Consider the following 237566-nt stretch of genomic DNA (forward strand, 5'->3'; position numbering starts at 1 on the left):
CCCGTGTTCTCACGCTTGTCAGCTTATCACTTTATCAAGCAATAAACCATGGCCCCCCGGGTTCTTCCCATCCACCAAATAGGAGTATAGGACTCTCACTCTGTCAATCCCCCCCCCCCTAAAAAAAAAATAAAAAATAAAAAAAAAAATGATGAAGGGGGATGAAGTTGCTATATGAAAGGGAAGTTTCCTTGACTAAATCCTGCTGTTTTTATCTCTTTAAGTTGTGCTATGTGTGGTAGTTATGCATGTTAGTCCTGTAGCTAGATCTCTAGTTACTAGATAGTATAACAATGCTATGCCCAAGGTAGTTTTTTTTTCTACTTTATTTGGAGGGTGAGTTTGAATGAGTTATTTTTATTAGTTTTACGTTTGTTTCATCTCTAAGTTGATCTGTTGGAGGTGTGTGCTGTGCTTGCTTGTGTGTTTTTCTTTGCAGATGGCGGTGCTTTGTTTTTGGCTTCCTCTGGATTTGCAAGTTTGCTTTTATCCTTATTCTAGTTTGTCTATTATTTTATTTTGGATAAATTGCTAAAACCTCCCTTGAAGTTTTGGAATGTTGTGAAAACCTTTCTTGAAGTTTGGTAATCACAATCACCTCCTTTAAACTTTCTGACACAGTTGCAAGTAGACCCCTTTGTTAGAATCCTCCTTTAAAAAGAGGCATGGAAATGTCCAAAAATTAAAAAAACAAAAAAAAGAGATTGGTATAAAGAGGCTGGAAATGTCCAAAAAGAGGCTGGTTTCTCCAGAAAAAACAATACAAACTTTAAGAAAACAAAAAAAAAAAAGAGAATTTAAGGTTGTAACTTTACCTTTGAGTGATTGATATAAAGGGCAATTTAGAAAATAAAACAATTTCAGAAAAGAGATTGGAAGGGTTTGGCGATTTATATATAGAGAAAACTTGGAAAATAAAGATTTTGGTCAAAGTAACTGTATGGGTATTTTGGATATTTTCATTCCTCCTTTTAGAAGATTTTAACGAGGGGTCTCTTTGCAACTATGTCAAAAAAGTTAAAAAGTTTAGAGGAGGTGATTGCAAATACCAAACCTCATGGGAGGTTTAACAACAATCAAAAAATTAGTTGAAAGATGGAAGGTAGGATGAAAGAGACTTGCAGTAGACAATACGAGTTTGGTTGGAAGAGTGGTGGGTAAGGATTTTGAGGTGAAGAAGTTAGAAGAGTGGGCCATGTAGAATACGGAAGAGAGAAGGTGATGGGGGTGAGAAATCTGAGCTCTGGGTCATTGTTGTTTATTCTTTTACAGCAGACAATATGTAGAATGGATGGTAGAAACAGAGAAAGCAAAAAAAAAAGAGGCTTTGATTTAAGGTTGGGTTTGTGGTATATCCGATGGCTGGAGAAGTAACCACGAGAAAAAAAAAAAACACTGTGGTGTAGAATGTAGATTGGAGTGGTTGGCATCCTACTGCATGCTTTGTGTATCCTAGACTTTCGAACAAATCGCCAATTATTGTTGTAGATTTTTGAAACTCGATGAGAGATACAAAACCTGGGAGAAGCTTGACATGGCAAGAGTTATGGTAGACGTCGAGGATATTGCTACAACCCAAGATATAGGTTAAAGTTGTTGTTTGTAGGGGAAAGATACGACCTGAGATTATTCATTGAAGGAGAGATGAGGAGACACAAAGGGCCTTTTGGAGGGTGGAAGAAGATAAGGTTAGAGTGGATATTGATTCTTTTATCAAAAGATAGGTGGAAATTGAGAAATCTCTTGACATCTTCTTGGGGAGGGGGGAAGGGTAGTGAGAAAAGCAATCAAACAGTTTGAAAAGAGTAAAAAGGAAGAATATAATTAAAAGAAAATAGTATGAGAAGGGGGAGAAAAGTGGAGGGAGGAAAGAAGATATTCTAGATGAAGAGTAGAGGGGAATATCAACAAGGAGCAATGGAAGGGGGTAGAGGTGGAAGCAGAGGAATTTTTTTTAAAGCTGGTGTCTTGGAATGTGAGAGGCCTAAGAGAAGAACTATAGTGAAAAATGTCTTGAAAAAACACAATCTACATGTCATGTTGTAAGAGACAAAGTGTTGGGGTTCCAATGGCGTAATATGAAAAACTTTATGATAAGCTTGAAATTTTCTAGTTGTATTTTGGCTGTATTCATGTTTTATGGTGATGTCTTATCACCTGAAAGGATGTACTCCATTTTTCTTTTAATCAAAATTTTATTTTACCACACAAAAAATAGGTTATTATAGGTTAAGGTTTCGGTATCAAGATGATTATGATAATGTAAGGGATAATGGGTCTTGTTTCATTTATGATTAAAATGTTGTTCAAATGGCAAGAGAGGAGGGATCAGAGGAGTTCTAAAATCACGTAGGCGGAGGTCTAGATGCAGGTTAATAATCTACATCTACCTTTTGAAATTTGAACCAGTAAACTTGGAGAGAGGTTAGTGAATTAGGGGTCGTTTGGCAAGTCTTTTTTGAAAAATCTTTTGGAAGTTTCGACGATCAAAAGAATAGTGAACTTTCGCATCAAGATCTTGATAGCTTGAAGACTATTTGATTAAGGTGTGTCTTTGTGTGCGAAGATGAGCTTACAAAAAAGAATTGGAAATCTCTATTTAGAGCTTCTTGAAAATAGCCCAAAAACGTCTTATGACAGTTAGATCTCCTCCGAACCAAATGAAAAAAAACACCACAATGCAATCTGTCAAGCTTCTAAATAGTCAATAGACTGCATGAAAAGACACACCAAACGACCGGGGCTGGCAAGGTTGTGGTATCCTTAGGAAATTATTTATGCTTGAGATACCTTTGAGGGTGGGATGTTTTGATAGCTCGATGGTGTAGGCTAGTTATAGATATGAAAATCTCCCTAGTGTTTTTCTTTTTTTTTTTTAATTTGTGAAAAGGTTGGTCATAGTTTCAGAAGGTGTAATTTTGAAATCACAGTGCATGGAGACTCATATGCTTATTTTGCTTCCCATCCAATGCATTCTCCTGGAAATTGGTTGAAGATTGACAATCGATTTCGTTTTGGCTGTTTTGAACTTGAGCTGTTTTGGGAGCATCTGCACATGATACCTTAGCTAATTCAAGTCCTTATTTGTCTTTTCAACTAAAAAATTATTGAGTGTAAAGAGACGGGATCTGCTCCTCACAAAGGGTGTCTCACACTGACCTCATAGATACATCCCACTGTGCATTGGGAACATCTTCCATGCTTATGTGTTATTATTTACAGGAGATGTTTCCAATGCACAGTGGGATGTGCCTTAAGTGGTTGTGAGAAGCCCTGTGTAAGGAGCAGATTCCAATTCGAGTGTAAATACTTTTTTATCCACACTGATTATGAGATGCCATTCACAATAATCTACCAAAACAGCACATGTTTATTACAAACAACCAAAGTTTTTCCTTGACAATCAACGGAGGGATGAGTGGATTAGACCAACTCTTTGGGAGTACATGCCACGTGGCAGATAATAAGAATTGACAAGAGGTTGATTCTCTGAGATCCTCAAGTTTAAGTAGGCTAAGAGGATAGCAGATCAATTAAGGTGGGTGACTGACACATCAAGGTTGGAGGTTATCCAAATTTATTTCTTTTCGTCTTGACTCCTGAGGCGGGGGTTCAAAGTAGGTTGGGTTCGGATTCCAGATCAGGTATTCCTCGTGGTGTCGGGTCAAGCAACTTATTGGGTCTGGGTCCTAAATACTCGAAAAGACAATTTGAAGAGACCCGGGTCTAGTTTCTAGGAGTCTGGTTAACAACCAATCAGATCAGGAACAAGCTGGGGGATAAAACCCCATATTTCTTATGGTTACCCGATTACCCGTTTGGAGATTGTTGACGGCCTAGATGGGGAACCGGGAAGCTATAATTGAGAAAATGAGAACCTGTTGATTTCGCCTAGTAGAAGGGCAGTCTGCATCTTAGAGAGAAGGGAGTCTTAGCCAAGGTCATAATTAGCGATGGATAATGATTAGGGAAGGTCACCAGGTGTTCAGGTAATTCAACCAATAGATGAAGGGAAATTATCTATTTTTCTTTTATTAGAATTGTAGTGGGCCAGTAGGAAAGTCTTTTTGCAAAATATGGAAAATATGAGATAGAGGACTAGAGCCAGAATTTAGAGGTGAAAGAGGGCGTGAGGGTTTGGGTCGATTACAAAAGGTTTTGTTTTTAATGAAAAAAAAAACCTTTTTTTTATTTTGGAAAACTATGCTTTGATGATTTTATTGTTTAATATTAAAGTGTAGTTTTAAAAAAGAGGAAAATATGCTTTTCAAAAAAATAATAATATTAAACAAAAACAAGAGGTAGGAATGGCAAGGGATAGGGTATTCGTGCAAATTTCCCTATCCATTTCTTAACCTGTCGATGTATCCCTGATTTTAAATTTTTCTAACTTTTCCTCTCAGTTTCCCAAATCCGTTAAACCTTTTCCGACCCGTTCCACCTGTTAAACCCCTTAACCAAACGTTTTCTACTAAAATAAAGTTTCTTAATGCTTATAATGTGACTTAAACCCAGATCAATTAATGTTAGCGCCAAATCTCTTAGCATTACTTTAAGCCACTAAGCAATCTCACCTTTTGTGTTATTAAATGAAATAAAATAAATTTTATTAACTTTTGTATTCATCAAAACAATCAATACATATATATGATTAACAATTCCAACTAAGAATTAAAAGAAATAATATTTAAAATTAGCATTTTATAACTAAATGAAATAAACAATCTATCAAATCCAAATTTACATCAAATGATGACTTTAATCCCAAGAAATTTATACAAATAAAATATTAATAATAGAATAATTATCTTAGTACTTAAAATTTATAAATTTATGCATGATATATAATATAATAGGTTCATATTTATGCATTCTAAGTATCAGGTATTAGATACCCTAAAGTCAAAATCCAAACCTGTCCCAAACCCTATAGGGTTTTAATCTAAAATCCCAAACCCTATAGGGTTTTGATAAACAGGTCAGATATTAAAAAATTCCCACGAAATTGCCATCCCTAACAAGAGGGAAGCATTAGTTACTCGTCTCCTACTTTTTACGTGTTGTAAGCTTGGGGAACCAACTTATTACGTGGCCCCACTAGCATGATAGTCTTCATGGCTCATTTTTATTGATAATGATTGAAGTTGAATAAAAGAATATTAAAGATTTTTTTTCCAATTTCTAATAATAAAGGTGAGGCCATGGTAAGGCCATTGAGAAGTGCTTACTTAATTGGGGAATTGAAAAGGTTATGACTATTACAATTGACAAAGAAAGTTCTAATGATGTTGCCATTGCATATTTAAAAAAAAAAAACAATTATTGGAAAGGGAATGCCTTAAAAGGAGAGTTTGTACATGAGGTGTATTGCACATATCATGAATTTTGTTGTAAATGATGATTTAAAATCTATTGAGTAACTTGGCTATTTGAGTTCAAAATGTTGTGAAATATGTGAAGCAATTTCGATCTATATTAAAAAAAGTATAAATTATATATTGAGGAGGAAAAATACAAAACAAGAGTCCATTGTGCTTCTATGTTGTTAAGAGATCGAATTCAACTAATTTGATGATAGAGATTGCCCAATAATTTCAAAAAGCTTTTGAAAGATTTAAGGAGTATGACCAAGAGGGAATGCTTTTAGATAAGGATTAGGAGAAGGTTAAGCACCTAACAAAACTGTTTGAGAGTGTGTAATATCTTACTTTAGTCTATATATGCATGTTTGGGGTGGTTCATCATATGTCACTTCTAATGTAATGTTGATTGCTTAATGAAAGATTGGTGCCAAAGTGATGATGTTGGTTCTAATTCTATGACTTGGAAAATAAAGGACAAGTGTTATAAATATTGGGTGAATTTAGACAAACTTAATGTGAAATTGTTTATGTCAGTGGCGTTTAATCCCAATAAGCTTGAGTATGTAGAATTTGGAATTTCTCAAATGTATAAATCTATGAAGGCATTGGAAGTAAATAAATGAGTGAAGAGACTCTTGTATGCTTTGTTGGAGGAATGCAAAAATTTGTACTCTCATTCAAGAAGTGGATCCTCAAGAAGTAGTTCACAAAGTGAAGGGTCAAACAAGGTTAATGTTGAATAGCCATTAAAAAAATACAACAACGAACCAACGATCCATTTTTTCTATAAGAAACACAAGGCCGGAAGAGAACGTGGGAAAAGTAAATTGGAGTTGGATAAGTGTTTAGAAAATCGGACTGGACCGGCCGATCAAACTGGTTGAATCGTGACCTGAGGCCCTGACCGGTTCAGCCACACCCCAATAACCGGACTTGCTCAAAACTCGTTGAAAACTGGTTGATCGGCTGGTTTAACCAGAAAACTAGTGAACCGGTCCCGGTTTCATGAAACCGCCCGGGTCTATACATAAGTGAAATTTTAAAATGTTGTTAACAAGCCCAAGACCTCTTATTTTCACAGATTATTTAATTACCACTAATCCACCTTTTTATTTATGTTAATTAATGATTATTTGTTGTACATATTACATTATTATGCACGCATTTTAAAGAAAATGTAAGTTAAAAGACATGAACCCTAGTCATTTGTTTTAAAAAATTAAAAAGCTTATCATCCATCCACCATATTTAAATACATTATAAGTTGTAAAATATATTATATATAGTATTTATATGACTCGTAGTACATATATGTATATACCACATTATCACAGTTTGACCTCCGGTTCAACCCCGGTCAAACATCTGACCCGTGAACCTCTCTCTTCTCCGATTCTATGCCCGGTCCAGTTCTCTGAACATTGGTTTATATGAAAATGCTGAAGAGTGTATTGATTCATTTGATATCTTCGGGTGGTGGAAAATCAATAGCTTATGATTTTTTATCCTTTCACAAATAGCATGTGATATGTTGGCTATTCCTATCTCTACAATTGCATTTTTTATCCTCTCACAAGACTAAAGGTTATATACTTGGTTCCTTTAGGGAGTTCATTGACTCCTAAGGTGTGGAGGCATTCTTCAATTTTCAAGATTGGCTTTAGACACCCCCACACCCTCTTAATATTGATAAGAAGGTTGGATGACATTGAAAAATTATAGATAGTAATATTTTGTCTTCTTTCTGGTTTTATGTTGTTGATTTTATGACTTGTTATTTGGTCTTGATTTGTTTTAGTTTTCTTGTTATACAGGTCTTAGCAATCTGATACCATTGATATTCAATGATTAATGAAATATGTTTTCTCCATGATTTTAAGTATGTTAATCAATTAATGTGATTCCTATAAGAGTTTATTTTTGTTGTTTGTTTCAAATTTTAACTAATAATTTGATGCCCAAGCTTTGATAAATTATGAATACAATTTATATATGATAGGAATAGGTGGCACTTATTAATTAATATTTCAATTTTATATTTAAAAGGTATTATATTATTTGAGCTTTGTAATTGGGTTAAGCCCAATAGAATGAAAAACTGAACCAAATTATAATAAAAAGGTTTGGTCTAATTTGGTTTGGTATGAGAGTTTCTTAAACCATAAACTGGTTTGGTTTGAGATCTTTTCCAAACCATAAACATCTCCCTGGTCTCCACCAAATATAGTTTTCAAAGAAATCATTTAAAAATCAGGAACAAAGCATTCCTTTTTTAGGGTTAAAACTATCAATCACTTAGAGAAGTCTCTCAAATTTCTGTTATGGGGAAAGAAAAAACAAAAGGAAGAACAACTTTTCTTTAAATATTTACACTTTTGATGGCAGAGCTTTATGGCTATAGCACAAGAGAGCAAAAGTCCAAAACTATGTTAATTACAAGAATATAAAATATAATAGAATTAATGAAGAGTGTGGCTATAAAGTGAATGTTCTTTCTTCTTAGCCTTGCTAACCATGTGGAATTCACGTGCCTTTCCTTAATTTGAACAAGGTCGTATGTTCTAGTGAAATAAAATAATGTCTCATTCTGTCTCGGGTGCGACTACCGATGAACACAAGCCGAGTTTAACGCTGTTAGAGTCTCGTTATTTTTGTTAAATCAATCGATCATATTAAAAATCTAATTATTTTTTATTAATTCACATTTTAATAGTTCAACCCACAATATTTTTAACATGAGATTTTTTAATAAAAAAAAACAAAGATAAATAATGCAAGAACCCGGCAACATACTAAACGGGTCAGGTGAGTCAACTATTCAACTGGATGGACCAATGAGACCAAATCAATGATTTGGCTTGGAGGTCGATTCAAAACCAGTTTTATAACCGGGTTAACATGTTACTGATCCAATTGGATTATATGCTTAGGAATGATAATTTTTTTTCCATTCCTGTCGGATACACGGGTCAGGGATAGGGAGTGAAGTCTCCCATTCTACTCAAAACTTTTATCGGGATGAAATCTCATGGCCATTCCTTAGATATGCTTAACAAGTCATCGTCTTTGGGTATTATTTTATGATTATTAAACCAGGGACCCATTGATCCGAAGGAGGAAACAGTTCAACCTTCGGGTCAAGTCCGATTGGGTTTTAAGACGCTGGATAATTATCTAATTATTATTAATAAGTTATTTCAGCAATGTCAAATACCCCTGCTTTATACATCAATATCCTCCTTTGAATTGGCATTAATTCCGCACTCGGGTCTAAATATTCTGACGCTGGGCGGAATCTTTATTCTCCCAAATATTTTCTTTATAACGCCTCTTAAAATATATATAAAATAAAAACAGTTATATACCCTTATTTCTAATTTCCTTTCTTAAACCGTCCATGCCACGTATCATGTATGTACTTATTTTATTTAAAAAAGGTGAATGAGGTTATTCTTCGAAAAAAATAAATAAATAAATGAGGTCATGCATGAGGTCTAATCCTCGGGATCCGATGCGGAAGATCGTCGATGAGATGCAGATTCCACCTCAATCCAACGGCTCCGATCTCGTGTCAAAAGACGTTGAGCAGGCACGTGCTCCACATTTTAATAAATAGCGTGGGATTCGCCCTCATTGTGCGAGAACCAATGAAGGCTCCGGCTTATGTCACTTATTCTCTTGAAGTTGGTAGCCACAGAACTGCCAACTCGTGACCATCATTGTCCTTAACAAAAGGACCCAAGATATGATACCCCACCACATATTATATCGACATCGATGTTGCTGCCTCCATCTTGATCCTCTACGGGTGGACCAGCTCACCAATCACAATCACTGATGAAATTGGACGGTTTAGATTGAGTTTTTTTTTTTTTCTTCTGGTATTGAATTTGTGAATGCTGGGCCATTATGTAAAATCCCTAAAAAAATGATAATAAAATAATAAACAACTCCTAGTTATTCTTTGGGGAGATCGAGATCAGTAGTTTAGTACTAAGATGACTTTCTGTTGTTCAAACATCAAAAGTTGCCTTTTTTCTTGCTTGAGTCAATGACTGATTAGCAAACTCAAATCCAACCGCATGATCTGTGATCAAGAATTCAAGATGGTCCAGTGGCATATTAATCTGAACCGTTCAGTTGGGTTTTAATAGGTATAAATATATCTCAACTGGTTAAACATGGTATTCAGTTTAGAACAGCTTTAGCCTCTCACTGAACCGGATGAACCATTCTCTAAACCAACCGTTTCTTTAAGCCTTAAAACTGGTTTATCCTGGTCTACCCGAACTTTTTCCCCTTTTTCTTTTTCAATTTTTTTATGAAATTTTCTTCGTCTATCAACCTACACAGTTAGTTACCCTATCTATCACATCACGTCTCTTGTCCCTACACAGCCTGCCCTTGTTTTGAGGGTGGGAACAGTTTTGGTCAGATGCGTGCACTAAGCATGTAATGGCTTTGAATTCAGCCATTGCTTAGGTAATGTTTGTAATTGATGTCGTTTCTTGAAAGTTGTTTTTTGTTTGGGATCGTTGTTGACATTTAGGCCTTGTTCATTTTGCATTGTAACTTACTGGGGTAAGTTACCCTTGTTCGTTGATGACATTATGTGCATTTATCCTTACTCTTTTGATTTTCAGGATTCTAGGTAACTAATAGAATAATATTTTTATTCATAAATGTTAATATAAAAATGGGTCAAATTGTCACCCATCTGGGAGATGGATAAATTTTACCTAAGAAAATGAAACTTATTTTACCATATTACACATTAATAAATGTAAAAAGAACATTGTAAAGTTGATAATAGGAAATACCTATTGACTAACTTTTCCAAGCTTATTTACCGTTTAGGGAACGAGGCCTTAGGCATTTATCGAATGCCACATCAATTATATCTTCTTTTCAAATCATGTGTAAGTCAACAAGAACAGGGGTGGACTTAGAGTCTTGGAAGCGAGAAAGAAGATGTTGCTAAGGAGAATAGGGAGAAAAACTTAACTCTAAGTGGAATGAAAATCAAATGCTCTACATTGAGCATGCTATCCCTATTTATAGAAGCAAGGGAACAAGATAAGACTACATACATGAAGCAAGAATTCTAGAATATTCCTTAATTTGAATAATGTCTAGTGTTAGATGTCATCAATTTCTCCCATTGGACACATATATTTTAAGACCACAATGTTGTTAGTGCACGACCGTGGGTCTCCTTAGGATGTGACACATGTTAATACAACATCTAGGTATAGCTAGTCATGGTTTTCCTAGGGTATTGATCATGCATTTGGCACCCTCAACATGACCCTCATCGCACTTAGGCACACCTACTCATTAGTGTTTAGTTTGACTCACAAGACATACACACACATACCTGATTTTGAACCCCTCGCGAGATCAATAGGGCAGATGCGGCTTCACGAATCAAGATACTTTACTTTTGCAAGGTGGGATTGTCATGACTAAGGTTGGATTCGAGTCAAGCCAAGACAAATACGTGACTATTCAAGCTCAGCTCGTCGGAACAAAGCTAGGCTCGACTCGAGCTTGATTCGAGCTAGAGATTTGAGATCAAATTCGACTTGGCTTAAAAGCTCACAAGCTCGAACTCAACTGTGACCCAAGCTTCCTATAAAAATAAAATTATATATAAATTATTTTTTTATTTTACACACAAAAAATAAGAATTATAAAAATTATTTATTATATATATGTACATATGTATATTTGTATGCATATGTACTCATCTACTATAATATATTCTTTATATTCTCCAAGTATTTTCACTACTTTTTTTGAACCGTAGTACATAATCTTTTGGTTCCTTTGAGTTGTATTGTCTTATGTTCCTCAAGTTGGCTAAGGTTATCATTTTCTCCAATGTGAACCACTTAGTCACGAACCTTTCCACCAGATCCTCCCAAGTGTTGATGTTATTGGGCGCTAGGTTTACGAACCATGAATATGCTTGTCTCGTGAGTGTCTTCGAAAACTTTCTTAGCTTCAAGTCCTTGTCTATGGAGTAAGGACCTAGGGTATCTTCAAACTTTCTAATGTGTTCCTTGGCATTTCCTGATTCTCCATTATACATTTTCTAGGTTAGTGGTGATTGGTAACCGGGTGGGTAGGGTTATTGTGCGATATGGACAGCGTAAGGTATGTAGTAAGACAAGGTTTTAGGCTTATTTATAGAAACCACTGACTGCAAGCACTTCATGAGATCTTCTTTGGTTAGGTGTTGTATTTTCTCTTTCTAGTGTTCTGGTGTTGTTGAACATAGATCTACAACTGTTGGGGATAATGGACGATGTACTGGTGGTGACAATGGTTTAGGAGATTTGGGATCTTAGTGGGATTCTTAGCTCTGGATGAATCTTGGATGTTCTTGGAACCAGGTGACCTCTTATTATTGTGGCCGGATTAAGGTCCAATGAATTTGGTGGTGTTTGGTCTGCTGGTGCTGCCATTGGAGTATGATCTTTTAACACTGAGAAATGGCTTTATAAGAGTTGGAATAGGTAATCTTGCCTCTGCTCCCTGCATTCCATCCTCTACTGCTACTTCTCTTCTATCCTATTGAGACAATCTTGCAACTCATACATTTTCCTATTGATCGTCGTACATGTTCTCACCTTCTTGTATAGAAGGAATGTCCACCTCCAATGCCAGTGGATGTAATGGTGTTGGGTGGCAGTGGAACTAGTGAAGCTTCTTTAGTTCTTCACTATTGAGTTCTGCATGGCGGCATCTTTATATTCTTCATCCAAAACCAGCCAAAGATCTCTGATGTAAGCCAATAGAGTCTTGGAAGTGGAAAAGAAGATGCCACCAAGGAGAATAGGGAGTAGAACTTTAACTCCAAGTGGAATGAAAATTAAATCCCCTTCATAGAGGATGGTCACCCTATTTATAGAAGGGAACAAGATTACGTGCATAAAAATAAGAATTCTAGAATATTCCTTAATCCAAATAGTGCATGGAGACATATCCCATTGATTTCTCTCAAGACCACAAGGTTGTTAGATTACGATCTTGGATCTCCTTAAGAGGCGACGTGTGTCAATACAACACTCAGGTACAATTTTCCATGGTTTCCATAGGGTACCTACCAATTACACATATGATGCACTCGACATGATCCTCACTGCACTCAGGCACCAACTCATTAGTATATAGCTTACCTCACAAGACATACATACATACATATCTAACAGGATAATCACAGCTTCGTGAGGCAAGATACTTTACTCTTGCAAGGCAAGGTTGTTATGACTTTACGAGGTGACTCCTGAGGTTGGGGTATTAAGATATCACAAGGCAACTCGCAAGGTGAAACACTATTTACAAAGTAATAGCACAAATTCTAGTGAATATAGTGAATCCTCCCTTTAACAAGTTGGTAAGTATAAATCAAAACACTTTAATTCCAGGATAACATCCTAATTGCCGATGAAGTAATTGATTTTATGAAAAAAAAAACACAAGTAAAAATTCTTGGGTGGCTCTAGAACTAGATACGAGTAATGCCTATGATAAAGTGGTTTGGAGAGAAATAGATAAATTGGGTAATGGAATGTTTTACAATTGTAACCTACAGGGTCCTTATCAATGGCTCTCCTAGAAAAGTTATCAAACTTGAAAGAGGGATTAGATAGGGGAGTCCTTTATCCTCTTATTTTTGTTTTATTGTCTTTGAGGTTTTATTTGCAAATATAAGCAAGTTGGTTACTTTAAATCAAATATCAAGTATAAAGTTGAATAGGGATTGCTTTGTTATCTCACACTCTTTTTTTTTTTTTTTTCTTTTGCATATGACAACTTTTTGTTCACTAGAACTAATCCTAAAGAGGGGCAAGTCCTTTTAAAAACAATTCATAGCTTTGAAAGAGTCTCAAGCTAACAGGTAAACCTAGTCAAATCTGAAGTCTTCTTTAGCAAAAGTCTTCACACGAAGTTGCAAAAACTAATGACAAGGGCCCTAAGAATGAAGAGAATGGACGACCCATCAATTTATCTAGGCCTCCCAAGTCCCAACTGAAGTGGGGAGAACAAAGATGGCTATATTTAACTTCCTTTTGGAAAGAGCTGAAAGGAAAACAAATAGTTGGTAAGAAACTAAGAACTCCTCCTAAAAGGTGCTCCTAAAGTTGGTGGTTGTAGCAATTCCAATGTATACTATGTCATGTTTCCTACTTCCTAGATCTGTGTGATAATTTGATTAAGATACAAAAGAAATTCTGGTGGGGTTCTAGAACAAGGGAAAAAAAATTAATTGGGTCAACTAGCAAGCAATGAGTAAAAATAAATTTATTGGAGGGCTAGGCTTTAGGGACCCCTAGTGTTTTAATCTAGCCCTCTTAGCCAACAAGGTTGGAGACTCATTACAAAAGAAGAGAATATGTGGGTCAAAGTAATGAAGGCAAAGTTTTTGAAAGAAAAAACAAGAGTTATTTTGTCTTCAAGCCTGCCCAAGAAAGGATCCTAGGAGTGGCAAAGTTTGATGGCAGGTAGAGACATAATTAAAGAAGGGGCTTATTGGACTATGAATTTTGGGTCTGAAATTTGGGGGTGTGGGAGGATCCTTGCTTACTTAGATTGCCTAGTTTTAAAGATCCATGGACCAAAGCCTACTAACCATGGTTTTCAAAACCGGACTGGGCCGGATGGTTGGACCAAAAAAACCAAGAACTGGTTAGGTCACCGGTTTTGTTTTTCACTAAAACTAGATTTTGGCCAAAAAACATTGATTTGGTCAACAAACTGCTGACCCGGGCGGTTGAACTGTTCGAACCGTTCAACGGTTTTGATTATTTTTTAAATTTTTTGTCAAAACAGGCCAACCATTTGGTTTGAACAGTCGGACCGTTCGGTTCGAACAGTCAGACCATTCGACCTAAGAACCAGACCCCTCAGAGTCGATTTTAAAAACCTTGCTATTAACACAAGTGTACAGGGGTGTTTAACTTACTGAGTGGAATAAAAAGCTTATCAAAAATAACTTTGTAGAGGAAGTTGCAAAAAAATATTGTTAACATTTCATTGGTTGAGGGTTAGTAGAGGGATAGGCCTTGTTGAACCTTGATTGAAAATGGTAAGCTCAATGTAAGGTTTGCCTGTTGGGTGGCAAAAAATTTAGCTGCAATCCAATCTAAAAACATAGTTAAAGCTCTTAATGGTTCAATCCCTTTGAGGAAAGCCCAATGGAAGGAGGTATGGAAGTTAAAGATGGCCCTTGAATTATGTGGAGATGCTTATGGAACGCTTTGGCAATTGGGTCAAATCTAGTTAAAAAAAAGGTGCCAAGGTGTCTAAAATTTTCCTAATTTGTTAAAAGGAGGAAATTATTGTGTTGCCCTTCTTTTTTGTGACCATGCGAAGGTTACATGGTTTGGTAGTCCTTAAATTGTAGGAACTGGTTTAGTTCATGCCTGGTTAAATGTGAAGGTTTGAGTGACCATAAGAATAAATTGATTACAATTTATGTTTTTATATTGTGGTCAATTTGGAAAACAAAAAAAGTTTTTTTTTTTTTTTATAATACTAATCCAAATACTAGCTTGACCATTGCTTGTGTTTCTAGGATGTTTAAGGAAAGGAATCCGACTTCCCTTCAAGGGTGGCGGCCTTATTCCAAGTAACTGAAGTAGTGGCTTGAAAATTTTTTTTTGGTCTCTTCCCCCCCTAGGTTGCTTAAAAATTAATACAAATGATAGCTTTTTATTGGATGGAAGAGCAATATTTGGAGTAGTGGCTCAAGATCACAGTGGTAGTGTGTTAACAACGTTTTTTGGCAACTCTCAAACTCATTATTCTATTTAGGCTGAGGCTGTAGCTATTTTGAAGGGTTTGGAGTAGTGGCTCAAGATGCTGTTTTTCTTTTCTTTTCTTTTCTTTTTTTTTGTGCGAGGACACTTTACAACAAGTTATTTCCAAGTATGTTACTTTTAGATTCGTAAATAGAGGTGTGAAAAGTGTTGCCCATGAGTTGGCTAGGAAAGGTTTAAGGCCTTGTTCGTTTTTTTGGAAGGTACTTACTTGGGTATGTGTATTTATCCATATTTTTTTTTATTCCAAGATAAATAAGACAATGAGTATTTTATCCATAAAAGGTCATTATTAAAAGGGGTAATTTTGTCCCATCCATGAAAAAATTATTTATCAATCAGGGAGATAGGTATCACTTACATGTGTAAGTGATACCCAAGGAAAGTAAATTTTCCATGTACCTTATATAAATCTAAAAAATGGGTATCTTGGTTAATGGAAACTAAAATCCCATTGACCAATTTTCTCTCCTCTCAAAATCCAAAAAACGAATAGGCTCAAAGAAAGGCAGTGTTCTTCCCTTTGAATTGCTCATTGTTCTTTGATGGTTTATGGTTTTATATGTTTCTAGCTTACCCAAAAAAAACGAAAAATTGATAGAAATTGAATACCTAGTGGATAGAGCAAGGTTTTTAAAACCGACCCAGACAACGAACCGGTTAGGGGTCCAGTTCTCGGGTCGAATGGTCCGATCGTTCAAACCAAATAGATGGCCCGTTCTGACAAAAAAATTAAAAATATTAAAAATAAAATCGGCCAAACCACCGAATGGTTTAAATTGTTCGAATAGTTTGACCACCCAGGTCAATGGTTTGCTGACCAAATCAACGATTTTGGGGGAAATAACGATTATGGGTAAAACAGAACTGGTCACCTGATCGGCTTTCGATTTTCCAATCCGACCGTCCAATCCAGTCCGATTTTGAAAACCATGGGATAGAGCATATTGGAGAAGTGGGGTCAGGTTTCCATAAAAAATTAAAAAAAAAAAAAGTTGAGTCAAGTTCAATTTATCATCACCTATTAAACTTCCAACTCAAACAACTTACCATCCATGGATACAAGCAGCAATCCCTTTGGGGCCAAATGTCCAATCCTTCATTTTTTTTCTTTCATCTAAAAAATTAATTTTAACGAGTTAGGGAAGGGTTAGCTAAATCACACCCGGATTAGACAAAAATTGGACTGACCGGGCCATCTTGGGTTGTTGAGTAAGAGAGAGCGTGTACTATAATACTACAGTAGTGCATAATAAGTTCAGAGAGAATTGGGATTAGAAACATCTCTCCCACGCCTATTCACAATACACTACTCCCATCATACTACTGTACAGAGGATGAGATGTTTTTCATGTGGCTGCGATAAACGTAGACAGAATTTTCGAGGGCAGAAGATCCAGACTCACTCCAACATCGCCGTTAGTCAGAGCTCAGAGGTGGTTTACTGATCGGTGATTGACGTGGAAAGATGTCAAGTACCGTACCGTTAAAGAAATGTTTTTTTAAGCCCTCGCTAATGAAATGCTAACGGAAGATAAATAAAAAATAAAATAATGGAAAAAAATTTAAATAATACTTTATTGGAAATGGCGGAGTGAGATCTGATTGGCCAGCCCGAATCTCCTCTTCCCTAATTTTACTAAATAAATAAATTATAAATTTTTAATTGCTTTTTTACGTTGCGTAGATACAACGGAGAGAACCCAGCGATGGGAGACTGCGACCAAGGATAAGAGACAGGAGGTACGGATTGACAAAATAACCCTTATTGTTTAGATAATTACCAGGACGGCCATTTAGTGGAAGCAATGACTGAGTACATAGAATGACGAAAATGACCTCAGAGTCAGGGTCAGTGATCTAGCGTGAGTTTGGGCTTAAGTTGCAAATTGCCACCCTGCGCTTAGGGGTGGTGACATTTAGGCCCCCAAACTTTCTCTTATGATCAACAATCCCTTAATTTTTAATTGCATGTTCACGATTCAAATGGCTGAAAGCAAAAGCTATCAAAATGATGAAAATACACATGATAAAGCACATCTCTTCTGAACTAAGTTGTCATTAAGGGTGGCAAATGGGTGGATTGCATTAGGTTGGATGTGGGTTGAACACCAATTCACCCATATTGACCCACTAACCCATTTACCACACATGTCAGTGGATCAAAGTGGGTCACAACCCACTCTAATCCTGACCCATCCTAACCCACCCATTTGACCCTCTAATTGACTCCCTAATCCATCCTTTTTTCACCTTTTCTGTCCTAATTGCTTAAAAGAATACAACAATATATTTGAACTACAAAAACCAAAAAGCATAAAAAATAATTTTTTTAAAATGAAAATAAATGCATAAAAACACAATAAATGACACCGTAAAACATCAGAAACTGCAAAAAAAACCTTAAAAATAATATAAAAGAGAAATTGTAATAAACATAAAAAATTAAAGGAAATACAAAAAATTGCATCAAAGTATAAAAATTGCAAGAAATGCAAAAAATACAAAAAAAAAATTGTAAGAAAATGCACAAATTGATAGAAATTATTGAAAGAATAATAAAAAAATTAGAAAATATATTTTCATACAAAAATTCAAAAATTGCAGAATAATAGATAAAACAATAAGAATTCAAGATTTTATATATTTCAACTAAAAACAATAGTCACAAGAAAAAGATACAAAAAACGATAAAAAATTTCCAAAAATAACAGAATAAAAGTTTTCAAAAAATGTATGTTTCAACCAAAGGTTAGAATTAGAATAAAAGAAAAATTGCAGAAATAATAAAAAAATGATAAAATAATAATCATTTGTACATTTCAACTAAAAAAGATTTAACAAAAAAACAAAAAATTGCGTAAAATATAGAAAAAATGATAAAAATCTTAAAATATTTTTACTGCGGTGCTTCTCGGATCAGATTGTCTCGTCTGACTCGTCGACGTTATCTACTCCTTTACTCGCCCTTGTTTCTCCTTCGTTCAATCGCTGCCATTGTCTGCTATGTTCAATCGCAGAATCCTCTCCTTTGTTCAATCACTAGCATCACCTAGGTCACACCAGTGTCGTTGATTCAATGCTTGGGGAGAAGCTCTGTAACAGCTATGAATGGCGATGAGAATGGCGACAGCGACCTAAGAGATCCCTAATCGGTGGCAATGAGAATGGGTTTTGAAGTGGGTGGATTGGGTGGGTCATGTGGGTTGGGGTCAGAATTGCCAGTGTCGACCTGTTCATGGGCCAGGTGCCTCGACGGGCCGGCCCGGCCCCCGGATGGGCTTGAACACGCAAATGAGCCCGCGGGCTTGACCTCGGGCCAAATGCTCGGCCTACAATAAATTCGAGCCGGGCTCGAGAGTTTCCAAAATAGCCCGGCCCGACCCGACCCGACCCATAGACTAAACCCAAAAACCCTAATATCCTAACCCTTTTCATTCATCTCTTTCCACATTTCCTGTTAGTCGAACTGCCTAGTGTCGAACCTCTCTTCTCTTCACATCCTCCTCACACTCTCAAGCAGTCGTAGAATCGACGAACATTCACCGGTGCAACAACTCCAGTAGACTGGCAGTGAGTCTTCTCTCTCTCTCTCTCTCTCTCATTCTCTCTTGTTCCTCTTCTCACTTCTTCTCTTTCAAATCTCAAACACTGGCGGGGCGGCGAACACAGGCACCAACGGCGACGGCGATGAGTCCTCTCTCTCTCTCTCTCTCTCTCTCACAGACGCAAACTCAGCACCGGCGAACACAGTCACCGATAGTGAGTTCTTTCTTCTGTTAGGTCGGGCTTCAGGCTTTTTATTAGGGCCAGGCTCAGGCCCATGTTATAGGCCCGTTGGTCGGGCCGGGCTCAGGCTCAGCCCTAACAAAATCATGTTTATGAAGAGTAAAAGCTCGGCCTAGCCCGGCCCATGAATAGGTCAAAATTGCCAGTCCTAGTTGTCATTTGGTAAGTTTTTTTTTTAAAGATCTTCTGGCAAATGTGACATTCAAAAGGCGATGTAAGCTTTTGCATTAAGAATGAAAAAAAAGTCAAAAAAATTGATTTGAAGCTTCTTGAAAATAACCCAAAAGGTTAATGTTCGTTTTTCAGAATGACATCTTTTGATGATAAGATATTTTTTCAACCAAATGGAAAAAGATGAAAACGCATAAAAGACTTTTAAACAATAGACGGCCTACACAGAAAAACATGCCAAACGGAGAAAATATGCTTCATGGTTTTTAAAAACGAACTAGTGATCGAATTGGTCAGGGGTCCGGTTATCGGTTCGAACGGGTGGCCCGTTCTAACAAAAAATTAAAAAATTAAAAAATTAGAAAACGGTCAAAACCGTTCGAACAATTAACTAGCCGATTCAGCGATTTGCTGACCAAAATCAACGATTTTAAGAGAAAAAGCAGTTTTTCCAATCTAACCATCCGGTCCGGTCCGGTCCGATTTTGAAAACAGTGATATGCTTCCAAGCAAATCTCGTTTTCGTCATTTTGATAACTTTTATCTCTCAGCCCATTAAATCTTCAATGATACAATTTGGCAATTTTACTTTGATGGGGGATAAAATGCTGAATTCCAGAATTTTCGGGGAGCTATTCGTTATTAATTGTTATAATGAATAACAATTTAAGAAAATAATAATCTCTAACCAGATCCTACCTTTATATCAGCTGTATACCGCACACGATATCAATGGTATTTCCAAATTCCAATTATCAACAATACAAGATTTTTATTTATTTTTAATTATAAAATAGTTTTATTTTGCTGACATGGCAAGGTATGTTGGGCTCGTTCCATGAATGTAGTAGTAGAGTTGAATTGGAGAAAGAATAAATACAGGGCTTGGGGAGCAACAACAGTAGCAGCCTTTTTGGACTCTAAACTAGCTTATTGGTGGAATATTCTCAAGTGCCCATTTGCTTTCACATGGTGGATTGGCTTTGTATAGTGGGCCCCATCTGATTAATGGAAAAAGGCTTTTTAGAAATACTTATGCAATAAAAGTATTTATTTCTCAAACCACTTATTCATCAAATATAGCCTAAGTCTGGATATGGCAGGAACAAGTATTGGGTGAATTCACTATGTGCTCGTTAGATTTTTTGACACTTATCCTATAAATACCTCCCGTCTACCCTTAAAATGATTAAAAGCAAATTTCTAAGACAACAATTAGAATATTTATTGAATGCTTACTTAGTTCACAAGGGTTTGTGCCCCTACTCATTTAGGCCTTGTTCATTTTACGGATTTTGAAAGGGGGGAAAGTCGGTCAATGGGATTTTGATTCCTATTGACCAATTCTCCCATGTTTTTTTTTTCAAGATTTAGGTAGGACTTACAGTAAATACTTTCCCTTGGGTATCATTTATCCGGGAAAGTGTTTCTCAAGTGGAGAGTAAATGCTCAAAATATAATATGTCAAAAATGCCAATTAAAAAATATAATTCAAAAAGCATGGACCTGAACCCAAGGGTAAAAATGAAAAAACATAGAAAAATTAACCACTTACTTGGGAAAGTGGGTGAGACAAAAAAACATGAGGAAGTTGAAAAGTCTCATTTACTCAGATAAATTTAACAAAAAATAATATGGATAAATACGCTTACCCCAGGTAAATGTTTACTGAGAAACACTTACACGGGTAAATGGCCTCTTTCTAAATGAACAAAGCCTTGGGGCTTCGCCAAAGTTGGATTGGCAAGAAACTGTTCCCCATCATTTTCATCTTTTGAAATGGAATTTGTGAAATACATGAACAATTCTTACCATCAAAACTCCCAAATGAGCCCTAATTCATCTAGGGCTTCGCCAAAGCTGGACTATCAGAAATGTTCCCCATATTTTTAATATTTAAAATTCATTTTTCAAAATTTTAAATAGAATCGTAAAATACATGAACAATTCTCAGCATCAAAACTTGGGTTAAATCTTTTACCATTTCTTTTTTGCAAAACCCAAAATATTATAGACTAGCCTAGTCGATCTAATTACTCAAATTGGATCCCAAAATTTAGACCTGAATGAGTTGATGAGTTTTGTCAAATAAAACAAATTACTAAATCTCTTACTTCTATGTAAAAATATTTATATTAAATGATACCATTTTTTCCCTTGTTTCTCCTAGAAGTTGTATGTGGCAGTTGAATCCTATTTTCTCCTTACATTCTTTTATTTTTTTGTTAAACTAATTTTTTCTTTTTTTTAATAATTTCTAATTCCACTCAATCTAACCCAATGAGAATCTAATTTAGTCCACTTCTTGAGAGTTTGGAATAAACCATCAAACTAGGCACTTCTAAAATTAGAAAGCTTACAGGAATTTCATCAAGATTCTATTACTTACACCAATAAAAAAGTAATTAAATCATAATGCACAATATAAAAGCCTCCCTTAAAAGTTTTTGACAATCATAATAAGTTAATAACCTCGCCTGAGGTTTCACTTAACAAAAATCTCCCCTATAGTTTCACAAAAGCCTGTAGTTACCCCCTCCATCTTTGTCCCAATAATGGAACCTCAAAGTTACAAAACTACCCTTACAGCTTATTAGGACATCTTTAATATAATTCAAAATGCCAGATTTGTTTTCTAGACTTCACTAAACCTAAAAATTTTATAAAGTAAAATTATTTTATCCTTTTCAATCTAATTTAAGGATTTTTTTAATTAAATGTTAAAAACTGTTTTGGGGGTATTTTAATAAATTTCTATTTGAATTGATAAATATAATAGTAAAATGAGGACATTGAAAAAGTAATGCATTTGGCCAACATTTTCCTTCCAAGACAATAACAAAAGAGATGTAATTGCATGTTTTTTCAGTACTGTAGGGAAGGGTATTGTGAAAATGAAACCTCAAAGGAGGTTTTTATAATTGTTAGAAACCTCAGGAAAAGTTTTTATATTTTATCCTAAATCATGTTTGGCTGTTAACAAGAATATTATTTCAGACCAATTCATGTGACCCACTTAGCATGTCTTAAAATAACAATACATAAAGCACATTAGCACTACTTGTTTCACATTTATTATTCCCCCACGACATTAACTCATATGTGTTAGACCTGTCAATGAGTGATGCTTTGTTCGGGATAGGAGATGCATCAGTCAGTCCTGAATCCATTAATGGGTTCTATAAGATAGGCTTAGAAAGGAACCAACCGATTATTAACAGGAATAATTGGGTCTGACCCGATTATACTTAGATAATAATAACTTGAAATTAGGGAGAATGACCGATGAGTCTAGGGTCAGAATTTGTAGGTTTAAAATATTGTCAGGATAGGTATTAGGTCGGAATTGATGCTAATTCATAGGCGGGCGTTGGTGCATAAAATGTAAGTTCTTAACCTTTTGAGCGTTTATAACTCTGCAGTGGAAATCAGAAATTTGCATTAGACAAGTCCGTACTTCTCTGCTTGAAATTATCAAGTTTGATAATATAATTAATTTTAATAAAAACGTTAATAAATCATTAAATTATTTATATATATTGATAAAACAAGTATTATTGACTAGGATTATTTTATATACTGTTTATCAAATTATTAAATGGGCCTTTTAACTTTAATTGGTTTAGAAAAGCAGTAACCGGTCCGACCCAATTATTCATCGGGACAAAACCACGTCAGTGGAGCTGACGTAAGGGTCCATGATTGACAGCTCTGAGAAAGGAGGGTGAGGATGCTATGGTCATTTCATACTCTTAATGCCAGCTGCTATCTACATTCACATGTCAGTAGTCATCTGACACATTGTTTACATCTATTTGTAAATTGTTACCATCATCAAGGGCATTTTGGTCTCGAAAGTAACCCAAAAAGAAAAAAATTCCACGAGTCTCCATAGATTTGTGGGACAGCCGGGGTGAATCCTCGACTTTTACTCAACAAAGCATCATAACTTCACACCCACCATAACCCCCTAAAAATGCACTTCCCTTTCCATTTTCCACATCTCTCCTCCACTTCTTCCACCTCCCAGCCTTTCTCCTGACTCTTCCTATTCCTCTGCTGCTGCTGCTGTTGCTTCATTCATCTGTTCCATCTCCTCTGCTTATCTCTCTCCCTCCTCCACCCATGTTCCCCTCTCCGAATAGGCCTCTAGGTCCCCCTAGCAATCTGACCCGCTACGGCTCAGCTCCCGGCTCCCTCATCACCAGCGTCGTCAATTCTGTCGTCGGCGGGTCCGAGCAAGAATTCTCCGCTGCCGTCGGATCCGAGACTCTCATGGGTCGTTACTTCTCCGGCGATTCTTCCTCTCTTACAACCGAGTCCAGCTGCAAAGCCAACAACGTCGCCTCTGAGACCAAGGATGCTGCCTATCGGAGTGAACGTGCTGCCACCAGCTCCGGTCTTGAGAGATCTTATGGTTTGAACGAGATTGCCGTCGGGGACTTGGCAGCCGTTAGTAATTTGAGAGCCAGTGGATCTTCGCCGTTGATTCGCCATAGCAGCTCTCCCGCCGGGTTCCTCAATCATCTGATGGCGGACAATGGTTAGTTCTTTTCTTTTATTTTTTCTTCTCTTCTTTTCAATTTTCATTTCTCTTAAACTAATCAATCTTCTCGATGTGGTTGGTTTTTGCAATTTTCCTTTCTGTTTCTCTTCCTTCTCCGTTTCGATTGGCCTCTTCTGCCTGCAAAAGTCTTGCCTTTTGCTCAACTATTCCGCTCTTGGCTTTGATGAGTATCGTATCCGAAACGAAACGATACTTGTCGCAGACCGACCCTGGTTTAGTGGTTTGACGAAACCTCTAAGAATGGTTGAAACTGGGTTTGAGCCTGGCCTCCACAAAAGATATTAGACATGTATGAACAAATGAATTGACTAAAAACGTCTTCTTCAATTGTATATTTTATTACTATTTTTAGGCTTGGATGGTTGGATGTTTATCGTTCCATTACGGGTCCCACTCTCTCCCCTCCCCTTGTTCGTCATCTTTTATGGGCCCCACATGGATACGCTGAACAAGGCTTCGAGTGAGTGGCCACGTGTATAGTGGGTAGATAAGGGCTCATGGAGGATCTGGACCCACATTTTGGAGGTCTCAAGAATGTGGAAAATTTGAGGATTTGAGATTGAGATAAATGGGTAAATTCCCTTTTTTTTTGTCCAAGGATAAATTCCTTGCTTGAGATGGTTGTGGATTTGATTTCCACAGTATGCCCCTGGCTCCTGGGGAGATGTATCTCTAGAGTTTGGTCCACCACCATTATCAAAACTCCCACTGTCCCACATAGTTAAATGATTAGTCCAATACTTTTTTATAATTATTACATATTTTGTATGAGGGCTTTTGTTATAATTTGTGTTTTAGTAAAAATAATTGATGGAAAACAAACTTAGGAGTGCCGATTCAATGTATGGGTCGACATCTTATTATATTTTATTTTTGGGTTTGGTCAATGAGGTATTGATGTTGATGTGGTATCTAACATTAATACTATTTTTTTCCTTTTACTTTTTTATAAGTTACTTGTATTTATTTATTTATTTTATGAAAAAGACTCTGTTTTAAATCATCTTTGAATAGAGATTTCAATCACTGTTTCAGGAGAAATTAGTTCAGCGAATGGGTGCCAGAAGTGACAAGACCCAATTTTTATATGCTGAGGTGGCAAACCTAATTTAGGTGGTGGATGTAGAACCCAAGGGGATGTGTCTGGTGTGAAATCTACTAGGACTAGGAGTTTTGCAGCTGTTCTATTAATATTTGCTTATTTTTCATTGGGTAAATAAGTTACTAATAAGAGGAGGGTGAAGGTCTGATTTGATTAAGCCCAAGGCCTATGAGACTTCATACCCTTCATAGAACCTTTTTTGAGCCTCTTGGGATGCGCTTGTTTAGATGGAAAAGAGATAGAAAACAAAGTTTTAATTGTAAAAGGAGCAACAAGAAGAAGAATGCTGATGCTGTCCGATCCGAGGTGTTCCGAATCGAGGACATAATCAGATAGTCCTGTCAGCTAGATGAGACCGAGGTGGAAGGATGAAGCCACGCATCGAAATCTGCAACCAGGAGAAAAGTCAGAGGCCCGAGGAGTTGCTCCCCGGGTAGTACTTCGACCTTCAAGTCAGTAGGATCGAGAAGGATGTGGTCGGGCTGACTAGGTTGAAATAGAGCTGGTCTGGGCCGAAGAGATAGTGCAAAGTGGTATTCAAAGAGCACAGTTCCAAAAGTCCCTTACCTCGAGCAGGGAATACCTATTTACAGTTGGGTGCCCGTGTCCCAAATGGATAGGGCTCCTGGGGTTGTCGAGATGAGGGCATCCGTCGAGGTCTTCAGGAGGTTTCCTTTCCCCAGTGGAGTTCGCTTCCTTGTCCGTGTGGGACACTCTTTCTTAGTCGTGCTCTTTTGTTATGCGCGGCGTCAACGTGGCCTGAGAGGGGAGCGGCCACGAAGATAGATACGTGGCATCTTTGGCCAGTTCAACCATCACTCGAACAATTGCTACTAGTAAACAATTCTTCTCTCTCTATATATTGTGACAAATATGACCTAAAACACTACATGACAAAGTATGGACATATCTTTTCATGGACTTTTTTTTTTTGGGGGGGGGGGCGTAAAAGATCAATCTTCTCATGGATTCCCAAGCAACTTGCTTAAGGAGTGATGCTTGGTCCTTTCCAGTATTAAAGGCTTTGAGGAGATGCATGGAATAAAGCTGCAAGATTTAAATTTTCCTCAGGAAATACGATACAGTTCTGTAGTTTTAGAGCTAGATGAGTCAAGTGTTGAGACTTGATTAAGAACCTGAGCCTGGTTTGGAACAACCCAACTCATTGAGTCATATGAATCAAAGTGGGAAACCCCAGCTAGACCTGTTCATGGGCCTGGCCCGAAGCCCGAGCCTGACAGTGTAAACTTGGGCCCAAAGCCCATCCCGTGAACAGGTCTAACCCCAGCTGACTGAACTGAGTCTACTCAAGCTGAAAAGGTTCTTTGTCGATGCAATTATTGAGTTTAAACATTCATTATAACCATCCTGTTTTTTTTTTTTTTTTTTTTTTTTTCAATATGAGAAACTTTAAGTTTAACCTGGATGACATATTATATGTAACTAGTGTTTTAAAAGGTGTGGGAGGCGTACGCCTGGAGGCACGCCCTGAGGCATATGCTAGAGGCATTGACACCTCTGAGGTGTACGCCTCATGCGCCTCATGCACATCTGATATAAAAAGACAGAAAAAAAAGAAAAAAGAAAAAAAAGGAAAGGAAAGGAAAGGAAAAGAAAGAGAAGGGAAAGAAAAAGAAAGAGAAGAAAAAAAGAGAAAAAGGAAGGAAAAGGGAAGGGAAGAAAAGATAAGGGGAAAGAAGGTGGTTTGACAAGACCCCCCCTTTCAACTAATGTTATGCATCTTTATTCTTCTTAATATAAAAGATTTTTATTAAAAATAAAGAAAAAATGAGATCCCCCCTTCCTCTTCATCCTCCTCCTAACCCCCCTCCTCTTAATGAGATCCCCTTTCTTAATATGAGAATGCCTCTTGCGTTCTGAACTACGCCTCACACCTCTAGGTAGTGGAACGCCTCGCGTCACGCCTTTGCGTTTTAAAACATTGTATGTAACTAGATGAGAATTGAGATGTAAATCACAATAGTAGGAGAAAAAAAGAAAAAGGATAAAATTGAAATACTGTTCACCATCCCCAGTGAATCACATCCAATGTTATTGATGTGGAAGGCAAATGACTGGTTGATAAAAAGACTTGTTCTAAATTTAAGATATCAGTACAATCCAATGTTTTAAAACGTAGAGGCGTGAAGCGTACTTCAGAACGCAAGAGGCATAAGCCTCCAAAACACTAGGAGGCTTACGCCTCCTTAAGAGGAGGGGGGTTAGGAGGAGGATGAAGAGGAAAGGGGGATCTCATTTTTTCTTTATTTTTAATAAAAATATTTTATATTAAGAAGAACAAAGATGCATAACATTAGTTGACGCTTGGTCATCCTAACTAGACCTGTTCATGGGCCGGCCCGGCCCCCGGACGGTCTTGAACACGCAAATGAGACCGCGGGCTTAACCCCGGGCCAAAAAGCCCGGCTTGCAATAAATTCGAGCCGGGCTCGGGATTTGCCAAAATAGCCCAGCCCGAGCTATAGATTAAAGTTAAAAAACCCTAGTCGAACCCCTCTTTCTTTCCCTCTTTCCAGTCGAACCTCTCTTCTCTTCAGTCTTCACATCCTCCTCAGTCCTCAGTCCTCAATCCTCACACTCTCAGGCAGCCACACAACCGGCGAGGCTGCGAACGTTCACCGGCGCAACAACTCCAGCAATGAGTCCTCTCCTTCTCTTTCTCTCTCTCTCTCTCTCTCTCTCTTTCTCTCTTTCTCTCTCTCTCTCGTTCCTCTTCTCACTTCTCTTTCAAATCTCAAACACCGGCGACAGCGAGGCAGCGAATATAGGCACCAAGGGCGGTGAGTTCTCTCTCTCTCTCTCTCTCTCTCTCTCTCTCTGACGCGAACTGATCATGTTAAAATCGCAGCTCACAGTCACCGTGAACTCAGATCCGGCGAACACAGTCACTGGCGGTGAATAGGGAAAAATTCCAATTTTTTTATTAGGTCGGGCTTCGGGCTTTTTATCAGGGCCGGGCTCGGGCCCAAGTTGTAGGCCCGTTGGTCGGGCCGGGCTCGGGCTCAGGCCTAACAAATTTCTATTCATGAAGAGTAAAAGCCCAGCCCGAGCCCGGCCCGGCCCGACCCATGAACAGGTCTAATCCTAAGTGAACTGCATCATGAATATTAATCAGTTAGTTGGTAATGCAATTGTCTAGCTCTCCAACTAGTCATTTGACTAATCCATGCTTTGAAAAAGTTGATTACATTATTTTTTGGTAAGGTAATTAGAAAATTACAATGAAATGCATCATTGCCCTTATGATACATCATACACATAGATGTGGTATATAGTGACATTTTAGATGGGTCCAATATCTGCCAATCCAATTTTCAAGTTCACAATATTCTAGATGTGAAGTATAATATGCATTTGTGGAGGGTACAATAGTACATACCTTGGTAGGAGAGAGAGGGGAGGGGGCTGATGGTGTACCTATATGCTTGTAGGTGTAAAAATTAGAGGGATATTGACATATGAGAAAAACTGGTGAAAAAGGAATATCATCTTTATTTTTTCCTGATTTTTCTCATATTTTTGAAGAAAATGAATCTCATCTATTGATAAGCTGTCTACAGAGGTGAGGAGTGAGGACAAGTTATAAGTGGATCCAAGATCTGCTAATGGGCTGGTAGATGGGTTAGCAAGACAAGGAGTAAAGATGCAGATACGGAAGCAAGGAAAGAATCCATGGGGAAATACATCAGAGTTTTTTTTTTTTTTTTTTTATCAGTAACTGAAACTATGTTAATGAGAAAAACAGATATAATAAAGTACATGGGGAGAGGTAAACACTCTTAACGTGACCACAGAGCTCTCAGTCGCTTAGGCGACTAGGCGGGTGCCTAGGCGATCGAATTTTAAAGTATAAAATATATATCCCTACTCCTCTTAAGCTACATTATTGGTTTTTTATTCTAACAAACATACCTGTATGCTAGCTATTAGCAATAAAATCATTCGAAGAAAACATAAAATGCCATAGCTAGCATCCAGGCCAAAAAAAATGGGGGATTGCAGATAAGAAAAGAGTGAAAAATAAGGGGGCGGAGCCCCTGTTTCGTTCACAACATAAGTTGTTCAAGAGGACGATGTGGACTGTGTTTAAGGGGGTGGAGACCCTGTTTCAGGCTAAAAAAATGGAGGATTGTTAAGAAGAAGAAGAAGAAGAAGAAGGAGGAGGAGGAGGAGGAGGAGGAGGAGCCCCTGTTTCATCCCAAAAGAAGAAGAAGAAGAATGTACCAAGAGAATTACTTTAATAAAAAAGATAAAACAAACCAATAAAAATGATATAATACATATGCACATTCAAAAAAATAGTATAGCATATATGTGTGTGAGCGCCTAATACAAAAACACCTAAGCGTTGGTAAAGGCGACTTCTAAAAAATCGCCCAGTCGCCTAGGCGGGCACCTAGGCATCGCCTTGACAACTATTTGCAACAAAGCCCAAAATAGGCCTTCTCTTCCAGCCCTTGTTTTGCAAGTGTATCTGCAAAGGAATTGGCAGTCCTTTTTACCCACAGTAGATTTATCTCCATGTCCCTGGTCAACCATCTATACTTCTTTTTTTTATTAGCAAATTTTCATATCTCATTCTCCTCTTCCTTTAGCAGCCAGCCTATCAGTTATCCAATTCCTATCGCCTATGCCGATTTTAGAATTTTTAGGTGATAGTATTCTTTGAAATTGTGTTTTAAATTTCAAGTTTTTATTTTCTAGTTCTAGTTTTTCTAAGAATAGTGTTTTAAATTTTTCTAGAAATTTACTATTTTTTGGTAATTACTACTTATGTTAACTTTTCAATTCACGATTACAATCATCCCTTGAACTCATTTTTTATGGTAATTTCTATAATTACATACTATTAATAGTAATGATTTTACATTAACTTGGTTTTAGTAGTTCTTTGGGAGTAAAAATCCTTTTCTAAGGGTCCCTATGGAGTCTGTAAAGGAGCATCTGAGTCGATATGTTGAGTGTGTATAGAGTCATTGTAATTGCAATTTAAGAAGAGTTGATATGATGACATGAAGTTTAGTTTAGTGAAGTCTGGTTGTTGCGAAGAAATTTTCTCTTTCCACCCTCTCTCACCTTTTCTTCTAATTGATATATCTCTTTGCAGTTTACCCTAACAGCAAGAGTCTTCTCTCTCTTTCTAATTTATTGATCATTCTTTGGTATACAGCAAGCTGTCTACTTGCTTTTCCATCCCTATTCTTCATCCTTAATCATCCAAACTCCCTTCTTCACCCCACAAGGCTCATCACCAGATCTGAAATTTGTAGGACCCATACCTTGTCCTACAATACATCAAGTAAACAGAAATTAGTTGTATCGAACGTCCACTTTAAAGTGTGAGTGGGGTGTCTACTGGCTAGTATGGACTAAGCCAACATGTGGGGTGCTTGCCATTTTATTGTGCTTGCTCTATTCTTTATACATGCCAATAAAGTTCAACTGTTACCAATCAAAAAAAGGAAGGAATCTAATCTGTTGTTTTAATATGCATAGTAGTTATTTTGTGCTTTGCTTTGTACTCAGAGTATATGTGGCTCCTTAGCTTGAAAGCCTTGCTAGTCTCGTTGAAACTCAGCTGAGTTGACTTGGTTATGTTTTTCTCTGGACTTGTGGGTCACTAATTGAGTCAATTTTTCAATTTAAAGTACTGCATGTCACATTGGTGGAGGCTTGAGATAGCAATTTTATTTGCACTAGTACAAATGCATGGAAGTGCAAATGAAAAAAAATGCAAATTCTCATTTAATTTCGTTTTGGGATTTACTTTATTCTGCTTCATGTCTTAATTTACTTCATTTGTACTGCAATCAAATAAAATAAGCTAAAATTTGAAACAAAAATAGATCAGAATTTATACTCAAATCATTTGCACTGCCATACTCAAATTTATTTGCATTGCAACCAAACACAGCCTTAAGAAATGAGTTTGATTTGATTAATTTCTGATAATCTGATGGCTTCCCATTTTGGACAATTTAACGCAGGTTTTTCTATTTCAAGAGGAATTGGAAGCTATAGCTCTCAGTCAGGCACTAATAGCAGCCATGGGATGGCAAATGGAAGGCTGAAGTCTCAATTGAGCTTTACAAGACAAGATTCTCTTTCTCAAATCTCAGAGGTTGGTGAAAGTGTTGTGGGAGGCTGTAGCTCGGATGATGGTACTGGAAAGGTTGGACACTCTTATGGTTCTGGTACCTTCACAATGGGATCATGGGATGATACCAATTCGATCGTTTTTTCTTCTTCAAGCAAACGAGCCAAAACTATCAATGGTGACATTGTCACCAGTATCAGTGGCATAGACCCTCAGGTATTTCATCTCATGTTCTTGTCCACATAATGGTGTAGTATCAAGGACTGGATTTTGTTGCCATATTTTTATCTGTTTAACATTTGATGATTTGGCTTCTTCTTTGTTTTCAGTTTAGCTTACCCAGGAATATAGAAATGGCCACTGTAGAGAAACTGTTACAGCTTCAACAAGACTCTGTTCCTTGCAAAATCCGTGCTAAGCGTGGTTGTGCCACTCACCCAAGAAGCATTGCTGAGAGGGTCAGTAACACTGCATGTGTTCATAGACATTAATAGTTCTTCATACATCCATTTAAGTTTTCATTACATAAACGTTGAGAGGGAGAGAGCTTATCAATTACATTTCAACTTCACATCGTCATTCACTTGCTCCTGTAAACTAATAACATAGAGTGCAATGCATGCATGAAGCATGTATAACTTACCTATATTTTCCTTTATATGTGTACAGGAGAGGAGGACTAGGATAAGTGAAAAGCTGAAGAAATTGCAAGAACTTGTTCCTAACATGGACAAGGTATGGTATCCATACTGTTTTTTTTTTCTTTAATGAGTATTTTTGAGGAAATGTTGAATATAGAATGGATCTGTGCATAAGGTCCACTTGCATATGTTCAGCTAATTGAGGGTGTTAAGAGTCATCAGTGGAGTTGTATTTAAGATGAGCGGATAAACATGGATTCAGTTTGAAGTTCCATGCGTTTCAGGCATGAAATATACACAGATCAATAACCAATTACTTTTGTAATGAAATAAAGCTGTATAGAGAGGCCATGAACATTTATCAAAAAAAAAAAAAAATAGAGAGGCCATGAACATTTAGTTAGGTGATGCCTTCATTGGCAGGTAGAAGATAAGGTGTTATCCAAAATGGGCTCATATGCTTCCTACATTTGTGATGCCTTCATTATTCTGTATTAAGACAACTCAGTTTGCATAGAAGTCATTTAGTTAGGTGATTTGACCTGACCCAGTTTAAGTACTAGTGGTCTGCAGAATTCAACCTTCTAGGCCAGTCTAGTTTCATCGTTGTTTTTTTTTTTTCATCATGGAACCTTTCAAAAAAAAATGCAAAGACATGATCATTTATAGGTCTTCTATATCACATAAACTTTATTAAATATGGGAGAATTTTATTAATTTGTTATGCAGTATTTTTGCAATCCTATAATATATGTGAATAGGTATACCAGTCAGGTTATTTGGTGAGCTTCCCCAAAAGATATGGAAATCACCCATGTGGTAAATTGGTTTGAAGCTCAAAAGGAGTCTCCCTTGCTCATCTAGCACCCTTTCTTTGTGGAAAATTTAGCAAACAAGACCTTACACATGTTGAAAATAAATTCTCTTTATATGACTTTTATATTGAAAAGTTGAACATATGGACAGCTATTATCAATTGCCTGGACCTCCAATACAAGGTTAGCTGTAGGAATTTTATGGTGGAATCAAACATGTACTATCCAGTAGGTCCTCCATCTGATGGACAGTTTTGGATTAGCCAAGAGATCCCTTAACATTAGGGGTGTTCACTTTAAATGTCAAACCGACAAAACCGGCCCGACCCAACTGAGTTGATCGGTTTTTCAAAACCACCGGTTGGTTTTGGTTTGTGTGAGAAAATAAACTAACAACTCGGTTCGGTTTTCAGTTTTTATACATGAAAACTGAAACCGAAACAACCCTATATGTTTAAGTAATTACTAATTAGTCCCTACTCGGTACTCCTTAGTCCTTCCCTACTCCCTATCATAGTTAACTTTAAATTTAAGTAAAGTTATTTATTACCTTTATTGGTTTATTTATTACCTTTTTGAGTTTAGCAAGCATTGCTGTCAAGGAGTCTTGTAAATTGTAATGGACATACACGTTGAACTGTTGGAGTCTTCACTATTCAGTTTTGGAAAGAGAAAAAAAGAGAGGTTAAATAAAGTTATTTATTACCTTTATTAGTTTATTGATCACCTTTTTGGGTTTAGCAAGCATTGTTGTAAAGGAGTCTTGGAAATTGGAATGGATATACACGTTTTTTTTTTTGATAGATAAAATTCAATTGATTTCATTAGAAGCGAATGATAAATAGTTCGTTACAAGCATTCCAATATGCGGCGCGAGGTGCAGCCTCACTCATTGATACAGAAGTCTCATAAAGTTACAATTGGGCCCAGTAGTACAACTGTTCCGTAGTTACCCCTTGTTTAGCTAGAGAATCAGCAAAGCATTTGCCTCCCTCCCCACCCACTGTATAGTTACCTCCATCTGCTGAGTTAACCATTTGAATTTCTTCAATTCATTTCTGTAAACCCAGATCACTGAATCTGGGTTTTTTAGCCAACCCACCACCACCTTGGAGTCCCCTTCTATCACCAAATTTTCCAATCCTAACTCTCTTGCAATCTGTACACCTTGTAGGGCTGCGTACAATTCTGCCTTTAAGGAGTCTCCATTCCCCATTGGTCCTGAGAAGAGTGCTCTTCAGTTTTGGAAAAGAGAAAAAAAGAGGTTAAATAAATATTTATTAGTTTCAAAAAAGTAACTATTTTAATTGTTATATAAACTCACTAAACCGATAACTGATCCAAACTGACCCTTCATGTTTGGGTCAGTTTCAGGGTCGGTCGGTTTTGGTTTAGTCAATAAGTAGATCGACTAGGTTGGTGTTAGGGACTGCCTAACTCAGGGACTCTTTTGAGGGAGCCCGCCTCCTGAATGAGAGAGAGAGAGAGAGAGAGAGAGAGAGAGAGAGAGAGAAAGAGAGATTGTATTCCCAAATCGATAATCCCCTCCTAGCTTCCTTTCCTTATTTATATACTGCTGTTACAATTCTGTTATACCCGCCTCTCCACTTGTCCAGTTTGTTAGTTAGTTTGTTCTAGTGGTTGGCTGTTGGTTACATTCTTTAAAGGCTGGCATGGCCTTTTCTTGTACACTTGTATTCCCTTTATTTGTGTCTCAACAGTCCCTCCTCCCTTGAAAGCGACCTTGCCCTCAAGGTCAAGATGTGGAAATCTATTCTGTAAATCCAAGTAAGGTTCCCAAGTTGCATCCTCAATTGGGAAACCTGACCATACCACCAATGCCTCTGGTTCGATGCGATTCCCTTTGCGTATCCACCTGAAATCTGTTTCAAATTTACACTATTTTTATTTAATAGCATATATTTGACATAAGTATTTCATGATAAATTTCAATTTTGTTAAATCACATCAAGCCATCAAGGTATTGAAGCTTGGTTGAGATCATCTCATCACTAGGGGTGATTATGGGCTGCCTGGGCCCAACTTGGCTTGGCTTTAGGTCTATGCCATTAAGAAATATGGGCTTCAACACTCATGGTTGTCAATAGATGACAGAAAGGCCTTCATTCTAATAATTGGGCAATATGGGATAATGGCATAATGCTTGTTCATTCAACAACACTCAATAGAGTGTTATCCCACATTGCCTAATATAGTGAAGGATTTGCCTTTTATCTATATAAGGATAGTTAACTCTAGAGAACAAGCTATTTTCTCATACATCAGTTGACTCACGTATCAACTCATGAATATGTATAATATATATTAAAATATTTAGTGTAAAATAAAATAAAACATATTTGTAAATATATTATATTCATATTATGTTAAAATATAATTTATTATATTATGTAATAGATATAATATTTTATAATATAAACATATTATGTATATTATTAAATATATAATATATATTGTGGACTAGATCAGGTGTAGGGCCTGCCCTGAACTTTTGAGGCCTGATGTGGGCTCGGGCCCACCTAGAAACAAAACCTAGACTCAAGCCTGGAAATTTCTGGACTGGGCTGGGCTGGGCTGGAAATTGTCACCCCTATTCATCACATCAAAGTGGAGATATATGCATTTCAGGATGTACTAAATTTACATTGTTAAGAAACAAAGTAATGGGTTTCTTATTAATGTTTGCTTAAAATACAAATGAAGGAAAGTTCTCCAACTTTTAGGTTTGTAAAGGTTTCCCTACCTTTCCCTACCTTTTCCTTCAAACCAAACATAGCCTTATAGGCTTACTTTCTGACAGGAATTCTGTTTTGTAATAAAATGGAACTCTAGAGTAGGCTTTTATTTTCTTTTCTTATGTGAGTGAAATGAATGGATGGAAATGAAGAAAGTTAGTGTTCCGAATTCAAGATAACTAACATTGATTTTGATCTTTCACATTGCAGACATTGATCCCATAACCATGTGATAATATAATGAGATACAATTGCCACACTTATGCAATTTTAACTGAAATTATCAGAATAATGAATAAAGATGTGATATACCTTGTAATATCACCATTCCCATTGTTTCAATGGCTTTTCATTGTCATTGCTTTAGGGCCTTCTTATTGGTAAAATTACTTTATTTTGTATCTTAACTTTGTACCATTTTGATAATAATCACTCTTGTTCTTAACAACCTAAATTCTTGTGTTGTAGCAAACAAATACTGCGGATATGTTGGATTTGGCAGTGCAACATATTAAAGGCCTACAAAATCAAGTCCAGGTATGTAAGCCCTGTTTACTGTAAGAATAATAATTAGGGCACTATAAATGAAATTAGAAAACTCCAGGTATGTAAGCCCTAGACTTGCTAATTCTTTTCTTGGGTTTTAAAAGACATAAAACCATGAATGCCAGTCTACTGGACCCCTTGGTCCCCTTCCAAGACCCCCGTAGTTGGGATCAACACTGGGTAATGGCCTTTTTTCATTCTAAAACCATATACACATGATAATGAAGGTAACAAATCCACAAAATGAATCCAAAATCCATAATGTGATAACTTTTTTATCCATGTTGGAGAAAGTTCAGTTATGTATAACCATATATAATAAGGAACAAATAAACTATCCAGGTTTATGCATTTTTTTTTTGATCAATCAGATTTATGCATTTCATTGTAATGTTTTACTTGAAAAAAATTAATTTTCATCTCATACCTTGCTATTGGAATAGGCCATTAAATTGTATGTTCTACTTACATGTCTTTGGTATTTATCCATAAGCCATGAGATTCATGGTCAATTACCAAAATAGTGTTCTAACCTTGTCCCTTTCTAAAGCAACTTCGTCACATATTGTCTTGTTTCTTAGGTTGTGTTTCAGGATTTGTGATCCCAAAAGCTCAGTTTGGGAAGAATACAAATACAAATATGTCCAGTGTTGGTAAGAGTACAAATACAAATATGTACAGTACAAACTTTGTACTTTATATTTCTAAACCTTGTTTACACTGGACATATATTTGTATTCCTACTCTTCACAAACTGAGACAAAAGTACAAAGTTCCAACTTTAAGCTTTGTGCCTCGGTGTTGGGGCTTAGATGTGTTTTAACGTTAGAAGAAATTATTACCACTGCTCAAAACATTTTTTGGTTCAATTTTTCCCCACAGCCCCAAGTAAAACAATAAAACCTTTTCCAAAAGGAACCTTAATCATTCTGTTTGTTGGCTGTTAAATTGAAAGGTGATTCATTTCATTATAGAAGATTTTTATTGATTTGGCCACAAGTTTTTGTACCTCTACTAAATTGTTGGATGTTATTTTATTTGCAGAAACTCAATAAAGATCTTGAAAATTGCAATTGTGGATGCAAGAAATCAACATAATTTTTTTTGGATATTAGGAAGATTGAAAAATTCTGTCAGATCTAAAGATTACATGGAAGAGGTTAGATGAAGAGGTGTTCAACAAGGTAGGGGACCTGAGCATGACTAATTCCTTAACCTTACCAAGTAAAAAATGGAGTTCTCTGTTTGTATATAAAGAAGCATCGTTTTTTACTTTGGGATTTGAAGGACAGATGTTGCAATTTCTTTCCGCTTTTCAATGGGAAGCATGTAAGAGAGATTTATTGTTCCTCTTTCTCATTTTCTTCTTTCTTTCTAATGAGTTTACTCTTAATTATCTTCTAAATTTTAGTAGTTTTTTTTTTTTTAACTGAAGCAAGGAGAAAATACTATTATTTCTTGAAACAAATAGAGAAATGAATAAAATGCTTAAGAGAGAGTTTGATCGAATTTAGAAAGATGCCAAGAAGCTATAAGAAAGTTCTTAAGGCAGCCATAATTTTCTAACTTTTCTCTACTTAATTGTAGCCTCTGTTTTTAATCTTATATAAATTGAAGATGATTAGGAATTTTTTCTTTGATTTCATTTTTTCTTGAAAGTGCTAATTATCTTCTCAGACGATTGATTTCATAGTAATTTTTAACATATGAAAATAAAACACAGCGGAGGCTGTTTGAGAGTTTATGGCATTATACGTTACCGTGGGTGTGAGGTAAAAGAGTATTCGCAACCAATATTCTTTCGGTCAAAAGCAAGAAATTGACTGGGGTAACGTCATATGCATTAACAAGCCTGAAATTTTCGGGTTGGGTCAAGCGGGATTCAAAGTGATCACCCTTATGACTTGTTCATAGGTCGGGCTCGGGTTTGGTTTTTGCCAAAATTCTAATGGGCCCGGCCTGAAATTCGAGCCCGATACAGTTTAAAGTTGGGTCCGAAGCCCGGCCTGTGAATGGGTGGCATGAAGTTGAAAGTTATATTTGAACATTTAAGTTATTAGAGCCATATGTGTTGAAGCTATATAGGTCTCATTCAACAAATCAAATCGGAAATTAATAGATTGATTTAGCTAATATTTGCATTTGGTCTGCTTGTTTAGATGGTCTAGTTGTCAAGGAAGGTTTTTAAAACCGGACTAGACAGGGAACCATTCTGAGGTCTGGTTCCCGGATTGAATGGTCCGATCGTCCAGTCTGAACAAATAGCCTGCTATGGCAGAAAAATAAAAAAAAAATAAAACAACGGCCAAAAATTATTGTTTGGATCACAGTTTGACCGCTTGGATCAGTAGTTTGCTGACCAAATCATTGGTTCTTGGCCAAAAAGCAGTTTTAGGGTAAAAAAGGAACCGGTCAGGTTTTTTTGGTCCAATTGTCCGGTCCAGTCCAGTTTTGAAACTATGTTGTCAAGTCCAGTCCAGTCTCAAAGATATGTTTCAACATTTAACTTACTCAAATAAGGAAATAAACTAGTAAATTGGAGCCAAGACTCAAGATGCCTCATGTAGCAAATCAAATTGGGTATTAACGGACATGACTTAATTTCAGCAAGTCAAATTCATTTATTGAGACTATGTTTGGTTTGAAGGAAAAGGTAGGAAAAGGTAAAGAAACCTATACAAGATTTGTAAAGATTTCCTTACCTTTCCCTACATTTTCCTTAAAACCAAACATAGCCTAAGTGAATCATATTTTAAAATTAAGTTTTGAACCCACACACCCTTTATCCACAAATCTTAAACATGCTTTTAAACTGCTAAACCATCTTAATTTTTGCGATATAAAGTGAAATATAATAATTTTTATTAACTTTTGTGTTTTTTTATTAGCAATTAACATCAAATTTTATTACTTAGAATAAGAAAAGAGTACAGAACAAAGGCAGCCTTGGCTACCACCAATAAAATACAAAGACAATTTAATATTCAGACAACTGAGCCTAGAAGCAAACTGCCCTATTTACCCCTTGCTTCGCTAGTTGGTTAGACCATTTGCCGACCTAGGAGTCCATTGAATTATCAGCTACATATCCTTTGAGAACCTCTTGAATTGTTTGATTTTGTTTCTGAAAAACCAAGGAGCCTTCTCATTCTGTTTTAGCAAATTTATTACTATTTTGGAGTTACCTTCAACCATTAGCTTTCGTATCCCCATTTCCATAGATTTCTGCATCCCATAAATTACTGCATTCAGTTCTGTTGTTACAAAATCACACTCCAATGGGGCCTGAGTACATATCCACGATCACTCCACTTTCATTTCTTAAAACCCCTATAATTCTAGATGGCCCCGAATTCCCAAAACTACTTCCGTCAAAGTTTAATTTCAGGAATCCTTTAGTGCCTTCTACTTAGTTGAAGTTGAGGCTGCAATTGTTCTCTAGCTCCTTAATATGTCATCAGTAGAGAAAGCTGAAAACAACTCCAATGTCTTTATCCAGAAAGCCACTTTTGCCATAATCCCTTCAATTAATGCTTCTTTGCTCTCTTTCTTTTCCTCAAATATACGCTTATTTCTTTCCTCCCATAAGGTCCAGATTACTACTTCTCTTATACACCTCCACATCAGTCTTCCCCTCCTTTTTGGCCAGCTGAAAGTAAAACCATCAAACAACTTGTCCAAGCTGTCCGAAGTATTCCACCTACACCCAAAAAGAGAGAAAAACAAATCCCAAATACCATAAGCAAATAGATAGGAAATGAAAATGTGAAGAGCAGTAGATTCACCATTAGATTCACACAAGCAGCACCAATTTGGGGAAATGCACCATCCAGGTCTCTTTTTCTGTAGAATATCACAAGTGTTGATTGCACAATGGAAGACCTCCCAACAGAAAGCACTCACTTTAGGGGGAATTGGATGACACCAGATCTCTTTGACTAAAAAGGGAACAACTGGTTGAGAAGGAAAAGACAACGACTTGAAAAAGGAAGCACAACTAAAAATCCCAGAAGGATGTAGAGTCCAAATTCTATCATCTTGTTTACTTAGGTCAAGGAAAACCCCCTTAAGAATGTGTAGTAGGTTTGAAACATAGCCCAACTCAGTGTCCCTCACATTTCTGTGAAAGCCTAGATTCCACCTGAACCCATTAACCGAGGGAGAAGGGAGCAAGAACTCATAAATTGGCTTTCTCTTGAGAGCAGATAGGGTGAACAAGGAAGGGAAAGAATCCTTTAAAGGGACTTTACCCACCCAAAGATCCTTCCAGAATTTGATTTTGTTACCTAAATTAATATCAAGTCTGATGTGATTGAAAAAAATTGGGAGACATTTCTGAATCGCTTTCCAAGGTGAAGAGCAAGAGGCCCTACTAGAAGTTCCAACATCCCACCCATTCTCTGAGAGTCCATAAATACTAGCAATCACTTTATGCCATAACCTATTTGATTCTCTTGAGAATCTCCATAACCACTTTCCCAGAAGAGCCTAGTTCTTTTCTTTCAGCCTCTCTAACCCTAGCCCTCCTTATTCCTTCCTTCTACAAACTATTTCCTATCTAATTAAGTGATCCTTCTTTGTCTCCCCCAGTTCCCACAAGAAATCCCACATAATTTTCTCCAGCTTCTTCACAATCGCCTGAGGCAAGTTAAACACCGATAGGTAATAAACTGGAATGTTAGCTAAGGTAGATTTGATTAAGATTATCCTACCACCCAAAGAAATATAATTCCTCTTCCAAGCCGCTAACTTCTTCTCAAACCTCTCCACTACTGGGCTCTAGAAAGTCAAAGATCTAGGTTTTGCACCTAAAGGAAGTCCTAAGTATTTCATAAGCCAATCATTGGACACCCACATTTGAGTTCCCTTGCTCATAGCTCAATCTCCTCCTATCCCATATTTGCCCCATCCACTACACTTTTTTTGAGATTAACCTTCAGATTTGTCAACTTCTCAAACAAGCTCAATAACATCCTCAGATTCCTAGCCTCTTCCTCACCTTCCCCCCACAAAAAATAATGATGTCATCCGCAAATTGAAGATGAGATACCATCACCCTGTCTCTCCTCACTCTCCACCCTCTTAAAAGACCCACTTCATCTGCTTTTGTGATCAAACTGCTAAACACCTCTGCTACAATAGTGAATAGAAACGGTGAAAGTGGATCCCCCTATCTCACACCTCTTATAGCACCAAAAAAATCTATAACCATCCCATTCATTAAGACTAAAAAGTGATAAGATTTTAGGCATCCTCTAATCCACTTGCACCATCTTGCACCAAAGCCACATTTGCTCAAAGCTTCAATCAAGAGACCCCAATCCACAAAATTGTAGGCTTTCTCCAGACCCAAACTGCAAACAATACCTTTCTTACCAATCTTCTTGAATTCCTCTACACTCATTTACAATGAGCAGTTGATCTAAAATCTGTCTCTTTTTAATAAAGGCTCTTTGATACTGTGAGATAATTGATGGGAGTACCTTTTTAGGCGAATAGAGAGAACCTTGGCTATGATTTTGTATTGGCTTGTCACTAGGCTAATGGGTCTGAAGTCCGTGGGGTGACATGATCTTGATTTCTTAGGAATCAATGCAATAAAAGTAGCATTAACCCCTTTGTCGATAATCCCTCTATGATAGAATTCCTCAAAGACTTTCATTAAATCCTCCTTTAGCCACTCCCAACAATCTTGGTAAAAATCCATGGTGAAGCCATCCGGTCCCGGTGCCTAGGACTTGTCCATTGAGAAAATAGTTGTCTTCACTTCCTCCATCTCAAACCTTTTTTTCTAGTTCTCTACTCAATGTGCTTTCTAAAGTTGGCCATATCAAACCCTCTAGGATCCATCTATTCTCCACTGGCCTTCTATAGATTAGTTTAAAGTGATCCACTAATGCCTTTGCAATGTCATCTTGTTGTGTGATGGTAGCTCAATTTTCCAATTCCAACATAGAGATAAAATTTTTCCTTCTCCTACCATTTGCAATTGCATGAAAAAAAATCTAGTGTTCCCATCACCTTCCTTTATCCACCTTTCTCTTGACTCTTGTTTCCATGATATCTCCTCTCTCAACAGTGTGTCTTCCAACTCTTTTTTCAAATTTGTCCTCTCCTCCTTCTCTTCTATGCCCATTTGTCCTTCTTCCTCCTTTCTATCGATTTCTTCAATCCAACTAATTAAGGTGGAGGATTTTCTTTCTTCAACCCTCCCAAACTGATTAGAGTTCCACTCCTTTAATTTCCTTTCAAATTCTTAAGCTTTTTATGGAACGTAATCCCTTCCCATCTAGCCACAGAGGTGTCCTCCCACCAGTTTCTAACCTTTTGCACAAAACCCGGAACTTTAAACCACATATTTTCAAACCGAAATGGCTTTGGCCCACCCCCATTACCCTCTTGATTGACAAATTGGCCAGTGGTCCGACGTGAGTCTAGGTAATATCCTACCTATCAAATTCCCCCAATGATCCTCCCAGTCTTGTGTCACTAGAAATCTATCTAACTTGGATAGAATAGGGCTTTCCTGATAATTGGTCCAAGTAAATCTGTTCTGCCCTGTCATGATCTCCTTCAGTTCCAAGGATTCTATAGAGTTGTTAAACCTCCTCATACTAGTAGTTAGTTTGTGTCGTGGGTTATTTGATTCATCTTGTGTCTAATCACATTGAAATCACCTCCCACACACCATGACCCTTGCCATAAACCTCTAACAACCACTAATTCTTCTCACATTTCACTCATTTTCCTATAAGGATTTGGCCTATAAACATTTGACATCACCCAAGTGAAATTATCACTTACATTCCTTAGTTTTACTGGCACCAAAAATCTACCTATCAACTCCTCTAAGCATTCCCCCAGAAGCTCCCCAAGATGGAGCCTGAGCCCAGCCTATACCCCTGCCTCCCCAAATACTTCTCACCCATCTCTTGTCAATTCCCTGCACTTTTGATTCTTGTAATAATACCACCTCCGAATTTTCTCTTTTAATCACTTCCTTAATTATTCTTCTTTTATTCGCACTACCCAATCCCCTAACATTCCAACTCATAACCTTCATCTTCATTTCAGATTATTATCCCCCTCTACCTTAACCTTCCTATTTTCTACCTTTTCTCCTAATGCTCTTTTCTCCCATCTCCATGCCCTTCCTTCTGCCATCTTTAATTTTTTCCCACCTGGCTCCTCTTTCTTCTTCCTTTTATTTCACTAACCTCCTCTTCCATGCATTTCAAACAAATAACTTATTTACATAATCAACAATTTCAACTAAAAATTGAAAAGAATAATATTCAAAAAGGTATTTTATAAATTGTTGGAATAAATAATCTATCAAATTCACATTTGCATAAAAAACTAAAAAAATCTATCCAAAAAATTTAATAATAAAATAATTATTTTAGTATTTAAAATTTATAAATTTGCATATAATAAGTATCTTAAATTTTTTTATAAATAATCTATTATTATTTTAATTTAATTAAATAGAAAACATAAATATTATTTAAATAAATAAAAATATCATTTACAAAGTATTCAAGAATATAATATTAAATTGAATATATCACATCCACTAACCTACATTTATATCAGAAAATGATTTTTATTTCAGAAAAAAAATTATACAAATAAAAATACTAATAATGAAATAATTATTTAGTACTTAAAATTATAAATTTGCATATGATATGTATTTTAGAAATTTTAATAAGTTTGATAACACATTTATTGTTTATAAAAATAAAATTATTGTTTACCAAATATTTGGGAATTTAATATTTAGTTGAACTTTTAGTTAATGTTAAAAAGTAAAAATAGCAAAATAAAAATGACTGATATAATAAATAAAATATAGTGGTTGTTTGTGCCTTTGACTTAAATAAGAAATAACAAAATGTCTTGGACTCTTGATTGATGCATTATCATAAAATTGTATGATATCTCTTCATCCCAATCTATTAATTGCAATATATTTCTACATATATACCATTAAAATATGCATTTTGTATGTATTTATACACTATTTGTGACTATTTTAATTAAATTTAATGTTATTAATGCATTTATTGAATTTGTATATTTTTTTCTTAGCATATCCATATTTTTCATATGTATCCATGTGTTTCCAAAGTGCATCGTATCTGTATTGTCCAATATGATACTCGATATTGATGACAAAGCTTTGGGCTTTCGAAGCACAAAAGACCAAAAAACATGTTAGCTGTGGGCTTGATTGTTGTTCGATGTAGGCATTGTAGAATTTTGGTCATCTTTCATTGTTGTTGGTAGAATCCAAAAATAAAAAGAATGTGGGCAGAAGTGGTATTTTGAAAATTTTAATGCATCACATCACTCAAGGGAGGTTTTTATAATCTACCCTTAAAGATAATATTTTGCAGTATATAATATTTTTAATACTCCAAATTCAATTCAAATCCGAAATAATTTGGGCTGTCAACGGGTCGATCTAGGTAGAACCAGTCTTGGAGACCTGGACCAATTAATAACCGGGATAAAATCATTGACCTAGAATCGTCCCAATCAATAGCCAGGTTATCACGGTTATGCTGAAAATTATATTTGCTTATTTAAGTGATAACTTAAAATTTAAATTTTGATAATATAACCTTAATAAAGATGATAGAAAAATACTAAGTTATTTGTGCATTAATAAATTAAACATGTTTAATTAGGATTATATTTTTTTATATATTTAATAAAATAATCGGTTCAAGACAAACAATAACTGAAAGTGGCCCAACTATTAATTGGGATAAAATCATGGAATCAGAATTGTTATAATCGGTTCAGCCGGTTTGGATCAATCGGGTAGATCCAACCTATTGACAACCCTATTATAATCTAATGGGTAAGAATCGATTTAGTATTCGAATATCGAATCGAATCTAATCCAACTTTTTATGTACTGCGAAAGAAGCGGAATGAGTTGCTTCTGTGAGGCCTTCTCCTTCAGGCTTCAGCAAATGGTATTTGTGCATTAACATCCTTCGCACGCTCTGAGAGGGAGTATTTTCGACATTTCACATGCCCTCTCACACTTTTTTTGGGGGTATTCTGGTTGGCCACTTATACCCCCTTTTCTCTTCTATGCCTCTCCGAAAAACTTTACAAACTTTAGTTGTTGGGGTCAACTGCATATGTTGTTGAGAGAATTTCTGGAAATGTCACCTTATCATGAGAATGGGTAAATTAGTAATTATATCTTTATTTATTTTGACTAAAAATCAAAGTGTGGGCGTGAATAGGTGAACTGCCCAGAACATGCCCAGCCTAGAAACTGTCTCAATAGCCTATGTTGTTGGGCCCTAACAGCCAAAGTTAACCCATGCCTCTTCTTCCCTCTCTCCTCTCAAATCCTATCCCTTCAACGGTTGCGCCAGTTGCGTCGTTCCTTGTTCCAACGTCCACCAACGACGAGCTCTCTGCCTCCACCCTCCCCTGTTTTACCATCCACCAGCCACAGTCGCACCGTTGGTACACATTCCTTCCCTCTCTCTCGATTTGTATTCTACCCCCTTTTTTTCCTGATTCATTTTGAAAATTTGAAGGAAAATAATTGGTAAAATAGTCCTTTTTGTCTTTCCCTTAATGGCACTAATGGCAAGGAGGTTTTAGACAATAGTCAAAAAACTTAGGGGCACTCTAAGATAATATGTAAGCAATAAGGATAGAGTTAGTCAATTAGCTAAACCATAAGGGTAGTTTAAGAAATTTGCCTTTACTTTTAAGGGTAAATTGCATATTAGTACCATGCACTTTGAGCCTAATCTCACTTTGATACTTGAATTTCAAAACATGATAATCCAATACCTAAACTCTCAAAACATCCCAATTTAATCCAAAATCATTAATCACTGTTAAGTAGCATGTGAAAAGATGCAAATGCCCTTGGGGTGTCATTTAATTTTCTTTATCAACCACCCAAATGTCTTTTGGGCCGTTCACCATTGCTTTGGTTCAATCTTGATTCTTGAGGAAGAAGATGATTAATAGAAAATTACTTAAAAATAATAATAAATCAATACAAATTAATAAAGAAATTTCAAAAAAAATTATAAAAAATTAACATATAAGAAAAATACAAATTTATCTAAAACACAACTTAAACCGTAATTGGATAGACTAAACAACCCAAAAAATAATACTTGAATTGAACTTATAAATAAAGCCCATGCATTTGGTAGGTCCTATGATAGAGTGGATTGGAATTTTTGAACTTATAAATAAAGCCCATGCATTTGGTAGGTCCTATGATAGAGTGGATTGGAATTTTCTTCTCCACTGCATGAGCTTACTGGGCTTCTCAGTTGAATTTTGTTCCTTGGTTAAAGGTTATATGGCCTCTCAAAGCAGGAGAGTGATTATTAATGGATGCCCCATCCAGCCGTTTGAGCTGCTGATCTTTGGAGAAGCTAATATGGGTGAGGTATATCATCTGAAAAAATATTCTTGATAAATTTTGCATGTGGTCCGGACAGGTGATCAATTATAATAAGTCAGCAATTTATTTCAGCAAATGTAAATCTACTCCTTTGGACCTGAGAAATTCTATTATTCAATGTTTGTGAGTAGCTGAGCTTAACCCTGGTGATTTTTACCTTGGAAGCCCACTTTTAGGTGCCGCGAGAAAACTTTCGTCGTGGAAGTTCATCATTGAGAAGGTTAGAATTAGATACTTAAATCTAAGCTTAAAGGTTGGAACAGGGATCTTATCTCACGCAGGAAGGGGAACTCTCATTAAATCCACCATATGGCGGGTTTCAGCATCCCCTCGGCCATATATGCAAGGAGCTTAACTCCATTTATAGGGATTCTTGGTGGGGTAAAACCCAGTCAAAGAATCCTATTTAACTCCATTTATTGAGATTGCAACGGCTTGAAAAATTGACAATTTCATTATTGAGATTGATGCAATGAATATTATTTGCAACAGTTAATTGATAATTATTTGCCAGTTAATTGCTTCATAATGCAGAAATGCAGACAAAACTCCTTACCATAAATATAATATTGACAATGTACGCAAAACTCTAATAGAAATTTAGCAAAGAAGGTAGGGTGAGAGAGAGATAAAAGGAAACCAAATTATATTGACATTGATCAACATTAGTAGAGTTTAACACCCCAAGTGCTATGGCAGATGATATGCTCGAGGAATGAACGAACTTATTTTATTCTAAACCTGATATTCTCATATTCCGCAGCCGCTACAATACAGTGCTCATCCTAAGCTGCTTTAACAAACCCTGACAAACAACAGCACTAAAGACAAGACAGACACACGCAACCGAAAGCGAAAGCAGCAAGAAAAATGGCCTCAGTTTGCGTCGTTAAGAGCAAGAACTCCAGGAAGCGACTTGCCCTCGAGAAGCTCCAAGCTAGCACCACCTCCTGTTGAGATGTGGCTCATCTTGTCAGCAAGGCCTACTTTCTCCACTGCAGCAACAGAGTCTCCACCTCCTATTATTGTAGTCACACCCTTTCCACTCAGTTCTGCCAACTTCTTTGCAATTGCCTGCAAAACAAATTAATTGATGTTCCTATGTTATGTTATATCATCCGGTAAAATCTCAAACTACAATGGGTGGGATTTTTGACTGTGGGCCTGTGGCAACTTTGTGCTAAAAATGTCACAGCATGGTTTGTCAAGGTGTCTTAGGCTTGGAATTCCAATGGGTGGACAGACCTACCAGGCCCCAAAGAAACCAACCTAATTAAATTATGTTCTAGGCCTGCACCATGTGCCCCCGACTATAATTAGATGGGGATCAGTTTTGGTTGCTCCAAACCGATTAAGAACCATATAATTATGGAAGTACCATACCACCCCTAATTCATCAACCATTTTTCTGAACATTTTTTTACTTCATGGGGCTACGGATGGGTGGACAGACCTACCAGGCCCCAAAGAAACCAACCTAATTAAATTATGTTCTAGGCCTGCACCATGTGCCCCCGATTATAATTAGATGGAGATCAGTTTTGGTTGCTCCAAACCGATTAAGAACCATATAATTATGGAAGTACCATACCACCCCTAATTCATCAACCATTTTTCTGAACATTTTTTTACTTCATGGGGCTACGGGATAACCCATCCCCATCCCCCCCTTAACCCCCAAACCCTGGTGGCAGCAAGATTTGATCCCAGGTCTCCGCAACAACAATTCAGAGATCCAACCATTTGAGCCACTCTCTCTCTTTCACCATGAAGAAATACCTATTTTTCATAATATATGCTTGCAATATCAACATGTTTTTTGATAGACAATGTTATCATATATTCTAACGTTTAAATGTGTTAGATTTAACAAATAAGTAGATTTGTTGTCAGCTTACAAGTTGAAAAGCATGACTATCAGTTATGATGGGTCACATCGAGTCAAACCCAAAAGTTCCGATTACAAACCATACAGGGTTTGGTTTGGAATTGTTTTTGCACATTTGCTTATCTGATCAGGACAGGTCTGCCCTGACCTGGACAAGACCCAACCCATTGACAGCCCTCTATTCAACTCCGCAATAGTTTGATGGACTTACCTCTGTTCCCACGGCAAACTTGTCAAATTCGAACACTCCCATGGGTCCATTCCAAATGATTGTCTTGGTGGTATCCAAAGATTCATTGAATGTCTTGATGGAGTCTGGTCCAATATCCAAACCCATCCAACCATCAGGAATACTAGATGCTGGAACAACCTGCACCAACAATATGCACCATTTTTGCTAATTACATCCATCCTTAAGCAACAATTGGCATGGTTTCAAATAAACAAAACATCTCCCATTTGTTCGTAGAAACTCAAATCATTGGTTCTATGATCAAGCAATTAAATTAGTGGCATAAATGAATTAATTCTTTGGGACAGGAATTGACAACCACAAACAATGAAGTGAAAAACACAAACCGGCATATGCATGATATGCATACTTGGTTGGAGACACAGAGAGGTTTCTCCATACAATTCACTTAAATGAAGCACCAGTATAATAGTCATGAATGAACCGACAAAAATTCAAGTTTTCCCAATCTCACAAAGATGCATTCAAACTAACCGATGTCCATGGATTAGGATTAATTAAAAGTCAAGGCACAAACCTGGCTGTTTGCATCGGCAGCAAACTTGTCAGCAATTACTACATCAGTGGGCAGCAAAAGAGATACCCCTTTGGACTTGGCCTTCTCAAGAAGTGATGTTGCAAGGTCAAGTTTGTCTTCTTCTACGAGGGATGATCCAACAGAGTATCCCTGGGCCTTGTAGAAGGTAAAGATCATTCCACCTCCCAGTAAGAGGATGTCTACCTTCTCCAACAGAGACTCAATAACCCCAATCTTTGTTGATACTTTTGAGCCACCAATAATAGCAGCAAATGGCTTTTTAGGGTTTGCAACAGCACCAACAAGATAGTCGAGTTCCTGAAAAAATAGAAAAAAAAAAAATCAAGATGTCGTCTTGTGAATTAAGATGCACCAAGTTGGATAGGGCACTAAACATAACAGAATGGAAAAAAAAAAATAGGATTCTTGTAGCCAACCCCATATGATAGGGACACGGCTTAGATGATGATGATTAAACCTGTTCACGGACCTGGTTTCAAGCTTAGCCCATGGACATTTTACACTACCATGGGCACAGGATCGGGCCCATTCAAAAGCCTGGCAATCTAAGCCAGATCCCAACACACGAACAGGTTCAATGATGATGCAACAAAGAGTCCGAACAGTTCTGCAGCCTTAGGATGATGCTAATTTTTACATGAAAAAAATCTAGTTAATAGAAAGCAATGTTTTGTGAACAAAGAAAATATTTCTGATCAATCAGGTTGCTCTCAGACAGACTACACCGCAACCACGTTGACCACCTGAAGATATAAAAAAAAAGAACCCAAGATCTTTGTGAAGATAACTGTTTGAACAACTTGGACCATATAACTTCTTTGTTGGGCTGAAGTAAATTCTCTTAAGACAATCTGGATCCACAAGCACACAAAGTGGCAGCAGGAGTCGTCCATCTTCCCAGAAATGCTGGTCTAGTAGATTCTTTAGCCAGGGCAGGGATGGCAAAAAAACTAGCTGGAATGGGGTTTCACAGGGCAGGGTTGTAATTTGTAATTTGTGTTTTGCTTTTTCCTTGTAATTCTGTATTTAGAACTTGTAATAGGAGCTGTGCTTGTATCTTTGATAGCATGTTTATAGCTGATTAAGCCTGTTGCTATCTTTGAGAAGTGCGGGCAGTTTTCTTCAATGAAATTTTACTGCTGTTTATCAAAAAAATTATTATTGTGGACTTGCTTTTTTTATACCTTTAAAAGGAAGATGCATAAAGCATCTTCAGCCAGAATTGTCATACCTTCTGCATAAGGAAACCGGCAACAGATGGTTTCAGGAACTTTGTAACCCCTTCTGTGGAAGCATGTGCTCTGTGCGCTGTGCCAAATGCATCATTCACATACAGGTCAGCAAGAGAAGCTAGCTTCTTCGCAAACTCAGGGTCGTTCTTCTCTTCCTCCTTGTAAAACCTAACATTCTCAAGGAGTAGAACACCTCCTTCTGGGATTGCAGCCACCAGCTTCTCGACTTCCTCACCGATACAGTCATTGGCCATCTCAACCTATTAAAAGCATATGCATGAAGTAAGCAAGAGGAACCTTGTCCAAGATAGAACATGCAAGGCAACATGATTGAAGCATACCTGGATTCCAAGGAGCTCAGATAGCCTGGGCACAAGAGGCTTCAAACTGTACTTGGGTGTGACTCCCTTGGGGCGTCCCTAATAAAAATAGACCGTATAATTGATTTTAGTCTGGTTTGCATCCAAAAAGAACCAGTAATAACTCATCCATAATTCCATATACAAGTTAAAGGAGAAAGCAATGGGAACACTAATAGAATCTGGTAATTGAACATATCAGACGCCATCAGAAAATAGGAAATCAGAGCCATCAATTTCGCATATTATAAGCAATCACAGATTCATCAGAGTTAAGGATAAAATCACGAACAATAACAACAACAACCACCAAGAAATAAAAAATACATCAGCTTCAACAAGCAAAAGTCAATTGGTAACACCGCCGCCCCCATTTACTGTTCTACCATAATGAAATAGAAACTAAAGTAAGACCTAATAATTAACAGTGGCGTCGCATGCAACCTAGATAGATGGAAGGAAAGAAACCAAGAGGCTGATCTACATCAGGCTAGTCCAAACCCCACAAAATTTAAATAACAAAATCACATGACTAAGATGTCATGGAAAATTAAAAAAATAATAATAATAATAATAATAAAAGAAAATCTTCTTATGGCAAACATTGGATAAAACAAACAACAGAGTCGATCCGAACAAACATAGATCAATTGAAAATGAAAAAAAAAATGAGATCATTTTAAACCAAAAAAAATAAAAACTTTCTTTTACAACTGAACCAAAGCAGCATACAACCCATACCAATAGCATTAATAGAATAAGGCCGTGGAAAAGAAGCAAAAAAAATATATATATGTATCATTTTAAATAAAAGGAAGAAAAAGGGAAAAGTAATAAACCACGGAGAAAGGGCTTACCAGATGGCTTGAGAGGATAACCTTGGCTTTATGACCCATCAAATACTTGATGGTAGGAACAGCAGCCCTGACCCTAGTATCATCTGTGATCTTGAGGTTTTCATCCAAAGGAACATTCAGATCTACCCTAACGAAAACCTTCTTCCCCTTCAAATCAGCCTCCTTGAGATCACCAACACTCCTCTTAGTTGCCATTACCGACCCAAAAACGGTGCAACAGAAGATCGAGATAGAACCCACAGAGACAGGTCGTAGATCAATAGATCTGTCGAACTTACAAGACGAAGGCGGTGGAGAATTTTCACACAACGGAGTAGTGACCGAAACAAAGGTGGTTTAAGGCTTAAATAGAGAAAGAAATGTCTTTAAAGAGGACATTCAGGGTCGGATTTCCACTAGATATCTAACAGAAGCACGAGAACCGGCCCGGCTAAACCAATTCGATTCCAGTGCTGCTGCAACCTGCAAAATTCATGAATCGGATTTGCCGCAAATAGACCCGAACCCGATTAAAAAGACCGGACCCACTGACTTCTCTAATCTCTCTAATCTGTTTTGATTTTTCGTTTCCGAATAATGAGAAAACTTCGGGTGTCCATCCACTTCCGGTGGCCGGTGGGTGTGGGTGCGTGATTTTCTACAGCCACGTAGCGTTAAACAAAACATCCCACCGAGGACCGAGCTCTCGCACGACGCATGCTTGCTTTCGTACTTTCCCATATTTGTCTGCTTCTCCGTCCGTCCATAGTTTTCGCGATTGATGGAGTCAAATCAAATGTCTAAACGGTGGGTGAACCGTGAACGTTACGTGGGTTCGGTGTGTGGTTTTGGTACATTTGGACGTTTGGCTTAATTGCATATTAATAGAATGGTATTCTCGCTTTAATGCTCTGATTTCAAAAACCTGTTACTCCAATTCTCTCCAATACGCATTTCAAAAACAGAAGAAAAATACTCTCGAAGACTGGGTTTGATCTAGAATCGTTAATATATATATCTTGAAGTTTTGAATACTTTGTAAACGGAGCTCATATCCACTCTCAATCGGGGTTGGGTATTATTCTGAGGAATAAGAGTATCAATGGACTGGTTTTGGATTGGATCTCGTCCGGTTCAAAATCAATTTAGATAGATTGTACAGACCAACAAGATATATTGGATTGAATTAATTTAGTCTAAAATATTTATTAGATTGGATTGAATCTAATCCATTCGAAATAAATTTATATTGGATTTGTTAGTGAAGGGGTATTTTAGTCTTTGTACCTGTTGAGAGTGTTGATGTGTTTTATTATGTTAGTTCGAGTGCCTCTTACTTAAAATGTATTTTCCAATTACATTAATAATATAATAACAGGTCTGGCCAAAATTAGGGTTGACTTTTCCTATTTTCGAACCAGACCTTTTCTCTTCTCCTTCCTCTTTCTTCCTTCTTCTTTCCTCTCTTCCTTCTTGCTATTTACTTTACTTTTCAACTAACAAACAAAACAGACTTCTAGGGCAGGCCGAACTTTAACATGGTATCAGAGCAACATTAAACAAATCAGACCTGTTAGAATTCTGTTTTATGTGCATTCGAACTAGGGTTTCTCTTGGATTTCTCAATCGTTGGTTGGAGACTGGGAAAAGGGCTGAAAAGGAGTGATCGCCCTCTTCCCTTGGAGGTTTCTATGCCTCTGGTGGTGTCGTTGGTGATTAGTTGTTGTGGTTTCTAAGCCCTCCCCTAATTAATGTAGGACTGGTGCATGTGGTGCAGTGGTGTTTCATTCCTTCGTGTGGTTGGTCTTCAGGCGATGAGGTAAGGAGTTTTTTATGCATATTTTCTATTATGGAACACATGAGAGGTGTGGTACAGATCGTATGATGGGTTTTCAGATTGCAATATGCTAGGGTTTATGCTGGTTTGTGTGTGATTCGAAGGGAAGTAGTGTTTATTTAATGGTGAAACTTCTAATAGCCGTAGAGTAGGGTTTGTGGTGTTACAAGTACGGCTTTCAGCCTTTGTTATTGCTGAAATCAGTGTGTAGATTTCGGTGAAGTGTCTGTGTGCAGTGTGCAGTGTGTAGTGCTCCGGATTCAATGATAAGGGAATTTGGCAATGGCAAATAACAATGATAGTAAACCTAGTGTGATGATATCTACTGTCTACCTGAATGTCCAAATGACCTCCATTAAATTGAATGGATAGAATTATGTCCCTTGGGCGATATAAGATAAGAATATATGTGTTAATGAACCAGGTTTGGATTGGAACCAATCTAAATCAAAATGAATTTGAATAGATTGGATGGTCCGGACATTGAATTGAACCGGTCCAAAATATTCATTGGATTGATTGGATTGGACATGGCCTATTTATAATGGACTCACATTAGACTGGATTGGATTAATTTGACCAAATCCAATCCAATTGACACCACTACTGAGGAACCTTAATGGTGATTTCTTATTCGGCTATTTGACCCAGATATCTCAGAGGCTCGAGCATTCCGAAAAGGTATTCAAATGCCCAAAAATTTAAAACTTTCTCATGTTTGGGTCGAAGGTGATGCTCAAAAGATAGTATATTCCCAGTTGGACATCCCTTGGTGGTTGTTCCTCATTATTTCTGATTGCAGGGATATTTTGAAGGAATTTCAGGCTACTATTGTAACTTTTAGGCCTGGTACAGGCAATAGAACTGCACACGCTTGTAATACTTTTTAGGACCTTAACTTGGTCTAACCTGCTTGTATTGCTTGATAATATGAATGAATGGTTTGCCTATGGGTTTTCTAAAAAAAATTGAATAGGCAAGAGAAATAACTTTTGAAATGGTCAAAATAGCCCAATTTATTAGGCACACTCCATGCCCTAACCATTCTCTTGAAGAAGTAGTGGTTTGTTTTTGTTGCCATATTAAACCAAAAATCATCACCAAAAAAGAGTTGAAGAGAATGTCATTACCATTGACAATAGAGGGGTTCTCTACTAATTTGTGGTGACAATGGTTTTGGCTCTGAAGTTGAGAAGGAATAGGAAAAGGTAGTAAAAAGAGATTAGGGTTTCAAAACTAAAGAAAATGCAAAAATGGAATGCAAAAGGATCCCCTTTAAAGGAAGGGCCTCTATTTATAGCTGAAGGGCAATGCCTATACATACATAGAATGAAGATTTCCAAAACTTTCCTAAGGTTATTAAACATAAATATCTATGTTGACCCTATGTATTTTGATGATAACAAATTCGTTGAGAAAAATACTAGTGGTGTAATTAAGTAAGCAATAATCTTTATTAAGCTTCTTTGTGCCAAAAATGTATTAAAACAAGAATGCTACATGCTACAAAGATGAAGAAGTAGAAGCTTTGCTAATATGGCTACCTATGCTTCATGATCTCTACACTGTTACCACATTTCTTTAATTGAGGAAGCTCCAAGCAATGCAAGCATATCGAGGTTAGTTAACAACTTATGATTTTAGAGTTGGTCAAAGGACATCTGCTACAACATCTCATTGAGGAGAAGACTACCTCAAGTTGTGCTCAAATTGTATTTATCTTTTAAGAATCTTGATGTACAATTGCATGATGCACTCTCTAGATGCTCAACAAACTGAACCTAGTATAATCAACCTTTGAGACCAATAGCTTAAATAGTTTGATTCCTAAGCTTCCTAAACTTAAATAAGAGATTGCATTCAAAAATTACATTTTGAAAGCCAGTGAAAGAGATTCCAAACCTCTTCATAAAAATTTCCAAGGTTTCCAAGTGTTAGGCAAGATTACTCAAGCTTTATAAAGTAGTTGACTACTCATAAATGTATAATCAACTAATTGTGATAGTCGAGTCATAAAATGGTAGGACTATAAAATATAGTCAACTACCCCAAAAGGCATAGTCGAATAATTGTGACTACAAAAACATGAATATGCCCTGTCTCAGAATATTAGTCAACTAACCAAAATAGCATAGTCAACTAACCCAAACAAATTAAGTTCAAAGTGATATTAATCAACTTATATAAAGGAACCAATTGACTGGGAGAGAGAGAGAGAGAAAGATTCATCCCTTTGACAAGTAGCCAACTAGCACTTTTGACAGTCAACAACTTCAAAGAAATTTGACCATTTGAAGGCTTCAATGGCTATTGCCATATATAGAAAGCCTTATAACATGTTGGAAGAAATTTGAATTATTTCTAAGAAAGGAAAGTTCCTTATAATGACTAAAAATCAACCATTTGTTTTCAACTTGTGAAAAACAATTTGTTTAAAAAACAAGCGAGAAATTGGATCAAGGCATATAAAAACAACTTGTACTTTTCTTGCGTACAATGTATATAGTTGTTTTTCAGGAGAACAAACTAGTTAGAATCATTTTTGTTGAAGAGATTCTTGAGCTTCAATAAAGTTAGAGGTGAGCAAAGTTAAGAAGTTTTTAAGCTTGTAAAATCTCAGCTATCTGTTAAAAGTCTCTTTATTGAGTTGAGCATCTATTAAGAAACTTTAGCAGCTAAGTAGTTTGAGATTGCATTGATATATCTATCTATTTAGAGGTCTCTCTTGCTATAAACTCGCTACTAAGTTAGAAAAACAATATTTGTAAGTAGGAAGGTGTGTAAAATTTTTTGTACACTATTAAGATCTTGTTGGCACTTCTATTAAGCCCAACTACAAGGTCTTGCAAGCACCTGAAAGTCCTATTAGTTTAGGTTGTGTTAGCACCCATGAAATCCAACTGGCTCAAGTCTTGCAGGCACCTATAAAGTCCTAATGGTCGTTAAAAAGCTTCGCTAGCTCTTGGGAAGTCCAACTAGTTAGTGGAATCCTTAGTGGTCATTTGAGGTGAAGGACATAGGTAGGGTTAGTTGAACATCTATAAAATCTTGTGTGACTTTGTACGTTTGTTTCTTTTCTCCAAGTTTTGTATTTTTTTTTCTTTACTAACTTCATCTCATAGCTACAATAACTTGAATCCTTGTAATCTTACAAACATTGCTTTTATTATGTTTCTTTTTCTTTAATATCTACAAGATACAATGTCACTGCAATTACTGAGGTATGAATATTACTAACCCTACTAACTAAACTAACTTTACATTTTATTAACTTTCATTGCATATTTATTAGGGAAAATTTCTTAAACTACCCATATTGTTTAACTAATTGACAAATTGTACCCTTACTGCTTAACTATTGTCTTAAAGTACCCTCAAGTTTTCTGACAATTGACTAATTACTCCCCTATCATTAGGATTCTATCACAATTTGATCACATGCCACACCACGTGACTGTTATATTTTGGAAAATGACAATAATACCCTTTTCGTATGGAGAGCGGAGAAACAACTCTCTCAGACAAACAAGAACAAACTCTTTCTAATGTACCACAACCTGGCTCCTTGATGAGGAAGATCTCCACTATTTCCAACCTATCACAACTTGACTCCACTACAACCTTTAAGCAAGTTTTTGAAGGTCTTTTGTACCTTGTGTCTAGGTCATTCTTCTCGTTGTCGTCGAGTTTCGGCTGAGACTGCCATGGCGACAGGGACATGCACCTGGAGCGGGGACCATTGGTGTCTTTTCTCGTTACTGGTGTAGTATTCCTAGGGACCATCTGAATCATCATTAGAGTTGGGACTAGAAGAACGATTCAGATCAACAAGTGTATGGATGCCACTGGTGTGACTACTAGAGGGCTTCGAGGGTTTATTGTCCCGGGAAGACATGGGTACCCTTAATTGAAAGTCAGTGGGAACCAATGGCGAGGGAGAAGGGGATCTTTGAAAAATCAGCAGCAATCGGTGGGAACCAGCAACAATTATGAAATGCTTATAACAAAAAGGGTTCAACAATTCCACTGCCCTATATATATATATATATATATATATATATAATTTTTTTGTCACTAAAAATCTAGAAGAAAGAGATCAAGAGAGATGGAGTTGAGATGTTCAATTTCTTTTTGTCATTGTGGAGTTGCAATAAGAGATCGTAATTAATGGGGTAGTTGATTAATGGGGTAGTTGATGTTACTTAAGTTGTTGTTGTTGTTGTTGTTGTCAGTGGTCTCTAAGTAGAGACTATTTGTTTTAGGCATCTTCGAATGGCTGACCACCATGATGAAGCAGATGCTATTTTGTCGGTGGTCTCTAAATACGTAGAGACTATCTACTGGATTCAGGGAAAGGCAGGACCTTCCACTGTTCCGTCTTCAAATGGATGACTACCATAATGAACAAGAAACAATGGGGGAAGTACAATTCGAGAGAGAGGTTTTCTCATAACATAGGTTTTCTACTGCAGCTGTTCCATCTCCAAATCACTTCCAGTCTTCGTCATTCTATTACTGCTTGCAACCACCAGTTCTTCTCTCCCTATCTTTCTCTAAAATGTTCTTGCTCTTCTTCACAACCATTGGTTCTACTATTACTGCTCCATATCTCTAAATCCCAATTGTGGCTTTCTAAGAAGAAAAGAGCCTCATCCCTCGAACCCAATGTGATCTCCATAAATGTTTGCCCCCATTTGTTTGTTCTCTCTCACTCCATCTGTTAGAAAGTGCATGCCCTTAGCTCCAGTCAGCATGATGTACATTATGACATTTATTGTAAATGAATAAAGTACATATTTGATTCATGTTATTATAGTGTGTTTCTGCGTAATACCCTTAAACTGGACACATATGAGACTCGTGTTTGTTTAGAATCTCCACAGCCGTTGGATAGATCTGGGGAGATTTATCCTGCCAAGGCTGACACTGATGTACCACCAAGTTGATTGGGGTGGCTTGTCTCAATTTCCAGGGTGAGACCTGAGGTACATGTAGTGTGGGTTTTCTTGAAACCCTGAACTAGACCAAAATTCCAGTATTGCCCTGGACCTTGGAGATAGATGGACAAAACTAGAATGTTACACCTGACCCCTAGACTCGATTATGATACTACATTAGGTGTTGGATTAGACTGTCTTTGATATGCCAATCAATGAGATCCTTAAATGGGGTCAAAACCTGGGTATGTTGGGACAGTCCGAGAATTCATCTGAGTGGGTGATCATAGTGACAGGATCAGCCCCTTTGTCAGACAAAGTGAATGATCGGGGATGCATTCTCTCTGATGGAAACCTAAACTGCCGACAATTGATTTCAACCATTGAAATTTGTTTTTGCAAAATATATTTATATAGAGATATTTATATATATATATTATGGTTTCAAAATATTTGCAAAAAGGTTTTAATTCTTGGGGTCCATGTGAGTAGAGAGTACAACACTACACCTTGCAGTCGAGGGAGAAGTCCTCTCTTGTCGGGTAGTGTTTGATCATTATGGGCTGAGAGGTTAAGTGTAAGACCATTGAGGGTTATACCTGATGGGTTAATCTTGCATTTGCCTATAGTCCTTGGGCCTTCATAAGATGGCTGGACCCAGGGACCATTTAGTGTAAATGTTGGGCCCATTAAGAGCGCATAGTGATGGACTCAGGGGGTTCATTGTATTCAGTAGTGAATTCGGCCAAGCCTTGTAACAGAGGCTAGGCTGAACCCATGTGGCTGATGTGTAGATCAATGATAGGGTCCCATGCCATACAAAGAGAGCCAAGCTAGCCAGCATTAAAGTGGAAGTGAGCCTGAAAGCTTAATGGGCCTAAAGCCTATTTCAAACTGGGTTAATTAGATTAATTAAATAGGGGCAGATTTGGGATTTGGATTAGCAGATAAGATAAGGAATTATCCTTATCCACTTAAAGAGTCCAGATCCAAATAAAGATTTGGATCAAGGAACTCCTAATTTGATTAGGAAGGTTGATCTTTATCTGCAGATAAGATAAGGGATTATCCTTATCACTTAAAGAGTCCAGATCCAAATAAAGATTTGGATTAGGAAACTCCTAATGAGATTAAGAAGTTGTCTATTTAAGGCTATAAATAAGAGAGCAAGGTGAACCTTGAAGACACACTCACTCAATACAGAGAGAAGACAACTCAGTTAGACTGATCTTGCCTTCAGCTCTTTTTCTTCCTGCTCTTGCCGCCCTACCCTGTTCGATCTCCAGTTATTGGATTTGATCAAGATTTGATCTTGATATTGTTTCTTGCCAGAAGAAACAATTTAGAAGTTGTGCTCACTACCTCATTCGATTCTTGCTGAAGAATCACAAGTTCTTGGTGAAGAACTACCTGCTGATCCTGCCTCATCCCAAGCTGTGTCATCTTTAGTGGAGGGAGGATTTGGTACACTCTTTGGGCGTGAACACCTACGTTGGGAGGAGAATTCTTGCATGGATTCCGTATCAGGTATATCCCTCCCTAATTTTGGTTTCAGATTTGGTCCGGTTTGGTTACAAGAACGAACCTTGAAAATGCAGTTTTCTAAATTGGGAATAGGATTCCCAGATGGAAGTAAAGAAATTTTTGAAATTTCGCCCAACCTTCCTGCAGGGTTTGGCCGTCCATATGATGGATCTCCCATCCCTTCACCATCTCTGTATGTGGAAGATCTCTAATGAGAAATTCCACACTCTTCTCAATTCCAATTCCTACCAGATTTGCAACTCAATCACTACTTCGCCCGCTTTACCCTTGGATAATTGCCTTATAAAAACTCGAGAATGAACTAGAAGAAGATCCCCTGTTTTGCTAGAAATTTCCATGTCTCCTCCAGAAAATGGGTGGGTCATCAATTGGGTTTTATTTTGAAAATTTGAGAAATAATTGAGGGTAAATTTGATATTTTTCTTTTTTTGCCAATATTTAACAATGATGACAGTTGTTAGAAAACTTGAGGGTACTTTAAGACAATAGTTAAACAGTAAGGATATAGTTTGTTAATTAGTTAAATAGTAGGGATAATTAAAGAAATTTACCCTATTTATTATTCAACTATGTTTACTTTCAACAATTAACTTGTTCTTGAGATTTCAGTAGTAGCTCACAACTACTTGAACCTCAAGTTGATAGAACTTGGATAGCTAGTCCTCATCTTATCTATCATCTTGTAGTAGGTCATTCTCTCTGCTACTATTAGTGGTTAGTTCTCTCTCTCTCTCTCTCTCTCTCTCTCATTTCTATTAAAACACAGACCACTAATGCAACTACCATTTATTTTCTTACTTATTTACATTCAGCTACCCTTGTAATTTTTGTAGTTAATTTACTTCTAGTATTTATATTTATTTGTTTAACTATAGAACCACTAAGTTGATTGTAGGCTATAACATTTATCTATTCTATTTACTTTTAGCTGCTATTGTTTAAGCTCGGTATAAAGTCTGTGGAAAGCCTAGCCATTTAACCATTGGTATCATGTACACCCTACTTTATCCCCACCCCTTAATTCTACTACCTTAAAAAGCTAGTATTTAAATTTTAAAATACACTTTGTTCCGTGTGGGGAGTTACAAGGTCTACATATCATGTAGAGAATCATGTTGGAAAATGATAGGCTAACTAGTATGGAAAGCCAAAATTTCCCTCTAGGGGTCCATGTAAGAGAACTAAATCCTCTAAAAATAACCATTAAATTTGACTCTCATTCATTGTTGTGTTTTCCCACTCCACATCCATTGTTTATCTGTTAATAAGATCAAAAGCTAGATCCACCTTGGATTATGTACATATAAATATACATAATCTGTATTTGCATGCTTGAAGATGATTAGGAATCCAAAGGATAACTAGAGATTCTTGGACAAGAAAATTTTCATTGTCACTTTCATGACATGTAACCCCAATGAAATGAGAAGAACCAAAATTTGAAAGGAAAAACAAAACATCAACTGATTTTTGTTTCAAACATGTTATCTTCATATTTTACTAGAAGATGACCCTCTGTACTAAGGAGAAGAATTTGTTGGTTGTAGAGGGCAATGGAGAAGATTGTGCTGATGGGCCAAACCCTAGGCTTTTAGATTCAAAGGGCATTAATGGTATTATAAAAATTTATTGGGGATAGTTTTGGTAGAAAAAAATGGAACAAGTGCTTATTGTTTAAGCACTTAAAACAAGTTGGAAATTTGGGTTTAAGAAATGAGAACTTATTTTTAAAATAAGCACTTATTTTCCAAACGCCAATAAATGCTCAATGGTGTCATCACAGCCCAAATAAGCACTTATTTTTAAGTACTCCCAAACATAGCCTAAGTACAATTTTGATAACTAAAAAATATCAGAATATTGGCCCCATTCAATTAAATTTTGTTTGACACCCATTTTCATTTTATGTATAGATTTGTTATTTAATTTAAGAAATTAAATTAGGTTTTATTTCTAAATAATACCCAACTTTATGTATCCTGCATCATTTGATATTTTTTTCTATTTAACGGAGGTATCTACTACTAACTTTTTTGAGATTGCAAGTGACTACCATTTGAGTGGTAGGCACATGCATCATGTATGAGGAAGGAATAACCACTTTTTGTTTGAGGGCTTCGTTAGAATGACCCCCCCCGTATTAAGTATGAGGCCATTATTCTAATGTTACTTTCATTCATTTATGTATTCAAATAATTTTTGTTTGACATCCATTTTCTATGTGTAAATTTTGGTTATCATTTTATTTGATATTTTATGTATGGATTTGTTAATCCAATTAAGAGATTAAATCGAGTTTTATTTCTAAATAATATACTACTACTTCATGGATCTTACATCATTTTAAATGAGTTTTTTTTTTTTTTTTTTGCTTTTTAGTGGAGGTAACTATCATATATTTGGGTGGGGTGGGTAGACACATGTTTGAAGAAGGAGTAACAACTTTTGAGATGCTCTTTTTTGATAAAATAAGATGCCACTTGTTGAGGGAGAAGCTCTCTGATCCCAAAGACTTTCCTTTAATATATATATATATATTAGATTGGGATTGCATGTGATGACGGTACGGTGGCAGCATATATGAGTTAAATCTGGATGTGTGTTTCACCCGAAATTCTCGTTCAACCCCTTATTTTGACCCCTAGTTCTCATGATCTTGTTTTCTTTGGTGTTCCATCCTTCTAGGATTTCTCACTTCTCTCCTCCGCAATGGGTTGCAGGGCATCGAAGTTCGAGTCGGGATTCAATAATGTGATGCCATTCGGACTTCGGCAACCCCTGGGACGTGGTATCAATGCCATTACACATCGTAGAAACACACACAGAAATAAGGATGACACTCTCTCTGGCACTCTCTCCACCAAAAACCTTCTTAGAAATGGTGTAGCAGAGGATGCCAACAACTCTTCAAGTGATTTTGTAGATGATCATCACCTCCATAAGCGTGACTCGTCTCCTCGTTGGAAGGATTTAGAGTTAGAAAAGGTGCATTCATCTCTAGAAAGCGACAATAAAAATGGGTTGGCTGATGATGAGGTGCATTTTGTAACAGAAAACAATGTTGAGATAGAGAATGCAGAAGGAGAAGTGAAGGATGGGGAAGAGGAACAAAATGAAGGAGAAGAGAGAGCTTCTTCAGTTTATTACGATAATGAGCTTGCCCCAGGGTCTCCCAGTTTTAGGTATTTTGTTTCATTTGGTGGCTCCGATGACTTTGACTTGGGCATGAACACAGGAAATTCTGATGCAGATGGTGAGTTTTCTTCATATAAACTTTTGTTTTATGTTATTTTGTTTATTAAGATATGAATGGAAAGGAAGCGAGCAATACAAGTCTGTCTGGAGACAATGCATTCGTGGTAATCTCTTTCAATTAAGTTGAAGGAAATTTATTAGGTAAATGCATGGTTTTGTAAATCTTGTTATTGTTTTAAGTTCCAACCGTAATATGGTAGTTAATTGCACCGGTACGTAATTCAGTTGATCATCACCCAGGCATTTTATTATTATTATTATTTTGTGGATTCATAGGGCTACTTACACATGCAATGGGTGGCTAGGATTTGATCGCAGGTCTCAGCTACAACTAATCCAATATATTAGCAAGTATTCATTTAGGCTATATGTTTGATTTGATAGAAAATAAGAGAAAAATAGCAAGTTGAAAACTTACTTTTGGAATTTCTGTTAACAACTTTCCCTCTCTCAAGCTAAAGATAGTCTTAGGGTGGGTCCTCATGACATTTCGCCTTATTAATTAATGATGAGTGATATTGATGGCATGCATAGATCCACATTGGTTGCATCCTTATAAGATAATAAATATTAGCCACCCTAGCTATCTCTCTCCCATGTTCCTTAGTTATCTTAAATCTATGAAGTCTCCAAACATGCACACTTATATAGGCTACAGATATAATACAATTGAAGGCTAGTTATGTCTGGTTTGAAGGAAAAGATAGGGAAAGGAAGGGAAACCTATGCAAGGTCTGTAAAGGTTTCCCTACATTTCCCTTCCTTTCCCTACTTTTTCCTTCAAACCAAACACAGCCTAAATGCTCTAAATGTTGCAACTTTTGCCATAATTAATTGCATAATTCATTAGATAGTCAATCTAGATAAGGGGTTATACATGTATGAAAAAAGTATATAATATACTTTGACCAATTAACAAATAAATATTATTGGAAAACTTGTATTTATTCTTTTGTAAAACCAATTGTGTAGCAGGTCATAATTTTTTAAAATTAACGAAATAAATAGTGAATTTAAAATAATAAAGGACAAAATTAAAATTAAAAATAAGAAATAAATAACTTCTTTGGTATGAAGGAAATAAATTCATATGTTAAATGTTCAACAACAAAAATAAGAAGTCATCATAATCTTCATTCAAAATTTAATTATATAAATAAATTAATAAGACTAAACATAAATAATACCGAACACAAACAAAACTGAAAAATAAAAGAATGAAAACCCATTAAATTAGCATAGTAAATTTAGCATAAATGTTAAAGAAAATTTAATAATAATTAGACGCCTTTAAATGGATATAATTTTTAAGAATAAAATTATTATGAAAATTTTATTGTTTATACATTTATTTGTAGTACTTTCAAGTAATTATAAATTTATAAATTTACCTTAAGGTAGATGGTTTGACCTGTTTGTTACCTTAAGGTGATTGCTTAACACGTAGATAATATAAAAAATATATATTTTGTTAATGCATTTCAAATACATAATTTGTTATACCAAAAAATAACTTTTATACTTATGTTATTTAATAAATGAATATGTACAAATAAAGAATGAGCTAGATTGAAAATGACTATTTTTTTTATAGCCCCAAAATTTACTCCCAGTTGGCCACCATAAAATTTTATTAAATATAAACATAACAAAACCTATGAGGGGGTGTAAAATCCTCGCCCCTCTAAAAAATTTATATGCATAGAAAACAATCCCAAATAAGAATATAAACACATAAGCAAATAAACAAAAAAGGGCATTCTCTAACTCCCCCCCCAAAAAAAAAAAAAAAACATATGGAATGCCTAATTTATTCATACAAATAAAACTATATATCTCAAATGGTTTTTAAGTTGGTGGTTTACTTTATGAATCTAGGGTAGTAGTTTAAAATTGGTGATTTACTTCTTGCATATACATCATCTAACTCCATGTTCCTTGATCATTCAAAAATTTAAATTTTCCTTCTATTGTCACTTTTTTTTTCAAGTGGCAAATGTGGTTCCACCAATCTGTTATATGATCCTCTTCAATAGTTAATTTCATCAAACTTTGCCAAATTGGCTCCTTATCCTTATATCCATTTCTTATTTGAAGTTCATTTTGAGATTCTTGATGTAGGTTTGATCCCTTTTTACCAATGTCGGTTTTAATGCATTTGCAATATAACATAGGATTCTTTTTGTTATGAATCATCATTCTTGTTCATCTCCCACTATCACTCTCCTTTCCTTCTAGATGGTTGCTTTTGAAATTTTGAACTTTTGGAAATGCCAATTATTTGAATAACCTTTTCCTAACCCTAGTTTAGAAATTTAAATGGGCTAGAATGACTTATAGTCTACATTTATTTCTGGTCTTGGTAAACATAAGCTTGCTCTATATACAATGGAGTACATTTTATGGGGATAGGAGTGGAAATTGGATGGATTGGGTTGAATTCATGTTGAAGACCAATCAACCAATAAACCAACCTTGCTCGTTAATAACCCATATTTTTAATATGTACTTGTGATGCAACCTTCCCTTCCTCACCCATTTTGTCCAACTTGAATATTTAAAACTATTTAAATAGGAAAAAAATTATGATGTTAGGATGACATGGAAATAATTTAATGGGTTTCTCCCATATTACTACATGTCCCTACCATGTTAACATAAGCTAAAAAAATAATATTCACTAAAATGCTGGAGAGGGATATGTGATAGAAAAGATGGAGAGAGGAGAGAGGAGAGAGAAATAAATGAAAGGGAGGATATGTGAGAGAACAAACTGGGGAAAAGACTTAATAAAAAGGATGGAGAGAAGGAAAGAGAGAGAAGAGAGTAAGAAATGGAGCAGAAAGTGGATGGAGAAAAGAGAAAGAAGTGAGGGGAGAACATATGATGAAGAAAGATGGAGGTGAGATAAAAGAAGAGAAAAGAGGGGGAAGGGGAGAGAGAGGAGAAAGGAGAAAGAAATTGTGAGAAAAGAGGAGAGAAATTGTGAGGGTGAGAAGGGAAAGAGGAGAATGTAAAGAGATGAAATTTTTAGGAAAGGAGAAGGAATTATGAGGAAAGATAGGAGAGAATTTATAGGAGAAAGAAAAGAGAGGAAAGAGAAATAAGAGAATAGGGAAGAGAGGAAACAAAAGAGAAAAAACTTGGTAGGAGAGGGAGATAGAGAGTGAGAATAACAATTGATAAGATGGTGACATATCTGATTTCTATTATGCAGTTGATCCAAATGGATATTCATGACCCAATGAAGCAAAATCCTTTTAATTTAACCCATATTCAACTAGTATACTAAATGGGTTGGTTATAAGTTAATTTAACCCATATTCAACTAACAAAATTATCATTTCTATATTGCAGGCCTTGGATGTGTTATATCATCCCGAGGCTCAACCTAAATATCTTTTCTAACTATTGGTCTTACCAAAAGATAAACAAAATCATTCTCATGTATGCAGGAATGAGTGAAGAGGCAAAGAATAAAATAGACGAGAAATCAGAAGGCAAGGAGAACATTCCATCTATTTGTTCACGAGAGGTAAGCAAGCCTTTACATATACAAAGTGTTTAGCATGGTTCTATGACCACTTTAATATTAATTCTATCAGTGAACTATTCAACCTAGAAGCTTAAATTGTTAGGTGAGGTCCCTAGATAAATTTTTATTCTCTAACATGGCACTTACATGAAAGCCCATCGAGCTTGAAGGTGGACAAGTACAAGCCAACCCATACATTGTGCTGAAATTCAATTAATTATAATAGGACAAAGAGGATCAAACACTAGACCACTTGGGCATCAAACATGCTTTGATACCATCTCAAGGAAATGTTCAACCTAAAAGCTTAAACTGTTAGCTAAGGTCTCTCAATATGTTTTTGTTCTCTAACAAATTCTCATTTCTAGCTATGTCTCACAATAGACAATAACTATAATCAATATATGATAGGAATGTATTGTAGGTACTTAGTTAAGTTTCTTATGACAATTTTTTTTTTTTTGTCTTAAAGATGAATTTTCTCCTTTCTTTTCCATTCTTTGTTTCTTTGTAGGGATCATCGACCACCAAATCAGTGAAAAAAAGAAGAGGGAAAGGATTCAAGAGGGCCTTAACGGTGAAGCCAATAGCTGTGAAGAACCTTCTATATGGTTCATGTTACGACCCCTCTCATAGTGCTATTCATTCAAGGAAAGATTTGCATGCATGATCAACCATGTAGAGATGGAAATGACATATTCTTTACTTTACCTCTTTGTATTATCTTTTAGAGATATGAATCTTGCCTTTTACTCTCTCCTAGCACCATGCCCTCATCCACCAAAGGAAAGCAAATTTATTTGTTTATTTATTTTATATGGTCACATGGTTCCAATCTCTATATTGGCCTAATGAATAATTAACTAAGTTACTTATCAAATAAAGAAAAGGGAATTATCTAAGTCAAAAAGACCACTATCATCCATTGATCTCTATATAGTGGGCATAGACTCAATTTCTAGGATATTCCATTTTGACCAAAAGTGAAAAAAGTAATATCAAATGGGATTTGTAATAGGTAGTAGGCCATTTTCAGATCTCTAGGTTCATTGTTCTTTGGTGGATTTAAAATTTGAAATTATTGATTGTTGGCCAACCATGAAGGAGTTTGATAATAAAGGAAAAAAATGTTTGATGATTTAGGCTGGAGTAGAAAGAAATGATTTAAAAACTAATAATTTAACAATGGATCTAACATTAAATAAAACCAAATGGAAAAATAGGATTCACTAAGGCAACCCCATATAGTTGGGATAAGGCTTGGATGATGATGAAAATGACTACATTTAGGGCTCGTTCCTTTTTTGGATTTTGAGAAGGGGATAAGTTGGTCAATGGGATTTTGATTCCCAATGACCAAAACACCCATGCCATGTTCCTTTTTCAAAATTATGTATGGTTTATGAAACAATTATTTTCCTTAGATATATCCATCTCCAGGTGGATAAGGAACTTCCCACCTAGGGGGAAGTTTCCAGTACTTGGATGAACAAAATTGAGTCCGGATATGCTTCACACCGACCTCATAGCATGTCCTGGCCACACACCATATTTGTATTTATTATTTTGTGAGGTCAGTGTGAGGCGTGCTCTGTGAGGAGCAGATCCCATTGCCCCTTTTAATAATGGTCTTTTAAATGGTCATTTTCTTATTTACCTGTGAAATAAAAAAACATGGATAAATGCAATTACCCGGGTAAGTATTTCCCAGAAAACACTTACTCGGGTAAATAACTTTCCAAAAAAACGAATGGGCCTTAGTCTACCAACATTTTTTTATAGAGAAAAGGGTAGCCTAAGGCTATGTTTATCTAAGAGGACAATCTCAATGTTATCTCAACATTTTATGTAGATTACATGCAGAGCATACTTACCCTGATGTATAAGGTACACTGATCCTGATCAATATCCCCCATCAAGAAAGATGGGGAATGAAAAACCATGAGCTTGGTATTCACTATTCATGTCAGTAAACCAAGTCGATGTCAATGGGTTGGTAAGAATGTTGGTAATTTGCTTGAGATTGGGAACACACTTTCCAATAAGAGAATGATCTTCCACTTTCTCATGTACGATATGAATGCCCAATTCTATATGTTTTTTAATTAAAGTTGGAAAGGCAACAGAAGTTGCAATCTCACAACAGACATTGAAAGTCCTACAATAGAAGTTGTGAATTCCCATTGTCAAATTCTAAATCTGACAGTGTGAATTGCAACGTAAAGTAGAGGAAAACAATTTTGTCACATAAGGCCAATGTGGGGTTGGACCACAATGTTTCAAACCCAAAACCAATTAAAATAAGATCGTACCTGATTTAGAATTCCCACCACAAGCACAACAGATCACTATGGTTTTCACACCTTTACTTGCACTGTCATAAGCCCAAAAAGCAGTTGTAAGTGGCATAACTTATATTGATCTTGCTATAATAGCTTCTCTCTGAAGTCTCTAATGATTTCCTCGATATTTAAGACAAAAAGTAGAAGTAGAACAATGCTAAATAATTCAGCTATGGGACATAAACAAAGTTGGTCCAAGAAGTGTTAAACAATTTGCATGGTTTTAATATTTCGAGTTGGAATCACACTCTGTATCTCTCTCTATAAATGAATTGGTTGGTGGAATGTAATTCTAGAATTTGTTGTAATAAAGGTTGCAAGAGACTTAAATACATTCTCTTGCCACCCTAAATCAGCCCAAAATTGAACAGGAAATTACTACTCTTTGTAGCTCCCCAATTCGGCTAGAATATCGTGTATGTGCTAGGGTATCTTATTCAAACTGTGACTACCCTAGTTCAACTCACATTCTAATTAACCAACTTTTTTTTTCCAATTCAAACTGTGAATATCCTCTATGTGCTGTTTAAATGGCATGGGTCCCATAGGATTCCAATTCAAACCAATATTGGACTCCCTACCATTCTTGGACAAAATCCTAGATGGAGTGGGACTTTTTTCTTTAATCCCAAAATTTATTCCAGATGGAGGGGTGGCCAGAGAAATTTTATTAATGATAAAAAGTAAAACCTAAGAGGGGGGCGTAGAAGTCTTGCCCCTCTAAAAAGATATACAAAGGTCATCAGCTCATAAAACAGTTAAAAAAAACATGTTTGATGTGAAGGGATGGGAGATCCATCATATGGATGGTCGAACCCTGCAGGAAGGTTGGGCAAAATTTCAAAAATTTCTTTCTCTCCCTTTCGGGAATCGTATTCCCTAATTTAGAAAACTACATTTTCAATAATCGTTCTTGAATCAAAATCGGACCGCATCTGAAACCAAAAAAAGAAGTGAAGGATATACTTGATACGAAGTAACAATGACTCCCAATGTACGTGTTCATGCCCAAGGAAAAGACCAAAACCCAACTCCACTGAAGATGACATAGTGTACGGTGAAAAATGATCAACATGATGGTTCTTCGGCAAAAACCTAAATTCTTCAATAAGAATCGAACAAGAGCCGGTGAGCACGACTTCAGATTGTTTCTTCTAACAAGAAACAATATCAAGAACCTTTCTTGACTGCAGGTTGTTGAGTATGTGAGAATGTCTTTTAACTAAAGAATTTGCCCCTTATTTATAGCCTTCTTTGGATTAGCCTCTTAATCCAATTAGGAGAGAATTTCTTGATCCAAATTTGGATTTAAACTCTTAAATGGATAAGACTTATCTTATCCTTCAGCTAATCCTAATCAGGTTATAAATCAGATTTCACTCCCTTTTAATTAACCAATTTAAGCCCAATTCGAAATGGGCTTTAGGCCTATTAAGGTACATAGCTCACTTAACCTTTAATCTATTGGCTAACTTGGCTCTCTTTGTATGGCGTGCGATCCTAACATCAATCTACACATCAGCCACATGGGTTCAGCCCAGCCTCTGTTACAAGGCTTGGCCGAATTCACTATAGGACACAATGAACCCCTAAGCCTATCACCATGGGCTCTTAATGGGCCCAACATTTACACTAAATGGTCCTTAGGTCCAACCACCTTATGAAAACCCAAAGACTGGGGCAGATGCAAGATTAGCCCATCAGGTATTACCCTCAATGGTCTTACACTTAACTTCTCAGCCCTTAATGATCAAACACTGCCCGACAAGAGAGGACCTCTCCCGCTGCAAGGTACAATGCTGCACTCTCTATTTACATGGATCCTGAGAATTAAAACCTTTTGCAAATAATTTGAAATCATAATATATAAGTATATATCTATATAAATATATTTTGCAAAACCAAATTTCAAACACATTTGAAATTCACTACTAGTAGTTTAGGTTTCCATCAGAGAGAGTGCATTTCTCGATCATTCACTTTGTCCGACAAAGGGGCTGATCCTATCACAATGATCACCCACTCAAATGAATTCTCGGATTGTCCCAACATACAGGTTTTGACCCCCTCTAAAGATCTCACTAATTGGCATATCAAAGATAACCTAATTCGACACCTAGTGTAGTACCATAATCGAGTTTAGGGGTCAAGTGTAACATTCCAGTTTTGCCCATTTATCTCGAAGAGGCAATACTGGAATTTGGTCCAATGCAGGGTTTCAAAAAAACCCACACTACATGTACCTCATGTCTTACCCTAGCAGCTGAGACAAGTGACCCCAACCAACTTGGTGGCACATCAATGTCAGCCTTGGTTGGATAAATCTCCCCATATCTATCCAACAACTATGAAAATTCTAAACTAACACAAGTCTCATAAGTGTCCAGTTTAAGGGTATTACACAGAAACACACCATAACAACATGAATCAATTATGTGTTTTATTCATTTACAATAAATGACAATAAGTACATCAATTTGATTGGAGCTAATGGCATACACTATCTAACATGATGGACCATCAAGAATCATTTACTACATACCAAAGGTATACCTGAACCATCATCTTTTAATAAAATTTGTGTATGTTGTGGCAATTCATCAAAGATACTTTAATAGGTAATGATACCACCATGTCTCCCTAATTTATATAGAGAATCAACCACACGATTTGCCTCCCTATAAATATATATGTGTACAATAAGCAAATCAATACCTTGAGCGATATCCATCACCTCCCATACCAATGCCAAAGTTTCCAAGGAAGAGGAGTAAGGCCTTTCAAGAATTAAAGAATTGGTTTCAACCATCACCTTGTTCAAGTTGAAGGATTTCTCCAAAAGGAGTCCATCTTGAAGAGCATAATTAAGCCTTTGCTTTTAGGTTGGTGATGATGCCATAGGGAGCATGGAAGTCTCCAATTTAACTATTCCGACCATCTCTAAAAATTATGTTAGGCCTCGTTTGCTTTTTTGTAAGTTACTTAGTCGGGTAAACGCACTTACTCAGGTAGTTTCCTAGGAAAGACTTACCCAGGTAAGTGTATTTACCCATGTTCTTTTATTTTCCATGCAAACAAGACAATGACCATTTTAGCCATAAAAATCCATTACTACAAGGGGCATTTTTATCCCATTCAAGTGTTGGCTACTTTCTCCCAAGGTGAGAAAGTTATTTACCCACCTAGGAGATGGGTATACCCAGGAAAATAAACTTTCCCTAGTCCCCACAAAATCCCATTGACTAACTTTCCCCCCTCTCAAAATCCAGAAAAAAAACGCCCCCTTAGTCCTAATCCAGCCAAAGAAAGTCGTCATTGGTCCAAACTAACCCAACCAAAATAATTTTTCCTGTAACCAGTTCCAAGTAGAGAAAATAACCATTTAAGAACACCTATATACTGATCTTCCATTCTCTGATGATTCGGTTCGTAAGACTGCGTTTGGAAACGATGCAAATGGAGTGTAAATCCTAGTTAAGGGTAAATGACAGAAAACACATTTTCCAATGCATATTTACATTGATAATAAAACGTAAAAGTACATCAATAAAAAAAAAGTAAATTTACATGATTCAAGTGGGCTTTTGATTAAAAAAAAATGACATATGCTTTATTGAAATTTGTTTTTGTATCCATTACAGCTAAAAGTCTGTTTCGTAAGAAGGTAAATTTGTCATGCAAAACTAGCCTAACTTTGCAATTTATATGAACCCTTTAACACTCTACATATTTACATTCACACTTATTTGCATTGTTCCCAAATGCAGCCTAAAAAATGTCAAATAGATTCATGAATCCAAACAATTACTCTGAGGAGATAAGCAAACATCGAAATTTGTGATTATGTCTATGGTTAGCTAGTCTAAGCTACCATCTAGTCAGTCAAGTGCCATCCACCATTTTCATCTAAAACATCCTTGACTTCAATTGTTGCATCCACATTATCAACTGTAGGAAGAAGATCAATAAGCGGGCCAATGTCAAGCCACCTGTCAAGCCAAAAGTTAACATTCCTTCACACCAATTATCCACCTGGAATTTGCAATGTAACCACCAAATCCTCCAAGTTCTTGTGGCATTAGATGGGTAAGTAGAGAAAGAGTAGATAAGTATATGGTGATAAGGATTACAATCCCACTTACAAGGATCTCGCATAGCTGTTGGAGACCACAGTATCCCATTGACAGGGAGAAATAAGTGCACTCTCACTGGACCTCTAGTGAGACCCCATAACAAGAAATCTACAAAACCATTTTCTCAGTAGCATGTGATCTCATCTCTTAAGATAAATGTAATATAGGACATCATCCTTGGTAGTACTTCGTATCTTCTTGCACATATGTGACCTTCTGAATAGTCGCAAGAATGTGGTCTAAGTCTAACACTCATGGTCTATTGGGACCAGGGGTGATCATGGGCCATGCCCATTTGGGTTTAGCATTAATGATAAGTGCTTTAACCTAGGCCTAGGCCTAGGCCCAGCCCGGCCCAACCCACATCCCAGAACTAGTTTGCAAGTCCAAGCCCAGCCCTATATGAGCATGAGCCGGGTTTGAAGTGTTGGGCTCAAGCTCGGCCCAAAATTTTTTAGGCTGGCTTGATGTAGGCTCAGGCCAAGTTGGGCTTGCACATAAAAACCTGGGCCCAGGCTCAGAAATTTGCAGGCTAGGGTTGAGCCGGGCCTAGGCCAAGAATGATCACCCCTCCACTTGTTCATTAGAGCAATGAAGATTTTGGAATGGTTCAAGTTCAAGCCATGCACGTTGTATGATGACCTTCTCCGAAAAATAAAGAACTAAGGCTCTTATAGAGGGACTGGACTTATTCTTTTGATTCTTTCACCCTTGAGCACCTTGCTTCGATTATCTACTCAAATTCCCTGTCCACACCTCTATTATCTTAATCCACACCACTCCTCGTCATTCATGAAGTTATGATCCTGATATCAGAGCTCATAGATCATCCTTGTCCTATTGACTTACATTAGAAAACTTCAGCTTCAATATCTATCTTGGGAGAACAATGTTGCTAGGAGAGCAACTCCCCAACAAGATAAATCACATTCACTACCGGTGGTAAGGTTGCAACTTGGGCCGGGTTGGTCTGAACCCAATCCTAACCCAACCCGAAAATTCGGATTGGTTGGATCAGATTGATGTTCGGGTTAGGGTTATGGTTGAAATTCATGAACTCAACTTTATTTTGGGTTTGGTTAGGGTTGACCCCTTGGGCAAATCGGCCCAGCCCAAACCCGACTCTATAGTATATGTCATGTATAAATATATGTTATATGTATTATATATCATATGTTGATTTTTTAGATATACGATAGTTGCATAGCCCTCACTACATACTATCATGCCCTTCTTTTAAGATAATCACTTCACTTAATCCTAAATGAAAAGACTAAAACCTTAATAACATATTTTATGTTTTTTGAATATTTTATTCATCTCCTCTCTAATGTTTGGCGCCTATAAAAGATCTATCATAAGTCATAACTCATAGTAAACTATAGTCATTTCAACACTTGTTTTTTTTTTTTTTTTTTGTACTTAAGGAACCAATAAAAACATCAGCAAACAAATACTAATAAAACATAGGTTTAATATATAGTGAAAGTGAGTTAAGATTTGATAATAAATAGTTTTATGAGATTTTAAGGGATGGGAAGAAGGTAGGGTTGGGCCCAACCCGAGCTCAGCCCAACCCAAAGTCAACTTTGGATTAGGTTGGGTTAGGGTTGAAGGAATTTAGTTAGGGTTGGGTAGATCGGGTTGAAGGTCGGGTTGGGGGTTTAGAACTTATGATTGGCCTCAACCCGACCTAACCCGGTCTGACTTGCAACCCTAACCAGTGGTGGAGGGAATGTTGCTAGCCCCCTCCAGCATTAAAGCTTTATGTTCCCTCAACTGATGAAGAATAACTAGATAATAATTTGCTAGTTTGACTAGAAAATCTTATAGACCTAAGGAGAGACTAGATTGGGCATAATAAAAACAAGAGCTTGTTTGTTGAGTCAAAGACAAAAAAGATCAGTTGTTCCTTTGGTTACACAACTAATTCTTAGCAACACATTAACAACCTGTTAGAATAGGTTTTAATATAGCAATATAACTAAAGCTATGAATCCTCTAACCATGACCTCAAGTGTTGCAACAACCTACATGTATTGATCAATTTGCTTATTACTGCAAGAGATTAAAGGAATCAAGAATCAATTAGATAAAAAGATCAAGAAGTAAGCAAGTTAATGAAGGCCAAATCAAGTCAAGTCAATGTGTTGAGTTGAGTCTTAGTCATAGGATTCTCTTGGTTTGAGAAGTTTTCCAATTTGGTAAAGTATTTGAAAAAGGGGTTCACCATCACCAACATCATCCATGTCTTATTCCAACTATAATCCTATTTCGCCAATACTTTTTTTAAACCCCAAAATTGAAACAAACAATATCATTCACCAAATAAAGCACTTGCCAAGGAGGGTGCATTTTCCCTATAATTTGCCGAACTGGTTTTAGGAGGAGTCCACATGACCAATATACATTTTCGAGGTTAGGGTTGAAGGACTCTAATATGTAGCACATCTCTCCAAGAGGAAAGCTTCCCTCCATATGCCTCCTACATATTTCTTTCCAAAGTTCCCGACTAATCAACATGGGTTAAGACGAATTATTTGGTGTAGTTGGGAATTAGAGCTGGCATAAGTGAACCACAGTAGAATTTTGGATCTAACTGAATGGTGTATATTATAAGAACATCAAGAATATGTGGGATGTACTTCCAAACCTACCTATCCATCACTCCATCTCCTAGGAGGTGATTTGTGCTTTCAACTGAATTGGAGTTGCAACAAACGCATGCTAATTAGGGGTGTTCATTATATGGTTCAAACCGCAAAACTCAACTAAGCCAAATCAAATCTGTGGTTTGGTTCAGTTTATACTCATAAATAATTTGGTTTGGTTTGAAATATTTCTAAATTATAGTTTACGATTTCGGTTTGGTTTATTGAATTTTATAAACCGAACCAAATTGTAAACCGTAAACCAAAATTTTATATACATATATACATACACACACATATATATATATATATATATATATAATGAACTCTTTATTTTATAATAAAATAATAAATAAAAGAAATTAAAGTTTTAAGTTTTAATTTTTAGGGGAACTATTTGGGTTTTCTAGTTGGATTAAACCCAAAATAACTATAAAATGGTCCAAAGTCCCCAAACCGTATTAAAAACCGCACTAAACCCTAATAAAATGGTTTGGTTTGATTTGGTTTCCATACCAAAATGGTTTGATTTGATTTAAAAATTTCTCAAACCATAATTTACTGATATGGTCTAAGATCTTCTCCAAACCACACCGAACCGGACCATGAACACCCTTAATGCTAATGCAAGAGAGATACCAAGATTTTGAACACTAGTATAAGTGGAAATATCTCCCTGAAGGATTCTCCATTTATATAGAACAATCTTGGTTGGGGTTTGCATATTCTATATAAGCTTGATCTAAGGGACCATATTGCCAATGCCACTAATCATATTCATAGCTGATTTACTTAAGAAGCACCCAAGTTAGTAGGCCTCCAAATCCAGCTGTCCTTTCCATTACAAAGAATGATACTAGCAAAAGTGATCAACCTTTTCAACTGTAATAGTATAGTAGGATCAATCTCCTCAATAGAATAGTATATGAGAGGCCCTCCATCACATCATTTATCCAGCCAGAACGACACCTCTCCTACCTTAATGTGCTAAATAGAATTTTCAATTAATAGATCCAAAAGCTTACTATTGGATTTCCGGGTAGAGGACCCTTTAGAGCTATCCATATATAAGTAATGCTTATTATGAAGGAAACAGTCTGTGAAATAATTAATCTTGCCAAATGCCACAGACCCTTCTCAGATAAGGTTCTCCAAAGAGATTTTAATCTAAAGATTGTATTCGGATCCACCAACTTTCTCAGCCCAAGGCCACCTTGCTTTAAAGGCTTGCATACCTAGTACAAAATCAAAACGATCAATTGGTTAAGCAATCTTCCCTTCACCCATTTTTCTCTCTATCTTTCTCCATTCTCTCCATAAGGTGTGTACTTAGTTGTTGGTAGTATGACCAAGGTTCAAAGTATCAGAAACATAAAGTGTATTGGAAAGGCAATTTTATGAGACGTATCAGGATACGCCTTGAATATGCATGCGTATCGGAAAAAAACTAAGATATGCATAGATACCCTTGAAAACATTATAAATACTTTAATAAATCATAAAACTACATCAACAACACTAAATATAAGACCTCAATTAGGTGTGCTTACATTAAATTAATATATTTTAGTGGTTTTATGAAGAAATATTTTGTAGTTAATTATAATTTCATTAAAAATCATATGCTTAACTATAATTTATAAATTATAATTCTTAAGTTTTAATGTTTTATGGGATGGAAAAAAACAACTCTCATAGCCAACTATAAAACATGCATTGGCACAACTTCTAAGTGAAAATATAATTAATAATTATTTATTATTTATTTTCAAAAATTATAAAAAAGTAAATAAACATTATATAATATATTCAAATGATAGTTATTAAAGAAGAAATTTCAATTTCTCTATGGATATGATAGATAAATCCATAGATCTAAAACATATTTAGTCTGTATAGGCAGAGAAAAATTACATTTTTCATTTTTTTTGTTAATTTATATTTCCCCAAATATCTTCATGAAATTTCCATAAATCTAATGATAACACGAAAAAAAAATTGTGATTTTGAATGTAAGAAATGTAGATCTACATAAATTTAAACATTCAATAAACAAAAAGAAATCACAAAGTATTATAAAAATTTGAAAAAACTTACCTATTTTTTCAAATTTTGAAAAATCTTCAAAAAAAATTAACGATTCACACTTGTCCCTTGAATTTAGAAAATAAACATTTTAGTAAAGTAACTACATTAGTATTTTGGACATTTTCATACCTTTTTTAGAGGATTCTAACAAAGAAAAGCTATTGTTATCAGTCAAGCGGAGAAGGATGTCCTTATTCAATCAGTTCCTCTTCACGCAATGTCACTAATCAAGTTTCCCCATAAATCTATTGTTAGCATTGAAAAAACCATTCATAATTTCTGCTGGGGTGTCTCAAATAAAAGCAAGCACCCTCTTAGATGGTGCTCTTGGAATACCCTCTCCCTTCCTTAATCTCATGGAGGCTTGGGTTTTAAGAGACTTAAATTGGTGAATCAAAGTCTTCTGAAAAAAGTAGCTTGGAGATTTCTAAATGAAAAAGACAGTTTATGGGCACTTTGTTGGAAAGCAAAGTATCTTAAAAATAATGTTACTTTTCCCCACTCCATCCCTGCTTCAGGTTCCTGCTATTGGGCCCTATTTAATTGAATTAGCCTTTGAATGTGGACATCTGGTAAATGAAAATTCTTCTTTCCCTCTTTCTCAGAGTCTCTGGATCCAATCAGAGGGTCAGTTCATGTGGACCTCTCAGCCTTTACCCCGCCATCTCAATAATGCTTCTATTGTAGATCTTATACAAGAAGGGTACTGGAACTCACAAAGTTCTTCAGGCCTCCTTTTCCTCGTCTGAAGCCAATAGAATCCTTCGAACCCCTATCTACCCTTCCCTCAATACTGTCACTTGGATTTGGGTTCATCACAGTTCTGGTAAGTATTCAGTCAAAGCAAATTATAAAAAAGAGTTGCAAATTTCTTTGCCAAATATCAATCCAGATCTGAAATTCTGTCTAGGAAAAGTGTGGACATTATCTTTGCCCCCTCGTTTCCAATTATTTATTTGGCGCATCTTAAATAACTTCATCCCAGTTAAAATTGGAAGATGACCAAAAATTGTCTTCTTTGCAAAGTCGAGGTGGAATCTTTATCCCACTTATTTATCAATTGCCAATTTTTACAAGCAGTCTTGTTCTCAAATCCTTGGAATCTCCATATCCATAACTTGTTTCAAAATTCTCTGGTTTCGGATATTAAAAGGATGCACAATCCAATCAATGACCATAGTCTGTTCCTGCATATTCTCAGCTGGTTAGCTATTGCTTGGTATTTTATTTGGCATGCTAAAAATGATCAACTTTTTCAGAATAATTTCATTGCCCCTGCAGCAGTGTCTAAATCTGTGAATAATCTATTTGGTCTTTCTTTAAATTCGAATAATGATTCCCCTGCTTTAAATCCTCCTGTAAGTAATCGTTTAACCCTCTGTTTGTCTCATCAAACTGAGTACCTCATATTTACAGATGCAGGAAGGATTTCGAGCTCCTTGTATACATTTGGAATCATTAGTCTCAAAGAATTTATCCTGTTTAAAAGTCATAGGAGGTCATACTTCTACAGTTAATTCAGTTCTTCAGGCAGAGCTATTTGCTGTGTTGCAGGCTTTAAAAGAACTTCAAAGTTCGAGAATTTAGAGAAGTCTGTATAGGTGCTGATTCTCAGTTACTGATATGCTCCTTAAATGATTGAAAGGAATGCCCTTGGTCGTGTCACTGGCTGTTTTTGAATTCAGTAATGTTATTAAGGAGCCTAAACTTGGTGAAGTTTTTGTATATAACACAACAGCCCATGCGGTATACCAAATAGCTAAAACTCATTCTTCTTCTTCTTTTTTTGTTAGTTGTAATTATCTTTATGGGATACCCATGGTTGAGGACCGTATTTCTATCTCTTTTTGCTAATATAGTTTTTTATTTCTCAAAAAACAAAAGAATTCACTTACAACTATGTTAGAAAGTTCAAAGGAGGTGGTTACAATTACCAAAGAGAGGTTTCAGCAAGGTCAAGAACTTGGGGGAGATTTCAGCAATTTACCATTTTTTATTTTTATTTTTGACAACGAATCATCTATTGAATGTCAAGTAAATAATACTAAATACTGCACTCGCTGCATTACTCTAATCATCTAACCACCGTTGGCAAATCAATCCCGCTTATCTTCACTGGATGAAAGACTGATTTATTGCCGCGGGATTTTCGGTCCGGCCAACGGCTCTGAACTGAACTACAACTGTGAGAAAATAGAGGGAAGGTTTATGAGTTAAAAAAGCCAACGTCTCTTCCTCTCGTAACTCTATGTTCAAGTAGATCTGTAGCTATGGTATTATACTTCGGGTGATGGCGCTCCAATTAAAGACAAGTTGCACAGTTCTAGCCACAACTTCCCAGAAATCAGCGTTCTTGTTTTCTATTTTCTATCCTCGCTGATTGCTGTTTTGTAAGTGAGTTCCCAAAACGTTGCATCGTATATCCATTGCTTTTTGTCAGAAATCTCTCTCCATCTCTCGTTCTCTGGTTTCATGGAGTTCTAAAATGGGTAAAGTTAAAATGTGTGGTTTATGCTTTAACTTCCTGAAACTAATTCCTTTGTTTTTGCGTGGTTAGTTTATTCTTCTTCGCTCGTATTGTTTTCTAAGTGGATTTTTAAGGCGAAGGGTAGGCACGGACTATGGTGGGGGCTGACGTGCTGTGGGCCTTTCTGGTTGTTCGTCTCTCCCCGCCCGTTTGCTTCAAATGGGTGACTGGTTCCAGAAAAGAATGATTTGAGGAAGAGTCGAAGAGAATACCAATAGGTTGAATCCAAATGGCTTCTTCTCAAATCGAAATTGCTTCGCCTTTTGACTGTCTTCTGAGGAATCACAACCAGAAATGCTGGGAAAAAGAAAGAGAAGGCAACTCCATATTTCGGGCATCTTTTCACAAGAACCTCAAAGAGAAGTTGAGAGAAGTCCACCCCTGTGTTTCCCTCCCTAGCCCAACAAATTCTAATGCTGCTTCCAGTAAGAAATCTCAATATCTCATTGACAATTGCGAGTGTTGGGTGGGGGGAAATAAGAGGAATAGTCACAAGTTTGCACAGAACAGAAATGAGGATGTCAGTGTAGAATCTTCAGACGTTCGACGCAGGCGCTCACGGATACTTGATCGGTGGGCTTCTATTCAGGCCCGGGATGTGATTACCACAATCGAGAGACAGAACCGGGATGCTGAACTCTTGGCTCTCTCCAAGTCACAACCTGTGTCAACAAGGCAGTCAGCGTTTCTAAGAGGGGCTTCACCAACTCCAACAGAAAGTTCGGTTGATATCCCAAAACTGCAGGCTTCTTCCCTTGTTCGGATGTGGAAGCAATATGAAGCAGAAGCAATGCTGTCGAGAAGCCCGTCTGGCAGCTTGTGCAGTTCTGTTAGCATTTCTATTGAAAATGCTTCATTTCCAGAACCCTCATCTGACTCTGAAGCTTGTGACTCTGATGATGAAAGATGCGAGATGTTGGCGGTTGCTGAAGATTCTTCTGCAGATTCAGAGTATGATCAGACAACTCCAAGCGAGAAATACTCATTTTCGCAGGACCAGATTTCAGAAGTAAATGAAAGCAAGAGGGCAAGAGTTGCAGAAATCATAAGAAGTCCAAGCTCTGGATGTCAAATCCAGAGTCCAGTGACTTCTTGGAGTGATGAAAATGATCGGGAGCAGTTTCCCTCCATGGAAAGTCCACAGCATACCCACTCCACATCAAGAAGAGAATGGAGGAATCTCCCATGCGTTAGAAGTCTTTGCATTGGAGAGGGGAAAGCAACAATCGATTTACTCATGCAAATGGAGCGTGAGAGGCAAAGAGAGCTAACTACACTGGTAGAGCGTCGCGCGGTATCAAGGTTCCCACACCGAGACCTCATTCAGGTGAATTCCTTTCTCTCAGTTTGGAAAGAGTACAAATAGTAATATGTACAGTGCAAATACATATAAAACAATACAAAATACAAGGATTTGCACTCTACATATTTGTATTTGTACTCCTTCCAAACTGAACCTTTCTTTCAACCGCTGAAAATATATAGCAAGACATTTTTGCAATCTTTCCAAGAAGAGCTTATTTATCGCTTCCACTTGAATGGATATTAATTTTGTTGGTCAATGCATGTGTAGTCATTGATAAAGCTCAGGTTCCTACATGAAGTTGCTGCTCAAGATCAAAATCCCCCACCTTCAACAGCATCTCAACTGGACCAACTGGAGAATGGAAGAACCATAAGGTACAAATCTTTCTTTGTTTCTGTGAGATATCATGGTTAACCTAGCCTTGGATGACCACCTTATTTTGCGTTTGGTTTACTCCTCTTGTTATTTGATAAGAAATACATCTCTGTCTTTGGTCTAAATGACCATCTAATCATGGTTCTGCTTCCACTTCTGAAGCAATCCTTCTTGGACTCTGTTCTTCTATAGTTACCTTTCAAGAAGCTCTTGAAAGGTAATCTACAAGGTGACTTAATGACAGATGTAGTAGTGGTTGAACTGAATGGAATGCTGGGTTATTGGTTATATACAAGTAGATCTTTTATTACATAACTAATCCATTCAGGGACAAAGCAACAAGCTAGTAAGTTCAGCCATTACGAATTCACCCCCAAGTCCGTTTCTTGTCTCTTCATGTCTTTTCTATACTTGAATAATTAACAATTACACAAACATCTACATTTTATTGAGCAATGAAAAATTATAAAATCTCTCTTTATCCCAAATTTGTCCAATATTTTTCCGGTTATCTACTGTGTGATAACATTTTCTGAGCCATCAGAATACCAATAACTAATTTGAAATCCAACTAGACTTTAATCAATATCAGTCCATGTTAAGAGTTGGGTTGGTTGTCCTCAAGTTGAGGATATAATAGATTTTGAAGGGAAAGAGTTTTCTCTAAAAAGGGATTCATACATAGTATTTGAATTTCAAATTAATTGGACTTGGTCTTCTATTTGTTCCTTATATGGCAATGCCATTTCATGGTAAAAGAAATGCCCTAGTCTTATTTTTATAGTAAGAGTTTTTTTTTTTTTTTTTATCCATGCAGAAGAAGTGTAAAAAATGTCCTTGCTAGCGACTTCCAACTTGCAATGGACCAAGTTATCCTCTCTTACCCACAAATAAAAATGCAAGAACAAAACACAGAGGATGAAGAAATGAACACTACCCCGGATCAATATCATGAAGTGAGCTATGATTCTAATTATGCTGCATACCCGATGCTGCACCTACCATTGAGATCGAAAAACTGGTTTCAAGGTCATGAAGAAAGCTGTGATTCTAATGAAATTGAATCTACATCATTGCAACTGCCGCTGCCATCTTACTTCCAAGAGAGCTCAGAAAGCTCATCATCCATATATCATCATTTTCTGGTTAGTTTCTTTCAATCTGTTAGTCATGACTCTGTATTAAATCCCTTTTGTAAGTTAATCACATGATGTTGTTTCTCCCATTGCTACAGAATATGGAAATCATAAATGACTTGAGAGGGCACATAAAACAGAGCACGGAAGAAGATGAAGAAGAAAACCCTTCCGAGCATCAATATCATGGAGTGAGCTATGATTTTGATCAACTGCCTCTACCTTCTGAATTGAGATCTAGAAACTGGTTTCAAGATCATGATGAAGAAAGTGTTGATTCATATCGAGTTGCATCTACATCATTGCAATTCCCACTGCCATCTACATCTTACTACCAAGAGACCCAAGAAAGTTCACCGTCCTTTAGTCATCATTCTCTAGTGAGTTTCCCTTCAGTCCATTAGTCACAACCTCTGTATGGTGTCCCTTTGCAGGTCAATCACATGATGCTGTTGCTCCCATTGTTACAGGAGATGGAAGTCATAAATGACTTGAGGGGGTACATAGAGCAGCTCCATGAAGAGATGTCAGCGCTTCGAAAAGCTGTAGAGAGCTGCATGAATATACAACTGAAGTTGAAGCACTCTATTAAGCAGGACAATTCAGGCTTTTCAGCTGCTGTTTCCCATTCTGGTAAGTAAAGAATAGATAAATCTAATTGGCCAAACCAAAACTACAAAGTATTTGAATTTAAACTCGGTATTTCAGTTTCAGAATTGATCATGGGCATCCAAATAATCATCTAATTACCCACCATCAATTTTAGATTTTCGCCACATGCTTGTACATGGAAAATATTGGATACCCTCTTAAACATAGGTCTCATCTAGAACCTTGATAATGCCATGAAATAGATGAACTCGTTTCTTTTCAGTTGCCTTTTCCAGAGTATGTTGTAGGATTTGGTGAACTAATTGTAATATTTGAAAACTGATGCTTCCTGATCACTGCTTCTAGACCAACTACCCCTGTTAAAAAATAGTAAACAGTATGTCTATGTTGCTTTCTTATTTTTCCATATAATTCTCTTTCATTAATTGGATGATCCCAATAAAACTGTATCTCAAGAAGGGGAAGCAAAGGAGCTGTCAAATTGGGCACCAATAAGAAAGGGCAGTTGCTGTATATGCTATGAGATGCAAGTTGACACACTTTTGTACAGGTATTTGTTCACTTTTGGACAAACAAAATTGAAACTGTCTGGCTTGAATATTTATTATATTAACTAATAACCGTACTCCGTTCTTCAGATGTGGCCATATGTGCACCTGTTTCATGTGTGCGCAGGAGCTACAGTGGAATAGAGGGAGATGTCCCATATGTCGAGTTCCCATTATAGATGTCGTCAGAGAATTCTCAGACTCATAGAGTACTAATATTGGTCTGGAAGACCTTCTCATTTTTGACACAATTTTGGAAGTCTAATTGGATAGCAGCTGGTTTAGCATATAAATGCATTTTGAGTAGCGGCTGTGCTTTTTGTTTTGTGTACAGTAAAAAATCTAATACATGTAACAGGTTTCTCCTTTTAAATGTTTATATGTTATGTATCTGAACAGGTTCTTCTTTTTAAATGTTTATATGTTGTGTATCTGTAGATTATTTGCCCTCTCTCTCTCTCAAACGGCTGGAGTTGCTGAATTGAAAGACTGGATTGTTTTGTCTTCTAATTGATAAAATAATTAAATAATAAAATTTTCAAGGTTATAGTGATTTACCCAACGTTAGTTTGTTCTCTTTTTTTTTTATAAATCAAGAAAAGGGGCTATACAGAACGGTGGGGTTAACACGTCCCCAAAAATCAAAATAACTAATAACACTTGCGGCTGCTTTTGGAAATGATGCAAATGAAGTGTAAATCCCGGTTCAGGGTAAATTTGCACTTTGGTTCACTTTTGCCTGTATTTGGCAACATTACATTTATGCATTGACAAATATCAGACCAATGCATATTTACATTGATAATAAGATGTAAAAGTACATCAATAAAAAGAAGTAAATTTGCATTTAAGTGGACTTTTGATAAAAAAAAAAAAACATATGCTTTATTGGAATTCATGTTTGCATTCATTATAGCTAAAAGTCTGTTTTGTAAGAAGGTAAATTTGTAAGTGCAAAACTAACCCAATTTTGCAATTTATATAAACCATTTTACACTCTGTATATTTGCATTGTTTCCTACCACAGCCTAAGGGTTTAAGAATGTAGGAACCAGTTGCACCTTTGGAGTGCATGAAGTTAGCTAACCAATCCGGAGCAATGTTGCCTTCTCTATAGGCGTGATGATACTCCACTTTACCTTCTAACCTCTCAAGCAAAGACTTGCCATCCTCAATGATCGATTTCACTCTCCACAAGGGATCGACATAGTTCTTTAGACAATCAATAACAGTTTGAAAGGGCCACACTGTGGGCTTCCCATGCCGCTCATGCTTGGGACACATTGATAGTGGTTTCATCAATCTTGTATGCTCTGAAATCCAATATTTGGCCTATATAATTTCTAGTTATGCAAGCAATGGTACAATATGCTGCAATATTTAATAAGCTTCTTTGTACCAAAAATGTATTAAAGCAAAAATGTTACAAAGATTAAAAAAAAAAAAAAGGTAAATTACAGACCTATACTTTGGGGTAGTAATTGATAGGTATCTCGAATTTTGGAATGCAACTGAACTTTCAGAGATAGACACCTGGTCCACTCGTTAGTATTCCGTCCGTTAAACATTTGATAATGGCAAAACTAGCTTTCTAGTTTATTTTTGGACCGATTTGCCCTTGTGTATAAAACCCCTTCTTGCTCTCTCGATGGCGATTTTGACCATCACTTGGAGTCGGCCATCAAGACGTACCAACTGAACTACTCTAATGGAAACTGGGAGCCTGGTCCCCTGGACACCGAGAAATTCTACAATCTAAATTTGTAGAATACATACTTTTTTGTTCAAAATTTTGCAACAAACTGAACCAACTGCTAAGCCCAGAAAAGAGATTTTGTTCAATCAGGCGGTGGCCTTCCTAGCTTTCTTCTCAGCCAGGGACATGATTGATTTGGGCTGCTTCAGCTTCGCCGAAGTTGCCTTCTTTGCCTTCTTGACACCAACCTTCTTCGCGGGCTTGGCGGCCTTTTTGGAGTAGTATCAGATTTCTTTACGGGTTTTGCCTTTGAGCGGCAGAAGCGGCTTTGAGTTTCTTCTCTGTAGCAACCTTAGCGCCCTTCACAACCTTCTCCTTTTTACCCGACTCAGACAACTTGAAAGAAGCTTTAATTTTGATCAATTTGCCCTTAGCCACACAGTTTTTCAACTGGAGGGCCAATATTTTCCTAAAATTTGCTGAAAGAACAGCCTTGTGCTTTTCCTCCACACAGTTTTTCAGCCTTGTGCTTTTCTCGTGCAGAGCCAACAAAGCTTCCTTGATCATCTGGAAATAAGGAGGATGAGAGGGATGAGAAGCCTTGGCCGCCTTCGGCTTCTTTTCCTTGGGGGCCTTCACAGGCTTATCGGGCTGGGTAGGCTTCTCCGCCACTGGAGACTCGGTCGGCGGTTGCTCCACCGCCACTGTCGCAGCTTTTCACCTTCACTGGTCGACGACATCACTAGGGAATGATAACCACGGATACGAACTCTAAAGACATGAAGGAATAATACGAAAATACATCGCATCGCTTTCGCTTCGCCATGACCATGAGAAATATAGAAATACAGAATGGTTGGGTACCTTCCTTGCCTGCTGGTGAAAAAAAAAATAAAAAGGGAAAATCAAACAGAGCTTGTCAGAAGAGCCGATGATGGCAAGTCTTTTTAAATTTTATGATTTTAATAATTAAAAAAGTATATATAAGCATTTCGTTAATTTTACAAAAATCGGTAACGTAAGTTAACGGAAATAGACCAGGTGTTTATTTCCGAAAGTTCAGGGTACCTAAGTGTTGCATTCGAAAGTTTGAGGTACCTATCTGTTACTATCCCTAAAATACATGATATCTATCTGTAATTTATCCAAAAAATTGAAGCTTTTCTAGGTTGGCTGCTTGGGGTTCATGATCTCTACACCATCACTACATCTCTTTAGCAATTCAAACATATCAAGATTATTGAAGAACTTAAAATGATCTTTTAGTTGTGCTCAACATCTCTTTGAGGAAAAGACTTTATCAAGTTGTGCTCAAATTGTGACAATATTTTAGAATCTTGATGAAATCATTTGCATGACACACTCTCTAGATGCTCAACAAGATTGAATTCAATACAAATAACCTTCGAGACCAATGGGTAGAATAGGTTTGGTTCTAAGGCTCTTTTTTGAATGTAAACAAATGATTATAATCAGAAAAATACATTTTGAAAGCTAAGTGTCAAGTTGTTTGTTAGGCTAGACTGCCAAGGCTTCATAGAGTAGTCGACTATTCAAAAATATATGGTTAACTTACTGTGACAATTGGGGCAAGTTTAGTGGGTGAGACATAGTCGACTACCCGAAATAGGAGAGTCAACTAACTATGGTAGTCAAAGAGTCAACTAACTATAATAGTCAAGTTTTAAATATACCCTAACTGAGAGGACAAGTCAATTACCCAAAAAAGCATAGTTGACTAATCTAGACAGACTAAGTTCAAAATGATATCAATTAAGTGATATGGAGGAACTAGTCGACTAAGAAAGAAAAAAAAAAAAATCTTCCCTCCATAAAGTAGCCACCTAACAATTTTGACAATTGATTACTTCAAAAAAATGTGACTATTTGAAGTCTCGGATGACTATTTATGTCCATGGAAAGCCTTCTAACATGTCAAAAGAATTTTGAATCATTTACAAGAAGGGAAAAATCCCTCAAACAGCTAGAAAATAATCATTTGTTCTCAAATCCTCTTTATATAGAGAAGTTCTGCTTGATTCAAAAATAAGAAGCAAGCGAGTGAATCAAGGTTGAGAAAAACTGTTCATTCCTTATACATAGTGTATATAGTTGCTTTTTAGAAACAGCAAATTGTCTTCTTGGCATCCATGAATTCCCACTAGTTTAGGTCCTACTCTCACCCTTGATGTCTTGCCGATTGTAAAGGCTTTGTTGGAGAAGTCCAACTAGTTACTGCAAATCTTTGGTGGCAGTTTGAGGTATAGGATAGGCAGGGTTAGTCAAACCACCGTAAATTTCTTATGTGCCTTTGTGTGTGTGCGAGTGTGTTTTCTTTTCATAGTTTTCTTGTTTATTAACTTTACTAGCATCATCAAATAACTGCAATAACTTGAAGATCTTGCAGACATTGTTTTTATTTTTGTATTTTCTTTCTTTATATCTGCAAAATACAAGATCTCTTAGTCTTGGTGCAATTACTAAGTTACTAACCCTATTAACATCTATGAACTGCACTAACTCTCTTGTTCAGTAGTTTAGGATTTATCCGTTAATGTCTTCCAGTTACTAACAATTGTTTACTTTCCGATAACAGCTAGTTGCGGGTCCTCTGATCCTCTCTATTCAATTGCTATTCAGGCATACATCACCAGTGCAACTACCATTTACTTATTGTTTATTTACATTCAGCTACCCATTTAATTTCTGTAGTTTATTTACTTTGAAAGTGGGGAGAAGTCTTCAAAATGGGATGTGCTATCCATTAATAATCAACTTCGGCAAGACGCTCTAAGATACACGCTTTCAATCTCTCCTATCCATTAATATATGAAAATAATTTCAACTTTTACAGGTTGCACATGTCCTTGGCAAAACTAAGGAGTTTACCTTCTACCAAAAATGAAAGAGCACCAGGTGCTGTTTACCCGATACACTACGAAAATACAACCCCGTTTCAAAACACAGTTGTTAATCCCTCAAGAATCTCAAGTAATACTCACACTGTAGTCTAAGTGGTCAGTTGACATCCCTCCCAGACTCTCCATCACTCCATGTTGGGTAAAGCCAGTGAACCCTGAAAGCATCCTTGCTTCTCTGGGTCCAAACCTACAACACGAAAAACAAAACAAAAAACAATACTGCGCTGTACACAACAATCCTGGAGACTCTCCGAAGAGCACTTCAGAACCATAACCAAAAAGCTTTAGAAAATATATATAACCCTGCACCCAAGGTACCATTACCAACTTCGTCTAGAAATGCACACCATTACCATTGGTGTGCACACCATTTAATGACCCATTCGGAGTCTTATTTGCATACCCATTTTGATGAATTTTCACCGTTGGTTGTCCATTGCTTATTCCATTCGTTGTTACTGCCTTGTAAAAACGAAATGGATTTTGCATGATATCTTCCAACTGGCCACTGGCTGCTGATAGAAGCCCTGTAACATTTCATAGTGGCATCAATATTTAACATTATCAGAGCAGTACAAAGCTGAACTTGAAAGTAATCTACAAGAATAAACTATAACAAAAATAAGCAGGAATCTAGATTGGCAAACAGAATATGATGCAGAATGTTAGATTTAGATTCTTTTAAATTTCGTGACTAGAAAGCATATGAATTCTATCTAGAACGGTAAAATGCTCAGTAGGAAGTGAGCTGCCTGGGCAACCGAGTTTAGGCACCTCAGGGCCTGCATTGAAGCATGTAAGGTAACAAGGCCCAAGTATGTGTATCCTGGGGTTGAGATAGTTTAGCTGTCTGCAGTATGCCCTATAAGATGGAAATATCACTGTACAGATGTGGATCCGTGATGGCTTCTGAGTGAAAGAAAATCTGTTCAAGCTTTAGCCAAACAGTACATGAATGCTTCACAGAAATGTCATGAAAACACTTATAAATAGATAACTCATAGTGCCTCGTAACTAGAATACCTTGATCCATTTCATATAATCAGCACAATTTGATGAAATGGGCTGAGGCTGTGTTTGGTAAGAGTGCAAATAAAAACACGTTTGATGGAAATACATGTATGGTTCATGAAAATGCGAGTTGATTTAGTTTTGCACTGATAAATTTTGTATTCTTACCAAATGGTTGCTGTTGGGATGGGTACAAACACAAATTCCAAGACTGGAATCCACCTTTACATTGACTAGCTATGAGTGCAAAGTTGGCATCCATTTTACTCCCATTCTGAATGCAAACATGTCTTGGAATTCATAATTGCTGTCATTTTCAGTACACAAATATATTTTTGCCCAATGCCTGCAAAACTGAACCACAGTACAAATTCACTTTGGTTCAGTGTTTGCACTCTTACCAAATGCAGCTTAAGTAACAGGTCTTTGTCAAGTAATACAATCATGGAACATTGATTGTGTTGTATATTACAAGTCTGGATCTGCCGACCACGTTCACCCAGCCATACATATGGAACATCGGTTGTGTTCTGATCACCGGTATTCTCAATGCGCGGCTGGATGAGTGTGGCCGGCAATGTGTTGTGGTCAGCATATTCGAACTCATAAATTACATGGTCCATTTGGAGGTTTCTTTTCTAAAAGTAGCAAAGCCATACCTTTTCTTTTTTATTGATGAATAGCGAAGCCATACCATTTGGCTCTTGTCTTTATACATAGGATCACAGAACAGCACATTCTCATCATTTCTTTGTTAAAAATTGCATTTTGAGATGAGAGAAAGAAAAATACCTAAAAACAGTGCAGAAGGTTTTCCTGGTCTTGACTTGAATTCAGGATGGAATTGAACTCCAACAAAGTATGGATGACTAGGCAATTCAACAATCTGTATACAAGCATGAAGTCAGTATTATAATTAATGCATCGTTTATTATAAAGTTTGTTGAGCTTCAGCAGTTTTTTTGTTTCCTTTTATTTAGTGTTATTGGGCCCAAGGCCCAACAGTTTATGTTTTTTTTTTATGTTATTAGCAACAGCAGCCCTATTAAGGGCATATGGGTTATTGTATTCTCTTTTATTTAATAAGTCTTTCCGTGCAGTCTTCTGCGCTTCGACAAGCTTGAAAGACCAAAAATTGGTCTTTTTCCATTTGATAACCAAAAGCTGGAAAGATAAGAAGACGCATACGTGGAAAGACCCAAATGGACTGAAAACACTGAATTTTGGGAAGCTTTAAACAAAGAGCTTTCTGGTCTTCGGTGACCAGAAAATCGGTTTTGGATACACTCAAACCCAATCGGATCATTTATTTTTTTGTGAAAAAGGAATCTTTGGTGTTAGTGCCAATAGTATATGTGGATGACATTGTAGTCACAAGGAATGACCTGAGATTGATGCCTTAAAGAGGAACCTACACCAAGAGTTTGAGATTAAGGACCTTGGAGAGCTAAGGTATTTTCTGGGTATTAAAGTGGCAAGATTCAAATATAGGATCTTCATTTCCAAAGGAAAGTAGGTGTTGGACCTACTACAAGAGATAGGAAAACTTGGGGTTAAACCAGTTGATACACTCATTGACCAGAATCACAGAATCAATGCTTTAGATAGTGAGCTACTGAAGTCTAAAGGATCTTTGGTGGTATCAAAAATTGGTGGACGGTGGAACGACTGTTATACTTGTGCCACAACCAGATATCTCCTACGCAGTTAGTATTATGAGCCAATACATGCATGCCCCTCAAGCTTATCTCTGGGAAGCCATTGATTGGATACTTGTCTATTTGAAAAGACACCCATGCAGAGAGATATTGTTTGCTAACCATGGACACTTGAAAATGGAAGCTTACACAAGCAAATTCGGCAAGGTGCCTACGTAACAGGAGATCTACATCAGGATTTTGCACTCTTGTTGGAGGTAATTTGATTTCATGGAAGTGTAAAAAGCAACTAGTTATAGCCAGATCAAGTGCAGAAGCAGAGTATAGAGATATGGAACATGGTGTCTCAAAGATTCCCAGGTTTGGTCCTTATTAGGAGAGCTTGGAGTTGATGTAGAAGAACCTATGATATTGTACCACGATAATCAAATAGCAATTAACACTACCCATAACCCAGTTAAACATGATAGGAAAAAAGCATATAGAAGTGGACAGGCATTTCATAAGAAAAAAGGGTGATTCCTAGGGAAGTTTGTCTGGCATATGTTTCATCTAGCTTACGACTTGCTAATGTACCCAGCAAGGGAGTTCCAAAAAATAAGCTAGAACATGACCTATGCAAGTTGAGATTCACACAGTTTTTTTGTTTCCTTTTATTTTATGTTATTGGTTAGTGTTATTGGGCCCAAGGCCCAAAAGTTTATGTTTACTCTTTATGTTATTACTTATTAGCAGCAGCAGCCCTATTAAGGGCATATTGATTTGATCATTGTATTCTCTTTTATTTAATAAGTATATAAGTTATTGAGTGGGGTGGCCAAATCAATTATTGGCTTCTCCCATCTCTTCTTCGCTTTCTTCCCTTCTCTTATATGCAAGAAACTCTTTTCTTTCTTTCTTGTATTTCTGTTATCAAATCAGATTACAGTTCTGAATTTTCTACTAAGTTTTTTTCTACAATACATTAATATATATAGGATGAAAGTTCCATCTCTAAATACCTCCATGCGCTGACCAGTTTCATCTTTGCCAACAAATAAGAGACCAGCATTTTCGAGTTGCTCTACCATATCAGGATTGACCTACAGAAATCCAAAATATTTTCCCCAGCTGTCAGTTCTTACTGATCAGAAAATCATCATGTGAAATGAATGAGCACAGTAAGCCATGTCTATAAGTACAAATGGGCAAGTTACCGGATGGGGCATATGCTTGTTAATACATCATACCTCATATCTATGCCGATGCCGCTCATCAATGATGCTTACATTGCCATATCTAACACAAAGCAAGATAAGACGAATGTTAGTAAACCATCAATTCTGAATCCTTCAAGTTATAAAGCATTGGTTTAGATTGTTTTTATTGGGGATGTATTCTTAATACATACAACTTTGCAGATTTACAATCAATAACATGGAAGTATGTCCTCCTTGAACCAAGACGCATGGTGCCCCCCATGTGAGTTTTTGAACCCTGCACACAAATAACCGAATTGCTCAACTAGTAGAAACAAGCAAAAAGACCACTACCCAATATTGGTCCCACCTATCTGTGGTCTTGGGAGGAATAGACTGGGTGCAGACTTAGCCTTTGGCATTATTTTAAAATAGGCCTTAGTATGGAATCAAATGTATGGAAATGAAAAATGTATACCTCTGGCATAAATATTACACAAGGATTTGTAGTTTCAGGATCAAACTCAGTGCTGTTTGCATCTTGCAGACCAAGAACAGATCGTGCAAATTCAATGACAGCAATTTGCATCCCTAGACAAATGCCAAGGAATGGAACTTTGTTTTCCCGGGCATACTTTGCTGCAAGAATTTTTCCTTGTACCCCTCGATCACCAAACCCCCCTGGAACTAGAACACCATCTGCACCCTGAAGCCAAAGCCTGTTCAGATAACTGAGAAACAAATCATAGGAGGCATAGGGAAGAAAACCCAATCTAAACACAGTTTTACTCCAAATTATTCTAATATAATAATCTGGAAGTGTAGCCTACCTTCAACAGATCCCATGCAGCTTTGTAAGCATCAGGGGTCTGCAAGCATAAAATGTCATCAAATGATAAACTGAACACATGGGATTATACAAACATAGCATGCTAAAATCAAGACTAATAGCAACCTCTCTTGCAGCTGCATCTTCAAGGTCAGTAGCTGCAACCCATTCCACTACTAATTTTCTGTGGCAAGCAATAGAAGCATGCAAAAGAGCCTGAATAAGAAAAGAACATGGTAAATTAGATACTAGCAGATACCTGCTTCCATTACATATAAATACATATGCACATATGTATGAAGAATGTAGATGCACTTTATTTATACATAAAGTGCATATGAGGGTAGGGGGAGCAAATTTGTATAAATCCTGCACCAAATATGTATCTAGATAAAAACATTGCAACATGGATCACCCCTGCCATTATCAAATCAAGCGACTTGTGGGACCATCTACAGAGGCTACAATACCAAACTACAAAATATTTCAAGGAGACATAAGCCTCCTCAAGAGTAGTAGTGGTAAGCCGTAACGTGTAATTCTTTCTTCTTCTTCTTGAGGTGTACCAGAGGTGTATGCCTCAAAGGAATACATGCCTCCAGAGTATGAGAAATCAAAGCATTTTTGAGTGTGTCTCACCTCCAGGCATATGCCTCAACTGCCTTTTAAAACACTGGAGGGGACAAGGCTTAAATGGTGATGATGATCACAAGGTGCTCTAAATCCTGCTTACTTAACTTGAAACTTGCTCAAATTCTAATGCAACACATCGAATTTCTCAGAATCTCCGGGACTCACGACAACTGAATTGAGTTTCCAGAGATCTAATTACCCAATAGAGGATTCTTGACAAGAAAAAAGAAGATTTGCATGGTCTTCAGATAAAATTAGAGTGAAAAAGATGGGATGGCTAATGAGATCTTAGTAGCAGGTGAGTTCACCTTCAATACAGATAGGTAAGAATCTGAAAGGCCAGTATATTTTCCAACCATGGCAATTCTGACCTGTAAAATTACATGGTATGATGTGTCAGTGCAAACAGAGTATAAATGTCACTCAAGTATCAGCTAGTTCTGTAACATACAGGCTCATGCAACATGTCACAGAGTTCAGCTCTAGCAGTCCATTCCTCCAAAGCAGGCTTCCTGGCAACACTGCATATGAGACATGTGATGTCAATATGCTACACAAACAACTACATGTAGATGTCACAGGAAAGAGACAAGTAGAATATAACCCCAAATCAAAAGATGAAAAACAAAGAGAACTGACTACAGAGCTTGTAATACAAACCATTGAAGGTTTAGTGCTTTCAGAATTGCTTCATGTGCCTTTTGATCCTAATTGGAAAGAAAAAAAAAATCAGATATTTGTGCTAAAAGAATTTAAAAAATATATATATTGAAAATCAACATAACTTTCATTGAAAAGAAACCCTGCAAACAGAAAGCAGGCAAGGGAACAAAACAAGGGCTTCCCACAAGAAGCCCATAACCAAGCAACAGAAATACAAGAACACAAATTTACAACACTACAAAGATACCACCCGGTCCTGGACTGCCCCAATCCAAGTGATGTTTCTCAACACCAGACTTAGCTAGAGAATCAGCCAAAGCATTAGCACTTCTAGGCACCCAATTGAATGAGACATTCAATAAGGAACCTAAGAGCTGTGCCTGTCTTACCAAATGCCTAAACTTCCACGGGATCAAGTCCTGCTTCTTCAACAAGCAAAAAAGAATTTGACAGTCACCTTCCACCACATTTTTATAATCTTTTAGCTTTAACGACTCCAAACCCTGTAATAGAGCTTTCACACAGCCCGTAAGGAGTTGCCATAGCCCTCTGGCTCTGGTCCAGAGAAACTGAAAATGTTTCTATCATGGTCCCTAACAACACCCCCAATACCTGAACTTCCTGGATTTCCAAGGCAACAGCAGTCAAAATTTAACTTAAGCTTCTTGACTTCTGGTGTACACCAACTGACCACCCTCCTGGGAGCCCTCTCCTGAAAATCAGCTACAGCTTTCCAGCCCCTTAATAGATCATTTAGGAAACACCTTTGAATTCTTTGGTTACCAGAGCCCAATGGGCAACTCTGACCTTAGCTCAATTAAATCTTCCACCCCTCTTGCCTTCTGCTCAAAAATTCATGAGTTCCTTTCATTCCACCGACTGCAAAGCACAGCCCCCAACAGCCACAGAATTTTGTGTCATTTTGTGTGACATCTCAGTGAGGTTGTGCTGAATAACTCAATGATGTCTGTAGGAGGCACCCAGAGACACCCACTAGAGAGAAAAGGTACTCCCATAACTGAGAAGCAAAGGTACAAGGCAGTAAAAGATTATTAGTGGAATCCCCTTCTCTCATACAGAGGATACAAACATGAGGGGAGAGACACCAATTTTTCCATTTCTGTTGAAGCCTCTCACAGGTGCTAATAATTTGAATGGCTGCTTTCCAACAAAATACCCCCTCACTTTAGGAGGAATAGGACTGCCCCACACTTCTTTTTACAGGAAAAGGAATCAAATTTATAGGTTGAAGCAAAGTTTGGAAGAAAGAAGCACAAGAGAACAGCCCAACAGTATTTAGGTTCCCACACTCTCCCATTCACCCCTAAAAGGTTAAGGCTTACATGGAGTTGGAGAATTTCAAGCAAAGAAGTCAACTCATCCACTTCTTGCTCTCACAGCCCTAACCCAAATCCCAGACCCACCCTCTTCCATGGAAAGGCTTGACAGAAGTTGGAGTTTCCCCACCACAAGTCTTCCCAAAACTCCACCATAGTGTCAGAGATAGCATCATACCTTACATGTTGCAAGAAGGTGGAATTTTAAGCAATACCCGAATCCCATCCATTAAGATGAAGTGCATGGATGCTTTTAATAACTAAATGCCCCAAAGCCTCAGGTTTATTAGGAAACCTCCATAACCACTTGCCAAGATGCAAGTTATTATCTTTCACCTCCCTATGCCTTAGGCTTCCCTCCTCCTTTAACCTGCACACCTTCTCCCAAGTCAAGAGATGGTCCCTCCTCTCACTTACAAAATCCCAAAGAATTCCTTTTTTTTTCAATTTTTAATGCTACTTTCATGGAAGCTTTAAAGACTGACAAGAAAAATATAGGCAGGTCAGATAAAGTTGATTTAATCGAAGTTAATCTCCCACCTAATGAGAGGTAATTCCTTTTCCAATTTTCTAACTTTCTTATAAACCTCTCAACTATTGTTTCCCAAAAGGAAGCATCCCTAGGATTGCCCAGTAAAGAAGGCCAAGATACTTCATTGATCACTGCCCAATTGCATATCCCAAAATTTTAGCACACTCCAATTCAAAATCCTCCATCTTGCACCCGACCAAATTGCACTTTGCCAAGTTGACTCTCAACCCTGGTACTCTTTCCACTATCTCCAAAATTCTCCTAAGGGCTCTCACATCTTGAATCCCTCTAAACTCCCCCAAAAGCAAAGTGTCATCAGCAAACTGCAGGTGAGAAACCACTTGATTCAACTTCCCCACCCTGAAGCCTCTAAAAATATCACCCTCATCAGCCCTTCTTAACAATTTGCTAAAAACTTCTGCCATAAACGGCATTTGGGATAAAGGACCTCCTTGTCTGATCCCTATAGAGGACCTAAAAAACCTGTTAGAGTGAGCTGAATAGGGATAGTTTAGTAATCTCATGTTAGTTAAGTACTTTGCGTATGTGGCTGTTTTATTAGAGTACTCTGCCCCACACTTAAGTGAGGGCAGTTTAGTCTTTGTAAGTGTAATTAGAACCTAATAAACATAAGGGGGTCGACTGAATGGTAGACTAATCAGTTTCGACTAAACCATCCTGTTCTCTCTTTCTCTTGTCTTCTTCCTCATCTTCTTCTTCCTTCTTCACTGGTTCGGATTACTGTAGCTGCTCCAAAACATGGTATCAGAGCCAAGTTTCTGACCTGCTTCCGCTTGCAAAGCATCTCAGGTGTGTTCGTGACACCCTCTTCTTCGTTTCTAGTTAGTTAATGGAGAGAGCTGGTTCGCCCTAGGTCTGAGACATCACAGCTCGTTGCTCTCTGCTGCGCACAGTTTTTCTTCATCAAGGAAGGTGATTTCAGCAGTGAATGGTTGGTTGATACTCTCAAAGGAAGGTTGGTTATTTAGTCCTTTTGTGTTGCTGGTATTTTTGGGTAGGAACCCTTCAAGAATCAGTTAGTACTGATTAGAACCTAGAGAACTAGGTTCATTGTTGCCCTAAGAAGGGCTGTGTGTGCAGGAGCCGAATGGTGTAGGGCTGTTGTGAGTTGTTGAGTGGTGTTAGGGCTGCTGTAGGTGGCCGAGTGGTGTAAGGTGGAATGCAGTGACCTTGCCAAGCTCCTTGTGGTCGTGTAATGCCCTCTTAAGTGTGCTAAACAAGTCTGAACTGGCCGAGTGGTGTAAGGTGGAATGCAGTGACCTTGCCAAGCTCCTTGTGGTCGTGTAATGCCCTCTTAAGTGTGTTAAACAAATCTGAACTGGGTGTAGCAGTTTGACTGTGTTGTGGTGCTTATGATGCACAATTTTTTTTTTTTGAGTGGTTGTAAGAGGGCCTACTGCTGTGTTGTGGTGCTTATGATGCACAATTTTTTTTTATTGAGTGGTTGTAAGAGGACCTACTGCTGTGTTGTGGTGCTTGTGATGCTTATGTGAGTCGTAGGTGTGTGAAGTCAGCAGTAGTGTGAAGAAGAACAAGTGTGTGCTCCCACTGTTGTGTTTAGGGGCTGCAATAGGTGCTGAAGTATCAAACTGTGAACAACATCAATCAGCTTGTAGCTGAAAAGTAAGGTTAGAGGCAACTGTGAAAGAGTACAATGGCAGCAATAGGAGATGGCTACAATGATCAGAAACCTAATGTGGTAATTTCCTCCGACTACCTAGGGGTACAAGAAGATGCTTAAATCATGACTTGGCTGTGGAATAGTATGGAACCCAAAATTAGTGCCAACTTCATGTTCCTTGATACGACTAAGGATATATGGGAGCATGCTAAGAAGCTATATTCTGGACAAGATAACACAACAAGAGTGTATCAGCTTTATCAGGAGTATTTTGATTTACAACAAGGAACCAAAACACTAGAAGAGTACTATGCCAGCATGAAGAATATAAGGAATGAACTCAATGTCTATCACCCCCTTACTCCAGATATTAAAGTTCAGCAACAGCAAAGGGAGCAACTAGATGTTACAAGATTTTTAGTGGGGCTGAAGTCGGAATATGAACCAGTTAGAGCCCAAATATTGGGGGGCTCTACTCTTCCTACACTTGAGGAAGTATTCTCAAGGCTTCGTAGAATTTCTTTGGGACAGACAGAGAACTCCACACAGTCAGATAGATCAGCACTTGTGACAGCTAGAGGGGTTGGACATAGTACAAGAGGGGGAGGTCATGCTCCCCGATGAGGCCGTGGCAGTTCCATGATTAGTCGGGGTGGTCGTGACTCAGGGGGAGGCCGTGGCAGAGGGAAGAATAACTCTACAAGGAAATGTACTCATTGTGGTAGAGAGGGACACACAGTGAATTTCTGTTATGATCTACATGGCCCTCCCTCTAAATGGGCTAATCATGCTGTAGCAGGTGAGGTTGATATCAGTGACAGTAAACCGGCAGACCGAACTCCTCCCACATCTACATCTACTTCTGGGAGGGAAATGGTGAGCGTACCGCGTGATGAGTATGAACGGTTCCTTCAAACTACTTCACAGCATACCACTGCCACACTTGCCCAATCAGGTATTGCTTGCATGTCATCTAAAACCTCTCCCTAAATTATTGACTCTGGAGCCTCAGATCATATGACCGGGACTCCAGGTGTGTTCTCTTCTCTTTCTGAAACCTTCCACATCACAAACTGTTACACTTGCCAATGGGTCCTCATCTCCCATATGTGGTGTCGGTAATGTTGACACGGCTACTGTGCCCTTATCATCTGTTTTATATGTCCCTAAGTTTCCATTCAATCTTATGTCTGTTAGTAAAATAACCAAAGCTCTTAACTGTTCTGTTACCTTCTTTCCTTCCACTCGTGTTTTTCAGGATCTCAAGATGGGGAAGAAGATTGATGGGGGGCATGAATCTGGTGGATTGTATTATCTTGACGGTGGTGGATCTTCAATTGCTCTTCAGACTTCACTTACTCCTCTACAATGGCATTGCCGACTGGGACATCCATCTCTCAAGGCTCTCAAGATTTTGGTCCCGTCATTGAGTCATTTGTCAGTTTTGCAATGTGAGTCATGTCAGTTAGGGAAACATCGTCGTGTGTCCTTCAGTCCAAGAGTTGAGAGTCGTATGTTGACTTATTTTTCTTTGGTTCATTCAGATGTTTGGGGTCCAATCAAAATAGAGTCTTATAATGGGTACAAGTATTTTGTCTCCTTTATTGATGATTGTTCAAGAATGACATGGATTTACTTAATGAAAGAAAAAAGTGAATTGTTTTCCATTTTTCAAAAATTCCATGCTGAAATACGCACACAATTTGGTGTTCCAATCAAAATTCTCCGTTCAGATAATGGCCGTGAATACTTTCTTACTTCATTTCAACAGTATTTAGAACCGCATGGCATTATTCATCAGACATCATGTGCATACACCCCTCAACAAAATGGGGTAGCTGAACGGAAGAACCGTCAGCTTCTTGAAACTGCTCGGTCTATTCTTCACCACATGAATGCCCTCCTTCATCCTTCATGGTCGGTCCCCCTTCTCTATCTTGTTTCTCACTTTATCTCCATTCCCATTAATTCCTCGTGTCTTTGGTTGTATGTGCTTTGTCCACAATCTGAACCCTGGAATAGACAAGCTAGATGCACGCTCAATTAAATGTGTCTTCCTTGGCTACTCACGGACTCAAAAAGGGTACAAGTGTTATAATCCCATTACCCGGAAGTGCTATGTCTGCCCTGATGTCACCTTTTTTGAGTCAGTCCCCTTCTTCTCAAGTCCTGAAGCGCCTTCGTCTCCACCCGCACTTCCTCTTCCTCTCCCTGTCAATGATCCAATTCCAGATGCTGTTGTTGGAGTAGACTCATCACCTCATCCCGTGCAGATCACCACCGAACGTCCACCAATCCGGCAAGTGTATACACGTCGAACGACACCGGCCCCTCCAGCTTCTACCTCATCTGCGGATCCTCTCATGGCTCCTATTGTTGAACCTTCAGACCTTGACCTACCCATTGCCTTACGGAAAGGTAAACGCAGTTCTACCCTCCATCCCATTTCCAATTTTGTTTCATTATCTCGTCTTTCTACATCACATCGCCAGTTTGTTTCCCTTTTATCCTCTATTTCCATACCTAACAATATTCAAGAAGCTCTCAATTCACTTGATTGGCGGCGGGCAATGGAGGAGGAACTTTCTGCTCTTCAACATACTCAAACGTGGGAACTTACTACTCTCCCACCTGGTAAGCATGTTGTGGGATGTAAATGGGTGTATACTGTGAAATACTTGCCAAATGGTAGTGTGGAGCGTCTGAAGGCCAGACTTGTTGCTAAAGGTTACTCACAATTGTATGGAGTAGACTACATGGAGACATTCTCTCCGGTGGCTAAGATTGGTTCTGTTCGTGTACTAATTTCCCTGACAGTTATGTATGATTGGCCTCAGTTTCCCTGGCAGTTATATATGGAGCAACCACCTGGGTTTGTTACTCAGGGGGAGGATGGTAAGGTATGCAGATTGAAGAAGGCAATTTATGGGCTGAAACAATCGCCGCGTGCTTGGTTTGGGAAGTTCAGTGAAGTGGTGAAGAGTTTTGGAATGAAGCAGTGCCAGGTAGATCACTCAGTGTTCAGCTATGACTCAGAAGCTGGGAAGATTCTATTAGTGGTCTAGGTGGATGATATTGTCATTACTGGCAGCGATAAATTGGGGATTAGCAAATTAAAGGTATTTCTGCAAAATCATTTCCAAACAAAAGATCTTGGAACATTGAAATTGATGAAGGATGATTTGGCCCGACCTCGCAAATCACGCCACGTGGCAAAAAACAAGTAGCTCGACACTTAAAACAGCGTACCGAGGGTACAAACACCAAAGGGAAGAGACCAACGGTCCGAACTCCCCTCGAGGAGACCGAACTCCCCTCGAGGAGACCAACTCCCTAAGAGGAGCCCGAACTCCCTACAGGAGGCCCGAACTCCCTACTTAGAGCTCAAACTCCCTACGAGGAGCCCGAACTCTCCCTTTGACCCGGAGCCACACAAAGCAGTGACCCGAATTGGCCCGTCTCATGACAGTTCGGGACACCCCCCTATCCGAACTCAAGACTTCGCCTCGCACACCGCTCCAAGCACTTCGCCTCCAGAGCATTGAACTGGACAAACCACACCGTACCTGACACCGAAGGAGTCCGTATCCAAGGGCGGCGCACCTGACTGACTTGGGATCTGACGCTTGACGGCCGCACTTCAACGGCCACCTGCCACCGTCACCTGCCACCGCCATCTCCAGTTACAGAGACGGCTCCGACAAAAAGAGCAGTGACGGTTCTGCCCCAGCAGAGGCAATGACGCCCGAACTGGCAGAAGCACGAAAGTAATCATTCCCGACTTGACAGAAGTCTAGGAGTGAGTGCGCGAGGTGGTTATAAAAGGCTCTCCACCCCCCGAAAGAGGAGGTATGCAAAACTTTGCGCTATCTGGTTTTATTTGCCTTTGAAGGATTCTAACTTGAGCTTTGGAGCCTTTACACCGGGTTCCCCCCGGAGCTTCCTCATCTCCCCCGTTTCAGGTTCCCTACTACCGAGTTCAGAGGCGTCGTTGACAGCTAAGACCGGCCGGATTGCGCATCATCAGAAATATTTCTTGGGAATAGAGGTTGCCAGGTCAAAACAAGGTGTAAATCTGTGCCAAAGAAAATATGTTCTTGATCTATTGGAAGAAACAGGACTGTTAGGTGCAAAATCGGTTGAGACCCCTATGGAACCAAATGTTAAGTTGAGCAGTGATACAGGAGAAGTATTTGAAGATCTTGGAAGGTATAGACGACTAGTGGGAAAGCTGAACTATCTGACTATCACGAGACCCGACATACCCTTTGCAGTCAGTGTGGTGAGCCAATTCATGCAGAACCCTCATATACCTCACTGGGATGCAATTCTTAGAATTGTGAGGTATCTGAAAGGAGCTCCAGGCCGTGGACTATTGTATAAACCAAGAGGAAAACTTGAAGTAGTGGGGTATACAGATGCAGACTAGGCAGGCTCAGTGAATGATAGAAGATCTACTACGGGCTATTGCACATTTCTTGGAGGAAATCTTGTGACGTGGAAGAGTAAAAAGCAGACGGTTGTGGCCAGAAGTAGTGCTGAAGCTGAGTATAGGGCCATGGCACATACTACCTGTGAGTTAGTGTGTCTACAAGAAATTGGGTTTCACATGGATAAACCTATAAGACTGTATTGTGACAACCAAGCTGCACTCCATATCTCATCCAATCCTGTATTTCATGAGAGAACAAAGCACATAAAGGTTGATTGCCACTTTGTGAGGGAGAAGGTCCTTGCTGGAGAGATAAACACAGAACATGTGGGCTCGAATGATCAATGGGCAGATTTGTTTACAAAAGCTCTAAACTCAGGGAAAGTGAACCATCTATGTAACAAACTGGGATTATATGACATATATTCTCCAGCTTGAGGGGGAGTGTTAGAGTGAACCGAATAGGGGTAGTTTAGTAATCTCGTGTCAGTTAAGTACTTTGCTTATGTAGCTGTTTTATTAGAGTACTCTGCCCCACACTTAAGTGAGGGCAGTTTAGTCTTTATAAGTGTAATTAGAACCTAATAAACATAAGGGGGTCGACTGAATGGTAGACTAATCAGTTTCGACTAAACCCTCCTGTTCTCTCTTTCTCTTGTCTTCTTCCTCATCTTCTTCTTCCTTCTTCACTGGTTCGGATTACTGTAGCTGCTCCAAAACAAAACCCTTTTGGGAGCCATTAATTAAAATTGAGAAATGGGTAGTTTTTAGGCATCCCATTGTCCATTTTATCTACCTATGCCCAAAACCCATTTCCCTCGTCATCCATTGCAAAAAAACCCAATCTACATGATCATAGCCATAGGCTTTCTTTAAGTCCAATTTAAACACAAAACCCGTCTTCCCTGACCTTAGCTATCAAAATTTGATCCAAGATTTGCTTCTCTTTGACAAAGGCCCCTTGCTCCGACGAAATAATTAAATGGAGCACCTCCTTTAGTCTCAACGGCAAAACCTTGGCCACAATCTTGTACAAACCTGTGGTGGGACTAATATGCCTTAAGTCATTGGTTGAAGAGGCACCAACACACTTTGGTATAAGGGAGATGAAAGTAAAAATTATTCCATTTCCCACCTTACCCCTTCAAAAACAATTCTCTTTAGATCATCTTCTATGATATCCCAACGTTCATGAAAGAAGCCAGTGTGAAGCCATTTGGAGTTTTGGGCATGGGCTTTATCCCCACTCATTCCCATTACTACTCTCTTAACCTCATCCAAAGAGAATTGATCCTCTAACTTTCTAGCCACATCCTCTAGCACTCTACCCCATTGGATCACTTCCAAGATTGGCCTAGGGTCATCCCTCTACTCATACAATGTTTTAAAATGAGAAATCAAAGCCCCTACAATCTCATCCTTATCTTGGGTTTCTACACAATTTACTACTATTTTGAGATCATGTGTTTCCTTCTCCCATTTGCCAGTTGCCACTACAGGAAACATTTGATATTTCCATCCCCCTCTTTCAGCCACAAACACCTTGATCTATGTCTCCAACTTATTTCCTCCCTTCTAATTGTTGACTCTACTCTCTTTTTCTCTCTCCTCCTCACTTAAACCCCTACCCCTCCTTTCGTCTTAGTCAAATCTAACAACTAAAATTGCTTCATTAATTCCACTTTTTTTCCTCTATCACCCAAAAGTTCAAGTATTTCAAGTCTTCAACTTATCTTTTATTAATCTCAATTTTTGTTTGAATTGAAAATCCTCCCACCCTTCTACTTGTGTCTCCATCCACCATTTCTCAATATTTTTCTTGAAATTAGGGTGATTGATCCACATCGATGTTTTTAAAATTGTATGATTCACGATTCGAATCGTAAATTTTATATTGAATCGTGAACAAAACAATATGAATCATATACAAGAATCGTTTTTTGCAATAATCGTGTGATTTGTAACCAAATTGCTAAATCAAATCATAAAAAAATTGTGATTTGTAATCAATTTTACTGATTAGTGATTTTATCAAGAAAAGACTATTTAGCACCTCTCCCCTTGAGGTTTTTATTTTAAAAATGAGGGGTAATAGTGTCATTTAAATTATCAAAGATCGTTTGCCTTCCTAATCAATTGAAGAAGCTTTCTTTCTCAAAAAAAAAAATCAAAAGCTTACAACAAAAGGAAACTTCTAGGTGAGAGAGAAAAAACCCTCTTGTAAAGCATCAAAGCTCCATTGTACCTGTAAGTACTTTTTTGTTTTTGTTTTGATGCAAAAACAGGGCTTTCGCCCTTCTTGTTTTTTCCTTATCTTTTCTAATGCAAAACAGGTGCTATTCCCCCATTTTTTCCAGTCGTTATTTGGTGCAAAACAAGGGCTTCACCTATCTTTTTTTTCACCTTATTTTTTAATGTGAAACAAGAGCTCTGCTCCAATTGTTTTCAACCTATTTTAGCATAGAAATAGGGCTCTACCCCTGTTTTTTATCTTTTTCTCATGCAAAATAGAGCGTGCTCAATCACTCCTAGTTTTCTCCCATATTTTTTGCACAAAACAGGGGCTCCAGCCCCTTGTTACATCATCTTTTGTAATGCAAAGATCAATATGGCATGGTTTTCAAGGTTTTTTGACAAAAATACAGGGGCTAGAATAATTCTCCTTCTATCCAATATCCATATTCCATATATCATCTTTTGACATTGGTTATGCTTCTTGTTAGACGTTTTTTATTCATAAATGATTGAAGCCTGAACTCTGAAATTTTGACAAACTCTGCATTCCTTGATCAACTAAGATTACTTTGTTAGCTCCAATCTGTATGCCTTTATTTATGCTGATATGTGTGTATTTTGTTAAATTATCATGTTCTTGCCTTCTTGGATGTGTTGTTAGGTTCAAATTGAGCAATTATATCTCTCTTGTTTTTTAGTCTTTTCTTTTTTTTTTTTTGAAAGATATTTTTTTTAGTCTTTTTCATGAATTGCATGTTTGCCCTAAATTATTGAAACTTTAAAGTTGAAACAAGGACTAAAAACATTAGATAACATTATAGTTCTTTTTTCTTTAAAAAACATGGAAATAGGATCATAGATTCATGGGATAACTTTTTTTTAAGAAAATTTAACCAGAATTTATTAAGAAAAAAAGGGGGGATCAAGGGGAGATATACAAAGCAGGGGGGAACCCCTACAAGTTACCAAGGAGGAAGCTTGTCGCTATACAAATGCTCCAAACACACACCAAATTTAGCTAGGCCATCTGCAGTATGATTGTGTTCCCTAGGAATCCAAACTAAATTAACATTCAAACCATCCAAAGAATCCCAAGCTTCAATCAGATAATGATACAATCTCCAAGGGCCCCCCTCTTTGTCTCTTAACCATTTTATCATATTTGCTGAATCACCTTCAATGATCAAATTCTGAATTCCCAAATTCTTTATTATCCTGATTCCAGTGAGAGCAGCCATTACTTCAGAGTCTTAGTGGAGCCAGTCCAGCAAATATTGCCCCTTTCGTCCCTAACTATACCACCAATACCTGCAAGGCCCGGATTACCTAAGGCACAACCGTCAAAATTAAGGGTTATCACTCCTTCACTGATGGATACGGGATGCCTCAAGGATGTTTGCTGGGGATGAGGGAGAAACAGAAAGGGGTGAATATCTCTGATAAGATCATTGACTGAAAGTCCTTTGAACAGAGCTGAATTCACCGTCCAAAGGATGTAAAGATAGGTAATATCTGAGATTAACTCCTCCAAGGTTCTGCTTTTATTGTCGAAGATGCGGTTGTTTCTTTCATCCCAAACACCCCACATCACTGCATGTACCACTGATTGCCAAAAGACTTTACCCCTTTTGCTTAGCCCTGTTCCTTGCCATTGATTCAAGATGTCCATAATGTGTTTTGGAAAAGCCCAGCTATAACCTGCCATATTCAAGAAGTGGGACCATATCCTTTGAGTGAAACTGCAATGAAGAAGAATGTGAACTGCAGATTCACCCTCGCTAAGACATAAAATACAAACATGAGAAATGCAGCGTCTTCCCAAAAGTTTTTTCTGTAGTAGATCACAAGTATTAACTTTCTGGAGACAGGCTTCCCAAATAAAGAAGCAAATTCTTGAGAGGATGTGGCTACACCAGATTTTCTTGCAAGGAAAAGAGGAATGCTGATCATCAGCAGTCAAAGCCCTGAACATAGACTTAGAAGAGAATTCGCCATTTGGGTGAAGGGTTCATATTCGGGTGTCAGAATGAGAGGGGGATATGTAGGCATCTTTGAGGGTTTGGATTAAGGCTATTAAATCAAAAATCTCCAAGTCCCTTAGGGGTCTTCTGAGGTGAGGGTTTAAAGAATTCTCGGCGGTCTAGTTTGGGAGGCAAGAAGAAATAGAGGCTTCTTGGTCAAGGATAAGGATAAACAGCCTAGGGAAAGAGGTTTCTAGGGTAGATTCCCCCCACCAAAGATCTTTCCAGAATTTAATTTTAGAACCATTTCCCACTTTATACCTTATAAAAGGAAAGAAAGAAGTATGAATCGAACATATACCTTTCCAAGGATTTGTGGCCTTTATCCTGTTCAAATGGAGATTGCAATCCCACCCGTTAGTATTTCGTCCATATTTACTTGAGATGACAACTGTCCAAAGAGCATTGGGTTCTTTCGGAAATCTCTAGAGCCATTTGCCTAGGAGAGAAGAATTTTTCTCTTTAAGCTCTCCAATACCCAAACCGCCTTCCTCTTTTTGGTCTGCATACTTGTTTCCAGCTGACTAAATGGTTTCTCTTATCTCCACCACCTTCCCAAAGAAATTCCTTTGAAGCTTCTCAATCTGATTTCTGACTTTAGACGGAATCTGGAATACAGAAAGAAAGTAGACTGGCAGATTTGATAAGGAGGCCTTTAAGAGAGTAAGCCTACCCCCTTTTGAGAGATAACATTTTTTCTAAGTCGATAGTTTCTTCTCACATTTCTCCATCACTGGTCTCCAGAAATTGAGGGATTTTGGATTCCCTCCAAGAGGCATCCCAAGGTAGGTAATGGGAAGATTCTCCTCTTTGCACCCCAACAAAGATTTGAAATTTTCTAGAAGTTCCACTTCCACTGAGTTAATAACAACAATACTACTTTTGCAAAAGTTAACTCTCAAACCAGTGACAATCTCGAAACATTCGATTACCCTTTTAGTGTTTGTGATGTTGGTTGAGGAGGCATCAAAGAATAGGATTATGTCGTCGGCGAACTGTAAGTGAGAGATGTGAATTTTATCCCTACCCACTTCAAATCCTTTCACCAAGTTGAGAAGAATTGACTTGTCAAAGAGATAGTTAAATATATCCATCACCAAAGTGAAAAGTAATGGGGAAAGAGGGCAACCTTGTCTTAGACCCCTACTAGCCTTGAAATAACCTTTCGCTTCACCATTTATCAATATTGAAAACCAAAGAGTGCCAATACAACCTTTAATCCACCTGATCCATTTTCTCCCAAAACCTCTTAGCCTTAAGCAATCAAGAATGCAGTCCCAATCCACTTTGTTGTACGCCTTCTCTAGATCAAGTTTCACAAGGACCCCCAGGATCCCAGAGGATTTTTTGTCTTCCACACACTCATTTGCAATAAGAATGTTGTCCACAATTTGTCTTCCTTTTACAAAAGCAAACTGATTTGGGAAAATTAGATCTTCAAGGACTTCTTTAAGTCTGTTTGCCAGAACCTTCGCCAAAATTTTGTATATGCTCCCAACCAAACTTATAGGTCTAAAGTCTTTAACTTCCAAAACTCCCCCTTTCTTAGGGATGAGGCAGAGAAAGGTAGAGTTAAGGCCCTTGTTAACAATGGCAGATGAATGGAAATCCCTGAAAAACTCCATGAGATCTGACTTTACAATTTCCCAACACTTTTGGAAGAAAAGAATAGGGAAGTTGTAAAAATGGTGGCAAGTTGCCACCAGTGTTTTAAAAGGCGTGGGAGGTGTATGCCTGGGCGCACCTCCAAGCGAGGTGCTCCCAAAACGCCCTGAGGCGTAAGCCAGAGGCGCTAATACCTCTGAGGCCTACACCTCTTGCGCTTTTTTCATGAGGCGTGCTAGAGGCGTATGCCTGTTGCGCCTCATGCACACCTGATATGAAAATACAAGAAAAAAAAAAGAAAAAAGAAGAAAAGGAAAGGAAAGGAAAAGAAAAGAAAGGGAAAGAAAAGGAAACGAAACGAAAGAGAAGAAAAAAAGAGAAAAGGAAAGGGAAGGGAAGAAAAGATAAGGGGAAAAGAAAATGGTTTGCCCCCTGCCCCTTCGACAAGGCCCCCCTTTGAACTACTGTTATGCATCTTTATTCTTCTTAATATAAAAGATTTTTATTAAAGATAAAGAAAAAATGAGATCCCCCCTTCCTCTTCATCCTCCTCCTAACCCCCCTCCTCTTAAGAAGGCTTACGCTGTGTTCGGGAAGCTTACGCCTCACGCCTCTAGGTAGTCGAACGCCTCGCATCACGCCTCCGCGTTTTAAAACATTGCTTTCCACCATGTTGCAACCTTCAATGGTAGATTAGAAGTATTGTAGAATGTAGTGATAATATTAATATTAGTTTTGGAATTGGTGCTGGCAAGTTGCAACTTGCAAGTAAAACTGCAACTTGTAATGTTCTCAACTTATTATATTTTTTTATATAGTAGGAAATATGGTGAAGGCCCAGGATGTTACATGGGAACATTGTGTCAAAGTTGATGAAAATAACAATTTGCATGTGAGATGCAATTACTATTGGTGGAGAATTTTGGGGAGGTGTCTTTAGGATGAAACACCACCTTGCACGCACAAATAAAATATTTAAGAGTGCAAAAAAAAAAAAAAACAGAGGATGTATGTGAAAACTGAAAAGTTTAAGGCATTTTTTGAAAGTAAAGAAGGGACAAAAAACCAGAAGGAGATAAAAATGTATGAATCCAATGCAGAGGCCAATTTGTGGGACTTCTATTTTGATGATCAACTAGAAGCATAGGATCCCAAAGGAAAGGCAAGGTTCATGCACACTATGATTCTTATGTGTATAAAAAGGGGGAAAGAGTCATCAACAAGAAACTTCGAATCAAGTGTGTTAGAAAGGTGATAAAGATAAAGTTTGTCAATCCATTACTCAAATGTTTACACAAATGATGATGATTGATATTTTTTGATGGATAAGGCTTGTTAATTCTTAGTTTTCTAGTTATGGCTTATGACTTATAAAGAATATTTATAGGGCTACATGTATATTTGTGCATAGTGGGGCACTCTTTTGTATATTTTGTACAAGGGACCTAAATAGTATATTGGATTGCCCCAATCATCTTTTGTTGACTAAAGTCTTGGGTCTATTGTCATTGTCATGTAAAGTTCATTTTTTTATCACCAAAACAAAGAGAAAATATCTAATTAAAGAAGAAAGAGAGCAAATACAACAAGAATTTGTGAAAAATACACAGTCAAGCCCCCCATAATTGTTACCACTGTGCCCAAAACAAATTTTGCTTCTGAACCCCTTGCTTAGCAAGACTATCTGCCAAGCTATTAGCAGATCTTCTATTCCATCAAACTTGAATCTTCAGATCCATTAGAGCCACTAGAAGCGCTTGAACAAATTCTTAAGCTTCCAAGTCACCCCTTAACCTTTTCTCAGCCAGTCTACTACAATCTGAGAGTTTCCTTCAATGACCAACTTACTGACGCCCATTTCTTTGGCTTTCTCCACCCCAAAAACTGCTGCTAATAGTTCTGCTCTTACTGAATCCCCATGTTCAATTGGTCCAGAAAACAAGGCCTGGATAACACCACTTTTATCCCCGAAAAGCCCTCCAATACCTGAACGTCCCGAATTACCCAAACTGCTGCGTCAAAATTCAACTTCATTGATCCCTCACCAGGGGGAGACCAGACCTCCAAAATTTTTTGTTTTGAAGCGGAAGAAGCAGCAGTGGTTCCCCAATTTCTGACAAAGTCCTCCACCTTGAAGGCAGAGAAGAGCATTTTGACCCAGTGTGCCACTCTAATAGTAATAGTTTTAATAATTGCTTCCAAGCACCTCTCCACTTCCTCAAAAATTCTCCTATTTCTTTCTTCCCACACTGTCCACACCACTGTTATTCTAGTACATCTCCATAACAGTCTACCCCTCCTTTTCCTGCTTCTCAACACTGCAAGGCTAAACAACCGCTCCAAACTGTCAGTTTATCACTACTACTACTACCTATTTATATACTTATATGGGGGTATATGGGTTAGAAAGTTTGTGCGAAGTCTTTTTTTTTTTTGAGAGGTTTAGGTATATTTTAGAGTTCTTTACTTTTTAGAAAATCAGAAAAAAAAAATCTTATGATTTATGATATGATCCTATTTAAACCCCTTTACGATTTACTATACGATTACAATTTTCAGAACACTGACCCACATATTTTCAAATTTAAAGGAGGTTGGTCTAAAGTTTATCTCCTTGGATTGTAGAAGGATCTGCCAAAGGCCCAACAATCTGAGATTGATCTAGCCAGAGTTTTCACTCCCACCTCCCCGAAATGATCATCCCAACCAGAAGTAACAAGGAACCTGACCAGCTTGAAGCACACAACACTTTCTTGCAATTGGACCATGTATATTGTGCATTCAACAATGGGATATCCCTCGACGAGCTTTCATTGATGAACTCATTGAACTTTCTCATAGTTTTCAAGATTCTAGAAGACCCCATATTCTTTTCATCACAAAACCAGATAGCATTAAAATCCCCAACTACACACAAAGCCCCTTCACATACTCTACTTAAGCTAAAACTTTCCACCCAAAGGTTTTCTTTCTCTATACAACGATAGACCAAAGATTTTCCACACACTCCACCTCCTAAACCTCCCACGCCAAGAGAATCCCACCAAAAGCACCTATTGAGGGTAAGAAGACCCACTTTTTGTTTCTTAATCCCCAAATACTCCTCAATCAAGCATCATTTACCATTTTTAATTTGGTTTCTTGCAGCAGGACCTCCGAAGGTTTAATTCTCCTTTAAAAATTTTTTAAGATCCTTCTCTTCCTCACACTACCTAATCTCTTACGTTCCAACTGAACATCTTCATTGGAAAACAACGGGTCCTTGAGCTTTGTCTCCTCAACTACCAATTTACCTTTCCTTCCTTCTTCAAATCACCTTTTCCTAGTTTTATTTGTCCTGTTTCCGCCCCCTTGTTCAACTAATTTGATACCAATCTCCTTAGTAAACCCAACTAACTAACTATTCTCTCCCCTAACCTTCTCCCCCCCACTTCTACTCTCATCTACAACGCATTGCCTCATTGTCTCCTCCCTCTCTTCTAACATTTCCTTCAAAATTTTCTCCTTCCCTCAAGGCTTCCTCCACATACTCCATCATTGGCCTCCAGATTCCTTCCCCCACTACTCCATCAAAGAGTGACCCTGTTCCTTCCCTGCAAGCTCATACAAGGTATTACAACAAGGAGAAGCTATAGGAAAACCATACTGAGGTAAAGTAGATCATGGAGGTGCTACAAGAAAGCTTACTCTCAAAAGCAAAGGAATGTGCCAAATGTTTGAGACATCATAGAGAGTGATGATATTTGTTGCCTGAGTAACAAGTGTATTCATACAATTAGAATCTTGCATAACACAGCATAAATGTAACTTAAGCAATTCACATGAAGGAACATTGATAATTCAATTATAGTACCGGAACATGGCAAAATTGAGAGAGTTTTCCTTTCACATTTTCATCCAGAGCCTGTACAGGGAATCTAAATTATAAACTCAAGACAATTACCATAATATCAAATGCAATATGTTTGTGCAAACTAAGATATAATTGCTGACAAGAGAGAAAAAGGAAGTGACCTTTGTGCTGCGACACGCTAAGATATTTGGTGTTAATCCCAATCCTCTTAGTCCCCGAACACTGTGCTGAGTTGGTTTTGTTTTCTAAAATCAAAATAGAACCATGCATCTCGTCAGATACAATACAGGACTCCTAGCCAAGGCAGCATGGTGCCAGCATATGCATACTGCATACATCAAGCATATAAATTTCTTTTAAGAGGCTTCTGCACTATCATGTATATGCAAGTAATTCAAATATACCTGTTCACCAACAACATTCAAGACAGGCACAAGACTGACATGAACCAGGCAGAAGTTGCCAGGGCCTAAAAGAGGAATATTTATATTTATCAAAAAAAAAAGAGGAATATTTATACAAAACAAACAAAAAGGGAAAGCATGATTATTTTAGGATCCAAATTCAAACAGATCTCTTTATGCCAGATGATACAAGAAAAGTAGGTAAGAAATCTACTGACCTACACGGTATGAAAATTGGCCTAGTGCCTCAATAAATGGCATAGATTCAATGTCACCTGTATAACAAATGTTATTGTTAGGCTAGTTAAATACAACAACAAATGTAGCCCTACATGATTGTTTTCAGTATACCTATAGTTCCACCCAATTCAATGACACAAACATCAGCTGGGTCTTCTTTCCCATCCACTGGTATCAGTGCTACGCGCTCAATCCACTCTTGGATAGCATCTGTGATGTGAGGGACAACCTATGAGAGAGAGCAGACAAATACATGGTCATGTAAGGAGATGTCAATCCTTTATTAAAGGAAAAGAATAGTCACAAGAACCAATCAAGCATTTAAGACAAACCTGGACAGTTTTTCCCAGATAATCTCCCCTTCTTTCTTTGTCAATAACCGACTTTTATTACATAGAAATAATGAAAAGAAAAGAATAAGTGACTTTAGTAACTTAAAGCTTCAAGCTTGTTTTATTGCCTGATCCTCCAGTTTTAGACTTGTTAAAACAACGATAACCAGAAGAGAATGATAAAATTAAGCAAAATACCTGGTAAATCTTCCCAGTGGTGATATTGTTGTCACGGGTCAACTTGATATCTAGGAACCTTTCATAGTTTCCAAGGTCCAGGTCCACCTTCAAAATACAAAAATAGGACACATTATTTTTATAAACTTTCTATTTCACTAACTTTAGAAAAGCAAAGTGATCAACAAACTTAGAGCCCTACCAGATGATAGGCAATGCATGAAAAAAGCAACACCAACTATGATGATGATAATGATAATGATAGACAAGTAGCACACAACTTGTACAATAGTAAATAGTACCCACCACAAATAGATGGCACCCACTCCATTATTTACCCACGAAGGGAAGTTGTTGACCCTTTAAAGAACATATGCCCCCTTCATAGGTGTTGAAGCGAAGAAAGATAACGAAAAGAACAAGCATATCTAAAACAGAGTTTCCTCACCTCACCACCATCATCTAAGACAAACACCTCACCGTGCTCAAAAGGAGACATAGTTCCTGCATCGGTGTTCAGGTATGGATCTGCATATGTTGATAGGATATGTGAAAATCATTCGTACTTGACTTGCCTCAAACAACATCAGGAATGTAACAGGTAAAAAGAAAAAGAAAAACCACTGAACAGAAGGCATTCCCTCCCCCTCATAATAACACTTGAGTTGAAACCAAGAATAAATTTCAACATAACTTGAAGTTTACCAACTGAGTTTGACAATCTGATGTCAAGAACAAAAAGAGATTAAATAAAATTGATGAAAATTGTTTTAAGAAGCTTCTAGAGGCAATTGATGCATGAATACTGCAAATAAATCAAATCCAGCAATAAAATTTGAGACACCGTCAAACCCAACTAAGAAGTCTCACTAGAACAGAACTCATCCATTTCCAAAGCAACCATTTACACTGAGAATTATCCTCTACTCAAAACTCCATTCCTCATGCCAGTAAATTATTTAAATCATAACCCCCTCAAAAAATGAATAAATAAATAGAAAATATAAATAATAATTTCATTAAAGGGACTTCTTCTGAAATGAAGGCCTTACTGGTGACCTAAAAGATGCTTAACATCATACCTATCTAACCAAGAAATATCAGTATTACATCACATGTAGCAAAAGTTCCATTTACAAAAAAAGAATACCCAAATCACAATTTTTTTCTACAAAAGAAAAACGAAAATGAAATAATATTATTTGGATGATGAAAAATTCGCTTTTTTTAAAAGTAGAACGCACTGGACGTCTCAACAAATCCTTGAAGAACAAAGGAGGGTCATTTATTAAAACATGATCATGCGCAACAAAGCAGAAATATAAAAATAAATAAATAAAACTGAAAAAAAAAATTCTTTCCAACACAAATACCTCTCTCTCTTTCCGATCAAAGAAAAGGCACAGACCTATCTTAATTGAAGTAATGCGAAGTCCACAGGCCTTTAGAACCACTCCAATGCTACTGGCGGTTACTCCTTTTCCAAGACCGCTGACGACTCCACCGGTCACCAAAACGTATTTCATTTTCTTCCCGATTAATAACAAATTAACAAGCACACAAACAAATAGTCCCCCTCTCCTTCTCTCCCCTCCCCTGTTTCACCAATAACAAATACAGACATCAACAAGATTAATTCCAACAAACACATGAAATAACAAGAAGAAAAGACTTGAGCACAACTCTGTAAGCATGCACTACACAAAAACGACAGACCTTGTTACTTACTTCTTTTTTTCTTCTGTATACTCACTCAAAGGACACAATAATAGGTCAAAAGGACTGGTCGGGATGCTGGTTAAGATACCCAGTTCGTGCTTCCTTCTCTCTCTCTCTAATGAACAAACGACGTTACCCAACTTGCATTTCGTCGGAAAGACATGAAAGAGAGAAAGAAATATGACAGGGTGGCGGCAGAGATGAAATTGAAACGGGAGGGAGTGAGGATGAAAGAAGGATTGGATGAGTTTATGTAATATAATATAATATAACCACCCCCTAAAGCCTCCTTTGTCTTGCTTTATTACACAAAATGCAGGTAGAAATGCGTTTCCCCTCCAAATTAAAAATTTTTTTTTCCTGCTTACGCTTCCCCTCGTCTTTCTTTCTTTCTTTCTCTAGGGTTTTTTTCTCTCTTCTCCTTTTGCTTTGGGGTGGTTTTTATTTGATAAGATTTATAATTTTATATTAAAATATGAAACGAAGAATATTTAACCTTGCAGAATCATAATATTGATTTACGGAAAAGTACGGATTCTCTGAATTCCAGCCCTCCGTACGTTCTTTCTCCTTATAAATCACATCTCCCCATGAATTTGACATCAATTCACCGTCAGCATTCTACAGGGCTATAAAATTCTGATATGGGCTGATTGGTCATTCTTTCTTGATTTTACAACTGATTGTATACTCCTCATTCTTAGGTCATAACACTGCTTCTTCTATGATTCTTTTTCCATTAATGACTCAAAAAGACGCTACATCTTTACATTCTCCTTGGTTGTTTAATCTCAAGCTTGGTCTTAGGCTTTGGTTTTCACTGCATCTCTTTTTTTTGGCATAAGGCTGGGTTGGGTTAACTAGTCCCGCCCCTCCTTTGTCACAATGAAGTATGAGGATGGTTGCGTTTGTATGTGATGCAAGTAGATATGTTTATGGGCCTGGTTTACGTCCGGCTTTGCCTTTAAATAAATAAAAAATCATTAGGCCTGGGCCAGTTCATTGGGCTTAAAATTTTGTCCAAGCCCAACTTAGGACAGGTCGGGATGGGTCAGCCCATTGGGCTACCCAACCCATGAACATGTCTAGATGCAAGCATTATTTTCAACCCATTGTTGACCCAGTTGGTTGAACCATTCACTATCACCTGATCTTAATTTCATGTCCAGGCTGTTTAAACCTAATAGTTGGTTAAAAAATGTTGATCTGGTCAAAAATTGTCTAACCCGGGCAGTTCAACTATTGACCCATTCAACCCAGTTATTGGATCGCGGGTTGTACATTCAATGTATGTGTAAACTTCTAGAGGTTATAACCTTGCATTTCGATGTCCAATTGGGGTGATCTTTATTTGATTATGGATAATTTTTGGTATCTATGCATCACAAGGAGCCAAAGGTGCTTTGTCCTACTATTTTCATCCAAAAAAACCTTTTTGGCCTCAATTTACACTTTTTAACATTTTTTAGAAATAAAAAATTAAAAATATAAGTTAGGCATAAAATGTACATATATTATATCTTATAAATAGTTATACATTTTGTATTGATAAAGTACATATTACACACATACAATATAACACGGCCTGATCCATTCTACTTAGCCTGTAGTGACCCACAACCATGGTTTTCAAAACCGGACTAGGCCGGACAGTCGGATTGGAAAAATCGGGAACCAGTCAGGTGACCGGTTTTGGTTTTCCCCAAAACCGTTGATTTTGATCAGCAAACTATTGTTCGAATGGATTTGAACGCTATTTATTTATTTTTTTTTTATTTTTATGTCAAAACGAGCCGACCGTTCAATTCGAACAATCAGACCGTTCAACCCGATAATCGGACCCCTGACCGGTTCAATCTCCGTGTCGTTTTTAAAAACCATGCCCGCAACCCACACTATTGGAAATCAAGAAAATAGAGTGTAATGATAAATGACCACTTTGATTTATTAGAATTTTTATGTTACCAGTTTATTTGTTACAAGTTTTTTTTTTTCTTTTTTCATATCATAATGCATAATTGTTTATTATTGTTTATAATACACAAATGTATTAAGTACCATTTGATGCCATCTAAAATACATGAAGCGGCGGAAACAACGGAAATGTCCATATTTCATTCAAGTGTCACTTTTATTTTATCTAAGCGAAAAAAAATAGTACAAATTTTTTTATACATGACCAGTCCAACCAAATAAAGTTTTTGATTGATAAAGTAAAAATACATATGTAAAACAAAACGGCTCTCCCCATCACAACATACCAAATACACCCTAGATTACCATATTGGAACCAACCAAAAAGTAGAATACGTGGTTTTTAAAACTGGATCGGATGGTTTTGGCCGTTTTTTTATTTTTTGTCAGAATGGGCCCTTCATTCAATTCGAACGGTCGAACTATTCAATCCAGAAATCGGACCCCTAACCGATTCATTATCCGGTTGGATTTTAAAAACCCTGATTGACATGCAAGGTGGGGTATGGAATGGAGTAGTTTATCCAATAAAAGGATAAGGCTGCAATCCAAATAGAAACGTTGAAAACTGAAAGCTTAAGTCGGGGAATTACAAGTCAATATTCTTGATATTATAAGACAAAACATGGTAGGCCATATGTGGGTGGGATATTGAAGATGTGGGCGAAGTTGGTCACTCTCATTTTCCAAATTTACGTTTCAATTCATACACAACTAACCGATATCCTTGTGACTTGTGATAACAACAAAGATACACAGTGAGCATGGGAGAGGTCAATTTAGCGTGTAACATCACTTTAATCCATCTATCAGACTGGAATGAGAAAGATGATCCATTCGCTTAACCGCATCAGGATCGATTGAGTTGTAGAGAGGTCACTGTGGGCTGTGGGGGTAATGATACTTTGGCCCATGAACTTCCATTTGTGATCAAGAGCTACCTTGTATTTTTATATTGCATGCCTTTTATTATTGAGGTTAGCATTTCATCCTTTTTAAATTTGTATGCATGATACCATTTTGTCCTTCCCCTTAAAACCCAAGTTTTGAACGCATATATTTAAAAGAGACGGAAGAGAGTTGAAAGAGATAGATCATCCACCATTATTGGTTTTAATCAATCAAAATGGTTTCATAAAAAACCAACTGATATATGGTGGCTCAGTTGGTGGGATCTCTAACTTATACCAGAGACCTGGTGTAAGTACATGGTCGGCCATTGTACGTCTTGCAATGTGCGACAAGTGCAATAATATATCAACATTTGAACACATGGTAAAGTACAGCACTGTGTCACCGCCGGGTGATGAAAAAACTTATAACACAATCTAATGTCGCACCTAGCTTTTTTATTACATTCTCTTTACTATCCATAGTGTTTTCATCGTATCATCATGATCCCATCGCATCCACTGCACCCTTTATAATTATCACCATCACAGAGACTTGAGACTTGAGACGAGCATGCATCGGGAAAAAGGCAGGAGCTCGAGTTATGAAGTAATTGCATCTGGACACATGGCAAAGCCCTAACTAGTCCAGATGATGTAAGCTAAACTACTTTGTAACAAAGGAAACCTTCCAGAAAGTGGCAGTTTCGAGTAGGGAACTTTTGAGAGAGAAAAGAGTTTCCCTCCTAGGGAATATATATAAATAGGGGACTTCCTAAGGCCTCGCTTGTTCGAGGTGTAAATACAAAAATACACCGGTGTAAATGAAAAACGGTCAGATCTATAAATATAAAAGTTGAACCGCTTCTGTGTTGTTTTTACACTGATGTATGTTTGGATGAACAGTATAAATGTGAATGTATTTTAAACACTTGTTTGGAATTAACATGGGTGTAAAACTACACCCATGCTTGAAAATGCAGCCATTAATATTTTTTGTACGTGTATTCTCCTACTCTGTCGATCCCACCACTTTATCATGTTTGCTTGTGCATCAAACTCTATCGATCAAAGGGCACTTCTCTCTGACATTATGATGTGGAGGTACTTGTTTTACATGATTACCCTAAACATGAATGTGCAGGATATATAGTATATATATCACCCGATCAGCTTCTTCCTCTACAGAAGGTATACACAACAATGCAATATCAGCTAAATTTCTAGCTCCTAAATCAACCTAGGTTAGCACCAACTGCAATTCAATAAGCTATAGAAGTAGTTCCAAATATTCAAGTATAACAGCAGCCAATAAACAGGTTAAATAAAAAAATTAAAAACGGTAAGGAGCTATGATACCATAAGTTGGGGAGGCCAGAGAGAGATCTCAAAAAATGGTCCTAAAATGCATTGTAGGAAATGAGACTGTTAACATGTAGTAGAACACCATCGGCACGGAATTTTCAATCTTTCAATTGAAAAGGTTGTCTTACAGAAACGTAAAACTAGAATCCACACATAGGGCTAAACAAATTGCAGAAAGATGAAGAAGATGAGCCAAATCTAAGATCTAAGAACCAGAATAAAAGAACAAGTTGCAGACCTAAGCACTAGATAATAAATCGTAGATCTAAGAAAACATAGTAGAAAAAAAAAATCTTAAATCTGTTTTTGGGTTGTTTCCAGATCTGAAACGAGTTGACAACATTCCCTCCAGATCTGAATGACAATGTCTAGATTTGTACCTTCTGTTCATTGCAAGATGGAGACGATGAAATGCCTAAGTGTGCCCTCTATTCTGAGATGAGTTCAAACCTATGAGAGAAAGAGAATACACAGCAAGAAAAGAAGAGAAAGAGCAAGGGAGAGGGAGGGATTGGAAGAGAAAGGGGTGACCAGACGGTGGTGGAGAGTGCTAGTCAGTAGTGCTCGACTGTGAGAGAGAGAGGATCAAACAGTGGTGGAGGGCGCTAGTAGGTGGTGCTCGACTGTGAGAGAGAGAGAGAGGATCAGAAGAAGAGACAAAGAGCCGTTGGGTTTTTACACTGTCATTGTTTCGATCGAATTTTACATCGATAATCGAAGTAAATAAATCTCGAAATTGGTTTTTACACCGATCTTCGGTGTATTTTTACACCCCATCCAAATGGCCACAAAACTAGACTGGAGTGTAAAAATACACCGAACCAGGTTTTACACTCCATCCAAATGCAGTCTAAGGAGATCCACACCTTTTATTTCCCAACCTTTTGAGAGTTTCTACGAAAGCTGCCTTTAACCTCCAAAGACTCCCTCACCCTCTTAAATTTAAGATCTAAGATCTGAAACTCTCCTTGCAATCTCTTTCATCCTTCCTTTAACCTTTTCCAAGTGTCATCCATCGTCTTTCAAGTAAACAATTTTTGTGCTTTACCCTAAAGTACTATATTTAGAATCTCTGGTTCCTTTGTCTAATTATAGAGAGCGTAAGAGAGCTATAACCCTGGAAAACAACCTGTCTATCATTCCAAAAGACATGATAGAAGAGAAATAACAACAACTACCCACTAATGTGCAATATGAGTAAGAGGATAGTGGATAATTATAGATCCTAGCAGACAATGTATACAATCTTACCAACTGAGTGATCGGGATTGAAACAAAGTTGAGGGGCATTAGCGATGGACTTTAGAAGGTGGATTGCCTTGAACAACAATAGAACAAGATGAGGGAAATGATTAAACAACTCCTCTTGCAACCACACCAACAAACCCAACATGATCAGCAATAATAGCAATCGAGACCACCACCAAACTCAGTAGCTCCTCCATGTGCAAGGGTTGATTGTAGTCAGTTAAGGTAGGTCCACATCGGCACTATATTTCAAAAGCTTTACTCTATTCACATTCTTCAAAAGTCCTACTTGGTGGGTTACCATCCTCTACAATAGTGGTCACTATATGATGGGCAGTCTAGAAGTCCACAAGAGAATATAAGCAATTTTGAGAACTTGTTAGGTCCCTTTGCTCTAGATGAGGATTTCAAAATCCCTCAGGGTCCTACTTATTCATGGTTTGTAAATTTGGTTGTAGGCAATGTTCATCCCTAAGAAGAAATGGTGAAGAAGTTCAATGACAAATGATTCATTAGAGTGTAGGATAACCATGGCTAACCTCAGAAATGCCAAGCAAGGGTACAAAGAATAACTTCACAACTATGTTTTATACTTTAGAAAGATTACATATATTGTGTTTAATGAGCACATATGAGAGAAAGACTTTGTCGAGCAATGCACACAAGGAATATGACCATAGTTCAAAGTCATAATAGAAAAACTAGGAGTTGCCTAGCTTTTCCTAGTTCTTGAAATGTGTTGAGTGCATAGACAAGACAACGAAGATGCCATAATCAAAATAGAACAAACCCTAACAACAACACCAAGAAACTTATGCAATAGACAAAAGGCAATGCATGGCTCATGGAACTACACGTAGACCGTACACCCAACCATAGACCTAAGGACACAAAAATGATGAACCACCGCCACCCCTACCACCACCTTTTGGTTACATAAAAAATGAGGTAATCTTGATTATGAAGAAATCATTGGAAGATGGCATTATTGAACTACCCCCACCATTGTCATGCATACATTAATATTCACAAAGACAAACGTGGCAAACAATTAATGATGTAAGTTCCATCAGACAACCTTGCACAATATTTTGAAATGTTTCACCCTTCAATGAATTTTCATAGCCAAAGTGAAGCTAAATGATTAAATCCAACATAAGCCTGTAAAAGTGGAAAACAACCCTCTTTCAGGCCATGTACTAGGAGGTAATGTTAACATGGTAAGCATAGTCAAATATAGCACATCTTTAGATACCCCTGTTGTCCAAATAGCCTAATCCAAGAGGGGAGGTGAATTGGGTTCTAAAAGGATTTCCCCCAACTAAAACCTTCTAAAATTATGAATGCAAAATTGATGAGAAAGGAAGGCTATGTATGTGTGTAATGCAATGTGATGCAACTAACAAGATAAATAAACATATAAAGAAAACAATTGTAGAAAATAAAGCACACAAAGATTTATAAAGGTTCAGCCAAACCTAAACCTACATTCTCTCCTCAAGCAACCTCCTAAAAATTTCCACTAAATAGCTAAACTTCTAGGTGCCAATTGTTAAAGTTCATAGAGCAGGGATATTTTGGTCATTGGGTGTATCTGTGTGAGAGTGAAAGGTCTATTTTATTCAGGTCTAAGTTGTGTGCCCCATCACTTATGGGGGGCAGTATAGTCTTTCTTGTAACCAAACTTATTTTGAAATAAATACAAGTGGGTCGACTAGAGAGGACAAATTTTCCTCATTTGGCCGAACCCTTCTCCTTCTTCTTCTTCTCTTCTTCTCTTCTTCTTCTCTACTTTAACCTAGAATCGAATAGGGATTTTACATGGTATCAGAGCAATAAAACCTAGCTTTTTTCCCTTTTTTCTTCTTTCCTCACTGTTTGTCTTCTTTTTGGGTTCGTTGCTAACCATTTCAGCTTACTTCAATTTTCTTCTAGCCTGAGTGGAAGCTCGACAAGAGGCAAAAAAGGAGTGGTTGTTTTGCCATTTTGGAGGTGAGTATGCCTCCAATTACTATGGTGGTGGTCATTGAGGTGGTGTACTAGATGCCCTCTATTCTGTGATATGAAGAGGATTGTTTGTGGACAAGTATGAATAGTTTTGTTTTTCGCCCAAATAGTGGACTGTAAATGGTGTGTTTTGGTTCAAAATATTTTTTGTGGAGGTGTGAAGTGATTAGTATGCATATCAGCCTTGTTCTCCTTTGTTTTTACCTCGTATGTGTGTTGAAAGTAGGTTTTTAGGCTGCTGAAGTTCACGACAACAATAGTGTGGTGGTGGTTGTACTGTGTTGAATGGTGTGTGGATGATTCTGAATAGTTGAAAGTAAAACCTTGTGTCGTGTGGTGGTGCTCATACTGATTTCTGTGGTGGTGTATACTTCCTTGTGAGGTGAGCATATTTAGTTGAAAATGTCATCAACCAGAGATGGTAGTGACAACAAAACCAGGGTGATGATCTCTCCAGATTATCTAAATGTTCAAATGACATCCATTAAGCTGAATGGTGAGAACTATGTGCCTTGGGCCAAGTCGGTGGAGGTGTTCTTAAAGACCAAGAAGAATGTGAAGAATGTGAAGCATGTGAGAGAGGAAAAACATTCCTCTGACTCTCTAGGGTTTAGTGACTGGGAGCAGGAGGATGCTCAAATTATGACATGGTTGTGGAATAGCACGGAGCCGAAAATTAGTATGAACTTTATGTTCCTAGATATAGCTAAAGCGATATGAGATCAGGCTAAGAAACTGTATTCCGGGCAAGACAATACAACAGGGTGTATCAGTTATACCAAGAGTACCTCAATCTGAAACAAGGTAGCCAGAGCTTGGAAGAATACTATGCAAGTTTGACGAATATCTGAAATTAGCTTAATGTGTATCATCCTCTGACATCGGATGTTTAGGTTCAACAATAACGTAAGCAACTTGATGTAACAAGGTTTTTGGTGGGTTTGAAGGCTAAATATGAACTTGTCCATGCACAAATACTGGGGGGGTCTGCCCTTCCCTCACTTAAAAAAGTGTTTGCCCGTCTTAGGAGGACATCTATTGAGTCTACAGAGCATTCTTCTCTCTTAGACAGATCTGGTTTGGTGGTGGCTAGAGGTGGAGGCCGTGGAAATAGAGGTGGTGATGGTGGTGGCCGTGGGCTTCCAAGAAACCGAGGAGGTTCCATGTTTAACCGGGCTGGTGGCCGGAGTGGAGGTCGAGACTCAGGTGGAGGTTGTGGTAAAGGAAGAAGTAATGCTCCTAGGAAGTGTACATACTGTGGATTAGAGGAGCACACTGTTAATTTCTGCTATGATTTACATGGTCCACCCAACATTTAGGCTAATCATGCTGTGACTAAGGGTAGTGGTACAGTTAGTGAAAATCAGCAAATGGATCAGACTCCTTCCACATCAATTGGTGCTTATGGGAAGGAGATGGTGAGTGTACCTCATGCAATATATGAGCAGTTCATTCAGACATCTTCTCAACAAAACACACCTACCCTTGCCCATTCAGGTACGACTTGCTTGGCTTCCAAGCCTTTACATTGGATTATTGACTTTGGAGCCTCGGACCATATGTCTGGGACTCCAAATGTATTCTCTTATCTTTCTCGGCCCTCCACATCTTAAGCAGTTATTCTTGCTAATGGTTCTACTTCTCCCATTTGTGGGGTTGGTGATGTTGATTTCTCCTCCTTATCTTTATCATCTATTTTATATGTTCTTAAGTTTTCTTTTAACCTTATGTCTGTTAGTAGATTAACTAAGTCACTTAATTGTTCCATAACCTTTTATCCATTTTCTTGTGTGTTTCAGGATCTTAAGATGGGGATGAAGATTGGTGGAGGGCATGAGGCAGGTGGATTGTATTGTGGTGGTCCTCTAGTAGCCATTCAGTCGTCTCTTACTCCTCTTCAATGGCACTGTAGACTTGGTCATCTATCTCTCAAAACTTTGAAGTTGTTGGTTCTTTCTTTGAATCATCTTTCATCATTGGATTGTGAATCGTGTCAACTTCGGAAACATCATAGAGTCTCTTTCAGTCCAAGAGTTGATAGTCGTGTTTTGAGTCCTTTTTCTTTAGTTCATTCTGATGTTTGGGGTCTAATCAAAGTGATGTCATACAATGGCTATAAGCATTTTGTAATTTTTGTTGATGACTTTTCAAGAATGACATGGATTTATCGTATGAAAGATCGTAGTGAATTGTTCTCCATTTTTCAAAAATTTTATGCTGAAATATGTACACAGTTTGGTGTTCATATTAAAAATTCTTCGCTCCGATAATGCAAAAGAGTACATTTCAACACCATTTCAACAATACTTAGAGCACCATGGGATAATTCATCAAACCTAATGTTCCTACACTCCACAATAGAACGGTGTAACTGAACGCAAAAATCGACATCTCCTTGAAACTACTTGGTCTATGATGTTTAATATGAATGTCCCAAAGCATTTTTTGAGTGATGTTGTCCTCACATCATGTTTTCTCATCAATTGGATGCCCATGTCCATCATTGGAAGTCAATCCCTCTTCTCTGTGTTGTTTCCCACCTTGTCCCTGTTTCCTCTTACCCCGAGAATCTTTGGGTGTGTTTGCTTTGTTCAAAATTTGGGTCATGGTTTAAACAAGTTAGATGCACGAGCTACTAAGTGTATCTTCTTTGGATACTCCAAGACTCAGAAAGGGTATAAGTGCTATAACCCTAACTCCCATAAGTCATTTGTGTGCTCCGATGTCACCTTCTTTGAATCGGTTCCTTTTTTTTCGGACACTGTGGTTCTTTCTCCTTCCCTTGTACTTCCTCTTCTTGTCCTTGTTGAGGATCCTCTTTTTGTGGTCCCTATTCCAGCTGCAATTCTCCCTGTAGTTCCTCCTCTTATGCCAGTTACTACTGAGAGGCCATCAATCAAACAAGTATACTCACAAAAGCGCACCGGCCCCTCCTCCAATCCAGCCCTCATCGACAGATCCTATGGTTGCTTCTTCTCCCTCGGACCTTGATCTTCCTATTGCCTTGCGGAAAGGTAAACACACTTGTACTTCTCATCATATTTCACACTATGTTTTCGTTGCTCACCTTTCTGCTTCTCATCGCAACTTTATATCATTGCTATCATCCGCTTCCATTCCCAAGGCTGTCTAGAAAGCCCTTACCTCCCTAGGGTGGCGGCAAACAATGAAAGAGGAACTATCTGCTCTACAACACAACCACACGTGGAAACTCACTGCTCTTCCTCCTATTAAGCATGTTGTTGGGTGTATGTGGGTCTACACAGTGAAGTATTTCCCAGATGGCAGTGTGGAACGATTGAAGGCCAGGTTAGTGGCCAAGGGCTATTCTTAGTTGTATGGTGTGGACTATATGAAGACATTTTCTCTTGTGGCTAAAATTGGTTCAGTTTGGGTGCTGATTTCCTCAGCTGCTATGTATGATTGGCCTCTTTTGCAACTAAACATTAAAAATGCATTTCTGCCTTGTGATCTCATTGAGGAGGTGTATATGGAGCAACCACCAGGGTTTGTTGCTTAGTGAAGTAGTGAAAAACTTTGGGATGAAAAAGTGTCAGATAGACTAATCTGTGTTCAACCATGACTCAAAAGATGGGAAAATCTTGCTAGTGGTGTATGTGGATGATATTATCATAAGTAGGAGTGACAGTAATGGGATTAACAGGTTGAAGAAATTTCTACAAGACCACTTCAATACGAAAGATTTGGGTAAGTTGAAGTACTTCCTAGGAATAGAAGTTGCAAGGTCAAGACATGGGATTAACTTGTGTCAAAGAAAATATGTTCTTGACCTACTTGAAGAAACAAGATTGTTAAATGCTAAAGCAACAGAGACTTCTATTGAAAGTCAAATTGAGTGTTGATGCAGGTAAGGAGTTTGATGATCCTGGAGGATATAGGAGGTTGGTGGGAAAGTTGAATTATCTCACTATTACCTGACTAGATATATCATTTGTTGTGAGTATGGTGAGTCGGTTTATGCAACATCCTCGGATTCCTCATTGGGAAGCAGTTATAAGGATTGTTAGGTACCTGAAGGGTGCTCTAGGCCGTGGTTTGCTATATAAAAGTGGAGGCCCCCTTGAAATAGTAGGGTATATAGATGTTGATTGAGCTGGTTCTGTATCATACAGGAGATCAACTACAGGATATTGTACCTTCCTTGGTGGCAATCTTATAACTTGGAAGAGCAAGAAATAAACAGTGATGGCAAGGAGTAGTGCAGAAGCTGAGTACAAAGTTATGGCTCATACCACATGTGAACTGGTATGGTTGAAGAACTTGCTACAAGAGATGGGGTTCTCAGTTGACAAACCTATGAGACTATACTGTGATAACTAAGCAACTGTTCACATCTCTTCCAATCCAGTCTTCCATGAGAGAACCAAACATATTAAGGTTGATTGTCACTTTGTAAGAGAGAAAGTGATTAGTGGAGTGATAACCACATCTCATGTGAGCTCGGAAAATCAGTGGGCAGATCTCTTTACAAAGGGATTATCTCGAGGCAGAGTAGATTATATTTGTGACAAGTTTGGACTATATGACAAAGGGATTGCTCTCCAGCTTGAGGGGGAGTGTTAGAGTTCACAGAACAAAGGTATTTTGGTCATTTGGGTGTATCTATGTGAGAGTGAAATGTCTGTTTTATTCAAGTCTAAGTTGTGTACCCCATCACTTATGAGGGGCATTATAGTCTTTCTTATAACCAAACTTATTTTGAGATAAATACAAGTGGGTCAACTAGAGAGGACAGATTTTCCTCATCTGGCCGAACCCTTCTTCTTCTCTTCTTCTTTTATTCTCTTCTTCTTCTTCTCTACTTTAACCTAAAATCGAATAGGGATTTTACACCAACAAAACCTTACAAACAGTTAGACTTTCAGGTGCCAACCAAACCTTATACATTTGGACTTATAGGTAGGAATGGAAACAAGGCAATATCGAAGTGGGACACCCCCTCCTTGTCCTTGCCTCATCCTTGGTGCTGGTGTTGGTGTGGGGGGGGGGGGGGGGTTAGGGTGGGGCACTCACACCCGTCGAGGACAGGGAATCCCTGAATTTTCCCCACCTGGGGCAACCACCTAAAAATACATTTAATTTAGAGGTATTTTAGAAATATGATTATGGAAATTTGGGATTTTTAGGAATTTAATTGTAGAAATTTGTGGGTATTATAAAAATGGAATTATGGCATCCTAGGGTTTTATGAATTTGGGGGAAACTTAGAGGTATTTTAGAAATTAATATTAAACGTAGGGATCTTTTACTGATTTTTCATTGGGTTCTAGGTGGGTTCATGGAATTATATGCCAAACCCGTTCTGCCCCATCTATGTTTAAGATCAGAGAAAACCCACCTCATTCCGAGTGAGGCCCTAATTTTATGGGGAAAATTGTCATTCGTACTTACAGGTACCAACAATACCTAATTAGTTAAACTTTTGAGTGTTAACCAAACCTAACCAATTGAGCTTATAAGTTCCAACCAAACCTTTAATGGTGTTCAAACTTGAACTCACAAATACAACAAGATAATAAATAATGTAAAGAACAAATACGAAATGAAGCCTCTAGATGGGTTGATAGAATTGATACAACCAAACTAAGACAAATGAAGAGTATACACAATGCTATAGGCTCAACCACCTGAAGAGATTCAAGAAATCTTAATAAGATATAATTAAGTCCAAAGGCTATAAACTTTTCTTACTTGTATGAACTAATTAAGCTCAACAATATCTCCTTCTTTGAAAACTCTTGCTCATAATGCTCTCTTTTTTACATAGCAAATTCCAACTAACAAAGCTATTTTACTACTTTTTCTTAGGATTTTAATCCAAGAACATTGATTTATAGTGCTTGAGAGAAAGTGACCATTATAAATCTATTGGAAAAGGTTAAATCAAACTTAGCAATGTTCAAAGCAGGTTTCCAACAAGGTTGAAGGTTTATTAGAAGAGGAAATAGTCATTGTGACTTAAGTCAGATTTTTTGCCTAGTCAACTGTTGTGAGCTAGTAGTTGACTATTATGTGTAGGGAGGGATATCTTTTGTCTACTAGTTGACTTGTAAAGTGGTGTGGTGGTTTTGGATCTGCATTTGAGGAGATGATTATGACAAAGAGATTAGGGTTCAATCAAGGAAACTTAATGAAAAAGAATAAGTTGATTCACTAAGGACATACACCAAACCGTAGAGCACTTTTGTAGATCTCGCAAGCTTCATACAACATATTTTCTTTTTGTCGTGAATTTCCACAATCACACTTTATACCACCCACTAGTCTTTATTTACTCTCTAATGAGGGACCACAACTAGGATAAAATTGTTGTAGCCATCCTTTGGTGAATGGATGTTGTTCATCTTTGATATTACCATGGCAATATACGAGTCCATCCTCTTATATTAGCTCCTTGCTCAATAAAGGGCTTGCCCTTAGAATTCCTAACAATTACAAGAACGGAATTAGCCCCTACATTTCTAAGAAATTTTAAGTTTTAATGAGATCCTAGGGCATTCCTAACATAACAAGTTCGTATTTAGGGTTCCCAATGTCATAAAATGTAAATTTGAGACAACCATAAATGTCATTTTGTCTTTTCCTAGCTTTAAGTAGGGATATCTTTGGGCTTTTAGGTTTTTTAAGTCTAATAGGCTTAATTTTATTGGTTAAGGTGTTTCAATAGGTCAAGTATAGGGCTCAAATTAATCCACACTCTTTAGGATCTTAGGTTGAATTAGCTGAATGGGTGATTTAATATGGTGCATCAAAATTGTATCTTTCTAGTTTAATGGTCAAATATGTGAATTAGGTCATAAAATTTAATGTATTGGGGTAGGTTTCTAAACATGGTGGTGAAGTCTAATTGGTCAAACAAGACTTAGATAATGGAGATCTATGACTGATAATCTTTAATCAATGAGATTTACTGAAACAAAATATTGGCTTAATAGTGGGTTAAATAAGGAAATCTTGGGAGAAAATTTGGTGGGTGGGAATTTTTGAATATCCCAAATCTGATGGAAATTATGTATCTTTGATTAGAGATTTAGACATAGAATAAATCTTTAATACTAATAGGGAGATCAATTTTTACAATTTAATAATCCATGTTTCTAATGGTTTCCAATTCAATAATCGATTTGATCAATTCAAGAATTAATCCAATATTTGAATTCTTGGAATTTTCCAACTCTTGAAAAGTTAATATTGATATGGATCAACCATCAACACCCCTTTCCAACAACTGAAAAATTGCAAATTGTTCTAAAACAAAAACAAAGAATTCGGATTAGTTGAACGCGATGATTGTTCAACAAACTGTGGAACTAATGATGAGGCTCCACATCAGTAATAAATTCATGGCCTCAATGTAAAAGGTGTGGGCCCCATGTATTTAAATAGTGGTATGGAATCTTATCATTGATTCCACAGCATGTTGAACAGCCATCGCATTCAGCCAAACCTTGCTCAAAAACAAAACCCTACATCTATTTCAACTTTGCCCATGAATAAGAAAATTGTAAAAAAAAAAAACATCTTTCTTGGTCCAGGGAAACCTAATCCAGCAATTGCTAGAGTTCTTGCAAACCAAGAATCACCAAGATTGTAGCAAGATTGAATCTTGGTATGGTGTTTTCAAGAAAAGCTAAATCGCTATAGTTGTAGTAATAAGATCCAATCTTGTACATTAGCAAGGATGATGGCATAGATATCACTAAAAGATTCTAGTGGTTTCTTTAATTATTTATCGGCATAAATTTGAAAATTTTGAAGAATCTTGGTCAAACCAAGATCACGTCCATGGTAATGTACAAAACCATAATTAAAATAAATAAAACTATATATCTATATGTAGATCGATTTTCAAGAAAGGTGTGTAGAGAATTGCCTTGGTTCTTTTTTTTTTTTTGTAGCCTTTCAATTGTTTAGCCTCCACACAAAGTAGTGGTAGATCAAAGCTCCTAAATGTTTTAGAATTCGATCCAACAAAGAAAGAGGAAGAGGGAGATTACACCAGCTCTAAGGTTTTGCTAGAAATTTGTTTGTTTTTAGGGTTTAGAGTTACAACATAACAAACTTAATTAAACCCTAAGGATGCCCCATGCACTCCTTATACATCTCTTCTCCAATTGCAATTAGGAGAGCTTGTTTCATAAGTTTCTCATAATTACAATTAGGTCCCTTCACTAAGACCCCTCTTAGTGATTACACACTTACCTCATACTTTGTTTGCATCTTGCCCTTTAACGTGTGGCCTTTGAGGTGCTACACTATTAGGTAGTGGCAAACGATGCCAAACTCGATGGACTTCTACCAACTAAATTGAATTAAAACAAATTATCCATTGGACATGCATAATTGATCATTATGCACATAGCTAGGTTCCACAAATCATGATGAGTGACACTTAATAATAGTATGTCATGACCACCTTAATAGAATCCTTTTGTCATACAATGTCCCAAAAGAACAATGGGTCATGGTGAATATGTTAAACCCTACTAGTTCAATCATATGTCCCACTAAATTGATGATGACTGATATGATGAAACTTAGAATTCTTTTCATAAATCATATTGCGTTGGCCAAGGACTTGGCAATTCATTAATTTCAATTGCATAGGACATTCCCTCTCCTCATGGAGAGTGACAAATTCCACTTTGTGCATTCACGTACCTCCATGTACAAGTTATCATAGCCGACCTATGTGTCCTTATATACCCTGATTAGGGTACAAGTATCTACACTGTCAAACTAGACCTGTTCATGGGCCGGGTGGTCCGACGGGCCGGCCTAGTCCCCGGACGGACTTGAACAGGTATATAGGCCCGCGGGCTTAACCTTGGGCCGAAAAGCCCGGTCCGCAATAAATTCGAGCCGGGCTCGGGATTTGCCAAAATAGCCCGGCCCGACCTATAAATAAACCTAGAAAACCTAGTTGAATACCCCTCTTTTTTTCACCTCTTTCCCTTCTTTTTCTAACCAAATTCTTCTTCTCCACATCCTCTTTCCCTTCTTTATATATATTTTTTAATATAAATAAATTTTGAATTTATATATTTTTTTAATGTAAATAAATTCTGATTTATATTGATTATTGAATAGGGAAATTTCTAATTTTTTTATTAGGTCGAGCTTCGGGCTCGGGCTCGGGCTTCGGGCCTAACATATTTCTTTAATGAATAGTAAAAGCCCGGCCTGGCCCATGAACAAGTCTATGTCAAACTATGGATGCTCATGCACAAGGTATCCATGATGCTTCAGATCTAAGGATCATCTACACAACGATGATGATAAAATTAGTTATTGACAAAATATTTCATATAACTATTCTATTAATGAGGGTGCTCTCTAATAAGCACCCATATATTTATTTTAATGCCTCTACACTAGTGACTTGAGAGCATCACCGCAAAAGGGTAAGCATAATATGTGCCGGTCTATCCAGATTATCAAAGCTCTCTTAATAATCTTCAAACTAGGAACTATTTAAGTATCTTGTACAAAGATAATCATATCTTAAATTCTTAACACACTTAAGAATACTACTTTCTTGACATAGATGTTTTGAACTATTCATGTAAAAGCCCATTTATTAATAATAAATGTAAATAGTACAATAATGTCCTTTTTAACAATATCATAATATTGGGTTTAGAGCACATGATAACAATATATTCATCCTATTAAACTAAAAAAAACTGTGACAAATAATAATTATTTTTATATAAATAAAAATATAGAAAAATAAAAAAAAAACATATTATTACTAGCATTACCATCATCATTATCTAAAATTGACACATGTGCATTTTGCTAATTTGTTAGCAGGAAAATTGTTTTTGTTGTTGTATTTATTGTGGATTTGTGGGGTCATTAGTGTTGAGCGGTCTTGATCAGTTGCAGGTGGAGGCTGTCCACCTATATAAATGATTATATTTTAGGAAATATGGAAAAGAATCCATATTTGTTGTTGTTGTTTACTATGACGAAGAATCTTTAGGGGCTTGGCTATGTGCTTAAGATATATGTAGTAGGGAATGGCCGAGTTTCATTCTAAATCCTAATAGATCAGTCATGTTGATTGGTCATTTTTGGAAGGTATATATTGTTGTGGACTCCATTGAAATAAAAAGACTACTTTAAGACTTATGTAGGATACCTCTGATTCCATACGAATAATATCTACAATTCAAGAAGATACCTCACAAAAGAAAAGGAAAAGACCGTTAGTAGAAGCTATTGTTTTTAATGTAGGTGTCAATTACTGTGATCAAAGCAAAAGAAAAAGGAAGCTCAAAAAGGAAAAAAAAAAAGGCGAAGACCCCATGATGCACATTCTTTTGCGTGTGTTTGGCAACAGTGCAACACTACATTTTTGCATTGACAAATGACAAATCAATACATATTTACATTGATAATAAGATACAAAAATACATTAATAAAAAAGAAATAAATTTGCATTTAAGTGGGCTTCTGATAAAAAAAAACATATGCTTTATTGGAATTCTTGTTTGCATCCATTACATCTAAATGTCTGTTTGGTAAGAAGATAAATTTGTCAGTGCAAAACTAACCCAACTTTATAATTTATATTGACTATTTTAAACTCAACATATTTACATTCATACTTATTTGCATCATTTCCAAACGCAGCCTTAAGAACCAGACTGCTTTTTGGTTAGAAATAACTTCTATAATGTAGTCGGAAATGTAATGGGAGGAAAGAAGCTTTGAATGACATTGTCTAATAATTTGTGTAGATGAATTATGAGACGGAGTCAGCTACAAGACGATAAAGTTGTTGCATTTCTTTTATTTTTGTGTATGTGATTCAAAAGTTTTGTAAGGGTAATTTTGTCTTTTTATTTTTTACATGCTTATAAATTCTAATACATGTGTAATTTATCCAAAGTTCTTTTAAATAATTTTTAATTAAAATTTAAATCTTAAGTGACCTTTCATCACTAAGTGGCTTTTCTTACTCTAAATGATTTTTTTATTTAAAGTGTATTTTTATTAAAAGTGTTCTTTTAAATATGTATTTTAATTTAATTATTAATTTTTCATTGAAGTGTCTCTTCATTTAAAAGTGTCTTTTAAACATGTCTTTTATTAGTAACTTTTCATTAACAACTCTTCATTTAGAATAGTGTATGACCCTCGTTTGGTTCCCAGGCCGAACAGTCCAATTTTCCGAGTCAATGGCAGTTCGAAAACCTTGCCTCAAATCGTGTATGACCCTCGTTCTACTCCCCTCCGTCCGAGCTCGAATCCAACCCCATTTCCAGCAACGGCAATCACTCCGGCTAGTTCACTGTTACCAGGTACACCCAGGTCAACGGGTTTTGTTTTACCCCAAACACAATATTTGGCCAAAAACCATTGAAAATGTCAATAATCCATTGACTCAAACGGTCAAACCGTCAACCAATTCAATGATTTTTGACCGTTTTTTTATTTTAATCATTTTTTATTTTTTAAATTTATTTACCAGAACAGACCATTCATTCAAACCGAACGGTTAAACTATCAACCCAAAAACCGGTGGCCAAAACTGTTCTATTTCTAAGTCATTTTTTAAAATGTTGTATGGGAAAAATGAAGTTTGAATTTGTTTTGGGGCTACCTGAACGAGCTAACAGCCGTCCCATTAAATCCGCACGCGGGAATGCCTCACTTCGTGCACATATGGCAGTCACACGTTGTGTGGGGCGGAGATGCGAGTGGTTGAGGGTGTCAGAAGTTTACCCGCAATGATATTCTAATAAGCGTATCATTACATTTTTGCTTTCTTGGTAGTGTTTAATACTATTTAATCTTTCGCATAGGTGACAATTCTTGACTTGGCTCATAAATTCTAGATGGCTAGATCTCCATGTCAGTATTATTTATTTTTTTAATGACAGTAGCAAATTAGTGGGAAGACTCGGGTACATTCACGACATTAAACAGCAAAGTGGGGTAAATATTAGATGCAAAATCAGGGTCTTATCAATAAAGAGAAGCATTCTCATTTTTATTTTACGACTAATGATAGAATATTAGCCATTCTGTCGATACAGAGTTCACTGTTTTAGTGTTCTGTTGTCGATTTACAGCAGTAATGCAATAGAGTAGCTTGCACGGTCAAATAATCATAGATGAATAATATCATTGAAAATGGAACAAACATTGATCATTTTGTCTCGTTGGGCACTTTCTTTTTTTTTTTTTTTTTTTTTTTTCATAAGATGATTATGCTACAGAATACAGAGCAAAACTCACAAGAAGACCTAACAAGGCACCAGCTATAACTTCTACCTCTGTGTGCCCAACTGCTTCTTTTAATAGAGCATTACTTTTGCAAGAATTATCTGATAACTCTTCTTCACCGTCAACTGTTAAGCTTGAGGACCGCATTGCACTTGATCTGCTCATTCTGCTCTCTGTTATAGTTAGTGAAGATGCTTCTTTTTGATTTGATGAATACAGCCTTCCCGTTTCCTCTAAAGACAAAAGAGATGTAATAGTCTCCGAGTTTATTGGGGGTCTTCCAGTTTTAGAGTCAATCTTATCATCTTTAACTTTGTCCCTGTTGGGTACTGTGTTGTCTTGGGTCCTGAGCAATCTTCTGTTGAGTACCTTGGCATGGTTGCCAACTTCCCTTCTCACCCCCTGCAAGTCATTTGACAATCCAAAAGGATGAAATCTTGGTCTGTGCAACTGGTCTTAGTTGGAAATAATAGACAAGTATTTGGAGTAACGTGACTGAAATTTTGAATACTCATTTAGCACAGCCAAAAAATGCAGGCAAGGCAATATCTGTTTCATATATTTCAAAAAGGAGAGCCGTCCATAAAACAGGGCCTATGATTACCAATTAACCAATCACCTACCCTTCAACGGAGTGGTTCTTAAGCATTCTATTTCTTATGATGTCTATTAACTGGCCTAGGGGATTAGATTGACAATTGACCTGTGAAAGAAGCATGACTCTCCAGTGACATTTTTACCAAAAAAAACTCTCCACTGACATTTTCTCTTTCCTCAAAACCTACTGTCTGTCATTGCAAACAATCAATGTTCTCAGAACTTGTCTTTAGCAATAGTAACTTTATATGTGAGAGAGCTGGAATAACTACTTTCTATTACTGAATAAGATCATACACTGCCAAACACCCTATACCACCAATCAAAATGTAATTCAATTTGAAAACTCTCCTATTCCAACTTAACAATGCAATAATATGCCAATCAAACTTAAGACGGACAAGTGTAAGAAACCAACAAAACAAAGGATTAAGGTATTGATTGGTTCCTGCATATCATGGATGGGGAAACATAGACAACAAAAATAACTGCAAATGACATACAAAAATCATAGCAAATCTGTTCAATAAAAGAAATATATTTTTTAATCAGTAATGAAAGTAAGCATTGCATTAAGAAAGAAATGACTAAAGAATAAATTTTAAATATATAGATGTTGAACCTCAAGCCTGATCATACAAAGGGAATGATTTCAAGATAAATATTAGATCATACAGATTATTACAAACCTCCGTAGTAAGAAACCTGGATTTGTGGCATCTATGCACTACTATACCAAACATGGATCCTGAATTGTCATTTCATGCCCATGCTGGGGTGTTCTTGGGAAGTGACATGGGTAGAAATGATTTAAGCACTAATAATTTAACAGTGGATATGTCTTTAAATAGAATAAATTGACAAAAACAGGATTCATGTAGCCAACAAGAATTACGTGGGTGAATATGAAAGCATAAAAAGTAGTACAATTTCAAGACAAGCTAATAGTAGAAGGAAGGTGGAATCTAGATGAAGAGCCTAATGATATGTGGCCTAAAACGACCAACTATTTAATAAAAAATAATGACAAAAAATGGTTTCAAAGAACTTAAAAGGAAAATGGATGTTGCAAAGATTGGTAAAAGGGAAAGCTAAAAAGAAAGTGAGTGAGGCTAAATGCTGGATGAATGGAGAGTTTTTCTCCTTTCAAATCTCTTGCTCGTTCTTTGGTGATTAACAAGTTCTTTAATTGCTCTATATCCATTCATCATCATTAATCACTTCACGAAGTCCACCACCAAGTCTAAAAGTTGTAGGACCCCGTATTTGTCCTACATTAGAATAGTTCACCATAATTGAACATATTCTCCATAACAGGCCCATATGGATAAGGCCAAGATTGTTGATCTTGCAGGAGATGCACAGTGAAGGCCATTTTAGATAGATACGTCAAAGCGTTGCTGAGTCTACGAAATGTCCAAAGGGGGACCTTCCAATGCTAGCCTCTATCAGCCACTTCCAGTACCAACTCACCCTTGGGCTGACATCAACATGGATTTTATACTTGGTCTACCTCACACCCCCAGGGGCGTTAATGTTATCCTAGTGGTTGTAGGCAGATTCTCCAAGATGGTTCACTTCATTTCGTTTATAAGGATGAATGACACCTCGTACATAGCCCAACTTGTTCTATATGATGAAGTGGTAAGGCTCCATGGGGTTCCCAAATCCATTATCTTAGACCAAAATCGAAAGTTTGTTGGACACTTCTAGAGATATCTCTAGGCAAGGCTAAATATAAAACTTATGAAGTTGGGAGGTTGCTGAGAATGAGTAAATTTCCCCAATCTTGGGACACTTCCTTGCCTCTGGCTAAACTTTATTACAACAAGACCCCTTACCAAAGAATCCAACTCAGCCCCTATCAAATTGTCTATGGGTTCAACCCTTTGGGTCCTCAAACTCACAGAGTTTCCCATGAAAGTGAAACCTATCATCAAGGTCAATGGCATGCTGACTCACCACAAAGACATCTGCACCAGAGTCGAGGAACAACTAGAAGCTTCAAACACTTACTACAAGGCCTAGGTGGACAGACACCAGAGAAAGATGGCCTTCAAGGTGGGAGACCTAGTTTGGGTGGTACACCATCTCCTGAAAGATTCCCTACTGATGACTATCACAAGCTATTAGAACTGGAAGATTAGCCCTTGTCACATATGCAATTGCATATGCTAGTATATGCAATTGGGATGATAATCTAGTATATGCATGTACCTCAAACTACTCACCTTGCTGCAGCAGAACAAATTCTTAGATATTTAAAGAAACATCCATATAGAGGTATTCACTTCTATAAGCATAGAACCTGATAATGGAAGCTTATACTGATGTTGACCGAGCTGGAACAGTGGATGACAAAAGATCTTCAACATGTTATTGTATGTTTGTCAGGGGTAATTTGGTGACTTGGAGGAGTAAAAAGCATACAATTGTTGCAAGATCTAGTGCGGAAGCTGAGTATAGAGTTATGCAATATGACATGGCAGAGATTCTGTGGATCAAGAATATTCTAACTGAATGGAGATTTAAAATACCTAGGCCAATGTCACTTTATTGTGACAACAAGGTGGCAATTAATATTGCTTTCAATCCCATGATGCATGAGAGGACAAAACAGAGGTGGACAAACATTTCATATGTGAGAAACTTGAATGTGAAGAGATCTGTATTCCCTATGTGAACTCCACTGATCAGCTAAGTGATATCTTCACCAAGGGTGTGATTAGTACTAATACAGGGATGAGTTTAAAAGATCAAATGGCTTATTAGCAATTTAACAGTGAATTTTCAATGGGAGAGGAGATCGGCCAATGGAATGGCTGATTTTCTAGCCAAGCAAGGGGTTAATAGGGGTCATTTACTCTGGGCTCAAATGTAACTTTTGGATGAGGTGAACCTCTCACCTCTCCATGGGAAGCTTGTATTGTTGATTCTCTGCTGTTAATAAAATTACTTTACTTATCAAAAAAGGGTGTGACTAGTACTCAATATGTTGACTCTGTACCAAGTTGGGAATGATACAATGCAACTTGAGGGGTTATGTTGTTAGAGACTGTTGACAGTTGTTTTGTGTACTCAGGTTTACTACCACAAGGGTACTGTTGTAATTTCTCTCTTGTTTATATTGTACAACTGGGCCAGTATAAATAATAACTCTTACACTCGCCCCCTGGACTCTGGAGGGTTTTCAGTCCACTCGACTCTCCTCTCTTCTCTCTTCTCCTCTCCTCTCTTCTCTTGCTCTTGCTCAACAGAGACTTAAGAGTGTTTTTTTTTTCTTAAGTTGTAACTGATGGCATACTTGTAGTTTCTCCTTTCTTTTTGACACCGTAATATATGTCAGAATGGGGTGCCACCACACCTATCTTTTTTTTTCTGTAAACTCTCGACTCTTTTATCCCTTTTCTTCCTCAATCAAACTATAATATCTTTCAGGTTGGAAGTGAAATTATGTGAAGGGATTCATGTTGTGGGTCAAGGCCCCTACTATAACTGTTCCCTAATTTGTACAACTTGGCCTACAATGAGGCCACAATTAAAGAAATCTATGAGCTGATTCGTGAACGGGCAAGTTGGACCCTAAGACTAAGGAGGAATTGTTTGACTGGGAAAGGCTGGCTCATTTGTTTGAACTGATTCATCATATTCACCCCACTCAATCTACTAGAGACAATAGACATTGGGATGGAGCAAAGTTTGGATGTTTCCCTGTAAAGTCATTTTTACGAGGCCCTTAACCAAACTAGTCATGATCTAGTGCTATGAGGCTGGATTGGTTGGTTAAGGCTCCACCAAAGGTGAATTTCTTTGTATGAACAACTATTCTCAGAAAAATTCACACCATCGACTAATTGCAAGTCAAAGGCTTGTAAAAGGTGAGTAGGATCCACCAAGAACAAATCACAAGCTGAATGGAAACCCCCACCGGATGGAGTGGTAAAGTTGAATTTCGACGGCAGATGCCAAGGTAACCCAGGGCCATCCGGAATTGGAGGGATTCTGAGAGACAAAGACAGCAATATGTTGTCTTTATTTTCAGGACCAGTGGGTGAAGGTGATTCTGTAAGGGCTAGTCAAATTGGAGTGAACAATTTGATAGTAGAAGGGGATTCCAAGGTAATAGTGGGCTGGCTGATAAGTCCAGAAACAGCTTGTTGGGGCTACAGGGATCTGTTAAAGAAAGTTAAATGGGTGACAAGAAATATGACTGTCAGGTTTCAGTGGGTCAGCAGATCAGCAAATGCAATGGCTGATTCTCTGGCCAAGCAAGGGGTGTCAAGGGGAGATCTGTTTTGGGCTACTTTGTAATTGTGTTCAGGCTTGGGTATGTTTAGTATATATGGTTCAGTCCTCAGGGGAGGTAACATCTCGTGCCTCCTCCTAGGCTGATTGTACTTTCGTTATTTGAATTAATAAAACTACTCTCATTTATAAAAAAAAGGGTGAGTAGGATCCATTGGTCAGAATGTTGTCTTGATAGTGGGTAGGGCCGACTGATATTAATATGTTTTGATGATGAGTTTCATCAGATTTATATAAAATAGTGAGTAGGACCCATTGGTCAAAATGCAAATGATGCATATTAGAACAGACTCAGTTAATGGTGGACAAGATCCACCAAATGTATTTTTGGAGATCAGACCAATATTGCATCCAATAAAAAAAAAAATCAATTGGATATAAATCAAACCCATCCCATATTACATACAGTATAATGAGATTCAGAAAATCAGTCCTAATCCTTGAGGATGTTGTTTCTCGATAAGACTGATTTAAAATAGAATCATATCATGCTTGGTTTCTTTTTATCGACGTGGATAACAAGAATCCTAACAATGTCATATTCTAGTCTTACCATGACTAGATAAAGAAAAAAAGTAATAGGACACAACAAGGAAGAGGTGTATAGTTTTTAGAAGAAAGGAAAAGAAAGGCTCTCCTTTCTCCCCCTTATATAGACAAGGGTAGATATCTAAGTAGCAGGAACTTATGAGAAGAGGAGTTAAAATAACCTCCCCTCTCTTCATATGTGGGAGTGGTTATCCAACTCCCTTTTCAATAACCACCTGATTTAAAAATTTAAATTATTTGAGAACTTAAACAACAATTCAGATTCAAATTATTGAAGGAGAAAGGTAGCCATATGAGGTGACGCTAGTGGGCCAGCAGTTAAGCCTGGCCTTTTATTTATTATTATTATTATTTTTTGAATGGGGAAAGTCCAAAGCTAATAGGACTCTCCCAATGCTTTAAACACTGAACAGTTTTCAAGGAATATAGTTTCAGTTCCAGAGTCACATCTCCCATCAAGCAAGAATGGACTAAATGATCAATCTTGTTTTCTTTCTTAGGAGTTCACCTAAAATGGCATCCAAATGAGGGATAGTACCCTTAAAGAGAACAATTTAACACAACAATCGGATGAGGAATTTCCTAAACGAACCAGCTCAAACTCAGTCCACAAATTAACCAAGCCAGCATAATATTCTTGAATTTTTTTCTCCTCTTGATTATAAGAAAAATTTCAGTTTCAATTTGATATTGATGAGAAAATGTTGGACTATTGATACACCTCCATATGCTGAAACATCTCATGAGCAATTTGGAAACCTCTCATAGGGATTTCTATATTAGTCTCCATAGAAATAAGAATCCAAGAAATAATTCTAGCATCATCAATCTTCCACCATTGCAAGACCTTCAAATCAGATCAGCAGGCCTAGGAACTGAATCATCAAGCTAGCCCTAAAATACCTGTTCCTACAACATAGAATTGGAAGTGGAACTTCCAATAGGGCATATTTGCTCCCATTAAACTTCCACAGATATAACTTCCTTTTTTCAAAAGACATTGTAGCCAAGAAAGCAGCAAAACAGAGCAGTTCAGACCAAAAACAGCAAGGTATTACAGAAACCAAAGACAAGGATATGCTGGCAGCCTTAGTAAACATGATCACAAACTAATACAGCCTTAAACTTAAGTGACAGATCCAAAGAAGAAACTGCCCTGGGAAGATCAGTCCAGAAAAGCAAAGAACCAGTCTTCCAACCAGAGGGAAGGAATCAAGTCTGGTCTCAAATCAAATGAAAGAGACTGAAAGAGCAGGCTTGGGCGACACAAACTCCAAGGTTTTATGCAGATCAAATCATCTGATTGAGAGATCTAGATCCGAGATAAAAAACTATACCTCGTTTTACAGAAAAAAAGAGAGAGCAGATGAGTGCTGATTGAAACAACCCTAATACAGATCCAGAAAGTTCCTACAAGATGCAGAAAGAATCCTCTTGATTCCCTTGATTGCATGCTTAGATCCACAGGTCTGATCCCTTACTCAGAAGTAAAAGAAAGAATCTGCTTGATACTATGTCAAGAGCAGTTCCAACAAGAGAAACCAGATGTGATTTTTGGTACGTCAACACCTTGGCACATGTACATCTTATGATATAATGTATAGAATACAAGTTACAACAATATTCCCATTTCCCATTAGGGAGGAATTAGACATAAAATGAGCAATCAGCATGGGAGCCAAGGCCGCATGGTCTGGTTCCAATCTTGCTTTCAGAATGTAAAGTTCTCAAGGTTGAACACTACAAGATTGGCTGAGGGCAAGGTGTGACCTAGATCTAACTTGTACTGCACAAACTTGTGATACTTCTCTATTAGTGAAATGCTGCATTATGATGTGAAACATTGGAAAGAGAGAAACAAGGTGGAATTTGACAAGGCAGAGTTTAACCCTCATTTAGTTAGTAGTAAAGCTCAAACCAATTTTCTGATGGCATTGAGAACAGGGAAGAATTGAATGATTCATACTTGACACATCTACATCATATGGTAATTTGCAGCCTGCTCCAGGCTTTACTAAAGTAGATGTATATAGAGCAGTTTCATTGAGCAAGAATGGTAAAGGGGTTGTCATTTGGAACCATGCTGGTAATTTCATAGTTAGTAGGGGTGTAAATGGATCAAATTGGAATCGAATCAGGCAATATCCAAATTCGAATCCAATTAGAAAATTTGACATCTGAATTTGATTCTATATCCAACGGATATTGAAAATTAATATTTGAATATTCTATTCGAATTTGATTAATTAATTATTTTAGGTAATTAATAAATATATAAATAAATATTTTATTTATATAAAGTACATAAATATATAAATTATTTGTATAATTTAATTATTATATATACATATAAATTATATAAAACATTTAAATATTTTATATATTATATAAGAATTAAATAATTGGTCGGATTCGGATATTTATCGAATTGAATCAGGTCATATCCAAATTCGATTAGATTATGTTGTATCTCAAATTCGAAATCAAATTTTTGAAAACCGCTGACATCCCTAGCTAGAAGGGTTTGAACAATTTTCTACTCTACTGTTGAAGAAACAGAATGCATGGATCTGTAGAAGGCTTAAAGCTTGCAAGTTCATTTGGCACTGCAAAGAATAGCTCTTGCAGGAGACACTAAAAAGATATCTGATCTTCTGTTGGTGGATAATTTAGAGCGACCTTGGTGTATTCATGACCTGATTGTGAAATGCAGAAGAATTTAATTTTCTTACTCATGCTTAGTCCTTGGAGGCTTGGAGTGTAATAAACGGGCTAATGTGCTAACTTTGGTTTTTGTTGAATGGAACCAACCTTGGGGCTTTCCAGGAAAAAAAGGCTCCTTAGTGTCACGGACCTAGACTCTTTTAGTGTCACGTGTGGCCTTGCAATACCACTCTCTTGCAGCACAAGTCATCCTTCCCTCCTTGAGCACCCTCTTGGTTCTTGGAACAAGCAGGCACCACACCCACAAATGAACTAAGGCACATTCCTAGGCTACTTGAGACAAGGAAGTGTAAGTGGTGTGGTAAGGCAAAGTAAGGTGGTCTCCTTGAAGGACGAAGAAAGGCTAGGGGTCTCGGGTAACAGAAGTAGGCAAGGATCTTCTATGGACCGAATCTTGTGTTTGTTATGATCTACACCCCTTTTATAAGGGGCGATCCCAAGGCCCTGAAGGAAAGGAGCCAAAAGGGGTTTGACTCCTATTTGGAAAGGGGATATTTGATTCAATGTTGGTTGTCAAGAGGACACTGCTAGGGATTCACCATGTGTCACACGAGATCTTTCCAGGACGAAATTTCCTTTTGTCCGAGGATTCTCATAGTGCACGTGCGCTACTTCCCTTCAAGGGTCTCCTGTATCGACGTGGCACAGGTGATGTCAGAATTAGTCTGACGTATTCTATTGAGTCTGCTAGATGTCCTGTTGTGAGCGGCTTTGGCTCATTGCAATCGTGCGATGGTCCTTTCGTCCATCGCAGGTCCGCGATGACTTCGAGCTCATTGTGTGTGTCTGATGAGTTACAGGTTCATCGCAGGTTCGCGATGGCCCCCGTGATGGCTGTGGATCCATCGCGGGTCTGGTTTGGTGCCTTTATCGCAGTCACCGTTGTAGGGGAACGTATGTACTTCCAGGAAGCACAAAGGCTTGGCAAAGTAAACTGTTTATTACTCTTGAACTCACTCCTTGGACTCTTGGATCCTTGGATGTTCCTTGCAAATGGGGAGGGGTCCCTATTTATAAGGATCTCTACCTCCATAGGGGTGAAATTTGGACCGTCCATTATCACCTCTTCATCTCCATCCATTTTCCACCTCATTACCACAACCACTGATGTATCACCTCCTTATCTCAACCACATGTTCTACCTCCTCAATTGAACCTTTCAAGCATCTTCCATGAATATTCCATTCTAGAATATTATAAGATAGTTACAAAGGTAAGCCTAGGATATTCTAGACAATCCTACACTCTAGACTCCTCTACGACTCTAGACTACTCCAAACCCTTCAAGATGACTCTAGAAAGCTCCAGAATACTATTGATTTGGCTAGAAGGTTCTAGAATGGCCACTAAACCTCTAGCCAGATGTTCCTTTGCTGCTTAACTCAGGTGAGACATGACATCAGAGACACTAAGCATGAAATATAAAAAAATATATGAAGTCTATATAACAAATAACAAATGTAAAATAAAAGAGTAGATGTGTGCCTATGTATATACTTCTTCTCCATCAGTTTCACAATTCTTACAAAGATGCTACCATGAAAATAGATAAATAAGGTTCTGGTACTAAAAGACCCTTCTTTTCCTCTTTCTCCATGCACCCACTACGTCACCTAAGTTCAACACAAACTGCGACTTGGTTCTTTGAGAAAAGGAGTTTATTATTTTTATCTAAGGCCTTTCCAAAGTAAGGAGTTAGAAGGGATGAATCAAAGAATGAAGTGATAACAAGGCAATTACCAATGTTGGTGCCAACTATTTGGGGTCTTCAGAGGGGTGGACTAGGTAATGGACCTAAACTTAAACTTTGGCATTTTTTTTAGCACAAAGTGACCACTCTCAGACTCAAACCTGCATTCTCGGACTCATCAACCCTGGATTTTACCATTACACTAAGCAATGGCCCCGATTGCCTTAAATTCACCACCTAGAGCATTTGTTGAGTTTGTGCCTTGACTTGAATGCAGCCTGCTCCATAACCCAACCTAACATTTGTGGAGAAAAACCTGAATGAGAAATTCCATTATGATTTGTGGTGGATGTGGAGGGTTTGGCCCAAGCCCAAAGCCCACCATTGACCTCCTTTGAGGGTGTGGGGGTAGTTCCAACTGCACAAACCTGACCTGCTTCATATATGGGTCCCAGGTATATGTATATGTGTGTATCATGTTTCTAGGGTTTCTTATACAAAGAGAGAAAGCTTCAGATGTGTATTGTGTATTAGGCACTAGGGTTTGTGTCAGACTGCTAAAGCTCGCACTCCAATTTACTAATATAGTGGCCATTGATCTCCTTTGAGGGTGCGGGGGCAGAGTCCCCGCTGCACAAACCTTCTGATCCATATCGTATATGGGTCCTAGGTATATGTATATGTATATATCATGTTTCTAGGGTTTTTTTTTGTACAAAGAGAGAAAGCTTCAAAGGTGTTCTAGGCATACTAGGCACTAGGGTTTGTGTTAGGCTGCTCAAGCTTGTACTCCATTTTACTAATATAGTGGATTTCTACTACTCCCTCTCCGATGGACATAGGCCAAAGGCCGAACCTGTTATGGGCCCGGGAATAGGATCTCGTCACGGGTCGGTCCACGAGGAAAATCTCCTGTTTTCCCTTGTTCCTCCCTGCTCTTGATGAACCTATCTTGGCGCCCTAATGGTGATTTGTCCAAAGAGATCACCTAACTCTCCTTGCTCTCTTTCTTGACTGAAATTTTTGATACCTTTATTGAATAATATCAGCTCCTTAAATAGAAGATTACAAGAGGTAGAATCCTACTTTTAGGAGGACTCCTTGCTAATCTACTACTCTATCCTATTAAACTGATAAGATAAGACTGAACTGATAAGATAAGATAAGACTTCCTTAACCTATCCTACTGAACTGATAAGATAAGATAAGATAAGGCTCCCTTAATCTATCCTACTGAACTGATAAGATAAGATAAGACTCCTACTAATCCCTGCTACTGAAAGCAGATAAGGTAAGAATATTGAATAGATAAGATAGGATGAGAACACTAAATTGCTGCTGCTGAGAACACTAAATTACTGCTGCTGCTACCGGTGCCCACATCATTACTCCCCTCCTGGACTACGAGCATGTCCTCAAGCTCGAATTCAAGATGGGTGTCTTGAACACAGTCAAAGGAATCCAGGATAGGTGGAATGATTTTGCCCTCCTGGATCGGGTTCCAATGAAGAGGGTTCATCCTCAGACAGCTATAGTGAGATACCAAGATTTGACCATGCGTAGCTGCATTCTTTGCCGTGGCCAACTGCAGCCTTAAGGTACTTCTGAGATGTCTTCAACTGTAGAGTACAAAGATTGTAAAGGCCAAGCTGGTGCCACTAAACCACATCATCTGGATCCTCTTCTATTGCCTGCTTTAGTGTGTACAGAGCTCGCTCTTCCACTTCCATCAAATCATTATGTCCAGTTCCAAACGTTGCTGCAATTTCATGCTGAGCCTTGTGAACCATGGCAAGTCCTACCCATGCTATCCGAAGCTCAATTGTTGCAGATTCCCCTTCTTTGAGTATTGAAGCCATTTCATTCGCAACCCATGAAAGTTGTTCAGTGGGATCTTGAGACTTTTCTGCATCCTTGATACGATGAAGCGCAACAGCATATCGAGTTGACATGCAATTAGGCTCCAGTTTTGCTGCCTTCTCCAGGCACTTTCCAGCACTTCTATGATCACCAGCCAAATAGTATGCATTAGCAAGATTCACCCGGATATGTGCAGCCCTAGGATCTGATCTGACTGCAGCTAACAAACACTCTTTTGCAACATTTGTAGCTGCAACATGAGGCATACAAGCTCCTTCACCAGCACTTGCCCCAGCACCTGCAACAACTTGAAGATATGCAATCCCAAGATTCTGCAACACCTCGACGACACCGGATTCCTGCTTAATCGGGACATTCTGGGTGTTGCTAACCTGCGCTAGGGCAATGACCTGCTGCTTGCCCGACGATTCTGCCACGTCTGGTCGGCGGCCGGTTGTGGTTGCAGCCCCTTCCGGGTTCCTTTCCTTGCTAAAAAAGTACAACTCCATCAAGCGCCTTAATTCTCGGATGTCGTCCTTGATCCCGCGCACCTCCGTGCTGTTTTCCACGATCTTGAGCTCCAGATCCTGAACGCTGGTCTTCAACTGCTCAAGGTCACCCATAACGCCTTGCTCTGATACCAAATTGTTATAGGCCCGGGAATAGGATCTCATCACGGGTCGATCCACGGGGAAAACCTCCTGTTTTCCCTTGTTCCTCCCTGCTCTTGATGAACCTATCTTGGCACCCTAATGGTGATTTGTCCAAGAGATCACCTAACTCTCCTTGCTCTCTTTCTTGACTGAAATTTTCGATACCTTTATTGAATAATATCAGCTCCTTAAATAGGAGATTACAAGAGGTAGAATCCTACTTTTAGGAGGACTCCTTGCTAATCCACTACTCTATCCTATTAAACTGATAAGATAAGACTGAACTGATAAGATAAGATAAGACTTCCTTAATCTATCCTACTAAACTGATAAGATAAGATAAGAACTGTAATTAGATAAAATAAGGCTCCCTTAATCTATCCTACTGAACTGATAAGATAAGATAAGACTCCTATTAATCCCTGCTACTGAAAGCAGATAAGGTAAGAATACTGAATAGATAAGATAGGATGAGAACACTAAATTGCTGCTACTGAGAACACTAAATTACTGCTGCTGCTGCTGCCGGCACCCACATCAGAACCACATTAAATTCCTGTGTGCTCTTGAATTACTCTTTTTAAGTGAATGCCTGAAATGTTAGACCATGTGTCTAGTGATTTCTAAATAATTAATGAAGTTGTGCTTCTTCTTGGGCTAAAGGGAAGAGTATGAAGGGGGGCTATTTCTTTCTTTCTTCTTCTTTATGGAAAAGGATGTCCCTACTGCCTAGTTAAAAAGAAAAGGGTTGGTGTAGCTTGCACATTGATTTTAGGGGTAAGTCCAGGAGCATGTAGATGGTTTGGATTTGCAAAGGTTTCAAAAGATGAGGGTGTACATTAATGTAAAAAAAGTCAATCTATTTCTTTCCTTTTAGATTCATTAATACTATTTTAGTCCACCCCCCTAGGGGTGATCATGGGCCAGGCCCAGGCTGGTTTAACACCCATGATAAAGGCTTCAGCCTAGGCCCAGGCCCAGCCCGGCCCGACCCATACCCTAGGCCTAAAATTACAAGCCTAGGCCTAGCCTGCACATGGGCCTGGGCTGGGCTTACAAGCTTTCCACACCTAATGAAAAAATTAATTATTTAGAAAATTTTAAATTAAATAATATATAATATATAATACATGAAAAAAAAAACATTGCACAAGCCCAAACTAGGCTAGGGTTGGTTTGGCTTTGGGCCTTTTGGACAAAAATAAAGGTAATGGGCCTCATTTAATTCTTAAGCTTGGTTTAGCTAATGAAGGCCTTCCATTCTTGAGCAATGTGGGACATGGAACAACACTCAATAGTGAGTGTTACTATTAACTTTTGTCCCAAGTCCCACATTGCTCAAGAATGAGAATGAAGATCTTGTCTTCATCCATAAAAGGTCTTGCCTAGGAGGACAACTCTCATACTTGAGTTGAAAATTTATATTTTACATAAAATAGTAAATGTTTATTATAAAACAAAAATACATTTGCATATATAACATATAAAATATATAATATTAAGTATATACAATTTATTATATATAATGCATAATATAATATATTATAGTAAAAATAATATATATTTAAGAATATCTATTATATTATATTGCAGCCTGAGCTTGAAGTATTAGGCCCAAGCCCGGCCCAGAATTTTCTGGGCTTAATGTGGGTCCAGGCTTACACACAAAAACCTGGGTCATGCTGGGAAATTTACAGGGTGGACCGGATCAAGAATGATCACCCCCCCCCCCCCCCCCCCCGCATGTGCATGCACGTCAAACTTCTTTTAAAATTCATATTGAATCCAATGTTGCATGGACCCTGCTAAATTTAACATCTCTTCAGCTATGGAAAAAAGGTATATGATGAAGGCCACTATTCCTATAGGATGTTACCTTAACAAAGATAAATTTTTAGACATATTTTATAGGTAATATGATGTTATCTGCCAAAAAAAACATAGATATATGATGTCAAAATTAAGATACATAGACTAATATAATATTACATTATTTTCTGTAAACAAGTCCTCTAGTCCATGTTTTTTCATTTTACCAAGTCACTCCTAGACATTCATGGATTCCAATTCCTGTGTCCATGCAACACTGATTACATTTAGCTTCTTAACAAGCATGCAGAAAGAAAATGTCAAATGCCACAAACCCTGATAAAATGAAAAGAGTGAAAGAAGTAATCTCTCTACCTGGGCATCATACATGACAAGGCCAGCAACAACCACTGTCATGCCAAAAATTGAATCTGAAAGCCCCCTGCATTTTAGTAAATGAAAGGAAAGCATACATCAATTGTATAAGATATTGGCCTACCATTTTTTTTTTGATAATATTGACCCACCAATTAATACTCCACAGTTTTCAGTTCATAATATAAGGGAAGGGAGTAATCCACGATAAAAGGACTTGGTAGAGCAAAAACAAAATTTTGGTCACCATTGTGCCATTTCTTGATTGTGTTTCATTTTTGTCATTGTTTTAGAGAGGCTAAACTTTATAGAGTTTTTGTCTTATGAGATCTTTCCTAGTTATCAACTACGATGTATACAGGACGATGACGGGGATTGTACACACGCTAGATTGTAAACCTTCCTCTATTAATAAATTTTCTTTCCTTCCGAAAATGAAAAGAATTAGCTGACCTTTCAAGGCCAAGGGATGTTGCAGCGGCCATAACTACCTGCCAATTGAAAAGAACCAAAATTTGGAATGGAGTAACTCAACCATTGATAGGCAAAGAAATCAACGATGAAGAAAATGCAAAGTAAAAGACAAACAAAAACGAAAGAAAAGGCAAAATAAGAAATGAAAAAGGAAAAGGTGGAAATTCGAAATCAGTGGCGTCGTACAGCAGAATGGGTAGAAGGGAATCCTCCGGGAAGCACGGCTGTTTTAAAATCGATATCATTTCCGTAAAGAAGGGCCGAAGTAAAAGGCTTTGAGAGCTGCCCAATTGCACAAGAAACACCAGCTGCAACCAAAACCTACCAGAAAGGAATCAATTCGAAAGTATGCATCCATCAGATAAAAGAAACAAGAAAAAATCAAAGATACCTAACAGAAATGAAAGGGAAAAAAAATCAATATTCCCGAACCCCACCCACAACTGATGTAAATCTCTCTACATTTTTAAATTCTTTATAAAAATTAAGAAAAGAATATGCGGAAACTTACCTTATTTTGAGTGATTTCTGCTAACTGTTCAATTCCAACACTGAGACAAATGAAGGAAGCAGAGTTCGGTTTTCTAAACGAAAGATGGTTGTTCAGAAAAAGATGTTGCTTCCTTGAGCTTGAGGACAAGAAGATTGGCTGTGGAAGACGAGGGAGGATTGCAGAATACGACAACATGGTTTTCTTTAGTTTGAAAACCGTACCAGCTGCTCACAACTTCGCCGACCCTACTGTGGCACTCAAACCACCAAAGAAGAAGAGTGAAGTGTTCGTTTTTTTGGCTCCCTCTCGTTACCGTTATCCGTTTTGGCACGCTGCAACAAATTTCTGAAATGGTCCAACGGCTGCCGGGCTTCGTGTCGACTGTCGACGATGTTTGGTTTTCTTGGTAAATGTAATGCGCGCAGCGGCTAGAGTGCAATCGAGTCGAACCGAGTCGAATTCGAGAGTCTGAATCTCCTACCCATAAAAACTCTGCCCACTTCTACCCACATAACATCGCGCCACATATGGAGACATCTTCCTACATGATATAATGCACGGTGAGATGTTTTCAAGGTAGTGTATTGTACGTAAACGTGGGCAGAGTTTTTGTCGCAGGAGATCCAGGGTGGTCGAATTCAAGTTGAGTTAGATTCGAATTCTATTTTCTTCTTTGGGCACGATTAAATAGCGGATGAATTCATAAGGCCCCGTTCGATGTATGAAAAAAATCAGAAAGTTGATTAATTATTAATTGATAATTTAAAAGATATCAGAGATTTTTTTTTTGGCAGAGGCTAAAACATAGGGAAGACTTAAAAATTGTTTCTTTAATAATTTTTTGATTTAATAATTAGTAAAAATTAATGTAAATTATTAATAATTAATTATCAAAATTATTAAAAGTTTCCAATTTAATAATTTTCAAAAAATATTAAATTTCCTAAATAGTTATGAAAATTATAAATATAGCTAAAATTAATTTATTAAATTATTATCAAATTAATATAATATTAGTTTATTAAATTACACAAAAAATAAGACATTTTATATGCAAATCGAGCTTCAAGTTCCTCAAACCTGAACATTTTCTATTGATATAGAGGCAAAGCCCAGCCCGACCCGACTCATAAACAGGCCTACTAATGAGATGATTAGTCATATGGAAAGTCTTGAGTCTGGGATACCTTAATTATTAACTTTACTCCACTCCTCTTTCCATATTTTTGACAAGTGTTCACTGCTTAAGTTTGCCTTGGTAGTAATATAAATTTTGTTTTCATATGGAAAAACCTTACATGCAAACATAGTAAATAAGAGATTGGTATGAATGAAATTACAGAACTTAATTGCTTTGAGGAAGTGACTAACATTGAATGACGGCATCGGTCCCTATCTTGGCTAGCTAAAATTTATTAATTCCCAATTGCTATTATTATTTTTTATCGGTTCACCTAAGCAGTGGTAATATCGGTTGATCTTGATTACCCCATTCTGGCCCCAACCTACATATGTAAATACATTTGTATGTATCAAATTCCAAAGCATTTGACTTTTAAAAACAGATTTTTTTTAAGCCCGAAGGCAAATTCATTAACCAGGTCGTGGAAATTCTCCAAGGTGGTTATAAGTCTGAAGATAGTGAATCCACCAGCTCTTTTGCATCACTCTCTAAGGAAATGTAATCCATCATCATGTTTTCTTTTTTTTGATAGATTAACTATCTGAGCTAACATATGAGTTGCCCTATTTAAAGTTCGAGGAATATAGGCAAAAGCTGTGGAGCTGCGAAAGAGCCTTATTCACACCGCAAACAACTCAGCACGGGGAAATGCTGTGGGGCGCCCGTACGCCAATGCAAATTTGACTTAGGGATTAATATGGTTCTGCCATGGGGCTAATATGATGCCAATAAGTGCAAACCTAAAAGACTAATATACTGCTGTGACATAGATACTAGATTGGACTGATGTGAGTTAAAAAAAAAAAAAAAAACGCATGCTACTGTAACAGTGAACCAAAACTGGGCTGAAATGGTATCAAAACAATGCGACCTATAAAGCTACATGTTGCAGCAACAGGGATCCTGAATTGGGCTGAAATGATGCCAAAACAAAAATGCAGGCTGATAGAGCTACATGCTGCAGCAACAGTGGGTCCTAATGGTCCTAATGAGCTGAAGCGAGAGCAAATAGTTCAGAATAGCAGACTTAAGCAATCTATCAAACATGATGATTTTGTGGAAAAGAAGAAGGGCTAGGATAGAGTTTTGAAATGGTTGCACTCTTCTGTTATTTACAGCAGGAAAAAGGCTAACAGAGGATCACATAAAGGCCAAGTTCAACTGGTATTTACAGCAGAGGAACACCTCACAGAGGGGCCTCATGGCGGTTTATACGGGTTAATGGCATTTAATTTCCAGCACTAAAGGGGATTCAAAATGAGAGGTTCAAATTTCAAAAGAAAATTACACTTCCAGTTCCATACATCTACATTAATACCTCCAATTTCAACCCAACATCAAAATAACCTCCAAATTGCTACTCCACCCAACCATTCATTCATAATGCCAGCTCATACTCCCTCTTCACAATCACTCAACAACCAAATGCATCTTCGAAGCACAAAGAATAGCCATTCATCCAGGAGCCAAGAATCATCTAACCACAATCATCAAGTCAAACTCCAACATCTACTCGGCCTAAAAAAACCAAAGCAAAACACAGATTATTTTATCACTAGGGACAGCAAATGAAGAAAACCAAACCACACAAATACTAAGAAGCAAAGTAAAAGCAAACCAAAAATCTTGAAAACATTTTTCTTTTTCTTCCTTTTCTTCAAGAATGCAAAAGGAATTGAAAACAGAAACTTCCCCTTTTCTTTTCTTTTTCAAAAATACCAAGCAAAACCACAAAAAAAAATGAAATGTAATATCAACAGAACTGTATCCACAAATCACATTCTGTATACATGCTGAAACTAAAGATGGGATAATTATTGATCCACATTCAAAATACAAGCAATGCTTAGTTATTTTCATGAAGTTCAAAGAGTCCTAACCCTGCCTATATGATGAAAAAAGATCATGAACATCTAGAATAGTTATGGCCTCTCAATTGGCATCTTAAATGAAAAGAAAAAAGAGGAATATTCTAAGTTCTAATGCAGGCCGCAACAATGGAAACTCTATGTGAGCTTGAGAGCTGTACTCGAAGTAGAGGAGAGGAGAAGAACACCACTGATATGCTGTAAATGTCGAACTGTACTAGCCAGTCGACCATGCTATTATTTATATTTGAATGTAGTACAATAATACAAGTAATTACTGGAATGCCCCTGATTAGTGATGGGACACCCAGTTAACTTAACATTAAACAAGCTTAGGCCCATTAACACAGGCCCAGTTACAGGATAACTTAAACTTAAGTATGGGCTAATAAGAACTCTTACCAGCCGAACACTCATACAAAGAGACTTCATTCTAACATTCTAACACTCCCCCTCAAGCTAAGCATGAATATCAATCATGTTTAGCTTGCCAAGTATGTCCCTGAACTTTGTTGCTGCCATCCCTTTAGTCAATACATCTGCAATTTGCATCTCTGATGGAGTATAAGGCACACAGAGCTCTCCCAAGACAATTTTCTCTCTCTGACAAAGTGTCGATCAATTTCAATATGTTTTGTCCTGTCATGCTGCACGGGATTGTTGGCAATGTTGATAGCAGCTTTATTATCACAATATAGCCTGAGAGGACCCTCAGCCTTGATACCAAGCTCATTAAGAAGAGTTCTGAGCCATAAGAGTTCAGCAACCCCGTGTGCCATAGCTCTGTATTCTGCTTCTGCACTTGATCTAGCCACAACATTCTGCTTCTTACTGCGCCATGTGACCAGGTTTCCTCCCAAGAATGTACAGTAACCTGAGGTTGATTTTCTGTCTCCAACAGACCCTGCCCAATCTGCACTAGTGTAGGCTTCAATTTCAAGTCTGCTGTTTTTCCTGAATAGAATTCCTTTCCCTGGGCAAGTCTTCAAGTACCTGAGAATTCTTTCCACTACTCTCATATGACGGATCTTTGGTGAGTGCATGAATTGACTGACAACATGCACTGCATAGGCAATGTCTGGCCGAGTAAGGGACAAGTATATCAGCTTTCCTACCAATTTTTGGTACCTCTCTTTATCACAGTATTCCTCACCCATTGATTCTTGTAGTCCATGGTTCGGTTCTATTGGAGTGTCTGCTGGCCAGCACCCCATCATGCCTGTTTCCTCTAGGAGATCTAGCACATATTTCCGCTGACATATGTAGATTCCTTCTCTTGATCTAGCAACTTCAATCCCAAGAAAATATCTCAGATTTCCCAGGTCTTTGATCTCAAATTCTGAAGCTAAGAACTCCTTCAGCCTCTTCATCTCTTCCACGTCATTTTCGGTAATCACCATATCATCCACATAAACAATTAGTGCCGTAAGTTTGTCATCCTGTCTCCTTGTAAACAATGTATGATCTGCACTGCTCTGAGTGTACCCCACTTTCTTCATGGCCATACAAAGTCTCTCAAACCATGCCCGGGGAGACTGCTTCAAACCATATAATGTTTTCCTTAGTTTACACACCTTCTTTCCAACATCATAGCCTGGTGGGGGTTCCATGAATACCTCTTCATGAAGATCACCATTTAGGAAGGCATTCTTCACATCCAGCTGATGGAGTTCCCAAGAGAAATTTTCTGCTAGTGACAGTAGAACCCGGATTGTGTTGAACTTTGCTACTGGGGCAAAGGTTTCTTTGTAGTCAATTCCTTCCTTTTGTGTAAATCCCTTTGCCACAAGTCTGGCCTTGTACCTCTCGATTGACCCGTCTTCCCCGTGCTTTACTATGAATACCCACTTGCACCCAACAGTGCCTTTCCAATCTGGCAGGTCCACCAATTCCCACGTTCTTGCTTTCATTAGGGCTCTCATCTCTTCATTCATGGCTTCTTTCCACCTTGGATCAGATGCCGCCTCTGAGTACCTGAAAGGGACACATATAGAGGAAAGAGCAGACACAAAAGAGTGATAGGCAGGAGATAAGTGTGAGTAAGAAACAAAATCAGCTATGGGATGTCGGGTGGTACAAGAACGAATAGGCTTACGGAGAGAAATAGGAAGATCCAAATCCGAAGTGAGTGAGTCAGAATTACCTTGGTTGCAGAGACAGATTGATCTGAGTTCAACTGGTTGCAATCATGAGGTTGAGGGCCCTTCTTCCTTCTGTTGTATGTAAGTATCTCTTTCTCTTGCCTACTGGAACCCTCAGGAGTATCTGCTGTATCAGGAGAAGTAACTGGCACAGTGGGAGCCTCACTAGGTTGACCCGAAATGTCACAGCTAGGAGTAGTGGAAGGTGATGAAAGGGGAACAAAAAAGAAGGGAGAATGAGAATCCTTTTCCAACCCACTAGTCTCCCCCTGAAGAGGATTCTGAGAAGACTGGAAATAGGGTTGAGACTCAAAAAAGGCTACATCTCTGGTGACATACTTTTTCTTGGAGACAGGATCATAACACTTGTACCCCTTTTGTGTAGGAGAGTACCCCAAAAATATTCCCTTCGTCGCCTTGGGATCTAGCTTGGTTTTCTTTGGATCCTTCACATGTATGAAGCATGTACAGCCAAAAACCCGTGGGGGAAGAGGAAATTCTGGAAGAGTGGGACACAAAACAGAGAAAGGAGTCTTCATACCCAATACCTTAGATGGCATCCGATTTATCAGGTATGATGCAGTGAGTATAGCTTGAGACCAATATTGCTTGGGCACTTTGTGCTGGAATAGTAGGGCTCGAGCTGTCTCCAATAGGTGCATGTTCTTGCGCTCAGCAACCCCATTTTGCTGAGGGGTGTTAGCACAGGATGATTGGTGTAACATGCCTGCATCTTCCATGAATGAGTTCAGGGATCTTTCAAAGTATTCAGCCGCATTGTCTGACCGGAATTGCTTAATCTTCTTATTAAATTGTGTTTCAATCATCTTGCAAAAAACCATAGTTATCCGTGGTACTTCATCACGTCCTTTTAACAGATAAATCCAAATGCACCGAGAATAATGGTCAATAAAACTGATAAAGTAACGGAAGCCATCAATGGAAACAATGGGTGAAGGTCCCCAGACATCAGAATGAACCAAATCAAATGAGCTTGAATTTCATTACTAGAAATTGGATACACTGTTCTACCTTGTTTTGACATTTGACACACATCACAAATTAAACTGACTTGGAATTCCCTTAAACAATTCGGGAAGCAACATTGCTAAGGAAGAGAAAGACACATGACCTAGCCTAGCATGCCACAGGTGCAGCCTAGCTATTGACTCCACACTTTCCGGACTAGTAGTAGCAGAAGCTTGTAAGGCAGAGCCGATGTCTGCATCAAAATAGTAGAGGCCCCCATACTCATGACCACTCCCAATCGTTCTCCTCGTCAATCTGTCCTGGAAGACACAATGAGAAGGAAAAAAGGTTATACTGCAGTTCAAATTTTTTGTAAGCTTTGAAACAGACAAAAGATTTGAGGTAAGACTAGGAACATGTAGGACTGATTTAAGAGAGAGATCCTTGCTTAGGTCAACCATCCCCTTTCCAGAGATGGTGGAGAGAGACCCATCAGCCACTCTCATCTTATCCTGGCCAGACAACACATGATATGAAGAGAATAAGGAGGACATATGTGTCATATGGTCAGTGGCTCCGGAATCAATCACCCAAGAGGTGGAATTAATGGAACTAGTTGCACTAAATGCAGAGATTGTACCTGATTTGGCAAGAGAGGTGGAAGCTAAAGAATTGTTCTTCAGACGGGCTAATGCCCGACTGAGAACCTCTACCTCACTAGCTGTGAAGCCCAAAGTACTTGGTCCAAAGGAGTCGGCAGCCTGCCTTGTGGAGGAAGAGGACACTGTCGGAGTACTCTGTGAGTTGTCACTACTGTTGTTGGTGGCAAGATTCCCACTTGTTGTGTGACCCTTATGTTGCCTTTTGTCCTTTCTCAAAGCAGTTGGCTTCAGATGAGGATACAAGACCCAACATTTCTCCTTTGTGTGTTTCTCACCACCACAATGGGTACACTTGAGGGACTTCTTGTCTAGATATCTATTTCCCTTAGTGGAGACTAGGGCTGAATGTTCTCCAGATAGTCCAGTTGACTGTGTCTGGGAGTCAACTTGCATCTCCCTTCTCCTGACTTCTTCATTCCTCACCAGGTAATAGACATGGTAAAGCTCCGGTAATTCATCTCTCCCTAGAATTTGTGACCTTATACCCTCATATACTGGGTCTAGGCCAGCCAGAAACTTGAAGGCTCTACTCTCTTCAATTTGCTTATCATGTCTCTCCTTGTCCCTGGCATTTTCCCAATCCAATATCAAGTGATGATCAAGCTCTTCCCAAAGGCCTTCCAGGGTTGCAAAATATGTTGCCACGGACATGTCCCCTTGCCTTAGAGCTGCAATATCTTGGTTCAATCTGTAGATTCTAGCATTGTTCTTTTTCTGGCCGTAGGTCTTGGATACTTTCTCCCAAATCTTTGTGGCTGTGGGGAAATGATGAACAGTTCTAGCCACCCGAGGAGTCATGGAGGTCAACAACCAAGACATGACTGTGGCATTCTCCTTGCGCCACACGACATGCTCAGGACGGCCAACTTCAGGTTCTTTCTTGTCTCCATCCAGATAGCCGGTGAGATCACGAGAAGTAATGAACAACCTTGCTGAGACGGACCACTCTCTGAAGTTATATTCATCCAGCAACACGTTTGTAATCTGTAAACTATGCAGATTAGGGTTTTCCAGGTTAGAGAACCTTGTGGCAGGTCTATTATCTCTGGAGGAAACTTCTCCGGATAGTGAGGACATGCTGACTTCAGTCTTAGAGTAGTTCGGGTACAGTGCTGGACAATCTGGAGCAGGCAGCTCCCTAGGTAGTCTTCACTTGAGCTGAAGCAGTTCGGGTACAGCAGTGGAGAGAGGTTCCAGACTGATAACCAACCTGAACTTGGAGCTGTTTACCACTGTGCAATGCTGGTTTTTCTGGGGCTTCGAAGCTGCAGTTGTGGAGAAGCTCTCCCCCTTTTGGCTAGGGCTAGGACTGCTGAAATCAGTCCTCAACTAGGTCTGTCCTATACAGACCTCTCTTAGTAGCCAAATAGCTACTATTTGCTGAAAAAAGAACCTAGTAGGACATCCACTTCTGGGCCTTACCTCCCTTGAGCCCTACAACCAAGGGAAACCCTAGGTTCGAATCTGCTTTGTTCTCTTACAACCCTAGTTTTTTTCAGCAACCTAGAAAAGAAGGAAAGAACAGCAAGAGAAGAGAGAGTAGAAGCTAGTGCGCCTGCTGAAACCAGAGAGAAGCTAGTGCTCTGATACCATGTGAGCTTGAGAGCTGTACTCGAAGTAGAGGAGAGGAGAAGAACACCACTGATATGCTGTAAATGTCGAACTGTACTAGCCAGTCGACCATGCTATTATTTATATTTGAATGTAGTACAATGATACAAGTAATTACTGGAATGCCCCTGATTAGTGATGGGACACCCAGTTAACTTAAAACATTAAACAGGCTTAGACCCATTAACACAGGCCCAGTTACAGGATAACTTAAACTTAAGTATGGGCTAATAAGAACTCTTATCAGCCGAACACTCATACAAAGAGACTTCATTCTAACATTCTAACACTCTAAGCATGCCAAGTTCCACTTCATGTTATGCATTTCGAAGAGACAAACAGATCCTAAAGCAACAAAACTTAATGCAATCAGAGCTCTTCATCACCAAACCAATATCCAAATAGAATCAGATTAAATTTCATTCACTTGTAGCTCTATTATACAAAATGAGAAAAAGGAAAGAAACTGAACTGCATGACCATATGATGATTAAAAATAAATAGCAAACTACCTTAAACCACATCTTATTTACAAATATATGCATATAAACAAACATTTTTGAACTTGTATTGTTTTGCCGTCCTTAATGGTATTTTTATCAACAACAAACAGAATATTTTATTAATATCAAAGAGATGTATACATCATAGACTTAAAATGGTGTATAGCCTCAGCTATTCTTCTATTTCATTCTAGCAAGGGTCATGAATCTCTAATATGGACCCATGCTTGAATGAAATGCTGAAGTAAATAATAGAAAGAAAAAAAAAATATTTGAATGAAATGCTGGTGAAAATCCAAAATGTCAACTCCGGGTATTGAGAAAATGCCCGCATGGACAATAAAATAATATTCAGAATATCCATAAAGTAAACTCCTGGTATTCTTAAGCTACACTTGAGGCAGGTTTCTGCATGAAACCTAATACAAACTGAAAATATGAGTGTGACACCTTTTGTTAGGTAAAGCTGGATTTTGGTAGGGTGTAACTTGGGTGGACCCCAATATGAGCCTGGGCCAACCCAACCTGATTTTTTTTTCTCTTGGGTAGACTAAAGCTTAGAGCCAGATCCCTTGAATGTGCATATGGACAATATACATCTTCATACAAAAAAAAAAATGATAGAGTTATTCATATAGGCTGATATCCATTGATTGCCTCTCCTACCCATTTATCTCTTCCTGCAAAAAGAGTGTTGACACTTGTCAGGAGAGGGAAGAGGCTGCCTACTGCAAGGACACAATGATACTGTAACTTTGTTGTTGTAATGTTGCAGACGACCTAACCAAATGGAAACCTTATACTAACAACTAATCTCTGGATCCTCTCTCTAAAGCTTCAAAAACCCATACCTCCCCCTCTCTCTACACAACTGGGAGGGGGGATCCAATCTCAACAAACTCTACCAGGTGAGTCTCATTCATTATGTAAACCATGCAAAAAAAGTCACTCATTCACTTGCTTCCAGGGATATCAAAGGTGACCCATGGATATATCCCTATGGAGAAGTCGTCTTGGCTGTCCAGATTAATCTCTGTGGATACGCCCCATTGTAATTTGACCTTTTTATAATATACTTCACTAGTTCCAAAAAAAAATGAAGGTTGTATATAGCCCTCGATGCTCTTACAAAGAGCTCGTTAGAAGTTGGAAATCCTGTGCTAAGAAGTGACTTGCCCACCGGGAAGGATCTTCAATAGAGGATTCAAAGTACTGTGTTGAGACATAGGGGCAGCTCAAGTAAATTTGCTAAAAACGAAACAAATGGTGAAGGGCATTGTAATGGCAATAGAGATTGGTTTTGATATGATTCTATCCACAGTGGCCTCAAGGTCGAAGGTGTTCACTATCACAGAAATAGTTGAGGTAAGAGTGATCTGATGCCAAGACATGCTGAACATTTTGCAACAAACAATATGCAAAGTGCAAAGGGATTTTTCTTTGTTATAGAGCAGCAGCCAGCAGGACTAATTTTGTATTACTTTACGTGACTATGTAGGTTATTTAACCATTTATCTTTGGTCCCCTTCACTTGAATCACTTTGCATTAAGGGGTTTGATTATCTTTTATTTCCCTATTGTTGCTGTCCATAGGATAGAGGTCAGGAGGTTTGATGATGGGGGTTTGGAGGTTTGGTTAGGTGAAGCTCACTGCAAATTTCCAATTGATTGTGACCTCTGCATATATTTTGAATGGATCCATTGGCCTCAACCATCAATTTTACTCTCCAATTATGAGCTTGAGTATGCCAAAAAGCTTGATCCAGCTAAGGATCCTGTCTTCTTCAATCAAGCAATGTCTTTAGGTCTGTGTCTTGTTGAGATTGACCAAATGGAGGTTGCAAGCACTAAGATGATGAGGTTGATAGCAGCAGAGAAGGGGATTTTTCATCTCATTGTAAAGCAGAACAGGAAGAGGATTTCCAGCATGATACAAACTGTGACCAAGCAGGGAAGAATAATATTCAGAATATCCAGAAAGTAAACTCCCGGTATTCTTAAACTACACTTGAGGCAGGTTTCTGCATGAAACCTAATACAAACTGATGCAAGTTTCTAAGCACCTCTGCTGGTACTTGACCAACATTAGCATCAATGTCCAAACAGCTTTGTTTCAAGTGTGGAGAGGTTGAAGACAACCTCTTATTTCATTAATATCATTTTATAATATTTTATAAACCCATACAACTATAGGTGTCCTGCATTTGAGGAAACAATGTCATAGCTCAGATATGAAAAACTTGAATAGTTAGTAACTTAGGGGAGTAGGAAACTAAGAATATCTTTCTAGTTGATGAGAAACTACTACAAACTTGTGAATCAAGCAAGTATACAGCACAGAACTTATTTCCTCTCTAAAGAGCACATCTTATTTACAAATATATGCATATAAACAAACCTTTTTCAACTTGTATTGTTTTGCCATCCTTAATGGTATTTTTATTGTAGAGAACACTGATGTGGACCCCACTGCTGTGGTCCCCACTGTGTTCGTATGGCAGCATGTTTTTTGTTAGTTATGTCAGTGTTAGTTGGTAGTTATTTCAGTTTGTTATTTCAGCTTTATTATTAGTTTATTTGCCATGTAAGCAATAAGGGCAATTCAGCCCTTTTACAATTAGTCAACATATATAAATATTAAGAGTGGGTCGGCAGATCTACTGATCAATCCTCTCTCTCTTTTCAAAATCTCTTCGTGTGCTTCTTCTCTTTTCTCCCTCTCTTCTTCTTCCCTTCTGAAATTTCTTCTTTCTTTTCTTTGAATTCAAGACTGATTGTAGTCTTGATCGACTACTTTTATCAGCAACAAGCAGAATATTTTATTAATATCAAAGAGATGTATTCATCATAGACTTAAAATGGTGTATAGCCTCAGCTAGCCACTTCTAAATTACCAAATGGACATGTAAAAAATACTAAATCATAGAAAATAAAAGAGAAGAAGACACGACAAACAACAGAATCCCTGGAGGGGCTTTATACCTACAAATGTAAAGGCTGCCAAGACAAGATAAAACAGCAAAATTTATCTTTGCAGAGATAGATTACTGAAATCTAGTTCTAGAAGCATAAAATTTATCTCTGCGGTTTCACTTTGAATCTTATCCAATGATTCTGAGGGACCCAGAATCATGTATTCCATTACCCAAGACAAGCCCATTTAATTAATAGAGAAAGGGTTGTTTCCACTGCTTTTTTTTATTTTTAATTTTCTTGGCTCAGTTATGATAACAGCCCCTAGGGAGAGAGTTTTGTAGGATGTGGACAATCTAATTCCTTTTTCATTTCATTGTTACTACTGCTACACTCAAAGACAACTTCCCTTCCCTGAAAACATTAATATTGTAAAGCCACCAAATAAGATATTGTTTCAGAAACAGCTAATGTTTAAGGAAACAGTAGCATACAAAACCAAAAATTGACATAAAAAATATAACTTTGTAGAAGAGAAAGAGCTTTTCTTTTTTGAAAATAACAGAAAGAGCATTTGTAACTTCATATTTTCATATAAATACTAAAATCAGATGATGGTTATTAATAGAGCATGAAGTTTAGGAGAGGTATGTCTTGGTCCAGCTGTCATTGGTAGTGGAAACTCCTATTGGCTTCATCAGTGGAAAAGAGCATTGAGACAGGGAGATCTATCATTTCACTGTTTGCCGTTAGTATCAAGACAGTAAAATTCCTGAAGAACCAATAGGATAAAGAATCAATGAGATTTGAGTGTGTTAGTCTTCCCTGAAATAACCCATTTCTTATTTGTTTAAGTAGTCGTATAAGACTACAATCAGCCTTGGGTTTCGAACAGAAAAGAAAAGGAAAAGATAAGAGGAGAGGAGAAGAGAAGTAGAGAGATGGAGAAGGAGAACTTGTAGAGAGGTTTTGAGAAAAGAGAGAGTGGTTGGGGTGTATTAAACAGCCGCCCCACTCCTTAATTGATATACATAGTTTCCTAATTGTAAAAGAACTTTAATGCTTACATGGCAACAAAAGATGAGATTAAAATAAAACTAATCCTAGATAAGATAGGATAAAACTTATCCTACTAGGAAAGCTGATTCTAATCAATTAAATCTAAGTACATCTCAAGGTGCCACACGAGTACTCTTAATGTGGGGTCCACAGTTTCCTACACTCCCCCTCAAGTTGGGTAGTAGATATTTGTCATTCCCAACTTGCATAGATCTTCTAACTTCTTTCTTGAAACAGCCTTGGCGAGAAGGTCTGCAAGCTGCATGTAAGAGGTGATGTAGGGAAGGCATACTTCTTGAGATGTAACCCTTTCTCTGATAAATGCCGGTCCACTTCGATATGCTTAGTTCTATCATGCTGTACTGGATTATGGGCTATATTGATGGCTGCCTGATTATCACAGTACAACATTAGGGGTTTCTCATAAACAATACCCAATTCTTCAAGTAATGATCTCAACCATAGAATCTCAACCACACCATTTGCCACGGACCTATATTCAGCTTCAACACTTGAACGAGAAACAACACTTTGTTTCTTACTCTTCCAGGAGACCAGATTACATCCTACAAAGGCACAATATCCAGAGGTAGATCTTCAGTCATCAACACACCCATCCCAATCAGCATCTATGTAGACTTCTATCTTCATGTGGTCATTTTTCTTGAACAAATCTACTTGGGGACCTCTTCAAATATGCTAATATCCTTTCAACCGCAAGGAGGTGAGTAGTTCTAGGAGAGTGCATATACTGACTAACTACACTGACTGCATAACTAATGTCAGGTCTTGTGAGGCAAAGATAGAGAAGCTTTCCAACTAGCCGTTGAAACATAGCTTTATCTTCAATAGGCTCTTCACCTTCTACACTAATCCTGTGGTTTTGTTCAATAGGTGTTTCTACAGGCTTAACTCCCAACTTTCCTGTTTCTTCTAGCTGATCAAGAACATACTTTCGTTGAGAGACAAAAATCCCATGCTTGGATCTAGCTACCTCAATGCCCAAGAAGTATCGTAGTTCCCCCAGATCTTTTACCTCAAACTCTTGATGAAGGAATTGCTTAAGAGACTCAATTTTACTAGTACTGCTCCCGATTACTACAATATCGTCCACATATGCAGCAAGAAAGGTTACAGAGGAACCCACTCTCTTAATAAACAAGGTGTGGTTTGACTGAGCCTGCACATATCCAAACATATCAAGGGCTCATCTGAATCTATCAAACCATGCTCTGGGGGACTGTTTTAGTTCATATAGAGCTTTGTTCAACCGACAAACCTTTCCTGTCTCCGTATCATAAAATCCTGGAGGCAACTGCATGTAAACTTCTTCCTGCAAGTCTCCATTGAGAAAGGCATTTTTAACATCCATCTGATATAATGGCCAAGAGTAACTAGCTGCAAGAGGTAATAGTACTCTGATAGTGATCATCTTTGCTACTGGTGCAAAAGTTTCTAAGTAGTCAATACCATATGTCTGAGTAAATCCTTTTGCAACTAATCGGGCCTTATACCTTTCAACAAAACCATCAGCATTATGTTTCACAGTGAATACCCAACTACATCCAACCGGTTTCTTTCCTTTAGGTTGATCAACTATCTCCCAGGTATTGTTTCTGATGAGGGCATCCATTTCTACTTTTATTGCATCTTTCCATTTTGGTACTTCCAATGCTCCTGTATTATTCAAGGAATGGGAATATCAGCAATGGATGCGAGAAAAGACTTGTAGGAAGGAGACAAATGATCATAGGATAGGAATTGAGAAATGCAGTGAGTTGTGGTGCAACAACGTTTGACTTTACGAACTGCTATGGGGAGATCAAGGTCACTGAATGAAGGTGAAGGCTCCATGGTTGGATGTCTCTCATCTGTAGTATCTGTGGTACCTGGATCTGGATCTGCAGAAGGAACTGGAGCTACTATGGTACCTGGATCTGGATCTACAGAAGGAACTGGGGCTACTGTGGTACTGGGATCTGGATCTGCAAAGGGGACCGGGACTGGCCTACACTGCTGATGTCCAAAATCGACCTGTCTCCATCATCTGTGTTAGACTCTCACATCCTTGCACCTTTGACATCCTTCTTCACTTAATGGGATTGGAAAAGGAACTTCCGATGAGCTACTCCCGGTTTCACTATTCTCCTCCTGAGGAGAAACCCTTGGATAATAGGGTTTATCCTCAAAGAAGGTGGCATCCATTGAGACAAATCTTTTTCCAGAAGTCGGTTCATAACAACAATATCCCTTTTGAGTTTGGGCATAACCAAGGAAAATACATTTGAAGGCCTTGGGATCAAATTTGGAACGATGAGGGCCAAGGATTTGAACGAAACAAGTGCACCCAAAGGTTTTGAGGGGAATGGTAAGCAATTCTTTATCAGGGTATAAAAGGGTAAATAGAGTTTTCATGTCAAGAACCCGTAAGGGAATCCGATTGATGAGATAAACAACTGTAAGAACAGCATCCCCCCAGAAATGTATAGGCACATTTGAGGTAAACATAATGCCTCTGGCTACCTCCAATATGTATCTATTCTTTCTTTTAGCAACCCCATTCTGCTGTGGTGTATGTCGGCAGGTACTCTGATGGATAATCCCATGATCAAACATGTAGAAGGCTAATGGATTTGCAAAATATTCTTTTGCATTATCGGATCTAAAAATTTTAATTTTAACCCCAAATTGGGTTAAAATCATTTGATGAAAGATCCGGGTTAATGCAGGAACCTCATCTCGAGAACGCATAACGTAAACCCAAGAAAACCGAGTATAATCATCAACAAATAACAGGGAATATTTGTACCCCCCCCCCCATGGCTATGGTATGATAGGGTCCCCAAACATCAGTATGCACAATTTCAAAAGGAATATTGCTTCTGCTATTACTTAATGAATAGGTTGTCCTGCAATGTTTTGCAAGCTCACAACTTTCACACTTCAAACTAGACATCTAAACAAATTCAAATAAACTAGGAAACAAACTCTTCAAAGCCTGAAAGGATAAATGACCCAGCCTATTATGCCAAAGCATCACCTGATCAACAGACTGAGAAACAAAGGATTTCTTGGTTTCACTATCTTTCTGATGAGCACTTCCTCCAAGTAGGTAGATTCCATTTGTCTCACGGCCAGTCCTAATCACCTTCCTTGTCTCCAGATCCTGAAAAACACATCGATCCGGAAAAAAAGGTTACTGAACAATTCTATTTTTTTGTAATGCTACTAACTAAGAGCAAGTTAGTATTAAGCTTAGGAACATGCAAGACGGAGGATAGGGAAATGGCATCAGACAACTTGATGTCTCCTTCGCCAGAAATAGGAACAAGGGATCCATCAGCAATGGACACTTTGTCTTCACCAAAAGATAAATGATAGGTAGAGAAAAGTGATGGCAATCCAGTCATATGGTCAGATGCTGCTGAATCTATTATCCAAGAATATTTTGTATTACCTGGAGCTGAAGCATGATAAGCTGAGGCCCAATTACCTGATTGAGCAAACGATGAGGTTGAAGGAGCTGATGGTGGCTAAGGATATGAGACTGAGTTACTAACTTCACTTTCCAATTGTGTCAGAGCATCTCGGACAGCAGCTAGGGTGTCTAGAGGAGTGCCTCTTGAGGCCGTTAAGGTTGCAGTATCAGTGTTGACAGCCATATTGGCATTCCCCTTTTTGTTTCTGAGTTTTGCTGGAACTAGATGTGGATGCAACTTCCAACAAGTGTCTTTAGTATGTTTAGATTTCTTGCAATGCTCACATACTAGGTCCTTCTTAGCTTCCTTCTTCATATCCCTTTCTTTATCACCCCCAGATTTGGGCTTAACTGCTGCCAGGGCTGATTCAAAAGGTTGTTGTTGTAGCATAACTTTTCTCCTAGTCTCTTCACTGTGCACTAGAGAATAGGCCTGGGATAGAGTTACACTCTCTTGTAACAACTGTTGTCTCACAATATTATATTCAGAATTTAGACCAGCCAGGAACTCGAACACTCTATTAGTTTCAACCTGCTTTCTATAAGTTTGTGCATCCTTCTGACTCTCCCACTCAATTGTTTCAAGGTGGTCAATTTCATGCCACAGGGATTTCAAGGTGGAAAAATAAATAGAGACCTGTTTCTCTCCTTGCTTGAGATTTTTAACCTCACATTTCAGCTCATAAGCCCTAGCAACATTAAGGGGCTGAGAGTAGGTTTCTTTCAGAACATCCCATATTTCCTTAGCTGTTTTTGCTCATGAGTAGTTTCGGGTGATGTGTGGCTACATAGAGTTGCACAGCCATGTCATCACCAAATAATTCTCTTGAATCCACTTAGCATAAGTTGGATCCTCCTTAGTTGGTTCCTTCATATCCCCCAACAAATAGTTCAGTTTTCCTCTACCCCCAATGGCCATCATGGCTGATTGGGCCCATTCTAAATAGTTTGATCCATCAAACTTAACAGTTGTAATCTGAAAAGTGTTCTCAGTCATGTTACCTGAACCAAAAACACCCTCCCCCTGGCTCTTAAACTCCATTCTTGGTTTGGAATTAATCAAAACCACCTTCTAAAATTACTATAACAATCAGCCTACTGGGTCTGAAACTAATAACAGTAAATCTAGAAGCAAAAATCAGATTCAGCAGTACTGGGTCTTTGAATACAAAGAACAGAGAACAGAAATCTGATATCAGCCAAGCTTAAATCACAAAAGTCAAGTCTAACTATTATCCGGACACAGTAACAGTCCTGGATTTCAGTGTTTTCTCTAAAACCCAAAATCAAAAAAAGAGTATATATATAGCTGTACCTCTCAGATTAAGCTATCCTTGCCGACCTCAAAAAAGGATGAAATCTTACCCATAAGTTTCTGAAGAAGAACTGATCTTGATCCAAAAAAATCTTCTGGAAATTCTGATTGTCACCTTCAGTCTTGCTCCAAAAAACTGACCTTGATTCTGATCAACCTCAGAAAAATTCTGAAAACAAACTGATCCTAAGAGAATCCTCTTTAAAAAACTTCAATCTTGATCAGAAACAAATTGATCGGCACCTCCAATCTTGATCACCAATTCTTCTCTGGTTCTTCCTGACTACAAGGAGCATCCTCCAATCCTCGGACAGTTGCTGAAGAATCCTTGTAACCTCCAAGAATCAGCCGAAAAAAAAAGCTGTTCTAAGCTTCCAGCCCTAATTAATTCTCATGTGGTCGGCTGAATTAATTCCACATGAGATTTCCTAGATCGAGTGCTTTGATACCAAGTAGTCGTATAAGACTACAATCAGCCTTGGGTTTCGAACAGAAAAAAAAAAAAGGAAAAGATAAGAGGAGAGGAGAAGAGAAGTAGAGAGATGGAGAAGGAGAACTTGTAGAGAGATTTTGAGAAAAGAGAGAGTGGTTGGTGTGTATTAAACAGCCGCCCCACTCCTTAATTTATATACATAGTTTCCTAATTGTAAAAGAACTTGAATGCTTATATGGCAATAAAAGATAAGATTAAAATAAAACTAATCCTAAATAAGATAGGATAAAACTTATCCTACTAGGAAAGCGGATCCTAATCAATTAAATCTAAGTACATCTCAGGGTGCCACACGAGTACTCTTAATGTGGGGTCCACAGTTTACAACATGCTAATTGCTTGCTAGTAGAAAATATACTGGAAGCAAGAGAATGGTGGGATAAAATTCATCAGTTTGGGACATTATCTGTAGATATTGAAAAAGAGTATTTAGCAACAGCCTGCCAAATCAATTCTAATGAACAAATAGAAGAATGGAATTTCTAAATGCTCTTTGAAGAGCAAGTACATGGAAACACTTTTAAATACGCCGGGAAAGGAGTTGTAAAAAACACTGGTGTTGATTGAGAATGGTGTTCGAAGGACATGAAGGTTTCTCACCAGCCGGTAAGTGGAGAGAAGTGTTGAGAATAGAACGAAAGGAACTGTTGCTGGAGGAGACTTTTTACCAAAAGGAGCTTACGATTAAGATCAGAGAAGGAAAGAAAGGTACAGTTCTGTTAGTGGGAGATGCCGTTCCGTGGTTTCAGAGTTTCCTAGATGGTGCCGCTGGCCAGGTGAGTTGGAGTGAAAGGTGGAAAGGTACGCTAAGGCAGGCAAGGAGACAATACGCAGCTGAGAGAAGGAAGAACTCTAGTGGTTGGTTTGTTACCTTGAAAGAGAAGTTTGACAAAAGGAAGAGACAGATTTTAGTTATCCCTAAAGGTGTTTGGCAGCAGGGATGGACAGCGGTGGCTAATGCTCTACACAGGAGATTAGTCAATAAGGAATCAAAGGCAGTGAAGGTACAAACAGAGCGAGTAGTTGGCGGACAGAGTAAGAAAGAAGAGATGACAGAAAGAAGAAAGAGACTAGAGAGGCTGGGTTTAGAAGACACAGTGGGAACCCAAGGAAAGCCAACTGTGGCGTTTACTATCCCAGAACCAAGAGTGGCATTGGATGGGGAGAAAGGAAACTGGGAAAAGAAATACATCTTATCTGCGAGGGAGGAGGTGAAGGACTGGAAGGGGCTACTAGAAGAGGTGACAACGAAGCTTGGATTGAACCAGACGGTCATCCTTATTCCTTTCAACAATAGGAAAGCAGTCCTTGATGTGGGTGAGTTGTTGATGGATTTCACTATGTTGGAAACGAGTGAAGGTCCTATAAGAATTGAAAACTGGTGTCCTCTTTCAAATGAGGTTGCTGCTGTAGATGGAAGCTTTAAACTGAAGCTGCTGGGTTTACCCTTTCATCTCTGGCAAAAATCAACCTTGGAGAATCTGGTGCAGGCGATGGGCGGTGTTCTTCTGTCGTATAAGACCACATATTTGAGGGCAGCGCACTTGAGAGTTGCTGGAATGAAGCCTGAGGAAGTTCCAAGGGTAGTACAAATATGTGCAGAAGGCTATTGGTATAAAGTCTGGGTGAGTTCAGAAGTTGAAACGTTGCAGTGGCTGGGGAGGTCGAAGCTTGAGGGAGATGATGATGTGGCAAGATGGGTTACAGTTGGCAGGTTTGAGCAAAGGAAGTCTGGACATGTGGCAGCCGCTGGAGTGAAGGTTTCTCTGAATGAGGAAGCTGAAAAGTCGAAGGCCAAAAGCAAAGAGGCATTTGTGGAAAAGTTTTCAAATTTTTTTTGAAAACCAAAACAACTCTACCGCGGTTTTGTCCTATGCGGACTTGGTCAAAGGGGTAACCAGGTCACATGAGTCGAATCTCTACTCAGCCATTGATAGACAAGAATATGGGTCTATCTTCTTCTTCACATGGCTCGACCCCTGGGAACCGAATTTTTTCTTCAAGCAACCAGAGCTTATCGAAGAGGAAGCTGGGCTGGTTACCGGTGACAAAACACAGAGAAGACGACCAGGACGAATCAGAACGAGAAAGGCCAAACCCAAGGTACTCCAAGGGGAGTAAGGAAGACTGTGAAGACGAGGAAGGCAGATGGGTTAGTTGCGACAGTTCAGAGGAGATGTCAGACTCAGATGTTGAAGCTGAACTTCAGTCGGAAGATCATCAAGGAGAGTTGGAAGATGCCCTGAATACTGATATCCTTTTCTCAGAGCACGTCGTAGAGGATCCTTTCTTGCATAAATCCTCCACTAGGTGCGGAGGGCTGAACGTTGTCGAGCATGCCTTAGAAGATGAGGGGGAAAATCTAACACCAAGTAAGGGAGAATCAAACCAGGAGAGTAACTTAAGACAAGGGACCTGCAAGAGGACTTCGGCTGCTCATCATAATTCGAGCAGAGACGGCACAGACGGGGATGAACGACAGAGCCTTGGAGGTACGAACAAGGGTGAAGTCAGCCTAGGTGCCGACCAGATAAGCCCTACACGAAGAGTGAATGGACTTACCCAGTTTGATGTCTCTTCTCCTTCTTCTTCAGTCCCAGGTATGGTCGTGGTTTCGATTTTAGATACTAATGTTTGCTCTGCCTGTGATGTTTGTCTTTCAGATCCCAGCCGTGCCCCTTTGCTGAATACCCAAGGTCCAGAGGCTGATACTGAGGAGGTTGGGGAGTTACAGGAGGGGGGTGAGAAGGTGGGGAGGGTGGGGAGAGCAGATCCAAATGAATTAACCAAAGGGGAAACTAAGGAGGACAATGATAAGATGGAGGAGGAGGAGGGGAATAGGAGGAGTGAGGTAGGGGGGGAAAGGATGAGAAGGGAGAGGAAGAAGTGGAGTCATTAGCTGAATTTGTAGAAAAGTTAGGTTGTAAGGTGAGAAACCTAAATGATCTGAAAGGGTATTTACGGGCTGAAAAAGATGGTGGCAATAGGAGGAAGAGAAGGTTAGGCGAAGCTGAGAAATTAAAGTTGGAAATGGACGTGAGCACAAAGGCTAGAGTGAGGAAAGGGAGGGGAAGAAAAGGAGGCTACTAGAAGGAAAAGGAGTGGGGCTAAGCAGAGCTGTGGAAGGAATGAAGATTATAAGCTGGAATGTGAGAGGTTTGGGGGGTGTAAGAAAAAGAACCTTAATAAAGGAAGTTTTAAAGAAAGAAAATCCAGACATTGTTTTAATTCAGGAATCTAAACTTATGACTTTTGACAAAAGGTGGGCTAGAAGTGTGTGGAGAGTGAATGGACTGAGGTGGGTTATGTGCCCCTCCTGGGGCTCATCTGGAGGGTTAATTACTTTGTGGAAGGATCAAGTAGTGGAGGGAGTGGAAGAATTAGTGGGAAGGTTCTCAATTTCTGTCAAATTTAGGCAGGTGTTAGATGGATTTGAGTGGGTCCTTACCAATGTATATGGTCCAAATGATTACAAACAAAGGAAGGAGAATTGGGAGCAACTGGGAGATATTAGAGGTCTGTGGGAGGGGCCATGGTGTGTGGGAGGGGATTTCAATGTGATAAGGTTCAAGGAAGAGAGCAACAAGGTGAGACAAAGGAGCACTACCAGTATGAGGAAGTTCAATGAGTTCATTAATGCTTTTGAGTTAAAGGAATTGAACATTTCTCATAATAGCTTCACTTGGTCTAATCTCCAAGCTGAACCCTTCTGCTCCAAATTAGATAGATTCTTGTTCACCACAGACTGCGAGGAGCATTGGGGAGATCTGGTGTCAAGGGCTCTACCCAGAGTTACTTCTGATCATTGGCCAATAATGATTGGTAAGTCTAATATTGGTGGTAGTGGGCCCTCTCCCTTCAGGTTTGAAAATATGTGGCTACTTCACCTGGAATTCAAAGACAAAGTGAAAACTTGGTGGAATGAAAGTAACCCGAAAGTCAATTGGGAAGGGATGAAATTCCATTGGAAGCTGAAAGAGCTCAAGGTCAAAATTAAGGAATGGAATTCTCTCCACTTTGGTAGGCTAGAAGAGAAGAAGCAGCAATTGATAAGTAAAATAGAGGAGTTAGATGCTAAGGAAGAAAGAGGATGTTTTGGGGACCGAGATAAAGAAATGAGGTGGAAGTTAAAGAAGAGCCTGGAGGAGATAATCTTCAAAGAAGAAGCAACTTGGAGACAAAAATCTAGACACAAATGGGTGAAGGAAGGAGATAGGAATACAAAAGTATTCCATGCAAGAGCCAATGGCAGAAGAAAGAAGAGAACCATATCTAAGCTGGTTGTTGATGGAACAGTTTTAACACAACAGCAAGAGATTGTCGGGGCTTTTGTGGAACACTTTAAATCCATCTTTAGAAAGCCTTTGCAGAAGAGATAAAGGATTGAAGGGTTGGTTTGGCCTAAGCTCCCTAATGAGTTGATGTTGTGGCTGGAAAGAGAATTTGACTTGGAAGAAATCAGAGAAGCCATTTTCTCTATGGATAGATCTAAAGCCCCGGGCCCTGATGGCTTCACAATGGCCTTTTATCAAGATTGTTGGGAGATAATTAAGGCTGGCATTCAAGCAGTGTTCTTGGAATTCTTTGAAAGAGGTGTGATAATGTTGTGGACGCGTTTGTTGGGAAGAAGTACCACCGCCGGCAGCAGCAGTGATGAGGTGTCCTCATCAGATTATCTAGCTAGTCACAGTTCATCTTATCTATCTTATCTTATCTTATATGTTTCTTATCTTATCTATTTCAATAAGGATTAGTAGAAGATTAGTAGGAGTCTGATTTATCTTAGGGAGTCTTATCCTTCTTAAGTTAGGAGTCTTATCTGTAAGCAGTCGAATTCAACAAGGAGGACTCTACCTCTTGTAATCTCCTATTTAAGGAGCTGCGATTATGGAATAAAGCATCCAATTCAGTCAAGAAAGAAAGTAAGGGAGAGTTAGGGTGATCTCTTGAACAAATCACCCCCTTTAGGTCACCACGATAGGGTCTGCACGAAAAGGGAGGGGCAAGGGGAAACTAGAGGTTCTCCCCGTGGACCGACCCGTGACGAGATCCTATTCCCGGGCCCATAACATTTTGGTATCAGAGCCAAACGTCATGGGCGATCTGGAGCAGCTGACGTCCAGGGTCCACGAATTGGAGCACCGGCTCGTGGAGAACAACGCAGAGGTACGTGAAGTCAAGGACGATGTCCGAGAGCTACGACGCTTGCTGGAGTCGTATTTTCTAACAAGGAGAAGAGCCCCGAAGGAACTGCAACCACCAACATCCGCCGACCAGATTTGGCGGAATCGTCCGGCGAACAACAGATCGTCACCCCGGCAGCCGCTGTTGTCCCCAAGTACAGTAGGCTGGAGTTCCCTTCGTACAACGGCAGCGGAGATCCGCTGGGATGGCTATACCGCTATGAACAATTCTTTCGCAATCAGCGTACGGAAGACAGAGACAAGGTCAGTCTAGTTGCATTCCATCTAACGGAAGAAGCACAACTCTGGTTCTACCGAGTGGAGCAGGAGGAACCCGGGCTCAGTTGGGGCCAATTTAAGTCCTACTGCCTCCTCAGGTTCAGGCCCCCATTAACGAGCAACCCGCTAGGTGAATTGATCAACCTCAAGAAGACAGGCACCGTGGTTGAATACCAGCGCCAATTTCAGACCCTCCTTGCCAGAGCAACCTCGGTACGACCGGATGAGCAGGTGGACATGTTCACCGCCGGATTAGCTGAACCTAGCTCGCACCATGAACCGGATCAGCAGGTGCAACATCCTCCCAACCCGGTCACCGCCATGAACCTAGCTCGCGCCTTCGAACGTAAGCTACAGCTCAGCCGCGGGACCTTCAGTATGGGTCGACCGACGACATCATGGACACCCCCAAAGTCAACCGGGGTGGCCCCTTCTTCGACAACCAGCAGGGAACAAAAACTTCACACAAGTATCGTTCCCAGGTCGGCATCAAGCACAGGAAGCAGCATGACGACACCCCCCATCAAACGTTTATCCAGAGCCGAGATGGCAGATCGCCGGGCAAGGGGGCAATGCTTCAACTGCGATGAGCTATATTCGGCGGGGCACAGATGCAAGAGGCTATTCTGCCTTCTGGTGGACGAATAGGAGAAAGACGAGGATGAACCCGCAGCATTAGAACCCGAGATCTCCCTCCATGCAATCACCGGGATAAAGACCTCTCAAACTATGCAATTGTGGGCGCAGGTGGTAGGGAAACTAGTACGTATCCTCGTAGATTCGGGAAGCACGCACAATTTTTTAAGTGAGCAAGCTGCCCTTCAGCTGAAACTACCCATGGAAATCAGACCGCAACTGCAGGTAGCCGTCGCAAACAGAGAGAGGGTTCATGGCCCCGGAATCTGTAAGAGCATCCAAATACAGGTCGAATCCGGACCCTTCTCTGCTGATTTATTTGTGCTAACCTTGGATGAATTTGATATAGTACTTGGAGTTAAATGGTTGATCACCCTAGGCCCTATCCTATGGGATTTCAGCGCCCTAACAATGTCATTCCGCCTGAATGGAAAACAAGTTACTTGGCAGGGAGTAAAGGCAAAAAAACCGCAAGTACATTGCTAAATGCCTACTACTACTACTACTTTTTGTTTTCTTCTTTTCCTATAACAAAAATAAGGGTTCAGACCCTATATTTTTTTAATTTTCTTTTCCTTCTTTTTTTTCTTCTCATGAATATGTTGATTTTCTATACTTTAACATGAACTCTATACTTTTCTTATGAACAATTATTAAGGAAATATGGCTATGGTACCTAGGGAACTACCCTAGGATCTATATTTTCTATATAAAAAAGTCCATCGCCTAGGTGACGCCTACGCGCCCGCCTAGGCACCTAGGCGACAAGGCACCCCCTGACGCCCAGCCTCGCCTTGGTGCCTTGAAAACTATGCCGATGTGCAACTAAGAGAGAGAGAGAGAGTCGAATGAGAGAGGAGAGAGACGGAGAGGGTGGGAAGAAGAAATGGGAAGAGGAAAAGGCATGGAGGAAAAGTCAGCCTGCGCCAGATATGTAGCGGCAATCAATTGATCTTTAGCGGTAGTTTAATCGACTACCGCTAAAGATCAATATTTCTAGCGGCAGTTGCCGAACAGCCAGTTTGAAAACTATGCTAGAAATCTAATTTTTTGTAGTGACATTAGGTTACCAGATCAATTTTATAACCTATAAAATGGTAGGATCAAAACTGACATGGGATTCTTTCCAGAGATGATAATACAAGCTTTTAACTGAAAATTGGCCACTCTTTGAAAGCAGCCAAATGAACTTATCTAAGTGATGATGCTGAAAGATAAAAAGTGTTCAATATGAGACTAACCTCCGAAGAATTAAAAGTTTGAAACAGTTTCTCAAGATCCCACTGACCATCTGGGGTGAACAGGTCCCAAAGAGTTAAATTTTTCTCTCTACGAGTAGGTTAACCCATTGGGGCACAAAAAGTCTTTCCAATAGTAATCCAAGGAGAATTCCACACCTTCAACGTGGATGATGCAGTACATTGAATTCCAATTTTAGAACAGAACTCCCTTAGATTTGCACTAATGCTTTTCTAGATTGGGGAAGCCAAAGCTGGAGTTTTCGAAGGAAACAACTCATTGTTCAAGAAATATTTGCTTTTCAACACTTGGACCCAAAGAGATTGAGGTTCATTAAGAAAACGCCACGCTAATTTCGCTAAAAGGGCCTTATTAAGTAAACTAGATTGTCTAAATCCAAGCCCACCTTCTCATTTTGGGGATGCCAATTTATCCCAACTAGCCCATCTAAGGCTCTTTTGATTTTTTTTAACCTTTCCACCAGAAAGCTGCCTGAATAATATTAATTTCATTTAGGGTGGATTTAGGAAACTGAGTAATGCTCATACAATACATAGGTACAGATTGCAAAGAAGATTGAATTAAAACCTATCGTCCCGCATAAGAAAGGCATGCAGCTTTCCAACAAGATAGTCTCCCTTTTAATTTATCCAGGATAAATTCCAACAATTCTTTCTTTTCTTCCATAATAGTGGAACTCCAAGATATTTACACTCCTTCATGAGAGATGACATCCGTAATTGCTTTGGTAGCATTTTTTTTTTACCTTTGATAGGGGTGTTACCGCTAAACCACAATCCTGATTTGCTAGAATTAACCATTAAACCAGAAAAACGATGAAAGACATTTAAAAAGTCACTTAAATCAGCAGCCTCATCTCGGGTAGCTCTAGAAAAAACTAAAACATATACAAAAAGCAGATGAGAAATAGGAGCATGTGGAGACACTTTAGTTCCAAGCAGCTTACCTTCATTATTAGCCTTATCCATCGACCTAGAAAAACCCTCCATTGCCAAGACAAACAGATAGGGTGAAAGAGGATCACCCTGTCTAATCCCTCTAGAAGGGCTAAACCTACCTTCTGCATAACCATATAAGGATAGAAAATAAAACTGAAGTAATACAAGCTGATATCATATCACACCAATCCTGGCAAAAACTTAACTCTTTAAGAATCAATAACAAATAATCCCACTCCAAAGAATCATAGGCTTTAGAAACATCAAGCTTGACAATCATAGCCCCTCCTCGTTTTTTGTGTTTGGCAAAATGCACTATTTCCTGAGCTATAACAATATTATTATCCCAAATCTGTCGTTGAGGGACAAAAGCTGATTTAAAGGGAGAGATGTATTTTCCTAGCAATTGTTTCAATGGATTAGCTAGGACCTTAGTGATGACTTTATATAAAACAATTACATAGACTAATTGGGGGACAATCCTGATCTCTATGAGCCTCCTGAGACTTAGGAACAAGAGTGGTAAACATGTGGTTGATTCTTCCTACGAATTTTTTATTTCGGAAAAATTCAGAGACAAATTCATAGATGTCCTCCCCATCTCATCCCAAAAATTTTGGTAGACTATAGCTGGAATACCGTCTGGTCCTGGACCAGCGCCCCAATAGAGAAAACAGCCTGTTTAACTTCTTCTAAAGGAGGGCCAATTAAAAAACAATTATCTTGGTCTGATATGATTGGATCAAACAGATGAAGAAAGTCAATTGGTTCATCTCTAGGATAAGTAAATAGATTTTTAAAATGTTCCACAAAGAGATTAGAGATTTCCTCATGAGTATGAACCCAATTACTTTCTGTATCCTTTACCCAAGCTATAGCATTTCTAGCCCTTTGGAAGAGAGTAACTGGACCAGCAAGTGAAGACATGACGAGGACTAACATCTTTGAGACTCCTAAAATCTTCATTGATAACAATTTTACCATAATACATGTTTGCACTTGGCCCAATTACACATCATTTTACTTAAATATGGATAACCAACACATCTCCATGACTATGGTTTTGTAAAAAAATGAAATGAGGTTAATCAATATATATCTCTGCTAATTTAATAGAAACACAATGTGAATATAATGAATATGGCAAATGTTTGAGGTTCCCACCACTATATTGAGACACAAGCAATGGCACACTTTTATGTTGGCGTCATGAGTAATGACATAACCACAAATACAAGGACAACTAGTGCCACTAATCTGGTTGATTTTTCTACCCTTTGCATCTGCTCTATCTTTTCTTTGATTCCAATCACTTCATTCCACTTTACCTCATCTAGCCAATCACCATGATTTTTCTACCCTTTGCATCAATTTCTTCATTGAGCTTTTTCATCATTCTAACATTTTTGTGTTGAATCAACTATACATAGGGCCTGCAAAAATATACACACAAATGTTTATTTTCAATAGACTTTTCTATGTTGAATCAACTATACACAGGGCCTCTAGAAATATGCACATAAATGTATACACAGGTCCTGCACCCAAACCAATTGATTTTTACCCAGTCAATGTTTTTCAACTTGCATGCCATGTTTCCTATAAAAACTGCAATATCTTCTTAGATCATTGAAAATCATCTTGTCTAATATATAATCAACACTATCTAACCCATAACAAGTGATGGTAATTTAACAATGTCTAATTATTTCTTAAACCAACCATCAAACAGGTGGTGAGCAATATTCTATGTTCCCCCATCAAAACCAATCTAATAATCATAGATAATATATAGGCTCAAGTACCAATAAACCCATTTTCAAAAAAAAAAAAAAGTATCAATAAACCCAATGAAAGGTTGAATATTTGTTTCAATTATCTTAGGCAGTTGGATCCCTGATGAAACAAATGGTAAGCAATATTCTTAACATTTCCTAATCACTTCAATAAAAGAAACATTGAGGTGTGTATAGATATCGTGTTTTAAATATCATTTGTAAAATAGGTATGGAAAAATGAGGAACTGGAGTGTTTAGAGGACTTGATCAGACAGTCCATAGTCTCTTTGAAATTTAGAAGAGCCTCAGATGGAAAAGAGTGGGCCCTAACAAATGTGTATGGTTCCAACTCTTGTAGAGACAGGCCTCTATTCTGGGAAAAGTTATTTGCTATCTGGGGTTTATGGGCAGGCCCTTGGTGCATAGGGGGAGATTTCAATGTTATCATATTCCCAAGAGAAACAAATAATCCTAACCAAGGGATCACTACTAGTATGAGAAATTTTAATGCTTTAGTGGAGACCCTTGAGCTAAAAGAGCTTCCATTGTTGCAAGCAGATTTTACGTGGCCAAATTTCCAAAGAGTGACTTCGGATCACTATCCCATTAGCCTTGAGAAAGAACATTTTGGAGGAGGTCCATCACCATTCAGATTTGAAAATACGTGGTTTGAAGACCCCTCATTCAAGGAAAGATTGAAGTTTTGGTGGGGAGAACTCAGATCCTTCGGAAGTGAGAAATTAATGACGTTCGGCAGAAAGCTTAAGAGGAGAAAATTAAAGCTTGGAACAAAGAATCTTTTGGAATAGTAGACGAAACCAAGGAGAAGATAACTTTGAGGAATGAAGAGTTGAACATAAAAGAGGCTCAAAGAACTTTATCTGAAGAGGGAAGGGCGAAAAGGTGGAAACTAAAGCAATCGCTAGAAGAGTTATTAAAGGAAAGGAGATTTGCTGGAGGCAAAAATCTAGGTCCAAATGGTTGTTGGAAGGGGATGAAAATAAAAGTTTTTTCACTCACAAGCAAATGGCAGAAGAAAAAAAAATATCATTCACAATGTAGAGGTGGAGGGTCAGGAGATAATAAGGATCTTTGTGAATCATTTTCAAGCCCTTTTTGCAGGCCCAGCCAGGGAAAGTACAAGGCTACCAATTTTGGATTGGGATAGAGTGATAGTGGACCAAGAACAACTTTTGGAAAGAAGATTTTCATTGGAAGAGATTAAGGAAACAATTTTCTGGATGGAGAGAACAAAAGCCCCAGGACCATATGGTTTTTCAATGGCTTTCTACCAGGAATGTTGGGATTTTTTTGAAAACAGACCTCTTGGAAGTCTTTAATGGTTTTTTCCACCAAGGGGAGATCCCCCCTGGGGTAAATGCCACTTTTATTGCCTTGATCCCAAAAGGGAATGGGGCAAAAACGCCAAAAGACTATAGACCAATAAGCCTAATCGGGAGTCTTTATAAAATTATCTCAAAGGTCTTGTCTGAGAGATTGAAGATGATCCTTCCCTCGGTGATCTCTCCTTTTCAAGGGTCTGTTGTGGAAGGAAGACAAATTTTGGATCAAATTCTGGTGGCTAATGAAAAGAGGAAAAGTAGAGAGAAAATCTGGTTTGCAAGGTGGATTTACAGAAAGCCTATGACCTAGTAGTTTGGCAAGTGTTGTAGGAAGCCCTGGAGAAATTTGGGTTTGGGGCAAAGTGGAGGGAGTGGATCAAGGGGTGTGTTAGCTCAGTTCATTACTAATTTCTTATTAGGAGTGGCAAAAGATTTCTTCCTAGCCAAACGTGGTTTAAGACAAGGAGATCCATTGTCCCCTTTTCTTTTCACTATACTAGTAGAGATTCTAAGTAGGTGGGTGATAAAAGCTTAGCTACATGGTTTGATTAGGGGGTGGAGAATTGGAAGAAACCAAGTGGTAGTTTCCCACCTCCAATCTGTTGACAATACAATTTTGTTTTGTGAGGGTGAGAGTGTAGATGTGGAAATTGGAGAAATCTGAAGTTGTTGATTGATGAATTTGTGGGACTAATAGGCTTGAAAATCAGTCGGGGCAAAAGTGGGATTTTAGGAATCAACATGGAAGGTAGGGAAATGCAGATTTTTGTTGAGGTTCTGGTTGCAAGATTAAAGATTGGCCATTAGTTTACCTAGGTTTGCCATTAGGAGGAAATCCTAGAAGTGGCGAATTTTGAAAACCAGTGGAGGAAAGGTTCCCTGGAAATTAGCCTTATGGAAGGGGGGGAGAATTACTCTAATAAGAGCTACACTAGCAAACCTTCCTATTTATTTCCTTTCCACCTTCCACGTCCCAACTAGGGTTGCAGGGCAGTTAGAGAAGTATATAAGGAACCAGGAGATAAAAAAGGATCACTTGGTAAAGTGGGAACAAGTTACGAAACTTAAGGAAGAAGGAAGTTTAGGTTTGGGGAATATTATCCCAAAAAGTAAAGGGTTGTGGAGATTCCCCTTTGAATGAGAGAAGTTGTAGCACAAGGTTATAGTAAGCATTCATGGGTTGGAAATGGTTGGGATGCTAAACTTGCTCCCAACTCCTCTTCTTTGTCTCCGTAGAAAGAAATTCGTGAAGTCTACCCAATCTTTCTTAACTTTATCAGGTATGATGTGGGAAGAGGTGAAAAAAATTGTTTTGGGGAGGACCTTTGATTGGGGCCAAGTCCACTTAAAGACCAATTGCCTGAACTCTTTTCCATTTCTCAGCTCAAATGAGAGACCATCTCCAAGTTGGTAACCCCCCTCTCCAACTGGTTTAAACCGGAATTTGGGGCTCAGAAGGGGGGGTTAAGGGAAAATGAATTTTCATCCTTGATTCCCCTACTTGAAACCTTAAAGCAAGAATCCTTGGACTCTTCCCTTAAGGATTCTAGAATTTTTTTTTTTTTGATGAATTAAGGATTCTAGAATTTGGTTGACCTCTATTGATGGTCTCTTTACCTGCTCATCTTTCTTTAAATCCCTCACCTCATCAAGTTCTCAAGGGGTGGACTTCCCAATTAAAGAAATTTGGAGTAAGCCTATCCCACTCAAAATTCAAGCTTTCTGCTGGGAAATTTTTCTTGGTAAGGTAAATACTTGTGACTTACTACAGAAAAGAAGGCCTTTTGTTTGCCTCTCTCCTCACATGTGCTTCCTTTGTAGGGGTAACGGTGAGACTTTATTTCATTTACTTCTCTCCTGTCCTTTTGTGCTGAGAATTTGGGAGTTTTTTGTTCTCTTTTTGGCTGCAGGTGGGTCCCATCTCAAGATGTGGAAGGTCTCTTCAACCTTAACTTCTTGAGGCAACCAAAGAAAAAGGGGGAAAGTGCTTTGGAAAGCCACTAAGGCAGCAATCTGCCGGATGGCATGAGAAGAGAGAAATAGCAAAATCTTCTTGGAAAAGAGTTGAAGTTTGGAAGATAGACTGTATAAAAATAAAGGTAGTGTTATGGGTGAAGACTGAATATTTTCAAAACCTTCACAGTAACTGATTTCTTGTGAACCTGGACCAAAATAGCACAGTCATCAAGAACAAAGGACAGAAAAAGGATGGGTTAAAGGCAACAAAGTAAAATTAAATTTTGATGGAAGCTCTCTTGGAAACGCGGGTATGGCTGGAATAGGGGGGTTATCAGAAATTCAGAGAGGAGAAATATTGGCTATCTTCTCAAGACCAATTGACTTCAGAAATTCTTTGAAGGATGAGTTTTTGGCTTTATTACAAGGCCTCAGATTAGCTAAGTAGTTGGGAGGTAGAATGATTGAGGTGGAAGGAGATTCACAAGTAGTCATATCCTCGGCTAAATCCAATAGGAATATTCCTTGGTCCCTAAAGTATATTCCAAGGGAAGTGGAAACGATTGCAGAAGTGAAGGGATGAGAGATCCATCGTATGGACGCCCAAATCTTGCGGAATTAGGTGGACGAATTTCAAAAAATTTTCTCTCCCTTCAACTGGGAATCGCATTCCCTATTTAGAAAATCATATTTTCAATGATCAATCTTGAACCATAAACTGAACCAGATCTGAACAAAAGCAGTAGGAGAGGATTATACCTGATACGGAGAAATAATATCTCCCAACGAATGTGTTCACGCCCAAGGAAGGATCCAAAGACTGCTCCCACTGAAGATGGCATAGTGTAGGATGGAGCAGAATCAACAGTGTTCTTCTCCAAGAACCTAGTCCTTCGCAAGAAATAGCAGAATGGCACGTGAGCACAGCTTCCTATCAGTCCCTTCACAAGGAACTGATATCAAGATCGAATCTTGATTTCTCCCACTGAAAAGGAGGTCGAACTGGCAGGTGAGGCGGTGGCAGGAAAAAGGCAGCAAGAGAGAATTTTCGCAGGTGAGCTGAGTTCTCTCTTCTGTGATTTCAGCTCTAAATACTTGCAGTGATCTGATGATCTTGTGATTATCTAAAGGTTGCCGCCCCTTCCTTCTTTTGTAACCTTAAAGGATCACCTCCTAATCCCATTAGGAGTTGTTGATCCAAATCTTATTTGGATCAGACATCCCTTTAGGTGATAAGGATAAACACTTATCTTATCTGCATAACAGATCAGCCTTCTCCTAATCTCATTAGGAGGTTTCCAGATCTGAATGTGATTCAGATCTGGACTCTCTGAGTGGATAGGGTTAAGACCCTATCCGATCTGCTAATCCATTCCAAAATTCGCCCCATATTTAACCACTTAAATCAGCCCACTTCGAAATGGGTTTTAGGCCCATTAAGGTTATGTGCTCACTTAGCCTTCCTAACTGCTGCCCAGTTGGGCTTCCTTGTATGGCGTGGGACCCAAACATTGATCTACACATTAGCCACATGGGTTCAGCCCAGCCTTTGTTACAAGGCCTGGCCGAATACACTGTTATGGACAGTGCACCCCCTGAAACCCATCACATGGACTCTATGGGCCCAACACTTACCCTAAGTGGTCCCTGGGCCAAGCCACCTTGTAACACCCAGGGACTGTGGGCAGATGCAAGATTAGCCCATCAGGTATTACCCTCTATGGTCTTACACTCAACCTCTTAGCCCATAATGATCAAACACTGCCCGACAAGAGAGGACCTCTCCCTTGGTTGCAAGGAACAGTGTTGCACTCTCTGCTTATATGGATCCCGGGAATTAAAACCTTCTTGCAAACATTTTGGAAACCGTAATATATATACTTTTATATCTCATATAAAATATATTTTGCAAAACAAATCTCAACTATTGAAATCGGCTGCCGGCAGTCTTGGTTTCCATCAGTGAAAGTGCATCCCCGATCATTACCTTTGTCCGACAAAGGGGCTGATCCTGTCACTATGATCACCCACTCAGATGAATTCTCAGACTGCCCCAACATACCCAGGTTTTGACCCCCGCTAAGGATCTCACTGATTGATACATCAAAGACAGCCCAATTAATCCTGGTCCAGGGCAATACTGGAAATCTGGTCCAGGGCAATACTGGAAATCTGGTCCGGTTCAAAGATTCGATTAATCCTGCACTGCATGTGCCTTGGGTCTCACCCTAGCAACTGAGACAGGACACCCCAACCGACTTGGTGGCACATCAGTGTCAGCCTTATCAGGATAGGTCTCCCCAGACCAACCCACTGGCTGTGAACATTCTAAACTAACACGAGTCTCATTAAGTGTCCAGTTTAAGGGTATTACACAAAAACATACCAAAGGAACATGAATCAAATATGTACTTTATTCATTTACAATAAACTCATAGTGTACATCATTCTGATTGAAGATAAGGGCATACAAAAACTGTCTAACAAGAAGAAATAGTGGTTGAATTTAAATGGATTAGAAGGAGTGCAAATGGCTTAGCTAACACATTAGCTAAGCAAGGGCCTATGAGGCAAGGACTGTTTTGGGCATCCTTGTAATTTGGAATAGCAAAGTGGGCTAAAAAGTTGTACTTATCTTTTCTTCTTCCCAAACTTTTAATAAAATTTTTTTTTTATTGATCAAAAAAATATATACATCACTTGTAAAAAGCCAAAATAGTGATTCCTAGATGGAATCATGGATGAATAAAAAGAAAACTAACCACTTGAAAAGAAAATGCTGCAACAGAAATACAAGCATTGTTAAAAAAAAAAAAACATAATCCATGGGAAAATACTTACCGGTTATCCATTTATTTTCCTTCCCCTTTTTTGAATGAAAAGTTGCATTTCTTCAAAGAAATATCTGGTTTAAGATCACCGACCAACACCAACACTGCCAGCACTGGAATTGCCAAAAGCAAAAAAGAAATATTGCTTCAGTTGCCTCCTCCACCACCATGGTTCAAGCTAATAATTGTATGAGAAGGTGAAGCATAAGAGGCTGCAGTTGCAAAATGGAAAATTTTTTCAAGGACAAGCAGTATTTTGAAGAGATAAGTTATTGCATTTCAAAAAGGAGAAGATGAAGATGACGAAAAGTCTACATGTGATACCTAAACCAGTATAAGGGTATTTCAGTAAAAAGCAAAAGGCATGGTTCATGGGTAATTTGGGTATTTAAAAAATAGAGCAATAGATTTATTTTTCTGTTAAGTTTCTAACGTGCAATTAATGGAAGGGGTCAGTGAGCATATTTTATACCAAAGGTCAGGGGAGGTTTAAGTATTTATCAAAAACATTAGAGGAATAAGTATTTTACCCAGAAAAGTAATAGAAAAGGTCTAAGTTTAAAAAAAAAAGGATGTAAGTTTCATATACTAAAACTAAAATTTGTGCGCAATAGCAAAAGTAAAATATTATTTAAATTATATTCTTACAATTTTGATTATTAATATGATGACTAGAAATTGAAGAGGGTCTATGTCCATGTGGGTATTGACTTGTGGCACTGCCAACATCAAGAACCTATCAAAAAATATACAAACTTAAGTGTACAATCTCAAACCACAACATATCTAAACAAACTTGAATATTTATGAGTATTATTACCAATATTTGTCAAGAAAAAAAAATGTTATAAAATAATAGAGCCAAAAATAGATTAAAAAAACATATAGTTTCGAAAGCTAACTTACATTAGCAACTTGTATTTAGTCAGCTAACCTCAAGATTGATGAAGCAGTTAACTGCCCCTAATATGTTCACAACTTGCTTACAGGCACTTCCTTTCAATTACTGACACAAGGCTTACAACCATTCCCTGTAGCCCGTTAACTTCATCTATTAGCCCTGCAACATGTAGCTTTACTTGTTGAACTTCTTCATCATGATCCATTGACTAAGAAGATGGAGAATCAAATGTTTTGGAAGAAGTTGGATATTTTCCCATACAACAGAGTCTTCCCTTCTTTTCTGGTCCTTTCACTTGGGAGAAGACATCATTTTTCCAAGAACTTCATTGTGTACTCTGTGAAGTCTTAACCTCACCCACAAATTGTTTCATGTGTTCCTAAAAGTTATAATATATTTTATCATTTAACTGAAAGCAAAAAATAGCAAAAGGGAGCACCAATACTCACAAGTTTAAATACCAAGCATATGGAATAAATAATATATGGGTTTGCTTTAGAATGCTTATTATCAACTTGAAATGAAACCATGGTTGAAAGAAGTTTCTAAGGAAAACAAAACACATTTGGGGTTGGTTTCAAAGCAAGCTTCTGTTGCAAATTGTAGCAGTAAAAGGAATAGACGAACAAGATTCATGTAGCTGATCACTATAGTTGGTATAAGCTTAAATATCAAATGAAAAAAAAAAAACTCAAGGAACACGTTTGAAGAATATATGAGAACAAATAGGTAGATGGTTTTATGATTATGCCTTTGTTTTTCCAAAAAAAAAAAAAGTAATACACCAAGTTGTACAATCAATTGAACTGCTTTATAATTTTATATCTGGACAAAGAAAAAGGAAGTTGATTCTTTCAACCAATATGAAAAACCAGAAACTATATTGTGTTATCTAGCATGACTAAGCGGGAGTTGCCAATCCTTATCTTGTCAATTGGCCTCTTGCAAGTTCCTTGGTTTGGACCAGCATGCTTAGCTGATTGAAGTTACCAATCAGGTGATTCCAATGCTTGAAACATGGGACAGGTGGTATTCTTATAAATCCTACATGCCTGTACCTAAAGTTACTGATTTTCTCCTTTGCCATATGATATGGGCCCTGGGTAGTTGGGTGTTGTTGGCAGATGTTGTTGTACACAAGTTTAGTACCGCAGGGGTACTTTTGTAATTTCTTCATACTTTATGTTGTACGACCAGACTAGTATAAATAATAACTACTGCACACGCCTTCAGTATTCTTTTGGGGCTTTCAGTCCTCTCGCCTCTCCTCTCTTCTCTTCCTCTCTTCTCTTGCTCAACATGGTATCAGTGCAAGTCGTCCAGGCCTGAAGGGTGGTGTCAAGCAAATCTGTTGTGTTCATCCTCCAATGTCGAGCAGTTAGTCTCTTCATCTTCCAGAAGCTGTATCCATCTGCTGTTCGACCTTAAGCAAGAAGATGTCTGCCTGACTTTTCATCTTCCAGCGCAGAAAAAAGTTCCAGTTATAGAGACTTTTCATCTTCCAGCCCAGAAGCTGTTGAAAGCTAAATTACTGTAGCCGAAGTAACAGAAAAGAGAAGAAGAAGAAGAAGAGATGCAGGAATGTCGAACTCACCTGCTCAGTCGACAGTACTATTATTTATATTATGGTGTAGTACAATGATACAGGAAGTTACTAGAATGCCCCTGATTAGTGATGGGACACCCAGACAACTTAAAACATTAAACATTAGGCCCATTAACAAAGGCCCAGTATAGGACAACTTAAACTTAAGTATAGGCTAATAAGAACTCTTATCAGCCGAATACTCATACATACAAAGACTTCAATCCAACACTCCCCCTCAAGCTAAACATGGATATCAATCATGTTTAACTTGCCAAGCATGTCCCTAAACTTTGCTGCTGCCAGCCCTTTAGTCAGTACATCCGCAATTTGCATCTCAGATGGAGTATAAGGCACACAGAGTTCACCCGAGACAATTCTTTCTCTAACAAAGTGCCGATCAATCTCAATATGTTTTGTCCTGTCATGCTGCACGGGATTGTTGGCAATGTTGATGGCAGCTTTATTGTCACAATACAGCCTGAGAGGACCTTCAGCCTTAATGCCAAGTTCATTAAGAAGAGTTCTGAGCCATAAGAGTTCAGCAACCCCATGGGCCATAGCTCGATACTCTGCTTCTGCACTTGATCTAGCCACTACATTCTGCTTCTTACTGCGCCATGTGACCAGGTTTCCTCCCACAAATGTACAGTAACCCGAGGTTGACTTCCTGTCTCCAACAGACCCAGCCCAATCTGCATCAGTGTAGGCTTCAATTTCAATTCTATTGTTTTTCCTGAAGAGAATTCCCTTCCCTGGGCAAGTCTTCAAGTACCTGAGAATCCTTTCAACTGCTTTCATATGAGGAATCTTTGGAGAGTGCATGAATTGACTGACAACATGCACAGCATAAGCAATATCTGGCCGAGTGAGGGATAAGTATATCAGCTTCCCTACCAATTTTTGGTATCTCTCTTTATCATAGTAGTCCTCCCCTACTGATTCTTGCAGGCCATGGTTCTGTTCCATTGGAGTATCTGCTGGCCTGCACCCCATCATGCCTGTTTCCTCTAGGAGGTCAAGAACATACTTCCGCTGACATATGTAGATTCCCTCTCTTGACCTAGCAACTTCAATCCCAAGAAAATATCTCAAATGACCCAAGTCTTTGATCTCAAATTCAGAAGCTAGAAACTCCTTCAGTCTTTTTATCTCTTCCAAGTCATTCCCGGTAATTACCATATCATCCACATAAACAATGAGTGCAGTAAGTTTGCTATCCTGTCTCCTTATGAACAAGGTATGGTCTGCACCACTCTAAGTGTACCCCACTTTCTTCATGGCCCCACAGAGCCTCTCAAACCATGCACGGGGAGATTGCTTCAACCCATATAATGCTTTCCTCAGTTTGCACACCTTTCTACTAAAGTCATAGCCTGGTGGAGGTTCCATAAATACCTCTTCATGAAGGTCACCATTTAAGAAGGCATTCTTCACATCCAGCTGATGAAGTTCCCATGAAAAATTTGCTGCTAGTGACAATAGAACCCGAATTGTGTTGAGCTTTGCTACCGGGGCAAAGGTTTCTTTTTAGTCAATCCCTTCTTTCTGAGTAAACCCCTTTGCCACAAGTCTGGCCTTGTACCTTTCAATGGACCCGTCCTCCCTGTGCTTTACAGTAAACACCCACTTGCACCCAACAGTGGTCTTCCCCTCTGGCAGATCCACTAATTCCCAAGTTTTTGCTTTCATTAGGGCTTTCATCTCTTCATTCATAGCTTCTTTCCACCTTGAATCAGACACGGCCTCTGAGTACCTAGAAAGAATACGCACAGAGGAAAGAGCAGACACAAAGGAGTGATAGGCAGGAGATAAATGTGAGTAAGAAACAAAATCAGCAATGGGGTGCCGGGTGGTGCAAGAGCGGATAGGCTTACGGAGAGCAATAAGAAGATCCAAATCAGAAGTATGAGAGTTGAAATTACCTTGGATTGTAGAGACAGATTGATCCGAGTCCAACTGGTTGCTGTCATGAGGTTGAGGACCCCTTTTTCTTCTGTTGTATGTAAGTATCTCTTTTTGTTGCCTACTGAAGCCTTCAAGAACATCTGCAGCATCAGGAGAGGTAATCGGCACAACGGGAGCCTCACTGGGTTGACCCAGAATGTCACAACAAGGAGTAGGAGGAGAGGATGGAAGACCCGAGGCAGATAGGGGAACAAAAAATGAGGGAGAATGAGAATCCTCTTCCATCCCACTAGTCTCCCCCTGAAGAGGATTCTGAGAAGACTGAAAATAGGGTTGAGACTCAAAGAACACCACATCTCTGGTGGCATACTTTCTCTTGGAGAAAGGGTCATAACACTTGTAACCCTTTTGTGTAGGAGAGTACCCCAAGAATATTCCCTTTGTAGCCTTAGGATCTAGCTTAGTCTTCTTTGGATCCTTCACATGTATGAAACATATACAGCCAAAGACCCGAGGAGGAAGGGGAAAGTCTGGAAGAGTGGGGCACAAAACAGAGAAAGGGGTTTTCATACCCAACACCTTAGATGGCATCCGGTTTATTAGATATGATGCAGAAAGTACAGCTTGAGACCAGTATTGCTTGGGGACTTTGTGTTGGAATAGTAAGGCTCGAGCTGTCTCCAATAGATGTCTATTCTTGCGCTCAGCAACTCCATTCTGCTGAGGAGTATAAGCACAGGATGACTGATGTAGTATGCCAGCATCTTCCAGGAATAAGTTCAAGGATTTTTCAAAGTATTCAGCAGCATTGTCTGACCTGAATTGCCTAACCTTCTTATTAAACTGTGTTTCAATCATCTTGCAAAATGCCATGGTTATCCGTGGTACTTCATCCCGTCCTTTTAACAGGTAGATCCATGTACAACGAGAGTAGTGGTCAATAAAACTGATAAAGTACCGGAAGCCATCAAAGGAAACAATGGGTGAAGGGCCCCAGACATCAAAATGAACCAAATCAAAAGGAGCACAAATTTCATTGCTGGAAATTGGATACACAGCTCTACATTGTTTTGACATTTGACATACTTCACAGGTTAGACTCTGACTTGGAATGCCCTAAACAATTCGTGAAACAACATTTCTAATGAGGAGAAAGACACATGACCTAGCCTAGCATGCCAAAGATGCAGCTTAGCTATTGACTCCACACTTTCCGGATTACTAGCAGCAGATGCTTGTAAGGCTGAGCTGATGTCTGCATCAAGGTAGTAGAGGCCTCCACACTCATGACCGCACCCAATCGTTCTCCTTGTCAATCTGTCCTGGAAGACACAATGAGTAGGAAAAAAGGTTATACTACAGTTCAAATTTTTGGTAAGTTTTGAAACAGACAAGAGATTTGAGGTAAGACTGGGAACATGTAAAACTGATTTAAGAGAGAGGTCATTGCTTAGGTCAACAATTCCCTTTCCAGAGATAGTGGAGAAAGACCCGTCAGCAACTCTCATCTTATCCTGACCAGACAACAAATGATATGAAGAGAATAGGGAAGACATATGTGTCATATGGTCAGTAGCACCGGAATCAATAACCCAAGAAGTAGAGTCAATAGAGCCAGTGGCACTGAAGGCAGAGGCTGTACCTGATCTAGCAAGAGATGTAGAAGCAAAAGAATTATTTCTTAGACGGGCTAATGCCCTACTAAGGATCTCAACCTCACTAGCAGTGAAGCCCAATGTACCAGTTCCAGAGGAATCAACAACCTGTCCCATAGGAGAAGAAGACACTGTTGGTGTATTTTGTGAGTTGTCATCATTGTTGCTGGCGACAAAATTCCCACTTGCCGCAGGCCTGTTATCTCTAGAAGAAACATCTCTGGGTATTGAAGACATCTTGACTGCAGCCACTGTGTAGGTGACACTGATTAAGACTAGCCGAAGCAGTTCTGAAGGTTCTGAACCAGTTCTGGAGCAGATCTGATTAGCTAAAGTGATCACAGCAGGTTCTGACAGCGCTCGACACAGTTTCAGACTTGCCGAGACTGTCACAGTTCTGAAACAGTTCAATTACAACAGCAAGCAAGGAGTTCTGGGCTGGTAACCGACCTGAAGCTAAGGGTTCTCAACTATTGTGCTATGCAGACTCCACTTGAACTTCAAGTACTGCAACTGTAAAGAGAGTGCCCTTCCTTGCGGCCAATACTAGGACTGCTGACATCAGTCCTCAACTAGGGTTCACAGTGCTGAACAATCTGGAGCTGGCAGCTCCCTAGGTAATCTCATAGCAGTGGTGAGGGGTTTCGAACTGATAACCACCCTGAACTTGGAGCTGTTTGCCACATTGCTATGCTGGTAGAAGTGTTCACAGTGCTGGTAGAACACTAGATAGACTTCACTTGGGCTGAACCAAAAACTGCAACAGTTCGGATACAGAAGCGAGTGAACAGTTCGAGGCTGCAACAGTAGCAAGTGAACGGTGGCTCTGTAGAATAAGCTAAGTCTGTGCGAGTCTTGCTGGAGCACTGAAGCTGCAACTGTAGAAGTAGCTAAGCCCCTTTCGGCTAGTGCTAGGACTGCTGAAATCAGTCCTCAACTAGGTCTGTCCTACACAGACCTCTCTTAGTAGCCAAATAGCTACTATTTGCTGGAAATAACCTAGTAGGACATCTACTTCTGGGTCTTACTTCCCTTGAGTCCTACAACCAAGAGAAACCCTAGGTTCAAACTTGCTTTACTCTCTTACACCCCTAGGTCTTCACTACAGCAACCCAGAAAAGGAAGAGAGAAGATGAAAAGACAGCAAGAGAAGAGAGTGTGTGCCGGCTGAAACCAGGAAGAAGCTAATGCTCTGATACCATGAAAGCTAAATTACTGTAGCCGAAGTAACAGAAAAGAGAAGAAGAAGAAGAAGAAGAGATGCAGGAATGTCGAACTCACCTGCTCAGTCGACAGTACTATTATTTATATTATGGTGTAGTACAATGATACAGGAAGTTACTAGAATGCCCCTGATTAGTGATGGGACACCCAGACAACTTAAAACATTAAACATTAGGCCCATTAACAAAGGCCCAGTACAGGACAACTTAAACTTAAGTATAGGCTAATAAGAACTCTTATCAGCCGAATACTCATACATACAAAGACTTCAATCCAACAGCTGTATCCATTATCTGTTCGGCTGTAGAGAGGCTATCATCTGATGTTCGTAGAGAAAGTTCTGGTTTACAGAGAGGCTATCATCTGATGTTCAAAAAGGTACTGTTCATCTACTGTTCGGGTGCCTTGGTATTCAACTGAAGTTTTTCTTGTATTTCTTTGCACCCTTTGATGGACTGTTGATGCCCTAAGATTCGACTATGGTGTTTCTTTTTTTTGTGTTACTATTGTTCGGCTACCCTGTTGATAGACTGAAGTAGCCCTTTTTTTCTTTGATCTCATTGACTGTTCGGCTGCCCTGAAGTTGGTATTGTACCAGGTCTGCCGATTAGGTGTGTGGTGAACTTCACTTTGTATCTTCCATTCTGTTGAGGGGTCATATGATCTCTGTGAAACTGTAGGTCATACAGACCTGGTTATGTACTGCAACTGCAGTGTTTGTCTTTTGGATTCCTACAAAATTGTAGGTCATACAGACCTGTTCAAGTGCTGCAACAGCAGTGTGGCTCCCTGTGAAACCGTAGGTCAGAAGGACCTGTTTGTATGCTGCAATAGCAAGTGCTTTTCTTTTGTGGACTGAAGGTCATAAGGACCTGCTTCTGTAACAGCTCTGTGAGGCAGTGTTCCTTCTTTGGGTGCTGTGTTTTTTCTTAAACCCGAAATCATGAGTAGTGAAGATTCATCCACATCTGGTGTTTCCTCAATGCTTAATGGAATGAGTGGGGGTGGTGACCTATCCTTTTCTATGGTTGTTGTCCCTCTTAATGGTTTAAATTACCTAGAGTGGTCAAGAGGGACCAAGTTATACATCACTGCAAAGGGGAAGATAGGCTATATTAATGGGAGAATCAAAGAACCACCCTCTGGGAATGCTGAATATGATAGATGGAATCAGGAGAACAGTATGGTTATGTCTTGGCTCTTGGTCTCCATGCAACCTCAAATAAGGAAGAATTGCATGTGGGCTGAAACCACAAGTGAGATCTGGGAACAAACAAAATCTACATATCCAAAACTGCGACACTATGCCAAGATCTATCAACTGCAAGCAGCATCATCTACTTGTAGACAGGGGGAGAGAAGTTTATCAATATATTACTCTGACTTGACTTCTGTCTGGAAGGAGTTGGACCATTACCAGAATGTGGATTGGAAGTGTGATGAGGATGCCAAGATGTACAAGAAACTTGTCTCCCAGCAAAGAGTGTTTGCCTTCTTACATGGTCTGAATCCTATGTATGAATCTATCAGAGTACAGATTCTCAGTTCTAAGGATCTTCCATCAGTTCAGGAAGTCTATGCTCTTGTACAATCTGAAGAGAGCAAAAGGAATTTGATGAACAGCCCTGGTGGGGATGCAGTTGTGTTGGCAGCAAAAAGGGGGAGTCTCTACTAGTGTGGGATCTTCTTCCAGGAAAGGAGATCTCCAGAAAAAACAAAAGATAAGGACAAATTGTGGTGCACTCATTGCCAGAAACCCCGACACACCAAAGATACCTGTTGGGATCTTCATGGGAAACCAAAATGGGCTCAAGATCTTACTAAGAAGCAAGGTTCAGATGTGAATAAAAGGTCCGGACAGCAAGGTACAAAGAAATACCACATGGTCAACATGATTACTCGGGAGAATCAGCCCCCCATTCCTACTGTGACTCAGACACATCTCTCTGGATCTGACCCGAAGGAGGATATTATGAATTCCTTCTGTGACCATTTAGAGCTCTATGGTAGAGCAATTCGTCAGATGGATGCTCCTCCCTCAACCTCATTTGCATCTACGTCAGGTAACCCTGCCACAACTTTCCATGTTGCTTCTCACACCCTTGACTCTCCATGGATCATTGATTCTGGAGCGTCAAAACACATGACTGCTACGTCCTCTTACTTTCAAACCTATCACCTTCTTTCTGGAAGAGACAAGGTGGGACTAGCCGATGGATCATACACTTCCATAACTGGTCAAGGAACCCTCTCTCTTCCTCTTGGTCTTACCCTTCCTGATGTCCTTCATGTTCCAAAATTTCCCATTAATTTGTTCTCTGTTAGTAGTGTTACTAATTCCTTAAACTGCTCCGTGACCTTTTTCCCTTCTCATTGTGTGATTCAGGATCTGGCCTCGGGGAGGACGATTGGTAGGGGACGTATGGTTGATGGACTTTACATGCTGGAGAATAAGGCTGGTCTTCATGTTACAGAGTCTGAGTCAATCCTGTAAGAGTAAAGTTTATTTATGGCATTGTCGTCTTGGTCATTTGTCTTTTGAGTCTTTGAAAGTTGTATTTCCAGAACTGTGTAAGTCAATGTCTGTTTCCGATTTCTCTTGTCAAACGTGTCAGTTAAGTAAACAATGTAGAACTCATTTTCTTCAGAAAAATAGTAAATCTGAATTTCCTTTTCACATTGTTCATTCTGATGTATGGGGCCCTGTTACTTTACCATCTGAGAGTGGCTACAAGTATTTCATTACCCTCATTGATGATTATTCTAGATATACTTGGGTATATCCGATGTGAACCAGGGAGGAAGTACCAAAAATTATCCAAGATTTTCAGTGGATGGTCTTCACTCAATTTCAGACTGAAATCCAAATTTTTCAGTTAGACAATGCAAAAGAGTTTTTTCATAGTGATCTCACGGAGTTCTTTGCTTCGCGTGGTTCACTTCACCGTAGCTCTTGTGCCCGCACACCACAACAAAATGGTGTGGCTGAACGGAAGAACCAACATCTCTTTGAAGTGGCTCAGAGTTTACTACTTCATATGAATGTCCCCAAACGTTTTTGGCTTGAGGTTGTTCTTTGTTCTACCTACCTCATTAACCGTATGCCCTCTCGTTGGTTAGAGTACAAAGCCCCACATCAGCTTCTCTTTCCTAAAGTCCCCCTTCTTTCTATTCCTCCTCGTGTATTTGGTTGTTAGTGCTTTGTCCAAAATCTGTCTCCCACCCGTGGGAAATTGGATTCTCGTGCTATTCCTTGCATATTTCTTGGTTACTCCTTCACCCAAAAGGGGTACTATTGTTTTGATCCTATTTCTCGGAAATTCTATGTCTCCATGGATGTTTCTTTCTTTGAAGATGAGCCTTTTTTTCCTGTTTCTCCTCAAGGGGAGTGTAGGCATGAGGAGAAACTGGTTCAACTCCCTTCTCTTCCTGATCCTCCGCCTTTTCGTGTCTTTTCTCGTCGTCGCAAAGGCCAACCAAATTCAAGAGCTGTGGAGAATCCAGAAGCTGTACCTCCAGTGCCACCAAACTCCTCGGGGGAGGATCATACCCACTCAGGTAACTTGGCTCCCAATGATGTTCCTGATTCTATTGAAATTGATTCCTCTACTGCAAATGACCTTGACCTTCCTATTACTCACAGGAAAGGTGTTAGATTGTGCACCACTAAACATCCCATCTCCAACTTTATTTCCTATGAGAACATTTCACCCTCATTTCGTGCTTTCCTTACCTCTATTGACAGTGTCCTTATCCCCAAGAATGTGGCAGAAGCTCTTTCAGTACCTGAATGGACAAATGCCATGAAGGAAGAAATTAATGCCCTTCATAAAAATGGCACGTGGGAACTTGTTGATCTTCCTAAGGGAAAGGATCCAGTTGGATGTAAATGGGTGTTCACTGTCAAGCATGGGGCTGATGGAACGGTGGAGAGGTATAAAGCTCGCTTAGTGGCAAAGGGGTTTACTCAAATGTATGGAGTTGATTATGCAGAAATTTTTGCCCCTGTTGCCAAGATGAACTCCATTAGAGTTCTTTTCTCTCTTGCTGCTAATCTGGATTGGGATCTACATCAGCTTGACATCAAGAAAGCATTCTTGAATGGTGACCTTGAAGAGGAAGTTTATATGATTCAACCCCCTGGTTTTCTAGTTCAAGGCAATGAACAGAAGGTGTGCAAGTTGAAGAAGTCTTTATACGGGCTGAAACAATCACCAAGAGCTTGGTTCAGTAGATTCCATGCTGCGGTTCAACAGAAAGGATACAAGCAATGTCAATCAGATCACACATTGTTTGTGAAAAGAGAAGAAGGTAAAATGGCTGCCTTAATAGTATATGTGGATGACATGATTGTTACTGGTGACTGGAAGGATGAAATTCAGAGGTTGAAGGGTTTCCTTGCCACTCAATTTGAAGTGAAGGATCTACGACCTGCCAGATACTTCCTTGGAATTGAAGTTGCCCGATCAAAAAGGGGTATCTTCATTTCTCAAAGGAAATATGTCCTAGATTTACTTCAGGATACTGGAAAGATGGGGGTGAAGCCAGTTGACTCTCCCATTGACCCCAACCATAAATTAGGTGACATCCAAGGTGAACCTCTCACAGATGTGAAACAGTTTCAGAGGCTTATAGGGAGATTGCTATATCTTTCTATGACTCGTCCAGACATTGCATATGTTGTTGGTGTCCTCAGTCAGTTCATGCATGCACCTAGGTCCACTCATCTTGAAGCAACAGAGAGAATTCTCTGATATCTAAAGAAGTTTCCTGGTGCTGGCTTGTTATTTCAAAGGCACGGGCATTTGAAAGTTGAAGTTTATACAGATGCAGATTGGGCTGGATCTCAAAGTGACAGAAAGTCTACTAGTGGCTACTGCACCTTTATAGGAAGGAACCTTGTTACATGAAGGAGTAAAAAGCAAAACGTGGTGGCTAGATCCAGTGCTGAAGCTGAATATCGTGCAATGGCCCACGGAGTAGCTGAAGGTATGTGGATAAAGAATCTATTGAGTGAGTTGGGTTTCCCAGTGGACAAACCTATGACTCTATTCTATGATAACAAAGCAGCTATAAGCATTGTTGCTAACCCAGTGCTACATAATAGAACAAAACACATCGAAGTTGACAAGCATTTTATCAGAGAGAAGGTCATCACAGGCGAAGCATGTACTCCCTATGTCAACTCTGAGAACCAACTTGCAGACATCTTTACAAAAGGGCTAAACCATTCCAGACATCATGATCTCTGTGACAAGTTGGGCATGATTGATATCTATGCTCCAACTTGAGGGGGAGTGTTGGCAGATGTTGTTGTACACAAGTTTAGTACCGCTGGGGTACTTTTCTAATTTCTTCATACTTTATGTTGTACGACTAGACTAGTATAAATAATAACTACTGCACACGCCTGCAGTATTCTTTTGGGGCTTTCAGTCCTCTCGCCTCTCCTCTCTTCTCTTCCTCTCTTCCTCCTCTCTTCTCTTGCTCAACAGGTGTTATTATTTTAATTTTTGGGCTTGAACCTGTCCAACTTGCTACATATGCTAATCAGAGCCTTATATCTCACCAATTTCTTCATGATATGAGCTTAAATGCCAAATCTTAGGCTCAATCCTGAACCTAGCAATTCTTCATGATATGAGCTTAAATGCTGAATCTTAGGCTCAATCCTGAGTTTTCTACTACTATTTACAGCAGGTTAAAAAGGAAAGGAGGTGTTAAAAGTGTTGGCTTAGATGGATATCCAAAGCAAAAGATGTAGGGTAGGCTAGGTGAGTTTGAGCTGCAAGTAGGCTGTTATTTGCAACAGGAAACGAAATCAACTTGGTTAGATTTCAGGGGTGAGTTCAACTTTTGTTCCTAGCAGCAAACTAAGGGTAAATAAGTGTGACTTTGGGTTGGGGTGCTCTGTTATTTGTAGTAGCAGAATATGGGTAAAACGGGGGTGATTCAGGGCTATCAACTACTGTTATTTATAGTAGTGAGAGTGAAATAAATTGGGTTCAAAGCTATTCTTTGTTGGGACTTGTTCAGCAAAATGATCCACAATTAAAAAATCTGACATCATGCTCTATGGTTGACAAAAATGAAGCAAAGAGAAACCGAACTTGACTATATAAGATGAATTAACACATCAGTAGACTCTAGTATATTCGTATATAAATTGCAAAGATTTATTAATTAATCACTTAAAAAAATACATACACATATTGCAACTACCTATGTTTACGACTCTCAATGTATATTTGTGCATGTGAAGGTCATACCCCATTGCTTGGGTCTAATATCGTAGTGAAATCAATTAAATAATAGACTTGTAAAATTTTCCATAAAATTGCTATAGTTAAAAAAAAAAAGAGGGACAAAAGAAACATTAATGCACATATCACCTTCTCCTCAATGAACATAGGAAAAGATTTTGTTCCTATGCAATGAGGCTCATCTAGTTTTGCCTGATTTTCCTTGTTTATCTTGCTAATTCTCTTTAGGAGGGAGAATTACCCTAATAAGAGCTACCTTGGCTAACTTACCTACCTATTTTTTGTCTGTGTTTAGGATACCAATTAGGGAAGCTAGGAAACTGGAGAAGTTGATGAGAGATTTCTTATGGGAGCCGGGACAAGAAAAAAAGTATCACTTGGTTAATTGGGAAATTGTGTGCAGAAGTAAAGAAGAGAGGGGTTTGGGACTTGGGAGGGTAACTAGAAAAAATCAAGCTCTATTAGGGAAATGGTTGTGGCGATGGCCATTGGAAAGAGAAAGATTGTGGCATGAGGTGGTGGGAATCATTCATGGGAGGTCAGAGAATGGATGGGATGCTGGTGTATCAAGGCAAGCTAACCTAACAGCACCTTGGAAGGCCATTCACAACACCCTTCCTCAATTCCTCAATTTTATCAAGTATGAAGTTTGTTCTGGCAACATTGTTCATTTTTTGGAGGATATTTGGGTAGGAGACACACCTTTAAAGGATCTATTCCCTTCTCTATTTTTTGTTTCTTTGTATAAAAAAGAGGTGGTCTCAAAATTTGTCTCACCTTTGGGAACACCCTTAGATCCTACTTGGGATTTTGGGTTTCGTAGGACTTAGAGATGATGAAATTGAATCTCTTTCTGTCTTGCTTGGTTGTCTTAATCAGGTTTGTTTGGATCTCTCCAAGCCAGATAAGAGGGTATGGACTCCTAGACCCAATGGAACCTTCACTTGTGCTTCTTTCTTCAAGTCCATCTCTCAACTTTCTACTCACCAACCCTTTCCGTCAAAAGAAATTTGGTGCAGACCAGTTCCCCAAAAAATTATGACGTTTTGTTGGGAAGTATTCCATGGGAAAGTAAACACTCTAGAAAACCTACAAAAGAGAAGACCTTTTCTCTATATTTCTCCTAATTGGTGTATCCTCTGTAGAGCTCACGGTGAGGATTGTTACCACCTATTAATATCTTGTCTCTTTTCTGCAGACCTTTGGGCTTGGCTACTTTCGTTGTTTGGGAGTAGTTGGAATCTACCAGCAGAAGTTCACATGCTCTTCAACCATTCTACCTTTTATTGGCCTACAAAAATAGAGAGAATTATGTGGAGATGTGCTCGTGCTGCCTTGATTTGGACTCTTTGGGAAGAAAGGAATGTTAGAAATTTTCAAGAAAAGGAAAGGAGCAGTTAGGAATTGAAAGACTATGTGTTAAATAGGGCAATACCTTGGCTGAAGACCTTGGAAATCTTTCATAAATTCTCCTTTAATGACTTTTGGAGAAATTGGTCAGCAGTAATGAGGTGTTCATCCCTAAAGGACAAATCAATTACAAGCTGGTCTCCTCCATCCAAAGGCTCACTGAAGTTGAATTTTGATGGAAGTAGCATGAGTAATCCAGGATTATCAAGAATGGGGGGTGCTTTGAGAAATGAGAAGGGAGAGATTTTGTTGCTCTACTCAGGTCCCTTGGGAATTGGGGATTCCACTAGGGCAGAACTTCTAGCTGCTGTACAAGGGGTGCAATTTGCAAACCAGCTGGGGGTACAACACCTAACAATCAAGGGGGATTCCAAAGTGGTGGTGGGTTGGTTGAAAAATCCTGAAGAGGCTATGTGGCGTTACAAGAATGAAATTAAGAAATTTAGTTGGTTGACAAGGAATATGTTGGTCACTGTACAGTGGGTGGGGAGATCAGCAAATACTTTGTCAGATGTGTTAGCTAAGCAAGGGGTAAATAGGGAAGAATTGTTTTGGGCTCAGTTGTGATTCTTGCTTTTCTTTCCTAGTTTACTTGTAAGATTCAAGGAGGGGCTGCAGCTCGCGCCTCTCCTTGGGATGTTGTCTGAACTCACTCTAAATCTGCTTCTGAATTAATAAATTTATTATCATTCATCAAAAAAAGGTAACAAGTAAAATTATACAATAAAATCTAGTCTATACCTTTCCTTTGTCAGAGTTCTAGTAGTCAACTAAACGACCCCATTGATCTTTATCTACACGGGAATCTAGAATGTTTGCTTTTATCTCATCAACGTAAGTGTCGGAATTATAACCTCTAGACTTAATCTCACTCTTTCACTACCTCCACTTTAGTAGACATCTCAGAATCTATTAGCTTCTTAGTTTTCTCAGTGCAAAATGGTAGAAATTCAAATTTAGACTATATTTAAAAGTGTAATATTAGAATTTCATTGTATAAAAGGCAGTGACATGTAAATAGGATTCAAATCAAACTTACATAAACAATGTTAAAAAAGGGACTCCAGAATTTCATTCTATAAATCCAAAGTGCCTTTTTGTTGTTTGAGGGTCTAAGCAAGCCATAATGTGACAAGTAACAAGACAACATGCAAAGGAATTGAGATGGGAATGCCATTATGAGGTATGTAATTGGCTACTAGTATTCAATGTGTCATTTTAGACATTGAAGTGGGTACTGTTCTAGCCTTGTATAAAGCTAGAAAAAATGGCAGTTGTAGGTCAGCAGCATGAATTAGAAAATACTTGAAAAATAAAGAGTCCAAATCATAGGAATTCTTAAGTTTAAAAATATTTTGGTATGATCTAGGAATTGTTATGTTTCTTTGATCACCCCTGTAGATTTCTTTTTCTTACTAGGATAGAATCAGTTGGCATATGATTTTTAGGATGATACTTAGCGTTGTCTCTCCAATTTTGCACATGAAATGGGTGTATGAGAAATTGCTGTAAGCTGTTTAGCAGATTCAATAAGTGATGGAAGTCAAGAATTAGTGTAGGCAGATACTATTGCTAGACTACAAAGAATGGTAAGATAGAATTCCATAAATCAAGCCTGCACAATTAAGGTTTGATCAAGTTGCCAAGTGATACAACTCATTTTAATTTTTAAATATGTAATAGGGGAGATACATGGCACTTGACTTGATGTATTGATATTCATCTGGTTATAGATGCAGTACTCTACAAGAAGGAAAAAGTAATTGGCTTGTCAACCCTATGACTTCAATAAAAAAAAAAAAAAAAACAATTTTGAATCAAATTGTTTATTTATGATACATATAAATTGTGAGATCTCTTGTTCCCTTCCTTACAACATCTTCTAAAATTGGCAGCACTCATCTTCCTCTGGCTACTGTCATTTAAGAATTACATATCAGTTTTTTTATTTGTTTTACTTTTCACTGTTTCTTGGAAAAGAATGCAATATAACCCATTATCATATTTATGTATCATAAGATATAAAAAAAATAACAGTTAGGGATGATAATTGATTGTATTAGTCAAGAGGGGCAGGCTAGGTATGGCTTCTCTAATTGCGCTGAATAAAGGTCCAGGTTAAAGAAAATGAACTCAATCTCAGGTTGGCTCCAGTTGGTAACAATCCTCCCATCAATGTACCCTTCATGTGGTGGATTAAGGTTAGGCTTAAAGGGTTGGGTTGACACCAACTCCCCAACTACAAAGTTGGGAAGACATGTTTTCAAATAAAGGATGCTCAAACCTTATGGAGGCTTCTCCAAGATTTACCAAAATGGCATTTACTAGATGATTTTAAGCAACATTTGATGAATGAATGATTAGACATGCTCTTATCTAATCTTGAAAACCTCTCCACTTGTGCAGTATAAATAACAATGACAGATCTATTTTTCAAAATTTTCTCTCATATTATGGTAATAACGTACCCCAAGTCTAAGGGGTTAATTTTCCCTATACAGGCATGGCATCAAATACCCCTTTCTGGGAGCATGGGAAACATGGTTCTACACTTCTACAGATCTGGAAATGTCCAAGATATTCATCATATCAAGTTTCTCAATGAATGATCCAATTTCCACCAACTGATCCATGTCACCTTGTTCAATGGAATTCAAAACTCTTACAATCATAGAAAAAGTCCTCCAACAGATTTGGCACACCAGTTATGCATGAACAGTAACTTGGTCTCACAAATCATTTAATAAACTTTTGTCTCTACAGGTGTGCCTAGGAACACAACCCCATACTCTCCAAATCAAGCTGGAAGAGGGGTTTCCTATAACTACACTATTAATTGCAAGTTAGCATATTTAGAAAGTATCCACTTGCTATACATAAGACAGAATGTTGACCCTTTTTAATCAATAAATGAACATCAAAGAAAATTTGTATAACTGGTTTCCTCCCTTGGGGATGTGATGTTAGCCATGACTGAATCACTGATAAGGCTGGCCATACACTAGTTATCCTTCCTCTTGTAATTATCTCATCATTTTTAGTATTTATCTTTTATCCTTTTGCAACAAACTTATATTGTACATGATCTATATACAGACAAGTCAATACCAATGAAATACATAACTTCTCTCCAAGTTTACATGCGACTCCACAGACTTGTTATCAGAGATAAGACATGTCTTGACAATTGCAGTTGTGTGTTGTGAATTCAATCTTGAATTAAAGGCCTAAGATGAGGTCCAAAGGAGCAGCCAAAGTAGCTCTATGCACGCAGCCTGCATCCCAACCATTGTTTGACAGTCCATGGATACTTGAGATAACTTTATTCCACAGTTTCTCATTTTCTTTAGGGAATTTCCAAAGCTATTTACTCAACAAAGCCAAATTTTTCAACCTAACCTTTCCAATTCCCAATCCCCCTTCCTCCAACTTTACCACCTTATCCCAGCTAATCAAGTGATCTTTCTTTCCCTCTCTGGACTCCCAAAGGAAATCTCTCATAATCTTTTCAATCCTTTTCAGTTTTCACCACTACTTGGGGCATCCTAAAAACTGACATGAAGTAGACTGGGAGATTTACTAGAGTGGATTTCATCAATGTTATTCTCCCTCCCAATGAAATATAATGCCTTTTCCAGCTTGCTAGCCTTTTCTCAAACCTCTCCACTACTGGGGTCCAAAAAATAACTAATCTAGGATTGCCACCAAGGGGTAATCCTAAGTAACACAGGGGCCAATTACCTTTCTCACAACCCAACGAGTCTGCCATTTCTCTCAGATCATCATCCCCCAAGTTGATTCCAGCCAATAAACTTTTAGACCAATTGCTTTTCAAATTAGAGATCCTTCCAAAGAACTTCAATACCAGTTCCAAATTTTCTACCCCTTCTTTACCTTCCCCATCACAAAAAACCAGGAATATCATCTACAAATTGCAAATGGTAGACCAGAACTCTATTTCTTCCTATTACCCAGCCCTTAACTAGCTCTATAGAGTTAACCTTAGAGATTAGCTTACTTAAGACCTCAGCTATCAGAGTGAATAGAAAGGGAGAAAGTGGATCATTGTGTCTAAGACCTTGAAGCCCCTCAATGAAATCAAATGCCGACCCATTAACTATAATAGAGAAGTGGCTTGTTTGCAAGCAACCTCTGATCCATTTACACCATAAATCCCCAAAGCCACATTTCCTCATAATGTTGATCAAGAAATCCTAGTCCACTAAATCGTCAGCTTTCTCCAAATCCAACTCGATTGCTATTCCCTTCTTCTTCAACCTTTTTTTAGCCTCCACACATTCATTTGCAATTAAAATCTGATCAACTATCCATCTGTCCTGGATAAAAGCATCTTGGAACTGGGAAATGAAAGGGGGGAGGACCTTTTTAAGCCTCAGAGAAAGCACCTTGGCAATTATCTTATAGATACTAGTAACTAGGCTTATAGGTCTGAAGCCCCCAAGTTGGGTGGCATCTTTCTTCTTCCAAATCGAGGATAAGAAGGTTGAGTTCACCCCTGGGCTGATTACTCCCATACTGTGGAACTCCCTACAAATTTTAATCAGATCATTTTTAATTACCTCCCAACAATCTTGATAAAAGTACTTTTCATTTTTCACTGTTATCTATAGTTGTTCTGCAAACAGAGACATTCTGATTATCCACCATCTGGACAGATGCCTATATAAGTAATATAGAGGCTAATTCTAAATAGATTCAGAGCATACTCTTCTGGATTTTGAAGCAAGGCTACCCTTCAATCTTGCCTTATATCAATCAACCCTACATTACTTTCCTCATTGAGTTCCTATTATCATGAAAAAAAAAATTCAAGAAAAGAAAAGAGAGAGACCATATAATAGAATAAAATTATATTGTTTAATATAAGATTAGTAAAACATATGGCCATTGGTTCGATAAAATTTCTAACTAGTTAAACTCCAAAGATATGCTCAACTCGATTTTGCCTTTTGCTACAAATTGTAGGTAAGTCCTTAATCACAACTTACTTGCAATATATACATAGAGAGAAAGAGGTGACAGAATTGAAATTTTATACTTTACAAATACTAGCAAGTATCAGTTGCGATGTTTTAAAACTGAAGAGGTATCAAACGTAGAAGTTCATAGTTCACAGAACAGCACTACATAATGTGATCAGAACTACCTTAAAGAATTGATAAAAAATGAAAATAAGATTAAAAAATGAAAAGGCAATAAATTTATAAAATATGGATAAAATAAATAAAGAACCTAACAACATTCATACTTAATAAAAGTTTGGCATTTTCCTGATAAGTATAAAAGTTCGATATTTTGACCATTCAAAAATTAGATGATAAATTAGACATGGGACAAACAGGCTGATCTTGACCAAGTCAATGATTTTCTTACCAATTTAAAGCCTGCAGATTAACCTGAACCATAGAAATGGAGTTTGGTCATTCCAACAGTTCAACCATCTGATCTGCTCCAGATTTAAAAATGCATCAGTTCTAACCCAAATTCCAGAAAAGAAAATTTGCTTCATTTATGAAAAAGATAACTCACCTTCACTCAATGAATTTTTTTAATTTGTTATATAATTTACCCAAATCACCAGATGTTAGATGTCCCTTAATGGATGGTATTAATGATGAAATGTTCATTATATCACCTTCTTGCTCGTCCTCAGGTAAAAATGTTTTAGGAAGTGATTCCATAATTTCTTGATACTGAACTTTTGAAAGTAAGTCAACAATGATGGAGAGTGTACAGGTATCTGGTGGCACATTTCTCTCTGCCATTTTATGGAGAAACTTCATTGCACTGTGCATCTCATTCTTTAGACAAAAGCCATGGATAATTGTATTAAATGTCACTGTGTTAGGCAAGTAACCCTTTTCTTCCATTTGTGAGAATAACTCAGTTGCCTCTTGCAAAAACCCTCCCTTGCAGAGGCCATTGATCATTGTGTTAAATGTAACAACATCAGGTGCCATATCATTGAAGAGCGTTTTTGCAGCTTCAACTTGACCACTTTCCCACAGTCCATTTAGTAGTGTATTATAGGAACTAATTGTTGGTTTCAATCCCTTGTTATGCATTTCCTGAATGAACCTTAAGGCCTCATCTATTCTCTTAGTTTTGCAGTGGCCATTAATTAACATGTTGCAGGTGAGATCATCTGGTATAAGCCCGTCAGCCAGCATATAGTGAAATAATTTCAATGCATCATCCACTTGGCCTATTGAAGTATATCCACCAATCAATATTTCATATGATGTTCTATTGGGTTCCTCACCTCTATGAATCATCTGAACAAACAGTGCATGTGCTTCTCTAATCTTCCCTTCTTTACAAGATGCATCTATTAGTATGTTGAATGTCATGATATTAGGAGAAATTCTCCGCTCCATCATTTCGTAGAAACATCTGATCATTTCTTTCAACTGCCCTGAATTACAAAAGCCCTGGATTAAATGATTGTATGTGATCACATTTGGTGTAATTCCTCCATGGACCATCTCATCAAAAACCCTTGTGGCTTCTTCCAACATCCCTGAATTGTAAAGTCCATAAATTATAGAATTGTAAGTAACAACATTTGGAGATATCCCCTGTTCCACCATCTCAGTGAAGAGATTCTGTGCAGCCTCAACTTTCCTAAATTGGCATAGTCCACCAAGTAGTGTATTATAGGTATCAATTGTTGGCTTTAATCCCTTATAAGACATTTTCTCAAAGATCCTTATAGCCTCATCTATTTTACCACTCTTGAAATTCCCATTTATCAGTACAGTGTAGCTAATAGAATCATAAAGACCTTTAGCTTCCATCGAATCAAAAAGCTTTAGAGCATCATCCATTTGCCCTGCCAAACAATATCCGCTTAACAATGTATTATAAGTAATTATATCTGGCTGATTCCCTCTTTGGATCATCATATCTAAAAATCTCCGTGCATCTTTTGTTTTCCCATACTTGCAGAGAGCATTCATCAGTATGTTAAATATTACAATATCAGGTTGAATTCTTTGATCCATCATTTGACCAAACAATCTACTCGCTTCTTGCCACTGTCCCAAGTTACAGTATCCATGGATCACAGAACTGTAAGTAATGGCATTTGGTGAAATTCTTCTATCCACCATATCATTCATATACTCTGTGGCTTCCTTCAGCAAACCCAAATCACAAAGGCCGTTGATTATGCAATTATATGTGATCACATCTGGAGAAATTCCCTTGTCTTTCATCTCATTGAAAAGAGCCTGGGCAGCCTCAACTTTCCCTACTTGGCATAATCCATGCATAAGAGTAGTATAGTTAGCAGGACTAGGTTTCAATCCTTTGTGATGCATTTCCTCAAACAGATTCACAGCCTCATCCATCCTCCTACTTCTGCAATATCCATTTATCAATGCATTGTAGCTGAAAACATCCACCTCAAGACCCTTAGTCACCCTGAAATGAAAGAGCTTTTCTGCAACATCCACCTTACCTATCGAGCAATATCCTTCCATCAACGTATTATAAGAATCTATGTTGGGCTCTTCCCCTCTTCGGATAATCACAAATAATAGTCCATGTGCTTCTTTGACTTTCCTTTCTTTGCAGAGTGCACACATCAATATATTGTATGTAATCACATTGGGTGGAATTCCTCGATCCATCATTTCATAGAAAAATCTAATAGCTTCTTTCCATTGATTTGAAATGCAGAACCCGTGAATCAAAGAACTGTAAGTGGTAACGTCAGGGGAAATGTTCTTTTGGATCATTTCTTCGAGCAGTTTTAGCACCTCATCCATAGATCCCTCTTTGCAAAGACCGTCGATAACCATGTTGTATGCAACCACGTTAGGCCTGCAACCCCGTTTCTCCATTTCCCTGAGCAGGCTAAAAGCTGCTGAAGTCTTTCCTGCTCTGCAAAGCCCATTAATTAGAAAGCCATACGTTATCACGTCAGGTGGATAACCCAACTTGACCATCACCTCAAGCAGATTAGTTGCCTCAGCAATCCTATCCTCCATGCAGAGACCCTTCATCAAAGAAGTGAAAATTAAAGTGTCTGGATAATAAGCCCGTTTTAATATACTGCCCAAAACAGAAAAACCAAAACCCACCCAATTCAGATAGCAATAGCAGTGAAGCAGAATCGTCAGCATATGTCTATCGGGTGAGATTCCAATAGCACCCATCCTTTTATATAGGGAAATCACAGTTTTGTAGTGCTTGCTTCTGTAAATTGCCCGTAACAGAAGACTAAACGAATAAACTGAAGGAGTTGGCTTCAAATCAATCATTCGATTGAAGAAGCTTAATGCATCGTCAGAACTCATTTTTCTTGTTCGGTATAAATCCGCAACCATAATTTCCAACTGGGACTGGGTACCCTCGTGGGGAATATCAGAGTTGGAAGAACATTCCACAGTTTTAGAGTCTGGTAGATGGAGCCCAGACGTGTAATTAGAGAAAGAAGAAAGAGAACGACAACAGAGACAGAGAGTACCCGTATGAGCAGAAGCTTGCCTACAACATAACGAAGAAGAGAAGGAAGAAAATGCAGTTCTCGGCACCATTTGAGCTGCACTCTAAGATGGGTTTCCTGGAATCCGGTTTCTGAAATTGAAGAAAGCTGGGTCTTCTGTACAGAAATGGATCCCTCCGAGAATGGCCTATGATTGCGGCTTTCCCCGTCCTCATGGAGACCTGTTTAAGCTTGGATTTCCACAGGCTGTTCTCACATCCCTCCCCACAGTACACTACTGGGAGATGTTCCCAGTACACGGCGAGAGTGTTGTGTGGGTATGTTAGTGGGAACAGTTAGTGGGTAGGAGATTGGGAGTTGAGCAGATGTAAGTTTCTGCTTTAGTTGTCTCTTGTGTGAGTGTGAGAAGAAATTCTCGACCCAGATATCGAGGAAGTGAAGTGAAATTCACTTTTTCACCGCTTTAACTTTATAGCTACAGTTTTATCTCACCTTTTCTCATGGTCCGATTGGTTGGTTGTGGGAAAAGATGGAATGGGATGGGATGGAATCAGAAGAGAAATTTTATTTTCTCAATCCTGTTATTTTGTATTTGGTTGCTAAGAATAATTATTCTATCAAATTTGCTTTTTCTAATGTTTGGTTTATGAGAAAATTTTATAGGATAGTTGGATTCATTCCACTTTGACAAATCCATGCAATCAATGAAGGTCAACAAACCCCACCCAAACATCTTATATGACTTTTCTTCCTTTCCATCTCCTTCCTCCTTGGAGGTTGAAGGGCAACCTTGATTGCAGTGTCAAAAACAACTCTCATATTCTGTTGAATTTTAGAGCTGCACTCAATATAAGTTGTTTCACCAATTTGTTCCCTCAACTCTTCTCCTTGAACAGATGTTATTGCACCAAAGCCAATATGATCAGCCAGATACCCTTTGTCATCATAAAGAATGGATACAATAGATTGTATGGCCCCATATACAATGAAATGTTCGAGGACCCCCTAAAGTTGGCCTGTCAACGATACACGAAAACTCGTAGCTCGATCTAATAATCTCGGATTTCGATGGGATGGATGTCATATCTGATTAGATTCCGATGGTTGAAGTAGAATCTGATTACAAATTGGATCGAACTCGGATGCACCTCCATTCGATCCAATAAAAATCCAAATCCGATATATATATTAATATTAATATTAATATATTTTATATATTTATGTATTATATATTTATATATTTATATATTTTTATACATTACTATAATAAATAAAATCTCTTAGGGGTAAAGGAGGAAATCCAAAGCAAACAAGAACAGCAAGAGTGAATTGGTTCTCCCAGACAAAGAGCACACCAGCAGATTGAAGCAAGGTACCACCGTTGAATCTTTTCATTCTCTCAACTAAATGAAAACAGCAAGTTCCTTAATCCTATTACAAATTACAAATTGATCTTTAATTGATTACATATTACAGATCGATCTCCTATTCTTTTTTATCTTTTCATTTGTTCTGAATAATTACTTTTGTTTCAAGTAAATAATTGTTTTATTTCAAAACTTTTGAATAAAAATTTAAGGTTCTTGAAAAACAGCGCTTTTATTTGGCTAAACATTTATATTGGTGTGGAGAAATCAATCAGAGTTGGATTGAAATCCGAAAAAAAAAAAATCGATCGATTTCAAACTCAGATGCTCTTCACATAATCCGACTAGAATTTAAAATCGAAGTCGGATGCAGCTAATATCTTGTTGAATCAAACATGGATTTAGATTAATCTGATCCGAGTCTGATCCGACTATAGACCTACCCTGAAGGTACAATAAGCTCCTTAAAGGAAAAGAGAGAGAATTTACCCTATTACCTTATCCACACTCCTAGCTACTATCTATCTTGGTTAAAGATGAATATCTAGAGGTGTCTCACGAGAAACTCCTATTAGAGCATACACCAAAGTGTTGTAATGAAAATGCCTATTATAAAAACCATAGAAGCTCGTGCCACACCACTGATAATTGCCATCAACTCAAAATTGTTGTTGATGGCTCTCACCCCATTTGAGAAGAGTTATTAATGTTGTTAGAAAAAAGCATTGTACTATGCCAAGGAAAATTGAAATACGACCATTATTGGGGCAAAGGTGACTAATTCAATACAAAAAAAAAAAAAAAAAAAAAACTCAAGATTGTTGTTGAGAAGTTGATTAATCAATGTCTTGTTGCATTCTTGGGGCCTCAAGAACCATCTTTTACCTAGAACAGTAATTGTCTCTTCAACATGCCATGAGTGCTTTTTTTGTCAACATTGGGTACCAACTTCAACTTCGAACCAGCTGCATGAATTTGAGGTTGGGGGTCAATGCCCTCCACCCTTTGTCCAATCATCAAGACTGCCTTTGTGTATATAGTTTGTTATCCTCTCTTTTCTTGCCATTCCAAGACATTTTGAACTATGTGCCGCTTGATCCTTTTCAAAGGGGTACAAGAGCATCCTGTCTCATGGGTTCAAATACTTCCATTAACAAAGTAGTATTTTTCCCCATTCCCTTTTCTCTTGCTTAAAATTCTTACTTATAAAACAATAGTTAGTCCAGTCAAGGCAAGTTGCCTGTAGAAAAAGGTAGAGTTTTTCCCTTCTCAAAATAACTACATTCGACTCATGACTCGTGGGAAAGCCCCAAAGGTATGCCTATGAAAAAAGTTCTTTGTTAGTTAAGACCCTATAGTTGATAATCCTTTTTTAGGAGATGTTTCCTTTCAACTTGCTAAACCATCCTTCACCCCTAACCCTTAATAAAGCAACCCTCATTGTCTAAATTGGGGTAACATTAAAACTGTTAGAGCATAGAAAACTCCCTACAAATATAATGCCTGAGACGACAAAGAACAAAGACACCATTTAACCTAGTGCTTTGTCGATGATCAAAGAAATGATTGAAGGCCATCCTTGGTCATCTCTATTTCCTTGGTGACCCTATGAATTTGCAAAAATCTCTTGTTAACCAATTGAGTTTATGCATTAGACTTTTTTCGTTGAAAAACTAGCCAAATCCATAGGATGCACCTCAAGGGCTATCAAAGGGATTAAAAAAAATCGACCAAAGAAGGAGAACAGGAAAAAGAAAAAAAAAATGGAAAGAGTGAAGAATGAGAGTGTTTAAGGGGAATTCTCTCATACCAAAGGAACCCTAGTTGTACCAAGAGTGAAGAAATGCTAAACCAAAATATATGCATTACTAAGCCTATACTTCTTCAATATGTGTCATGCAGTCGATTATGAAATAAATGGATGTCATCTTTGCCCGCTTGCTTGACCTTTGTGCATTCAATCCTGATTATATGAAGTAAGGTCCTCCAGTTAGCCTTTTGAGGCTTTATATCAACTTTTCTTTCCTCACAGTAAATACCTCTTAGCAAGCGGGTGTCAAAACTAGGTAAAGTGCAATTAGAGCAATCAATAAAGAGCTCTAGCAAAAAAAGGAAAGGAAAATGAAAAAAAAGGTAAAAGGAGAAAAGATAAAAGAAAAAAAAAAGTAGAAAGACCTTTTAGCAACTTTGTCAATAAGGGAATAACCAATGAAAGTTGGACAAATCTCAAGGAAGGCTAGTGCAATAGTTAATTGGCAAAAGGAGAATCAAGGATTAGTTACCAAGAAACTAAGGAAGCTAAGTGAATTCAATCACTATGGAATCTTTCGTGATGACATCCACCCACTAGCCTTGATCTTCCCCACCAATCTACATTTTGTCATAAAATTAAGTCCTCCCCGATCAATAAGAAGCCAGGGGTTCATGTTGATGAAAAATAATGAAGAGTTATCCCCACCCTTGTGGCTACGAGAGGAGCTTAAAAGAAAGAAAAAAAAAAAAGATATGAGAAAGGAAAAGAAAGAGATAGAAGGGAAAGAGAAAAAGAAAATATGATGATGAGATCAACCCTTGAAATATGTTCCCTAAATGGTGATTCAACCATCCAATGCCTATATTAATAATTATTTAGGACTTTTAACACGTCATTTGTAACCTCCATCTCATGCCATGTTTCATCCTAAAAAGTAATACCTCCTTGATCTTTGATAAATTAGCACTTAATAAATCTATTTGGGCTACAAATAAAAATCATAATATGCATTTTTTTGCACTAAAGTATTAGCTTCAAAACTACCTTTTATGGCAACAACAAAAAAAAAAAAAAACAGGGAAAACTCCCTGTGATAAAAGTATTTCCTAAGGTAAGTCCTTGATCAGTAACTTACACTTCCATCACGTAACCTTTTAAAGTCCGTGAGTTTTTAAGTGATGGTCCTAAAAAGAGAGTACCCGTTCTAGTCTTTGATGCAAACTAGCATATAACCACTTTGGGCATAATTACTCTCATATGAGTCAAAGTTGAAGGCACTTTGCCCTTGAATTTATAGTTTTTTCCTTCTTACCATTCACCATATTTCATATACTTATGCATTGCCCAATAATTGAATACTTCCTTATGTATCACATTTTGGGAGACGTTTCAACCTTCTTGGTGCACTCCAAGCTTCTATCGTGGCTCTGCTATCACATCATATCATTTACTTCCTTGCATTTGGTTCTTCTAAGCTTTTTTGTACAAACCATTGCCTCATTTGCCAAAAGTCACTTTCAAGTGTTTTTTCTCACATTATGGTGTCTCAAAAGCTTATTGAGTATTTGACTTTATTAAAGATTTTCGATAAAGTAACAATTATGCAAAAAAAATGTAAGATAAAATATAGAGAGAGAAAGAAAGTGAGGTAAGAAAAATATATATATTGATTGAATCATAACTTCATTGATGATATTCTTACTAGTATTCCACTGGGGTCATGTAAGTCTCTTTGCCTTGACCCATGCCAATATTCTCAGTTGGAATCCATGCCAACCTTTATGCTTTGACCCACCTAGTATTCTGTTGGAGTCATGTAAGCCTCTCTGCCTTGAATGATGATATTTTTCCATGGAGTCATGTCAGCCTATGCCTTAACCCTTGTCAGTTTTCTGTTTGAATTATGCTAGCCCTTATGCATTAACCCATGCTAATAGTCCATTGCAGTCATGTATGCCTTTATGCTTTGATCCACACCAATTCTCCGATTAAGTCATGTCAACCTCTACGCTTTAACCCCCACCAATGTTCCATTAGAGACATTTAAACCTCTATGCTTTGACGTTCACCAATTTTTTGATGAAGTCATGTTAGTCTCTTTGCTTTGACTCTTACAAATATTCATCCAAAGTCATGTTAGTCTTTATGCATTGACCCTCTTCATATTTTGACATTAAAACGTGAATTAATAATTAAATATCAAAGTAATAATTGAATGAAAAGTGGAAATAACTCTAGGTCCCCCTTTTTATATTTTGAGTTTGTTTGTATTTCACACACGCATTGTGCCCCATTCCTTGAGGATACACCATTCCCCAGTAGTCAAGCAAGTGCAAAATAATAAAACTAGCCTTCACATGATGGAAAGATGCTGCATGGGAACCTTATGCCTTGCCTTAAACCTCCTTCTTCACATTAACCTTCTTTCAAGTTTGCCCTTCGCAAAAATCTCAATGTACTTCTTTTGGTCCTTGTTGTTTTATAACCTACTATGTTACAACAAAGAAAGGCATTTGTCAACACTCGATTTCTACTCAATCATTCGTCTGAACCATAACTTATCCACAAACACCCAATCAAATCATTCTAATCTCCCTTTGAAACATTAGAAAACCAAAAGATCTCAGATTCAGTCCCAAATCCTCAAAATCCACCATTGAACGTACCTGGTTTTTGCTTGGTCCTTTCCGTCCCCCCCCAGTCCGATGACCTAAACCAAACGCTACACATAATGATCATCAAACTTAGAACTTTAAAAATACTTGTTCAGATCAAGGATCAAATCCAAATCCTAGAATTTGACCGTAACTAGTTGTAAACTCCATTTCTATGACCCAATTCACAAAATACCTTTAGAGCATAAGGATACTAAATTCCCAAAATGCCACCCACCATAGCAAATTGCCAAAATACCCTTCATACTAAATTTCTAAAATGACCTTTTATGCCAAATTATCAAAATACCCAACTCTTTCCAAATTACCAAAATACCCCTAATCATAAATTACTAAAATACCTCTCCTTCCAAACTACTAAAATACCCCTAATCCTAAATCACCAAAATACCCCTAATCCCAAATTACCAAAATTCGCTCCACTTTTCCCAATTGCTAGAATATTACCACTGAACACCAAGCTATCAATTTTTTCATGTGTTCACAGGCTGGTCTGTTTTGGTTCACAAGAATAAGGGTTCGGAATCGGAATCGAAATGGATTTCGATTCTAGGCGTTTGGTTGGGCAGAATCGGAATTTGATTCCCATTCTAAGCAAAATGGCCATTCCCGAACCAACCCCCTGAATATTCTCGTTTCTTAAAATAACAAAAAGCAAAATGACATTTAAATCCCCAAAACCCTTTTCACTACTCAATTCCAAACACCTCTCTCACTCATCTTTCATCTCTGAAGAAGAACGGATTTGGATGAAGCTCCGGCGACGACAAGTCACCGACAATTTTGCTCTCTCTCCTCTCCTCTCCTATTCTTCTTCTTCTTCTTCTTCCTCTCATTCTCTCTCTTACACTCTTTTTCATTCCTGTCATTACAGGTCCGGTGAGGATTACCGTGGAAAGCGAGTACTAGTTGTTGGGTGTGGCAATTTTGGCATGGAAGTCTCTCTTGATCTCTGCAACCACGAGGCCTTCCCGTCCATGGTGGTTCGTAGCTTGGTGAGTAATCCATGACATATCACTCACTCCCTTCCACTGGTCTTGTTCAATTCAAACACTTGTTTCTAACCGAGGATGAATTAGACTTCAATCCACAGGTTCATGTCTTGCCGAGGGAGGTTCTTGGGAAACCAACATTCCAATTGGTGGTTATGATGATGAAATTGTTGCCTTTGTGGCTGGTTGATAAGCTATTGTTGATTCTGGCATGGTTAGTGCTTGGAAACATTGAGAAATATGGGCTGAAATGACCTTCAGTGGGTCCTTTACAGCTCAAGAACTCTACTGGAAAGACCCTTGTTCTGGATATTGGTGCACCGTTGAAGATCAAATCTCGTGACATTAATATCGTCACTGGAATCAAAAGGTTCAATCGTGATAGTGTGGAGCTTGTCGATGGAGAAAACTTGATGTTGATTCAGTTGTTCTGGCAACTAGGTACCGCAGCAACGTCCCTTCTTGGCTTTTAGGTGAGAAGATGTTCTTATTTTATTTTCCATTTTTGGATGTGTTTGACAGCTCTGGAAGTTAGATTTCTGTTACTAGATTCTTTATAGTTTTCATTCTCATTTGAATTGTTTTGATGCTCAGAAAAAAGTCAAGAGTTCTTAAGTTGGGTTTTAGTTAAAATTTTTCTTTTCCGAGACAAGAAGTGGATAAATGGATTGAAGTTGCTTTCAATATTTGTGTTATGACAGGAGAGTGAATTCTTCTCCAAGAATGGGCTTCCAAAGACTCCATTTCCAAATGGGTGGAAGGCAAGGTAGGGCTTTCCCCATTTGTACTCTCAAATTTTTTATTACTTATATATTAGGAAAAGCTTACATGAATTGTCTGTGTTTAGAAAATGATTATATTGCTAACAATTTACACTGAACTCACCATGTTCAGGTTAGCTTTGGTCAGGCTGAAGCAAAGATGTGTCAATGAATTAACTGGTCTAAAACTCCTCCAAGCCTTTCCCAATTTTTACATTTCCAATTTCAAAACTAATAGGATGCACTGGTCTCAACCTTCTCATTTTCTTCCTGATCAATGCATTCCTTTTATTGATACAAAGAGATTTAGTTTCTAGTCACCTGATACATAGAAAGCAAATTCTAGTTTGAAATATATTGATCCAAAAAATAAATCTAGTTTGAAACGTTTTTCCTTTTGCCTACATTTCATTTCTTTTCTTAATAAAATCTCTTTTTCTACCACAAACTTTTGAGAAGGGTTGCCACCTTTAATTTTAAATAAAATCTCTTTCATCTTGTTACTAATAAAAAACAGAATAAATTATTTTGTTGTTTGGTTGTATTCTATTGCTAAGATTATATGAATGATAACAAATCGGCTGTGAATTTTAGGGAATAAAACAAAGTTTCCAAGACATAATAATCATCTTGATAGAATTTAGTTTGGCAATCCTTGTAGTTACTTTCCTACTGTAGCATCACTAGCTCTAATTTGGATTGTTCTGACAGAGAGTTTGTTCTAACAAACCTCATTGGAAATAAACCTCTTTTAGAGAACAAGGACTCTGAATCCGGTTTAAAAGACATTTAATTTCCAGTTCATCCCCAAAAAGCAAATAGTTATGTATTTCAAGCATAGTACATTGAATTAGTTACATTTTGGGAACACTTATTAAAAGCCAGTAAAAGAGTAGAACTTCAAGCACCTTTATAGCACATAATAAGTGAAAATTGTGGAGTTGGTTTGAACTTTGTACATCATCTATGTCGTTGTAAGACAGTTTTCAATGATAACCACCAAAGTTTTAATCCTTTTTTTTGACATGCTATCTTTCTTAATCAGATAGAAGCTGTGATGAATTACTTTATTCAGCTGAAGCCACAATCTAATGTTTATGAGGCTGAAACAATGATTGAAGGTTAGGTCTTCTGAAACAATGATTGAATGACTTTATGCTTTTCTTTTTATCTTTTATTTTTTTATTTTGGTTGCCCGGACTGGGACATATATCTTTATTACAATGTGGTTGCAAGCCCATTTAGCCAGAGCTGGAGCCTTGAAGTTGGATGGCGAATAACCTGGATTTGGGAATATGATGATCTCATGATGAGGCTGACCAACCAACTGTGCCACGAGATTTTATTTTTTTTTTTTATGTTATATCTGCAAAAGTCCAGATGAAGCGCAAGAGATGGCAAAGCTTATATATGCAAAAGTTTCCCAACAAGCAAATGATAAGCCATCATTACACTTAAAAGATGTACTAGTAATCTTTGAGGTTCTTTTAATAGGGGCAGAATTGGAAATTTTGACAGATTCCGATTCCAGCTTCTAGTTGAACCAAATAGCAGGAATTGGAATCTTGACTGAACCAAACAGATGCTAGGAATAGGTGATTCTGATTTTGATTCCGATTCCGATTCCGATTCCAATCCTATCCGCGAACCAAACGCACCCTAGAGCGTCACTTTGTCTCTCCCTATGTTAAGGATCATCACACCCTTCCTATGAACACTTAGTCAAAATTACAAAAAGATCCCAACCGTAACCCCCCTTTATATTAAAAGTTTACAAAAAGACCCCTCCTGAAATCCCTCACCTATTCCTAAACCCACATAAACCCTCTTAAAACGCAAAGGGAAATCTAGTCGTCCCAGCCTCCTTTCATCAATATTAGTTCGCTTGATAAGAATCTTTGAATTAGGGCTGCAAGTCAGGTCGGGTTGAGGCAAACCCTAGCCCAACCCTATGTTCTAAACTCCTAACCCAACCCTAACCCTAACCCTAACTAATTCTTTCAACCCTAACCCAACTCGACCCAACCCGATGTCAACTTCAGGTTGGGTTGGGCTCGGGTTGGGCCCAACCCAACCTTCCCATCCCTTAAAATCTAGTAGAAAAATAAGTATTTATTTATCATGAGTTATGACTTATGATAGAATCTTTCTCAAAAATATAAATTCATGAAATCAACAATAATGAAACATAAAATTATGGAAATAAAATCACTAATAACAACTCATAAGATCAAGCAAATAATTTGAACATAAAAATTACAAGACAAAAGGAAAAGACGAGTAGTCAAGTACCTGTGAATAACTTAAAGAAAGGCATGATAGTATGTAGGGGGGCTATGCATCTAAACAAATAAGTGTGTGTTCTCTCTCTCTCTCTCTCTCTCTCTCTCTCTCTCTCTCTCTATATATATATATATATATATATATATATATATATATGACATGTAGTAGAGTTGTAGACTAGTAGTCTAGTACTATAGGGGTCGGGTTGCCCGAGGGGTCAACCCCAGCCCAACTCGAACTAAGTTCGGGTTCAAGAATTTCAACCCTAACCCTAACCCAATCATCAACCCGACCCAAGTTGCAGCCCTACTTTGAATCCTCCTATCTTTCTTGCTCCTCATTATAAAAGGTGAAGCATTGTTCCCAAGAGGGAGGGATCAATTTTTTGAAAGGGGAGAGGGGAACTCTCGAATTGGAACAAAAAGGAGGGAGAGCAAACAAAAGATAAGGGAGATTCAGATTGAGAAGAGAGAGAGAGAGAGAGAGAGCCGAGAAACTAGGAAAGGGGAAGCTCCATTCGATGATTCTATTCACCATCCATGGATTAAAGGGTTTAGTAGGGGAAGATTCTTCTTCTTCTCCATCGTTGTTCTGAATAGCACAGTCACCTACTATTGATTGTTTATCGTCACCAACAGTCAATTAAAACTGTCGTAGAACACCATGCGACTACCGCTACATTAATGGCGCGGGCTGGGTATGTTTTCCACTTTTCCTCTGCGCCTCTTCCTCTTCAAGTTTCTTCTTCCTGCCCAGCAGCACGCACCGCCCGGCAGCGCGCAGCACGTACCGCCTGGCCGCACGCAGCACGCACCTCACGGCAGCAACACCGCGAGACGCGCGCACCGCCCAGGGCGGGGCCCACATGACAGCTCATCAGGGTGGGGCCACACTTATCTTACCACATCAGCTCTGCCCGCCAACTTGCCGCTAGCTACACCATTCCTTATCCCTTGTCCTTTATCTTATCTTAAGTAAGAGTTGTGTTACCATTAGGAGTAGGTAATTAGGAGTTTGAGTTTAATTAGGAATTTCCTTCTGTAATCTCCTATTTAAGGAGCTACGAATTGAAATAAAGGCATTCAGTTTTCCCAATCAAGAGAAGAGTAAGGAGAGTTCGGGTGGTCTCTTGGACAAATCACCCATTCAGTTTCCTCAATAGGTTCTGCACGCAAGGCAGCACGCAAGGGAAAGCAGGGCTTTCTCCCCGTGGACCGACCCGTGACGAGATCCTACGCGCGGGCCCATAACATAAGCCGATATTTGGTCCATTGATATAAGATAAGAATATGTGTCAATGGACCGAGTTTGGGTTGAGACCAATCTAAATCAAAATGAATTTGAACAGATTGGACGATCCAAACATTGAATTGGACCGGTCCAAATTGGTCCAAAACATTCATTGTATTGGATTGGACCTAGTCCATTTATAATGGACTCGCATTGGACTGGATCAGATTGGACCAAATCCAGTCCAATTGACATTGACACCCCTAGGGTAGAATAGTTTGTAGTGGAATAAGCATTGTAGCAGAGCTTTTTTCTGTTTGGATGGGTAGTATTTTGCAAAGGAGCGTGGCTAGAATCCAGTGTTAATATTTTCTGATGCTAAATTAGTAGTTAATTTTTTGTAATCTGGTTATCCTCCTTTATCATGGGAAGTATCTCATTGGGGGGATGTTGTTAAGTCTTTAACTTCTACTTTTACTTTTGTAAATGCTAAGTTTAGTTTTTTGCTTAGGTCTTTAAATGGGGCTGCCCATTCTATAGCCTCTCTGATGAAGAATTCAGGTAGTAATGCAGTTGTTTGGGACAGCCCGCCTGGTTGTATAGACTGTTTTTCCCTTGTTAATATACTTTTTTTACCTATCAAAAAAAAAAAAGTCTGAGAGCAGCCAATTTGTATAAAAAGCAGTGCAAATTTTTAAGACTGATTCCAGTCCACTCCTCCCAAAACCCCAAATAGCTACAACCAAGATTGGCTAATTGCCATTTTTTACATGGGCTCCAAAAATCCAAAAAAGCAGATTTGCTATTTCAAATATTAGATCTATAAAAGTGCTTTGCTTTTACTTTTCAGATATCAGACTTTTGTCAAATGCTACCATAATATACAACTTAATTAAGTAGTTCTTGAGCTTCTTAATGGTTGTATGGCATGTTGGGTTGGTTACTTTTTTCTCCTTCTTTTTTAATCCTGATAAGGCAAACAAGCTTTAATTAACCTTCAGTGCATCCTTATTTGCAGCTCTAGGATCAAATAAACTGAGCACTGGGATAATGATGTAATAAGACCTTCGAAATCAGCAAGAATCTTCTGAATCCGCCATGGAAGATTTGAGAGTCCAATGTGAGTCCATTACAAATGGACCAGGTCTAATCCAATCCAATGAATATTTTGGACCATTTTGGACTGGTCCAATTCAATGTCTGAACTGTCCAATCTGTTTAACTTTGTTTGAATTTACATTAATTCTAACCCAAACCTGGTCCATTGACACCTATGTTTTTATCTTCTATCAATGGACCAGATATTGGCTCAATCCAACCCAATCCAATATAAATTCATTACGGTGGACTAGGTCCAATCCAATCAAATAAATACTTTGAACCATTAAGTCTGGACTGGTCCAATTCAATATGTCTTGTTGGTCCATCCAATCCATCCAAATTGATTTTGGTTTGGATGGGGTCCAATCCAAAACCGATCCATTGACACCCTTATTTGAGTATTTGACTGTTCCTCTGACAAAGCCTTTATAACCTTTGATATATCTCCCTCAATCACCAAATATTGAATCTAAAGCTCTAATGGAAATGACAATCTGTCAATTAAAGCACGAACTTCAACTTCTAGAGCTGAAAAACAATTTACTATACAACAATGATATCCACTAAAAGAGAAACAATTCAGCAACTCCAACCATTATCAAATAGCCCCTGAGGAACTCTTTCTGATTGTAAACAGGAATTAAACTAACAGTTCATTGCTAGGTAAGATAAATTTATAGCCGGTACATAGTACACAAAACCACGAAAATGAAGTACTCAAACAGCTCATTATAATGGTTTGGGGGGTATAAAATTAAAAAAAAAAAAAAAAAAAAGAAAGAAGAAAACAAATTGAGAAAAATTGAATTGAATGAAAATTGCTTTCTGTGAATGGAAACTATGTAGTTCTGTAAAAATTCTCTTACTCCGGCAAAACTCAGAGACTACTAGGCAAGAATTTCGAGTTAGACATGACTTCTCTTCTAACTTCATCTCTTCTCAGTTTCCCAGTTGTAGTCAATGGAAATGGCTTCCTCCATAACATGAATATCTTGGGAATTTTAAACCTGAAAATGAATACAATATGATTTACCTCTATCATTAAGCAAAATGTTGCAAAGAATTCAAGTTTGAAAAGATGCATACCCGGTTAGATTCTTCTGTTTGCAATACATCTGGAGTATCTTGCTAGATAACCATAGCTTGCTTTCAGGTCTGTGTTTCAAGTTAAAGTCATCCCATTGCCAATTCTCCTTCATCTGAATACAGGCTGCTACTACCTCTGTCAGCCGAGAGTCTGGGAGTCCGACGACAACAGCACTGGAAACTCCAGGATGTTGATTAAGGATGACCTCTACCTGGATCGCCAAACATCTATCCTATAGTAAGAATCTTTAGTTGCCAACTTTTAGGACAGCAAATGGTATCTAAATTTGATTCACTTGTATCTAAACTTGAATCAGATATTATCCATTGGATTTGTATTAGATTCGAATCTAAATCAGATTGCAATTGGATATTGTTAATAAATTAAACGAAAAATTATCAAAATATAATATGTTATTAATAAAATGAACTAAAAATGACTTTGATGTAGAATTTCATGAATACAATCAAGTGAATAATTTATATAAACATGAACCTATGACAATCTAATAAAACACAACATTCAAACAACAGACTCTACTCGATACAATATATAAATTCCAAGTATATATGACCTCTCTCTCTCTCTCTTACAGACATCTCCTAGAGCTACATTTGCTGCATAATTCAAACTTGTCAACATGGGCTTACCTCTTCGGGACAAACATTCTCTCCTCCACTCTTGATTCGACCGTTTGCTCGTCCAACCAGCCAAAGATGGCCATGGCCATCAACCCATCCTATGTCACCTGTGTCAAGCCAACCTCTCTCCCCGGAGTCTGACACCGTTGCCAGATTTTGATCCCAATAACCGAGCATTACATGTGGGCCTCTAGTGAAAATTCTCCCAATAGGAGAAGACCCGTCACCCTGTACCTGTAGTTCAACATGGGGTGCAGGCTTCCCTACACAAACCCCTCCTAGCCTGTGAACCATGCTCCGTGTCATTTCAGGTTCCTTTTGAATGGGCTCGCCGGAGAATTCCTCCTTCGGATCATGGAGAGTCATGAAAGTTAGTGAAGAACATGCTTCTGTCATCCCTTCAAAAGAGAACAAGAAATTGAACAATGGGTCAGATCTGTGTTCCAGTCCCGAACCGATTATTAATCAGTCCTATTGGATAGACCCAAAATTGAACAAGTGTTTTTCACAGTAAAATACTAAAGTGTTTATATACTGAATTGAACTGATTATTAATCAGTTTAGATGTTAACCGGTCCCAACCCAATTATTAATTGGAATAAAAACAAATAATCAGAACCGACATAGTTGGTTTGATCGGTTCAGTTCTATAGGATAGACTCGACCCATTAACAGCCCTAAATTAAAATTTGAAGAATTTACACTAGGAATGATGCAGTGTAAATTCTTTAAATCAGGTACCCGATTTGCCTCCCTATAACATACGATACATCATACATGTGCTCAGTACATAGAATTTCGATACAAGGATCAAACATGGATGAGAAAGACAGACCCACCATAAGCTGAAAGAATCTTAGCTGAGGGGAATATTTTTGCCGCATCTCTTACAAGCTCAAAAGAAAGCCCTCCACCTCCATTCAGTATCTTTTTCACATGTTCACCACCTTTCCATCCTCCATTTCTCCTGATTCCATCTTTCAAAACATCAATCAGAAACAAAGTGACATGCATTAACCTATGCTTTGAATCTCTTAGTCCTTAAACTAGTGTTCATTAAAGGCACATAGCTTTCACTTGGGATTTCTTACTCACTTTTCATACCCACCGTGAATTGGAGCCACACATCTCTATTATGAATTGAGAGATGTGTGGCTGTAATATAGAGAGTGGGTAAGAAAAAGTAAGAAATCTAGGCTCTATAGCCTTAGGGCTGCAAGTCAAGTTGCCCCAAGTTGAAGAAATTTCAATTACATTGGGCTTTTGTTGGGTTTTGTCCCATTTAAAATGTTACAAATTCCCCAACCGTCCTGACCCGAATTGCACCCTTGAATGATAGACTTGGGATCGGCTATTTGCACCGTTGTGTTTAGCGGGCTACATAGCCAATCACATGTGAACATGCTAGTGTTCCATAGACATGAGACCCAAATGGATGTGGTGCAAGCACCAGATCCGAACTAAGATTCATCCAATTAAGAAGCCAATCAATTGAATCCCGAGTCCCGACCAATAATTATATTGGCTGAAGTTATGGTTTCTAGTTGAAATATCGAGTACTCTAAATCATGTTTGTGGTTTACCTGATCATGGAAATCAGATCAGCCATTATTGCAGGGACACTGATCAGTGAGGAGACATGGTGTTGTTCTATGGCTTCAAGGGCTGATCCAGCTTCAAACTTTGGTATGAAGACATGGCAAGCTCCTACCATGAGCATGGCCATACATGAAGATATTCCTCCAATGTGGCACAATGGTGCTGTGTGTAGATAAACCTACAAAATCCACAGAAGGTGAACACGTTCAATGAGCGCATAGAAATTTCTGACACCTTTCTATTAAAATACCCTAATCTACCCTTAAAAAAGATTAAAAACAATTTTTGATACAGTTGTCAGAATATTTGTCAACTGCTCAGAAACATTTAAGGCTCAGTTTTGTAGGAGTATAAACACAAATATATATATTGTGCAAATACATACAAAATATAAGGTTTTGCACTCTATAAATCTACATATTTGTATTTGTACTTCTTCCAAACTGAGCCTAAATAACGGAATCGACAAAATAATTATGTGCTTGCTCAATGAGTCAATGTGCTCTCGGAGTGTGCCTATTAGATTTGGACTCTCCTGGCCCAGCCCATATTCAAAATTGGGCTAGGCCTAGAATGGCCGACCCAGTACTCCTTAAGTCCAGTAATTGTTGATAACCTACATCATCCTCACCGTAGCCGACAACAGCGATTTTTGCAAGTGATTGAACGATCAGAGCTCTGTGGTTGATGACAACTCCCTTCGGCTTCCCAGTGGTTCCTGTATTGAAGCAAGCTGTTCAGACCGGAACTATCATGGTCCAAATCGACTAAACCAACTAAAAAAAAACTCAATCTCATCACTATGATACCGGAAAAACTTGAAACTAATCAACCGGTACCGGAAAAAATCACGGGAGGATTTTAATTGGTCAAAGCCGAACAGATCCAGTTTGTCTTTGTTCCGATTGGGATTTGGGAATAAGGGTCTGATATTAAGAGCCGGTTTAATCCAGACAGGACCAGAACAAGGGAGCATTTGGCAGATTTTGTTAATAAGCAAGTAAACAATTATTTGAATGGAAACTGAGAAGATCACTGTACCTGAAGTGAAACATATAAGAGCAATGCCCTCTGGTGCCCACTGCAAATCAAAAGGGTTGGATCGTTGAGGAATACTGAGCATTTCCATAGTTAAAACTGGCCAAACAAAAATGAAGACCCACCTCGTCAGCAAATACTTTATTGGATGGACCAGCCAACCCGGTCCTTATACAACCCCTACAAATTTGCCATAGGCTGTGTTTAGTATGAATGCAAACGCTGAACTCACCCGAATTTGTATTCTAAGTCAGCTTTGCAGTCATTTGGTAAGAATAAATGATTGTACTAAAATCTAAAAATGACAACAAATTTGCTTTTCTATATGCATGCATTAAAATGAAAACAAATTTGGGTTTCAAAGATGGAATACAATATTATTGGTCAAGTCAATGAGAGAGAGAGATTACTTTCATTTTGACGAAGAGTGCCTAATTTGCATTTTGCACTCTTACCAACAAATACATAGTTTTCAAAATCGGACCGGACTGGATGGTTGGACCGGAAAAAGGGAACCAGTCAGGTGACCGATTCCGTTTACCCCAGGACCGTTATTTCCTAAAAAACCATTGATTTGGTCAACAAACCACTGACCTGGGCAATCGAATCATTCAAATCGTTTGAACCTTCTAACAATTTTGACTTTTTTTTGTCAGAACAGGCCTGTTCAGTTCGAATGGTCAGACTTGTTCAACCCAGGGACCAGCCCCCTGACCGGTTCATTGTCCTGTTTAGTTTTAAAAACCTTGTACCAACAAATGAACTCACTTATCTGCTATCCAACAACTTGGGCTGGGTTAGCCTAAACCTAAACCTGAGCCAAATAAAAATAAATAAAAGAAAAAAAAACGGATTGGGTTAATGTTTGGATAGGGTTAGAGTTGGAAAATATGGGCCCAATCCAAACTGTGCATGTTTGACTAATTGGACCAATCGGACCAACTCGGCCTGGATTTGGTTTATCCAGGCTATGATTGACCAGAAATATAATAAAGCATGGACCCAAATCTTAAGCACGCCTCACACCGACCTCACAGTCACATCCCATTTTTATTTGGAACATCTCGAATAATAATAGAAGTATAAGAGATGTTCCCAATGTGCGGTCAGGAGATCTTCTGAAGTCGCTGTGAGGCGCGGCATATCCGGACTCTATGTGCTTGTGATACTGAGCATAATTACCATCTCCACTGCCGAAGAGGGTTGAAGGCTCTCCGAGGAAAATACGCCACCTCAGAGAAGGCACATTATTATTGTGTAGCCAGGAGCACCAGATACTACAGCTCTCGTCCAAAACCACCATTACAGGACTCACGACCTGCATTGCCCATCTCGCATCTTTTGAGCTCTGCGTGTTTAACAGATGTTCGGTCATGATTTTTTGTGAGAAAACACTTTCCCACCAATAAATAAAGACAAATTCTAGTTAACGAGAATTGCATAAACTCGTTACATAATAGCATTACTCCCAGCGCCACATGCAACGAGTTTGTGCAACTCTGGAACCTTGTTGCATAAATTTTTCTTTGTCTAAAGCGAAGAATTGAACAAGCTGCACGCCGTGTTGTATGCGAACATTTCTCATGAAACTTCCTAAGTTCTTACCCAACGGAAATTGAGAGGAGCTGAAACGCCTCCAACGTATGCAACTGCAAGCAACCACTCGAGATACCAGTCGCTGTTAAACGGCAAGAGTAACAGAGAAAAGCAGAACATGAAAAATAAAATCTAGATTCTACCAAAAAAAGAAAAAGAAAATCTAGAAAGAGAATAGGAGGGAGAAGCGCAGACCTGTTCAGAGCAGCGATAGCGACAACGTCTCCTCTCTTGAGGCCGAGCTCACGCAATCCACTGGCAAGGCTCAATACGCTCTGCACGAATTCCTCGCCAGTCTTTCGCCGGTTCCTGAAGATTGTGACTAGAGAATTACGTCGGAGAATTGATATCCGGCTCAAGCACTGGCAAATGTGGCCTTCCGAGGAGTAACCCATTTCCAAGAGCTCAAAGAGGGAAGTAATTGGCCTTACTTCGGACGGAGTTCGAGCTACTCTGCACTAAAATATCATCGATTGCAATTGACGCAGGCTCCAGGTTTTCGATCTATCCGACTATCCGGCCAGAGAACTTCTTAGCCACATATTTTTTGTTTGACCAAAAGGCCCTTGGTCTATGTATATTATAAATATACTGCCTGATTGACTGTTCACCTGACGGCTGACGCGACGTGACATTGTTTCTTCCATGTTCCCAAATTCCAACCCAAGCGACCCGAATATAGAAACTGTTGCCGGACCCGACCCGGTTATCGTCGACGGAATGACCTCACGCACTTTATCGAATTTTTGTAGGCTGCCTTGACCCGATATCAACTGAAACTTATCCACCCATTTACATCACTACTACTATTGGATCAAATGATAAACTCACATCTATCCTAATATTAATATTAGGGGTGTAAACGGATCGAATTCGAATTTGATTAATTAATTATTTTAGATAATTGATAAATATAAAAATAAATATTTTATTGATATAAAGTATAAATATATAAATTATTTTATATATTGTATATAAGAACTAAATAATCGGTTGAATTTGGATATTTATCGAATCGAATCAGGTTATATCCGAATTTGAATCCCATTAACTATTTGGTAATAATAGGATATCCCGAATTCGACCGATTATATATTCAAATTATCCGAATTCGATTTGATTATGTCGAATATCAAATTCAAAATCGAATTTTTCAAATACCGTTGACACCCCTAAATGAGATCACTTCCGTATAAAAGTGATTAGGTCCCTAACGTCAGCAACTCTCTCCATCTTCTATTCCCCGTATGCTATGTTTGGTTTGAAGGAAAATGTAGGGAAAGTAGGGAAACTTTTACAAACCTTTATACATGTTCATGAGTCGAGTTCGGGCCAGGCTTGTATATATGTATCAATAGAATACATTCAGGCCTGAGCCCAAGCTTGGCCTGACCATCGGGCCTAGATCTTGAGTCTGAGCCTGACCCTCATATAAAGTCTGAAGCCCAAGCCCAAGCCTAGCCAGAAATTCGAAAACATAATTTTTTTTCTTTTTTTATTCAATAAAAAAGTGTTTTATTATAATTAAAAAGTTCAAAACTCAAAAATAATAAACATCTCACTATTACTTGAAAAAAAAGATAACAAAGAAAAAATATTGTATATATATTTTTTATTATTTAATATATACTATCAAGTCGGGCTCGGGCTCGGGCCGAGATTTTTTGAGAAAGCCCCAGCTCGACCCGAAAAAAAAGTCAGGCCCGGTGCTTTAGGCCCAAGCTCAAGCCCATGGGCCTAAAATTATGACCACCCGACTTATAAAAGGTCATCGGGCTACCCAGTCCATGAACACATCTGCAAACCTTGTATTAGTTTCATTATTTTTCCCTTTTTTTCCTTACTTGTCTTTCCCTTCTTTTCTCTTACCCCTTTCCGCTCTCTCATTCACTCTCTTTTTCCTCCCCTTACCCATGCCACCCAATAAGCCACATCAACGGGCTTTGAACCATCTCGATTAGCCGCATCATCAAGGTTCTACAATCGTGACAAAGAAAGCAACTTCTCAAAACCGACTAACCTACATCTCCACTTATCTTCCAAATTCTGAGTTCAGATCTGAGCCCCACAAGGGGGTGCCCCACAGTGTCCTACATCAATCCCTACCGTGTATTAGGAACATCTCCCGATGATGATATTATCAGGACTAGTACTATCGTCGGGAGATGATCCCAATGCACGGCAAAGATGTGCTGTGGAACGTTGTGGGGCACAGATGTTAACTCCCAAACTCCATGCTATCACGTTTTTAAGAAAAGAAACCTAACATATTTGCAACTTTCCAATATCACTCAACTTTTCCTTCTTAATTTATTGTAGATTTTATCACAGCCAAAGACTGCTTTTTGAGAACTAATAGAGTGACATCCCCTTCTCCCCTTTAGTGACATTTTCACACTACGATCACCTTCTCTTCATCCCATATATGAGAAGGCTTAAGGTGAGTTCTGGAAAATACAAGGTGTAGGGTCTTATTGACCAGACATCGTTGTGTCCGCTAGCGAATACTACATCTCCTTACCGGGTGAAGAAGATTGGTTATATGGGTCGGGTTTATACCACATATAGATCCACCTCTTACCCATATAACTTAGGTTGTTTTGGTTTGATCTAACCCAAGCTGCCCAACTGCATATATCAAACAGGACTGGAACGGTTTCGCCCAAATTGGACAGTTAATTAGTTGGGCTATTTTTGTTTATAGTAACTTTGTTGAGTTATGTTAATGTTAAGTTAACTAAAGGGAAACTTAGTCATTATATTACTGTTAAGTAATGACATTAATTTAATTACATTAAATTTTAAAATTTATTACCTTTAGATGAAATTAAATTTAATATAGTTTCAATGAAATAATAATAATTTAATTAATTATTTTTAGATAAATTTATATAAACATAATTAAAAGTAAGGTACGCTATTTTGTTAAGTTCATTATTACAATATATTAATTTGGTTTAGTTAATTTAGTTTATAATAACTTGGTAAATTTAATTTAACTAATTTAAAATAGTTAAGTAAAGTAATTAATGTACTTAAAATAAATCATTAAGTTCATATATATAACCAGGCCGTTAATTCAATTAATTAGTTTAGATAATAATTAATCTCCTTTCTCTTTATTTAACAGTACATTATTTAGTAATTATTAAAAATACCAGAAATTATCAATAGATTATTGTTAAATTAACATCAAACATTGAAAATTACCATAAATCAGTACTAATTATTCAAATTTTATTTAACAGTAATTTATTAATAATTATTTAAAATTACAAAAAAGTAGTAGTAATTTTAATAAAATTACCAGAAATTATCAATGAATTATTGTTTTTTCTTTAATTAATTAGCAGTAATTGTTTAAAATTACCACAAATTATCGATAAATTTTTGCCTTTTATTTTAATAAATTAATACTAATTGTGTAAGATTACCAGAAATTAATAATATTAAAAAATAAGCAATTAATAACATTTGAAATGTTGGAAAAATAAGTATTATTTAAAATTAAGTAAAGAATTAAATATCATTTGAAAATTTTGGTAACATTTAATAAAAAGAATAATAAAATATAGTAGCATTTAAAAATAATAATTAATTACATTTATATAGTAGGAAAACAAAGATTAAAATATGTAAAAAATAAAATTTAGAAAAACAAGGAAAAAGATTAACATCTTCAAATTTAGAATGTTTAGTAACATTTAATAAAATGCTTATTGATTTAAAAATTAGGTTTAAGGCCTTGAAGCCCAAAACTTAGGATTTATGTTGAATATTTGTGTTTTTCTTATGAATTATTTAAGGAATTTGTATTACTATCATTAAGAATGCGGTTGGGTATGTTTGGATGTATTTGAATATATTTAGATATATTGGATCTATTTTGAAAGGGGTCTGGATCACCGGCCAACAAAACACGTTCCACCCCTCTTACCAACGAGATCTCACACTACACATCTCATACATGGCAGGTCCTGGTTTCATGGTGAGATGTGCAGTATTAGATCAAGTTGGGAGAGGGTTAGAATGTTTTTTGTTGGTAGAAGATCCCAACTCTTTTGAAAGGATTGTAAATTATTATTTTATTTTTAGAGTTAAAGTAAAAAAAAAATGATTTTGACATCATAAAAAAGGGCAAGTGGGGATCTGCATGGGAATGGGGATGTATGGGTACAAGGACTTTCTTTTGTGAGGACGTGGATGGGAGTAGCTCCCTCTGCCCACCTCAACCTATTGCCATTCCTACATAAAATTATTAAATATAGTTTTCTATTGTATAACTTTCCTTAACAAAAGTCTGTGCATTGCACGGGTCGCCGCTATTCTGTGTGTGTGTGTGTTATATACATTTAATGTAATATATACCAACTTAATGGCTTTGATCCAACTTTGACCTTTGTTGCAAGCATCATTGAAGGGCTCACTCACTATCATTTGGGGGCATGCTATATTTTGCCATGTGACATGTAAATATACAAGGCCCTTCACTTTGATTTTTTTTTTTTTTATAATTGGGTCATGGTTTAACTAGTTGGGTTAAGTGGGTCACTCTATGTTGTTGTAGACAAATAAAATTAGTTAAAATATAAAAATATCAAAAGTGCAAAAAAAAAAACTAAATTTTGTTGGAAATAGCAAGTAGGTTTTATATTCATTATATTAAACAAATATGCCTAATTTGATTAGTAGTCCAATTGGGTCAACCATTGGCAACATAAATAAAATAAAAATTATATAAAAAATATAAAAATTACAAATTACAAAACATATATGTAAACATTTAACAAGGTTCTAATATTATTTAGGGATATTATCTAAAATTCACAATGACATTTTCATGTTTCTCTTAAACTCACCATGACTTTTAAACTCCTCCAAAGAGCCCTTGAGAGTGAATTTTATTGTCTAAAAGTCACATTTTGTTAAAATTCCTTTCACCATTAGTGATTATTAATAGAAGTTGTCCACATAAGCTTTTAAGCATTTTACATGATCAAACTACTCTTGAATGCCTAAGACAAGATTATGAAATATCTTTCATGACAAAATTACCCTTGAGTTGAACCCAAGCCCACACCATGCCTATAGATTTTAGTTTATATATATATATATATATATATATATATATATATATATATATATTATTTTATGTAATATTATATATTATACATATATAAATATTATAATATGACACATGTTATATTATATATAATATTTATACTAATAATATATAAAATAAATTTATATGCAAATTAATATGACCAGGCTTGGAGCCCAGGTTGGGCCAGGACTAGGCTATAAAACTTATCATAGGTTTAAAGCCCAGCATGCCCACAACCCTATATTTAGGGTTATCAACGAGTCATGTATGGTTTGCTATAACTTGTACCAATCTAGTCCCAATAAACTTTTATTTATTTAGTTTAATAAATTATATCTTCCACTCTTTACAAGATAGGTTTGGCTCAGGATAACCTGTACTAGTCCTATTCCAATAATTATTTATTTATTTATTTTATTAAATTATCTATCCCACTCTCTCTTCCAAAGCCCATTATTTAAGGCTATCAATGAGTCGGGTCTGATTCAAGGTAGCTTGTATAAGTCTCATCCTAATAAACTTTTTTATTTATTTTATTAAAATAACTAATTTATTATCTATGGACTTTTATTTATTTAATTTATTAAACTATTTATTTATTTAGAAATGATTTCCTCGATCCCAATGTTAAGAAGAGAAACAACATTTTTTCTAATTTCCAGAAGAAAGGGGATGACTATGGATAATTGTTGCTATATTGCTAATTTCCTATAGAAACAACACTTTTATTTTCTTTGTATAATTAGATCAATATTGTCTTTAGGCATTAAGACCTTTTTTGGCATTTCCACCACCACCTAATTTCTTATTCCTTAAAGGCTAAAAGCTTCAACCTCCGATACACACTTACTTCAAAGTTCAAACCAGTCAATGTACCAACACCCTATCTCGGATTGTATATATTATTCTTCTTATTTATTCTCAATTAATCCCATTTTACCTTTGTAAGAGAAAACTCTATGAGAAAGTAAAATGTAAAAGACAAATAATGCTTACCCAACTAATGAAAGTGATTATCCACCATCTATATTTTTTTATATTATTGATAATTCTTGATTAAAATAATTACCATATAATCAATTATTTTTCGAAGTTGTACCACAAGCAATCGATAGGTGTGTTCACGGTCTAGTTAATCAAACCGTTTTTTTTTTTTGTTTTTTTTTAACTAAACCAATCACTTATTAAAACCGAACCGATGCAATCGGTTAACCAGTTAAGTGCATTGCATTTTTTTAAGATTTTTTATACTCTAGTTTTGCACTCAATTTTTTTTTTAAGAAATTAAATGTATGACCTAAACAAAAAAAGGTGCAAAATCAAATAAAGGAACAAAGCAATCTAAACTTTTCAGAAAGAATGATTAAGTTTTTCTCTAATCATATTTTCTCCATATACAACACATATTCTACCTTTTTAATCTGGTTGCAATATTGTGTTTAGTATTGAAATTAGATGATTAAAAATGATATTGTCTTGTATATATTTTATTTTTTATATGCATTTCATTGTAATTTATTGAAGGTTTTACTAATTTGCATTCTAGATCATTATCGGTTGCTAGTTTTGCATAGGGATTTAATGTAGAAACTATGTTCTTTTTATAAAAATTCATTGCCTAGAAACAGTTTAGTGTCACCTAGCACTACAGTTCACCTTTCTCCCTTAACAACCATGGCTTGAAAAGGAAATTGGCTTGTGCTTGTTATATCTATTACATTAGTCCAAAAACCCAGTTTAAAAGTAAGGGAGGCCACGAGCCGAGCTTCTCATGAGATATTCGAGCTTGGCTCGTGAAAAACTCGGCTCGACTCGGTTTAAACCAAGCTTCGAGCGGAGCTCAAGCCCAGTAAAGCTCGGCTCGTGAGGCTTGCGAGCCTAGTATAATAAATAAATATTTTTTATTATATACATACATACATATACATATAAATATATATAATAAATAATTATTATTTTATATATAATATTTTTATTTTTATGTATAATAGTAAATAATTTTTATATTTTTATAATTCTTTTTGTTCATATGTCAAATAAAAACATTTTATATGTATTTTTTTATTTTTATATGTGTAATAATAAATAATTTTATAATTCTTAATTTTTTGTATGTAAAATGAAAAATATTTTTAGATGTATATTTTTCATTTTTTATTTTTAAAAAACTTAGCTTTTAGTCAAGCTCGAACTTGTGAGCTTTGAACCGAGCCAAGCTCAAGCTCGAGCTTGAGCCTAACACAGTTTCAGTGAACCAAGTCTTCGATTCGGCTCAACTAGAATCTACCTCTATTTAAAAGATAGGAAATGAAAACAAAAATTATTAACATTCTATTTATCAAACTTCTAAGCATTCTACCACTAGAGGTAAGAGCAATACCTTCTTTTATTTCTATTTGTTTTCAGAGAATTCCCATCACTTTTGGGAATGAAATATATTTATGAAATACTCCAACACACAAGCAAAATCTAATCCATCAATATCTTCAAAACTTAAATACAAAGACAAACATAAGAGGTATTAAAGAATTCATACATTCACAAGTAGAAGAGGAGTTATAGGTCATAATAAGGATCAGATAGTCTTGTAAATCCAATATCAAATACAATACTCCCATCTGCTTTGAATAATTCAAAGTTCCTCTCAGAGGTTGGCCCAATGTTTCAAATTCTCATTGTCAAAATAAAAGAAAGAGAATAATTCCATTAACCATTATGTCAAAATGAACCGCATTCATCAAATAAAGATAACAATTAGAAAAATACACATATTTTGAAGGAATTAGATAGTAGCCAAGAGTAAACTACATACTTAATTAAGTTCTTTGACATGTCAAAACTCTCCACCAATTGAAAGTAAATCCTTCAATTCGGCCCCACTGCCTCATAACAAAATTATACCATGAAGATGAACCATAATTTTCATGTCTTGTGCATTATTCAGCCCCCCCCCCACCCCCCCCCACCCACACACACACACAAAAAAAAAAGAAAAAAAAATCCAAAAGCTAAAGAATACAATTGGTAACAAAATAGAGGGTTAAACATGTCATTAAGTTGAAGAGTACCATTCCCAAAGCTCAATCAACCATTCAACCTGCATCATAAAAACCACAACCACAATATAACAATAAATTAATCAATCAACCATTCAACCTGCATCATAAAAACCACAACCACAATATTATCAAAGATAACACAAAAGATGTTCACATCCATAACCACAAGTCCACAGCCATAATAAATAAAGAATACAACCACATGGTCCACAACCACAATCACTTAGTCATCAATGTTGACAAGAGGATTATCTTCAGTCAATGATGACATTTTGAAAATTGTAGATGCATACATACTTAATAATAAATCCCAAACCATCATAGGAAAAACACAATATTTAAAGAAATTAGTTTCCACCAATTAAATATGTTGAATGATTTATTTTTTTGGATTTTTACATTCCTCAAAATATTTATCAAATTCCATTTTGTCCTCTACACTTCCTTAGCCCACTTTTTTCTTGTATAATGTATTCATGAAATCAACAACATCTTCCACATTCTCACTTTTTATCTCATTTAGATTTTGGAATTGATTACTTTGTTGAACATTAGGGGATGGCTAGGTGAACTATAAAACTCACACATAAAATCCAATGGGGGTTTGGATTTGAGTTTCTACCACATGGCAAGATCCAAAGGGCTAATTGGGGCTCGACTGTCTTGGGTATCAAGACCTGGTCCGTCTAAAATGGGTCTGAGTCGAGCCACGCCCCACATCCGAACATTAAACCAGGGCTTAGCTAAGGCACCCCGAGAGGGGCTAATGTGGACCTCAAGATGTAACATTTCATTCTTTTCCTTCCTTTTCTTCATTGCCTTGAATGAATTATGGGGACCCATTTTATAGTGCATCCCCTATTTGTCCTCTTATACACGCAAGATGAGGGACTAAACAACATTCTCATTACACTTGGTCGCCCTAAGTTCCTATGTGTGCTTCAGATCTTACCTATAATATTGCTCTTAAGTTACCTTGCCACCTCAGTTTATCCTATTGAGAGGTCCCATCCTGGTGTGGTCATGCCAGTCATAAATGCCCACCACCTATCCTTCATCAGACATTTAATGTGTGATGACCTAGCATAACCATGAGTCCCCCTACTCTACCAAACTTTGCATGGTTTAATACACTTTGAAATCACTTTACACGATTGAACCAGAAATCAGGTGATGATTAAATTATTGGACTTTTTACCTGGTTTACATGTCTAGCACGATTTCTCGTCTCATAAAATATGCTATTAATCCATCACATCTACCGCATTGTTTGCCGCATGGCGTACTACCAACCCTTGGATGGTGCGTCTTATTGTAGTTACAATAAACCCAACTTGCACTTCACCTTCTCTTTTAGCGTTTTAGAGGTAGCAATATCATATGATTCACTACTAACCCAACCCACAAACTCCAATTTACACCGGGGGTAAAAAACAACTACAATGAACAACATGATGTTGATATTATTAACATTTGCCCAATACTTGTCATACTTCCTCTTTGTTTTGGAATCCATCAAACCAACAGAAAAATCATCACTATTGATTTCAAGTGACATAAAATGAACCAAACAATTTCAATGTAGTTTCATATAAAATCTTAAAAAAAGGCAGCAAACTCTGAACATATTATCAATCTCAAACTGTAGGTAACCCCTTATTTTTTAAAATTGGTAAGATCCTCTACATACCTACTATCAACAATATCTAACAAATTAAATACATTATGACAACTTTTTAAAAAAATTCTTTCAACAGCTTTTCCTCCACATAAAGATTATAACAATCTCTAGCTACTATGGCGTGAAGGAACTATAAATCTCGATTGCATCTTATTATACAGGACATAAAGTTGCTCACATTTCACATGCTCAAAGGGTAATTCATCTACAATAATCATCCTATAATGTTCCTTTCTACATTCATCTTGGTCAAACTTGTAAGGAACAAATGATTTTTGGGTGTCCCCTCTTTAGCGCTTTGAAAAGAAGTCTCTAAAGACTTTTGCCTCTTGTTTATATTACTAAGAAAATACTTTTCACACCTAAACATGTGATTACTTAACTAGCTAGTAGCACTTGCATGTGAACAAACTAGGTCCATACCACAATAATCATACCCTTTATTCACTTTTATCCTTACAATCAAGCTAAGTAAGGCGATTCCACACTCAAGATTTTTTTATAGAATAAGAAGTGGCGCAAACTTTTGAATTAATCTCTGAAATAATTGGTTAGATGAATTACCAACATTACTTGAACGTATAGGAGAAGGGTTTGTGTTTATGCTTCTAACTGGATGATTGACTCCCTAACTATCTGTCATTGTATCGTTATCATCCATACTTAAAGCATAATGCAATGAAAATATAAACAATTGATGAATTGTTTCGTACTACATAGTTTGTTTTCAATGACTAAAGCAAAATTGGTTATGCATTTAAGTGTATGGCTATATTGTTTCAATAATGCATAGCTCCTCTTTATATGGTGGTTATTTGGTTACCAACTATCACCTCAGAGTTGGTTAATGATGTCCTTATTCTTTGTCTACTAGTGCAATTCATATATTCTCTTAATTCAACTTCCTATTGATGTAGTGCAAATATGATCCAAGGCCAGACTGTTAATAAATTCGAATGAAACTAAAAAGTAAATGTCTAGGGTTAATCTAGACAAGGGGGAGTGAAGATTTTTCCAAAGTACACTTCTGTGTTAAGTGAATTAGCGAGATAGTTTAGTGTTGAAAGTCTTTCTACATGCAAAAATTTTTAGAGAAATAAAACAAAAAAAAAATCAATATCATAATGGAACTTTTTTCAAATTGTAAGGTTTATGTAAGTGAATCGAAGATAAGATATGAGTTTCAAAGCTTTTGAGAAGGTTTGGCACAAACCACTTGGACATATCATGGTATACACACAAATTACTAGAAGTGATACATGTGATGCACAACCTAGTGCAATGCAACTTATAAAA

At 38.0% G+C, this 237566-nt stretch overlaps 7 protein-coding genes and 1 pseudogene across 42 annotated transcripts; 3 read left to right on the top strand and 5 right to left on the bottom strand.

The window, feature by feature from the left end:
* The first annotated feature begins 23105 nt into the window (after nt 1–23105).
* On the top strand, nt 23106–37052 carry LOC104610833 (basic helix-loop-helix (bHLH) DNA-binding superfamily protein). Its single transcript, XM_010277641.3, has 6 exons — nt 23106–23693; nt 30828–31153; nt 31267–31395; nt 31607–31672; nt 35618–35686; nt 36740–37052. The coding sequence occupies exons 1-6, from the start codon at nt 23276–23278 to the stop codon at nt 36791–36793; spliced, it is 1062 nt and encodes a 353-aa protein (XP_010275943.1). The 5' UTR covers nt 23106–23275; the 3' UTR covers nt 36794–37052.
* Nucleotides 37053–46789: 9737 nt separating this feature from the next.
* On the bottom strand, nt 46790–51978 carry LOC104610834 (phosphoglycerate kinase, cytosolic). Its single transcript, XM_010277642.3, has 6 exons — nt 51288–51978; nt 50413–50490; nt 50071–50331; nt 48819–49136; nt 48260–48418; nt 46790–47234 (listed from the first exon to the last, which is right to left on the bottom strand). The coding sequence occupies exons 1-6, from the start codon at nt 51480–51482 to the stop codon at nt 47037–47039; spliced, it is 1209 nt and encodes a 402-aa protein (XP_010275944.1). The 5' UTR covers nt 51483–51978; the 3' UTR covers nt 46790–47036.
* Nucleotides 51979–62240: 10262 nt separating this feature from the next.
* LOC148800880 (nuclear polyadenylated RNA-binding protein) lies at nt 62241–67212 on the top strand. Its single transcript, XM_088904391.1, has 3 exons — nt 62241–62838; nt 66296–66375; nt 66890–67212. The coding sequence occupies exons 1-3, from the start codon at nt 62295–62297 to the stop codon at nt 67043–67045; spliced, it is 780 nt and encodes a 259-aa protein (XP_088760517.1). The 5' UTR covers nt 62241–62294; the 3' UTR covers nt 67046–67212.
* A 12959-nt stretch (nt 67213–80171) lies between these two features.
* Nucleotides 80172–84530, top strand: LOC104610835 (uncharacterized). 3 transcript variants are annotated; one of them, XM_088903235.1, is made up of 8 exons: nt 80172–81443; nt 81690–81796; nt 82615–82942; nt 83032–83047; nt 83096–83313; nt 83404–83566; nt 84002–84095; nt 84184–84530. In XM_088903235.1, exons 1-8 carry the CDS (start codon nt 80346–80348, stop codon nt 84299–84301), a joined length of 2142 nt encoding a protein of 713 aa, XP_088759361.1. In that variant the 5' UTR covers nt 80172–80345; the 3' UTR covers nt 84302–84530. The 3 variants fall into 3 exon arrangements, with proteins under 3 accessions (XP_088759361.1, XP_088759360.1, XP_088759359.1); XM_088903234.1 differs by having other exon boundaries at nt 80175–81443; nt 83032–83313; nt 84005–84095; XM_088903233.1 differs by having other exon boundaries at nt 80178–81443; nt 83032–83313.
* Nucleotides 84531–85389: 859 nt separating this feature from the next.
* LOC104610836 (uncharacterized) lies at nt 85390–115679 on the bottom strand (annotated as a pseudogene). Its single transcript, XR_016085216.1, has 23 exons — nt 115221–115679; nt 114901–115088; nt 113941–114020; nt 113514–113600; nt 113316–113366; nt 113095–113212; nt 112962–113018; nt 112744–112808; nt 112501–112584; nt 112340–112390; nt 112174–112236; nt 94680–94726; nt 94471–94540; nt 94328–94390; nt 93513–93602; nt 93388–93426; nt 93036–93263; nt 92770–92855; nt 92609–92657; nt 92381–92461; nt 90514–90607; nt 89114–89237; nt 85390–86665 (listed from the first exon to the last, which is right to left on the bottom strand). The product of XR_016085216.1 is annotated as an uncharacterized LOC104610836 (transcript).
* Nucleotides 115680–134692: 19013 nt separating this feature from the next.
* Nucleotides 134693–151142, bottom strand: LOC104610838 (Acid phosphatase/vanadium-dependent haloperoxidase-related protein). Of its 2 annotated transcripts, XM_010277651.3 has the most exons (5): nt 150504–151140; nt 150179–150313; nt 149972–150009; nt 149519–149585; nt 134693–135358 (listed from the first exon to the last, which is right to left on the bottom strand). In XM_010277651.3, the coding sequence occupies exons 1-5, from the start codon at nt 150678–150680 to the stop codon at nt 134939–134941; spliced, it is 837 nt and encodes a 278-aa protein (XP_010275953.1). In that variant the 5' UTR covers nt 150681–151140; the 3' UTR covers nt 134693–134938. The 2 variants fall into 2 exon arrangements, with proteins under 2 accessions (XP_010275953.1, XP_010275954.1); XM_010277652.3 differs by lacking the exons at nt 149519–149585; nt 149972–150009 and having other exon boundaries at nt 150504–151142.
* A 1666-nt stretch (nt 151143–152808) lies between these two features.
* On the bottom strand, nt 152809–208695 carry LOC104610839 (uncharacterized). Of its 30 annotated transcripts, none has more exons than XM_088902584.1 (7): nt 205381–208694; nt 205225–205297; nt 185791–186164; nt 185533–185620; nt 184895–184997; nt 178305–178409; nt 152809–153186 (listed from the first exon to the last, which is right to left on the bottom strand). In XM_088902584.1, the coding sequence occupies exon 1, from the start codon at nt 208392–208394 to the stop codon at nt 205383–205385; it is 3012 nt and encodes a 1003-aa protein (XP_088758710.1). In that variant the 5' UTR covers nt 208395–208694; the 3' UTR covers nt 152809–153186; nt 178305–178409; nt 184895–184997; nt 185533–185620; nt 185791–186164; nt 205225–205297; nt 205381–205382. The 30 variants fall into 30 exon arrangements, with proteins under 30 accessions (XP_088758710.1, XP_088758709.1, XP_088758715.1 ...); XM_088902583.1 differs by having other exon boundaries at nt 178141–178409; XM_088902601.1 differs by lacking the exon at nt 152809–153186 and having other exon boundaries at nt 178038–178409; nt 205381–207854; nt 207939–208695.
* A 12329-nt stretch (nt 208696–221024) lies between these two features.
* On the bottom strand, nt 221025–226972 carry AAE14 (acyl-activating enzyme 14). 3 transcript variants are annotated; one of them, XR_016068555.1, is made up of 10 exons: nt 226622–226972; nt 226436–226508; nt 226013–226178; nt 224834–224929; nt 224413–224510; nt 223777–223970; nt 223033–223160; nt 222203–222591; nt 221552–221779; nt 221025–221472 (listed from the first exon to the last, which is right to left on the bottom strand). XR_016068555.1 is itself a non-coding variant. In XM_010277655.3 (10 exons), exons 1-10 carry the CDS (start codon nt 226819–226821, stop codon nt 221343–221345), a joined length of 1686 nt encoding a protein of 561 aa, XP_010275957.1. In that variant the 5' UTR covers nt 226822–226967; the 3' UTR covers nt 221025–221342. The 3 variants fall into 3 exon arrangements, 2 of the variants coding, with proteins under 2 accessions (XP_010275957.1, XP_010275958.1); XM_010277655.3 differs by having other exon boundaries at nt 221552–221763; nt 226622–226967; XM_010277656.2 differs by having other exon boundaries at nt 221552–221763; nt 226436–226479; nt 226622–226847.
* Nucleotides 226973–237566: the final 10594 nt, after the last annotated feature.

The sequence above is a fragment of the Nelumbo nucifera genome, chromosome 4 (genome assembly GCF_055504915.1).
Source record: "Nelumbo nucifera cultivar China Antique chromosome 4, China Antique-T2T, whole genome shotgun sequence".
In the NCBI taxonomy this organism is placed as follows: domain Eukaryota; kingdom Viridiplantae; phylum Streptophyta; class Magnoliopsida; order Proteales; family Nelumbonaceae; genus Nelumbo; species Nelumbo nucifera.

Excerpts from the sequence above, each read along its gene's own strand:
- LOC104610835 (XM_088903233.1), top strand. The coding sequence starts at position 80,346 with ATGGCTTCTTCTCAAATCGAAATTGCTTCGCCTTTTGACTGTCTTCTG. Across the intron at positions 82,943-83,031 it reads CCATATATCATCATTTTCTG|AATATGGAAATCATAAATGA; the intron begins GTTAGTTTCTTT and ends CCATTGCTACAG. Across the intron at positions 83,567-84,001 it reads AGCTGCTGTTTCCCATTCTG|AAGGGGAAGCAAAGGAGCTG; the intron begins GTAAGTAAAGAA and ends CTGTATCTCAAG.
- AAE14 (XM_010277655.3), bottom strand. The coding sequence starts at position 226,821 with ATGGGTTACTCCTCGGAAGGCCACATTTGCCAGTGCTTGAGCCGGATA. Across the intron at positions 222,592-223,032 it reads TAAGATTCTTTCAGCTTATG|GGATGACAGAAGCATGTTCT; the intron begins GTGGGTCTGTCT and ends TCTCTTTTGAAG. Across the intron at positions 221,473-221,551 it reads AAACAGAAGAATCTAACCGG|GTTTAAAATTCCCAAGATAT; the intron begins GTATGCATCTTT and ends ATTCATTTTCAG.
- LOC148800880 (XM_088904391.1), top strand. The coding sequence starts at position 62,295 with ATGGGTTGCAGGGCATCGAAGTTCGAGTCGGGATTCAATAATGTGATG. Across the intron at positions 62,839-66,295 it reads AGGAAATTCTGATGCAGATG|GAATGAGTGAAGAGGCAAAG; the intron begins GTGAGTTTTCTT and ends TCATGTATGCAG. Across the intron at positions 66,376-66,889 it reads CATCTATTTGTTCACGAGAG|GGATCATCGACCACCAAATC; the intron begins GTAAGCAAGCCT and ends GTTTCTTTGTAG.
- LOC104610839 (XM_088902598.1), bottom strand. The coding sequence starts at position 208,394 with ATGGTGCCGAGAACTGCATTTTCTTCCTTCTCTTCTTCGTTATGTTGT.
- LOC104610838 (XM_010277651.3), bottom strand. The coding sequence starts at position 150,680 with ATGTTGTCGTATTCTGCAATCCTCCCTCGTCTTCCACAGCCAATCTTC. Across the intron at positions 149,586-149,971 it reads ACATCCCTTGGCCTTGAAAG|GGGGCTTTCAGATTCAATTT; the intron begins GTCAGCTAATTC and ends ACTAAAATGCAG. Across the intron at positions 135,359-149,518 it reads TTGTCATGTATGATGCCCAG|GGGGTGAGAAGGGAAGTTGG; the intron begins GTAGAGAGATTA and ends AATGACTTGCAG.
- LOC104610833 (XM_010277641.3), top strand. The coding sequence starts at position 23,276 with ATGTTCCCCTCTCCGAATAGGCCTCTAGGTCCCCCTAGCAATCTGACC. Across the intron at positions 23,694-30,827 it reads TCATCTGATGGCGGACAATG|GTTTTTCTATTTCAAGAGGA; the intron begins GTTAGTTCTTTT and ends AATTTAACGCAG. Across the intron at positions 35,687-36,739 it reads GCCTACAAAATCAAGTCCAG|AAACTCAATAAAGATCTTGA; the intron begins GTATGTAAGCCC and ends TTTTATTTGCAG.
- LOC104610834 (XM_010277642.3), bottom strand. The coding sequence starts at position 51,482 with ATGGCAACTAAGAGGAGTGTTGGTGATCTCAAGGAGGCTGATTTGAAG. Across the intron at positions 50,491-51,287 it reads TTATCCTCTCAAGCCATCTG|GGACGCCCCAAGGGAGTCAC; the intron begins GTAAGCCCTTTC and ends TATTTTTATTAG. Across the intron at positions 50,332-50,412 it reads CTGAGCTCCTTGGAATCCAG|GTTGAGATGGCCAATGACTG; the intron begins GTATGCTTCAAT and ends TGCTTTTAATAG.